Raw genomic sequence first — 288,358 nt, 5'->3', positions numbered from 1 at the left:
GATCTTGGGCAACTTACTGAACCTCTCTGTCTCAATTTCCTCATCTATAAAATGCTACTAATAGTAGTATACCTATTTTATAGGGTTGCGTGGCAATCAAATGAATATATGTAAAGCAGTTAGAATATTGCCTGACACATAGTACACTCTGTTTTTCTGTCTCCAGTCCATATGTTCTGATTTTGATTTAAGAAAATAGGGTCACTCTGTACGCAGGGAACTGAGTACTGGTTACATAGAAAATGGCAGTTGATCGATTTCTGAAACGTTAATCACTGCTATTCACAACTGTAAATAGCTGTCAGCCCACAGGGTCACATCTAGTTAAAGCAATTAGATATCCTCGATTATAATTTATCTTTTACCATAGAAGTGTGAAGTCAAATTTTAGTAAGTCAAGGGAAAACATTTTCATTTTTTTCCTCGAAGTATCACAGAAAGATATCCGCCCTACCACCTGCATTTTGCTTTAAAGAAATAACCCTTGGAATCCCGAGGCAAAGCAAGAGGTGCTCCCTGCCATACGCTGAATGCCTGGCACACTCACCTGCCCTTGGATTGTTTCCCAACATACAGCTGAAGATACTGTTGGGTTAACAAGTACCCCTTAAAAAAGCCTCTCTCTGTTCTATCCTTTGAAGTACAAGTGCAGTATTTTGGTGGGGAGTTTGATATACAGCAACATGAGCGTCCTGGGTCCCAGAGGGAGAGTCACTAGGAGGTGGGAAAGTGGAACACATAAAAGACAACTTTATATATGTCGATACTTCATGTAGGGCCAATCTTTCCCCAAGGGAGAGGGAGGTAACCTTTGATCTTCCTCTCCTTTCCTCTCTTTCTCTTTCCTTCGGTCCTCCATGTTGAGAACCTGGAACTTGCTTGAAATCCTCATCCTTCTGTTGTTCTGAAAACCCCAGTCAGAGCTGCATCTAATAAAAACCAAGAAATCTTCAGTGATTCACATCACATCACTCTGCTGAGAAAGCATGACAGGTTCATTATCTGAACACATCTAGGGTGGAATTACAAATGAGAGCTTGGCAGGGAAATCAGTTGGGAATACTTTGGTCTTAATAGAAGAATGGTTCTGTATAGTATTAATTGGGACTGGTGGTTTTGTGACATGTGTCATGCACTATGAAGCAGACTGCCTCTTATTTCTGGCCTGCACTGAGGAGGGAGGGAACAAAGGGAAGAGGAAAGGTAAAAAAGCCACACCCCGTCCACTACCTTCACCGCCTCCCTGCCACCAACACATGCACATACCCATGGCATGAAGAGTTCTCAGACCCTGGCTGTATCCTCAAGAGTCATAACCCGGAGGGACTTGATTAACTCCTCCCTATTTGGAAAGCAGGGACAGAGATTTTCATTGTAGAGTGGTAACCGAAATTAAATGAGAAAGCTAGAAATTCACTTCAAAAGGAAAAGGAAACGCGACATTAAATGGAGAGGGAAATAATTTGAGAAGCATAAGATGAAATATTAGCTTGAAGTTGAAAAGACCTGCTCTACTCAGGTGGATTAAAGAATAATGATCTTGAAGATAAGTTACTAAACAGGAAGGAAAATGCTTGGAAGTGTCCATGTGAACACATGAGGCCTCGCAGGCATCGGGTGGAATAGAGAGAGCTGTGAGCACCGCCTTCCCACATACAGCGCCGCTGTTAAGCGGTGGAGTTGCAGGTGACTAGTCTCTGTGATGGGTTTGTATGCAGTGGAGAAATGTGGCCAGTGCAGAATGTGCTTTTAGCTGTGACTCTGATTTCAGGTACCAGAATGAGAATTTTCCTGGAATAACCTATCATGCAGCCCTAATCATGTGGCTTTAATTGTCCCTTTACTTAGGAATATGAGACCCAATCTAGTGCAGAAGCTAAATTTGTGAAGCAGCTGGACCAATGTGAAATGATTCTTCAGGCATCTGAATATGAAGACCTTGAGAACAAACCTGGGAGACTGCAGGACTTCTACAATTCCACAGCAGGTACGCAATGCTGCTTTCAATAAGCATCACTTTAGTTTGGCTTAATTTACTCCTAATGTATAAAATGTTAGTCATAACATTATATTATATGTCCACTGTTGTTACCCTCCTCTGACACTTTCGTATGGAGCATCTAAGAAGCAAATGGTGGGGTTTATGGTATGAGGTGACCTAGTGCACAAGAGCATTGCCGCTCTGGAGTCTGAGCACCAGGTTCACATCACACATACTAGCTGTGTGCTTCCAGGCAGTCTCCTGACCTCTCTGAAAAATGGAAATCATAATACCTTACTTAAGACATAGGCTGGTTTTGAGATTCAAGGTATGTCAAATGCATTATAATATGTAAGTGCTTTATAGATGTCAGGTCATGTTAAGGTGGAGGTAGAAATAGAGACTTAAAAAGAGAAAACTCCAAACAGCTGAAGTCACCGTCGTCATTATAGCTCTTCAGAGCACAGGCCTAAAGTCAAACTGCATGGGTTTGAATCCTGGTTCTGCCACATACAATTTACGTAACTTCCAGTAAATTAATACTTAACCTAGCTCTGGGCCTTCATTTCCTTATTTTTAACTTGAGGATAATTACAAAATCTACTTTATAGGGTTATTTGAGGATATATGTGAAGTGCTTAGAATAATGGCTGGCAATAAGCCTTAGCTATCTTCATTTTTTTTTTTTTTTTTGCGGTACGCAGGCCTCTCACTGTTGTGGCCTGTCCCGTTGCGGAGCACAGGCTCCGGACGCACAGGCTCAGCGGCCATGGCTCACGGGCCTAGCCGCTCCGCGGCATGTGGGATCTTCCCGGGCCGGGGCACGAACCTGCGTCCCCTGCGTTGGCAGGCAGACTCCCAACCACTGCGCCACCAGGGAAGCCCGCTATCTTCATTTTGATTCAGCTTCTAGAGTGAGGCACCAGGTGCACTGACCGCTGGTGTTCATGTTGCTCCCTGGAGTAGAACTCCATCTCTCTTCCCTGGGAGTTCTTCAGGCTCAGCTCAGCCTCCATCTCCCCTGAGAATACTGTTAGCGATGATTTTGGGGGGACCTCTCTGGACCCTTTTGTGACCTCATCAAGTAGAGGAAAGTCCCAGCTCCAAAATATGCTCCAAACTATGATTTGCATTGTAATGAAGTTGATGTGATTTTCCTTCTCTCTTTTCCAGCCCCACTACCTCTGCCCTAGACAAGGCCCTCATTATTTCTGTATTGAGCTGTTGTTATAACCACCTAATTTAATCTGCTAGGCTCATGAGTTCATCCTGCGTGTCTCAGTGCTTTCCTCCTTAGTAGATATAGGTATCATCACCTCTTTGTTTTTTAAACGTTTGTGGCTTTCCTCTTCCTTAAAAATAAAATCTTGACAATTTCTAAGTCATCTGAACAGCTCTGCAGGCTAAGGCCACTCAGCTGTCTGGTTTCCTCTCCTAATCTTCCCTGTCACAGCTGAGCGTTCCCTTCTTTTTGCTCAATCTGCCCTCGGTCTGCAGCTTGCCTTAGCGTTGTCACAGTCTGACTTGCATTCTCCGTAATGATGTTCCTCGTTGGGTTTCTTTCCAAAACCCCACTTGCCCACCCCACCCTATCGTAAGCTGTTTGAGGGCTGAGACCAACCAGCTTTGTCTTATCTGTCCTCGGTATAGGTGATGCTCAAAATGTTTGACTTTGGTTCAGTGGAATAATGTTGTAAACCAGGGGTCAGCCAACTATAGCCCGTGGGCCAAACTGGCTGCTGCTTGTTTCTATCAATAAAGCTTTACTGAAACAGCCACGCTCTTTCTTTCTCTGTTGTCTATACTGTTTTCATGCTACAGCAGCAGAGCTCAGTAGTTGGCAGCAAAGACCAAATAGTTCACAAAACCTAAAATATTTACTATCTGACTCTTTACACGAAAAAAGGTTTGACCAATGATTGGGTTACTAGATAGCATATTTCCCCAATAAGGTAATAAAATATGTCACGTTTATGTTGTTCTTTGCATTTTAATACTATTTTCTTCTATTTTGGTACATTCACAATGAAAAACAGAAAATGAAACATGAGAACACTAGTACAATCAAAAACTATGGGAGCTGGAAGGTCATCTGGTTTAAACTCCACATTTTATTGTGGAAGAAACTTGAGCCTGGAAAGAGGGTGATGTGCGCACAGCTGATGAGATTAAAATTCACTGCACTTTCCACTGTGGTGCACTATTTCTAGTAAAAAATTAGTAAACTTAAACAGTGTAAATGATGTAAGAAATGGTTTCTTCCTATTTCTTGCCCTGGTTTGGACCAGGGTAGTAATGGTAGAAAAAGTAAGAAGTCAGATTCTGGATATATTTTGAGTATAGAGTCGACAGGATTTGTGTATGGGGTGTTTATAAGAGGAGTCTGAGGATTTTGGACTTTCCACTAGACAGGAAAGATGGGGGGAAGAATAGGTTTGGAGGAAGAAAATCAGGGGTCCCAGAAGCCAAGGGAAGAAAGTGTTTCAAGAAGGCAGGAGTAGCTGTCGGATTTAGCAACATGGAGCTGATCGGTGTCCTTGGTAAAAGCAGTTTTGGTGGAATGACGTTAAGTCTGACAGCACGACTTTTACACCGTGGGGCAGAGGATGGCCTGGAAGCAACGAGGAGTGTGGAGGACAAGCCCTGGCCTGGTGGTAGGAGCTGCATGAGACAGAAGACAGCCACGGGTGGAGGGGCTGCAGAGAAAGCTGTATCCTCAGGACGAGTAGGTGTCAGTTAGGGCAAGAAAGTGAAGGGGACGTTCAGAGAAGAGATTGAGCATAGCGAATCAATGGAATAGAGTTAACTGTGGAATGAAGAGCAAGCAACAAAAGGCACTGGCAAGAGAAGACAGGGAAGAAGGGATGGTGGGTTTAACCACCCCCCCGCCCACCACGTGCTAGCCACCACCCACCTAAGATAGCTCGGAGCTTGGCTGCTGCCCAGGGCAGAAGCCCAGAGGGGCCAAGGAGCCAGGAAGACAGCACAGACTAGCTGGTTTCAATGTAGATGTTTGCACTCTTGTCTGCATCCTGGGACAGCCCAGACCCCCTGGTCTTCCTATCAGTCTTTTTATATGTAGGTGCATTGTTCCCCACAACTAATTGCAGATTCAGAATGGACAGCGATTGTTCTCAGTTCTCTGGACTCCATCCTCCCTGAGTTTCCCTGGAGTTCCTGGTAGGGGTACTCAGAGGCTGCCTGGTGAGGTTTTCCCCAGGTCTGCCTGAGCTGTAGTTCTTTGCCTGATTCTCATCCTTACGCTTGATAGCATCTGGGGTGACTAGCGTAAGCTCCGAGTGGTTGCCTTTGGCCTCTCTCCAGGACCTGGAATCTTACTCTGCGTTGGAGTGAAGTATGGGTCAGATCACAGAATCGGGCTCCTGACAAGCCCTAGGATCCAGCTGGAGAAACTGATGTATTCACTTGTCATTATCTTTTTCCCTATCTTCTTGCATTGCAGGAAAATTCAGTCACCCTGAGATAGCCCAGCTTGTTTCTGAACTTGAGGCAGAAAGAAACGCTAACATAGCTGCCGCCGCCAGTGAGCCACACTCGTGAGATGCACTCCTGTAACAAACATTTTATTTTTCTGTTTCATGGTATTGTGTTTTGCCACTGTTGGTCTGTTGATTCCCCAGATGTGAGTCTGTTTATTTTCAATTGCCTGGACTCCAGCAAGAAACGTGATAAAATTTGGACAGTAAAAGAAGCTACAGAACAGGGTGTGGTCCTGAAAATGCCATGGATGAAGACTTGGAGGGTGGGGGGCTTTTTATGAACTGAGTAAATAAATTTTTAAAACCTTAAACTTTGGAATATTTATTACTGATTTTAAGTCATCTTATTCTGAGTTAATAACCTACCTCCCTGAAGGCCAGATTCGTTGAACAATAGAAAATGTAATTATGATTGCTTTTAAGAAGATTCTTCAGCTGGCTTAGTGATAAGGATCCAGGAAAGACAAAGTATCATAATGCATTCTCCCATCAGATGAAATGCTGCTTTATTCAGATGCTGCAGCCAGACTTTTAATTCACTATGATGTGCTTTAGGGCCCTGATCATAGACTTGTAACCTGGTAACTGGTTCTGCCCCTGCCCCCATCAATCCTTTCTGTCATTTGGGGATATAAATCTGGGCATGCGATCTCAAATGGCATTTCTCCTCCTCTGTTTTCCCCTGGCTGATTTATATTCTTCAGACCTTGATTATAAGATATTTATCACCAGATGAGAAATATATGAGTTATTACTGGGTCACGGGACCTTATGGAGAGAACGCATCAGACCCGACTTCTTCCCCTCATCTCCCTAGCATAGGGTAAGTAATCTGCCCGCTTGCCTTTACATGTTGCACAGCCACTGAATGGTGAGGAAGGGAAGGCTATCCATGCAAACCTGCTCAGTAGTTTGGTGGGAGCATGATGCCTGTCCCTTTAATTCAAATATCAGTTTCCATTTGAAGAAGGCCTAAAAAGGCTGGCATGGTGAGAATCCTAGGCACCAGTTTCTTTGGAAACTTTGCAGTATCCATGGATACCCAATCTGCCGGAAGCAAGGTGCATGATCTCTTTAGGAGCAACACAAACGTGTACATAGAGCTGATCTGCATTGAAAAGAGCAGTGCTGCTCTGCACTGAGATGCTGTTGCGTCACAGCAACAGTATGTAAAAAGCAGTAAATAGTTGAAAGTCAGCAAGGTCTGGTTATTCACTGGAGATACGGTTTAGAAGAAAACAACTATATCTATCAGTGTTTTGGAGTTTTTTTCTCCTGGCATGAAAACATGCACACAAAATAACCCTTGATAAAGTTCAAATATTTGTAACCAGAAGATTTCTGTGGCCCTGGAGTTTTATTTGGGTTGTTTGCCTGTTGTAATTTTCATAAATCCACACAGAGACTCTCGAAGTCTTTACTGGGTCAGACTTAATACTGGTCACAATCATTATCTCAGTTTTCCGTTTACCTACCAAATGAGGGTTCACATTTAGTCCTAAACCTTCCTTATTGGGCTAATATATTTAAAAACAGAAAATGTAATGGTGTTATAAATAAAATATCCTTTAATAAGGACAAAATGAAGACCAGTAAAAGAAGATAGCTATTGCGTTCACCAGCCGATGTCTACAAATAGTTAAGCATTATCAATCTAATGGTTTTTTCTTCTTAGATACCTGTGCTACTTGTCTGGAATTGGTCTTCTGAATAACAAACCCTAGAACTATGTTGCCGAGTAAATAATTATTCTTGGGTTGAACTGTTGGTTCGCAGACCGGCTCCCCTACGCGGAGGGCAAGGAGAGACTGCAGAAGAGGCAGCCACTCCAGCTTAGTAGGTGGCCAGTTCATAAGCAAGGCAACTTACATATGCAGCTTGTCTGGGGCGGCCTCAAGACAAGATCTCTGCACTCGCCTGTCAGAATCTTGAATTTATATAGAAGCTTTAACTGGCTTCAGTCAGTCGTGTACCGTCCAGATGGTCTCAACCATTACCGTCACAAGGCAGCTTCCTGAAACAGCTCCTAGTGTGGGAATGGTAGGTGGAACACACATTACACGCAGAGGGATGGGGGTGAGTAGCCTCCAATTGCCTGGGCCCAGCTCTCTGGTCAGCTGGTGGTCACATCCTCCTGATGACCTGCAACATGAACTCAACAAAAACAATTCCTTGTTACCTCTTGGTAATGAGGAAGAGACTACCCCCCACTCAAAAAGAGGAGCAGCTGGAAGGGTTGGTCTGCAGGGGGCACCTCAGGCTAGTTCTCCCTGCCTGGTCCCTGGGGCTGATCCGGGTCGGGTGGAGGTGGGGGTGGTTCTATCTCCAAAACAGTTCCTTGTTTTCCCATTGTCTGTGGGCTACCATTTCCCTAGCTCTTACGTAATTCTCAATGCCCTTATATTTGACAAATACTAATTCTAACAGAATGGCCAACCTGTTCGTCTTAAAATCTTGTAACGTATGCTCTGGGATAAATGACTAACGAAGTGCCTTGGGAAGAGCATCCTCTGTACCCAGCATTTTTATTTAAGTAACTTGCCAGTCTTTATAGACAAAGTGAGATTGGGGATGATTTCTATGGGAAACTTAGGATTATGTGATTTGTGCTTTGCCTTGATATATATACTCTTTATGGTAGAAACTGAAAGTCAAGTAGAAATGCAGAATAAAGAATTTTACCATTCTTAAATAAAGATTATCAAAAATAACCGTAAAACTTTGCCAAATATAATTTGAAATTATATTTGAACGCCAGGTTTGAAGAAGTTGCTTTACATGTCATATTTAAATCACTTTTTAAACTTATCACCACCTTCCTTTATTGTACCCATCCACACTCCAATTTAATAAAAAGGGAGAGGAGAGGCTTGGGGTTAAAGTTCACAACCTTATGCACCATTTTACAGTGAAGTTCAACAACTTTCAAGCTGATGGGTAATTTTGGAACAATGCACTGTGGCAGAAGAGCCGCTTAGATTCCCAGAGTTCTCTTCACGTTGACCACTGTGAGTGGCATGGCTTATCAGGACAGTTCGTTCTGTTGTCTATGGTTCAAGAGCAGATTTATAAGAAAATGTGTAATTTAGGGAAAGATACAGATTGCTTTGCTGACATGACCTACCAATAGTCATAGTCTATGAGATTTGAGTTTAAGATAAATTTGCAGTGTAAATTTCTGAATACTTTCCATCAGAGCAACAGGATTTTAAAAGTAATGAATGGTTAAATTACAGAATGGCTTACTTAAAAACAGTTTATTTTGTAATCACAGTTCACATTGGAGTTTTCAATTATTGAGATGTATTTTTGGTATCATACATGTTGTGGCATTTCGTATACTTGGCTGGCCTGACCTGAAGTCGTTTTGATTTGTTAGCAAAAGGCTATGTCCATTGCGTGCAAATACTGTTCAGTACTTGTGGAACACTTTAAACTACTGCATGTGAACTAAGCCCAGCTGGACAAAATAGGGCAACTCAGCGGCCAGTCAAGTTGGGACATACTTGCCTGTGCAAAGTCAGGGAGACACGAGCAGCCCCTGAGTAAGCAGTGAGAAGATGAGACCTACCAACCAAAAACTGATTTAATTATTCTACTCACACATCTCATGACAAAATGAAAAAAGAGATGTCATGGCCATTTTATCACTCCCAGATGAGAGGGAATAATTTTAATTAAAAACAAACTTTTCAATTAATAGAGGTGATGTGAATATAGTTTTTAAAAAACTGATGAAATTAGAATTTTTGAAGAATGGTTTAAAATAAACAGCTAGGGACTTTCCTGGTGGTCTAGTGGTTAAGACTCCATGCTCCCAATGCAGGGGACCCGGGTTCGATCCCTGGTCAGGGAACTAGATTCTGCATGCTGCAACTAAGACCTGGCGCAGCCAAAAATATTAAAATAAATAAAACAAACATAAAATTTATTTTATTTTATTTTAGCTTTGAGGCATTAACACTAATTTTCTTGATTATTTTTCTACCTAATTTTAATACTGTGTTTTCAGATTGTAGGGTTGAGACTACTGTGTGCAGAAATGGGTTGGTGAATGAAAATACGTTTATAGCAACATAACTGCATTTTCTAATACAATGCAGGGTGCTGAATGCAATCAAAACAATGGCAGTGAGTTTACAAAAGGTGACCAGGCAACTGCAGACTGGTCACAGAGAGACGGAGGACACGCTGTAGCAGGGGGTGAGCAACACGGTCACAAGCCACTTTGGCTTCAACCAGCAGGCTGGAAGGATAAATTAGGGAGAATGCCAACGCTCCTACTGGCAGGGCTCCTTTGTCCCCTCTGCTTCAAGTTTATAGCCCCACACCTATTGCTCCTGAGATTTCAGGCCTCAGAGATATGTGGCCCTGAACCAGTTCGATTTTCAGTTAGGTGTATGGACTGTCCTGCTGCATTAACTTCAATGGAAGTTTTTAGGTTGGTCTTACTTCACTATTTACATATATCCACTTCTATTTAATAATAAGTTAAAAAATGAACAGTGGGGCTTCCCTGGTGGCGCAGTGGTTGAGAGTCTGCCTGCCGAAGCAGGGGACGCGGGTTCGTGCCCCGGTCCGGGAAGATCCCACATGCCGCGGAGCGGTTGGGCCCCTGAGCCATGGCCGCTGAGCCTGCGCGTCCGGAGCCTGTGCTCCACAACAGTGAGAGGCCCGCACACCGCAAAACAAAACAAAAAACAATGAACATACTATCTCTCTATAGTATGTATATTATATGTATTATATATTATTTATATATAATATAGTTATATATATTGCTATCTATATTATGTATATTATATGGATTATACATTATTTATATATAATAGTTATATATATTGCTTATTTAAATTGTGAATTTTTAGTTGGTAGGTCTATTCTACATTCTACAGTGTACATTTAAAAAATGTAGCTATAGGAAGCTACTAACAACAAATGCTACCTAATAACAAATGTATGTTCCCATTTAGAAGAAAAAAGAAGCATATGATGTGGAAGGTAAACAGTACTGCAGAAATCTGGTTGTACTGATTGATGCTTTTTTCATTCTTGTGAGCAATTTGCAAACTGGAAACCGTTGCAGAGCCCTGCTTCTCCCATTTTCTAGCAGTTCCCTTTTCAGCTATCTCTTGCCTACTTAACTCAGTAGTTACCAAGTTAACTACTACTCTAGGTAGATTAGAGAGAATTTTAGAATTGTAGATTGTTTCAGCATCCTAAGGTAGTTGAGGTTATAATTACTTACATATCCTCTCTCATATTTTCCAAATTAGCAGAAGTTGGTTTAAAATAGCATCTGCAGAATTATACCTACCACCTTTCAAGGTCATCAGCAGAACTGAAACGTAAAGAAATTAAGAATTCAAAGTCATTAAAATCAATTATTTTAATTGCTTAAATAAACATAAGGAATTAAAGTAGGCGAGGGAGATCGGAAGCAGTTTGATGAAATTCTCAGTGTCATCCCATTCACTGCTAGAGACGGTCAGAAAGAGCCCCATCCTGTGGACAGAACTGAAAGGGGGCACTGAGCCTTCAAAGACATGCACTTCGTACAGGAGTCCAAGCAAAAATCAAAGCAAATAATTAATAGCTACATGTTTGGAAAATATGTTGAATTACACAAAAAACAAGGGTCGTGACCAACTGTGTACCTGCTGGAGCCGACATTTTAAAAGATGACAATCTATGAATACTAAAGTGTGATGGTCACGTGGTCCATCATCAACACAAATTCAAGTGGAAATCATTTAATTAAACTTTCAGGAGAAGCCATTTGAAGAACAAGGTCAAGGCCTGGGTCTTGCAGTGGGATTCTGGTCTTCATATCCGGATGCGCGCGGGCAGGGCAGGGTCCCTGGAGGCGGCTGCGGGCGCGGGCGGGGCCCTAGCACTGCAGCTCCTCCCCCTCGGCCCGCCGCGGGCCACCGGCCGAGCTCTGCGCGCTGGCTTGGGCCGTGGAGCTCAGCACCTCCTCGAAGCTGCCTCCGCCTTGGTTCGTCCCGCCTACTTTCGTCTGAAACGGGTTGAGACGCACACATGCAGTTATTTCGTTATTTCTGTAATTTTAAAAATAAGATCGATTGCTTTCAAGTTCACAAATATACTTGTCTTCTTGAAAGGGGATGCAAAGGATGTAGAGAAGTTAGTTTCCTTTAGCAGGGGGCTAGGATATCATTCATATTTGGGTTCTGCGACTGGACTCGAAACTTTAATTTGTACAGATTTAGTGACTCTCTCTTTGTCTCTTCTACATCAAAATTCTCAGTCCCTTCAGGGGCATATGCAGATCTGTGGATTTGCACCACCTACTCACTCACCCAGAGAACCGATTTAATCAAATGGAATGGGATATTAGATAAATTCCCCCAATTTCACAAATGTGTGAATGCCTTTTAGTGACTCCAGCTTGAGTTTTCCATTTGGGATTTAGCAAGGCAATCTGGATTTCCGAAAAATGTCTCTTGAAAAGCAGAGTGGCTCAATGGAACATGATTTCTGGTTTCTAATACTTTGAGAGTTGGAGATGAATCATGGCTTAAGCACTGCTCCTCTCACATCTTTCCAGGCAGTTGTCTTTATAGGAGGAATATACCTTAAAATGCAAAGTTATGATGTTTTACGAAGCTCTCTTTTTGTGTACGAATATAGTCAGGGGCTTCCCTGGTGGCGCAGTGGTTGAGAATCTGCCTGCCAATGCAGGGGACACGGGTTCGAGCCCTGGTCTGGGAAGATCCCACATGCCGCGGAGCAACTGGGCCCGTGAGCCACAGTTACTGAGCCTGCGCGTCTGGAGCCTGTGCTCCGCAGAGAACAAGAGAGGCAGCGATAGTGAGAGGCCCACGCACCGCGATGAAGAGTGGCCCCCGCTTGCCACAACTAGAGAAAGCCCTCGCACAGAAACGAAGACCCAACACAGCCATAAATAAATAAATAAATTTTAAAAAAATTAAAAAAAAAAAGAATATAGTCAGGAAGAAATCAATTTATAATTAAGAAATATGGTTAAGTGTTTTGAAAAATTCCTTATTATAAGTTCTCTCAAAAGAATATTTAATGGTCCAAAATGCTTAATGCAAGTCTTGTTAATGGCCACATCGGCCTTCCTTTAACCGTTAACAATATGGAAAAATATTTTGAGGAAAAGAAAGGTATAGAAGATGTTGCTCTTCCCAAAATGCTGTCTACACCTCACTGTCACTTATGATCACTCACAAGGACATAAACCACACTGGGCAATGTACCTGCCAATTGCCTGGCCTGCCCTTTTAAAACCTTAACCAGGATTTAAAAGCAGTTCAGTCATCGCAAATCACACACGAACTTTTCTCCCATTGTCACTAAAATCCCTCTCTGCCTCTGTAAATTCAGTTACTAAGTTGAATTTTTCCACTCTGCTTGGGATTGGAAAACTCATTCTGGAAAGTGACAGATTATAAATATTTTAGGCTTAGGAACCACATCATCTCTGTCACAAATACTCAAATCAGCCATTGTAGAAAGCAGCCAAGACAATACATAAGTGAATGAGCATGGCTGTGTTCCATACAGGCTGTATGAATGGACAGTGAAATGTGAATTTCATGTAATTTAATTTTCAAATCACAAAATATTGTTCTTCCTTTGATTTTTTTTAACCATTAAAAAAAAAGTGAAAACCATTCTTAGCACACAGACCGCTCAAAAATAGGCAACCAGCTGAATCTGGCCCATAAACCTTAGTTTGCAGACCTCAGGGACAGAGCACTGATTCCTCCTCCACTCTGTGCTATCTTAGCACTGGAAAGAAGCAGGGGGTTGGTTTCAACTATCTGATTGTTCACTATGGTTATTTCTTTTCCGAGAGAGGCAAGGTTAATTCAATGTAATTAACTCTATTAATAGTTCCCATCTTCCTCTTTAGTCGCATTCTCTTTAGCAATAGAAGTCACACACAGTGTTGAAATCAGGTGAATACCAATTACTGATGTTTTCTTCTGGGCTTTGTTTTGTTCTTCTCTTCTAGTTCCTGATTTCTCAAATCAAAATAGAAAAATAAAGAGGGAGGAAACCACTTGGAAATAAAGCAGTTTGGCCAAGAAAGGAGTGGACTAAAGGGGTTTCCTAACCATGCGGGTTTAATAACTACACACGACAATACTTTAGCCAAGGACCTCCTTAAGCAGAGATGTGAACAATAAGCTTCTCCCGGACCCTTCCCTTCAAAATGGTTTTTCATCCAAGAAGTTGTCACTGTGTCCCCAACACTATAACTGCTCTTTGCAAAAAAATGTTATTTGAATTACTGAACTGGGCTTCCTGATCTTTCTTAATAAAAGTATCCGGTTGAAAGGACACAAAGAAACAGTAAGTATGTCTTACCTTTTTTTATGGTTTTAATTCAGGCCATACAATGTGCTCACCAAAAAGTAAGGGCACTAAAAATATGTTCTGCTTGACATGGGTGCAGAACGGTCAGAGGGGATGTAGTTGTTCATGATTCACTGGAACATAGTAGAACGTTCCAAATACGGTTTCATAGGAGCTGATTCTGGGTCTGTTTTCTGTTTGCTTGTTTTAGGTGAAATAGAAATTGTGCTTATTGAGTGTACAGGTGACACCAGCCAAGATGTCAAGTAATACATTGATGTATTACAAGGATGTAGGCAGAAAGGACTAAATTTTATATGATTTTGATGAGCTGGCAAGTTTTTCATGGGAAATCAAACTATCTACACAATTGGGTATAAAATAAGAATTATCCATTGGGTGCAAATGCCAGATGGTGTGACAGATTGTGTGCAAAGATGGCAGGAACGGACCTCGCTTCACAGCAGAACATTACTTCTAATAGAACACAAATATGAACACGATTCCCTCTAAGTGGTGTTTGAAAAATCAAGCTTAAAGCAGGATGTGTGAGTGGAAATACAGCATATAGACCTGCAAGGAATTTCACTCATCTGTACTGATTCATGAGTCATTCCCTCAGCAGGAAATAACCTCAGGATTGAAAAGTTACAGAAGTTTTGGAGAAGATTCAGAACACAAAAGAAAACTATGCAGAAAATAAACTATACACAGAAGGGTTAAATATCTATTGTTTAGTCTGGAGGGAAAAAAAGGAATGAGAAGTTTGTAATTATTGAGGAAGTGGAAGGTCTGACACACAGCATGACCATTAGCTATTCTCTTGTTGCCTGTGTGGGCCGAGAAAGAGAAACTAGGTGGTGGGTGGGCTGTGAGTCTTGTTAAACCCATGGACAATCATGCAGACATAGAATCTGCTTTCAGGAGGTCTTGACACAGGCGAGTATCCAGTTGGCTGAGTTAGTTTTGTGCATGTCTGAGGAAGGAGGCAGGCTCTGTACCTTCCATCCAGATGCGGTGAGAAAAGTGAGAGGCTGACAGTGTGGATCAGACACTTATCTCATATATGAACTGTGAGCTAACCAGAGTTTCCTAAAAGCAAATGAAAACAGGTTGTTCTTTATTCTTCTTTTGCTTCTTCATACCTCCTTCTTCTAAAGAAAACCTAAAAAGCACAACTTCTCCTATGTCAGAACTTGACAACAGAATCCATCCTTCTTGGATTGTCTTAAGGCTGAGAACCAAATGTTGAGAAATTAACTCCTGGGGTTTTTGGAATCTTTTGTTTTGAAACTAGATATTCTGGCATGAGAAACGTCTGTGACACTGCAGGTCTCTACCCATAAAAAGGTTTTCCTACAAACAGCGGCAATTTAATGGCTCCTCTGGGTCCCTAAATAAATGACCATGTTGACAGGCAGAGCAGTAAAACGGCACAACTAGAGACTGCTGGTAAATGAAATCAATGAAAGCATGGTAAATGTTGAGTAATAATTTCATTCTTGAGCCTTAAACACCTAATCACAGGTCTGGAAAAGAGAAGACTACGTGAAAGCCTCTTCTAAGGGGAAAGACCCTCCAGGTCAAAATCAATAAGAGCATCTAAGACCTCGACTAAGGAGTAACTTATACCCTCACAGACTCATCTGGCAGCACATGTGAGGGTCATATGATTCAGAAGCAGCTGGGTAATCAGCACGAGCCTATATGTGCTTTTGATCTGATTAAAGATCACACATATTCTTAATTTTCCTAGTAATAGGGAAATATAGAAATGGATTGTATGTAAAATAGTGATAATGATATCAAGATGTAATTAAGTTTAGGTAGTATCTTTAAAAAATCTGAGTAGTATCAATGACTTTTCGTGTTTTAAACGTTCTATACAGTTAGGACTAGACTGATTTTACTTTTGCTCTTTTATCCTCTGTACGTTAACTTATCTATGCTCAAACAATAAATTCAATGACTTTTTTTTTTTTAGCACCTACTATAGAACAGGCGTACTTTCAGTTTATACCCAGGGAACAAATGCACTATTACAAAATAATGCATTTTGTGATTCAGCTTTATTTTCCCTCCATGATAACCACGCTGTGCTGTGCTCAGTACGTGAGTGGAGTAGGCACGTGGTGTTGATGGGCGGTGGATGGCAGGATAGCGCATGGAACCAAATTCATTTCTACTGGTCCGTGTCCAAACCAGAGGAGCTCTGAGCTGTTACTGAACTTTCACTTACACTCTGATTTCAGAGTTCACAGATCCTTTGTCCTATCCACAGTCATCTGTCACATATCTGCTTCTTGGGGGATACCATTAAGAGTTCTAACCAGTGAACAGATCAACACAAATCCCAATTCGCTTTCATGAACAGTTCACTTCTGAATGATTTATTTATATAAACAACTTGGTATGGCTACAGTAACACTATTCAATATTGGTTTTCTTTATATATTTATATGTGAAGAAAAGTGACTCTGTGCAGTGCTGCCTTCAAATGCTGGTAGCCCCGCCTTTGGAGCCAATGGCAGCAACGCCTAAGCTGTCCTGATTCAACGAACCCAGCGACACAAAATTCACTTCATCTGTACCTTAAGGCTTGTGACAGTTGTCTCAACCCTCTCCTCAAATGATTTGAAAGTAGGAGAATTCCTAAAATAACAAAAAAAGAGAGGTCAGCTCCGAAGACCTAGCTGTCTTAGCAATCGTGCTGTGCTGCCTGTTTTCTGCTCTTACTTGCAAACATCACCTCTGCACCAGAGTTAGTTGCTGACTTGCCACCTACACCAACCATGTTTTCAAATTTATTTCACTTCTGCTAGGTTAGATCCAGAAACCATAACCCGACGTGGAATTTTTCTAAGTAAAATAGATAACTGTAGAATAAATAATATAGCATTTGGCAAGGATACAACTGTAATAATTCCATGGTGCACTGTACATCATTTCCAACGAGTCAAAGGAGTGATAGCTTAATTTTTCATTTACTAATTAATTGTTTCTATCGTAACACTCCTTTTCCCAGCTCAGTTATTTTATAACCAATAGAAAGTCTATCTGAAGAACGTCACATTCGAGTTTTCCCACTTGGAATTTTAAAAGTCATTTATTTTAGTGAATGTGACACAAGACAGAAATAGCTAAAGGAAAAAAAAGGTTCAGATGTTTTCAAACTTTAAAGTTTTAAAACTAAGCATTTTCTCAACATCCAGGAAGCAGTGTTTCTGAAAGTCAGTGCGCCCATTATTTTAGGTTGAAATATACTCACTACTTGTTTAATGCTTGATCAAAATGGTGCTATTGGCACGTGTTATATTTCCTCCCAAAGAAGATACACTTACTTGTTCTTACCAGACAGAACCTTTGCTGTCTATCGACAATTTATTTGTGACTCATTCACTGTGTTAAATAATCTACATACCGTCTTGTAACTTTAAGATTTAGATCTTTATCTGGTGCTTTTTGGTTTCCTATACGGGATTTGGCCACATGACATTATGAGTTAATGACATCATCACCATTAAAAATGATATCACCAAGTCCAACTAAGGAAACAGGAACTGAATTAAAAATGTGTCCTAAATCTTGTGTTCATGTTGGCTTTCAGCAACGACTGCCATCATTTTCAGGTCAAAAGATTCAATTGAACGTTACTATACTTGATAAGCCACTTGCTATTCTCTCGAGTGCAGAAGAAATAAAATAAGAGGAATGGCCTAAAGAAACTTCATAAGGGCGGATGGTTATAAAATACGGGCTTCACTGTACGGTGTGGGCTGTAGCATGGCTCTAATACTATCAAGAGGAAACTAATGTAGAGGATATGTTTTTGAATGAATTTGGCTTCATTAGGGATTGTCTCCCAAGACTCTGATGCTCCGGATGGTCACAAATGCATTTGCATCCAGGCTGTATGAAGTAACAGTGGTGAGTTCAGAGGGCCCAAGCAAGGCATCACACCTTGTATATGACTCAAACATGAGTCGAATTCCTGTGAGGAATCCTCCACCGTACCTGTCTCATGATGAAATATTAGTGAAATTACATAAGAATGATTCAGAAGTGTACACTTATTAGCACTTTACTTCCACTGCATGTTTTATTTGGCCAAGCTGGTCACATGACTAACTACCTGTCATCCATCAGTTGCACAGGACCACAGTGGGCAGACAGTTCAGCCTAATGGTTCATGGTTTATGTTAGTTGAGCAAAACCTTTTTTTTTTTTTTTTTTTAAAGTTAATTTCAGGCAAGCTCACAAGGAATACATTTGACCCATAAGTCACTAGATGGATTCCTGGTTCACAGAGGAAAACCATATTTTTTTTTTCAAGGCTTTTTTGGACACCCAGACTTAAAATTTAACGAGTAAAGAAGCTCAGAGCTGCAGGCTGCACTGCTCAATTCTGGTGCCCTTATTCTAGGGGCAGCAAGTCATTCAAATATGAACTAAGCCATCTTGAATCTATGCTCTCTACTTACCACCAAATTAGGGGAATCAAATGCTGTGGTTAAACTTCCAAAGTAACCACATAACCCCAGTGTAGAAGAGACATCATCAGATATATAAAACAGACATTCCCCTAATCAAATTACACTAGAGTGCATGTGGGGAATACGGAGAAACTATTTATTCAGATTTAATCATGTCATATACAACTACAAACTTGTAGCACTGCAAATGACCCTGGAAAGAATTTGGCTTCAGTGGGCTCAAACTATTTAGAGTAACTGAACTCCCTCTAGAATGTATTCACACCACAGTATATGATATAAAGCAGGAAGAAGAGGCACAGTTCTGACTGAAGTGAGGGAGGGTCCCAGAGACTAGATCCCCTCCCCTGGAGCCCCAACCAGGGCAGCCCAAGGAAGCACTAGGGCTCCTGGAAGCACCAAGGGAAGAGCAGTAAAGCTGGTTCTAGCCTCTTATTTTTAAACATGATGAAAATGCTGTCACTGAGGTGACCTTCCCAAGGCTGCCAAGTTCACCCCTCAGGTCACACCAATCAAGAGTGGCTGGACTTAACCCAGTGTGTCTGGTCAATAGCCCAAGCCCATGACACCTACAATACTTATACAGGGTTGTCAGCCTTTTTTCCTGAGGGCCCTCAGAAAAGAGCATAAGATAGGTCATGGCATTTCCCTTTATATAAAGAAGGAAAAACCCCACAAAGTATCAATAAAGTTAACACTTCATGCACATTATACACTGATATTATGTAAAATAATTTACACAGATTACCTCATAGCAGGCATACTTATGGAATGGCGAATGGAGTAGCTTCAGGGCAAAAGCAGATTAAAGGGAAAAAAAAAAAGAAAGAAAAAAAGATAGCACAATATAAGTACATGAGAAACTCCCTATTCACAGTTTCAAAACAGCAATTTCAACTATCTGAAGTGTTCCCTGCACACCCCACCAAGATGAGATTTGTTTTTGTTGGGTAGGATGGGCCACAGTCACTTCCAAAGGAATAAGGAGACCAGGTGGTCCATGGCTGCATATTATTTCACTTCCTGTAGGTTCCCTGTAGGCCAGGGAGGAGAGGAGGAGACTGTCTGGTTTGCCCTAGGTCAGCCCAACAGCTGGTGGACATGCTCACCTGGTCCAGCTCCCTTCTCCTGTTCAGGAAGACAGTAAGGGGCAAGGGGCAGTGCCTAGCACATAGAGCCAGGCAGCTAAAAGCTAATCATTCCATTGCAGAGAAGCACTCCAGAGGACTGTGTGTAGTTAACATGAGTCAATCAAGGAAACACATGCCAGGTAAACGCAATTCACACAGTCCAACATGGTGGCAGGGCTTCTGCATCCATCCCAGGACATCCGGTACAAAGATCAACTTTTCTGAGAACTCTTAAGATCATCAGCCTTCTCACCCTGTTGATACTACAGCGGCTAACTCGCCTTCCCTCTGATCGACTGCCTGTTATTTCTACGTGAGTTCCACTCGGAAATCAGGCTGCAGGAAGGGAGCAAGCAAAATGGGGTCCATTTTCCTAGGCTAGCATGCCCTCATCCAATTTCCACCACAGTCCCGGCCTTCTCTTCTCCCAGGAAGCTAACAGGTGGGGGATCAGACTCATCACCTTCCCCAACAATATCCACTGAGGTCATCAGTAGGGGCGGCACTTTACTAGAACTCAGAAAGAAAAGGACAAAGAAGTGCAGGGGATACTTACGGTCTTACCCTAGACACTCCATTTAGAAATCATAGGCAAATATTTCCTCATAAGTTACATTAAAAAAAGAATTACTAAAAGAACTTCATCAGCATTATAAATTATTCATCTCTTTAAATACAGGTAGTTTTCTTAATAAAAAAAATTTTTTTAAGGCATGTAATAAGATTCTACCTAAAAGGAGGCTTAATTCAGAGACCTGGGACTGACAGTTGCACACTTGCTAACATTTGAGCTCTTCCGGTGGCCTTTCTCCGCTTCAACTTCAGAAGGTACAGAGAGTTGAAGGTAAATCATCTGCCTAAGTAACAGTTACTAGGAATTCAGAAAAACACAATAATCCAGAGGAAAAAACTCCTGTTTCTCGACTTCACTTTCTGAAAGTTTCGTAAACATACGCAACTCGCAATTGTCACTTTCCTCTTCTTTGAATCTAAGGACCTTTGCCAGTGTAAGAAGGCATGATGCAGAAGGAGATTCCTGAGGGATGGCTCAGCAAGTGAAAGTCGTGTAAATGATTCAGAAGTGAGATACACAGGGGTTGAAATAGATTCAAATGCATTAGGTGCCCTATACTCTGTAACTCTCCCTGGTTGTGAACACTCTCAGCAACAGAGACCTGGTCTTTGGCTGAAGCGCACCCACAGTGGGGCTCCGGGGAGGAAGGGAGCTGCTAGGGAGCTGGCAGGGCCCTGGGGGCAGCGCTTACCCGATGGAGTGAGACCTGCAGCCGGAGCAGCACAGGAGAGAAGAGCAGGAGCAGGGTTAGCACATCAGGATGCAAGGAACCGGCCTCACTGCCCACTGTCCCCTCTTTGAAGAGCCCCAAGGAAAAGACGAGGGGACCCCATTTGTTACTCTTTTTGAGTACACTGACTTTTCAATGTCTTCACAATTACTTTACCAACCTACCGTATGTGTGCTTCTCACTATTTTTCTCATGGACATATAGAGGTGGCTGGATTCTCTAATAAAGTCACACGCCTCCTCCAAAGATTTCCTCTCCACTAGATCACACGCAGTTTGAACAAATTCACCGAGAAGTCCCAAGAAGATGGCAACATTATTAATATAAAAGTGATTCTAATAGCTTGCATTTCTTCAGAGTACTTTCATAAATGTGACCTTATTTTAACTTCAGAGAAAACAGTCTAGTTAGGTAGCTATTAACCACGTTACCTGACAGGTGGAGAAGAAGCCAGAGCAATTCCGTGACCAGGCTCAGGGGCCTTCACTTAGTGGCCGTCAGGAGAAAATGAGAACCTTAGCTCAGGAAATCTTATTTATTTTTATAAAACATCTAAATTAAATCCTAACATAGTGCTTTTCATCCAGTTATTAAAAGGCCCAAATGCTAGGTTTTCAAAACCTGTAAGCATTAACTTTTAATTATTTTAAAGAAAAACTGAGAGGGGATTCCCTGGAGGTCCAGTGGTTAGGACTCTGAGCTCTTACTGCCAAGGGCCAGAGTTCGATCCCTGTTCGGGGAACTAGAATCCCGTAAGCCTCGCGGTGCAGCCAACAACAACAACAACCAAAAAAAAAAAACCCCACAAAACTGAGAGGTACTGTTTTTCTTCTCAGGTATCTGAATTTTTCTGTCAATCTTTTTGAAGAAGTTCAGAAATTTGTTCCCAGAATTCACAAAAGAATTTTATGGTATAACCAACAAAATATAAAATAATATGATACTTTTAAACTGAAAAGGGGTTCAAAGTAAAATGCCTGTGATAAAATTTTAAAATTTCCCCACTATCATTTTATAAATTGGCAAATTAATTTGAAGGAAAAATTTAAAACTTACTAATTGTTCTCTTTTGAGAATCGTTATTATATTAAACTTAAATACTTTTCAAATATGACTTTTACATATATTACTTGTTCTAGTATAAAAGTAACAATTCTTTGTAAAACTTTTTGCTTTCACAGAGAGTTATCCTCATTTATTTCAAATGTTAGATATTATAGTTTGAGAAAAATATAGGCCTGAAAATATAGGTCTACAAAATATTACAGGCCCATAGTTGAATGTGGACTACATGTCCCAACATTTTTAGCCACAGTTTGTAACGGAAGTTTTGTATCCTCTACACAGAGCCATAATCAATGAAAAGTTTGGAACTCCTGGGAAACAGGTTATCCATTGTGCTAAAACAAAGCCACACTGAAACAGGAGGAAAGGCAGTCAACACAACCTTGATATTATGCCCAGCTCTTGTAGGAACATGAGTATGTCAACATGCTGCACGTGTGAAACACAGTCCTCGTTCTCTACAACTTATGAAACACACTGCACTCCTGTTCACGGACTCTCCCAATTTCAATCCTGTGGGGTCACCTTGTAACTGAGACAGTCACTTAGTAAAGGTAAAAACTGGCATTTATTGAGTGCTTAATACATAGCAGGCTCTCTTTTGCTACTTGTATAATAAACTGAAGACGTTGTTACTTTTATCCCCATTTATAACTGAGAACAGCCACAGATTCCTAGACGCCACCCAAGACCTACTGAGGTGCAACCTTGGAGAGAGAGGTGGAATCTGGGAATATGCATTTGTCAAGCTTCAGAGGTGTCCCTAAGGTCTGCTACCGTTAGAGAAACACTATTCTAGTCGGCAGTATTATGCCACTGAATCCCAGTGTTCAAGTGAAAGGTTTCAACTACGTATGTGGAGAACAAACTTTATAAACATGACAAAATATATTTTCTTGGATATAACTGGTGATAAGGTCTTTCCTGTTTTAAGGAGTTATTTAATTAGTTTAGATAAATGTTTTAATGCCACTGAAATGACTGCAAATTTTTATATAATAAAGTTAGGGTTAATTCATAATCCAGAATATTTACCGTTCATCACACACTGCCTCTGAAGAATTTTAACTGCTTTTTGTTATTGCTTTATTAGCAAAAATGAAGATAAAGCAATGTACTCAGATTCATGCACATGTACTTACTTAACTCTAGCCTCATGAATGCCAAGTTGTTAAGATGATGCATGAATTTGGGGCACAATCCAGTAATTTTTGACGTCAAAAAATAACTTAAACACAAAGATATAAATATTTGCCTCTAGGTATCAAAGCTGCAGGGTAACAAAGAAAGCAATAGTTTAAGAATCCAGTAAAATAATACACACATATTTTTTAAAAAGAAGAAATATAAAATGTACTTGAGAAGTTTTTAAAAAGTGAATTTGATTTCTAGAGAGAAAAATGACATTGATTTATACAGAAAAATCTCCTAAACATATCAGCCAAATTCAAAATAAACTATGAGAGGTATTTAAACAAGCAAAAAAAATGAGAGTAACAACTCTATGTAAGATAACTTCCTAGTACATAATATGAAAAATAAAAATGGTCAATACCACATTGTTTTCCTGGTGCCTATAGTGAGGTCATTTGGTTCTCAGTTCAAAATCTTGATATTCACCCTAATTTTATATAACAAATACTGAAAATAACCAAAATGAACAAAGGGACTGGTTTAAAAATTTTGCTACAGCTATGCACTGGAAGATAATACAGCCATTAAAAATGAAGATGTAAGGACTTCCCTGGTGGTGCACTGGTTTGGAGTCCACCTGCCAATGCAGGAGACATGGGTTCGATCCCTGCTCCGAGAGGATCCCATGTGCCGTGGAGCAACTGGGCCCATGGGCCACAACTACTGAGCCTTTGAGCCTCGAGCCCGTGCTCTGCAGCGGGAGAGGCCACTGCAGTGAGAAGCCTGCACACCGCAACGAGAAGTGGCCCCTGCTCTCCGCAACTAGAGAAGGCCTGTGTGCAGTAACAAAGACCCGATGCAGACAAAAATAAATAAATAATTTTTTAAAAAAATGAAGATGCAATAAACATTTATTAACATATTCACAATACATTGCTAAAGTAAAGAAAGAATACTACCAGGAGCATACACTATATGGTACCTTTTTAGAATAAAAGAATAAATATCTATGCATTTAGCATAGAAAAAATACATGTACTAGTTGGATATATACAAAAATGTAACCAAGAATAGTTTATCAGAGAATATTCCACTGAAGGCATATTTTAACTTATTGTTTAAATTACAGTGATTAAAATTCAGTGTGTGCTGCATTCTTTTGAAATCTCTCCTTATTACTGGTGATTAAAGGCACCCTCTATCTTCTATTTCTACTAGGTCAGGTCCTAGTGGAAAGGGCATCTCTGGGACCAGGCCCACTAAGCTGACCTTCAGGCAGAAAATGTCCCAATATAAAAATGTATCTCAGTCACCAATACTATCAGCCACATAAAATTTTAATCCAACTTAAAAAAAAAAGAATGTGTTAGGAAGACCAGTTGAGATATATATATATAATGCTCCCCTTCTCTCAGAAAGCCAAAGGCTTAGCCCCATTCCCGTGGTTCTTTCCCACAGTACCTCATGTCTCCAAACTTCTTGCTGATGGCCGTCCCAACGTTGCTGAAAGCTGCAGTTGCCTTCTGCCCTGCGTGACTCAGAGTTTCATGTGTTTTCTTGTAGCTAGAAATAAAACAAAAAATAAAACAGAGAAAGATAATATCATGATTTCCCATAAAACATTCATCGTACTTCTCTCTCCTGACTTTGAAAACTCCCTTTCCAAGCCAGATTTAGGAAGATGATCCACAGAAGTAATTGTTTCTATTCATTGTTTGGGGAGGATGGGTTGGTGGCCGCTCATCAGAGGAAAACTCAGACCATTAAATCTGAATTCAGGAAAAATATACATATATAAGTCCAGATCTGAATGTGCAGATCTTTAATCACAAATAGTGGAACTGCTCTGAGAGTAGAGAGTTATTCTTAAAGAGATGTATTAACTCTATGAAGTGATGATGAAAGCTCTAGCCATCAATGGTAACACGAATTAGAAAATGTATATTTCAAAGGGAAATTTAAGCTTTTACTGCTTATGTGGGTAAAAGTAACCATAAAATGGCAAAATAGAACTAGTTACTTAATTTTCAAATACTTAGAGCTGGGAATAAGAAGGGTGCATAATCTTAATATAGTTACTTTTTTTAAAACAGTTTTAGGAATATAGTACTGCAATGATCTGTTCACAAACCTATGTCCCCACAAGGCTGACTCCCTGAGGGCAAGGAAGCCATTCATCTTTGTGTCCCCAGTATGTGGCAGAGGGATACAGGGGAAACTTAATAAATATTAGAGGAATGAATCAATGATCAAAGAGGAAGCTCCCCTGTAGCTCTGAACTAGGAGTCATGACAGTAAGAACAATGCAGTGTGATGGGTTATAGAGAGAGAATGGACGGACTTGACAGGAGGTTATAAGTGACAAATGGAACAAGACGAATAAATTGGTTTAAGGTTTTGAGCATAGTGACAGGAAAGGCGGTGGTGTACCCACTGGGCTAGGAAATTTCTAAGTGTGAACTAATAAAGTAGAAAACAAAAGGCACCTAATCTGAGGGAATAAAAAGAAATCAGCCGAAAGTTTTGTACACCATTTCACAGTATATGTAAGTCAAGTCATTATGCTATACAGCTTAAACTTATACAGTGTTGTATGTATTATATTTAATTTAATATATCTCAATAAAACTGAAACAAACCAAACCAAAAAGTGTTCAACTGATTTTTAAAAAATAAACGAATTCTTTTTTTTTAACATCTTTATTGGAGTATAATTGCTTTACAATGGTTTCTGCTTTATAACAAAGAGAATCAGCTCTACACATACATATATCCCCATATCTCCTCCCTCTTGTGTCTCCTTCCCACCCTCCCTATCCCACCCCTCTAGGTGGTCACAAAGCACCGAGCTGATCTCCCTGTGCTATGCGGCTGCTATGTGGCTGCTTCCCACTATAAACTAATTCTTATAATGCACATACCATCTTCTTCCCATATATGTTGCTCCCAGGTAAGTTCCCCCAAAGCTCCTTGCTTAGCCTAGAACACTTGCATGCATATGGTACATCTAAGAAGACTATGCCCTGTGACATTCATTGTGTAGGAACTTCCGTTATCCCTCCCACCCTTCCACTTCCCACAAATCATCCGGCCCTAAATATACTACCAGACTCTACACAAATGCTTTAAAACATGCTCCTTGGTCTTCCTTGGGACTGAAATCACTTCATTAACATGGTATTCTATTATTCTTTTTTTGTTAGCAGGAAGGAATGAGTCTGATATTATCAGCACTGTATGTTATTTATTTACACAATGCCTGTTTTTCAGGAAGTGTAAAAATCAAGTATTATCTAGATGATAAAACCAAACCAAATATTCATTTACTAAACAGACATTTTCTAGGGAATAGGGAAAGACTGACAGGAAAAAGGGTCAAAGCAGAATTTGGTGAACGGGAGGTAATTTGTCTCTGGGGAGAGGTATGTGATTAGGGGAGGTGGACCCCAGACGGCTCTGGGTCAAGCAGCAAATGAGAAGTGGGAAGATGAAAGAAAGGAACAGCTTTTAGAATGTTTGCTTAATTTTGTTCACTGCCAAGTTACAAAAATATCAGTTATTCAAATTACAACTTTCTTTTTACATTTCACTATAGGATGTTAGGTTTTAATTATGGCAGGAGAATATTTTTGATCATGTGAAATCATGGAATTGCAGGCAGATTACACATAAAATAAAATATTAATCTCTAACTTCTTATTAGTGATAAGGCAGTTAATATAGCACTAAATGTGGACCAGAAATAAAAACCTCCATCATTATTACAAGAATTCAGGAGATGTGATCTTGAAATGGCACATGCTGAGAATCCTTCAGAAGAAACATGCTACTAAACAGGTTCCCAAAGCAGTGTCCTGATGCTTGGATTAACTAGGCGTAGAGATAGCCTTTAAAACAAAGATTTAAAGGTAGTAGTTTTAGCCTTAAAAACAAAAGGATTTATTTACAAATAAACAAAGAAAAATGTGGAATTGCTATTCCAGTTATATTTTTAGGATGCTGACAAAGTTTTCACAAAGCAGTAACCCGGCCATGAAATCAGATCTGTAGAGGGAACTCCCTGGCGGTCCAGTGGCTACGATTCTGTGCTTTCACTGCCGAGGGCGCGGGTTCAATCCCTGGTTGGGGAACTAAGATCCCACAAGCTGCACAGCATGGTCCAAAAAACCCCCAAAAATCAGATCTATGGAAAATGGGATGTAAAACATGAAATCCATACATGATGGAAGTGAGTAAGACACTATATTATACACAGATGAAACATGGTCTTGCACTATGGACTGGAATTTAGAATTAGTCTCAGTTCTAATTAGCAAGGAAAACGTTTCCCTATACAAAAGTTTCTCAGGCATATTGGTGAGGAAATAATCCATTAAATAACCCAAAGAGGAGACTTTGTATCTTCTCTTCCCTTCTATTCCTTTCACACTCCATAGCCAACCCATCAAGAGACGCTGCTAGTTCAGCCCTCCAAACAGATCTCGAATCTGTCTACTGTCTCACCACCTCTACTGGTCTCTGCCTTAGTTCAATTCACCATCATCACTCACCTGGGGTCTTGGCCAAGTGAGTGTCAGAGGAACAGAGTTGGGTTCTGGGGGGAAATGGGCACAGAAGAGGGAATCAAGGAAGGCCAAGGGAAGACAGTCAATCGGGTATCCACTCAGTACTGCATCTGTAAGGCCTGAAAGGTGACTCAAGGGAAAAGTAAAAAATTACTCTGTCACACTGTGGTCTTTGCATGAGGTTGGGACTGGGTACCAGTTAGAGAATTCCTTCTTGTGTTGGTCCTGCATTTCTTTCAGGAATTTCTTGCAATTAAAGCAAATATTTAATTTACTTGTAAACTTTCCACGTAGTTTAACTTTTATATATTTGAGAATGCTTTGAATTTTGAGGTAAGAAGTGACTTTTGAACACGTTGTGTGTGTGTGTGTGTGTGTGTGTGAGACATTCTAAATTTAATGGCTTCATTTAAAAATAGCTAGTCAGGGAGAAGTACAGTTAGCCCGCCGCGTCTGTGGGTTCTGCATCTGTGCATTCAACCAACCACAGATGGAAAACATTCAGGAAAAAAATTCCAGGAAGTTCTAAAAAGCAAAACTTGAATTTGCCATCAATGGGTAACTATTTCCATAGCATTTACACTGTATTTAGAACTATTTACACTGCATTAGGTATTATAAGTAATCTAGAGATGATTTCATGAGTATGGGAGGATGCATATAGGTCATATGCAAATACTACACCATTTTATATAAGGGACTCGAGCATCCACGGATTTTGGTATCTGCATGGGTCCTGGGACAAAACCCCCGCAGATACCTAGGGGTGGCTCTACATATAGTAAGCAATAAGTGTTAGCACACTATGTTTTAAACACGCTTCTGTATCAAAATGTGAGACAGGTGTTTACAGGCATCTGACTACTTTAGTGAGGTGTTAGGGACATTTAAGTCCTCACCATGAAAAATGCATCTCTATATCTATGTGAAATTTCAAAGTTAAAATTCAGACGTATGGATAGCTCAATGGAGTGTTAAAGATTTTAGGGACTGTTAACTCTTTATTTCTGGGAATTATAAAATGTTAAATCTGAAAGGTACTAGAGCCCGATCCCTTAAGACTACAGATGATGAAACTGAGGCCCAGAAGAGCTGAGGGACTCTTTAATGACAGAGGTAGGGTTAGAGTAGGCAGTGTGCCTGCCTTCCACCAGAGTGTCTTGTTGCCTAGGAGATGACAAGGGTGAATTAGATCAACTCCAGTGTTTGTGGAGAGAAATAATACTATATTTCGAGAAATTTTAAGATGCACATTTTCTACCCACACTTTTAGGCCTCTTCCCCTTGGCTAACCACTACATTTCTTGAGAACAATTAGTAGTCCTTATATACATTACTTAGAGACCAATAATTGAGAACAAGAGATTTCTAGGGGTTAGGCAATGAGAGAGGGTTATACATGGGGAAGTGAGCTCCACGAACAAAATAACTAGGGAATCCATGAGAAATAGGTCAGCAGGCTCAGAGCATTTAAAAGCTCCAAGGAGTACCACACACATTACAGCCTAAGTGAAGGGTCCCTCTGGAGTTGTGCACTGCACAGACCCTGTACCTTATGGTGCATCCTAACTGGGCTTGATCTTAAAACTGAATAAGTAATATACATCCTCATCCAGAGGCTAGGAGCCTGTGTCTTGAAACAATGCTCTTCTGTCAGGCCACAGATAACCCCCAAGGAAGTCGGTGTATTTGCATTTTACTCTCTTTATTGTGCCATGAAATTCTGTACATAGTTTGTACTTCTAATACTGAAAACTGTTTTTTCAACTCTATCACATAAAATTATGTTCAATAGTATTCAAATAATGAAAAACAGTTTAAATACTAACATTCTGATTGACTTGACAACCTTATAATTTAAATGGAAGTGGTATTTAGCATTTTACATTACTAGCATCTCTTATTTTAAGCTAAAGATAAATTATACCATTGCTGAGTTCCATAATTGATAGAGCGGACAACTAACACATTTTCCTTAAATAAAAATCAAGTGTTAAGATATCCTCAGGGACTTCCCTGGTGGCACAGTGGTTAAGAATCTGCCTGACAATGCAGGGGACACGGGCTCGAGCCCTAGTCTGGGAAGATCCCACATGCCGCAGAGCAACTAAGCACATGTGCCACAACTACTGGGCCTGCGCCCTAGAGCCTGCAAGCCACAACTACTGAGCCTGTGTGCCACAATTACTGAAGCCCGTGCTCCTAGAGCCCGTGCTCCGCAGCAAGAGAAGTCACTGCAATGAGAAGCCCGTGCACCGCAACGAAGAGTAGACCCCACTCGCCACAACTATAGAAAGTCTGCGCACAACGATGGAGACCCAACGCAGCCATAAATAAATAAATAAATAAATTTTTTGAAAAGAAAAAAGATATCCTCAGGTTGCTGTCAATTGTGCACTGGGAGGCAAGAAAATTGGGAGTATTTGCTTCAAGAAGTCTGTGTTGGGTGCCTCTCCTCAGGGTTCCCATAATCTCCTCTGCACAGCTCTTTGCAAACATCCTCCCAATGTGCTGCAATTACGGTTTTTAAACCTCTCTCTGGGACGCCCGAACTTCCTGAGGGCAGAACCACGTCTTTTTCATCATCACTGTATCCCCAGTGCCTGAATCAACTACAGCAAGAGTCACGTGAGTTTCCTCTGGATTCTGGAGCCTGGGATGCCCCAGCTTCAGCTACAGGTGCAGAGTCAGGGCTTGGCAGTGCGAAGTTTCTAACTCTGGAGAAGAGCCACAGCGACCTTAAGGTGAGTGAGGGCAATTCTGCCTTGCGTGCTCTAAAGCAATCCAGCTAACAGTAGCTTTGGAGGAACCTGCACTTCCCAACAAGGCTCGAATATGGTCCAGTGTTGAACCTTTCTTTGGCAAAAGTTTAACTGTGATAAGCAAATGGCAGCTCACATTTATTAAGCACTTTGTATGCATTAACCTATCGAAGATGCATTTTGTTTGCTTGTCTGGAGTACAAGTAATCTTCCTCTTTTCCAATGAAAGTCAACAGAAAAATAGGCTTTACTTTTCAGAGATTCAGTTTGGCTGGAATGGATAGCTTCCCCCTTCCCAGCTTTACTGAGGTATAACTGACGAAACAAAATTGTGAGATATTGGATTTGATATACATATACACTGTGAAAGGACTCTTTTCCATCTGGTAAATTAACATATCCATCACCTCACATACATGTGTGTGTGTGTGTGTGTGTGTGTGTGTGTGTGTGTGTGTGCACCTTTAAGGAATGGGTAGCATTTAACTGCTACAACAGGTGAGCTGTTTGGCCAGCACATCAACAAGGGTGCTCTTCAGTAGTGTGGGGTAAGGTTCTCTGCAAGCCAAATAAAAGGCATTCTGTTGACTTTTCATGCAGATTCCTCTTCATGTCTTACAGATTTGAAAGTCAGTGTTAATAATCAAAGGAGAAAGCGTGTCATCTTCTAACATGTTCTGACTTAAAGCATTTTTCTACATACGGATCGAAGAAAAAAATTTAAATTCAATAGTCTTTTTACAAGAAGATATCTTATAGCCCAAATCTGTTTTCTATTATGGAATTTAAAAGAGAGCATTACTTGAACGGTTGCATATGCAGCATTTCACCAAAGACACAAAAACTATTTAGGCTTCTTTTCTTCCAAAGCTTCCCTAAACACACTATCAAAACATAGATTTACCACTTGAATCTAGAAAAGCAGAACCTACTTCCTGCCTTGTGTGATAAGATGAAAGCCGAAAGGTAAGAAGAATGAACGACCATGTGAGAGATGCGCTACGTGGTCTTTTAAAATTAGGTCTTTAATCTTCACTGGCACTTCTGAACCCAATGGTGCCACAACAGGCTCCTCATAAAAAGAGATAATAATCTTTACTGACCATAATAAGCTGGAAGTCTTAGAAGCACAAAGCAAAGAGTAAATAAATCATAAATTGAGCTTCAATTTTCAAGCACTGTGCTTTTTTTTTTTAATGCTGAATGTTAGAGTTTTACTCCCCTGTATATAGGATGAAGTTATTAAGTTTTCTGAAAAGATGGAATGGTTTAAATTCCATTCCACAACCTTCTCCCCTTTGTACACCTGCCATTTGTTCTATGATACAACTCAGTGTTTACTGGTGGGCAATTTCACCGGTTAGCAAAGGCTGAACACTCACTAAAATGAAGCATATCAGTTTTAACAGCCCACCACCACATCAAGCTTACAAACTCCTTTTCCTTCTATTTCCAATTTCTCCTCCAGTGGTCTCCCCACCTCTTCACCCCAAAGCCGCCCACCTCCCCCATGCTTCCTTGAAGCCTAAAAACATTAAAAAGCTTCAGGATGAGGGTGGGGGGAATTTTTTGTGAGTGTTCTTAGATTCTCCAAAATCAAGGCAAATAAAAAACGATGACAAAAACAACAGCAACGACAAACCCAGGGACACAGATGGCCTCTCGACCTACTACTGTATGGTTATCGTTCTATAAAGGAGATACTTTTAGTCTGCGGTGTAGTTATTCCTACTCATCTGGTCCTATTCCAATTTGAATCCTACCACAGACTAAAATATGCCAAGATCTTTCATTAACATATCACAGATTTTCTTTTCATTATAAATCAAACTAAATAGGTCATGATTGCTTAATCAGTATGCAAAGTATTGCCTCTGGGATACCTGCAATACTCTGACAGCTGAAATTCTTTTTGGTGCTTTGAAATCTAATTCTATCCAATCTAACCTTACTCCAGTTCATCATTCCCCCACATCAAAATTTCACTGTATGAGGTATAGATATTGTTCTAGAATGGGTATCATGGACACTAATAGCAGGGATCTAAATATTCAGGGGAAAAATAGATTCTGCTCTTCTGTCCGCCCCCGTCCCCCCAACATATGATTAAGACTTTTCCCTTTCCCTCAGCAGCCAAGAAAAAATGGTGGCAGCAGGATGCTCTCCTGAAATTATGTTGCTGATAGACTCATGCCTCCCTCTTAAGAAAGAGATTTATTCTTCTTTACAAAGGAAACTTCACATCATTCCTAAAGGTTAGTGAGTCCATGATCATCTGTATTTATTAACTAATCTCCGAGGAAATCTCATCTAGGTCTGCAGCTTTCAATGCATCAATATGTCGATGACTCTCAAATGTCCATTTCCATCCCTGACTTCTCCTCCGAGTTGCCCTCTCAATATATAAACTCGTTTATCTACTGGACATCTCAGACTGCGCACAGCCAAAGCAGAATTCTTGGGTGTCCTCACCAGGCCTGTTTCCTAGAAGAGCAAACACGCCTACAAAGTGTCGGACACTGTTCTGCGCTCATTGAATCCTCACTACCTACGATAGGTACTAATACAATCTCATTTCATGGAGGCAGGGGACCTAGATTTCAAACCAGGCAATTGGTTGGAGTCCACAGCCCACCAGCTTAACCACAATGCTAAATCCCCACTGCTGTAACCAGTCTCAGTATTCACCCAGTAGCCCAAGTCAGAGACCTAATGTCACACTTGATCCCTCTATTTCCCTCAACCCCCCACATGCAAACCACTGGGAAGTCCCATTGGGTCGACCTCCAGATCCTGTCCCCTCTCTGCTCATGACTCTCCATCACGACAACCTGGGCCACTGCAACAGTCTTATAAATGATTTTCTGGTTTCCATTCCTGCCTCTTCACAATCAATATTACACAAACCAGCCAGAACGTTCTTTTTAAAAGGTGAATTAGAACAAGTCACTTCCTGCTGCAAATTCTCCAACGGCATCCAAAGCTCTTAGAATAAAATCCTCACTCCTCCCCTTGGCCTGGGAGGCCCCAGAGGCTCTGACCTCAAGCTCCTCTCACTACACTCCAGACACAGCCCTTTCCTCTGCTTCCTGAAACCTGTAAAGCTAGGTCTTGCCTCAGTGTCCTTGTGGCAATTTTTTCCTCAGCCTAAAAGCTCTTCCCCAGATCCTCACAAGATCGTATCTTTCTGTCATTCAGGTCTCAGCTCAAAGAAACCTCCCAGGACAGGATTTCCCCGTCAGGGACCCATCAAGGCAGCTTCCACCCTCTCCGGCAGGTCACTCTCTAGTACCTCAACCTATGCTGTCTTCATCATAGCGTCCCGACAGATCCTCATTTGTTTGCTGCTTGTTTCATGCTCTTTTCCCTTTCAACATTCATAGAGATTAGGAACTTTGTCCATCTTGTTGAATCCTGTATCCTGAGGGCTTAGATTAGCCCCTGGGTAATAATGCCTAATAGCAGACACTCACTAACACTTGTTGGGTAAACAAACTGTCAGGACCCCCCTAACAGCTTTCTATTGCCTGTGGATAAAGAATAACTCTGTTTATAAACAGATGCCACAAGCCCCGGCCCCTTCTCCCCACCATCTCAACAAGCCTAAGTAATTGGATGGATTTTCCTTAGGAGAAGGAGCCTTCTCTGCCAGCCTCCACCAGGCTGTGCCTGTGCGTCCCCCAGGACGTCCCTCCTGCCCCCCGTGGCCGGATTAAACTCCAAATCATCCTCCAGAGTTCTGCTTAAACATCTTACTCAAAAAAGCTTCCCTGAGACCCCAGGCAAGGTTCCATCCCCTGTTTTACATCCCCTACAATACCCTGGATTTGCCGTTACAACCCTGCCACTCTTAGCTTTTAACCGGTTACTTGTAAAAACTTGTAAAATAAACAAAAACAAAACTCTGTTTTCCTGACCACGACTTTAAACTCGATAACCCCAGGGAATAACTCTGTTCTACTCATTCAACAAAAAGCTTGATACTAAGTGTACTGCCTGACCATAAAACCAATTGGTTTTTTCAAACATGGGAAAACCAGAAACTATATATTCTCCAGTGTGCAGAGGCTACAAGCCTTCCTTGAACTTGCCTGCTCTAATTCCATGTCTCAGGAGACCATGACCCATTCCCCTCACTCCCCCCCACTGCCTGCCCTGGCAGACCCAGAACAAACTGGCCACATCCTCTGCTCAGATATTCGCTGCTCCCTCCCTCCTCTCAGCAACAGAAGAGCCAGAATTGCCCTCCCTCCATTGGGTTCTCTTATCCTTGCAGTGTGGTCAGGGAGGCCAAGCAGAAAGATCCTGCCTGGTTCTGACACCCCAGAAGGAAGTTCAGATCAAGTGACAAGAAAGCCCAGACCTGGATTAAATACGGAGGCCACCAGACCCAGGGAATTAGAGATGGCTCGGCCTCACCCTATCAGGGCCTTTAATTGGTATAGGCCACCAAAGTGCAACGACAAAAAGCAAAACTACTGACAGATAAGCTCATTTAATTCAGTGCCTAAAATCCAGCTATCCTGAATTTTCAAGAGATTATTCATATGGTGTTGGCGATATATATATATATGTATATATATATTTTTTTTCTTTTGTGGTACGCGAGCCTCTCACTGCTGTGGTCTCTCCCGTTGTGGAGCACAGGCTCCGGACGCGCAGGCCCAGCGGCCATGGCTCACAGGCCCAGCCACTCCGCGGCATGTGGGATCTTCCCAGACCGGGGCACGAACCCGTGTCCCTTGCATCGGCAGGCGGACTCTCAACCACTGCGCCACCAGGGAAGCCCGATATATATTTTTTAAATTGATAAACATCAGTGTGTAGTTTCTTATCTTCTTCCATAATCATCAGGTTGGGGAAGGTTGGTTAACCTCTGGAGAGACACTGATGGCCTCCCTGGCTCCATCCTGCCCTACTCTGGACTGTGTCCTTACCCTTTCTGGATGAGCCCACGGGGTGCACATGCACAGATGCAGATAGAATTGCTAGGCTCTTAGAGCTGGAGAGAATATTCCCCTTTACATGGACACTAAGGAAACCACCCTGTGGAGACGCCAGGCTCCTCTTAGATCTAACTCCTCATGCAAAGGGTATCTTCACTAAGGTCTTAGATCTTAGTTCTCAGTTACCAGCAGGCAAAGTTGGCCCCCAGCCAAACTGAAATAATTGCTGTCTATCATGGGTACTTTTCTTACTACCAGGCCCCTCTAGCCTGGGAGAAGAGTACCAGCAAAGAGAAAAATTGTTTCCCACTTAGATACTAGCAATGTAATATCTTTACCTTCCAAGGAGGAATACTAGGGAAGAAAATGCATAACACAAAGACAAAAATTTCTTGATGGTGGAATCTGGGGTCAAGGGATAGGAAGCCTCTGTGGTTTCTCCATCGGCCCCCAGCTCCCAACACACAAAAGGAAGCACAATCGCATTATGACGCGGGCACCTTCTTCGCTTTGGCACAAGACCCCCTGGCAAGCAAAACATTTTAAATCATAAGAGAAGTACGAGAATAGTTAAATATTTCACATAATTTAAAAAGTAACCCCATGAGGGCTTCCCTGGTGGCGCAGTGGTAGAGAGTCCGCCTGCCGATGCAGGGGATGAGGGTTCGTGCCCCGGTCCGGGAAGATCCCACATGCCGTGGAGCGGCTGGGCTCGTGAGCCATGGCTGCTGAGCCTGCGCGTCCGGAGCCTGTGCTCCGCAACGGGAGAGACCACAGCAGTGAGAGGCCCACGTACCGCAAAAAAAAAAAAAAAAAAAAAAAGTAACCCCATGAAAGCATGATTGTAGAATGCCCAAACCTATTCTGTACCTTGCCTAACATCAGACAGGAAGATAATGGCAAAGCTGAAAAACATTTCTGTTGGTCTAAGTAAGAAAAACTTGCTTCTCCTGTGTTTCTCCTTTACTCTCACATTACTATCAGACTCACAATACTTCTGACATCAGCTATGGGGGCGTTTCCACACACCAAGCAATTCCGTGACACCAGCTGGGCATCCTACAATTTAACTCAATTCTGACACTATCTACCTGGAGATCGAGTCAGATCCCACAGGTTAAGGGCTCAGCCCCACAAGACTGCCCCCCACTCACCTCACTCCAGATGCCAATCGCAAGTCCAGATTATCACCAGTGCTTCTGACCAGTGGGCTATAAATCAGAGTTTCCCACAACCTCCTCCCTGAGTTCAATTAATTTGCTAGAGTGCCTCACAGAACTCAGGAAAACAGGTTTCTTACGGGGTTACCGATTTATTGTAAAAATGATATGATAAAAGATACAGATGTACAACCAGATGGAAGAGGCATGTGGGGATGGGTACCGAGCTTCCATTCTCTCTCCTGGCACGCCACCCTCCCGGCACCTCCATGTGTTCAGCAACCCTAAAGCTCTCCAAACCCCATATTTTTGAGATTTCTATGGAGGCTTCATCATGTAGGCATGATAGATCACTTCCAGCTCCTTTTCCCTCTCCAGAGAATGGCGGTGTGGGACTGACAGTTCCAAGCTTCTAATCATGGCTTGGTCTTTCTGGTGACCAGCCCTCATCCAGGAGCCCACCAAGAGTCACCTCATTAGAACCCAGGATACTGCTATCACCCAGGAAATTCCCAGGGATCTAGGAACTCTGTGTCAGGAACCAGGGTCAAAATGCAAACGTTAGAACAAAAGATGCTCCTGGTGTAGGAAATTATAAGGGTTTTGGGAGCTCTGTGCCAGAAACCGGGGGCAGAAACCAATATATTCTATTATTTCATGTGGCCTTAACCCAGTTCTAACATTCCCTAGAATAGTGGGGATAAAAGCACACCCCCAAACATGAGAGGTACAAGCTTTTCTTTTCATGTAAATGGACAAAAAGTCTGTACAGTTTTTAAAGCTGTCAACCATTTTTGATAGTAACTCAAAATATGCAGTGAATGCCAAGTATTCTGAGGATTTAGAATTTTATGAGAAAACATAAGGAAAAAGTATATATTTAACAAATGTTAAAATATATATATATATAATGAAGAGAAAGAACTTTAAACTGTACAACTCCATAAAAGCAGTCTAAGTGAAAACAGAGTGTTGGTGAACAAAGCTTCATTCCATGAAGCTGCTTTATAGAGTCTGCATCATATTAATGATTATTCGTATTTCCTTATTTTACTCCTGGAGAAAATATTTTTCCCTAGCCACCAGTATGAAATCAGCCTCATGGGAAAAAAACCTGAAGAGGCAAGACAGCAGGCTGAGTGATGTTTTTTTAAGAAAAACGTATACTCACGCAGTAGTAGTCTGCACGTCATGCCAGCTTCTGCTGAAGTTCTGTTTTAATTCATTCATCAAGTTCATGCCGAGTTTTTGTTTTATCTCAACCAGACGCCTTTCTTTCGCGGATAAAACTTGTCGTAATGTTGTAATTTCGTCTTCTAGCTACAGGTAGGAGGGAAAATGGTGGGGAAAGAGGTCAGACCAGCTGAAACACACACGGGTGCCCTCGCTGCTCCAAAGCAGCCTCTGCGCCCTCTTGTTTCCTTAGCCCAGTGCATGGCCTTAGCAAACACATCCTGTAGAGAAGACCGTCTAATATTTAAAAATGAAAGTAGATTTTTTTAGCTTTAATAATTCTAAAAGAAATCACTACTCCTTGTAAAAAATTCACTCATACAGGGGCTTCCCTGGTGGCGCAGTGGTTTAGAGTCCGCCTGCCGATGCAGGGGACACGGGTTCGTGCCCCGGTCCGGGAAGATACCACATGCCACAGGGCGGTTGGGCCCGTGAGCCATGGCCACTGGGCCTGCGCGTCCAGAGCCTGTGCTCCGCAACGAGAGAGGCCACAACAGTGAGAAGCCCACGTACCGCAAAAAAAAAAAAAAAATTCACTCATACAGCAAAATGTAAAGAAAATAAAAATCATGTGTAATCTACTAGGAAACAGCCACTGCTTAATTTTTTTGGTTTCTAATCATCCAAACGTTTTTCTAAAATTATATATAGATATAATTTTTGAACAAAAGACTGTTTTTGTAGTCTATGCCTAACAAGTTCTTTTAAAGTGTTATTAGTCAGTGTTGTTTATTTTTTGCCAACCACACCTAGCATATGTTGTGGTTTGCCAAGGTGGTGCCTCAGGAGAGAATGAACAAGGGAGGAGAGGATGTATGCAAGGGAGTGATTTGTGTTGATTTTTCTTTTTAACAATCTTAACTGACATGTAATTAACATACAATAAACTGTACACACATAAAGTGTCCAATCTGTAAGTTTTGATATATGTATACTCCTTTGAAGTCATCGCCTTAATCAACATAGTAAAGAAATCATCACCTCCAAAAGTTTTCTAGTTCTTCTTTGTAATTCCTCCCTCCCTTCTCTCTTCCCTCACCCAGGCAGTCACTGATCTTTCACTGGAGTTTAGTTTGTATTTTCTAGAATTTAATATAAATTGAACTACACAGTATAAACTCATTCTTGCCTGACTTTGTTCATTCAATATAATAATTTGAAATCATTTGATTCATCCATGTTGCTGCATCATCAATGGCTTTTCCTTTTTTCTGCAGAGTACTACTCCATTGTATGGATATACCACAGTTTGTTTTCTATTCAACTACTGAAGGATATTTGGGTTTGGCTAATGCAACTAAAGCTACTATTAACATTCATGTAGAAGTCTTTGTACTGGTGTATCTCCTGTTTCCCCTGTGTTAGCAGAACAGTAAATCTCTCCAGCATCATAAAATTGCTCTTGTACACTATGGAAAACAGTATGGAGATTCTTTGAAAAATTAAAAATAGAACTCTCATATGATCCAGCAATTCCACTTCTGAGGATTTATCCAAAGAAAATAAAAACACTAGCTCAGAAAAGATACATGTACCCCCTCCATGTTCACTGCAGCATTATTAACAATAGCTAAGATATGGAAATAACCTAAGTGTCCATTGATAGATAAATGGATAAAGAAGATATTTTACATACACACACACACACACACACACACACACACACACACACATACAGAAATATTATTCAGCCATTAAAACGAAGGAAATCTTGCCATTTAAAACATGGATGGACCTTGAGGGCAATATGCTAAGTAAAAGAAGTCAGACAGAGAAAGACAAATACCATATGACTGTATGATCTTATATGTGGAATCTCAAAAAAACCACCAACCCCATAGATAAAGAGAATAGATTGGTGGTTACCAGAGGCAAGGGAGGGGGGTGGATGAAATGGGTGAAGGGGATCAAAAAGTATAAACTTCCTGTTATAAAATAAATAAGTCATGAAAAAATTGCTCTTGCAAACCTAATTTCTAATAAAGGAGTTCTGTAAAATACCCAGATTTTAGAGAGCACTGCTATATTTTGTGAAAATAATTTGGTACCTCCTCAAAGTCTCTGATTCCAGGTATCATACTTTATTCCATTGTCACACTCTGTAACATATTGCCCTGGTAATATTGCTTAAATTTACATCTTTGTTTTCTGAAAAGTATAAATATTTGTGACTTTCTTTGTGAAACCAGAAGAGAATCAATAGTACTCCCTTAGTATCCCACACGCACAGAGGTAAAAAAAAAAAAGTGCCTGACACTTTACGAGATTATTATTTTTTTTAATGGAGATCTGTGTCTCATTTACATTCTAAGTGTCACTCTACTTCTGACCACAAGGAGCATCACTAAGCCTGTCAGTCATCTTGCAAATGTGTTCGTGGGTCACCAGAGACGTAGCTGCTAAAAAACACATCTCAACAATGACAGTTACCTTTGCAAAAATTAGTCCTTTTTATTAGAGCAAGGAAGATTTTACCACAATGGTGAACAGACAAAAATAGCATTGTAAACCTTCGTATTCACAAAAAATCACTTAAGCAAAACAGGCAGAAATACTGAATCAAGCATCTTAAATAATCTAGTAGAAAAGAACAATATCTTGGAGCTTTTAATATCAGCAAAATGTCCTAGTAATCTAACATTATCCTTTTTTTTTATGGTTATGGAACATTTCTTTTATGTTCATGGAAATCTTTCTGAAATGAATTTCACCTTTCATAAACATGTTATAATCAATAGCACCCTGTCTTTTCTTGATGAGCAAGAGTCTTCAGTATGCAGACATATACTCATTACTGCATAAGGAGTGTACCTAGGGACCAGCAAAGGGGATCATGTTTTTAGTCTTTCCATTAAATGAGAACACACTGTCATTTATTTTATTTTTTTTTTGGCGGTACGCGGGCCTCTCACTGTTGTGGCCTCTCCCGTTGCGGAGCACAGGCTCCGGACGCGCAGGTCCAGCGGCCATGGCTCACGGGCCCAGCCGCTCCGCGGCATGTGGGATCTTCCCAGACCAGGACATGAACCCGTGTCCCCTGCATCGGCAGGTGGACTCTCAACCACTGCGCCACCAGGGAAGCCCAGACACTGTCATTTTAATGTCAAACCCTTCTATCCTTTGCTCTCATGTTATATTCCACTTTTTCATCTTTGTCAATGTGTTCTTCTGCATTTAGTTTGCTGCCTAAGATTTCTCAAGGTTGTATCTCTATCTCTCTTACCATAGAAAATACGTGGGCTTCATTTCAGCCTTTTATTCTGTATTAGAAAGACCTTTTTGGCTTTCTTTCAGTTTGGGTGACTGAAATGACTAGGAATCTGGTTTTGTACATATATCAGGTATTACTGTAGTTTCCAACTTGTAACAAAATTAATGGGAAGTTTTTTAACTTGCAAAAAGAGATTAAAGAAGTAGAGAAGAAGAAAGAGGTTTAAACATCCTGGTATTCTCAATCTTATATCTATGGAACCCCAGAAATTTATTCAAAACTATGGGGGACAGTAAGATATTCATTAGTTATTTGGGGGTGGGAGGAGTGGGTAAAGTATTCACAATTTTCTAATGAAATCCACGATCCCAAAAAGTGCTAGAAACATTGCAGTGACCAATTTACCAAACAACATCCTAAAGAAAGATAAAATTCCACACCTAATAATTTAAAAATCGAAGCATACGTTAAAAGGCATTTGTAGAGAAAAAACTTCTAATGATGGAAACATGAACTCAGTTACTCTGCTGGGTCTATTGTCAGGTTGTATAATGAAAGTCTCACCATTTCAATAAAATGTAAGGCTCACACTTCTTAAAACTTTCATTTATTTATCAGTGATCTAAATCTATGCCAAAATATCTATGAAGCAAAACCCAGAAGGTGAAAAAACAGATAATCTTAAATTACATTAACATGCCAGACTGAAAATGGCCAATCTCATCTCTCTCAGCAGAGCAGAGAGTCCTGACGCAGCAGAAAGGCCTTTAATCACAAATGGTTTAAATGACAATCCTGGTGAGATTCATTCACTTACTTGACTAATGAGAATTTCTAGCCTAGTTACACCAGTGGTTCTCAATTTCAGTTTATATATAAGTCACTCAGAGAGCACATTCAAAATGCAGATTCCAGAAGTAGGCCCCTTTTAATGCCCTAAGATTCTGATATCTCAAATTTGGTGAGGCCAGCCTACATATATTTTTTAACAAGCACCCCCAGTTATTCTGATGCAGGTAGTATGCAAATTCTACATTGTAAGTACCTCTGCAGCCATATCAAATTCGTTTTGGAATGAGCTGGAGAGCAGGTAAATCATCAATTAAAGTATTTAAGATATCCTTTCCCCTTTAATTTTAAATTAATCATATCTTCACTAGAAACTGATAGTCTGGTTCTTTGGTTTCTTGACCCCTTAGAAGATCCTCTTTTTTTTTTTGTGGTACGCGGGCCTCTCACCGTTGTGGCCTCTCCCATTGCAGAGCACAGGCTCCGGACGCGCAGGCTTAGCGGCCATGGCTCACGGGCCCAGCCGCTCCGCGGCATGTGGGATCTTCCCAGACCGGGGCACGAACCCGCGTCCCCTGCATCGGCAGGCGGACTTCCAACCACCGCGCCACCAGGGAAGCCCAGAAGATCTTCTTATAGGATAAATATTTATGCACAAGGTTAGATATTTCAACTTGATTACTCAGATATGAATGAATAGGAATGAAAGTGTTGGTGAGGATGTGGAGAAATTGAAACCCTTGTTCATTGCTGGTGGGAATGAAAAATGGTTCAGCCACTGTGGAAAACAGTCTCTCAGTTTCTCAAAAAGTTAAACATGGAATTACCATATGACACAGCACTCCTGCTCCTAGGCATATTCTCCAAAGAATTGAGAACAGGTACTCAAACAAATACATGTATATGCATGTTCAAAACAGCACTACTCACAATAGCCAAAAGGTGAAAACAACCCAAATATTCATCGAAGGACGAATGGATAAACAAATTGCAGTATATACATAAAATGGAATATTATTCAGTGGTAAAAATGAATGAAGTACTGATATAAGCTACAACACAGGTGAACCTCAAAAACACTAGGCTAAGTGAAATGAAGCCAGCCTCAAAAGGTCACATATTGTATGATTCCATTTACATGAAATACCTAGCTAAATCCACAGAGACAGAATGCAGGCTGATGGCTGCAGAGAAGAAAGAGAAATGGGAAGCAACTGCTTAGTGGGTATGGGGTTCCCTTTTGGGACGATTAAAATGTTTTGGGGCTGGACAGAGGTGGTAGTTCCACAACACTGTAAGTTTCTAAATGCCATTGAATGGTTCAATTTAAAATAATTTTATGTTATGCCAATTTATTTCAATAAAAAGTGAAAAAAAATATAAATTAAGTAATGAGTTAGCTTCAATATGAAATTTATACTAGAAGATTGAAAACTTACTTTTCTATTTAATCTGCTATATTACATAAAATATCTAACTTAAATCCAGAAAAAGAAATACTTTTATAAACTATTAAGTATCAGTATGATGTTTAGGAGTAAGAGCATTTGGTCTCTTGTACACACTGCTTCAAGTCCTGCCACTTCTCCTGGTTTACTCCTGCCTTGGCTAAGAATATGGAAGAATTAAAATTAAAATGCAAATAATATCTGGGAGGGTGTGACAGGCCATGGGGTGCCCAGACATTTGGTCAAACATTATTCTGGGTGTGTCTGTGAGGGTCAGTCTGCATGAGATTAACATTTGAATTGGCAGACTGAGTAAAGCAGATTGCTCTCCCAAAGTGGGTGGGCCTCATCTAATCAGTTGAAGACCTAGATAGAACAAAAATGCTGACCCTCCCTTGAGTAAAAGGGAACTCTATCTGCCTGTCTGCTTTTGAGATGGGCCACTGTTTTGTCTTGTTGTTGTTTGTTTTTTTGTTTTTTCCTGCCTTCAGATTCAAACTGTAACATTGGCTCTTCCTAGGCCTTCAGACTGGAGCTACACAATCAGCTAAGTCCTTATAATAAATCTCTTTCTATATACAAATATATATCCTATTGGTTCTGCTTCTCTGCAGAACCCTGATTAACACAGAGGCTGTTACAATAAGACAGTATTGGTTGTGAAGACTTTAGTTGTTCACTAGCTCAGTCCAGAAAAAATGAAAGTCTTGAAGGAAAAAAACTGAGAGAGGAAGGAAGAGCTTAGGGCACTTCTTTGGAAAGGCTAAGAGACGGGTGGCTTGAGGGCACTGTGTGCTTTTCTTGGGGAACGACACACTGAGCAACAGCCATTGTCTACTTGATGATGCTGTCTGGTATTTTTGCTACTCCTATTAATGCCCATTTTTCTTGAGTCATTTTATCTAGGGGACATTGGCAGTACTTGATTGTTATATAATCATAAATTTATGGTTCTAATGCTAACACTTCATCCTTTTCAAAAGGTAAGCCACATTATAGAATACTGAGCATCAAATGCAGCTTAGCGAAATGAAAGTGGCAGTGGGATGTTAGTAGCACAGAAGTATTGAGCAAGTTTATCTAAAAAGGGAGAATGGAAAAAACAACCCACAGAATAGATGCATAAAAACCTCAGAAAAGATGTTAGGAGCAGCTGGTAATAAGACTAATGAGAACAAATATCTGAAACAAAATAATATTTCTTTATATATTGACAAGATTTGTAAAAAAATATATATTCTTCTTCCAGTATTCACAAATATAAATGTTTGTTGGTGCTATGATTCAAGTTAATTATAAATCTTAATTGCGCACCTTCTGTGCACAAACTACTGCACCAGACCAGAAGTGATATTGGCCCCGCATTGAAGGAACTTTTAAAAACACACATATTGCGTGAACATAATAACAAACTTGAGACTGAACTGTGTTAACGACAGATTACTCTTTTAAGATGCAGACCTCAGCTAAGATGTAGCCCCTTGGACAATACTGGCTTATTTTATATCTCTCCCCACAAGGACGGGTCTTCCTTCTGCCAGCACTTGGTAAGCACAGCAATGTGCTGGCTGCGTGGCTGAATGGGGTTACAGGCTCGCTTGAAGTCTAAGGGCGCCCTCATGAGAATACAGACCACAAAACAGTGCAGGGTAAAGCAGTGGGGCGGAGATCCAGCACAGTCAGCAAACAGTAGGAGAATCTGAGGAAACGAGGGAGAGGAGTGTACAGAAGAGGAGAGCGGCTGCCTGGAACACCCCAAGACCCCTCTAAGCAAAGCAATCAGACGTAAGAAGTACTCCTACACGAAGCTCTTGCTTTGGATCACGGCCACAACTGACTGCCTGAATCAAAAGCAGTCTAATAGGCTGACCTGTGAGGTGTCCTGTTACCCAAGTGCCTAACAGACCCAGTAGGATCTTCCCTCAAACAGAGAGAGGAGTTGCTTATGACCAGGGGCCCCAGAGGAATATCTGTGGAGAATTGAGGCAGAGAAGCTGAGCTGTCTGCACGATGTCTCAGTTCTTCATAGGGCCAGCCGTGGGACTGCTGAGATGTCCTTGATGCAATTAAACCCTAGCATTTACGGTAATCTGAATGCATGTGTGATCTGAAAGAACCTAATTTGTGGTGTGTGTGTGTGTGTGCGCGCACGTACGCTGTGAAAGGGCAGAGAAAGTGGATTTAAGAGAATAATGAGCAGAAAGCAGAGGTGACCTAGATGGAGGGAGAAGAAATGGACATGTGAAGAGGAAAAATAGCAAAGATCCCCTCCTTTGCTTTTTGCTGGGCCTGAGGCAAACAGCTGTGCCCAGTGCCCCTAGAGGTTACACTGCTACCTTTGGCAAGACATGGTGCTTCTCCACCCCTGAGGAATCCAGAAATAAGAGACAGGAAGCATGGAGGCTAATGCATCCTAAAGGATGAAAACATCAATCCTGGTAACGTGAAAAAGTAACAAGGAGTCTGGTGTTATTTTCAGAAGTCAGGCTCAAAAAGTCTTAGGAATGAGACACACTGGAGGGTCATTAATGTGGCCAAATGAGACAAGAATGTGTGAAAACACTGGTTTTTATATTCATGGGGGCATCCATTGAGAACCAAGGCTTACTGTTTCTTGATTATAAACATAATACTTGCTCATTGTTGAAAGTTTAGAAAATACAGCATGCAGGCACACAAAAAACACAGATGTATATACGTGTGTGTGTGTGTGTGTATGTGTATATATCCCAGTAATCCCAGAACTGAGAAAAATCAAGTCATTTTATAAAAGTTGGTCTGTTACAGAGGTTGTGTATGAACTTAAACTTGGATGATAACAGTGAAGAAGTTAAATTTCAGCTTAGAATCAGTTAGCTGATGACAGTCTGCAGACTATAACTTTAGTCAACACAACTGACAGGAGCAAGTCATAATCCAGGATTCCAGGCCCTAAGAAAACGTGGAGCTCAGATATTCTCTGTTTAGGTTGACTTTGGTCCATGCACTCTGGCAGGTGTGGCCAATCTGAAATAAACGAGGTGGCTCTGGATCAGTGGTCACAGACAGGTCCAGCTAAAGAACCAGGCTATTTGATCTGAGGCACTGTCCTTACTAACATAATTTCTGCTGTACTAGAAGAACAAGATGCTCCTTCATTTTATCATGAGGTTATTCTAGGGTGTGTCTTACGAAAGCACCTGAAATGTCTTTAGTATTATTATGAGCTGTCATAAACACACACTGTCAGAACCTTAGAGCTTGGAGAGTCTGGGGTGGACACAGCAGGGTGAAGCTTAATTTAAAGCTGTGTCTCCAGCCTGTAGAAGAGGCCAGAGGAAGAAGACAAGCCTTGATTCCAGCTGGACCAGGAGCTTCCTACCCTCTGGGCCAGGGATTCAAATGGGGAGGAATGCTGGCCCCTTCCCCTCTTGCTCTACTGCTTCTTCTACTTGAGAAGCTCCCTTCTCCTGCCCTTTCCTCCTACAATGTAAACGCTCCCTAGCAAAGTATTTAAGAGGTAGCAAAGTGTATGTAGTGGGTGCTACAAACAAACGGCTTGAACAAAGAGATGTCTTCACGACAGGCCAGGCACCCTCCTTATCTCTAGGTCCAGATGCCCACGGCAACTACACAAGCTCTAATGAAGCCTAAAGTCATCACAGCTTCCCTCTCTACCGCCGGAGCTTTATTCTTCTGAAAAAGAGCACATCAACTTAACAAATTCAGTTGCTTCTATGAATGAAGTTTTCATTATAAACATAAATCCTTTCACAGTATTTGTTGAGCTAAGCTGCTGACCTAAAACAACAACTGCTCTTCAAAGGCAGCTTGCGACTGTACCAAGGTCTTGAAGGAATTCCATAGGTTTGTAAGTGATTTATTGTCCCCATAGCATTGTGATACTAAGAAGAGTAAGAGGTGCATATTTCCAACTAATTATTGTTGCTTAAGCAGCATAACCGTTTGTTTTCCTATGGCCACCAATGGATAATGGACAATTAGCATTACAAAAATACCTCAGAAAAATGAATCATCTTACAATATATCACTTATTAAATCTTATTAAATGAAAGACGACATAATTGTAATATGCAACTTATATCAACTAACAATAATTCTCAGGATTTGCAGATAGACATAGCAACAATAAGAAGATTACTAAACATACCTGAACTAGTTCTGCCTTTAATTCTTCTTTTTCCTCCTCAGAGAGCATGCTAGGGAAGTCAGCACTGGCTCCTGTGTCTTCATCTCTTCCTTGCAGTGGTTCAGTCTCCAACAAACCTTTAGGCAAGATTGGCAAAACATAACGCAAGTTAAAAAATGAATTTAGGGCTTCCCTGGTGGCGCAGTGGTTGAGAGTCCGCCTGCCGATGCAGGGGACGCGGGTTCGTGCCCCAGTCCGGGAAGATCCCACGTGCTGCAGAGTGGCTGGGCCTGTGAGCCGTGGCCGCTGAGCCTGTGCATCTGGAGCCTGTGCTCCACAACGGAAGAGGCCACAACAGTTGAGAGGCCCGCGTACCGCAAAAAAAATAAAAATAAAAAAATAAGAATTTAGCCAAATTCCACTTCCATGGTCTGAAGAACTAGATACTCTGACTGACCCTCCCACTGAAAAATAACTAAAAATTCCAGAAGAAAGAAATCCTTCTAAATGTGTCCTGAGCTGCCAAGAAAGTAAAGAATCCTAAGAATCCCCAAAAGTAAGTGAAAGTGGGAAGTGGAGATGTAAACAAAACAAGTCTTCATTAATTCTACATTTACCACCCAGCCTCAGTTTTTACTGTCCCATGGGATGCAGGGGGCAGAGGACAAAGCCCAGGGCCACGGAGGGAGAGAAGGTTATGGTGAGACCCTCCTGCCCACAGGGCTACACCCTGAGAGTAAGGTGACCTGGAAGTAAACACCTTCACTCCCCACAGGCATCTGCAAGGCAAATTGCCTGCCTGACACTCAGCATGAAATGGACAGGGCAAAAGGGCTTCCCCTGAGAATTCACAACCTCCCAGGTGGTCCAAAAGAACCTCGAGATAAGAGAGTATCAAAACTTTTTTCCACTTCGATGTGGAAATATGCAGATACGGAATCTGGAGCAGCTGCAGCTGTGAAGAAGTACTGTGGCCACACTGACTCTGTCAGAGGGAGGTGGGAAGTGCCTGGACAACGCAAATGCATATGTCCTCTGTAAACAGGCGCACATATATACGGAAGCTTTATTTATGACATGAATTATGACAGAGCTGGCATTCATACATCTCTGGAAAAAGGAAGGTCTTTTAATAAATTGTCCTGGAACAAATAGTTTTCCATATAGTAAAAATAAAATTGGACACCTTCACACCATTAACAGAGATTAAATTATAAATATTTTAGAAGACAATATGGGACTTTATATTTATGAACCTCTGGGTAGGAAGGGATTTCTTGAGACACAAAAAAAGGGTAAATCATGAAAGAAAGGATGGATAAGATTAAGAATGAGTTATCACTTCACACATGTCAGAATGGTTATTGTCAAAAAGACCACAAATAACAAATGCTGCTGAGGAGAAAAGGAAACACTTGTGCACTCTTGGTGGGAATGCAAATTGGTGCAGCCGTTATGGAAATAGTAAGGAGGTTCCTCAAAAAACCAAAAATAGAACTACTATATGATCCATCAATTTCATCTCTGGGTGTTTACCCAAAGAAAACAAAAACACTGACTTGAAAGATATATACACCCCAATGTTGATAGAAGCATAATTTACAATAACAAAGATCTGGAAGCAACCTAAGTGTCCATCAACAGATGAATGGATAAAGAAGACACGGCATATATATATATATATATATATATATATATATATATATATATACACACACACATACACACACACACACGCAATGGAACATTAGTCATATAAAAGAATGAAATTCTGCTATTTGCAAAAATGTGAAGGGATCTAGAGGGTATTATGTTTAGTGAAATAATTCAGACAGAGAAAGACAAATACTGTTTGTTATAACTTATATGTGGAACATAAAAAAATAAAACAAATAAAACAGAAACAGCTCACAGATATAGAGAACAAACTAGTCATTACCAGTTGGAAGAAGGATGGAGGAGGGAAAAGATAGGGGTAGAGGATTAAAAGAGACAAACTACTATATAAAATAAATGAGATACAAGGATATATTGTACAGCACAGGGAACATAGGCAATATTTTTAGAATAACTTTAAATGCAATATAATCTATCAAAATACTGAATCACTATATTGTACATTTGAAACTAATATAATATTGTAAATCAATTCTTAATCAAAAAATAAGAATGGGTATTCCCTGGTGGTGCAGTGGTTGGGAGTCCGCCTGCCGATGCAGGGCACATGGGTTCGTGCCCCGGTCCGGGAAGATCCCACATGCCGTGGAGCGGCTGGGCCCGTGAGCCATGGCTGCTGAGCCTGCGCGTCCAGAGCCTGTGCTCCGCAACGGGAGAGGCCACAACAGTGAGAGGCCCGTGTACCGCAAAAAAAAAAAAAAAAAAAAAAGAATGTTTCTTCATCAAAAACACTAACTGTATGAAAAATAAAAAGACAAGCCACTAATGGAAGAAGATATCTCCCAGATGTAGAACTAGCAAAATTAGTTCCCAGAATAAACAGAATTCCTACCAACCCACATAAACAATGGAAATAACCCAATAGAAACATGGGCCAAAAAACCCAAACAGATTCATTACAGGGAGAAATCACAAGTGGTTAATAAATCCTGAATAACATGCTCAACCTCATAGATATTCCGGGAAATACAAATTAAAACATTTCACACCCACTGGATTAGCAAAAAGTTAAAAGTTTGATGATATTAATAAAAGTTGATGACTATGTAGAGGATGGAAACTCTGATACACTGCTTGCAAAAATATAAATAGATACAAATAACTTGAAAAAAAGGTATCATTATCTAGTAAAGTTGAACATTCACACACCCTACAATCCAGCATTCCACACCTATGGATATACCCAAGACACTCATACATCAGTACCTGAGGTCATTAATAAGAACTTTCATGATAGCAAAAAACTGTAAATCAGCAAAAGTCTATCAACAGGAGAACATATAAGCACACCGTGGTCATTTACACCAAGACAACTCGACCCCTAGTGAAATGAGTCAACTACAGCCATGCACGCCACATGGGTGAAACTCAGAAACAAGATGCTGAGTGAAAAACACAAGTTGCAGAAGAATAATAAAGTATAACTGCACTTATATGAAGTCTCCAAACACACAAACTAAATAAAGTACTGTTTAGGAATAAAAGTAAAAAGACAAGCAAGGCTATGGTAAAAAATTCAGGACCATGGTTTTCTCTGAGGAGTGGGGGAGACCAATTTCAATGCTAAGTATTTCTTTTTCATGAGTAATACCTGTTCGTTGTAAAAGATAATCAAATAAAATGACCCATTAGTCATTAAAATTACTCTTAATCACACTACCCAGGAATAATGATCATCTTGTCCATCCTTTCTGGTCTTTCTTCTATGCATTTGCTTACATTTTCTTGTATATATTTACATGCATTTACTGTTGTGAATTTAATTTACTTTTTCAATAGGATAACATGATATCCTTCATGTCTCAAAACACATATCTACCTTTATTTATTTTTATGGTTGTACAGTATTTTGTCTCATGTATGACTGATAATTTATCCTGTTTATTGGGGAGCTGCAGTGAACATCTCCTTGCCAAGTCATTAGGCAAAATCTTGATGATTTCCTAGACACTGGGTTACAGAGGCAAAGGCCATGGACATTTTTAAACCTTCTGCCTGGTTATCCCCCAGAAAGGTGGTGCCAATTTTATGCAAACATCAGCAACCTAGGAGAGTATCTCTAGATTCTCCATACAAGAATGTTAAGTAGGTCATTTAAAAGGTTTTAAACACTGTCATTTATTTTTGCTGGTAAATATTTATGTTTACATGTGGCCAATATATTTTTAGTCAGTGTTCTAGGATAACTGTCTAAATCAGGAATCAGCAGTAATTCCAAGCACAGTTTTAAGAGATGCGCCCAGAAGGTAAGCTGCCCACCTGCACTGGGGGCTGGGGAAGAGCCATAGGAGGAACCTGTAAGACACTCTGGTCTTCTCCCCAACTCAGCCTGGCCCAGGAACTTAGCAGATACTGCTCAAACTTAGCCAGAACCTAACTTCTCCATCTTCTCCTTTCTTGACAGTATGAGAGGACATGTACCAGGGAACAGACAACAGTTCCAGGCACTTAGACTTTTCAAGACATCAAACGTCTTTAGTATCTTCCTATATTCTAGGAAGATTCGAAATCCATTTAAATTGCTCATATGTGAATTGGGAAACTTCTAGCAAATTTAGGGAAGGACAGACCTCCCCTTATCCAGCAGGTAGCTTCTACTTTTCAGGGGGAAGGTATATACATCTCATAAAGTGAGATATTTCCTGCACTGGCTTCAGCTCTGATCTGTCATACATGCCACTCCTCAGAGACATCATGAATCTCAAAGTTTCTCTCCCAGAAAGCAGCCATTCAGGAAATCTGCCTGGAGCCCAGAAGCTGCTATTTAGGTCAGGTCTAATTAGACCAGCTACCTTCTTTACTCTTGTCTTTGAAATAAATGTCAGTTCCCTATCATTTTTTTGACTCACTGCGTTAGGGAAGCAGCAATCACTCATGAGGTCAAAGGATAATTCCAGAATCAAGGAGTAGGGGGAAAAAGGAGTTCGATTTTAAAAAGTGATTAAACAGTGAAAGAGTCAAAATCAGAAAGAAAAAAAAAGCAAATAGGAAGAGATACCAAATGACAGATGATAATGTGAGAAGGGCAGTAAAATGAGAATAAAATAACCTAGTTACTATGGAAGAAGATATTAGAGAAGATTAAAAACATATTTTTAATAAAAGCAATAATTAGTGGGCAAAACTGTTCAAGAAGCACAATTTTTAGCGGGTACCAATACATTATGAATTTTGTTCTCTTTTCCAAATGTGCAGACTACGCCGCCTTTATCTAGCATAGAAGAAAGAGACTACAACAGGAGTTGGGACACTTGGAATTCTGCCTACCTGTGGGCTTGCCACTAACCAGCAGAGGACACTTGACGTCAATTTTCTCATCTGTAAAATGGGTACCTTACAGGATTGTTGTTAAGATTAAATGATGTTAAATCAAATAAGATATGTGAAAATGTTTAAATTTCCGTACAGACCTCAGCAACATATTGGTGAAATTTGGGGGTGACAGTTTTTAAAAGTATTAATGTGCTATGTTCTCTTTTGTGTTTTAGCCTCCCCAAGATATAGTATTTTCCTAGCTGATCTAAGGCATCCATCTGTCTGAGGTAGAGAAAGGAGCAAAAGAAACACAAAGATTAATATTTAGATTTTTGGCATCTGAAATTGGATTTGCCAGGAAGACAACAGTTTTGCAAAATAGGCAATATTCTTAGGAGGGGATGTTCTCCACATCTTTATTTCCCTCTTTGTACATCAGAAGCCAAGGCCAGGACATCCAGGCCAGGAAGTTCCCCTTAGGTACACAGTGCATGAAGATTTACCAAGGATGTACGTACCTCCTGCTCTGTGCCCCGGAGCAGGCGGGAAGAGGGAAGGGAGAAAGAAGGAGAGGAGCTGTGAGGTGTGTATGTCCAATCTTTCCCTTTGGGTTTTGGCCCAGAAAGATTTACAGAGGAACCTGCTGGAGGTTCTGTTTGCTTCTCCAGACCCACCCTCTATCCTCTTCCACTCTGCTCTGTGCCTGGGAGACTGGCCTAAGGATTACATCAACATGGTTCCCTCACCCTTCTGCTTCCTTTCTGCATTGGCCATCAGAGCCCCAGCGGGACCCTGTGGGAGAGAAAGGGGCAGGGACTGCCTCTCTCCCTGCCAGGCTGCACTGTGCAGTTTTATTTTTCCACCACCAAAAACCACAGCTTCTGTTCAGTAGTTTTCTTCTACAGCTCAGCTCTTGTCAAGTTCCTAGAACCCTGCCCTGTCCTCCAGCCTAGGGATTGTACTGACTTCCTGCTGCTATTGCTCTGAGGAGCTTCAACATCCCCTGTTGGTTTCCCTTAATTCTTCCTATATTTCTAATAGTCCCTTCATTAAACTCTTGAATCAGGCACCCCTTTTGAGCATGTCATCCATTTACTTCTTTCCTGGTCCCTGACTGATATAGGGAGCCTGCCCCACTCTGATTTGGAGGGCAGTGGTCGCTCCAGAGAAAAATATCTTTCAGGCTGTCCTGCACCAACCTGGAGCACAGCCATATCCCTATCAACAGGTGCTGGGTGGTTGGGCATCTTGGCCCTTGGTGTTTAGTTCCCCAATTCACTCTTCTGCAGTCAGTTAACCACGCATGGGATCCAGAACTCCCCTTAGCACTTAGAGAAACTTGCTGCCTTGGCAAAGGGTTGGTGCCCCTGCAGCAGGAGCGGAGGTTACTGGCCCTGGCCAGAGGTCTGGGTGGAGGGGGTGGAGAAATCAGCCATCAAGAGCCAAAGTGAAGCTGAATCCGCTTGGAAAGGCTACTGGGCCCAGACTCAGGTAAGGAAGACAGGATCATAAGTAATACCTGCAGAAAACGTCAGCATCGGAAGACTTCATGGTCCCAGTGGCCCAAAGAGCCAGAGGAGAAGCCAAGGCACTACATGGGCCCTTCCTGCTTCCATATACCAGACATCCCCTTAGCTGGGACAAGGAAAAGGGGAGCTGAAAAAGGAGAATTCTGAGATAGAGGGTAATTTTACTAAGGAATTAAGTACTATTTAAAGGGGCTTTTAAAATGATTGTATTGGAATGGACTAAAGCTATTTTTTCTTCCCCACTATCCAAAGCGCAAGGGTAGTAGAGGTACAGGTATAGGTCAGGTACGGAGCACAAGTATGTGCACCAAGGTGTGGTGTGAATAAATCTTGCAAACCTGCTGTGGGGTATTTTGCACTTCAAGATGCCCATTTTACTTTCATTAGTACATGCAGCAAAATATACAGACCTGTCTTAATAAAAGTAACAGATATTCACAGGAATGACTCTACCGCAGGAATTGTGCTTCTGCATTGGCCAGGTGACATCCTGGTCTATAAATACTCGTCAAATGCTACCATCCGCCTGCTTTCACTATACCTACAATGACCCAGTGATGACTCATTTAAGTCCCACATATGGGACTGAATGACACAACAAACTGAACCAGATCCAACTGAGAAGTCACTGTGGGCCAGTCTCAGCCTTTGCTAATGGGGACCTTCACTCATGGGACCTGGGTTCAGAGTCTGGCTCAGCTACTAGTTGCTGTGTTCTAACTTAGGTTAGTCTGAGTCCTAAGCCTATGCCTTTACCTGGCTTACAACCATCTGAAGAATAGTAAACAAAATGCTGCTGAGTACAAGTCAAGAATGAACTTTGGATGAAAGTGCCTCCCCTCCGACCTTGAAATGAAATCACCTGTTGGCATCAACGTACTTGAATGCATCCGGCCAAGCGCTCCCCTGGGTTAGGCTGTGGCTTCATGCACATACTGAAACAGTACAGATAGCTATGAGGTAAAATGATTATGAACTGTGATTTCAGACGAGTGACCATACCCTGAATTGTTGGCAAATATATAAAAGTTCCAGAATTTCTTTTAAATAACAAAAGAATCTTGCATGTTTGTGTGCGTACACCATATTCAGGAATTAAGAAATAAATCCAGCAAAGGAAGTGCATATTTTCAAAAAGAATACAAAGTTATCCTAGGACTTAATAAAAAAAAAGATAGACCTGGATAGACCTAGAGTCTGTCATACAGAGTGAAGTAAGTCAGAAAGAGAAAGACAAATACCGTATGCTAACACATATATATGGAATTTAAGAAAAAAAAAATGTCATGAAGAACCTAGGGGTAAGACAGGAATAAAGACACAGACCTACTAGAGAATGGACTTGAGGATATGGGGAGGGGGAAGGGTAAGCTGTGACAAAGCGAGAGAGAGGCATGGACATATATACACTACCAAACATAAGGTAGATAGCTAGTGGGAAGCAGCCGCATAGCACAGGAAGATCAGCTCAGTGGTTTGTGACCGCCTGGAGGGGTGGGATAGGGAGGGTGGGAGGGAGGGAGACGCAAGAGGGAAGAGATATGGGAACGTATATATATATATATAACTGATTCATTTTGTTGTAAAGCAGAAACTAACACACCACTGTAAAGCAATTATACTCTAATAAAGATGTTAAAAAAATTTAAAAAAAGAATGCAATAAAATAGCTTAAATGAAAATTCACCATGCTTTAAATAATAAATCTACAACTGTAATATTTATTACTTAATTATATTTTCTTCATGATGTTTGGTAAAAATAGCTTCAGGCATTCTTTTAACATAAAACTTCAAAATATCTCCATTTATTCCCTAAGGGAAAAGCTACTGAGCTAATCTCATTATTGTTGGATTTATGATTATCTCTGAGTACACACACAAAAAGCTAATACATGTTAACCTGAGGAGGGTAGAAATTAAAGCTATAAGACAAACTTGTTTATTAGAATCCCTTCTGCACATTTACTAAATCTTCCACACAAAAAACCAAAATATTATTTCTTATGCACCTCCCTTCTTGAACTGCTTTTCATTCATTTACCAGAAACTCGTATCTAGCCTATTGCTGAATCACATGTAGAGCAGATAGGGCTTTGAATGCTTTTCCTTGTTTTGCCCTGTAGTTTTGGCAGAGGGCTCAAATGCTAAGAACAATATAATGAGAGCTTTACACTCCCACATCCTAAAAGCAAGGCTGGAACCCTAACGTAGGACGCGCCAGTGGGATAACCTATCTCCAGCCTTTGAGACAGGGGGTGACACAGAAACCCCAGCTGCCACCTATGGCAGTCTGTAGCTTTAACATATGCAGGGTCCCCCACTGCTGAGCACCGGGAAGAGTCCACGGTGGGCTTTCGTCTCCCAAACCTTCTCATATAGGAGTTGCTCAACTAATATTTGTTGAGTTAATCCCCTAGAATAGAAAATCAAGCTATCAACTCTTCTTTTTTTTTTTTTTTTTTTTTTTTTTTTTGCGGTATGCGGGCCTCTCACCGTTGTGGCCTCTCCCGTTGCGGAGCACAGGCTCCGGACGCGCAGGCTCAGCGGCCATGGCTCACGGGCCCAGCCGCTCCGCGGCATGTGGGATCTTCCGGACCGGGGCACGAACCCGTGTCCTCTGCATCGGCAGGCAGACTCCCAACCACTGCGCCACCAGGGAAGCCCCAACTCTTCTTTTTTTAAAAACACTGAAGTATTGTTGATTTACAATGTTGTGTAAAGTGATTCAATTATACATATATATGTCTATATATTCCTTTTCATTATGGCTTATTATAGGATATTGAATATAGTTACCTGTGCAGTACAGTAGGAGCTTGTGGTTTATCTATTTTATATATAGTAGTTTGTATCTGCTAATCTCAAACTCCTAATTTATCCCTCCCCCAATCCCTTTCCCCTTTGGTAACCACAGGCTTGTTTTCTACGTCTTACCAAGTCTTCCTGATGCCCTTTGCGTATCTTTTCATCATCTATCATATCTGTCTATCCTTCTGAATCTTCATTGCTATGACACAGTACTGCTTGCTGTGCATACTGCTTGCTGTGACTTAGGGCTTTTGTCACTACACACTCAAAATTATTTAAATCTTAGCTAAATTTTATCTCCTTGCTTATAGTCTCTTTCTCCACCACCCAATCTACACAACACTCAAATTAATATTTTGAACACATAACCTTCATCATGTTAAAACCCCGTTGCAAAAACATTACATGGATGGAATGGAATTGCTTCTAGCCTAAATTTGAAAATTCTTACACTAGCATTCAAAACCTTCCACGGCTGGCTACAAGTGGTGATTCCAACTAGCCTGCCTATGATTCTCCCGCCAAGGCCTCAAAACCCACCAGGCTGTCATATGCAGTGTTCCTCACTCGTGTTCTATTCATTCTTATGTTTTTGTGCCACTCCATCTCTCTCGAAAGCCTCTCTTCCCTTCCTCTTCAGTTTCTCTTCTAAGAATCCTACCAAGTTGCCAACAACACTAGAATAACAAGTTAACATGTCGTGTGCCTTAAATTGATCTAAAATGGCTCTTTTGCTTTCTCTATGTATTATGATGTACATTACTCTCTATATTATGATATACATTATTCTATATATTACTACTAAATATTATATAGAGTAAAAGCTACATTACGACTTGCATTTTATAAATTGCATTAATACACATAATACTATATATTACTATAACTATAGTTAAACAAGTTTATGAAGAAAATATTTCAGGCACTGTCCTGTAAAATTTTATTATCCTTCTTAAAATATGAAGAACACATGAGTCACCACTACTAATAGCATTATTTTCTAAAGCTTTGGTGTCATTTAATAATGTAGCTAAAAAAGATCATCTCTGTAATGCTCAGCCTGAGAGTGTACTAATCAGTTGAATAAGGACTTTATGCTTTTTACTAAGTATTTTATCTAAAGATGCTTCTGAGGTTGTAGACGACTAAATTAAATTCTTATACTCCATCTTTCCCCTTTTTTTTTAATATGCTGTTTAGGTAATAATCCACATAGTCAGATGCTGGTTAAAATAGACTCTACTCTCTAAAGAAAAATTTGTGACTGACCAAAACCTAACATTGGCTAAAGATGGAAGTGACATGCTATTACAGATAGAGATAAACAAATACATGGAAATATTTCCTTCCGTTTCTCATTTACCCATATGTACAAGGTAACTGTCTTCTGACTGTAAGAGGAAACATACCCTTGATATAAAATTTTTAGGTGCATTGTGTATTGATGAGGTTACCAAAATTCAATAGGATACTAAAGTTAGCAGAAAGTATACGGCACACAAGAGTTAAATAAGTACTGCACAGCCCTGAAGGGCAGGCCATCTTCAAGGAGCTCAAATCAATCAGGGATGCACATAAACCTAAATTATCATTTCTGTGACTAAGGTCTGATCAGGACTCTTACCTACCGTCAGGGATAAGAATCCCAGACAGTCTGAACTGGCCCCATTTACCCAAGGCTTCCCTGGGCTCATGCCCAACCCACGCCTTTAGGGTGCTTCTGAAGGTACTGAGAGCTGTGGAAATTTGAGGGATGGAGAGGTCCTGCACCCCTATGGCTACAGTGGCGCTGCCCAGGCCCATGGGAGTGGCTTGATTTGTGGTATCATTTAACTGGGCTAACTACAGAAAATGTCCTTGCATTAAGACACGGCTTCAATTATTGTGAAAGACCAGCTGGCCATTCGGGCTGGGATCCCCAGGTTGGCTGCATCTTTGAGAGATGTCATATTCTGTAGTCTGTTAAGTCCAGATATTTTATTTCACTACTTCACATTGTGGTAATCAGCCTCTTAGATGATAGTTTCCACTAACAAATCTTCTGGGGGATTGATTTGCCAAGAAGACCAAATTTCTTTTGGGAAATTCTGTGCTCTCTACTTTCTCAGAACAAAATCTACTAGAGAAACCAAATGAACAGCAAAAGATTATCTGGTAAGCATTGGGAAGAATAAAGAGAGTTTGATGACTTCAAGATATTTATCACTTATGCTATATTTTAACCGCACAATTCATTGTCTTTCCCCTCCTTCAGATTATGAGGTTCTTTATACACTCTTAATACAAGGTTCTCCATAAATATCAATATTTGTGGACTAATTTAATTAGCTCTCATGACTTTACATATGTACTATTCAAATGTCTATGAATTAAATCTGATATTCAGTCAAGGGAGCCTCTGTCTTTTTGCAGTGTTGAAGACAAAATGATCAAGACTTACAACCATTAAACTCTTAGAGGAAAACATAGGCAGAACATTCTATGACATAAATCACAGCAAGATCCTTTTTGACCCACCTCCTAGAGAAATGGAAATAAAAACAAAAATAAACAAATGGGACCTAATGAAACTTCAAAGCTTTTGCACAGCAAAGGAAACCATAAACAAGACCAAAAGACAACCCTCAGAATAGGAGAAAATATTTGCAAATGAAGCAACTGACAAAGGATTAATCTCCAAAATTTATAAGCAGCTCATGCAGCTCAATAACAAAAAAACAAATAACCCAATCCAAAGCTTGGCAGAAGACCTAAACAGACATTTCTCTAAAGAAGATATACAGACTGCCAACAAACACATGAAAGAATGCTCAACTTCATTAATCATTAGAGAAATGCAAATCAAAACTACAATGAGATATCATCTCACACCAGTCAGAATGGCCATCATCAAAAAATCTAGAAACAGTGAATACTGGAGAGGGTGTGGAGAAAAGGGAACCCTCTTGCACTATTGGTGGGAATGTAAATTGATACAGTCACTGTGGAGAACAGTATGGAGGTTCCTTAAAAAACTACAAATAGAACTACCATATGACCCAGCAATCCCACTACTGGGCATATACCCTGAGAAAACCATAATTCAAAAAGAGTCATGTACCAAAATGTTCATTGCAGCTCTATTTACAATAGCCCAGAGATGGAAACAACCTAAGTGTCCATCATCAGATGAATGGATAAAGAAGATGTGGCACATATATACAATGGAATATTACTCAGCCATAAAAAGAAACGAAATTGAGCTATTTGTAATGAGGTGGATAGACCCAGAGTCTGTCATACAGAGTGAAGTAAGTCAGAAAGAGAAATACCGTATGCTAACACATATGTATGGAATTTAAGAAAAAAAAATGTCATGAAGAACCTAGGGGTAACACAGGAATAAAGACACAGACCTACTAGAGAATGGACTTGATATGGGGAGGGGGAAGGGTAAGCTGTGACAAAGCGAGAGAGAGGCATGGACATATATACACTACCAAAAGTAAGCTAGTGGGAAGCAGCTGCATAGCACAAGGAGATCAGCTCGGTGCTTTGTGACTGCCTGGAGGGGTGGGATAGGGAGGGAGACGCAAGAGGGAAGAGATATGGGAACATATGTATGTGTATAACTGATTCACTTTGTTATAAAGCAGAAACTAACACACCATTGTAAAGCAATTATACTCCAATAAAGATGAAAGAAAAAAAAAAGACTTACAACCAACGCAGTGGCCATTGACAGAAGTACTAAATAACGCAGCAGAGAAGTAACAATCAGCACACATCAATGTATCAGCTGTCCTGGCACCATCACTACATTCTTGTTACTGCATCTAGTCCCTTCAAGAACTACATTAAGCCAGAGGCTAGCTTTCATTCTATCAATGTTCTGCCTGAGTTTATACCTTTATATTCCCCAATAAAACAATTCTGTTTCTACTTCCTTGAAAAAGATACAAGTAATTAAAGGGAGAAAGTTTAAGAGGAACTAGGATCCTCAAGACATGATGGGTGTCCCTAGAATATTAACCCCATTTGGTAACAGAAAACACCTACAGCAGGATCTTACCCAACATCGCAACAAGTTGAAAATTGACATATACCTGGGACTATCTGTGGTAGAAAGGTGTCCCTTCACGTCACCCAGGACATGGTTGTGTTACACTGTCCAACTTCTGTGTTAATTTAGGTTGTTTAGAAAATATCAATAAAAGAAAACTTTAGTTAACTGTGAATACTGTAGAAAAAAATTTCTTTAAATGTTTAAAAGTGGGTCAAGGGAACAAGTATAGAAAACACTGGGTTTTCTTTAATGAAAGCCAGAAACAGAGAAGCTTAAGTTCCTTACAGTTGATGTGGTAGATGTGTTCCTCCGGGGGCTGCTTCTGAAATTCACTCATGTGAGGCCAATGTGAATCACAACCAAAGAGTGAGCCACTCAGACCTGAGTTTTTATTCCTCACCTGAGGTCACATGGCCTTATCCACACCAATGGCTTCTGTTGGTTACAAGCATTTCAAGTGACCACACTCAAAGCCATGGGAAAAAACCACGAAGTCAATTTTCAATTAAAAGATGTGACACGAGGCAGGCCTGGATGGGGAGGCTGCAGGACGGGGAGAGGGGACAGAGCCTGGAGCCGTGCCCCATGCTCCCAGCTGGGACATCAAGGCTGTCCATGGGGCCCGGTCTGCCGTGCAGGCTGTGCAGCGGGTCCGCAGTAGGCTGCCCAGGTGGGTGCGAGGGACAGGAAAGCATCCCTGGCAGGTTTGTAGCAGCCCACCTGGACAGACCCCTTTTGAGGACGGCAGCTTAGCTTGCACTGAGGACTGTGAAAGCATTTCATTGAGCGCTTGCTATGTGCCGAGCCTGGTTCTTGGCACCAAACGGACTGTGCCAGCCATGCAGCAAGGGGAGCGGGGGAGGCAATGGACGGTTTCCTGAGCGACAGGGACCTTGATGACGGCCGCTACCTGCCCAGGCCCAGGCCGTCCGCAGGTGGAGATGGCTATCCCTTGTACGGCAACCCACAAGGCAACAGGACAGCAAAATTCCTGTCTCCTATCGTGTGCGCGTGGTGACCCTGGTGGGGTAAACGGCCAGCTATTTCCAGTACAACAGGAGGAGGAATTGTTTCAGGACAAATGAACCAGAAAACATCTGAGGCCTTGAAGATCCACCCATTGCTTTGAGAAAAGCTCCACCCAGACAAGATCCGCCTTCATGGATTCCGTGCAAAGTTCCTTTCCTTCTTGGCTTAAGCAGCTGCCCTGAAGGGTTTTCTCTTCTGTCTGCAATAGACGTGCTACCTAACCAAGAATTCCTAATTCCTCAGACACCTCAATCATGATAAGGTAGACACCTGGACCTTGGGTTGTAAAAAGATTGCTTGATCTGTTGGTTCCATCGTGAATCCGGACAGATTCCAGCTCTGGAATGAGCTCCAAAACTACCTCCTGGTGTGACCTCAGGCCATGGCCATGGTCACAAAGCACAGGGGCAGCAGAATGACACCGGGGTCTTGGGCGGGAATGCCATCGGCTTCTAAAAGATGGAGACAGACTGCTGTTTGGGTTTCCAAGAAGCTGGTAAGAAGCTCGACTGATGCTGCAAGTTCCTTAGTTACGTCAGGAATCCAGACCCGCTCATCACCGCCCATGAATCGGGAATGAGTGATTTCTGACACTAACAGCAGAATTTGAACATTATTTCAGCTCACAAAAGTATTGTCATCTGCAGAGGATGAGGCTGGATTTGGGAAATTTAAGTGCAAGATTGCTGATGTGGAAACCGTCTCGGGGAAGTGATCATGGGGTGCTTTTTCCTGTGACATAGTACAGTTTCTACATTTTTTTGTAGAACGTGGGGTAGAAATAGAGATTTGCAGATGTTGAGGCTTTTCGTCTTATTTTTGGTCTTTGATCCTCTGTGGGTACCAGTTCTTAAGGTGACGGCAATGCTTTCCTTGGTTTATACTTTTCTTTTTACTGGACTAGATAACCTTCTATCTTCAAACATCTAAAAAGTATACTACATTTTAGTCATACTTTAAGGGAGAGGAAAAAGGATGGTTTGGGCAGATGAGTATAGTTTGATTCAACTGAGATTAATGCTGATAGAATTTGAGAGTTTAAATATTAGAACCAAAGAGGAAACCAGTCACCAGAATCTGGATCTCATAAAGAGGACACATTAAAATTCCAAATATGCATGCTTTGTGCTCACCCTTAAGGATCCAGAGCTAGGTCTCCAAAGAGAAGTTGAAAGCAGAAAGCGTCTGAAAGAGCTTCCCCAAAATGGAAAAGAACTTAAAACTAAAGATCCTGATTAGATGTGTCAGAATTGCATGACTTCCGTCCTGGATTTACAAAGATTTGAGCCGTTTGAAGACAGCCTGCGTTTCCTACTTTAATATGAATGCCCTAGGCCTCTTCCCAAATCTTGTTGAGCTTCCCCAGAAGTGAGGGTGTCCAGTACACATTTCCCATATATGATTTTTAGTGGAGAGTTGAACTCTTGTTAAAAAGTGCGTGAAGGTACACACACAGATGTACATAAATGGAACTTAAGCATTTTTAAGGTAACTCCATCCATTTTCTGTAACTGTCATGGGCAACTTTTTGTCATTTAAAATACATGTAAGAGAATAAATAAATAAAATACGTGACATATTTATCATGAATCTTCTTGGCTTCTCCAATTGCCTACGTTTCAAGTATAAGATTAAGGCACTTGGAATATTCTTCCCATTCCGAACCATCATTTGCTATTCTAGAAAGGCACAGTTTGACACACACAAAACAGATGCACAGTGGATAAATCTGCAACTCAGACCAAAACAATCCAAAAGCAGAGTGATAAGGACGCAGCAGCCACAAAGTTGTGAATAAAAAACCAAACAAATAGTTATGGAAAAACAAAAAATAACTAATCTTCCTGATGGACAGACTCTAGGAACTTCCTTCTCTGAATAAACTCCTACATTGATGTGGAAAAATAAAACTATTGCAAGAATGTGTATAGACAAACCAAAAATAGGCAGATCATTTAACTTTTAAATAATCCTTTTTTTGTATCCCCAACCTCATTTCACAACCCCCAGCCCTATATATACATATTCAACTTTACCTCTCATGAAACTTGGAAAAGGAAACCAAACCTGACAAAAGATAAATCCGCGGAATTTAACACCCAGCCTTAGATTTTTGCCTTGAACAAGAAGGAAGACAGTCTCACTTGTATTACAAGAAAAGCCCAAGGTAATAAACTGTCCTGTATTCAAACTCATCAAAAAAATTAACACTCATTTAAAAAAAAGAAAGAATCCCTTCTCCTTTTCTCTCTACTTCTCCCCTCTTTCTTCTTACACCATCAGAAATAGACTCGAGAATTAGATTTTCCATTTATTTATTTGGTGAGTCATCTTGAGATAACTGAGCTACAGTCAAGGGACCTGGGACCAGTTTCTCATTTCCTCCAACCCCTGAGGGAGTGAGACAGACACAAGCTTGCCTATAGTCAGCTTCACTGGACAGGCTACACTCCCATCCTCGGTCATTCCTTGAATGCTCATGGGTCTTTGTAAAGGTCTGGGTCATTCTTCAGGGCAAGTTCAGCAAAAAAAGTAAAACCATTCCCTTTACAATAGAAGACATCTTCTAGGGACTCAAGCAGAGCAAAATATAACTTCCCCCCACACCGCATATTTACAGAAAGGGGTAAATAGTAAGAAAGACCTCCATAGGACCAAGGTTCTTTTTTTTTTAAATAAGCTTTTAAAAGTTCTTTAGTCCTTATACAACATTATGGCTATGGTGAGAGCTAAAGAATAATGCCAGGATGCAGCCTATTGGTACCACAGGCAGACTTGAAGGCCTGATCATTTAAAAAGCATTGGCCAGAATTATAGGCAGCCTTCCCTTTACTGTTAACAATCAGTTCAGTAGCATTCACATTTCCCCAGCTTTGCTTATCAAATCTTTAGCATTTCAAATAGCTGCTACTGACAATGTCCAGGAGAAAATCTTTTTCTCCTGAAATCTCAGTAGGAAAATAAATGCTAAAAGAGATGGAAAGATGTGTTTCTGCATCATGAAATGTTTAGCAGAAATAAAGTATGCAAGAACTAGGAAAGTTTAAGGCAAGTCATACACAAGAAAATACAATGGCTAAATAATACATGAAAAGACAACCTTACTAGAAGAAGGAAAATGCAAATTAAAATTGCAAAGTGGTATGATTTTTCGTCTAAGAGATTAGCAAAAATTCGAACGCTGGAGGACAGCCCGTGTTGGCAAGGTTGTAGAGAAACCGGTCCTCCACCACATCACTGGCTTCCGGACTCTGACAGCCGATCGGGAGAGCCTCTGACCCTGCCATCCCACTCTTGAGAATCAATCTTACAGAAAAAAAGGAGAAGACGTAAGAAAATAGGTATAAGTATTTACTGCAGTATTGTTGGTAGCGGCAGAAAACTAAAAAAACCTGGCTGCCCGTCAGTAGGGGAACACCTGAAAGAAGTACAGGATTCCCATACTGCGTACTATTTTTCAGTTATTAAAAATAATGAACTGGATTGACATTCATGGACCAGGAGGAATGTTCACTGTATGTTGTTAAATGTGTAAAGCAACCTGCTACATCATGTTCACCCATGACCCATTTGGGGACAGCAATGAAAACTGCTGGGGAAGGCAGTCTCAAGCATGCAGTCTTTGGACCCCCATTTGGCTGACCGAGAAATGGGCCTTGTGCCTGGAACACTTCCTTACTAAGAGAGAAAGAGCCCACATAGCCTGTGCTGGGCTTATCACCTCGTGAGGGAATCTCTTTCCCTATCTCAGGCTCAGTGGTGCTCTTTTGCTCTGCTTAAGCATGTGCGTCCATGGCCTTCAAGTGCACCCCAGCTTTCAGTATTTCAGACTCCACAGGGGTGCAGTTGGGATCATTCCTCTCTATTGCTGATGGTGGTAGAAGGGACAGCGGTGAGTAAGGTCAACTGCCCCAGTCAGCTGCTGGGGGAGGGAGGGGACCTGCTAGCCATGAAGGACCTAGGCACAATACTGAAGCTGACCTTGCTTTCTCTTCTATACAAGCAAAGCATTGTTCCATCTAGAGCCTGACCGCGTTGTTGTATTTTCCTTGGCAACTCCAGTATCAAGATACAATGGACAGGAATGTTTAGAGTCCTCTCCTAGCATTGGTGCACAGTGCTCTGCTCCTGTGGGATTAATAACCAGCACACAGTACTCTGCCCAACAAAAATACCTTTTATATGTGGACATGAATATCTGTGTGTTTGTAAGAACACTGAGGAAGGTGAGAAAAGATACACACCAAATCATTAATGCTGTTCACTTCAAAAGGGTGAGACTGGATACGGAAAAGATTAACTCTGTTTTACATAGCTTTGTATTACCTGGCTGGTTACAGTAAGCATGTGCAAGGGACTGAATGTTTGTGGTCCCCAAATTCACATGTTCAAATCATAATACCCAATGTTTTGATATTAGGAGGTGGGGGGTCTTTGAGAAGTGATTAGGTCATGAGGGTTGAGCCCTCATGAATGGGATTAGTGCCCAGAGAGATCTCTCCCCACTTCCACCATGTGAGGACACAGCAAAAGATGGCCATGTATGAACCAGGAAGTGGGCTCCCACCAGACACAGAATCTGCTGGCACCTTGATCTTGGACTTCCTAGCCTCCAGAACTGTGATAAATTTCTATTGTTTAAGCCACCCAGTCTACGGTATTTTTGTTATGGCATCCCGAATGGACCAACATAGCATGTAATTGTTAAAATTTTTCAAAATTTGTAATTTCAAATTTCAAATTTATGTATAAGTAAAACCTAAAAGGATTACAAAAGTATAAATATAGATATAAGATACTACCTATCCTAGTTAATTCAGGTAAGAAAGATAATACTTAAATCTTGGCTATTAATTTTTAAAATATCCAGAAAATGGGTTCAGGAGTCCCATGGTTGCAAATATGTCTCACAATTGTTATAGTAAGGAAGTCCTTTCTAATGTCTAACTCAAATTATTCTCACTACCATCAAAGCAAATGCCTCATTTCCATTCAGGTCAACCAACATTTATTTATTTACTATTTATTATCTTTTGTCAGTGGAATTAGTGAAAAAATACACAATATCACTGATGTGGTATTTTTAACAATATTAACTGGTATGCTCAGCAAACTATCTTAAAGACAAATATCGAAGACTAACAACAACAAAAAGGGTGAAATATGTTAAATGCCAAAAAATGGAGGACTATTTATACACTCTGGTAAATCCATAAAAAGGAACATTTTGCATCATAAAAAAATCATTTTCCAGAAAAACAATTAATAATAACATTAAAAGTTAAAAATATCATGTTAATTTTAAAACATATAAAACCATAGTTTCAAATTTTATATCAAATATTAAAGTGCATAGGGCTTCCCTGGTGGCGCAGTGGTTGAGAGTCCACCTGCCGATGTAGAGGACACGGGTTCGTGCCCCGGTCCAGGCAGATCCCACATGCCGCGGAGCGGCTGGGCCCGTGAGCCATGGCCGCTGAGCCTGTGCATCCAGAGCCTGTGCTCCGCAACGGGAGAGGCCACAACAGTGAGAGGCCCGCGCATCGCAAAAAAAAAAAAAAAAAAAAAGTGCATATATTTTCTATGCATAGAAAAAGACTATATGAAGGAAATCCACAAAAATCTTAAAAATGAATATTACTGGGAAGTGGATTTACAGGTGATTTTTTTTCATTTACTTCCACTTTCTTGTATTCTTCAAATTTTCTAAAATAAATATATATTAAGAAGAAAGTACAGATCTTTCTAGTTGGGTTCCTCAGGGTCCCTACATCATTCCTATCCTGGTCTGTAACATCACAGTAGAGCCTTTGATATCTCTTTACTGGATTCAGAATAAAATATAACCCTCGAAGCAGAGCATCGAGACTGAGTAGAGCCCCTCTATGCTGGGCCCTTCAGCCTTTCTCCATCAGGCAGCCTACTCTCCAGCTGTACCAGCTCACCAGTCATTCTCAGAGCCCTGGGCAATCTCTGCTCCCATTCCTCTACTCACGCTACTCTTTGGCAAGTCATGCCCTTCCCTACCATCTTCATGTGTCCAACACTGCTTCGTCCTCTAAGCCCAGGTCAAATGGTGCCTACACTGTGAAAGCTTTTCTCTGAATTAACTGCTTCCTCGTGTATGTGTCTTATCTGCTCTCACTGGTTCCATTCCGGCACTCATCACATTGAATTTAGGGCTTATTAGTCCTTACCCATGAACTCTTCAAGAATAGAGACACTGTCATAATCATGTCTGAATCTCCAGCACTTAGCATCGTTGTGGCATAAAACAGGAGAATTATTGGAACCTCCAGCCAAAAATCACCAGGAAAATAGAAAAAACAAGAAGGATCACTGGATCAAGGAGACCTTTCTGAGCAAGAGAGTCACAGAGTCTTACAAATTGCAATCAAAAATCAAAATCAAGGACGATTTTTAAAAAGTCATACGTGGGAGGATAGATTTTTTACATATGTAAGAACGAATATGTAGAACGAATAGATGAGTCTTTTCAATTGTGTCAGTGTTATCATCAAAGAACAGTATATATACAGTATATGTATAAACCATTAAATAACTCATTCACTTTACAGTTTTGGTATCAGTGGGAGACAATGCACACTTCTAAATCATGAATGGTGGTTTTTATTTCAAATACAGAGTGGGCAAAGGAACATGCTTGAAGAAATCCTAACTTACACAAACTGAGCGAAATGGACCCAGGCAAAGGGGGTCTGGCTTTTCGAAGGTGGCTGAGGAGACAGTGCCTTTGGAGACAGCCGGGGAGGTACAGGGAGAGCATACAGTTCCAGAGTTCCCGCCCTCCCTGTCTCTCAGACAGTGCTCACATGCCCACCGCAATCAGAAGTCTTCAGAAGCCGGTCGACTGTCCCACACTCGCAGACACACAAGCCTTTGCTCACTCTGGGGATAAATGACTATTGAGGAACATTTAAAAATTAGCTCACACTGAATTATTGAGAAACTGTGTATATCATTTGTCTCTATTTTGTGAACACATTTCTGATATTTTCAATGCACATTTTTTCAAAGAAAATACGTATTTAAATCTGTGGCTAGTACAATTTTGTACACGTGGTCAATTTTCAACACATTTTTAACAAATGACTAAATCTAGAACTATTTTTTTAAAAAAGATCAAAGAATTTATTAATGGAACTTATGGCATGCTAAACATAGAAGCAGGAAGAATCCTGGTCCTCTTTTAAAATCCTTCCCAGTGGGTGGCAAACAAACTTAAAAACCAGTCTTCAAGTAAGATGACTGAAAGAAGGGTTTAAATAATTATCATGGCTTTAAAATGTATGTTCTTCTAGAAAGGTGCCACCGCAGAAGTTCAACACAGACTACGAAACATGGCAGTGACGTAGGCTCACCTACGTATCCCAGGCAACCCAACCCAGGCAGGCAGATGGTAATCACCCACTAAGGAGACTTCATCTAATGATGCAACAACGTGGAAACACAAGGCAAGTCGAGCTTTACAAAGTGCCCTATGATTCTAAAGCATCCTTGTGCAGTAAGTCATTTAAAAATTTTCATCAACATCTGATATTTTGTGATACAAGTGCTCAATTCTAGCACATTTTCTTATATATTAAGGCAAGCTGAACTTGATATCTTCTTCCTTTAGAGTTTCATTTGAATTGAAGTAAGTGTCTAAACACAGAATTTAACACTTGACCTTTTCTTGGTTTTGTGTGTCATGCAAACATCAGTAATTATTTAGTAAATCATACAAGTCTAGCAAAACATTTTTTAGGCTGTATGATTGGTAAAAATTAAAATCAATAAAATCCAGCCTTAGATCCTTCAATCCACAATCAAGAAACCAGCTGAATAGATAGGATTGCTTGTTTAAATTAAAACAAACAAACAAACAAACTACCTTTACTTTTGTTTTCTTTCACCACAATCAGATTTAGTTTCATAGCATTGTCTAGATTTTATAGGCTGTTTCTTTAAGTGCCAGAAGAGGTCAGTATTGTTATGTTATCATGTATGTTCTTTTTCCTAAGGATGAAGGAAAATGAGCCAACCTTGCCCTTTTTTGCTATGACTTTTCAGTCAAATGGGTTTCTCTACCCCAGCACTATTTGACATTTGGGGCCAGAGGATTCTTTGTTGTGGAAGACCGTCCTGTGCATTGTAGGATGTTCAGTAATTTACAGGGCTTCTGCCAGACAGATACCAGTAGTGCCCTTCCCCCAGCTGGGACTATCAAACTCTCTCCAGACATTGCCCCGTGTTTGCAGAGCAAAACCACACCCAGTTGAGAACCATTAAGGAAGCTCTCCTGGGGCACAGAGGCAGCCCCACATCCACAATTATGGCTGCTGGGAAGGAGGTGACACTTGTGTCCTTCATGTGTCAGGCCCTAGGTCAAGGGGCTCGATGCTCATTAATTCACATGGTTAGGCATCCCTACCCCTAATTTATAGATGAGAAAATTGATGTTCACAGAGAGAAAATGGTCGAGCCAGGTTTCCCTGCTTTTTCTATATTCCCTGCTTTTTCTATAACTTATCTCAGTGTGTCCCTAGGCCTCCCAGCTCTGGAAGCTGCTCATGTGTTTGCAGATAGATTTCCCTTACTCCATGCATCCAAACGTGTGTAGAAGGGTAGAATAGGGGCAGCCACTGCAAGTGAGTAGAAATGTAAAATAAAGAAGAATTTTGTGATTTTTTTCCATCTCCAGTGAATAACTGAAAACTCACTTAACCTGGCCACTACAGGTTTCAAACACTACACAAGATGCCTTCAAAGACAACAGACACAGAAGACTCAAATTGCCTTAAAGGGTTTAAAGTACTGTAAGAGGCTCCCAGTGGCTGAGAGCCTTTGCGGCTGCCTCTGCTGTAGTCAGGATCCACTGGAAACTAACCGCAGATATTCTGTCCCTAAAGGTGGACAGACCTTGAGTTCCTCCATTCGGGGAGCAAAGCAGAGTTCAAGATCAAATGAAGATGGGGCTGAGGGCCAGGGTCTCAGCTTGAAGCCCTGGGCACAGTCCTACTTCCTGGTAGTGCTTTGACAGTGCTGACCTTCCCAGATCCTGACCCTTACTTATTTAACTGGAGCCACGGGCTCACTCAGAGGGCCCTGGGCTGCCTGATCCCTCGGCCAGCCTCACGCTGACCCAGAGCTGCAGAGGCGCTGGCCAGCCTCACCCACGTGGACACTAGCAGTGACTGTCACTAACCACACTTGGTTGTGACATTCCCTACCTCTCTCTTTCCTTTTTTTCTGGAGACACTAGTGCCTCTACTGTCTCAGGTAAAGGACACCCAAATGCCTCTTTGAAAATTGGGTGGTGCAACCCCTCACCTCTGAGGTTCAGCGGGCTTCATTCAATTCCCTTTGGGTTCTTCCATGTCACCAATTATGTACACTTTCGTTTACTTAGTTCCTGCCACCCATCTGCATCCTTAGCACTAAGATGAAAGGAAAAGTAACTTGGCAAGTTTTTAATAATCTTTTGGGGTACAGCTTAGTTAAGAGTAATCACTGGAAAAGCAATCTTGTTTCTGAAGTGTGGTCTAACTTTAAGAAAGTATTAAATTATACATTATTTTAGAAATAACTAGTTTGCACACCTGATTAGAACATTATACTTTACTTTGGGTAGAAAATAGCTTTTGCTTAAAAAAATTCGTCCAGCTACTCTGCCTCTTACGGTCCTGAATCGTACACTTGACCCTCAAAGTCTTTACTTTAGGGTCTCGCAGGACGAAAGAGGGAAGTGCCTCCTGATTGGGGGGACAAACATTTCACTAAAATACTCTACGGAAGAAAAGGAACTCAAAGAGACATGAAAATGAGAATGCAGAAAAATAAGAAAAGTTACATTTCCCGCATTTCTGAGCATGTGAGCTTGATTCATACCGCTCAATACTGAACTGGATCAAGGGGCAGATATGTGCTGCTTAGAACTATTTAATTAGAGATTATGAAGAGAACAGACCTACCAAGAAGAAAGAGTAAAATGGTTCAAGGATTTAGAAGGTCAAAGTGATAACATATAAACAGAGATTTTAGTCTAGAAAAGTGACATCTCTAGAGACTGTTCATATAGGGAATCGTGTTAAAAGGAAAAGGACAGCAGCTCTTCTTTTCAGCAAGCAATAAGAAAGATGAAATAAAATTTCAGCAAGCAAGATTATGAGTCTATGTTTGGAATATTTTCAGATTATAAATTAAATGTAGTTCCTCATGATCTAGAAAAGGTTGGGAAAATCCTTGCTGGAGCTCCTTAGTGGGAGATTCACCACATGAGTGTTCTGATTAAAAGCACAGACTTGTCCAGATATCTCTGGGAACAGTTTCAAGGTTGTTGTTTTTATTTCCCTGCCTAATGATTTAGGAATATGACTACACTTTTGCTACTAAGGGGGAGGAATCCTGATGCTGGGTCTGCCACTCACTGGGTAAGTGGCTCTGGGCAGGAATCTTCCTCACTCTCACCTCTGTGCCCCATGTGTAAAATAAGGGGCACAGCATGTCACAGTCATAAATCTGCTTAGATACCATGGTGATGAGGGAGGTGGAGAGTCTAAGAATAAAGTCTGATATCAAATACACAAATATGAGGAGAAAGAAAAAGTTCTATTTCCACTGAAACTTGTTTTACAATTTTAATGGAATCTGATAAATACCAAAGTACATATTATGGATAAAATAAACATTTATTTCAAATACATTACTCAGTGCCATGTATTTTATATAAGCTAATAAAAAATAACCATTTAACATGTAGTATATTTCTTAAAAATAATTTGGTGATCGTTGGTCTTGCATTGAGACAGAAAGCCGGATGATAATTTTATTTCCTTTATTTGTAGGGCGACATACCCAAACTCGTTTCAACATTCAAACTATAATTAAGCTCTTAACATTACTGAAACGGTAATTAAAACTTTGGAACTACCCCAGATGTTTCTTTGGCTAATGTAAGTTCATGTTTGATCTTCTTATTATCTCTCTGTGACAGTCACGAGGATTAAGGATATGAGATGAGGTCTTAAAATAAAATATAGGAAGTCTTATAAACAACCACAACTTTGGAAGCTGTGGAAAGCTTATCTTTCCTTGTTTTCCTGAGCTTTTGATGATTCATACATTTAGAGCTAAATTTAAGGGCATCACTCCAGGTCAACTGAATTGGAATCTTTGAAATCAACTTGGCACATCTGTGTTTTTTTAAGCCCCACAGGTGACACTGGTGTGCAGCCAGTGTTGAGAACCACTGATTTTAAATAATATAATATGATGTAAGTGATGCCACTGTGAAACCGGCCCTGGTCTAGTTCTTAGATAAAGCCTCTGCTCTCATGAAGCTTAAGAGACGCTTGATGAGCAGATAAGCAACAACTCTCGTGGCTGTGGCAGTGCTCTGGTACAACAGGGCACCGTGACAGAGCAACTGGAAGCAGGGTTTCTGTCTCAACACATGACCGACAATGATTTGAGAAGTCAAAGGAAGCCTTGCTAAGATGGGTCATGTGTGCTGACCCCAAGAATGGGCTGAAGTTTAAAACTCCCAAAAGGAAAGAGAGCTCCAGGGAGAGAGAACAGCTAGTTCAAAAGCCCTAAGGTTAAAATCTCTGCTTGGAACATCAAAGAATCAAAATATGCAAGTGATGATTAGAGCAACTCGAGATGACAATGCTGATTTGCCCAGTATTATCAGGGAATGTCACATCAGTTCCTTTTCCATAGATCTAAAGTTTACTTAATGTTAAAGCATTTTAAACTACTCATTTTATATAAAATCTTTCTCTCATTAAAGGGTGATACAAAAAATGCATGACATGCTTCTTACCCTCAAAGAACTGAGTAGAGAGCCTTAGTGTACTCAGCTAACTATAAATTAAGAATGTATTAAACACTTTAGCCAAGGTCTAAACAATGTATTATTAGCATAAATAAGAAATGTTTAATGCAAAAACTTATCCTGAAGGTCTTCACAGAGATAATGTTGTTTGATTTTGGTCTTACAAAATAGGAGAATTTTGACAGGTAGAGATGGGGAGGGAGTTCTTGTAGGAAGAGCACTGGCAAAGTATAAGAACCAAAAAAGTTCAGGTATAGTACAAGAATGAAGAGTTGCTTAACTATCCGAAGTTAGGCTTTTAGGGGAAGGAGTTAAGGAATGTACCAAAAAGCATGTTTGGTCTAGATCACAGAGGATCCTGAATTGGAAAAAAGATGGAAAGGAGACTGGAGGCAGGAGAGGAAAAGAGAAGCACAGGTTGAGCAGAGGAGTGATAGGATGTGCTTAAGGAAGAAAACACGACTTTCCCGATGCTATGATGTGCTCATGGATGACCTCAGGGGCTGCTGAATTATGAATGGCCCTTTCATCCTTAAACAGAAAACCCAGAAATGCTGAGCTTCCAGATCTATCCCTGTTTCTTCCAGACTTTTCCCTGTTGTGAACTGCCACTTCTAATTGATTGCAAACTAGACGTTGCCAAGGGAAACAAAAAAGTCACACTCAATATTAATCATTAATTGAGTAAATAAGCTTGAATTCCAAAGGTGGTCCTAGTCAGCTCTTAGGGACTAAAAGGCATGGAGCCTTAGTATTCGTTTTCTGGGTTTTTGGGGGGGGGTTTAGATTTTTTTTTTTTTCACGTGGACCATCTTTAAAGCCTTTATTGAATTTGTTACAACATTGCTTCTGTTTTATGTTTTGGTTCCTTGGCCGCAGGCATGTGGGATATTAGCTCCCCGACCAGGGATCAAACTCGCACCCCCTGCGTTGGAAGGTGAAGTCTTAACCACTGGACTGCCAGGAAAGTCCCTGTATTCATTTTCTAATTCTTTTACTTTTCAGAAGACTTTTCCACAGAATTCTCTGGCTGTCTAAATCTTGATGATCTAAAAGAATGGATCTATAAATAGAACTGTCAGTATTATCCTCAAGAAAAAAAGTCCTTTGGGTTGTGAGATCCTTGAAGGCCTGGGCATGGCCTTCAACCCCACCAACTCCCCAGCTCAGTCTTGCAAGTCTCCAAGGAGAACTGCTCCGCAATGAACATATCACAGCTTTGCACCCTTACTAAGGTTGATGCTGGAATTGGGAGAGGAGGAAACACAAACCTAGAGTCCAACACATACACATCAATATCTATACCTAGGTATATAGATTCATATATAAAATATATGTACATATCTATTTTCCTCATATATGTATGTATTTTTCATGTATGTTTTCCATATGTATGTTTTCCATGTGTATATGCACTTTATATACATGTTTCCTGCTTTTGATATACATACAATTCTCATATCCAGAGAGGCTGTTTTCCAGCCTGCCTTAGCACTCTGCTGCTGTGTGCGCCCCCTGAAGCTATGCCGTCACAGCGAGAACGCCTCACACTGAAAGTCACAGAAAAATTGCTTGCGGATTTGTTAGCCTTCCTTCAGCCCACTGGTTCTCAGCTATATTCCATCACGGTGCCCCTAAGGGCTGTAGCATAGCCCTCAGGAACAGTACTCAGTGTGGCAGTGAGTGGCAATGGTGAGGATAGGCACTCCCCTATTCTGTCTACCCAGGAAAGTACATCAGAATAGGAAAAAGGAGGGGAGCAGAGAGGAGTGAGGAGGGACATGGGAAGGGAGAATATAAACACAAGCAGCTTGAAAACAAATTCACTAAGTCCTTCTGCCCTACCCCACCGGGGACAGGTCGTAGCCCCAGTCTCCACCCTCTATACTGAGAATCGCAATATAACTTAAGAATGTCTCTTTTGGAATAAGATGGGCCTGAATCTAGTCTTGGCAACACAATTATTAGCTGAGCAATCCTGGCTATCTCACTCAGCTTCTCTAAGCTTCACTTTCCTCATCTGTAAAATACAGAAAATAATAATAACTACCTCAAAAAGGTGTCTGGAAGATTAAATGAGATTGAGTTATGTAAACTCTTGGGTACAATGTTTAACACATAAGGATAATGAATAGATGTTAGCAATGATTACAGAGCTGAACTGCTCCGTCAGTGCCCTTATAATTGAATGCTTGCCAGGGAAGACATGGATGCTAATAAAATCTTTCAAGAAATCAGGTGGGACACTTGCGACAGAACCAGCTCTCACTGGAGTGGCCACACATGGGCCTGACTTTATCAGTAAGGTATGTGTGCGGGTCCAGAGCAGAGCACGGGGGAGGCGAGCCCCACAGGGGTCAGTGCAGACGCAGGCCCACCACCAAAGCGGACCACTGTGGTAAAGCCCTTGGCTGGTGTTTGGAACCATGGCTAATATTCTCTTTTCTCTCCGAGTTCTTATTAACTCTCAGAAAAGTGGACTTAAACCTAGCTGGTAAGTTAACCAAGGGGAGAAAAATCAATGCTTACTTCCTTAGAACTGAAGATGGGCAGACAGCAGGAAGACTCCCTTATGAGGTGCTGCTGTACTAAAAAAACAAAACAAAGCAAACCCAACCCCTTCTTCTTTGCCATGAGGTGCTAGCAGCACATCCCCTGGTGGCCAGGTGATGTCATAGCAGGTGTTTTTCCATTATGGGGACAAAGTCTGCGTAAGTCACATCTGCATGTCTATTTCTCCTCCCCTTAGTAGATTACGTTTCAAGTTACTAGCATGTACATTTTGGGATCCTGCTGAGGCACTTGCAGATAAGGAAAATAAGGATTTTCCTTTTTTCTCAAAATTTGTATTGCTATGGATTAACCCAGACGAACTTCATGATGCTGGTTCTGAAACCCTTGGCATTAAGGGCAGGTGTCAACATGGCCGGGTGACAGTCACATGCCTGGAGCTAAATGTCTGGTGTCCTGAGTGCTAGCCCAGTTCATCAGGAGAACACCAATTTCCACCTGGAGTCAAAGTCATCCTCAACCCCCCTACCCCCCACTACTCTCCTGCAACAGAGGTCCTGAGGGAATAATGATGAGAGGACAGGTTTCTCCAACAACATGATCAGGAGAGCTTGATGGCTGTGTAGTAGCTATTTCAGGTCCTTCATTCATAATTCTGTTCAAATCTTTTATGATTCTAGTTTGTGCCTTGAATAGCAAGTTCCACATGTTATTATACCGTGTGAATATTGGTTCTTTTTATTTTTCTTGAACTTACCTTTTAAAAACTAGTAATAGTTCATAATGACAAGGTATGTAGGTGTCCAGTGAGCAGAAGAAGGAGAGAGAAAAGTCAAGTATCAGAAGGCCAGTGAGGACTTCGATGTCCCACAGTTGTTCATTTCTTCCTTTGCTCTGAGCTCTCTCTCTCCTCAGATGTCAGGGAGAAAGACACACTCAGAGAATGTCTGGCTTTATACTTAGGATATCTGCACCCTGTTTTTCTATTTTGACAAACTACATGTAAGAATAGCCAGCCAAATGGGAAATACTGCTGTTCTTGGGCATCTACAATGCTGCACCATGACATTTGATAGTGGGGAGGTTCCTCTACACTGTTACAGTTAGAAGAAAGACTATTATTCACCCAGTTTGGAACGCATCATTATCCCTTCACCATTTCCTTCTGGGCATCTACAATGCTGCACCATGACATTTGATAGTGGGGAGGTTCCTCTACACTGTTACAGTTAGAAGAAAGACTATTATTCACCCAGTTTGGAACGCATCATTATCCCTTCACCATTTCCTTCTGAAATTAAAAATAATTAGGTCCATATTTTGATGGAACCTGGAAGAGGACATTCAGTCTCTCTCTTCTTCATTTAGGAATGGTTTGGAAATTCTTTTCTTTCCATTTGAGCATATAATTTTAAAGCCTAAGTGGAAAAGATAATCTAAGAATGTTTAGGGCAGAGGTGAAATCAACTGAGATGCCTTCTATTTACCCCAAGACAACCCACATTCTTATGACAGACCCAACCGCTGGAGAAAAATCATTACCTAAGGCATCTACCACAGCAGGAAAAAAAGTATTTGCTCCCATTTTAAGCTAATTCTCTAAAAGTATCACAATGCTTTGCCAAGACTGAAAACTATCTTAAGGAACCTGCTCCCTGAATGTCTTCCACATAAGCTGGCCTTACTGGCATATACTCAATAAAGCAAAGCAAGCCTAGGTCTGGATTTGACCTCACTGAGTCACTGCCTCACTGAGTCACTGACGGCCCAGTGGAAATCTGACCGTGGAATGCCATGCACGCAGCTTGATAGGAATCTTCTAATGCAGTATTTTTTTCAAACTGTAGGTCACTACCCCATTTAGTGGATCACTAAGTCAACTTAATGGGCTGTGACTAGCATTTTTTAAATGAAATAAAACAAAGTAGCCTAGTAATATGACAGATGCATTAGTTTTATTCCTTTTATCTGTTTGATGATTTCTGTTTAAAGTCCTTTGTTTTCTATATATTTCTATATTTTTCTTCTTTGTTTTTATAACTTGTTCTTTTTTAAAAATCTATTTTACTTAAATATAGTTGATTTACAATGTTGTATTAGTTTCTGCCGTACAGCAAAGTGAATCAGCTATACATATACATATATCTCCTCGTTTATGGACTTCCTTCCCATTTAGGTCACCACAGAGCACTGAGTAGAGTTCCCTGTGCTACACAGTAGGTTCCCATTAGTTATCTATTTTATACATAGTATCAATAGCGTATATATGTCAATCCCAATCTCCCAATTCATCCCACCCCTCCCCCCTCGGTACCCATAAGTTTTCTCTACATCTGTCTTTATTTCAGCTTTGCAAATAAGATCATCTATACCATTTTTTTAGATTCCACATATATGCATTAATATGTGATATTTGTTTTTCTCTTTCTCACTTACTTCACTCTGTTTGACAGTCTCTAGGTTCATTCACATCTCTACAAATGACCCAATTTTGTTCCTTTTTATGGCTGACTAATATTCCGTTGTATATATGTACCACATCTTCTTTATCCATTCCCGTTATGGACATTTAGGTTGCTTCCGTGTCCTGGCTATTGTAAATAGTGCTGCAATGAACATTGGGGTGCATGTGTCTTTTTGAATTATGGTTTTCTCTGCATATATGCCCACTAGTGGAATTGCTGGGTCATATGGTAGTTCTATTATTTTTTTTTTTTGAGGAAACTCCATACTGTTCTCCATAGTGGTTGTATCAATTTACATTCCCACCAACAGTGCAAAAGGGTTCCCTTTTCTCCACACCCTCTCCAGCATTTATTGTTTGTAGATTTTGTGATGATGGCCATTCTGACCGGTGTGAGGTGACACCTCATTGTAGTTTTGATTTACATTTCTCTAATAATTAGTGATGTTGAGCATCTTTTCATGTGCCTCTTGGCCATCTGTTTGTCTTCTTTGGAGAAAAGTCTATTTAGGTCTTCCACCCATTTTTTGATCGGTTTGGTTTTTTGATATTGAGCTGCATGAGCTGTTTGTATATTTTGGAGATTAATCGTTCGTCAGTTGCTTCGTTTGCAAATATTTTCTCCTGTCTGTCATGTTAGTAAATAAAATGGGATAAATTTGCCTCAAGAGAAAAATTTCTCCAAAGAGATCATAAAGCACAACCCAACTACACCTGCATAAAACTATCTAAAAACTATGTGAGTTGGAGGAGGTCAAAGATAAAAGTATGTGAAATGGTATACCAGATGGAGGTAAATAGTGAAAACAAACAAAAACAAATAAAAATAGACAGCTGAAAATAATAATAATAGAAGGCAAGATTATAGTCAAGGTAAAAACCAGTCATGAGATAAAGAGGAGCATCTCATAAAGAAAACCATCACAGGTGCATGCCTAACCAAATCACCCCAAGATCACATACTAAACATGAACAGTAGAGGTAATACCAGCATTTGCAGGGGGTGGATTCAGGCCATTTCCTGAGGCTACTGGTTGTGACATCATGGAGCGTATAGTCCCCCACTGTCCCCTTCCAGGAAATCTGTTGACACCCTATACCCAAGGCTCTTGTTGGAATATTTCAGTTGCCTTATATTTTCTGGCTGCTGTAGTGAAAGTGTGAGAAGAAATCACTTCACAGTGCCTTGGTTTCCAGGCTCTTGCTGTGAGGACCTGTGACATCTGAGATGGGCTAGAAATTACTGACAAACAACCATTGGCCTTCCTTGAGCAGAATATTTTGGACTTTCTTCCTTATGATTTTCCCATATTATTTCCTTTCTTTTCGAATGAATTGCTGTGTTTAATTCCAGTTTTTCCTCTATTACATTGAGAGCTATGTCCTCTAGTTTTGTTCTATTATTGATTACTAGAGGATCTTGACACTCATACTTAAAAATATATACTTAAAAGTCCAAAGTTTAACAGTATTTCTGCACTCTCCTTAAAAATTATAAAATGCTGAACATAATCCCTCTTCCTTTTACGTATTTATAAAAGCTCAAATTTTTAGTTCTGTCTTTTTAAACCTAAATGTTCCATTTTTCTAAACAGTCAATTTTCATTTGGATTTCCTTACCTATACTGATTTATTTTTCAGAATTATTTCTTGTATCTTCTTCTCCTCCTCCTTCTTCCTCTTCTTCTTCTCCTTCTTATACTTCCTTTAGAAGTAACTTTAATGATGGCTTATTGGCACTAAAATCATTTTTTTCCACTAAAATATTGGCTATGGGTACATTTCTGGTTTTCAATATTCTCTGCCGCATTCTGGCCTCCGATGCTTATAAGATGCCCGCCATCCAGTGGTTAAGAACCTGCCTGCCAGTGCAGGGGACACGGGTTTGAGCCCTGGTCCAGGAAGATCCCACATGACACAGAGCAACTAAGCCCGCGCACCACAACTACTGAAGCTCACGCGCCTAGAGCCCATGCTCTGCAACGAGAGAAGCCACCACAATGAGAAGACTGCGCACCGCAATGAAGAGTAGCCCCCGCTCGCCACAACTAGAGAAAGCCCGCGCACAACAATTTAGACCCAATGCAGACCCAAAAACTAAATAAATAATTAAATAAATTTTAAAAAATTAAAAAAAAAAAGATGCCCGCCATCAATTTTTTTCTTTGTAGTTAATCTGTGTTCTCTTTATGGATATTTTTAAGATGTTTGCTTTACCTTTATTGTTCTCTGCAGTATACCTCGGAGAATTGTGGTTTAGTTCCAGACCACCTAAGTAAGGCGAGTGTCACAATAAAGTGAGTAATAAAAATTTTTTGGTTTCCCAGGGCATATAAAAGTTATGTTTATACTATAGTATAGTCTATTAAGTGTGCAATAATAGCATTATGTCTAAAAATATCACACTTACTACAGGAAGAAGATCCACTGAAGGATAAAAATTTGTCCTTCCACTTAGATAACAAGTTGACAGAGGAGAGAGTCACTGTAAAGTTTCCACTGGAGTCACTAGTGTTCTCTGCTATGGTAACTTGTCTGAAACCTACCCAGCTGTGAAGGCTTTGGCAGAATGTACAATATGCTTGGATAACTATGGGATATCTTATTCAGCAGGTGATGCCATAAAACCTGGCCACCTTCTCAACAGAAACTTCCCAAACAAGATCTCTATTAGTTATTCTTAAAGGTGAAATGCTCCCTTACTCCTCCTTCCGAATCCCAGGTAAAAACCTTTATGCCTTAACACCATAAAAATCCTCGGTAGGGCTTCCCTGGTGGCACAGTGGTTGAGAGTCCACCTGCCGATGCAGGGGACACGGGTTCGTGTCCTGGTCCGGGAAGATCCCACATGCCGCGGAGCCATGGTCACTGGGCCTGCATGTCCGGAGCCTGTGCTCCGCAACGGGAGAGTCCACAACAGTGAGAGGCCCGCGTACCTCAAAAAAAAAAAAAAAATCCTCGGTAAATGAGGAGGTATAAAAATAAAAATTCATCTGACAGTTTCTGGATTTGAGATAACACAAGACTTTGTTTATTCTCTGGCAATGTGTGTATGTATGTGTGTGTGTACATGTACAAATATCTAATTACACATACACATGCACTTTTTTTTGCCACTGTTTGAGAAAAATAGCATCATATTTATATACTCCTCTGTCTCTCGCTATTCTTATTTAACAATTCACAATGAATATACATGCTAAATGGTATAGCTATAGCTAATTGTTTTAAGGGACTGGTGACTATTCCATGATAAGCAAATGCTATATGTATTCAAGCATTGCCCCTTCGATGGACACTTATTTACTTCACTTTTTTCTGGATGGGGAAGGGCCTACTATAATCAGTGTGGCAATGAGTATCAGCGCGTGTATTATTACACAAGGTAGTTTTAGTTCCAAAAAATTTCAAGAGAAGAATTTAAATTTTAATAGATGTTGCCCGATTGTTTTCCAAAAAGACTGAAGCAATTCACATTTCAACCAGCAGCATATGAAAGTATTCCTTTCCTCCATCCTTCTCAGTTACTGGAGTTATCACACTTTTAACTTTTTACCTATCCAAAGTATATAACACAATATCATATCATTACTCAAATCTGCATTTGTATAATTAATTTAAGCATCTTTTCATATGCTGTCAGCCAACTGCATTTGCTTTTCTGTAAACTGTCCATTCAAATAATTTGCCTATTTTCTACTGATATATCAAAGTATTAGATTTTTTTATACTTTATTGATATTAATCCATTAACTGCTATATGTGATGAAATTTTTTCTCCCACCTATTATTTGCTGATGGAATTTGATAATACTTTTTGTGATGTAAATACTTTAAAATTTTATGTAGGATAAAATGTTTATTATTTTTCTTTTCTGTGTTTCCTTTCTTAGTAAAAACAGTCTCCCCAGTCATTACATGGTACGTAGCCATGTCACTTTTCTTTGAATATTTGCATTTTTTTACAGTAAAGATTTTAATCTATGTACAATTAATTTTTTAAGGCATAGAATAAGAGTCTGACTTTATTTTTTTCAAATAGTCAATTGTACTAGGACTTTGTTATTAAATATTTTCCATTAAATTCCAGAATATTCTAAGATCCATTCTGGACTCCATTTTGTGGTACTTATCTATGTTGGCATTACCATGCTGTTTAGAGTGACTTTAGGGTATATATTAATAGTACATAAGGTGGGACTTCCCTGGTGGTGCAGTGGTTAAGAATCCACCTGCCAATGCAGGGGACACAGGTTCAATCCCTGGTAGGGGAAGATCCCACATGCCGCGGAGCAACTAAGCCTGTGCACCACAGCTACTAAGCCTGCACTCTAGATCCCGCAAGCCACAACTACTGAGCCCACATGCCACAACTACCGAAACCTTCACGCCTAGAGCCCATGCTCCACAACAAGAGAAGCCACCGCAATGACAGTGTGCACCGTAACAAAGAGTAGCCCCAGCTCGCCGCAACGAGAGAAAGCCTGTGTGCAGCAAAGACCCAACGCAGTCAAAAGAAAAAAAATAAATAAATAAAAATAAAATAAAGTAGTAATATTTTAAAAAAGAAAAAGTCCATAAGGCAACTCCCTCCCACACTTAGCTGTCGTTATCATAATGCCTTGTCTAATCTCACATATTTTTTCTTTATAGCGACTCTTAAGAGCATTTGTCCAATTCCAAAATATCTTATCTATACTGGAACTTTAAATGGACTTATATGAAATACAGTTATTAATTAATCTATTAAAGTTTTCAATTCTCCTTGGATTAATTTTGGTAGTTTATATTTTGCTATACTTCCTCTGGTTCAGGGGTCAGCAAACTATGGCTTGCAGGCCAAATCTGGCCCATTGTCCATTTTTGTAAATAAAGTTGTATTGGATCATAGCCATGCCCATTTGTTTTTATAATGTTTGTAGCTCCTTTTGTGCTACTGTGACAGAATAGTTGTGACAGAGACCATATGACCTACAAAAGCTAAAATATTTACCGTATGTCCCTTTATAGAAAAAGTTCACAGGCAAAAACCAAAATAAATGAACAAACCAAAACAAACATGTAGATACAGAGTAGTGATTACCAGAAGGGAAGAGGGAGGGAGATGGTGAAATGGGTAAAGGGGGTCAACTGTATGGTGATGGATAGAAACTAAATTTTCGTGGTGAGCACACTGTAGTGTATACAGAAGTAGAAATACAATGTTGTACACGTGAAACTTATATAATGTTGTAAACCAAGGTAACCTCAATAAAAGAAAAGGAAGAAAAAAAAAGTTTGCAGATCCCTGCTCTAGGTTTAAAATTTAGTTTCCAAAAAGTTATATGTGGTATTCTTCAGCTTCTAAAATTTCTTCAATATTTTAGTTTTGTTTCTTTTTTTACTTCTAACTTTGCTCTCTTTTTCTCTGGAAATAGGCTCTCAAGGGGTGTGTATCTTTCCAAATATTAACTTTTGATTTACCCTTTCTACTATTTTTGTTGTTGCTGTTCTCATTCATTTCTGTTTCCATCTTTTAAAATTCTCTCTTCTTTTAGTGTGTTTTTTCTAATTTCTTAAGTATTAACTTTTATTATTTGTGGTTACTTTGTATCTCATAGATTTTGGAGTGTTTTCCTTTTCATTGTTTTCTAGACAGTTCAGAATTCATTTTGATTTTTTTCTCTGGCCCAAGTATGTTTATTTCCAAATTTCTAAAAATCTGGGGTTATATTTTGATATTTATTTCTAATTTCGTTGGACAATAAAAAATGTGGTCTGTCATACACTAACAACAAAATGTCAGAAAGAGAAATTAAGGAAACAATCCCATTTACCATCGCATCAAAAAGAATAAAATACCTAGGAATAAACCTACCTAAAGAGGCAAAAGACCTGTACTCTGAAAACTGTAAGCTGCTGATGAAAGAAACTGAATATGATACAAACAGATAGAAAGATATACCGTGTTCTTGGATTGGAAGAATCAATATTGTTAAAATGACCATACTACCCAAGGCAATCTGCAGATTCAATGCAATCCCTAACAAAGTACCAATGGCATTTTTTACAGAGCTAGAACAAAAACACTTTAAATCTGTATGGAAACACAAAAGACCCTGAATAGCCAAAACAATCTTGAGAAAGAAGCATGGAGCTGGAGGGATCATACTCCCTGACTTCACACTATACTACAAAGCTGCAGTAATCAAAACAGTATGGGGCTTCCCTGGTGGCGCAGTGGTTGGGAGTCTGCCTGCCGATGCAGGGTACACAGGTTCGTGCCCCAGTCCAGGAGGATCCCACATGCTGCGGAGCGGCTGGGCCCGTGAGCCACGGCCGCTGAGCCTGCACTTCTGGAGCCTGTGCTCCGCAGCGGGAGAGGCCACGGCAGTGAGAGGCCCGCGTACCGCAAAAAAAAAAAAAACAGTATGGTACTGGCATAAAAACAGACATATAGATCAATGGAACAGGATAGAAAGCCCCAAATAAACCAATGAACCTATGGTCAATTAATCTATGACAAAGGGGGAAAGAGTATTCAGTGGAGAAAACACAGTCTCTTCAATAAGTGGTGCTGGGAAAACTGAACAGCTACATGTAAAAGAATGAAATCAGAACATTCTCTAACACCATATACAAAAATAAACTCAAAATGGATTAGAGACCTAAATGTAAGACCATATACTATAAAACTCTTATAGGAAAACATAGGCAGAACACCCTTTGACATAAGTCGCAGCAATGTTTTACTGGATCCGCCTCCTAGAGTAATGAAAATAAAAACATAAATAAACAAATGGGACCTAATTAAACTTAAAAGCTTTTGCACAGCAAAGGAAACCATAAACAAAAAGACAACCTTTGGAAAGGGAGAAAATATCTGCAAATGATGCTACAGACAAGGGATTAAGTTCCAAAATAAACAAACAGCTCATACGGCTTAATATCAAAAAAACACAAACAACCCAATAAAAAATGGACAGAAGACCTAAATAGCCATTTCTCCAAAGAAGACATACAGATGACCAACAGGCACATGAAAAGATGCTCAATACCACTAATTATTAGAGAAATGCAAATCAAAACTAAAATGAGGTATCACCTCACACCTGTCAGAATGGCCATCATTAAAAAGTCTACAAATAATAAATTCTGGAGAGGGTGTGGAGAAAAAGGAACCCTCCTACACTGTTGTGGAAATGTAAACTGGTGCAGCCACTATGGAGAACAGTATGGAGGTTCCTTAAAAAACTAAAAATAGAGTTACCATATGATCCTGCAATCCCAGTTCCTGGGTGTGTATCCACAGAAAACTCTAATTTGAAAAGATATATGCACCCCAATGTCCACAGCATTATTTACAATAGCCAAGACATGGAAGCAACCTAAATGTCCATCGACAGATGAATGGATAAAGAAGATGTAGTGTGTATATATACAGTGGAATATTACTCAGCCATCAAAAAGAATGAAATAATGTCATTTGCAGGAACATGGATGGACCTAGAAATTATAGTGAGTGAAGTAAGTCAGCCAAATATCATATGATATCACTTACATGTGGAATCTAAAAAAATGACATAAATGAACTTATTTACAAAACAGAAACAGACTCACAGACAGAAAATAAACTTATGGTTATGAAGGAGGATGGGGGGGGATAAAATAGGAGTTTGGGATTAACACATACACATAATGATATATAAAATAGATAAACAACAAGCACAGGGAACTATATTCAATATTTTATAATAATCTATAATGGAAAAGAATCTGAAAAAGAATATATAACTGAATCACTTTGCTGTACACCTTAAACTAACACAACATTGTTAATTAACTAAACTTCAAAAAAGTAAAAAAAAAAAAAAATCCCATTCCACATAAGCTAAAAAGATAATGTTACTGTCAGAGCATGTAATAAATTCCTCATTTTCAACGTAAAAAAAGTATGTGGTCTGTAAAAGCTGTTCTGAAATTTTTAAGCTCTTTTTTGGGCCAAGTACTTCACTAACCTTCCCCATGTTTCATGGCACCAAGAGAGTTAGGGAAAGAACATGAAGTTCTATAGAAAGTTCCATAATATATCCTATCAAGTCAACTTAATGGAATCACCCAAGGCCCTTTTGTCTTTACCTATTATCTACTATCTCCTCATTAAAATACATCACTATAAAACTGAATTATTAAACAGTTATCCATGCAATTGTGATAGCTTTTGATTATGCATTTCTAGTTGGTATGCCATTTGGGCATAGAAGATTATGACATCACAAAGTGTGACTCTTTTATTGTTTTGTGCTTTCCTTCCAATACAAATATTGTTCCTCATGCTTTTATTTTGTTTGCTCTTTGCCTTGTATATTTTTGCCTATCCCCTTCTTCCCTCAACCTTACAAAACATTGCTTAAGTATATTTCTTGTAGCAACTTTTCTCCATGCTTTTATTTTTATCGCAACAGTCTCTTTATTTAGATCTTTTACACTGTAATGTAACAATGGTATACTTGATTTTTTTAATTTTATAGTTACGATTTAGTTTTTCTCCTCTTTTTTTCTTTGTTATTTTGCTGGCTTGGTAGACTTTCCGTTCATTCCTTTTTCTCTTGTTAATTTGAAATTTCTACTACTCTTCTCAATTCTATAAGTTGTTGCCTTTCCTTCACAAATAGTGGTACTAAAATCTTCTGAAAACAAAGTGCCTAATACTAGTAATCAGACAAAATCGAATGTTGGCGATCTTATACAAAGCCAACTATTGCTTCCTTCCAGATCCATTAATCCTACATCACTTTCTCCTTTGTCCCTGTAAGGCGAGAGCTTGCATTCTTCTCTCTGTGGATATGCCCGCCTCTACTGCAAAGTCCCAGAAGCTGGCCTCCTTGGATGACGCCGGAGGGCCTCATGTGACTTTGGTTTGGTCAGCCAGAGGTTTTCCCAGGAGATCTGTGAGAGCAGAGGTAGAAGACTCACTTCAGCCGTTTCTGCTCTTCCTGCAGCCAAGCACAGTCTTGGAGGCATCGGCTTCCTGTGGCTGAGGTCCCAGTGTTTGCCCCCCACCAGCTTCACGATGTGAGCCATCCATTTTGCCGGTGCAGACAGGAGCAGGTGTAGCTCAGTTCTGAAGCCAATGGCAGGAACGGCAGCTTGGTGGCAGCAGGTCCCGATGGCAGTGGCTTCCTGATTCCAAATGCTTCTTAATAGTAGCTGTGGCAGCAGCAATATGGGGCCCCAGTTCTGGGAGTAGCTTTAAGAGTTTTTCCTGAAAGCTGAGTCTGGAGTCTACTCCTTTGGCCACTATGATTCTGTGGCCTTTTAACAGGGCTCTGTAACAAATTCCTTCCTGTTTAAAATGGATGGGTGCATTCTGTCCTCTGCCGTTGGACTCTAAATGACATGCCCCCTTCCTCCCCAAAGGACTCCCAGATTTTACTGAGATAATAATTAAGTACATTTGGTTTAAGACAGTTTCCCTTTCAGTATGTCTCTTCTACGTCAAGACTCCTTATTTAGCTCATATTACACATTCCCAATCACTATCATGATTTATTTACATTTAATCAACATCTGAGTGTCAACCAAGTTGCCAGGGATTAGGCTCTGCAGGAAAAACAACTGCTAAAACTTGATCCCTGGCTCATATAGTCACCTTCACAAGTTTCACAGGTTTTATAAATATTTTCCAGTTTCATTCTCATACAATCCAGTGATGCTTTGTTCATTGTTTTCATTAAACGTCCTTCCCTTACGATCTTCCAGTGGAGTCATACAAAGAAATAACAACAACATCAACCCTTCTTCTGTTCAAGGCCCTTCAGTAGGCACTCTTCATCCATCTATGCTTCTTTCAAATACTTATATCCTATCACTCCTAAATACAAAACCTAGCTCCAAGCTCACCCCTCCAAGAAGTTCTCCTATATAGTTCTGATCCAGGCTGGCCACCTTGAACCTTCTGGATGCTTCAGTGTTGCATATGCACCTTCATGCTGCTTTCATTCCCATTTTTCATTCCCATTTTCTTTTCATTTTTGTTTACTGTATAAGGATTGGCTCTATTGGAAATTCCTCAAAGAAGGGGAAGCTGTCTCTTTGGCTGTCCTCAGAGTTTATAACACAGTGACTGGCATGAAGTACTCAAAATAACATGCCTTGCATGCTTAATCCCCACCGTGTGTGTGTGTGTGTGTGTGTGTGTGTGTGTGTGTGTGTGTGTGTGTATTCCAACGTGGTATATAAACACACACACACAGAGTAATTGTTTGAGTACTTGGTGTGCAAATTACTTAAACTCTCCAGGCCTCCATTTATTAATCTGCAAAATGAAGATGCTGTCACCTACTGCTTAGCTATATTTTGATGAACATGAAATGGGATCTTATATGGCAATGCTCTGAGCAGTGGTCCAGGGTCCAGAGGTGAGGAAATGGTAGGGATGATGATGTCTGACAGCCAAGCCAGTGCTCATAACATCCTGACTCCCTCAGCTGTTCTCAGCCAAATTAATTTAATGTCTTCTTCTTTCCATGGACTCCAAAAGCAACAGCTCCTTTAAGAAGCTGCATCCAGAGCCTGGAATGTCATCATCCATCCAAATGGCAGGTTCCCTCCCTTTCTACCTTCAACCACCTCTCAGAACCACCCCCTCGGCAGGCAATCCTCTCCTGACTGCCTATACAGAGGCAGCCACTGCTCTCCACCTCACAGATCTAAAAGCGTAACTCCTACACTTTGCTCACGACCTCAGCTCATGAATCCTGAAGAACAACTTGTGCTTAGATAGCTAATGGGAAGCAGCCACATAGCACAGGGAGATCAGCTCGGTGCTTTGTGACCACCTAGAGGGGTGGGATAGGGAGAGTGGGAGGGAGACGCAAGAGGGAGGAGATATGGGGATATATGTATATGTATAGCTGATTCACTTTGCTATAAAGCAGAAACTAACACACCAGTGTAAAGCAATTATACTCCAATAAAGACGTTAAAAAAAATAAAACTAGAAAAAAAAATGCCACAGCGCTGTGCGTTTGTTCAGGGTTTCCATACTTCCCCTGTGCCTGTGTGCTCTGCACATCTGCCTTAGATGCTGTTTAAACTGCTTTGTACGAGGTCCAGCCAAGTAACACACATTTACAGCTACTGGCTTAATAAAGTCCTCCCAGCATTGACTCAGCACCTATGCCTATCTGCCTTCCTAGGGACTCTTGGTCATTATATGCTTAACTGGTTTCTAGAAAGTACAGCTGCAGAGGAGCATAGCAGTGCCTCCGTAAAGTCAGAAGTATCCTAGAGTTAGCCTTGCCCATAAGAACCGCCCCGAAGGGGTGATCTAGACAAGAGCCACCAGGAGAGCGGCAGTCCAAACTCAACATTCCGAATGAAAGCCAACTGCCCCAGAATCTCTGTAATGTCCTAGAGACTCCTCAGACCCTGAAATCAGCGCACCACCTAATAACAACTCACTCCAGCTCTCCTTTGACAAACTGAGAGAAGAGAGAAATTGTCCAGAGATCTATGGCTCATACCACATCAACGGAAACAGATCAAGCCTGGAGGCTCACAGTTATCTGTGCTGACACATTTTAGCATCCCTCCTAGTTCATCACTGTATCCCAGAATCTATACATTACTCAGCGCCCAGAAGATGCTCAGGAAATGCTTGTCAGTAAACAAATGTTATCATATGCCTCTATCTAGTTCTGTCCTCAGTGCTAGTGGAAAACACCCAAATCCTATAACTATTCTTAGTCTGATATTTAAATCCCATGATGTGGTTAAATCTCAGTTTGGTTTCCTCTCTCTTTTTTTTCTCTAGAAAATAGCATGTACATAATCAGGTAAAATAGCTGGTCTGCCTCGACACTATCGCTGAAGTCCCCAATGGTTAGCTCTTTTGGTACTGTGGCCGATATGTTTCTTGAGTCTCTTAGGGCTGTTATGTAGTTCTCTTGTTTATTCCTAAGTCCTCCTGAAGGTCTTATATTACAGCCTCTTAGTCTTCCTGAATTTTGGTCTTGGCATTGCTACTTATGCTAATCATTTAGATCACGTATTATCAGGTTTGTTACCTCATTGCTACAAATTAATCACTCCAGTATATAAATCAATCAATTAATTTGACATCATATTCACTGCTTGGTTCACTGCCGTCAGATTCTTTACCCTTTCTAAATCTTAAAGAGAAAAACAAACAGTGGGCTTGAACCCAACTTCTAAGATTACTTTAAGCCATCATTGTTTCCCCTCTTCTGGTTCTACCTTTGTAACCTGCACAAGAGCAACACCAGGCAGCCTCCTTCGCACTACCAGAAAGTACTGTGAATAGTCACAATTAGATGTACTGAATAGCATTCAGCAAGTATAAAGGGCTATGGTAATAGCAAGTCATTTGGCTGCCATTCTGTGGGCCACCAGAGCTGGAAACTGGTGGCATTCTGTTTCTTTATTTAAAAGAACTCTGAGCAAGTAAATAGAAAACATTTTTGATACCTGAATGTATCATTAGAAAAAACAGGAAACAGTGTTTTATATAGATGTTAAACAGTCCCACTCATGTTTTCAATTATAAGTTGAATTCTACAGAATAGGGTAATTCACACTCTCCTTTATATTCTCTGATAAAGAAAAGCTGAATACATAACACATACATATGCTGAATTTATTTATTTACTTAAAATTATGTATCACATTTAATTTGAAAATTCCAATTTGTTGGTAATGTCACGACCTTCAAAGTTAAAGTGAAATTTTGCTCAATTTAGAGAAGTTCTAAACCATGCTTGGCACTAACTGGTCGATTAACCATAGCAGATGGTAGGGAACTCTGGGAAAAGACTCACTTTCAAATGTCTAGCTTTGAAATCTTAATAATACAAGCCTGCTTTTCTTTTCCTTCCTTCCCTCCCTTTCACCTTCACTCCATAACAGAGTCGAAATGGCTTACGACATCATATATGATGAAATAATAATTACACAAAAATAAAACAGGGCTTGTGCAGCAGTTATGAAAAGACAGAGAAGAAACTGAGACATCTGATGATTCACCAAGACTCTGAGCAGAATAATTATTCACATGATAGAGCGTCAACAGAAGAACAGTAATAACCAGAGCTATGGATTAGAGGTGATGAAAAGGTAGGATCAGGATGGTATCGGAGTTCTGCCTGGTGGTGGATCCAAGTGCATTCAGACACCAGTAGAAAGTGACTTTCCTTGTTGAAATGGCTATCAAACACTCTCCCTTAACCAGATTGCCTCTAAGAAGCTGCTCCCCAGAGCAACACAGCTCTCTTAAAAACCATTTCCGAATTTTTCTTAGAATGCTCAAACAATGCTATCATGCACGAGAGCAGAAAAGACTCACGTCAAATAAGAGCTGCCTTCTCAGCATTTCTGTCCAAAAAAAGATCGCTGGCATTCAGAGTAAGTAAATTGAAGGACTAGAAAAAAGAAGTTAGTACCACTGAAAAGAAAGAAATGAAAGATCATTCTGCTACATTGAAGCTATCCTGTGGAAAAAAACTTGTGCCTTCAATATATACCAGATACAATAAAATTATCAGCATTGTGAAAACAAAACAATAGTACAACTTGCATTATCCTAAGCCTAAATAGAAAGGGAAAAAGACGATCTGCTTGTGAAGTGCTTTGAGGGATTTACAGAATAAACATTCAACCACGAATACCACGGAAAATTAGCATTCCTGTAGTGGTTCTTAGTTAACAAAGGTCTTTGAGGCATGTGGGGATTATTATAATTCTTATTCACACTTCAGGGAGTCCAGCCGCTGAGCAATTGCCTTTAACCTGGAGGCTGAGTGGGACTACCCTGTCTTTCTTTGAGCAGCTCTATACTTGCTGCCTTTAGCAACAGGGTCTACTTGGGTAATCCACTGTCTTCTAAGGGTCTACTTGGGTAATCCTCTGTGTTCTACAGAACACAGTGATAAATGAGAAACGGAAGAGATCTAAGGCACAGCGTTTTTCCTCTTGAAGTTCACTGTTGCCTGGAGAGTTAAAGTTGATCAGGCAAGCGACTGGGGAAGTTGTGTCCAAATTGCAGGAGAGAACCATGAAGGATGGCTGGAATGCAGTCAGGTACGTCTGTTAAGATTGAGCGGTCTGAAGAATAGGAAGGATTTCAGAGGGACATCAAAGGTCTTTAAGGTTGGGTGAAAAGAATGTTTATATTTTGTAAGAGGCAAAGAAAGAATGAAATCCAATCAAGTGATGTGGGGCTACAGGTTGCCCTTTAGAAGTCACGGAGTTGTGGACAGAGCAATTATAAGTTCAGAATATTCACCAGGGTCACCAGTGGGAATGCAGGCAGCGTCCCAACCCAAATCTCTTCTCCTTGTGCAACTTCAAGTGTACTCAGAAAGCCACGTCTCTCTTCTGGAAAGTAAGCTCAGTTAAAGGCTCTGTGCAGAGTATCAATCCCAGAGAGAGGCAGAATCATCTACAACCATCACTCCACCCACCACCTTCAGCACTTTACTGTTTTCTTTAGCACTGACCAACAACTAGTATACTACATCTTCAATTAATTTGTTTACTATTTGCCTCTTCCCTAGAATATGAACTTCCTGAGGGCAGAAATTTTCATTTTGTTTGCTTGTGTTTTTCTGGAGTCTAGAACAATGTCTTGGCACATAGATATTTTATTTATTTATTCACTTATTTTTTAGATTTCTTTTTTTTATTGAGGTAAAATGGTTTATAATATTATATTAGTTTCAGGTGTAAATATTTTAGATAATTATTGCACAAAGAAATGAATGAATGAAAAAATGAATAAAACCAAAGCCACAGAACTGGGGTACTTGTGGGAAGACATCTGAGTATTTGGTATTTTATATTATGTTTGAGAGAATTTCGTCTATTGAGAGACGATCAGGTTTATAATTACAATTTTAAGTGTTTAATTAGGAAATTGATTTAAATGTGATTTTTAAGTGGAAATCTTACTAAGTTTGTAAGTAATATTAGAACATTTAAGAGAATTTTAGATTTACTATATTTACATATTTAATTTTTAGATTTACAAGATTTAAGTAATTGGGAAGGATGTCAACTAGAAAACTGAAGTACTCAAATATGAAATTGACTATATGAGCTAAATTTGTATGTCATACTATTTGACTGTCATACTATTCAAAGTTCCTTTAAGAGTAATTATGAGCATTTGCTAATTTTATAAATAGAATAAGATTTGCAAGCTGAACTTAAGAGTGTAAGTTTTCTGAATCTGTCATGAATAAAATGTTTGAATGAAAAAATAAACCTCCACATAGTCTTTTCAACAAGACACAGGAACAAATCACCACAATGTGCTGCAGAAGGTGGAAGGCTGCACGTGACAGGATCACAGGGCTGCGAGGCAGGAAGGAAACCCGTGTTCTGTTCTAGTGTCTCCACTTATAAGAAACTAGCCTGGGGCAACGCCCCCATCCCCCCTCCAGATCTCTTGGAGTGTTTTCAGCCACAAAATGAGGAGACTGTATGAGATCATTTATTAGTCCCTCCCAACTCTAAATTATGATGCTGTTCCTTAAGGACATAAAACAGATTCCAAATGCCATGGAAGTTGACAGAAGAGGGGGATTACCTCCAGGGAGAAGATCAGAAGTTCATTAGTAGCGGGATGGGATCTGACAAGTTGAAACGAGAGGAACCAGCATTCCAGGCGGACAAAACCACCTGATGGAAGGGTCTAACATGGGGAAGTAGAAAGTGGGCTTGGAAAACGAAGGGACAGGAAAACGTCCAATGATGAGCAAGCCATCCAGTGCGGCCAAGAGAGCACTTCACCAGTGTGTTGATGAATACATAGCATAGCTCAAAAAGCTAGTGTGTTAGTAGCAGCCTTTACTGTATCTGCTAGGACGCCAGAGATATTTTCATAGCCCAACGGTAGTATTTACACAGGACCTAAACAAACACTTGATTATCAAAATTATGACATCTACTTGTATTAAGATTAGATTTGGGAAGAAAGATATGCTTTTACATTACACAGTTATTTCTTGGGAGCCTATTTTAAAATGACCTTATACTCTACTACTTTATTAGTATAAAAGGCTAATCATGATTCAAGTATTCATTTTACAGAATTCATCTTGAGTTCTATGAAACAGAAAGAATACCCACATCATCTGATATTTCTGTAAGAGGTTTCCTCTTCTCTAAATTCTCAGCAAAGCTAAAAATAACTCTCCAGTGAAAGGTCAGTGAAAATGGGAGAAAAATGGACTCACATTCATCAATATTTCAAACCCTCACAGGTTATCAGCAAAGACTTGGGGGAGGTGGCACATTCAGGGAAGGAAATAAGTGTTTTTCAAGTTCAGTAACTTCTTGCAACATGCAGAATAGTGGACATAAGAATATGCACAGGGCTTCCCTGGTGGCGCAGTGGTTGAGAGTCCGCCTGCCGATGCAGGGGACATGGGTTCGTGCCCCGGTCCGGGAGGATCCCACATGCCGCGGAGCGGCTGGGCCCGTGAGCCATGGCCGCTGAGCCTGCGCGTCCAGAGCCTGTGCTCCGCAACGGGGAGAGTCCACAACAGTGAGAGGCCCGCGTACCACAAAAAAAAAAAAAGAATATGGACATATTTTCTCATAAATCTCTACAAAATAGAAAGCAGAGCAGGTCACATGCACATTACAGAAGAAAATGCTACCAAATTATTGTAGCTTTTATTTCTATAAATGAGACTTTCATTTGTCCAGTTAAAATAGTTTGAACAGGTTTGCTGATCCACGGTTTTCGACTGCACTGAAAATCAGCTGCTCAGGTAAAGCATCCCCAAGGGACTGGGCTGCAGTCTCTCCTTCTCGTCCCTCCTCTGCCCTGTTGGACCCTCCGCCCCAGGACAGTCAGAAAAACCTGGGCACCCAAAGCACACGGTTCATTTGCACATCTCATACTGAAGACTATTAAGTATTTGCTCAATATTTGCTTAATGGAGATTGGGAGAAACTGAGTATCTATTTCTTTGTTTGCAAAATATACATCAGGTGTCCAATGACCTCTTCTCTTTTGAGCTGTCTCACGAACAAAACTCTATGAAAAAAATGTGAAATTCTATATTGAATAAAGATATCACAGGGGAAACTAAGAGGTGATGATAGCATTTCCTGGGAAAGCACCATTAGAAGCATCTCTTGTCCTAAGTTTCTCTCCTCAGCCTCCAGGCATCTCTTCTTCTCTCCTGCTGTATTTCTTTTTCTCCTGCTAAGGCTCACTCTTTGTGGGTCCTTCCCTCCCTGCTTCCCATATTTCTCCCTTACCCTCTCCCCAGCCCTCTCACTCTCGTTTTCTTAAAAGGAGCAACTTAGTTCTACCCCAGCTTCTATTTTTATGTTGACTCCCCAACACCTAAGTTTAATATCTTCTTCAACATTTCAATCTTGGAAACATTCTGTGACAATGAAAGAATACTGGGAATTCTTACTATCACTCTAGCACTTCTTTAATCTGGAGAGCTTTTATGAGAAGTTATAATAAAAAATTTAAAAAATTATTCATTTCTTATAAAAGTTGAAATGTTCATCCCCTATTACACCCTGCTGGGGTTACATAAGACATTATCCACTCAGTTCTATTCATTCATTCATTCATCGTTTCCTCCATAAATATTTACAGAGTGCTTTCCATGGGCCAGACATTGTTCTGGACACTGGGGATATGGTAATAAAGGAGACAAAGCCCCTGCCCTCAAGGAGCTTAAATGATAGTTGGGAGAAAATGAAGACAAATAGTTATGCACAATATAACATGCCATAGTGCTATGAAGAAAAAGAAGGTAGAGTAAAGGGAATGGATTGTGATGGGGTCTTATATATTTATATTTATACATAAATAGTTTTCATTTGTGCATTATTTATTTTTTGAAACATCTGAAATAGCAAGAGCAGAAATCTGCATTTGTCATTAGGAGCTTTACAGAATATTCAGAAATCTCAAGCATGCTGCTAAGCAACAGAAACCGGGATCTTCAAAGGCCCGCCATCCAGAATACACACCTTGCTCCACAGGCTCTGCATTCCTTCAGCAAGGCTGCACTATGATAATCAACATCCAAGCCACGAGAGATCAGAAATAAGATCAGCTAACTGAAAAGATAAGCACTGCCAGCACTCCCCACCACCCCGATGATTTATTAAATTATTATGAGAGAAGCAATGGAAAGGAAAGCAAAAAATTTAACCTGTTCGTCCTCAAAACATGTCCAAACGATGAACGTTGCTTTGTTATACCTGCATATCTCTAAGCTTTTACCCAAGTAAAGAAAGAAGGAGCCAAAGAGCAATCATTTAAAATATCCTCTTGGGACTTCCCTGGGGGCGCAGTGGTTAAGTGTCCGCCTGCCAATACGGGGGACACAGGTTCGAGCCCTGGTCCGGGAAGATCCCACATGCTGCGGAGCAACTAAGCCCATGAGCCACAACTATTGAGCCCGTGAGCCACAACTGCTGAGCCCATGTGCCACAACTACTGAAGCCCGCGCTCCACAACAAGAGGAGCCACCATGAGAAGCCCGCGCACCACAATGAAGAGTAGCCCCGGCTCACCGCAACTAGAGAAAGCCCGCACCAGCAACGAAGACCCAATGCAGCCAAAAATAAATAAATAAATTTATAAAAATAAAAATTAAATAAAATATCCTCTTGTTAGCAAAACTGCAGTGTGCTTTAGTAGGTAAAATTTATACTTCAGAAAAGAACTTTGCATGCTGGCCAGATGTCCAAATTCCATCAACTTATATACTTATTTCTATCTTCAACCTACTCATCTTTCCTTAGCTCCAGAGAGCTATATTTAATCGTGTGGTAGGTGGTGTACCAAATCCAAAGAATTTTCTGATAAAAGAATGCATTAAACATAGTAACTTGACACCTAACTGCTTCAATAAAAATAGGGTGGTAAGCTCACAAAGAAATGCCATTTGTTTAATAAATACATCTCACCTTTCCTTTTAATTACTGTAATAGTACCCAAGCACCATCCCAAGGGCTTCACGGGCATCATCTCCCTCAGTCATCACCAAACCCACTGGGTGGCCACAACTCTCACCGTTTTGCAGATGACCAAACTGAGACTTGGTTAAGTTAAAGGTCACACAACCAAAAAATGACTGAACTGGGACACGAATCCAAATCTCTGTGACAACATCTGTGCTCTCCACCACTAGGCTAGAGTTCCTTTATCTGACAGAACCTTTATCTTCCTCCTGACTTCTCCCCACATGACCGCACTCATCTTCTCAGCCTGGAGAAACAGCTTATGTGGGTGTACAGTCAATCTCTAAATGAGAAGTACCAGTATCCAGACTAAAATATTAGGAATTACGTTAGGAAATGAAAATACCTAACTTGATTGCAAACTTTCCATATAGAAACGCAAGCAAGCATAGTTCCATCATGGTTGTTTTATACATATAGGAACAGCAGCTCTCTATATATAAACATACACACACATTTATACGTGTGCATAGATACATAGATACATACACAACTTTTTTATTTTTAGAAAGCAACACGGATAAAAGGACTTGAATGAGCCTTTCAAGAACGAGCTAGTCAGTACCTCAAAGGACATCCGATCCAACCCCTCATGTAAGAGGTGAGTAAACAGACCTGAGAGGTGAGGCATAATGATCTCAAAGCCAAGGGTTTGATCAAGAGACAGATGACAGAAACAACAGAAAGCATCTACCCAGGGAAAAATGTAGATTTATACTGGGGAAAGCAGCCAGGGCTGTCTATAGATATCCTTTGGACCATGTGCCTGACTCAAAGTGGAGAGTCCTTTGGGGAAAATGACTGAGCTGGCAAAGCCTGGTAGTTAGGGGAAGGGAGAGAGGAAAATGGGGCACAGACCAGTGGGGAAGCTGGACTCTCTCTGCCTCCTGGATTCCTTCTGTGAGCACGTGATCACATCTACAAACTGACCGCACAGTCGCCAGTCTGCCACAGAAAAAGAAGAGGCCTGCTGATAGAAAGTAAGGGTTACCTTTCATGGTGATACTGGTAGATGGACTCTGGTCTTGCAAGAATGGCAAACCCTGGGTCAGTTTGTTCTTTTTATGGTGGAAGTCGCAGGGAATGGAACACATTTTTTCATTTATTTAACTACTATGCTTCAAACTATTTTCTTCACATTTATTTTTTACCATTCATGCAATTATCCAATACTGAACTGAGTCAGTAGAAAGAGCCAGTTGATTTCAGTGGAGCACTAACAAGGAACCAGTAGACTCTCAAAAAGATTGTAGCTTGCTTCATTCATTTAATAAATATTGATTGAACCCCTATTATGTGTAAGCTCCAGGTACTGGAGATTGAGCACTGACGAACACAGTAAAATATTTTGGCCTCAGTGAACTTACTTTTAGGAGGGGTAGGAAAAGCCAAGGGAAAAAAAATACATTAGGTAAAATATACAGTATGCAAGAGGGGAATGGCGGCTAAAAAGAGAAATGGAAAGCAGGTTAGGGAAATATCAATAGTAAGTGTCTCTGCACGAGTGGTGAGGGTGTCGGGTGAAGTGTCATGTAAAGAGGCCACGACGACATGATCATCACTAACCTTTGCAGGGCCCACGGCAAGAGCGCAAAGCAGGCACACAGCCTGTCCTCTCTTCCCGCAGACACCCTGCACCATGTTAGCTACCAACTGCCACATGGCATGTTACCATGAAGTTAGCTGCTTCAAATGACATGCTTCTATTATCTCTGAGCTTCTGTGTGTCAGAAACCTGGGCACAGCTTGGCTGGGTCCTCTTTCAGGGTCTCACAGGGCAGTAAGCTGTAACCCAGGTGTCAGCCACAGTGCACTCTCTTTTTTTCTTTTTAATTAATTAATTTATTTATTTATTTTTGGTTGCTGCACGCGGGCTTTCTCTAGTTGCAGCGAGCGGGGGCTACTCTTCGTTGTGGTGCGCGGGCTTCTCATTGCGGTGGCCTCTCTTGTTGCGGAGCACAGGCTCTAGGTGCGCGGGCTTCAGTAGTTGTGGCGCGCGGGCTCAGTCGTTGTGCCTCGTGGGCTCTAGAGCACAGGCTCAGTAGTTGTGGCGCACGGGCCTAGTTGTTCCACGGCATGTGGGATCTTCCCGGACCAGGGCTCGAACCGTGTCCCCTGCACTGGCAGGCGGATTCTTAACCACTGTGCCACCAGCGAAGCCCAGCGCTCTCATCTAGAAGTTTGACTGGGGAGAATCCACTTCAAGTCTCACTCAGGTTGTTGGCAGAATAATTTCCTGGCATCTACAGAGCAGAAGGCCTTAGGTTTTTGCTGCCTTCCTCAGGTCCTAGAAAACACCCTCAGTTTCTAGAAGCTGCCCAAAGTTCCTGGTCACGTGAGCTTGTCTAACACAGCTGCTTCCTTCATCAACCCACCAGGAGAGTCTCAACTCCAGTCTGCTAAGACAGAGTATTATTAAAGTAACATAATCAAAGGATAACATCCCATCATGTCTGTCACATGCTGCTAGAAGCGAGTCACAGGTCCCGTCTGAAATCTCAGTGGAAGGACCATACAGGGGTATGAAAACTGGAAATCATTCAACACCTGGGGTCACCTAGAGGTCTGTCCATCACAAGCACAAACAGGGGCTCCTGTGCACGTGCATGGGGAAACCTAGTCCAGTGAGTTTATATTGGAACTCTCAAACAGAATGTGCATCAGAATCATTCGGAGGGCATTTTAAAACACAGATGGCTCGCCTCCAAAGTCTCTGATTCAGTAGGTCGAGAGCGGGGCTTAAGAATTTGCACTTCTAACAAGTTCCCAGGTGAAGCCCATGATGCTGGTCAAGGGATCACACTGACAACCAGTACCCTAGCCTGTATGTCCAAGCGACTCCCACTGCCAACTCCAAGAGCAGCCTGCCCGTCATCTCTCAGGATGAAGAATGTTCACGCTGGCAGCATGGTCTACTCTTGGAAGGCACAGGCAAGCCTGGTAACACACTGAGGGCTGTTTGGGCAGAGAATTCTGGAGTCCCGGGTACCCAGAGCTCGGTCTAGAAGAAGAGGCATAGGTTCTAGGTGGGTCTATAGACTACTCATTCCAGACAAGGCTCACACAGAAGGCTAAAATGGGGTCCTCTAAAGTTAACGGCTCAGGAAAGGTGTCAAGAATTGTGAAGTGTTGGATTTTGCCCCACCTGCAAGCAAACAAATTAGCCTGCCAGTTTCATAGATGTTGGCAGGAGATACAAGACTCCTGGGTCACAGAAAAAAGAAAATGTATTACTCACAACAATAGCAGTAGCCATGGCAACATCATTGCACCAGTTCCCTAAGCCCTAATTCCACAAGGGTGACGTGCTGAGGGCCAGTGGTGCCTGATTACACAGTGGGATGTGTTTCTGTGAGTAGCACCGAGATTAGGATGCTCCGATTTTATACAGGGGCTGCTAGCAAATCTGCACGACATGGGGTCCAGAGGGAGTCCTGATCTTTATTATCTCGGACGGTAAATCTACCTGCCCCTAAGGGAGACAGTCTCTGTCTTCCAAGGCTGCCTGCTATGCAAAACCTCCTTGAAAAGAGCGTCAAGGGAAAATTAGCTGTGAATGCCTTCGCTCACAAGACCAGTTGCGCAGAAACTTGAGAGACCGACAGAGAACTGTCTCCTGACAACAGGGGCCCAGTTGCCAGGACTAAGGGTAACACTGAAGGTACTGTGGGAGAGTTAGGGAAGGTAGCTGAGGGAGAGTTTCTGAGGCAGAAGGCTCAGAAGGCTCAGCTGAAAGGTTCTGAAGAGGCAGCAAAGGGAACTCCAAAGGAAAGCATTAGGAGATAAGGTCGGGGAAACGAGGAGGAAGGGGAATCACGTAGCACCCTTGTGGCCACAGAAAGGACCCTCCTCTTTATTCTTTGAGAAAGGAGGAGTTCCTGCAGAGTTCTGAAGCGAGGCATGGCATGACACTACCTGTTTTGAGACGATCACTCTCGTTACTATGCTGGGAACAGACTGAAGACAGGCCAGGGCCCAAGCAGGGACACCAGCTAGGAAACTCCTGCAGGAACTCAGGTGAGAAATAATGGTGGCCTGGACTAAGGCACGGTCAGCAGAGAGGGTGGGAAGCTGTTCCACTCTCAATATATTGTGAAAGTAGAGCTGCCATGACAGACTGGAAACGGGATATGGATATGACGCGGGGGGAAGCCCAAAACAAAAACCTTTCCTGGCATAGGTTTTGGGCTTCCATGTTTGAAATGGAGTTGCCATTAGCTGAGATGGCAATAACTTTGGGAGATACTGGGAGACTAGGGTTATTTCAGAGGAAGAAGATCAGAAATTCAATGTTAGACATGTTAAGTTCAAGATTTGAGACATTCATGCAGACGTAGTAAGTGAGTAGCTGAAGGTGAGGGCCAGGTCCAGGATGGGAAAATAAATTTGGGAGTTGCTGGTTTGTTGGCGTATGGATGGAATTTAAAAGCACAAGTCACGAGGAGCTCACCAAGAGAGCGAGTGCAGATAGAAGGCAAAGGAAACTGAGGGGGGGCTTCCGAAGAAGTGGGGGGGAAAGTGCTTGGCATCCTGGAAACCAAGAGAACAAAGTGTTCCAGGGAGGAGGGAATGAGCAACTGTGCCAAGAGATGCTGGTACGTCAGCTAAGATGGGGACGGTCGGAGGACTGACCACTGCATTTTTTTTTTTTAAGAGAAAGAGCTAATTTTCTCTCTCCTCAAAGAGAACCCAAATTCAAAGCAATTACATGGGACCATTATAACTCCACCATATATAACAGGTCCCATTACATTAATCCAAAATATCTATTTTCCCTCAGCCTTGAGGAAGTAATAAGAAGAAAGGACAAAAATCTGAGGAAGGCAACTCTGCAGAGGCAGGCACAGGGCGTCACGGGGAAGAGAGGGCCAAGCAAAACACTGGCATCAGTTCTTTTTTTCCTGAGGTCAGATCTCCACAGGAGGTAGTCTTTGTACTTACATGTTGTGAATTCCTGGGTCATTGCAAACAAGCATATTTAACTGTAAGTACACAACATGTGGGATGACACTAAATATAAGTGGGTTTTTTCTCTACAGTAGCAAAAGTCATAAAAAGTTATATTTGTATCTAATTGTAAGATTTGGGATAGTAGATTATAAAATGTTAGTGCTAATACCACAATTATTTGTCCAGTTCTCTTAATGAGGGAAGTCAGCAACCCCATAACATACCTAATCAAAGAACTTAAGTCAATGTGGTGTGGGCAATATTGTGATTCCAATTCTTTTCAAATGTATACCTGAATCTCTTTTCAGATGTGTGTTTTACCGCTGTTTTTTTACTGTTACTCAACCGACCTCCCTTTTTCTTCCAATACGAGATTTGCTTTTCAAATGTATTGGATTTTTTATTTGTAAGTACAAGGGCCTTTCTCCCTTGTGGAGGCCAAAACCCTTGCTCGAAAGGAGGGGCCTGGGTCTCAGGCCTTCTCCTGCATGCAAGAGAATCTGTAAAGCATATGCGTTGAGCACTGCCATGAAGTGACCACCTGCCTTCTGGCTGGTGGATACACTCCCCTTACGTCTTCACATGCAGATTTTATCAAAATAGCAAGATCATATTTCAAAAAATTTTTGCATGTGTGTTCTTGTCTCTATACATTGTATCTATGCATCTTATCTCATCTGTATACATTCTCTGTCACAGGGAAAAAAACGCAAAGTCCTAATCCTCCTTCTTTCAGGGACAGTGTCATTGAGAGTGGACTATGGGAACCTGATGGAACATCTCATAATGACTGCAACCATGCCTGGCACACAGTAGGCCTACAATAGATATTTTCCTTGTCAGTAATGTCCTTCATGGAATGAGGAAAATAGAAATAGGTGAGTGCTTATAAGAACCTTCCAATCACCTGAAATAAACTTTGCAGGAAGAATGAATATCTCGAAATTTCCAGATGGAGACCTGGGGTATCAAAAGAGGAATAACGAGGCCAAAGACTTCAATTTCCTCCTGGCCTAACTCTTGTCCTAACTCTTAAGTAAGGGAACCATCTTTCCATGATGTCTTCATGTAGAAATGAATCCATTTTGAAATCCCGAATGTTGGAAATACCTATAAACAATTTTCTTTTCTGCTCTCATTATTGCTACTCTCAGCTCATTCATGTGCAGGGGGGAACATCGGTGAAAAACAAACAAACAAATATCCAACAGCCAGAGACTCTGAAACTGAGAAATCTGAAGAGATCCCTTCTCACCGTCCCCAATCCCTAGTTATCTTTTTCTTTTGAATGAATCAGTTCTGTTTCCAGGATACTTGACAAGGTGCTCTTGTTATTGATTGACAAAAGAGGTGTCTAATTATAAGAAAATTGCATTTTGCAATTTCCAAGGGCTTGGAGGATTCTATGTTTTAGATACACAGCAGGGAAAATGTAATTTGCGTAAGGTGCAAATAACCATGGATAAGTCTGGAGATGAGGTGTAACATATACACACATTTTCAGTGTGTGGTACATCATTTGGCTATAGCACAAATAGTCAAGTGTCAAATTTTTGTCTTTTGAGAAAGAAGCAATATGGTGGTGAAGAAGGGGTACTCTTGGAGATTTGTGGTTTTATTCTGGGAATTTCACACCCTCTGCATCAAAATGTAACACTTATAAACGACTCACACTGTGAGAAACTATTTAAAATTCATCTTTCCTTGAGGACCCAAAGCTTTCATTTAGCCAACTCAAATTCATTAAAATGTCCTACTGCCTTCCCTTGTACATTAATAGTGATTCTTAATTTAATGTATAGATTTTAAATAAATTACACTTCATTTCTAAAATATTCAATGAAAGGTAGAATGACAGGCTGGAAAATCCACAGATTGGGGTCATCCTTTACGTGTTCTTAACTGCATCCTAACTCCATAAGTTTAAAAGGTGGCTTCAAAGTGTTGCTGGGGACCTTCCAAAATTGCAGTCATGATGAACGTCCACATACATGGAGAGCAAGCCAGGTTGATGACTGGGACTGCCACCCTCTTTTCTTCAATTGCCATTTTAAAAAATTAATTTTTATTGGAGTATAGTTGATTTACAATGTTGTGTCAGTTTCTGCTGTACAGCAAAGTGAATCAGTTATACATATACATATATCCACTCTTTTTTAGATTCATTTCCTATATAGGTCATTACAGAGTATTAAGAAGAGTTTCCTGTGCTATACAATAGGTCCTTATTAGTTATCTATCTTATATATAGCAGTGTGTATATGTCAATCCCAATCTCCCAGTTTATCCTTTTCCCCTCTTTCCCCCTTGGTAACCATAAGTTTGTTTCAATTGCCATTTTAGACCACAGAGGTTTAACACAGAGATTGCTACAGTAGCTTAAGGACAAACCCTCTGACGATTCAATTTTTTCCACTAGGTACCTTCTTAAAGTAGGTATTGTGCTAACATGCTGGGAGATGGTTAAATTAAAACATACCAGGGTAAACAAGTAATTATAATACTCATGAGACTATAAAAATCTTTCTTTTTTGGGTATTCCTTGAGATGAGTCTTTTTAGCGGGCATCTAGAGTGTACAGACCCTACTTTGTGGAGACAAGCAGGTAGATCCTATGCCTTTTCTTTATTTTAAAGTCCTGAGATTACGAGATATAGGTGAACACGAAGTGGAATAACATATTTGAACCATTCCACCTTTGAAATGGCTTTTCCTTGCAGCTGCTGATAAAATTCCGCACTGGTTCTAAGCATCACATGGCCTGTGATTTCACAGAATTTCCCAACTTGAAAACAGAAGTAAAACAGCCAGCTGTTGCTACATAAGCACCCCTACCCCAACTTGCCATAATACGGGGCTTATTCTTGCAGACCTCAGCTAATCTGGGTCATATGCCCAGACCTAGACGCTGCCCATACATGCAATGTACAGTATGGTTAAATTCTGCCCTTTTAAAACCCCCTTGACCATACAGAATGTCAAGAAAAATCTATTATTTTTAACTTTGCACACTGACCACTTATACACACCAACTTAAGGAGATGGTATAGAATATTAATAAAATCCCAAAGTGTGCAGTCAAACTCTCTGATTCCAAATCTGGGCTCCAACACAACCAAGATCTATGAATTAAAGGAAGGTGTGCAACTACTCCGTCATTTAGTTTCTTCATCTGTAAAACGAAAATAGCATTACCTTCCTCTTGACTTTGTTGTATTTAGTAATAACATGATTGTTTTAAGTGCATAATAGCATGGCATCCGGCACTTTAAAAAAATACAGTATTATTGTTTTTATCACCCTAATTGTGAATTAGTTCTAATTAGTACTTTAATACTCAAAAAGTCCCAATGAGATGGAAATATATCATCTAGTTAGTTCTATGTGCCATTACCCATAGGAATGACTCTTCTTGGTCGCCCTCCCTGGAAAGATGACCCATGCCAATCAAACACATCTTTGCTTCCCGTTGGCATATACTGCCCATCACATACTGAGAAATGGTGTAGTATAGTGGTGGAGCTCACACTCTGGACTCAGATGGACTTGCAATTGAATTCTGCCTGCCTCACTGAATTTTTCTGACCTTCAGTTTTCCCTGTCTATAAAATGAGTTAAAAGTAATAGTATCTATCCCATGGTGTCATTAAAAGATTCAGTAAGATAATGCATGTAAAGTTCTTTGCTACTAAAAACATCAGCAAATGTTTACAGAGTACTTACAAAGTGTCAGGTACCCTTTTAAGCACTTTGCATATATTAACTCGTTAAATCCTCATTACAATCCTATGAGATAGCTGTTATTGTTTTCCACACTTTATGTATGGGGAAACCAAGGCCCAGAGAGATCAAATACATTTTTCAGGGTCATGTTAATGATAAGTGACCACGGTAGGATCAAAATACAAGCAGTTTGACTTGATTCTGGAATCTTAACCACTATCCCCTGCTACCTCTCAATAGTAAGTGCTTATTGAATATTTGCTATTACTATAGTAATCAATAAATATTTGTTGAAATATTTATTTGACAAATCATTATTTGTCAAAGTATCAATACTTATTTATTATTTACTTAGCTCCCTAAGTACCAAATCTTATGACTGGCCAGAAAAATGGACTCTTTTGCTTATAAGTTTTTTGAAGCAACTTCTCAGATTCTGCCTAGCAAGAGTATCAAGAAAACAAGGTGTATATTAGGGAATGCAATTCAAAATAGGTTCCAATATACTATAATATCTATGATTTGTTATGACTCCATTTCATAAGAATTTTAATTGCAACAATAGTACATGATTTGTTGCAAATGATTGACTTTATCTTATATAAACATCATTAATTACTTTAAAACTTTTATTTAGAGGGAAAATAAAACAATAGAAGGTAGCTCTGAAGACACTAAGAATGCTCTTCATAATATTTTCAAAAGTTGTTAATCAAAATGTGTAATACCTAGCTTCCACAGTTTGAGGTTTATGATTATATGGCCTGAAATGTGGAAAACAGATTTTTTTCCTTGGGTATCTGATCCCTACAATATAAGAGACTTGACCTGTTGCTATTTATGAGAGAAGGGATTATTTTACTGCTTTGTAAAAAAAAAAAAAAAAAAATGCCTTGTTTACAAAACAAGAATTTGTTTTCATGGAATATTAATAAAAAGGTTATAACTGTATTCATTTTTCTAGAGCTCATTCCTTGCTTCATTTTCTGTTCTTACCCTGGCTTGTTTTCTTTCATCTGTTTCTAATTTACATTACCTTGTTTCATATATCTGTATAAACTGCCCTGAGTTCTTCCTGGAACAAGATGAGTGCAAATAAATGTCCTTTGAGCAAAGTAGAAAGTAAGGTAAATATGACCTTTTCATTTTAATGGAATCTGCAAACAGGATTAATCTGATGTTTATTACTTTATGTCATTCATGGACTTATGAGAATCCTCCTGAGCAGAATGTCTGAATATAAAAAATAGTTACTGGAATTTGGCTGAATAATGGCACCCAAAGATATCAGGTCCCAATCCCTGGAACCTCTGAATGTTACCTTATATGGGCAAAGGGTCTCTGCAGATGTGATGAAGTTAAGGATCTTGGGATGGGGAGATTATCTTGGATTACCCAGGGGAGCTCTAAATGAAATCACAAGCATTCTTAAAAGAGAGACAGAGGGAGATCTGACAGACAGAAGAGAAGGCAATATGACCACAAAGGCAGAGACTGGAAAGATGCAGCCAAAGAATACCAACAGCCACCAGTAGCTGGAAGAGGTGAGGAAAAATTATCCCTTAGAGCATCCAGAGGGATCGAAGCCTTGCTGACATCTTAATTTTGGTCCAGTGATAGTGACTTTGGACTTCTAGCCTCCTAACTGTGAGAGAAAACATTTCTGTTGTTTTAAGCCACTAAGTTTGCAGTAATTTGTTACAGCAATTATAGGACACTAATACAATTATTAATCTGAATACATACAAGTGTGAAGTGAAATTTTGCCTTTTAACATTAAAGACAATGGGAAAGACAGAAAGTTATTTCCTAGAGTAATGAAATATTGAAAGGTAGTTCAAAAAGATCAGGAACTTTTTACTTTAAAGGACTGCCATATGTTTCAGGAAAATGCTACATTCCTAGTAGAGAAGCAAATTCTCTACTACCAGGAAAACAACTGGCAACGTTGGCCTCCTGTGGGCCTCTCACTGCATACTGTTCTCCAGGCCCTCTTCGTGGAATGGCTCTGCTCCTAACCCCACTTCTGTGTTTTACCTTCTACCAAAGTCAAAGAACATATCTGCAGCATTTCACTTAGGGAAACGTTTCTAGGACCTGCTGCTGCATTTATGGAGCGATGTGTGCAAATCATGTCCATAGCATTTGTGTGGGGGGGTGGTCCCCTGCAAAGTACATGGGGATATCTTATCAGCAGCTGACCACTTAACCTCACTCAGTTTTGCTTTTCTCTAGATCAAGAGGCAGAAAGAGAAGCCATCCCCACTCTAGATAATTCTAAAATAAACGGTGTTGAGGATAGAAACTTGCCTTTAGGAAATCACAGGACTCTCTTAGAATCTAAGAGGCAATTCATTTAGCCAGAGTAACGTGTGAAGGGGCAAGAAGATCTCGAACTTGATGTTACAAGAAATTTACATCTTTGACCTGTTTCCTTTCTGGAGAACGGGAAGGACAACACTACCTAGCTCACGAGACTGCTGTGAAGAAGAAATGAGTCAACACATGTAAAGCACAAAGAGCAGAAACAGGGACACAGTGAACAAACTCTGCTGGTTTGATTATCACCTACTAGGCCGGGAGATTTTTCAGGCTCTTGCTACACTGTGGCCCTCTTCTTATCATTAAGATGCTTGCAATTTTACATTTTACTTATCAAATAACTATCAAATTAATGTCCATCTCTTCCTCTACTGTAAATTTCATGAAGCAGAGATCAAGGCCGGGTTTGTTCCTCCCAGCACAGTGCTTGGCCAAGGAAAGCACTGGAATATTTGTTAAGTATATTTCTCACATAAAGCAAACGAATAACACTAGTGGGTCCAATCTGTAGTTTCAGTAACCTGATGAATGTTTCCTATCTGCTGTGCCAGAGTAACAGATTCTGTTACTCACTCACTGCGTGAGTAACCTCACGAGTAACAGATTCACCTGGGAAGATTTCAAATATACCCATGCCCAGGCCCCAGAGATTCCAATTTGATTGGTCTGGAATCTGCCAGGGCCTGTATTTAAGACTGCAAATAATTCTAATCTGCAAAGCAGGTTGGAAAGCTCCAGCCTTGTTTCCACCTGCTTCAGCTTAGGAGTGAAGGCCTCCAACCTGACCTCTGCGTTTGAATTTGACCAACAACCGTTGGTTGAATTCTCCTTTCCTATTTAGAGAGTGCGGGAAAAAATACTGGAACTGGCAGCTTTATGCACAGGATCTTGGCTGATGGTAAGAACGAGGATGGTTTGTACTGTTCAGACCATCGTAATCCTGGCAGCGAACCTGCTGGGTGGCTCCAGGCCCCAGTAGCTGCCAAGTCGCTCACATGCAAGACGCTTGGCCTCTAAAGGGCGAGCACATAGGGTCATGAACCTCTTCTTCTTTTTTTTTTTTAAACGGGTTTTTTATTTATTTTAAAAAGCCTTCACAGAATTTCCCGCAGTGTGTTAGAAAGGTGGTGGTGATTGTTTTAAAGGCTGAACTCTGCCCCCGATCCCTTCTTGGCGTTGCTCCCAAGATAGACCCCAGAGTCAGTGTCCTTCCTACCAGTCTCCTGTTCCACCTCCGCCCACCTCTGTTTCTTTCCACCGACCATTTACTTCCACTCTTGTACGATTCCTTCAGGATTCCCTAACCCTCGTCCGCGTGTGACCCCAAGACACCAGGCTGCCCTTGGTGAAGCGGTCTCGGGCTCCTCGAGCGGGCGACCGCAGGAGCTGGGAGCGTGGCGGCCAGACCGTGGCCGGCGGCCCTGCGCGCCTGGGGAGGCAGAAGTCGCTCCCGACCGTGGGAAACAGGGACACCCGTGTCGAGCTGCTGAAGATCAGCGGGCGGTAACGCTCTCCCGGCCTCGGAAGGCAGGTCCCGGCCCTGCAAACCCCTCGCGTAGCCGGGAGAGCCGGGTCCCCGCGGAACCAGCGCCGCGGCGCGCGCCGCTCTCAGCCCGGGACTTGGGAGCTGCGGAACGCTAGCCCTCCGCTCAGGGCAGGAGGCGTAGCGCTCCCCGCTACTCCCCGCGGGGAGAAGGGAACGAAACACGGACTCCGGTCCCTGCCCAACAGGTTCTTTGGGCGCCCACGAGGCTCGGGAAGCGTGTGGGCGACGGGCTGGGAAAGGAGTAAGGCATTCCGCTGGCGCATTCCCTGCGGAGGGTCCTCTGCACTTAATGCGTCCTTCACTGGTCCCCAGCCCCACAGCAAGTCCTGAGTTTGGGGAGCAGGAATTGCCCCGCAAGCGCGGGTAGGAGCGGAGTTGCGGGCATGTGGTGCGGTCACCCATCAGCTCGGTCCGGGAGCAAAGTTAGGTGATGCAGGGAAAGGGCCTTTACGTTCCCCAGGGCCTGACCCTCAGGGCGGTCGGCGACCACTCACCTCGTGCCTGCGCCTCCATGGTGGCCGACTTCGGACTGAGCGCGGCGGGGGCGCCCGGCGCTTGGAGGAGAAGCAGCAGCGGTGCCCGAGCTCGGAACGCAGCTGGCACAGCCGCTCGCGTCCTCTTCCTGCACGCTTGTAGCGAGCGCAGCGCTGAAAAGGCGGGGACCGCGGAGCGGCCTCAGCTGCCCGCTTCTGGTTACCTCCGCCCCTTCCAGTCCACCTGGCCCAGGCCTCGCGGGGAGGGAGCCTACCGCTGGGCGCCACCTGCCGGCCGCTCCGCGCATCGGGCGGACGGCGCCCGCTCCGGGCTGTGGGCGCGTGCTCCGCCCTACGAAGGCTTGAGGTCGGCTGTACCTTCACTGTTTTGTGTATTTGGGTTTTTTTTAGTGAATACATTTATTGATACCCATTTTATATAGTTCAATGAAATAATCCACAAATTTAAAAGCATTTTTCTTTTGGATATCACCATGGTCCATGTAAATACTTAACCGTCAGAATCGTCTGCAAGTAGCACTCCAAGTCACGTGTTTAAGTTTACAGACCTGAATATACATATTTCATTAAACAGTGGCACTTACGTACTCAAGTGATCCAGTGGCTCTGGAATCTATGACTACTGGGCATGTGGGATAAAAATAATGGGTACGTTTAAATCAAGGGAAGGGTATCAATCATCAACAAAAAGAAAAATTATGAATTAATATCCTAGGTGAAGAAAGTTCCACAGTTGACACTTGGTGTCAGAATGCTGGAGATGAACTTTTGTGTGTGTGTGTGTTTTGTTTTTGTTTTCATGGGACAGTTTATTGTGAATGATGTTGCTAGGCCAATGGCGAGATCCGTGGGCTGCAGCACAGTGGGCCAATGCCCTGGGGAGAGGAAGGAGGGTGGATTTACAGTAAGGAATCATTGCTCCTGGTAGAAATACAGAAATGCTAGGTTCCTCTGACATTCTGGACCCCAAATTTTTGTCAACTGATCAGTATATAACCGTTTTATGTGTGTTTCTGTTTAACGATACATCACTTAATACATGCTGTTAACTCATTAACATTGAGCTCCCCGGTCAACAGCCCTATTGAGCTTATTTAACTTAGGAAACCTGAATGAAACTTCTTAAGCTTATTCAATGGATGCATTTCTCCCTAAGGCACAGACTGCCATCTGGCACTTAGGATACCTGACAGCACTTCAGCACTAGGCTTGGGGATCGTTTTAAATAGCAAATCACCCTCCATAACACACAAAAATAGCCTGTTTATAGTCTGTGAGAAGGGCACTTGTTTCTAATCTGAGTGCTGAAACAAGAAGGTGGAGCTTAGCCTTTTTAGACCTTTGCTGGGAGGCGTGCACATGTTTACCCAAGTTTTTCAGGCCTCTACCCGTGTCCGGGAGGGACCATGAAAGCACTTTATTGATTCTGGTGTCACAAATAAATTTTTGTGGGGAGGCAAATTCACAGATATGGAATCTGCAAATAGAAAGCATCAACTGTGGATATATTTTCTAATCTGAAACCCATGGGTTGTATCTGTAAGTTGATGAAGCAGTCATATTTTCAGAGAAAAGACTAGAAACTCACAGTTCTCTTCTTGGCCTGGCCTGGCAATGTGACTAGAAAGCCTGGCAGGGACTAAGAAATATCACCTCCTGTCTCACCTCCTCAGGTCCTTAGCTGTCACAGATCTTCCCCTTTTCTTCCCATCTATACCATCCTCATCTGCAAAAGACAATGTAGTATTTACTTACATTTGGTCTTGAATGATTTGCTGTATTACTCAGTCTTTTTTCTCTCTTAGATGGTAAAGTCTGTCAGGGTCCAGTGTGGGTCTTATATTGAGCCTCTCATATTTCCTGCCAAAGAGCCTTATACAAATTCATAGCTAAAAAAAGATTTATTGAATACACAATTAACTAACTAGTAGGTTCTATAGTTACTCTCAGAATATAGTCTAATAAACATTAATAGAACCTTACATTTTTGCTTGAAAGAAGGAATACTCATGATTGCCTGGCACATGTATAAACACATTAGTGTTTTTTGTTATGCTGAAGATGTCCTTGATTTGTAATCAGTGCCATTAAAATTCCTCTATAGGGCTTCCCTGGTGGCACAGTGGTTAAGAATCCGCCTGCCAATGCAGGGGACATGGGTTCAAACCCTAGTCCAGGAAGATCCCACATGCCGCATAGCAACTAAGCGTGTGAGCCACAACTACTGAGCCTGCGCTCTAGACCCCATGAGCCACAGCTACTGAGCCCGCGTGCTGCAACTACTGAAGCCCACGTGCCCTAGAGCCCATGCACCGCAATGAAGAGTAGCCCCTGCTCTCCACAGCTAGAGAAAGCCCGAGCGCAGCAACAAAGACCCAATGCAGCCAAAAATAAATAAAGTTATATAAAAAAAATTCCTCTATAGATCACTAGGCATAGGTGATCTATAGAGGAATGGTTTTTGGTGATAGTGACCATGGATGCACAAAGTGATGAATCAGAATTGGTGATTAAATCACTTTTTAGAGTCTATTCCGTCGTTCTGGTCCTCTCTACGCTGGAAATTAAACACCAGGTTACAGCTGACTCTTAGCTGTTAAAAGGAGCTAAAAATAGTTAATGATGTTCTAGCTTGAGTCATCTAAACTTCTTCTAAACTCTGACTTATTTTTCAGATTTATGAAATTTTAAGGTCTGCCCTCTTAAACTCTTGTATCATTGTTCATAATAATGAAATATCGATATTGATTCAGAAACAGCTACTGAATATCTTCTATGTGTCAAGGACTGTGCTAGATGCTGAGGATACAGGCAGAGCCATGATCCTTTTTACCCGGGGAGTTTATGGTCTCGTGAGAAGGAGGGGTAAAGAGATGCTTTATAAAGCAGTGCAATATAATAAGTCTGTACCAGAGTTAAGTCGAGTATGCATGTGAGAAATGAGGGGGGTCTCCTAACTCAGACGGGGGAGGAGATAGCTTGCCTCACCTGAGTCTTGCAGGATGAAGGAATTAACCAGGTTTGCGGTGTTATTCCCCACCTAATGGTTTAGGCCAGGAAGACTGTGCTATGTCCTTCTTTTTCCTTGCCACTTAGGATGATGAATTTCCTTCACATCTTTAAAGCTTAGGAAAACAACCATCTTCAACCTCTTATTCTTTGTTCCTGTAGATACTCCACATGGAAAACAACGGGAGGGTGTTTGGTTAAGTCAATGAAAACCTGGTTCGCTCCTCCAGAATTGATCTTTCTACAGAGGTGGGGATGCAGTGGAAATCTTAAGTGTCCAAAGGGAAGGTGTACTCAGCAGTCTTGCCTAAACGAGTCCTGCTTACTTATAACAAAGATTAAAAAAAAAAAGTAGTAATTTTCTAAGGTCTTGATACAGAGTTTCTTAACCTCAGCACTGTTGCTATTTTTCACTTGCTAATGTTTTCTTGTGCTATAGGATGGATAGGAGCATCCCTGGCCTTTGTTCACTACATGCCAGTAGCAGCTCCTCAGTTTTGACATCAAAAATGTCTCCAGACGTTGCCAAATGTCCCCTGGAGGGCCAAGTTGCCCCCTGGTGAGAACCATGACTTTAACTCTTTCCTGAAGGTCATTATGAATAGAATCATATGAATAGAAATGCTTACCGTGTGTAATATAGGGAGGCCCACAGTATACAGAGCCCTCTGCACCTAGCCAGGGAGGGATCCTTACCCAACATTTCCGCACACAGCTGCTCCGGAACTTTCCTGTAGTCTTTCTTCTTCCCTTATCATCATCACTTCTCATCTGCAGACGGAAAGGACTAAGGACTAAGGACTAAGGACCGAAAAAGGACTAAGAGGGGCTTTACCTCGTTCCTAAAGAGAGAGGGGAAGAGAAGGAGAAGTCAGAATGATCCCTGTGGTTTTTCTCTGTAACTCTGTATGAGGAAAGTGCTAGAAGTTCGTTCTCTTTTTTTTTTTTTTTTTTTGCAGTATGCGGGCCTCTTACTGTTGTGGCCTCTCCCATTGCGGAGAACAGGCTCCGGACGCGCAGGCTCAGCGGCCACGGCTCACGGGCCTAGCCGCTCCGCGGCATGTGGGATCTTCCCAGACCGGGGCACGAACCCGTGTCCCCTGCATCAGCAGGCGGACTCTCAACCACTGCGCCACCAGGGAAGCCCTCGTTCTCTTTTTTGAGGTTGAACGTGTTCATATAAGTTCTGCCCAACTACACACTTGACCTTACAGTGACAGTGTTCTTAGCCCAATCTCTTTTCCTGGGAGACGGGTAACAAGGAGGATGGGGAAGACATTACTTATATGGGCCCTCAGGTTGGTTCAAAGGTGCAATTTCTTTACAAAAGGCTCCAAGATGGCTTGTTGCTGATTAGATAGCTCTTGTGGTTAGTGGCTGTGTTTCCAGTGGCCGCCTTAGCCAGGGTTTGACCTCTAGATAAATGGATATGACCACACCATTCTCGTAAAGCAAAAGTGGAAAAGCAAGTATCGGCCCCGCTTTTTCAAACACAATGTACACTTCTGGCTTTGTTGTTTACAAGTGACATTGAAAAATTAGAGAAAGGTTAAGTAGAACGTCACAGAGATTATTGATAAGGTCTTACAGGAGCCAGGAGGCTCGTTCATTTTGTTAACAGAAATCTGGGTGATATCTTAATGACAGCCCACGTCTCTCATCCACGGCCACAGGATAGACCACAGACAATGCCGCAAATGGCAAAGGATTGTTTAGTGACCACAATAGCTATTTTCTAAAACTTCAAAGTGACTTTGACACTAATCTAAACTGGGTCTTAAACAAATGTGATAGACAATACAAATTGATCATTAAAATTGCAATAAGTCAATAAGAACATGTCAACGTAAACTGTTACATCAGCTTGTGTCAAATTCAAGGACCTGGGCTGGTAGGTAGGCTTGTCTCAGTTTAAGACTCAATCAGAAAATCAGCTCTGCTAGGGTTGTGAATGAGTGAATAGTATTAACTTTTCATTTTGCAAACTATAAAATGGAATAAAGCCATTTAAATTTGATTTGAAATGCTGTATATTGCCCAGTGTATATATAATATACACTGTATAGTGCCAACATATTTGTGGAAGAAGAAAAAATAAACCCCAAATTAGTAATTATTAAAAAGAATCATTTTGGAGTTGAAAAATTCTTAAAGCACTATAAACTTCAATTGATCAAATATTCTAATGATAATATTTAAACTTTTGAATAAAAATGAGCATATATGAATTGTTCAGAGGAAAACATTTTCATGAGCTCTCTCTCAGAAGTTTTTGTTTTTTGGTAGTAAGACTTCCTCATGAGTGAGGAGAAATCTGTTTCTCCAGGGAACTTTCCTATAATAAGCTGATGAAGCAAATTGTACAGGAAAAATTAGCAAGTCAAATATATCTCATATAGTATTAACTTATAATTAACTTTGGAATTAACTGCATTTTACATTCACTAATTTCAATCAAACACATAGTTTATGTAAAAAAAATCTGTAAATTTTCTTTTTTGTTCATATATACAGTTGTTCTCAGTTAATTTCAAAACTTAAAAAAAAATCTATTATGAAAATCTTTGAAATGGTTTTACCAAGACTAAACAAAACATTTTTTGAAGTTTACTTTTAAAATGGAAAAAAATCCAAGAGTTTTTAATAGTTCTTTTAAGGTTCTGATTAGGAAGTCTGACAATTTTCAATTTATACATCACCTTATACAGGTGTATAAGGTGTATAATTTTCACCTTATACATCAAAAGTAATTCCACAGAAATTAAAATATCAAATATTTCTAAGCCATAGAAAAGCTAAAAGAAAATATAACTGAGTATTTATTAGGTTTTGCAGTTTGAGAAGTACTTTCAAAGTTTAGATATGATAGAAAGGGAAAAACGAACATATTTGGCTTCAAAAAGTAAAACTTCTATCCATCAAAAATAATCAAAATTAGTAATATGGAAAATAACTTACAACACCAACAATAGGAAAAGGGATGAAATCTCTAGACTCTAAAAGACCTTGTACAGCTGTAACCTTGATACCCAAACCCAACAAAGGCAGTCCTAGGAGAGAAAATTATGAAAAATTATTACTATCAATGCAAAATTTCTAAATAAAATGAAGGCAAATAAAATACAACAGTATATTAAATGTGTGTGTGTGTGTGTGTGTGTGCGCTTATCACTTTACCAATCAAGGTTAAACCGAGCAATCCAGGATGGTTTGACTTTAGAAAATACAGTAATGAAACCAGTGGAGTACTGTAGCTGGCTTGTACTGACTTGTGAGATTGTCGAATCTTCAGGAAATAGGAAAGGATGTTATTCAGGAAAAAAGAAAATGAATCTAGATGTAAGGTCAGAAATGCAGAATGGAATGGAAAACAAATGGTGACAATAAGGGGTAAAGCATAAATACAATTTAAAAAAATGCTCAAGTTTAGAATAATATGGAATTTAAAGATATTGCACAATTGTGTATATATACGTGTTATATATATGTGTTTTATATATATATATCTATATATATATATACACAGAGAAAAAAATATTCACAAAAATGTATTTGTGGAAAATGATTATCATAAATTTGCAAAAACCCAAAAGATCTGAGTGAATTATTAAATAAGTTGATTTCTTTACTTAGAAAACATTAAACGTCCTTTAAAGTTATGATTCCAAAGAGTGGATGATAAAACAAAAAATATATGGTACTATGAAAAAGAATATGTTATAAGGCTCACTAAAAAAATCAAGGTATAAATTATATAGAAAAATACATTTCAACCATGTTTAAAGGCAGGGGACCTATGCTTTTAAAAGACTGAAGGAAATACGACATGTTAATAATAGTTGTTTGAGTTATGGGACTAAGAATGATTTGATTTCTGAGTTTTTCCAGTTGTGCTTTAATGAACACATATTACTTTTCCATTGAATAAAATAAACATTTAAATTTTAAAAATTATGTTAAGGAAAGGAACACATTTTTGTTGGACTAAATACATAATATAATTTATGTATCCATCTTCCCCTCAAATTTTTTGAGTCGTTTCCTTTTTTTGCTATCATAAACCAGGGCTATTATGCACATTGTTGTGAATATATTCAGGTGTAATTGCGCAACATTTTTGTTAAAGTGTATATCTAGGAGTGGAATTGCTGGCTTGAATGGTATCAAATATTCAATTTTATGATATAATTATAAATTATTTTTAAAATTGTTTCTATTTTGTCTCATACTCTCTTAGTATATAAAAATTCTTCTTGCTCTGTACCCTTGCCAACATGTAAAAATCCTTTGTAAATTTTTAGGTTATACAATGAAATGGGCTAATGTGATCAATATTAATCTTTATAATTATCTGCACAAACTTCATCAATATATGTTTTTCTTTATGAACTTTTTACTTAAATAGAATGTTTCTTAAGTGTTGCCAATCTAGTGTGTGTAAAATTGTATTTCATTGCAGTCTTCATATGCATTTCCTAGAATGACAAGATTAAGTATATTTTCATATGATTATTTACCATTCTGTTTCCTCTTTTGTAATATACATGTTCTTTTCTTTTGCCCACTTCTCTATTGGGTTGTTTTGCATTATATGGTTAACATTTGGGAGCTCTATACACATTCTACATACTAGTCTTTTGTCAGTTACACATATTGCAAACATTTTCTCCCACTTTGTAGCTTCTCTTCTCACTTGTTTTCTATATTTTTTAATTGATTGGCATTCTAATTTTAATATGGTGAACTGTTCTATTTCCACTTACTTTTTGTGCTTTTCTGTTTAGTAAGAGAGAGCATTTATTGCTCTGGAATCATAAATATATTCTCCCTATATTTTCTTCTAAAGGTCTTAATATTTTGTCTTTCACATTTAAATAAAATATTCTTTCAATTTAAGTGAATTAAATTTTGCTTATAGTGTGAAGAAAGAATCCAAGTGCATTTTCCTCCATACCGTTCCAGGTCAATTATTAGTACATCTTTTTTTTTTTTTCCAACAAATTTGCAATGCCAACTCTGTCATATATGACATTCCCATACATATGTGGTTTAATTTCTGGAATATCTATTCCATTCCACTGATCAATTTGTCTATCCCTAGGCCGATATTACAGAATCTTAATTAATGATATTTGATACTAAACTGTAAATCTGCTCAGGAACATCTTCTAGCTTGTACTTCTTCAAATGTGTCTTGGCTACACATAGCTCTTTATTCTTTCACAGACATTTCAGAATTAGCAAGACAAATTCTACAAAAACTGCTACTAGAATTTTGATCAAAGTAGCATAGAACCTATAGATAAATTTTTAAAAATTTGAATCTCCCATCCATGATCAGAGTAACTAATTCCATTCATTTATGTCTCCTTTAATATCTTTCAATTAAGTTTTACCGTATTCTTAATACAATAAACACCTTGAACTTCTTTTGTTACATTCATTCCTAGGTTCCTTGTATTTTTTGTTGAGTCTAAACTTTATGAAGACTATTCTTGCATTTGACTCCCCATTTTTTTGTAGTTACAAGACTTTTTTTCTTATTTCTTTCTGAATGGAAATAAGAATCTGCATATGCCTCCAAGGTATCTTACTTCCCCAGATACCTGCTCATAATTCACCCCTGTCCTCATATCTCCCTTACTATTTTTTAGCCTCTTCTCTTCATTTAAAAAGTGTATTTAAAGTTTTCAATAATTTATTACGTTTTTATCTAGTGGGGTGGTATCAGGATCTCTGGTCTATCATATTATGAGAATTAGAGATTTGAGGTTTTCATTTGCCAAATGTAAATTTACTAATGCAAGGTTTTCTCATTCCTAGTTTTCCTTACTTTCTAATCTTCGAAGGAGCAATAGACTTCACATGTAAGTATTATCCTGTTGATCTATGATGATCTTATGTATGGGCAGAGTGGACAGGCAACCACTTGGAGCTGTCAATACAGCCTTTTGCCAAAAATTACTCCTGACTCTTGATGATTGACATTCTCCCACTAGGCAGTTTTCTAGATAACTTGAAGGCAGTTGTTAAAAAGTAAACGTGTTCTGACAAATGGTTAATATACTAATTTATGATCATATATATGGATACCTTAAAAGAGAATTAGGGACCTGTGCTTGATAAGTGTTGACTGGGAAAAGTGAAGATAGAGTGCCACCTCTAGGTGACCATCTGGTTGGAATCTCTAGAAAATAGAAGCTAGGAAGGCTGGTCAGTAAGACCAGCCACACAGAAATGGTGGGTTAGTTCTGGGAATAAGTTGTAGATAAGGTTGGATAAATCAGTGGAACCCAATCTGAGATGCCAAATGGTTCATACTATTAGAGGTCATGTTCTGATTTTCATTTTGAAAAATGAAACCCAAAGTAATAATATTGATTTAATATTAACAATTTAATTTTAGACTGTGCCACAATGATAAAATAATCTCTTGCACACACATAAAGTCTCTTTGAAGAGAGGTATTTTCATTCACCTTACAGACAAAGAAGCTGAGTCTTGGGTTGTTTAACTGGCTTAGATCAGACAGCTAACAACTGTGGAGCTGAACTATGAACCCAGATTAAATTCCTCAACCTGTGTTCTTAACACAGATGCCAGACTGCTTCCAGTTTCTAATTTTCTTTCCCTCCATTCCTGGGAACAGTTAAAAAAATTACAACCACAATTCATTCTGTAATAAGATTAGGGAATATTCAGTGAAAATATAAGTTTAAAAAAAATTTAATCGATTAAATTCTCCTGAAATAAATGTTGCATAATATCAATGGAAGAATTTGAAAAAAGAAAAAAATTATGTTGACTTTCTCTTAAAAACATTGACTTACCTCTATACCAGGATGCTTCACTTTCTGCATATCCAACGATATCTGTTACCCAATCACCTGTCTTTTTCAGAAGAGGAAGAAAAGGGCTGCTCTATTTATGAGCTGGGTCAACAGTTTAAAACATTCACTAGAAAAATGGAGAAAATTAACACAATCTGACAAGCTGAAGGAACTCTCAAGCAATGTGACATTTCAAACCAGTTTAGTAAGGAAAATGTGTAATTATTCCCCATAACTGTCAAATGAGTAGAGCAGCTGCTTTAAATGCTAGTTCATAAAATCAATTTGACAGCAAACAGGATCCATCAAACTGCTTGAATCATTCAATATCCTCTGGAAAAAAGATTTTCCTCCCTTTCTACTTCTCTTAAATATTCAAGAAGTTTTGTTTTCTACTTATGCGATTTAAAAAAAAATTCCACCTCTCTTTATCTCCAGCTCACTTTTGCCAGAGTACTACCCTGTACTAACATACATATGTTCACAGTCTGGTTTTGAAAACTCATAATGATAAGAGTCACAATTGATTTCTATTTCATAAGCTAAAGTGTTCCACCTACATCTGTCATTTTCAATAAAAGCTGCAAGAAACTTTTGAAGTACACAATATAATTATTCAAATAAAAAGGAAGTAATTTTTTCTATAATTTGTTACTGTTGAGCATTTATCATACCTTTTATTCTATCCTCACGATTATTTTCTGTTACTCAGATTTGCCTGCCATTGTACTAATTTCTTGGCGTGGGATATTTCTCTATTTTTCTAAGAATTCTCTCCTGTCAGTTCTTTATGTCTCTTAGGTTTTGTCATTCCTTCCAATAAGCTCCATTACTTTATTTAATGTCTCTTTTTTTTAAGGCATAAATTACTGCTTTCAAATTTATACTGCCCTAAAATTAGTTTTAGCTATTATAGTTTAAAATTCATGACATATGCAGTGATTATGTTACATTTTCTACATGTACTATGGGTGATTCAGCCATAATCTAACTCATTTGGCAGCCTCTAGTTTTTTTTTTTCTTTCAAATCCGCCACCATACTGTTACTAATGATTCTTCTAATCATGTTATCACTGTCTTTATAAAAAAAAAGAACTCTCCATAACCCAAGGACATTTCTTACTTGCGTTGTCTCACAAGGAAGACAACATTTAAAAAAATAAACTACTCCAAGATCAAACATATTAGGAAATCTGCATATTATAATGTCCTCTTAGAGTTTTACAGTGCTGTGACAACCTCTGCAATAACAAAATACTGTGTAATTTGATTTAACTCAGCTTTTCGCAAACTCGACACCACATAAACACTTTTGAGGGGTGGAGAGGAGAAGTATTTACTAAAATCTCATGGAACTCAATTCTTGGGAAAATGATGACTCTACAGGAAAGGAGTCCACTGTCTTCCCCACGACCCAGGAGGCCTTCCCTGATGTGCCCACGTCCACCTCTCTCCCTGTACCGGCCAATTACTCACTTGTACTCCAGGGTCCGGCTATTTGTAACCGCTTGCAGTTTCCACCATGAGGCAAGTGCTTCCACAGCCCTCTGCATTTACATGTACTTTAATCTCTGTTGGGAAAATCCTTTGTCCTCTTGTCCATCAAACTAATGTCTCATAATTCTTTGATTCAATTTTTAAAAATTGCTTCCTCTTTTGAAAACTCTCCTAACCCTTCATATAATGAAATCTATTGATATAAAATAATGTTTCTCAAGTGCTGTATGAGGTATAATTCTGGTTGGTACCCAAAGTACAGTTTTCTATATTAACAGTTATGTATCTAACAAATGTTAAAAACATACTGGTTTAACATTTATCATAATGATACAAAACTGGTTTTGGAAATATATTGATTTTCCCTTAAGAAATAAGTCAAGTTAAATAAAAATATTAAGTAAGTAACAGCTCTTTTGGATTGACAAAATAGTATGTAAATGATAGTTTGAGGAAATACTGATCTAAGTTAGCTTAACACTACTAACTGATTCAAAATTGCAGTGCCCAATAGGACCACCAGAGGGCTCCAAATCATAAGCACTTTAAAACATAAGCATGTAAAAGACCTTATTTCAGTGGCAACAAATCCAATGATGATAATAGCTATCATTTCTTGATTATCTATTTTGTTTTAAGCATTTTGCTAGGCAATTTACATATATAAACTGATTTATTCCTCACGATATCCCTTGAAATGAGCTATTATTATCTCCGTTTTCTAGGTGAGGTTATTTCTGATAGTAACAATGTTTTGTTTCGATTTGATCTTTTGAATGTAACATTGTTCCATGCACTGTGCAGAGGTTTTGATATAGGTCATCTTAGTTATAATTTTCAAGAACCCTGTGAGTTAGGTTATATTGCATTCCTTGTTTATAGATGAAGAAACTGAGGTTTAGAGTGATTAATTAATTTGCCCAAAATTACACGGTAAGGCAGTTTTTGGTGAGACACGTCTGTCTGAAACTAAAGCTTCTGATTTCATGAAGTCAAACAGCTTCTCAAGCATTTCACAGCACATCTTTCTCTTCATGTGCATTAAATACATAACGTTTAACATATTCATTACATCACTCCTATAACAGTGTGGTATTAGGTTAAAGTGTTAAAAGCAATCATCACACAAGGTATAACAATGTTGATACAAGTGTTGGATGTTTATTACAATATTCTTATGTATATTTATCAGCAAAAGTAAAGAAGCAAGGGAACGAGCAACTTAAGTAAATTCACCATTGTATACTAAATGCATTTCATAATTTAATAAAGTGACACGTATCAAGGTAAGAATAAATCCTAACCTAAAGCCATTGTTGGCTACGTGACTCTGGGTCATTTTAGAAATGCAAGGGTTATACACCTTTGTACCAGTACCAAGAGAGTTATCTATTAAAAAGAGATAGAGACCCAAAGAGAGATTCCAGGGTAATCACTATAATGATTATGGCTTTAATAACCATGTCTTGGTTCAACAAATATTTATGCTTCTGACAGCATTTCACCAGCAGCTGAAATGCTGAACACTCACCAGAGTGTTCCCCACAAGAATCTTCTATTTTAAAGTTTATACTAAAGTGGAAGCATCATGAAACAAATTTAAATTGTGAAATTTCAAATGCAATAGTAAGGACCTGCCTGGTTAAGAATCCACCTGCCAATGCAGGGGACACGGGTTCGAGCCCTGGTCCGCGAAGATTCCCCATGCCGCTGAGCAACTAAGCCCATGTGCCACGACTACTGAGCCTGCATTTTAGAGCCCACAAGCCACAACTACTGAGCCCGTGTGCCACAACTACTGAAGCCCGTATGCCCTAGAGCCCATGCTCTGCAACAAGAGAAGCCACCGCAATGAGAAGCCTGCGCACTGCAATGAAGGGTAACCTCCGCTCACTGCAACTAGAGAAAGCCCGTGCGCAGCAACGAAGACCCAATGCAGCCAAAAATACATAAATAAATAAATAAATTTATTTTTTTTAAAAATGCAGTAGTAGTCCTACATTAGAATATTTACTTTAGTAATAAATCACCTGGGATAAATGTAAATAGAATAGCCCTGGTTCCTGACAGCAAAGATAATCACAGAACTGAAGCATTGGCTTTTGCAGAAGTTTTCCCCTTTTGTATGTTCTGGCCCTCTGAACAAATACTTCTCTGTGACAAGCTTTGTTATCTTTGGTCACCAGATTGTCCTCTAAATTGGTTGAAGCTTGTGGATCCTAAGTTATAAGTAAGATCTTTCAAACCACAAGAAGTTATAAGCAATATGATGAGTTCAATAGTTTGAATTTAGGCCCCAAATGGCTGTGTTTGAATTTTAAAACACACTTGTTTTTTAAGGGACTTTGAAAGGATTGGAGGACTACTCATGTTACGTGGCCCTGTTCTTAAATGTCTGATAAATTTCATGCATGTGCTGGTCAGGTCATAACAGATTGTCATATGGCTACTATCTCAGCTAGAGGTCTTTTCTTTCTTCCGCATTTAATCTGTGGGTTGGTAGGTGGTGGCATTAACATTTTGCTCATGCTTTCAAGTTTAGTCCTTCACAGAAAGGCTCCTATGATAGTTGCTATTTTGGAATCAAGATAGTACTATTTTTAAATTTAATTGATTTTTATTATTTCACCAAAATACAATTTACAAATAAGTTAAACCTTTGTCATGTGTCTCTGTATAGGCACCCACACATATATATGGATACATACACGTAGTAGTCATGTGCTGGCAAACCAGCTCTCTGCCCCACTCCCACCAAACAAACAAACAAAAATGCTCTGGTGTGTAGAGACTGCCAATTTCTGTAGTGTAAACACTCACATCTTTGCTGATTTGAAACTACTAACTTGCCGTTACTGAACATAGAGTCTGGAAGAGAGGAACATAATTGATTCTTGAAATCTGATGGAAGCCAGTGTCAAGACATGCGTGCGTGCGCACGTGTGTGTGTGTATCAGAGGCTAATGTGATTAGCCTAACAAACTGTCTTATTTCTCTTCTTTGTTGGTATATTTATCCCTACAACGCTGCATTGCTACCGCTTATGCTCTCACGTCTCCTCAGCCTGGGCTTTTACTTTGGCCGCACAGAGGCAATCAGTTGCTGGCAAAGGTAACCTGGCAGCCCCTTCCTCAGATTTCCATCTTGGGAGCTCTCTGCCTCTACTTCACTGGATGCCCTGTGCAGACTTCTGAGCCCTTGAAATTCATGTACATGGAAGTATGAAGGAGTTATTGTTCCACGGAGCAACCCTCAACTAATGGGCATCAGAGCAGGTGGATAAACTTGTCCTCTTCTGTCTTTGGGGTGGGCAATTCTGAGAAACAGATTACATGGCTATTCTCAGGGACCTCGAGGATTGATTGAGGTACAGTTCCCACAGAGACAACTGTGCCTTGATAATGCATCCTTAGATAAGCCTACAGTCCTTTCCTGTTTCATTCTCCCAGCTGTTCACTTGGGTTCACTGTTTCTTGGGTTCACATCCCAAATTAAATTATTACCTTCAAGCAAGATCTTGGGCTCTGCTTTTTGGAGGGCACAGCCTGAGACTCTAGGCTTATTGCTAAGGCTGTATGATGAGAGTGAACTGATGAAATGTAATCACCACCAGCAACACCGAATAGGTGTTTTTTTGTCTACAAAAATTTTTGTCTACAAAACACTTAATTTGCTTTCTCCTTAGTTTAACTTCAAATTAAGATCATCTGGCTTAGACTGTAACTTCTAACTAAAAAAAAGACAGTTATGTGATAAAACCCAAATGGCCTTATAAAAAGGAGAAAATACTTGCAATACAATGGTTTACAAAATTGCCTTGGGCTTCTTCTATTTAAGGTTTATATGTCAGCAAACTATCAAAGACAAAGAAATATACATTTACTCAGTAAACTATCTATTTCTCCTGCCCACATTCACAAAATATGAGTTCTTATAGTCATATACCAGAAGTAATATGTTTAAGAACGCACAAAATTCTTATGCAGGGTTTAAAATGGTTATGGAAACATTGTCATAATATAATAGCAAAACATGGTGACTAGGCTGATTTTCACATCAGTAAGTAAAAAAATTAATAATGAACTCAGAAGGTAATTTTAACCCCTGCACATCCTGTGTTATAAATTGGGTTATACTATTTTGGGCTTAGGTTTAAAACATTTAAGTATGGTAAGACAGCTATTTTTGATTTATACATTTCTGTGTTTTCCTTCTCTTTCAAATAACCACAAATCAAAACTTAATAGGAGGCATTCTCATTCAAATAAAATGAAAGAAGAAACACTCTAAACACACAACATATCCAAAAGATAAGACATATATAAAACTTAAATTTTCTTTAAATCTTTAATAGAAAGTACCCAAATACATACCCAGATGAGTAATACTATATTTTACCTAAGTTACTTATTTAGAAACAAATAATTTTAATTTTTACCAATTTTAAAACATAGAACTTGAACACAAAAGAAAGATGTGTATATAATGAGAATTTAGAAAATACAAAAAAGACTATTAAAAGAAAACCAAAAATCTTATTTGAGTGTAAGAACATTTCATTTTCTTTTCTTCCTTTTTATTTTGGTGTGTGTATGTAATTAAAAATTTTAAAAACCATTTCATTGATGTACAATTGACATTAAACTTTTATATTTAAATTTAAAATGTACAATTGAATGAGTTCCCACATGTGTATAAATCATTACCACAATCAAGTTAATGAACATTTTCCAAAAAGTTTTCTTGTGTCAATTGTAATCTATCCTCCAATCTCTTTCTTCTCTCTGTCTAGGAGTCCAAGTGCACATGCATGAGAACTTCTGATATTGTCCCACAGATTCTTAAGATTTTATTCATTTTTCTTCAATCTTTTCCTTTCTGTTCTGCAGATAGAATAATTTTTACTGATCTAGCTTCACGTTTACTGACTCTTTACTCTGCTATCTCCATTATACTTTTGAACTCTTCCAGGGAATTTTTCCAGATATTGCATTTTTCAAGTTTAAAAAATTTCATTTGATTCTTTTTTTTGCGGTACGCGGGCCTCTCACTGTTGTGGCCTCTCCCGTTGCGGAGCACAGGCTCCGGATGCACAGGCTCAGCGGCCATGGCTCACGGGCCCAGCCGCTCTGTGGCATGTGGGATCTTCCCGGACCGGGGCACGAACCCGTGCCCTCTGCATCGGCAGGCGGACTCTCAACCACTGCGCCACCAGGGAAGCCCTCATTTGATTCTTTTAAAAATAGTTTCTATTTCTCTGCTGAGCTTTCCTCTTTTCATTCATTTCTCCTTCTCCACTCTCTCCCCTCCACAACTCCCCTCCTGCCCTGTCTTCTTTCTGTGGTTCTGAAGGCAGGTAAAGGTAGCAGAGGGTTCTACTGGAACTTTAGCAGCTGTGTCCTCTACAATCATGCCTTTGGAGCAAAACATTAGAGGTAAACAACAGAGACCATCCCACCATGGGGGTTGCTTCTCCACGTTTGATTTTCGACCACAACCTGCCTGTTCTTGTTTATTTTAACATTTTCTGGTACATGTTTTTTGTTTTTGTTGTACTCACAGGAAAGGGTCAGCTATAGGGGGTTTATACCACCATAGCAGAACAAATGCTCCCTAGAAACATTTATTTTTGTTTTATAAAACAAATTTTAGATGAAATAAAAGCAAAGAGCTAGACTTTTGTAATAAAAAATGGCTACCTGTAGTTTTAAACACATTTGTTAAGCCCCAAAGACATTTGGGGGATAAAGACTTGGAGTCTTTCTTGGCTTATTTAATAGTAATAATACCAAGTTAACATAGTTGAAATAAGTTTCAGATGGTTATTGTGCTGTACTTGATACTTCCTGGTTCTGCTCCTGAACCCATGCCTAATGAATTAGATTATTGCAATTTTCCAGGCCTTTATTAATTCATTTGTAGAGAAAATATGCAACAAGAATAATGTTCTTAAGGGCTCTTAGCAAAGATGAGAGATGTTTGACGCTGTTTCCTAATGACCTGGTAACTGTTTAGCAATGATGTGTAAAGTGTTCCAATACAAACCTCTTACTCCCTCCAGGCTTTAAAAAAGGATTCAGCTTTCTCTTCACAATTACTCTTAGTCTAATACTGAGCAAAGTTTGAATACAAAGTCATGGAAGATAAAAACTGTGGGATCATGCAATCCTGTTTTTTATGCTTTTCATTTAACAAAACACCATCAGCATTTAGTCATGTTGTAGATATTTGCTCGTCATTCTGAAGCAACTCCAAGAATAATGGAATGATTCTGAGTGCCTCTGGTGGTTACAGGAAATGTTGCAGTGATGTGTGTGGTGTTTAGCTCACAGATTTCCTCCTCAGAGGACCAAATGGTTCTAGCAATGAGCTAGCAACATGACTCCAAAAGTTCTTTGAGCAGCCTTTATTCATGCTGCTTGGGACTGGGCTTATGGCCTCCTGGAGTTAATTGCAGCTGCCAGTCTTTCCTGCAGGGCCAGCTGCTTTTTATGGTCAGAGGAGATAAACAGAGGCTCAATAGGAGATCTATTTCTGGATGTTGAAAGGGCCTCTGTGCTGCTGCTTGCAGGGGTGTGTGTGTGTGTGTGTGGGGAATCATCCAACCTCCCTCATGGAATGCCTGGATGATTTCTCGGGCTGTCCTCATGCAGGCACTTCCTGTACCCAATTTAAATAGTTGATCGGCTAAGAGAAACAAGTGTTAAAGCATCTTACAGTATGCAATGGTGTCTAACTTGGCAAGCCAATACGTTAATTCAAGGTTGAATTAATGACCAGGGTAAGAAGCTTACTAATTTGGGGTCACTATTACAACCCAGCAATTGTTAAGGACATTCTCTGGGTCAAGTGTGATTTGCTTGAGGGAAGGGAGAAGGGAGATTCCATTCATTGAACACTACTTTGAACCTCCTGCATGAACAGTATCCACAGTATGTTTATTCCCATTGTGCAGTTGTTAAAGCAAATTTAACTTTATACAATTGTGAAAGAGGTTTTTAACTGCCGTAGTTTAACTTTATTACATATTACTGTTCATATAATGTGTGTGTTAGCGATCTGGTCCCCCCACATTCAAGGAAGGGAACTTGGCTACAGAAAGATAGAACACCTCCTCCAAGGCCAGGCACCCATGAGCAGGCAGTAGAAACCAGGCCTTTGGACTCAAGTCATGCTCTTTTCATTACCCCAGACCACCTTATTCATGTGATCTAAGTTTCTTGGTTAAGAATGCACGTGAACTGGAAGTTTATACCTCTTTGCGAACTTCTAGTTGCAAAATAAATGAGTCACAGGTACGAACTGCACAGTGTGGCATATATAGTCAATAACTGTGGAATATCTTTGTTAACATATGGTAACTAGACTTACTATGGTGATCACTTTGAAATGTATAGAAGTTATGGAATTACTATGTTGAGTAACAGGAGCTAACATAGTGTTCTAGGCCAATTATACTTCAAAAACAAACACACAAACTCATAGAAAAAGAGATCAGATTTGTGGTCAACCAGAGGCCGGGCGTGGGGGGGGGGAGGGGGGATTGGATGAAGTCAGTCAAAAGGTACAGACTTCCAGTTATAAGATAAATAAGAACTAGGGATGTCATGTACAATATGATAAATATAATCAACACTGCTGCATGTTATATATGAAAGTTGTTAAAAACTAAATCTTAAAGTTCTCATCACAAAGAAAAATCGTTTTTTCTATTTTTAAAAATTTTGTATCTATATGAGATGATGGGTGTTCACTAAACTTATTGTGATAATCATTTCCTGATGTACTGATATGTAAATCAAAACATTATGGGGGCTTCCCTGGTGGCGCAGTGGTTGAGAGTCCGCCTGCCGATGCAGGGGACACGGGTTCGTGCCCCGGTCCGAAAGGATCCCACATGCCGCGGAGCGGCTGGGCCCGTGAGCCATGGCCGCTGAGCCTGCGCGTCCGGAGCCTGTGCTCCGCAGCGGGAGAGGCCACAACAGTGAGAGGCCCGTGTACCGCAAAAAAAAAAAACAAAAAAACAAACATTATGCTGTACACCTTGAACCTTTGCCTAGCACTGTCTCCACTAGACCAGTGTTGGGGCCTGGCCTTCTCCTAAATGCATATACGCTATATTTCTTATAACATAGGAGGAGCTCAATACACGTTTACCAAAAATCTAATTAACTGAATAAAAAATATCAAATAGATTTGCAACAAATGATTAAATCAAAGAGAAAATAATTGGCAATATTCTGTGTGCTCGCAGACATGCTGTCTCATTTGATGGGAGCCTCAACTCTCTATGCGTGATTATTCCCTATTTCCCAATGTTCCTTCGTAAAAAATTGCAGATGTTGAAAGACTGCTTGGGTAACTTGCCTCGGATTCCCTGGTTAATAAGAGGAGATGGAGAAGCAATCCACTGCTGTGGCTCAAATCTCAGCTCTGTCCCTGACAGGCTGTATGACGGGGCAAGTTATTTAGACTCAGTCAATGCTAACAAATAATGTAACAGTGGTAATTCTAATGTTTGGGGGGAACCAGGACACGCTAATGTAGAGGAAAGAAAATTGCCTTTGGGACTGAAATCAGATGGGGTTTACAACTGTCTTGACTTCACTTCTCCGGCTCCTTTTCCCTATTCTAGCTTCTTAAATGTCCCTTTCTTTCCTCTTTCCTTTCCCTTCTCCCTTTCATCCCGTTCTCCTTCTGTTCCTTTTCTTTTGGGTAACGTTTTTAATGAGATGTAGAAACTTTATCAGCCAGGTTTATGAGAAGTGATCTGGCAAATGGAAGCTGCGATCAGAACACTGCAGGCAACTGTCTTCTAGCCTCCCCATAAAATTAGTTTAATTTAAAAATTCACCTCCTCAATTAAAAAACAAACAAAACAACTTTCTTCCTTTAAACATGCAGGCATGGGATGTGTTGCTGGCGCACAGACGTCGCAGCCTCGCTGTCCCTCCCCTTGTGCTCGCGGAGGGAGACTCGCTTCTCCCAGAACCCCTGTCCAGAGGAGCGGGCAACAGCTGAGGTTGGCGGGGGGAGGGAGGCGGCGAGCAGCGTCCGGGCCGCAAGCGCCCCACCCGTGTCCCCGCCAGACGCCCGGAGGCAAGGCGGTCACCGCCCGCAGCCAGTCCGACTGCCTCGCTCAGGGCAGCCGGCGGCCTTGTGCGGGGCTTGCTGGGGACCAAGATGCTCGTGGGCACTGGCTCCGCCTCCCCCTAAGGAAGGCTTTTGCAACCCCTGGATCCCAGGACTGTAGTGGTCCTTGGGGCGCCTCCCACTGGACCGGGTGTACCTGGTCCCGGCCTGCGCTGGGAGAGGATGCGCGGAGCGGGTCTCTGAGTGTAAGCTCCTGGCCGGAGACGCCCACTCTGCTTTGGACAAAGGCAACCCCAATTTGTTTTTGTTGCGGATTGGGGAGAAGGATGTTGAAACTGTGAAATGGTATTTCCCTCTCCCTTCCCTTCCCTTCCCCATTCGTCCTTCCCTTCCTTCCTGCCCTCTCTTTTCTCTTCTCTTTCCGTCTCTTCTCTCTCCCTCCCTTCTTTCCTTTCTTCCTTTCCTTCTTTCTTCCCAAAAGATATCAGAATTTTCCCAGGGGAAGGAACTACCTACTTGCAGGCAACAGCCTGGAGTTTGAATGAAGGCGTTGCTGCATGACTTCATACAGATCACTGAACTTTTGGTATTTTTAGTTTTGTTTCATTTGTAAAACTTACAAAATGGGGATAATATAACACCACAGGGTGGCTGTAAGGATTATATAAGAATACATGTGAACATACTGGATGAACAGAGATCCTGTATGAACACATAACAGGTTCATGTCAAGCATTATCCATTAAAATAATTTGCCTTTTGGCAAAACACGATGTCTAGGAATGATACCAAGCTAGCATATTCCAGTACTTGTGAGTGATATCAATGAATCATATTGTATGGGCCAATGTGTCCAGAATGAAACGGTCACTAACAATAATAAGCGCTAACGTTTATTGAAAGCTTGTTAAGAGCAAGGCACTATTTTAAGTGCTTTACGTGTTTTTAAAACTCAGTTAACCCTCACAGCTCACTTGGAGGCATGTGCTGCCCTCCCCAGTACAGAAGAGAAAACTGAGCCACAGAGAGGTTAAGTGACTTGGCCAAGGTTACACACCCTGCAAGAGGCAGAGTTGGGGTTTGAATACAGCAGCCTAGCCACCCAGCTGTGGTCTTAACCTCTTTGCAAACCTACTTCAATTGCGATCTGAGGATTAAAACCTGGCCTATTGTAAATTTCATTTCTAATAATCTGGTTATTTTATATTAAATTCCTAATAGTACCTTGTCTAACACCCACATGAAGTGATACAATATTTTTTTTATCATCCCTTCCTAGTCAATAACCCGCACCTCTAAAGTAACGAGTGTTGTGGCTTCTGTCACCATCGATTAGTTTTATCATCATATAAATATATCCCCTTTTGTGTCTGGCTTCATTTGCTCAACAGGTCTGTGAGATTCAACCATATTTTTGTGCACTGCTCTGTAGATTTTTAAGAATTATTTTTTCATTGTTGTTGCTCTGTAGTTTTCCATGGTATAAATCGACCCCAGTATACTTATCCACTTTACTCTTGATGGGAATCCTTATACATGTCCTTTGGTCAACAAATGCCCTTGTTTCCCTGATTACAGATCTAGGGAAAGAATTGCTAGGTTAAAGAGAAGGCATATATATTTAGCTCTAATGGTTTACTGGTTTCTACTTTCCCCACTCCAGTCCAGCCTCCTCTGTCTAAAGAGCAGTCACCACCCTAAGCCTAATTCCTAATTTCACAGTATTTGCTTCTTTATCGCACCCCATGCAGGAATTAAGCCTAATTCCTAATTTCACAGTATTTGCTTCTTGATAGTCACTGTTCTGTGCGCTTTCCTCAAAACATGCCACAGCAACACAACACAATCCACCTTCCAAAACACACACTCATGAATTTCTAGGCATTCCTGCTTCTCCATTCTTAGAATCTAGCGCAGAAATGACTTCGATAACTTTCCAAATTTACTTATGTACATGTAACTTTGGCACTGCCAAATTTTATCTTTTAATTTCTTTAAATTCCAAATCTATTGGAAAAAAACCCCAAGAGTCTTCTCTTTTAAAAACTTTTATTAGGCATTGCTAGATGACGCTGCACGATGTCTTGCACACATCATGCGAGTAAACAGCACTCCACAGGAATCCATACAACAGTTCATACAGTGACAATCAAAGTAGTTGATTCCCATCATAGTTTGCATCCAAGTAGAGTGAATGTCCTTACACCCCTCCATGAGATCTGATCTCACAATTAAGATTACCGTTCCATTCTAAAACAATCAACCAAAAACAAACAAACAAAAAAAAATAGAAGCCCAACCACAACAAAAAGCCATAGGGATGTTACTGAAAGTCCAAAATTGGACTCCAAAATTTCACAAAGTATCAATCTTTTGAAAGACTAGCCCCTAAATTTTAGGGTAGCCCCTAAAATTTGTGTGATCTGACACTTGGGTTGCTTTTACCGCCAGCAGCAAGTGAGATTGTATTTACGAAGAAGGATCATTACACTGATATATATCCACTGAAAATTCTTGAGGTAATAGATTTTTAAATCTCATTGCTTAAAAAAAAAAAAAAAAAAAAATCTGTTAATTTCCATGTCCTGTCCAGCAAGACATATCTGTTGGCAGGAAGATTCTTTTCCTCTTTTTTTCTTTGTCAAATATTTACACATATTTGCATATACAACCTGTGTCTTTGTCTTTTCTAAGCACATGATTTATTTTAATTATTCACTATACATTCATCAGGAAACGTTGAATTGCATACTATAGTACATAAAGAAGACAACAAAACAAGCTTTTTGTATAACCCAAAAGGCAAAGACCAAGAAGAGCAAGATAATATACTGTACAAAATGTCTCGATGTCGATAAAGCCCACTGTGAGTTAATAACTCTATGTAACTAGCAAACACCATCATTCTTCAGCATCTGTGTGGAAGTAGATTACAGACGAAATATTACCAAAGACAACTGGTAGTGAACTGGCCGAATTCCTGAAGTACCATATAATTTCTTTTATTTTTAATGCTTTTTGTAAAGTAATTTTGCCCTAATTGGAGCTATAGATAAAGACTGATAACCATTTCAACTCCTGTTTTAAACTTTAATAATCAGCATTCTTTTTGGTGGTTTAAAAATACATTTCAATTATAATGGCTTCAATTTATGGTGTTTACGATCCTTTTTAAAATACTTTAGCTTAAAAATGAGCAATGAATTTAAGAAAAATATATTGGCTAACCTGTTGTTCTAGAGATAATACAGTGAATGAAAGTAGCAAATGCAGCCTATATATATATATATTCCTAGAGATACACTGTCTCATCAGCACTTTAAATAGGACAAAAGAACACTCACAAAAAATATATGGCTCTTTAGATAAGAAATAAAGTCAAGTGAAAAAAATAAGGCACTAAGAACATATATAAATGTTTTATATTCTCATCACACAAAGCACCGTATGGAAGGTTAAAGGGACTATACATTAGTGCTATTGGAAAATGGTAATAAACCCAGTTTCCCTGACTTTTATTCACTAATTTCTTCTTTTCTTATAAGTGATTAATGTATAAACACTAAAATGGTGGGGGGAAATTATATATTCTGCTAAAAGCACAATTCATGGAACCAACAGCATGAAATAATCATTTGGAGATAAGAAGCAGATTGCTCTAAAAACGTAAGAAATTAAGGTCTTAAATACTCCTGATTTTTCAACATTTTCATCACAAAAGAATTTGTTTCCTTTCCAGTTTTCTTTTAGGAATTTCTACAAAAGAGTATTAATATTTTCTATTTTCTTATTTTATTTCTACATGCCTCTTTCTTAAAATATATTCATAATGGTTTCCTCCACATAGTTTTATGAATACCAAAGTTAACAGTATGACTAATGAAATGTAGACAAAGTTAAAAAGTAAAATTATATAAATACTTTCAATATCATTGAAAATGTAAAGAAAATCTCTTTTCAACCAGGCTCATATATAAATATGAAAAGTAGTATGACATTATTTGGAAAATGGCTACAAGTTTTACAGAAAATGAAAAACGTGTAATGTAATGAAACTATGGACAAGATCTAGTACAAACTACTAGTGAAAGTCATTCATCTTAAAATTAAGAAATTCTTCTCATTTGCCATTGTTTGTGAGGATGTAATTATTGATAAAATGGGATATATTCTGGTAATTCAAACAGGAGGTAACAATTACTCTTTAGAACTGCAATTTCTAAATATACAGTAATGACAGCGTAAACACCCAAATGTTTTTCTTTTTAGCATTTTACATTCTTTGAGTAAAAGGAGAATGTGAATACAGTAATTTAATAGGCCCACAATTTTGCAATATATATATACATATAAATAAATTTGTTTCATGAATATATCTTATAACCAATTTTGTTTACAATAGAAACAAAACAACTAACTGTTGTGGCTTCTTAATAAATAATGTGTTGTTATGTTATGTTAAAATGTGTTAACATAACAACATTTTTATGCCACTGTTTTTGTGTTCCTTCTACACAGAACTATTTCTGTTCTCTCGGAATTTACTACTTATTAAATTAATAATTTCTTTCATAAGCAACATATATATATCATATATATATACCAATTAGTGTTCTAGGTTTCATACAAAACATAAGGTTGGTTCACCTTTTTCAAGACCATCTACAGAATTTAAATTATGATGAAAATGATCAAATAACAAAATTAAGCTGTTGCCACGTGGAATAAAAAAAATAGGTCTTACGCAGACGTAGAGAATGGACATGAGGACATGGGGAGGGGGAAGGGTAAGCTGGGACAAAGTGAGAAAGTGGCATGGACATATATACACTACCACATGTAAAATAGATACCTAGTAGGAAGCAGGGGCATAGCACAGGGAGATCAGCTCGGTGCTTTGTGACCACCTAGAGGGGTGGGATAGGGAGGGTGGGAGGGAGAAGCAAGAGGGAGGAGGTATGGGGATATATGTATATGTATATGTATAGCTGATTCACTTTGTTATAAAGCAGAAACTAACACACCATTGTAAAGCAATTATACTGCAATAAAGATGTTAAAAAAATAGGTCTTAGAGAAAGGGTTTGTAATCAGTTGATAAAGTCATACTTTATCTAGAATTTTCTTTATAAAGGAACATAAAGCATGCTAATTTTGTTTAAACTGAAAAATATTCAGATATTTCTATCAAATATTTAGACAGTATTTACTCTAGGGAAACAATAAAGTTATATTTGGACATAGAGGAAGTAATATATTAATGAAAAAGTATTATTTTTAAGAACTTGACTGGATTATTGACATGATTTCTCCAGCTGGGGCATGAGATGAACACCTAACTTTACAGGGAACTGATGACCGATGTGGTCTGCCAGCTACAAGGAAAAATCTGAAGTAACATCATCTCAGCAATTTGAGGGGATTTTTAACACCCAAGTTTGACTATCCTTTGAATTTTTCCATATCATGTAATAAACCTATGCTAAATATATCTTGAGTGTGGCTTATATCTAAATCATATCAATGAAAAAGTTGAACATTGGCAAATGATGCATGGTTTCTCTAGAATAGGGCTGCTATTAGTTACATGTAATACCACCCACTTTAGATTATCAGGAAGTCTAATAACATTCCCAGAACTAAGAATCCAGTCAAGTACAAATGCGACAATATATTATAAATCCAGCCCTAAGTCCAAGCTGTGCTACTTTTTGTTGAAACAAAGACCCCCAAACCACACATCTGGTCATTTTGGATGAATCAAGGACGATCTGGGGTCAGACTGGATCAATGTCCACACGTGCTTTCTGTCCAACTAATAGGCAAACACAATATTGACCTTATAATAATCATGAAACAATTTCTGAAGCTTGGTTTCAGAGTATTTCTATGCTCTCTGATTCAAATAACGTCTCATTCATTTTACTTCTTGTCAGAGGGCTGGGCAGTGTTCTCCAACTCCTATCAGGAAGAGGGACGTGTTCCAAGTATTCCTGAGATGTTTTAACTTACAGATAAAAGAAGCCAAGGTATATTATGTTTACTACCAGGGCCAGATTCTGGAGTCCTTTCAGTTTGAATTTCATTTGAGTCAAAAAAGTTAATGGTGAGAGAATTTATCCCACACTTCGTCAAGATGGGAAGGGGACTGCAGAGGGAAAAAGCAAGATAACCAGGAAATCTAAAAAGAAAACAGAAACTTGATGTTGAAGTATGTGAGTATCACTTCACAAGCAGGGAAGAAAGTCATTTAATATGATGGAACAGAGTGACAAAAATGTGGGATAGACCTGAAAAACAAAAAAAATTTTTCTATGCTAATAAGTCTGTGTAATCTAAGTAATGCAGTAAGTAAATATACCTAATGAAAGTTCTTTTATAAGCTAAAAGGAAGTGGCCAAAAAAAAAAGGCAGTAGTAATTTTTTATGTTTTCTTTTAAATTTATTGCCTTTTAAGTCCATATTGTTATTCTCAAAAGTCACTTCTTTAGTCAAAAAAGAATATAGTTTATAATATGCATAATTACATGCTGCTAAAATTGGCACTATGTATGAGAAAATGTAAGGTATGTGATATATGAAGACTTCAGCTAATGCCCCAAATAGACAATTACAAGTCTCACACTTCTGTGACTCTGTGCTTCTTGGATTTCGATAAAATGACTACAGTCCAGCCTCAGAACAGTGATGTACAATAAAAGCCCCACTCAACAGTTGGCTATGAAATGAGTATTAGTTCCATCCTCTAAACCAGAGTTACAAAGGAATGCCTTTCTCTTATAAAGGTTTGCATTGAAAAGGTAGCATTTCACAATCTTGAATACTCCCCAAATTTGGAACTTTGATTTTGTTCAGACCATAGTTTAATGCCTCTATAAAATTATTTCAGTTTTATTAAAGTAATAATTATAGATATTCATATTAAAATGGGACTTGCAACTTATTTTCCAGAGTAGGAAAATGTCATAATTAAAACACAATGATTTGAAAAACAAAATATGCTCAAACTGGCTGTTGATGGTAGTTTTGATTTACTATGTTACTAATCAGTGGAATTTCTTTTATAGATTTCATGAAAAATAAAAATGCTGCTAAAACTTTCAGTAGAAACTAACTTAATATTTTAAACAAACATTCCAACTAGGTTATTAGGTAACATGCATTAATTACTTGCTACGTTTGAGCTCCTAATACCAATTTCTAGGATTACTATAATTTCAGAAACTTGGCTACATCTTTTCCAGGTATGTTTTACTTGTTTTAAATTTTCAGCTTGATTCCACCCACCCCCCTCCCTGCCCCCCCCCCGCCAAATTTAAAGAGGTGACGTATATTTGCTAATACTGTTATTCTACTGTGTCTCCATCAAAATACTGCAATTAGTTTCCTCAACTCTGTCAAATTGCTTAAATGGCACAAGTATTTTAAAGTGCATTATTGGATCTTAAGGCTATATTTATACTAAGCATTAACACAAAACAATAAAGTTGACCACAGGAAAGATTACTTTCAATAGTTGGGATAGATTTCAGCCACAAATATGAAAGGTTAAGCATACGATCCAATGGGAAGACTCACATTAAGGCATACATGCAGTCTGCATATAAAATTCACATATAAAATGGTGTTTGCCATGAATTTTTATTTTGGTACTTAGTGAAGTTACCAATGGATATTATTCAGGCCACTAACTTTTTATAATTATGAATTTAACAGAGCTCATAAAAGTCTAGTGTTAAAAACAACTGCATTGTTTAACACGGGAGAAAGCAGATCCATCTGGCGGCACGTGTACTCAATCTGACAAAGGTCTGGAAGGAATGCTAGTGCTTTGCACGTGCCTGAGTGAGTTTTTAACCCACTCCTTTCTCTCCTCCTCTTTTCCAGTGTAGAGGAGCTGGTTAGAATCTCAAAGGAGTGTAGAAAAATGAGGTTGCATTGTTTGGGGACTGGAAGAGTATTTTGAAGGTCCTTTAGGGGATCCACGGGCCATGTATTTGGGTGATAGGATTGAAAGATAAAGACTACCTGTGGCCTTGGGACTCAAGAGATGGTGGGTGACACAAGACAGGGAATTTCCTGACAGGCACCACTGAACCCTGATATCACAGCAAGGAAAGTACAATTAAAGGTACCAGGTTGTAACCCGACCAGTGTTTAATTTATCTTTGATTGTTTTCCAGTCTGTTCTACCTTTAGGATACAATAGCACTTATCAGAAAATCAAGGTTGGTGGCAACAGAATGTTGTTTGTGCCAAAAGGTTTGACCCCTCTTTTCTTAACTTCACATACAGAAGTTCTTAGGGAAATGCTGGGATTCATTGTAAAATAAAGGTTTCATGTTATTCCAAGTTTATGAGCAACCCAACAAACCACCAAACCTCACATACAGTCAAAATTATTTTTCTGTGGAGAATGTGGTCATTCATAATTACCAACATGTTGCTTCCTACTTTTCACAACGGCATAATTAAGTTCCTCTGTGGAGCAACATGCATGAACATGGAGAGTGTTTTAAAAACCGTGACAAACATGATCACTTTGGCTATTTCATGTAAATCCCTCAAGTTTTAAAACTAGGCAATCCAAATGTCAATGCATCTTTCTCACATTATCTTATAGACATCTCATTGCATTTTATTTTTATTGGAATAAGGTGAATTTTCTTTTGTAAGTGTTGGCAAGATATTTATTTGGCTAATCAAGCATGGGGGGGGAATTATCCTGCAAAAGATGCTTTTCTTTAAAAATGATGCACTTTTACACAAGTCTTTCTCCAAGAAAAGGGCCTTAAGTATATTATCTCTATGATCTCATTCATTGAAAGTGCATTAAAATTTTATTACTAATATAAAAACCGAATTTAAAAACTTATGAAAATGTTCACACAGTGACAAAAATATATGTAAAGCATCTTCACTAATGCTTTGTAATAGAGAAGTGAAAACAAACTTGATGTTCATTCAATAGGAGACTGATTAAATAAAGTATAGCCCCACAATGGAATATGTAGTAATTGACAAAAGAATGAGGTACATCTATTTAAACTCTTATGGAAAGATGTCTACCAATTCATAGTAAAATGAAAAATAGTCACAGGACAGTAAGCATATTATTATTCTATTTATACAAAATGAATACACACACAGATACACACACACACACGCATACTTATTTGTATATTTATAGATAGTATCTGGAAAGACACATACCAAATTATTAACAGTGGTTACCCCTAGAAAATAAGGGGTGGGGAAAAGCAGAGGAAGTTGTATTTTATAATTCAATATAGTTTGATTTTTTTAAAAGGAGCATATATTAAATTTACAATGAAAACATATCAAAAAATGACAAGCCTTGGATAAAAAGATATTCATCTTACACGCATGCTGCTTTTGTTAAAGTCGTTTTTAGAATTTACCCCAAAAGGTGCGATTGTTTTACCTTCAAGTTAGCACTAACATATAAATGATCTTTTATTTTTCTTCTCCCTTTTTAAGATCTTAACGATACTTAGCAAAAAAATTCACAAATAACTATTTTAAGTCACTAGCAGGGAAAGGCCTGATATATACCAACTTTGAAAGCGAAAAATGCACATGTTAATTTTTTTAAATCTATGCAATAGAAAAATGAAAATCCTGTGAGCACTGTGCACACTATCGTGAGTGCTGATGAAAGAGCCTTCACTGATAACAAACGCCGCTCTGTAAGTGGAAAATTGGAACATTTCCAAATAATATAAAAATATCTCCAAAAGATAAATTATTCAAAGAAAGGAATAAAAATCCCTGAGTAGGCCAAAGACAACAGATACAATAACCTAAGAAAATAGATTATCCAGGACCAGAGAGTATATTATTTAGCTAGATGGTATATATGTATTCATATACAGCTATGTATATGTCTAAGTATATATACATACACATACATAAACACATCCACTAGATTTAGAATTAATCATATTCACACATTGTCAAACTAACACCCAAGTCTAGGAAAGGGCAATTTACATAAATTAAGCACTTTTATAACAGAATTACACGGATTTAGGGCTAGAAATTCCCATTCTCTCAGTTTTAATACTAGAGCAAGTAGAATAGGCACTCAATAAATATTTGTTGGATGGATAGATGGTTGGATGAATGGAAAGAGGAATTTGTGAAACTAGATTCTTCTTGTATCATGTTATGCTTTAGAAATATGCTATTCCAGGCCATAAATGGCACACCCTCCTCTAACTGGAAATAGACTAGTCCAAAGTATAGCTTTTCTGAGCGTTACTCAGAAAAGGATGGAAGTGCTGGCTTGTTATCCATGAAAGCAAACTTCACTATTACAGACTTTCCAGATCAAATAAGAATGATAAATGTTCTTATACTCTGGAGCCCAACAAGACAAACTATCCATGTTAATGCATGTTTTATCACATAATCTATTTCAATTCAGAAAAGGTTGTTGAAGAATAAATGCTACATCTACGCCAATAGCTAATGTTAAGGATCTGGAGACAAGTGGAAACTTTAAGCTTCTTAGAGGTCTTTAATTCCCTTCTGCTGATGAACATTCGTGATGAAAACAAAAAAAAACACAGTTTAGTTACTTGTCCTTTTCTTATTTTTAAAGATTTCTCAGCTTGGTAAAACATCCTGAAAATATTTTTTTCATTTTTTTTTTGTTTCCTTCTCCAAAAGCAGTTTATATTTTAGATAAACCCAGGAACACAAAAAGTTTTGTTTTAAATCACCCCTCCATAAGAAGATACCAACACATTATTATGCATTTGAGCAATAAACATAAGAAAAATCCTTCAAAAACAGTATTTGTTTTTATGAAAAACTTGAGGAGTAAAAGAGAGAGAGAGGGAAAGGAGAGGTGAGAGGGTGGGGTTTTAAACAATATCATATGCTTAACCTAAAGCATAATTATTGTAATCACAAGTTGGTTAAAAAATTAGCAGAATAGGGATATGTTTAAAGGCCTCAGCAGTTCTCTCTACAGCACACTTATTTAAATTCATTATAGAGTGAAGCAAGTATGCCAACATATAAGAAATCTGAAAAAGAAGACAGAACGTTCAGGTCTTGAGAATTTCCTAGAAGCAGCCTATTAGTTTTATCAGTTTATAAAGTTTGATAATCCTTGAGGTGACACTGCACAAATTTCTGTGTGTGTGTGTGTGTGTGTGTGTGTGAGAGAGAGAGAGAGAGAGAGAGAGAGAGAGAGAGAGAGAGAGAGAGAGAGAGAAAGAGAAAGAGAAAGAAATAGAAATGGTCAACATCAAAATAGCCTGTTGTGTACGTTGACTTTAATTCAGTACATTACCAAATTATGCCCACAAAGGAACAATCATTTTTAAATATGTCTATGAAAATGTGGAAAAATAGTGTAGGCATGGAACTTGACAAGTACAAGGTATTGGACCTAGTTTTAATATAGATATGTATATACACACACATTCACACCCCTACACATATACACTTCAGTAACTATGATTCTTCTCATTCGTTTAGTTTCATTAGTTCCCTTTTGGGCATTGAGATTTTTAACAATTATAGCATCTGAAGGATGAAGGAATTATACTGCTTGGGTCACGGATGAAAATTGGTGCATATGGTGAGCCTTCATCTTCTGAAAAGTGGCCTTGCTTGTTGGTACAGGTGGGACCTTCAGTTATTCACACCAAGTCTCAGAAGAGGGCATGGAGGGAGATTCAGGTACAAAGACCGTCCAAGCAATGCTCAGGAGATGCATGCTCAGACAGTTCTGAGGATAACTGGTTCTAATTAAAATACTTTCTTCCAAGAACCATTAAGAAGATCAGAGTTATGATATAGATGTTTATAGTCTATGAAAGTGACCATTTTGTAAAAGCAGCAATCTGTATAAGGAAAGGACAGGATACCATGTCGGGAATGCACCGGAGCTAGAGGCATTGTGGCCTGCACAGAACACAGGAGAAGAGATGGCAAAAGGGTCCTCTTGGTAGTTTTCAAGAAGTGACCCTCAGACAGGTGTATAATTCTGTGTAGCTCCTACCCGGACCAGCGTAGTCAGATGAAATCATCTGCATTTACCAGTGCATTCCTGTCCGTGATCGTTTTCTCTGTTTTTTACAAAGGCAATAGATAGGAAATACAAATAAACCTGGGGATTAAAAAAAAAAAAAGATTAAAGCTAATTAAGAGGACAGGCTTTTAGTATCATAGATTTGAAAATTTTCTATTTTCAAATTTTTATTTTACAAGCTATTTATAAATAATCATTATTTAGTAATACATGAAAATGAAAAGAGGGAAGATACCTATGCTATGAAATGTACTTAGTTCTTCAAGATTTCATTCTTTATTATTTTTCTTCAGCTCCTTCTCCCCCTTTTAATGAAGTCTGTGACACCAGTTTGGATATGAATGTTTTTTATCAAAATATCAAAACTTAAATCTTCTTTATTATCCCTAGTCATATCACTTGCACACTGATATTCATGCTTCGGTTTCAGGCCATATAGCATGTTACTTAAGAAAATGGGCAGTGGAGCAAATGTCAGCTTTGATTCCCAGTTCTACCACTTGTGAGGTCCTAGGAAAGCCTTAATTTCCTCAACTGTAAAATGCAGATAATAATAGTATTTACTTCATAAAGCCTCATTCACTGTAAGAACTTAAATGTTAGTTACCTTATAATTCTATCTGTCCTGCACATGCAAATTACTTGCTAAACAGAACTTTACATATAAAAATCAATTTACTTAGGAAAAAAGAGAAATCCCATCTACTATGTGGAACAATCATCACAGCAGCCTTTAGCTCTAGTGTCTAATTTTAAATCCTCTACAGCAATGGTTCTCAAAGTGGGATCCTTGGACCGCCTGCATCAGCATCACCTAACTTTTTAGAACTAGGCCCCTACGCTGAATCAGAAACTGTGAGTAGGAACCAGGAACCTGTTTTTTAACCAACCCTCAAGGTTCTTATAAAGCACTCCAGAGTCTGAGAACCATTGCTGGAAAGTACATATTTTAATATACTTGTATGAATAAAACTATATTTATCACTGATACATTTTCTATTTGTTAGTGCTCAAGTATATGCTGGGTACGTGTTCCTATCCACATCAAAAGCATCTTTTTGACCCAGGGAACCCTTTTACTAGAACTAACCGAAGACCCAAAGGTGTAACAGAGCCTCTTTTCTTCAATGTTCCAACCTGAACTCAGAATTGGAAAATCTGGGTTCTCGTCTACTGGAATCTTTTGCTAAGATACTAGTTACATTAACTTTTGTATTAAAAGGGGACTAATAATGCTTTATAAGAAACATGAATCAAAGTGTTCATGGACTGAGAAAGTGTCACACAAATACACCCTGTACGAAACACGCTCCTCTGAATCTATAAATCATGTACTGATTGCTTATTTCGAGCAAGCATGGAACAGGTACCATCTACACTTAACACTGACTCACTATTACATTTACACTCATATGCTCTCTGTGGCACTCAGAGAATTCTCATCTCAGATACATTAAGTATTTCTTACCGATTACAACTGCTATGGCCCCTAGTGCTAATCCCAAGACCAGAATTAGAGGTGCAATGAATAATTTTCCAGCTGGAAAACAAAAGGCAAACCATTTAGAGAGTCTTAAACTAAAACTAAAAACAATTTCAGCAATGCTTTTTAATATCACAATGTATGTTATTTTTTAAGGATTCATTAAAATTAAGGCAATATTTCTCTAAGGAAATGTATCAGGTGTAGAACAAATACACATATGTAAGTTCAGTAACTTCACTCAAGTCCTGGGCACACGTGTCATACATCACATAAATCATCCTTTACAAGCAAGAAAACACCAAAACTACTGGTTCGCTTTATTCCACCAGGACCATTCATCTTTGTGTTTTTCCTTTAGATCTCTTCCATTTTAAATTTTTTAAATTCTGAAAGATTAAGAAAGGAGTGACATTCTGAGCTGGCAGGAGGAAATCTAATTAGCTCACAAAATGGAGAGCTAGTAGGTGCTACAGAGGGCTGTGCCCAAGTCCACATCTGAAAATGTGATTTATTTATTTCCTGGGTCCAAAATAAACTAACTATATGAACACCTAATACACTGAATTACAAATGGGATGTTTCAATACCATTGTTAGAAAAAATTCCCAATAAACATACAATATATTGAAGGTTTTTCAAATGAATCATTTTAACAAACTTAGAAAGGAAGCACTTATAAGGATGCCAAATGGCATCAACCAGCACTTTTTTTCTAAATGAATAACTGAGCAGTGATTACAATAAACTCTAGTTATAGCACAGAATTCACAACTGGAATACTACTAGCGTTAAAAGGCACTAGCACAAAAATAGAGGCTAGTAGTTAATATCTTGTCATTACATAGTAATCTTGATCTTAAGACATGTGACAGCAATAGCTGTACAACCCAAACACAACAAGAGAAGAGGAAGGAATGGAGGGACTTTGCAGTAGACTCCCTTAGCTGTTGAAAATAAATTAGCAACACCATTCTATAAATAAGGACAGTAATTTGGAATAACCAATTACATTAAAAAACAGAAACATAATGCAGCCATCTGTTGGAAATTTGTCAGAAAAATATTAACTTCTTTATTCTTAAGAAAGGGGCTTTGGAACCACAGAAAAAACATAGATTAAAAAATACAGTTTTTAATATCTAATTTTGAAAAAACTGCCATTCAATTGACACAATGTCTAACCATGGGGTTTACTTACATTTTTCACCAATGACAGAATCAATCAAGTAATACTAAATCACATTGAACAATTACATTTTGTACATTCTTAAAGCTACACTTGAGTTTATACTATATTGATTTGCATATTGTAAAAGAATCTGGTTTTTTTCCTACACACGTAGCTCAGTGAGCTCATTCATGTTTCCTTTTTAAGTAATTATCAATATATTTTCATAATAGTGATGAAACATGACTGCAAAGTAACAGCACTATTTTTTTTTATTTGCAAATATCACAGAACTCAAATAACCAGATATGTGCTCTTTCTCTTTTGGAAGTAATAAACTTATTACAATCATGCAATCAATGTTCAGTACACGTTAAGTCTACCTTTGAAACTGTCTTGAGGACATTTAAGCACAGATTCTCTAATTCCTAGCTCAATAATAATTCTTTTAAAATACCATTCTCAATAGCTGAAATAGTATTCTATTATATCCATATATTCTAGCTTATTTAAATATTTTAGTATTTATTTTTTGTTCCCTTTTCTGCTATTTAAAATTATACTTGCAAATAAACCATTGTCAACCTAGATGTTTTATCATGTTTTAAAATATCCTTCACATTATTATCAAATTTCTTTGTAAAAGAATTGCACAAAATTTCCAGTTCGTTCAATAGAGTATGGATGTCCAGCATAGAGTATTAACTCGACAAAATATTTGCTAATCAATATCCAGAAAAAAATTTCATTTTTTACATTTCTCTGACTACTAATAACACTGAATCTTTTAAAACATGTTTATTGGCTATCTGTATTTCTTCAATTCTGGTTCCAGACTTCTTTTCTTTTTTTTTTTTCTTTTCTTTTTGAAAAATGTGATATTTATTTTTGGAGGGGGGGCCTCCATTGCTTTTGTTCATATAAATTATTTGCCAACTAGAAATCAGTTAAGGACTTGTATGTTCTTTATTATTATATGTTTTAATGTAATATTTTCAATATTTGTATGGAATTATATGAGAACAAAGCATTCTTTCTGTCACTTTTATTCCCAACACCATTCACTGAATAACCTACCTACTCCCTACCAGGGAGATACCTGCATGTCAGAGGCTGCTAATTCCCCTCAAATCGCTGTTCTCCCTTATTCTCTAGAGGCAGAACCTCTGATCTATGGCTGGGCAGATGGTCACATGACCATCCTTGTTTTCCAACCTCCAGCTGTGAGAGGAGGGCAGGCCCTTTCTCTGTCTCTGTCCAAGGACATCTGCAGGCTGTGGTCCCAAACTGAGGAGCAAACTGGGTTCCATCATGCAAGGATGGAGGGCAGGAGGGCTTTGCTGTTATCCATCTACTCTCTTCCATGGCAGGGAGAAGGTAACCTTGGGACTTACAGAGTAACACCTTTTCCTACCTTTTGTAGGGATGAGATGTTTGAAATTAAATTGCTCTTTTTATTTAAAAACATTGCTTATAAAATCATTCTGTCTGATTTTGTAAAATGTAATGGGTAACATGAATTATTGTATTTTTTCCTTGTTTGTCCACAGGAAAAAAGTCCACATTTCCCTGCTATACTTGGAGTGATGGTCCAATAGCAGTTCGAGGCGGCTGTGCTGGAGGTGCAAAAATATGTGTAGGAGGGAGAGCTTATCATAGGGCCAGCTGCTCCCTCCTTTGTCAGGTTCATCCTGATACACACGAGTACACACACATACACAGAAAAGAAAATGGGCCCAAAAGAAAACCATTTATAGAAAGCTAACCATAAAATTAAAAATAAAAACAGAGACGACTGTACAAAGAAAACACTTCCCTGCTGACAATGTTTATGGGCTGTCCATTCTACAGTCTGTTAAATATCTTGACTCTATTTTATGACCTGGAAAGAGAATTCTAGTGGCATCTAGGCAAATGGTGAAAGGACTCAAAGAGAATGCACCCAAAATATTATTGAACAAATAGGGCAGGAAATGACTTTCCTTATTTAAGAATGACTAAACAGAAAAACGAAAAGGAAAAAAAAAAGCATGGTCAAATCAAAGGTTATTTAAAACAAAAATGAAAGGAAACACTTTGCCACAAAATGGCATTGAAGTAGGAAAGGAAAGGACTAACAGTGCAGGAAATGTAAGGATTTTGGTTTTTAGGTTGCTTTCTGTATGTACAGACTGACTTACAAATAGGTTACAGCTCAAAACTTAATTTTGCAGTTAGTTTTCTCATGGTAATATTGTTATAAATAGTGGTTAGATTCCCTAGCTATCCCTCTAAAGTCTGTTTAACTAGTAAGTATATATTGGTTATATAAATATAATATATACCGTTATAAGCAACTAAACAGAAAAGCACTGAAAATCATTAAAACCAATCTTGACTATATTGAATGCTGTTGGTTGTGGGAAATTATGTTTAATTAAAGCTCAGTAAGGGTGTTTTTATAGATATCATATAAGATTTTAGAAAATGATGGCACTGGTTTCCCCATGATAAAATGAAATTTAAAATATATGTTCTATTGTTTACCTGACAGAAGTATATTATTACCATCAGCTTTGTTCTGATTAGCCTGACATGATTCTAGCGAGGACAGCGGTTTACAATAGTAATGAAGTGATGGAGGGCTAAAGAGTGATATAAAGATAGGCTCACAAAGTAACCAGGCACAAGTAAGTAGAAAGCAAGAAACGTAGACAATGTTAAAAAGTATTGTGTATACATGAGAAAGACTGCCAGAGAAAGAAATAATGGAGTTCTGCATGATGAAAAAGAAAGAAATCTCACAGTAGGTATATTCCAGAGGAGTAGGGAGCCATTGGAAGAACTATTAGGCCAGAAGAACACTGCATCACTCAGAGGTGGTGACACTAGGCCAGAGCAGGAATCCGTGTTTATCTTTGCATATTTGTATATGAGACTGTGTGTTGTTGAGGACGAAGAAAGGGGTAAAAAATTCAATCCATAAAAGCATTGCACTTGGATATTTAAACTTGGGTTTGTATGCAATGAGGGCATTTGATGCTCATTTAATTAACTGTTAGCTATTAATATTAACTACTAATACAAGAGAAAATACATACAAATATATACAATGGCTTATCAACTATATAGGTACAATGGAACTCCATTACAAGACTCTGAAACATAGGGATTTTTAAAATTGCACTGTTTGTCTTCCATGGATGAATAGAGGATATGCCTAAGACCCACTGCTAGGTACTGTCACTACAAAAGAAATGTGACATTGTCCCCTTTCATCAAGTGGCTTACAATAGGTAAGTGGCTTACAGAAGACTAATGACTTCATATTTCTGCAGTGTAATAAATTATTTGTTTTTTGAACAAAATCTGCTTGCTCATGTAAGCAGTGCCCTGCTAACAAACAAGTTTTTTATTTTAAACTCAAAAGGAGAGAAAACATTCTTCCTCCTATTTTGAGCTAAAGGCTCTACTAGAATACCTGGCAGGTGCTGAGATTTGTCATGGCTATTCTATTACATTCCTAAGTTCTATCATCACCACTGCTTCCTTCCTGGGGAAGATTGTATAAGTCACGTCAGACACTCACCACAGACTGACCCTCGCACTAGTCTCCTTAGATGAGGTCTCTCTGGGAGGTAGCGGTATTTGCATCCAAATATACTGAGGTTTGATGTGTGGTCTCCAAAGAAACGGAGCTGGCGGTATCTCTCCCCACATCGATAACAAAAATTAGTGTTACATTGTGAACAGGTCATATGGTCACACCCTTCCGTTCTCTGGATGTGGATCTGTACCAGCGAAAGAGTGAAAGAAAAAAAAGGTTACTAAATTTTTTATAAAGTAGAATCTGGCAAATGTATGGAATAACAGTTACTAGTTTCACCAAAATAAAAGCCTTACAAAGCATTCCTGAGGCTGTAAGTTTGCTTATTATCATGCTCTCCCAGGCCACCTTTGTATCAAACATTTTAAACATGTGTAAAGCTCAATAACATTTCAGGTGCTCAAGCTGTTGACTTATTTTGAATAATACAGATATAAACAAACACATCCCAAAGAAAACTCACTTATCTTTCCAGACATGCATCGAACTCAATGATTAGGAGGCAATTTAAAATGCTGTGAAGGTGAGAAATGCAAATCAAAACTACAAGGAGGTATCACCTCACACCGGTTAGAATGGGCATGATCAGAAAATCTACAAACAACAAATTCTGGAGAGGGTGTGGAGAAAAGGGAACCCTCCTGCACTGTTGGTGGGAATGTAAATTGATACAGCCACTATGGAGAACAGTATGGAGGTTCCTTAAAAAACTAAAAATAGAACTACCATACGACCCAGCAATCCCACTCCTGGGCATATACCCAGAGAAAACCATAATTCAAAAAGACACATGCACCCCAATGTTCATTGCAGCACTATTTACGACAGCCAGGTCATGGAAGCAACCTAAATGCCCATTGACAGACGAATGGATAAAGAACTTGTGGTACATATACAAAATGGAATATTACTCAGCCATAAAAAAGGAACAAAATTGGGTCATTTGTAGAGACATGGATGGACCTAGAGACTGTCATACAGAGTGAAGTAAGTCAGAAAGAGAAAAACAAATATCATATATTAATGCATATATGTGGAATCTATAAAAAATGGTACAGGTGAACCGGTTTGCAAGGCAGAAATAGAGACACAGATGTAGAGAACAAACGTATGGACACCAAGGGGGGAAAGCCGGGGGGGGTGGTTGGTTGTGGTGGTTGCATGAATTGGGAGATTGGGATGGACATATATACACTAATATGTATAAAATAGATAACTAATAAGAACCTGCTGTATAAAAAAATTAATAAAATTCAAATTTAAAAAATGCTGTGAAGGTATGTTTTGTTGATGCTATGATCAGCAAGAACGAGGTGGCTTGGGGAATAAGAAGAGATGAAGAGGATTCCTTAAAAGAAAGGATTATGTAAAATTTTTGTAAATAAATGTCAAGGAAAAGAAATCCTGTTGTGGAAAGAAATGATAGCAGGTGTAAGTGTATTTGCAGTACCATTTTAGTTTCCAGCTCTAATTTCATTTGCAAATGCTTGTACAGGACTGTGTATACAATGCTACCTGTGCAACTAAGCACCTCCCTCTGTTGTTGCTGTCAAGTTACAGGTAAGTACGGAGGTTACTTCTTATCTCCCAAGCTACAATTTAGATGATATTACTTACATGAGAATAAAAATGTGATAATATACATACAGTGACTAAAACATTTTGGGGGCACACATTAAGTCAGATCAGTATAATACTGGTTCCATCTATCCCTTCCCCTTCACCCACCTAAAAATGTGAGAAACTAAATACCAGGGCAATGCAACTGACACTCCCTGATTGCCAGGTGATCTCCTTTCTCACTTCTTCAATTGGGTGATTCTTAGGCTGATGCTAGACTAGAGTACCTTCCTGGATAGGTGAGGGCTAGCTTGCGGTTAAGGGCATATAAGCATCTGTGGTTAAGGGTAACTACCAATCAACATTTGGTCAGTAGAAGCAAAATTTGTTTTTTCTGCTATTGGCCACCTCATCTTTTTCAATTACGTTGAATTCTTTTACCTGACAGTCCAGTGAGAGTCGACCCAGGTTTTGTTGGGCCTGAAGGTTATCTAATTGGGGGGCCCTCTTAAAGGAGAAGCATGTAAATTACAAATGCAAATTAGATACAAGGCCTAAGGAGACCTGAGCAGGTGAAGGTCTCTGCAGTTTGAGTTCTTTAGCTTCCTGGTAATTTCTCCCTTAGTCTCCCCACTGCACCTGTTTCTATGAATGATTCTGAAGAACAATTCCTATGACCACGTCCATTTAGCACAGCAGATGGCATTAAGGAATGAGGTAGGCTAAGGCCCTACTGAAACTTTGAACTATTTCTCATCCTTTAAACTACCTGAGCACTAGGAGAAAACGTGTTCAGAGACAGCAGCTGAGCACCCAAAATAAAGGCTACTTAATCATATGCTCAACTTTTTGACTGTATACTGTAATTGCTCTTAATATGGAGGTAATTAAAGCTTAACAGATTTCCTGGCCACATAGCATAGTGTTGTATGTGACCTGTAAAGGGAAAAGGACTAATATTTGTTTAGAGCCTACTAAATGCCAAGCACTGTACCTAGCTTAGCGCCTTTAAGCCTCATGACCACACCATGAGACTGGCATGCTTATTCATAACCAGAGCTCAGAAAAGTAATCTGCTTGAATGAATGGAGAAAGTATTTTGATTCTTGTCTGTTTCTTTATTATGCTAAGCAGCCTCTTATTATAAACGTTAAGATAAAACCAGAGGGTCAATTGTATTCTTTGCTAACTGACAGAGTAGTCATGTCTGCCCTTCTGTACGAGACATATTCGAGTCTTTCTGCTTGTTTTAGCTGCTCTCTGGGCCTGTTCACATTCTTCCTTTAAAATAATGTCAAAAATTTTTCTGACAAGAAACTTGCTCTAATAAGTTAAACTTGTCACTGACAGTTCATTTGCCTCAAAATTTCACATATCATTTTTACTGTCATTTTATATCTGCTTGTAATATTGTTTCATTGTGTTCTAAAATCTTTACATGGTATACTTATTATTTCATTTAAATAGTGAAGACTGCAATTTTTAGCCTCTTTTAACAGTCTTTCCTCATTTCTAAAATAATATTTGAAACACAGCAGGCAACTAATATACTGTGAGTCCAAACATATTTCTGCACAAGAAGTGATAAATTCTAAGTTCTGACAATACTCTACAGGAACCTTGTACGTTGCAGGATTATATAGTTCTATAGATTAATTTGAATATTTTACTCACATAATGGCGATGATTTAATCATGAAAATGGTTTCATAATTTCCAACTATCAAGTACACAGTGCTTCCTTTAATACTATTGTAAATATATATTGATTATGTATGAATATTTTATAACTTCATGCTAAAAGAGAAATGAACTGACATAATGCAAGTTAACTTGTAACAGAAGACATTACTTTTCACATTTGCTAAGAAGCAAGTTGTAATTTTGAACTCCTAACACCCAGAGGCTAATAAATTTCATATGATAAACGACTTCCCTGAATATATCTTTAAAGGTCACACTTTGACAATGCCATTTTTGTTTTTAAAACATAGAGCCTTAAAAAGTAGGTTTAAATTACATTTATGTAAAGTCCATTTTATTTCTCAGTGAAGTTTTAAACGTTTTTTAAATTATAGCTTCAAAACATTCATCAGATTAGCTCTGCTAAAAAACATACCAATCACCCAAGTGGCTATAATTCAGCATCAAAATTCTGTTCTTGGGCTTCCCTGGTGGCGCAGTGGTTGAGAGTCCGCCTGCCGATGCAGGGGACGTGGGTTCGTGCCCCGGTCCGGGAAGATCCCACATGCCGCGGAGCGGCTGGGCCCGTGAGCCATGGCTGCTGAGCCTGTGCGTCCGGAGCCTGTGCTCCGCAACGGGAGAGGCCACAACAGTGAGAGGCCCGCGTGCCGCAACAACAACAAAATTCTGTTCTTACTTAAGGGATGGAGACAGAGTAAGACAAATGAGATATCTCTAACCCATTAAACTGACTACCCATAAGCCACAAACATCATCTGATTTGTTATCACTAACAGGGTTTCTTCTCTCCATCTATACCAAATAAGGATGGCTGATATGTAAGGAGTTGAATATTTAAGCCCTAAATGTCGCTTACATAGCTCTACATTTACGAGCCATGAGATAAAATGTTCAGGATATGCCAGATATTTCTTTAATATGAGATTGATATTAAGTCCACATAGTAGTAGACAGAAATGTCAGCACGGATCGTTTTTGGGCCTATGACATTCTTTATAGTACATATCAACACCTGTAATAAGAGAGTAATCAATATATGTATCTGCCCTCTGCAAGTTGTTTACATTTAGTTTAATAAAATGCCCACAAATTATCTTAAAAAATAGAACTAGACCATTTAGGGGGAAGATGGCGGAAGAGTAAGACGCGGAGATCACCCTCCTCCCCACAGATACACCAGAAATGCATCTACGCGTGGAACAACTCCTACGGAGCACCTACTGAACGCTGGCAGAAGACCTCAGACCTCCCAAAAGGCAAGGAACCCTCCACGTACCTGGGTAGGGCAAAAGAAAAAAGAATAAACAGAGACAAAAGAATAGGGACGGGACCTACACCAGTGGGAGGGAGCTGTGAAGGAGGAAAGGTTTCCACACACTAGGCCCCTTCGAAGGCGGAGACTGCGGGTGGTGGAGGGGGGAAGCTTCGGAACCGCGGAGGAGAGCGCAGCAACAGGGGTGCGGAGGGCAAAGCAGGGAGATTCCCGCCCAGAGGATCGGTGCCGACCAGCACTCACCAGCCCGAGAGGCTCGAGAGGCTCGTCTGCTCACCCGCCGGGGCAGTCGAGGCTGGGAGCTGAGGCTCCGGCTTTGGTCGGAGCGCAGGGAGAGGACTGGGGTTGGCGGCGTGAACACAGCCTACAGGGGGTTAGTGCACCGTGGCTAGCCGGGAGGGAGTCCGGGGAAAAGTCTGGACCTGCCGAAGATGCAAGAGACTTTTTCTTCCCTCTTTGTTTCCTGGTGCGTGAGGAGAGGGGATTAAGAGCGCTGCTTAAAGGAGCTCCAGAGATGGGCGTGAGCCGCGGCTAACAGCGCGGACCCCAGAGACAGGCATGAGACACTAAGGCTGCTGCTGCCGCCACCAAGAAGCCTGTGTGCGAGCACAGGTCACTATCCACACCCCCCTTCCAGGGAGCCTGTGCAGCCCGCCACTGCCAGGGTCCCGTGATCCAGGGACAACTTCCCCGGGAGAACGCATGGCGCGCCTCAGGCTGGTGCAACGTCAGTCGGCCTCTGCCACCGCAGGCTCGCCCCGCACTCTGTGCCTCTCCCTCCCCCCGGCCTGAGTGAGCCAGAGCCCTTGAATCAGCGGCTCCTTTAACCCCATCCTGTCTGAGTGAAGAACAGACGCCCTCCGGCGACCTACATGCAGAGGCGGGGCCAAATCCAAAGCTGAGCCCCTGGGAGCTGTGAGAATAAAGAAGAGAAAGGGAAATCTCTCCCAGCAGCCTCAGAAGCCGCGGATTAAAGCTCCACAATCAACTTGATGTACCCTGCATCTGTGGAATACATGAATAGACAACGAATCATCCCAAATTAAGGAGGTGGACTTTGACAGCAAGATTTATGATTTTTTCACCTTTTCCTCTTTTTGTGAGTGTGTATGTGTATGCTTCTGTGTGAGATTTTGTCTGTATAGCTTTGCTTCCACCATTTGTCCTAGGGGTCTATCCGTCCAATTTTTAAAAAAAAATTTTTTTCTTAATAATTATTTTTTATTTTAATAACTTTATTTTATTTTCTTACTTTATTTTATTTTATCTCCTTTCTTTCTTTCCTTCCTTCCTTCTTTCCCTCCTCCCTCCCTCCCTCCTTTCTTTCTCTCTCTCTCTTTCTTTCCTTCTTTCTTTCTTTCTACTTTTTCTCCCTTTTATTCTGACCATGTGGATGAAAGCCTCTTGGTGCTGCAGCCAGGAGTCAGTGCTGTGCCTCTGAGGTGGGAGAGCCAACTTCAGGACACTGGTCCACAAGAGACCTCCCAGCTCCACATAATATCAAACGGCGATAATCTCCCAGAGATCTCCATCTCAACACCAGCACCCAGCTTCACTCAACGACCAGCAAGCTACAGTGCTGGACACCCTATGCCAAACAACTAGCAAGACAGGAACACAACCCCACCCATTAGCAGAGAGGCTGCCTAAAATCATAATAAGTCCACAGACACCCCAAAACACACCACCAGACGTGGACCTGCCCATCAGAAAGACAAGATCCAGCCTCATCCACCAGAACACAGGCACTAGTCCCCTCCACCAGGAAGCCTACACAGCCCACTGAACCAACCTGAGCCACTGGGGACAGACACCAAAAACAGGAACTACGAACCTGCAGCCTACAAAAAGGAGACCCCAAACACAGTAAGGTAAGCAAAATGAGAAGACAGAAAAACACACAGCAAATGAAGGAGCAAGATAAAAACCCATCAGACCTAACAAATGAGGAGGAAATAGGCAGTCTACCTGAAAAAGAATTCAGAATAATGATAGTAAAGATGATCCAAAACCTTGGAAATAGAATAGACAAAATGCAAGAAACATTTAACAAGGACCTAGAAGAACTAAAGATGAAACAAGCAATGATGAACAACACAATAAATGAAATTAAAAATATACTAGATGGGATCAATAGCAGAATGACTGAGGCAGCAGAACGGATAAGTGACCTGGAAGATAAAATAGTGGAAATAACTACTGCAGAGCAGAATAAAGAAAAGAATGAAGAGAACTGAGGACAGTCTCAGAGACCTCTGGGGCAACATTAAACGCACCAACATTCGAATTATAGGGGTTCCAGAAGAAGAAGAGAAAAAGAAAGGGACTGAGAAAATATTTGAAGAGTTTATAGTTGAAAACTTCTCTAATATGGGAACAGAAATAGTTAATCAAGTCCAGAAAGCACAGAGAATCTCATACAGGATAAATCCAGGGAGAAATACACCAAGACACATATTAATCAAACTGTCAAAAATTAAATACAAAGAAAGCATATTAAAAGCAGCAAGGGAAAAACAACAAATAACACACAAGGGAATCCCCATAAGGTTAACAGCTGATCTTTCAGCAGAAACTCTGCAAGCCAGAAGGGACTGGCAGGACATATTTAAAGTGATGAAAGGAGAAAAACCTGCAACCAAGATTACTCTACCCAGCAAGGATCTCATTCAGAGTTGATGGAGAAATTAAAACCTTTACAGACAAGCAAAAGCTGAGAGAGTTCAGCACCACCAAACCAGCTTTACAGCAACTGCTAAAGGAACTTCTCTAGGCAAGAAACACAAGAGAAGGAAAAGACCTACAATAATGACCCCAAAACAATTAAGAAAATGGGAATAGGAACATACATATCGATAATTACCTTAGATGTAAATGGACTAAATGCTCCCACCAAAAGACACAGATTGGCTGAATGGATACAAAAACAAGACCCATATATATGCTGTCTACAAGAGACCCACTTCAGACCTAGAGACACATACAGACTGAAAGTAAGGGGATGGAAAAAGATATTCCATGCACATGGAAACCAAAAGAAAGCTGGAGTAGCAATTCTCATATCAGACAAAATAGATTTTAAAATAAACACTATTAGAAGGGACAAAGAAGGACACTACATAATGATCCAGGGACCAATCCAAGAAGAAGATATAACAATTGTAAATATTTATGCACCCAACATAGGAGCACCTCAATACATAAGGCAAATACTAACAGCCATAAAAGGGGAAATCAACAGTAACACATTCATAGTAGGGGACTTTAACACCCCAGTTTCACCAATGGACAGATCATCCAAAAGGGAAATAAATAAGGAAACACAAGCTTTAAATGATACATTAAACAAGATGGACTTAATTGATATTTATAGGACATTCCATCCAAAAACAACAGAATACACATTTTTCTCAAGTGCTCATGGAACATTCTCCAGGATAGATCATATCTTGGGTCACAAATCAAGCCTTGGTAAATTTAAGAAAATTGAAATTGTATCAGGTTACTTTTCCGACCACAATGCTATGAGACTAGATATCAATTACAGGAAAAGATCTGTAAAAAATACAAACACATGGAGGCTAAACAATACACTACTTAATAACGAAGTGATCACTGAAGAAATCAAAGAGGAAATCAAAAAATACCTAGAAACAAATGACAATGGAGACACGACGACCCAAAACCTATGGGATGCGGCAAAAACAGTTCTAAGAGGGAAGTTTATAGCAATACAATCCTACCTTAAGAAACAGGAAACATCTCGAATAAACAACCTAACCTTGCACCTAAAGCAATTAGAGAAAGAAGAACAAAAAAACCCCAAAGTTAGCAGAAGGAAAGAAATCATAAAAATCAGATCAGAAATAAATGAAAAAGAAATGAAGGAAACAATAGCAAAGATCAATAAAACTAAAAGCTGGTTCTTTGAGAAGATAAACAAAATTGATAAACCATTAGCCAGACTCATCAAGAAAAATAGGGAGAAGACTCAAATCAATAAAATTAGAAATGAAAAAGGAGAAGTAACAACTGACACTGCAGAAACACAAAAGATCATGAGAGATTACTACAAGCAACTCTATGCCAATAATATGGACAACCTGGAAGAAATAGACAAATTCTTGGAAAAGCACAACCTTCCAAGACTGAGCCAGGAAGAAATAGAAAATATGAACAGACCAATCACAAGCACTGAAATTGAAACTGTGATTAAAAATCTTCCAACAAACAAAAGCCCAGGACCAGATGGCTTCAGAGGCGAATTCTATCAAACATTTAGAGAAGAGCTAACACCTATCCTTCTCAAACTCTTCCAAAATATAGCAGAGGGAGGAACACTCCCAAACTCATTCTACCAGGCCACCATCAGCCTGATACCAAAACCAGACAAAGATGTCACAAAGAAAGAAAACTGCAGGCCAATATGTTGATGAACATAGATGCAAAAATCCTCAACAAAATACTAGCAAACAGAATCCAACAGCACATTAAAAGGATCATACACCATGATCAAGTGGGGTTTATTCCAGGAATGCAAGGATTCTTCAATATACGCAAATCAATCAACGTGATACACCATATTAACAAATTGAAGGAGAAAAACCATATGATCATCTCAATAGATGCAGAGAAAGCTTTTGAAAAAATTCAACACCCATTTACGATAAAAACTCTGCAGAAAGTAGGCATCAAGGGAACTTTCCTCAACATAATAAAGGCCATATATGACAAACCCACAGCCAATATAGTCCTCAATGGTGAAAAACTGAAAGCATTTCCACTAAGATCAGGAACAAGACAAGGTTGCCCACTCTCACAACTCTTATTCAACATAGTTTTGGAAGTTTTAGCCACAGCAATCAGAGAAGAAAAGGAAATAAAAGGAATCCAAATTGGAAAAGAAGAAGTAAATCTGTCACTGTTTGCAGATGACATGATACTATACATAGAGGATCCTAAAGATGCTACCAGAAAACTACTAGAGCTAATCAGTGAATTTGGTAAAGTAGCAGGATACAAAATTAATGCACAGAAATCTCTGGCATTCCTATGCACTAATGATGAAAGATCTGAAAGTGAAATCAAGAAAACACTCCCATTTACCACTGCAACAAAAAGAATAAAATATCTAGGAATAAACCTACCTAAGGAGACAAAAGACCTGTATGCAGAAAATTATAAGACACTGATGAAAGAAATTAAAGATGATACAAATAGATGGAGAGTTATACCATGTTCTTGGATTGGAAGAATCAACATTGTGAAAATGACTCTACTACCCAAAGAAATCTACAGATTCAATGCAATCCCTATCAAACTACCACTGGCATTTTTCTCAGAACTAGAACAAAAAATTTCACAATTTGTATGGAAACACAAAAGACCCCGAATAGCCAAAGCAATCTTGAGAACGAAAAACGGAGCTGGAGGAATCAGGCTCCCAGACTTCAGACTATACTACAAAGCTACAGTAATCAAGACAGTATGGTACTGGCACAAAAACAGAAAGATAGATCAATGGAACAGGATAGAAAGCCTAGAGATAAACCCACACACATATGGTCACCTTATCTTTGATAAAGGAGGGAGGAATGTACAGTGGAGAAAGGACAGCCTCTTCAATAAGTGGTGCTGGGAAAGCTGGACAGGTACATGTAAAAATATGAGATTAGATCACTCCGTAACACTATACACAAAAATAAGCTCAAAATGGATTAAAGACCTAAATGTAAGGCCAGAAACTATCAACCTCTTAGAGGGAAACATAGGGAGAATACTCTATGACATATGTCACAGCAAGATCCTTTTTGACCCACCTCCTAGAGAAATGGAAATAAAAACAAAAATAAACAAATGGGACCTAATGAAACTTCAAAGCTTTTGCACAGCAAAGGAAACCATAAACAAGACCAAAAGCAACCCTCAGAATGGGAGGAAATATTTGCAAATGAAGCAACTGACAAAGGATTAATCTCCAAAATTTATAAGCAGCTCATACAGCTCAATAACAAAAAAAACAAACAACCCAATCCAAAAATGGGCAGAAGACCTAAATAGACATTTCTCCAAAAAAGATATACGGACTGCCAACAAACACATGAAAGAATGCTCAACATCATTAATCATTAGAGAAATGCAAATCAAAACTACAATGAGATATCATCTCACACCAGTCAGAATGGCCATCATCAAAAAATCTAGAAACAATAAATGCTGGAGAGGGTGTGGAGAAAAGGGAACCCTCTTGCACTGCTGGTGGAAATGTGAATTGGTACAGGCACTATGGAGAACGGTATGGAGGTTCCTTAAAAAGTACATATAGAACTACCATATGACCCAGCAATCCCACTACTGGGCATATACCCTGAGAAAAACATAATTTAAAAAGAGCCATGTACCAAAATGTTCATTGCAGCTCTATTTACAATAGCCCAGAGATGGAAACAACCTAAGTGTCCATCATCAGATGAATGGATAAAGAAGATGTGGCACATATATACAATGGAATATTACTCAGCCATAAAAAGAAACGAAATTGAGCTATTTGTAATGAGGTAGATGGACCTAGAGTCTGTCATACAGAGTGAAGTAAGTCAGAAAGTGAAAGAGAAATACCATATGCTAACACATATATATGGAATTTAAGGAAAAAAAATGTCATGAAGAACCTAGGGGTAAGACAGGAATAAAGACACAGACCTACTAGAGAATGGACTTGAGGATATGGGGAGGGGGAAGGGTAAGCTGTGAGAAAGCGAGAGAGTGGCATGGACGTATATACACTACCAAACGTAAAATAGATAGCTAGTGGGAAGCAGCTGCATAGCACAGGGAGATCAGCTCGGTGCTTTGTGACCACCTAGAGGTGTGGGATAGGGAGGGTGGGAGGGAGGGAGACGCAAGAGGGAAGAGATATGGGAACATATGTATATATGTAACTGATTCACTTTGTTATAAAGCAGAAACTAACACACCATTGTAAAGCAATTATACTCCAATAAAGATGTAAAAAACAAAAAAAAACCAAAAAAAAAAAAAAAACTAGAATGCAGCTTTCTATTTTCATACAGATTCTTCTTAATTATAAGGTGGAAGAATAACAATAAATGAACTGCTACATATCCAACCTATTTTATAACTAAATCAGTACACATCTGCCCACAAGTATTTATCTCCACTTTCACCAAGAATTGAAGGCTTATTTTATTCTTTAAGCAGGAAATGATAAGTAAATTAACTGTTATGTATTATTGTTCCCAACAAATAATTTACTCTATGTATAAAATTATTTTAATATATATATTTGCCTCAATGGCTTTGATATGGGGGGAATTAATTAGAAGCAATAATTATGAGGAAAGTTTTAAAAAATCCCATGAGTAACTCTCAGTTCCTTACTTATCTCACTATACCAATTTTCCATAACACAGGGATTTTTTTTAACATCTTTATTGCAGTATAATTACTTTACAATGTGTGTTAGTTTCTGCTGTATAACAAAGTGAATCATCTATACGTATACATATATCCCCATATCCCTCCTTCTTGCATCTCCCTCTCACCCTCGCTATCCCACCCCTCTAGGTGGTCACAAAGCACTGAGCTGATCTCCCTGTGCTGTGCGGCTGCTTCCCACTAGCTATCTATTTTACATTTGGTAGTGTATGTATGTCCATGCCACTCTCTCACTTCGTCCCAGCTTACCCTTCCCCCTCCCCATGTCCTCAAGTCGGATTCTCTACGTCTTCGTCTTTATTCCTGTCTTGCCCCTAGGCTCTTCAACACAGGGATTTTTAAAAAGCAAACATCTACACAAAGCCTTCAAAGACCTCATTAAAAACATGAACCTACAATTGTTGTCCAATTACAAAATAATTAATATATGGGGGTAAAAATGAAACAATTCCAGAGATGCTAAGACTCCTCTGTTCCTTTTCTGGTGCCATGACTTAAGGAACCACTTCATTAAGTGAATGCGCAAATCAAGAAAAGACAGTGTTACCACATACCAAAAAAGTTGTAAGAAATCTCAGCAAAAGAGCTGAAAAGCAATCAGTCCAATTTAGAACAGGAAGTCAGCTGGTTTCAAGAACATCTTCAAAAAAATAACAATGGAATATACACCAAGCAATAAAATTCCTGAGGAGCTAAATATTAAATAACATGAGAAATAAAGTGGTATTTCTATTCCCAATAAGGAAGAAAGAAAAACAGTAAGGACTTTCAGGAAAAACAAAACAAAATGAAAGGCATGTAAGTTCCAAATATGAGGCGTAACAAACTACAGCATGATTAAGTAATTGACAGTGAGCAAAGATACAGAAGGCGTTTTTCCTAGAAGTTGTGATCTCATGGAAAAGGAAATGTAATCTTTGCTCCATAATTATATGTTCTTGATTATGTAAATACCCAATTGGTTTTCCCATTTTAGAATTATCCTTTAGAAATAACAGAAGTATTAAATATTATATTAGAATAGAATGTGAATGTTATTAAATTTGACAATATAAAAACAAAGTTACAGCTTACAGAAAATGGGAAATAGAGAAGTGGAAAGAGTTGTAGGAGGGCTAGATCCTCATATATCACCTAAAATTGTTAGACTATTGAACCAAGATTAGAGTATATTATTTAAAGGTAAAAGATAATCAAAAGAAGAGCTAAAATAATAATTATCAAAAATTAGAAGGAGAAGAAAGGGAAGGGATAGATAAGCAGAATGAATCCTCATCTTCATGTCAAACATGGTGGCCTCTATTATGGTAAACTACATTGCAAAAAATATATAAGATGATTTCAAAATCATTTGGTGTCTCCTGCTATGTTAGCTTTTTAAAGCCAATACTCTAATTGTCCTCCAATGTCCTGGTTTTCTTAGTTATAGGAAATTTCGTACACATTTCAGTCTCATGATTGATTTATGATGACAAATTCTTTGAAGAAGTGTCAGATTCTCATTCCTCACGGTAGAGTGTACTACAAATTAGCCCCTAATTTTCTTCCTTCTCTTTACCGTACTTCCCTTAGCCCCACACCCCATGTTCTCAGAAATCTCCAGATGTCAGTTTTCCCCTCTTTCCCGTTCATCTTTCCCCTTTCCCCTCTGTGACTGCACGACTTAGCCAGCTAATAGCTCAGGTGTCTCCCCATCCTAATAAATCCTTCCTTTAATTCCACATGACCTTCTAGCCTATGATTACTCCCACCCTTCCATTTTAACCAAGCTTCTTAAAAGAATATTTTCACTGCTTTTCTTACTCACCTCTCAATTCTTCCTCAGTTGACAGCAACCCCATGTTACTGCAGTCAAATATTCTACTGCTGAGCTATATACCGACAACCCCATGTTACTGAAACATCCAGATCAACTGTCTTTCTCCGGGAAACATTCATTCATTCACTCAATAAATATTTATTTGTCCATTGATAAAATCTGACATGGCTTCTGCCATTAAGGAGATTTTAGTCTAAGCTGTAGATAGACATAATCAATTCTGCAAATAAATAGACACTCATAAGCTATGAAGGAAAAGGATAAGGTATGAAGAGAATACTTAAGAAGCTTGATCTGGTCTAAGGGTCAGAAGAGGCTCCTCTAAGGAAGTGTCAGTTGATCCGAGAAATGAAGAATAAGTTAAATTCACCCGTTAAGAAGACTTGGAGGTAGGGAGACCATTCCCAGCACAGCATATTCAAGGCACTGTATCCATGAAATGAGAAGCAAGCTGTACTTGCTTGAGTGAGTATTTCTCACTCTCTATTTTCAAACTCTTTAATTATATGTCTCTGCTCAAACCCTCTCCCAGTTGATAAGATCTGAAAGGGCCCAGATCATGTATATCTTGTTTGTTATTTTATTAAAGGGAGTTGCACTGATCCTGTCACATAGCATGTTCTCAATAAATATTAAAAGAACAAATGAGTATTATCCATGACCCTCTAATTGCCAAATCCAATGAACATGTTTTTAATTCTTATCTTATTGTATCTCTCAGTGTCATTTAATCAGTTGACCACTACACTTCCCTCTGACCTTCGATAAACTCTTGCTTCAGTGACACCTTTTTTCCAGGGGCTCCTCTTACCTCTCTTAGGTTCCTATTTCTTCACTTATCTTTTTTTTTTAACATCTTTATTAGAGTATAATTGCTTTATAATGGTTAGTTTCTGCTTTATAACAAAGTGAATCAGTTATACATATACATATATTCCCATATCTCCTCCCTCTTGCATCTCCCTCCCACCCTCCCTATCCCACCCCTCTAGGTGGTCAGAAAGCACCGAGCTGATCTCCCTGTGCTATGCGGCTGCTTCCCACTAGCTACCTATTTTACATTTGGTAGTGTATATATGTCCATGCCACTCTCTCACTTCATCCCACTTACCCTTCCCCCTCCCCGTGTCCTCAAGTCCATTCGCTACGTCTGCGTCCTTATTCTTGTCCTGCCCCTAGGTTCTTCAGAAGCATTTTTTTTTATTCCATATATATGTGTTAGCATACGGTATTTGTTTTTCTCTCTCTGACTTACTTCACTCTGTATGACAGACTCTAGGTCTGTCCACCTCACTACAAATAACTCAATTTCGTTTCTTCACTTACCTCTTAATCCCATCCATGAATCACCACATACTCTTTGGGTGATCTCTTCCATACTCAAATGGCTTCAACTTCCCTCCACTGGATCTCATTTCCTAATTTCCACTGCAGACCTGGCTCCTGAGCTGCAGAGTCATGTAGCAACTGATTGGGGGTCATATGCACCTGTATGCCTTACAGCCATTTCAAAGTCAAATAAGCAAAACCAAACTCATAACCATTCCAAGGCTCCCTAGCCCAACAACAAGAAAACTCCATCTCCATGATTTTATCACAGTTTATGGTATCACCATCTATTTAGATACTCAAGCTTAATACCCTGTTGTTATCCTCTTCTCACTTCTCACCTCCAGCCACTGAACAAAATCAGACAGTTTTAGCCACAAGATATTTATCGAATACTTACTTCTCTTCTCTAGCCTTTGACCATTACCTTAGCTCATACAATCACCATTTCCTTCTAGATGTCTACAACCACCTTCATATAATCAACAGCAACCAACCTAAAATATAAATTGGTTACCACCATTCCCTTGTTTATAACTTTTCAGTCTGGAGGATGAAATCCAAGTTTCTTAACATTGCATGCAAAGCCCAGGCTTCTGTTTGTTTCTACAGCCCCACCTTTCACCACTTCCTTCTGTGAACCCTACTCTAAGGGAACCACAAAGTGCTTGTGGCTCTGGTACACAGCACTCATTTCCTGGCTCTGTGCCCTGTCCTTTAAGTGTAATACTCCCACTCCTGGATACCTTTCATCATGCCAAATCCACCCAACAATCCTCAACAACCTAGCTCTCCCTGCTTTCCCCGAGATGAACGGAGATGTCCCCTTTACCATGAACTCTCTTATAATACTCTACGCAAAGCCCTGCTGAAGTGCAGCAGTGTTTTATCGTCTTCCGTGTAACCACTGCATCTCCCCTCTGTGGGTTTCAAGAGAAAAAGGACCATGCTGTACAGAGCACATAATGGATTCTCACTAAAAGTACCTATAAGGAGGAAAGAAAAATGACATTCATTCATTCAACCATTTTCTGTTTAGTGCTAAACAGTTCCCAGAACTGCTCTAAAGGCACAAGGTACCTCAAGGATCAAAACAGATTAATATCCCCGCTCTCATGATGCAAAATATATCCACTATTTTAAATAGTGATAAGCAATATGGAGCTATGGAAAAAAATAAAGCCTATAAGGAGCATATTACCTATTGAGGTAGGGGAAAGTGATTACTGAGAAGCTGAATTTTGCTCAAAGACATGAAGGGAGAGAGCTGGGTGTGTAGATATCTGGGGAAAGAATATTTCAAAGGGTAGAGCAGGCATGGACACCCTGAGAAGGAAACATGCCTCATGGTTTTTTTTTTTTTTTTTTTTTTTGCGGTACATGGGACTCTCACTGTTGTGGCCTCTGCCATTGCGGAGCACAGGCTCCAGACACGCAGGCTCAGCGGCCATGGCTCACGGGCCCAGCCTCTCTGCGGCATGCGGGATCTTCCCGGACCGGGGCACGAACCCATGTCCCCTGCATCGGCAGGCGGACTCTCAACCACTGTGCCACCAGGGAAGCCCATGCCTCATGTTTTTAAAGCACAGCCAGGAGGGCAGTGTGGCTGGAGGAGGGTGAAGAAAGTAGGAGATGAGGTCGGAGGAATAATGGGGTGCGGGCGTGAGCAGAGTGTGATGGGGCACATGGTCACTGTAGGGACTAGCTTTTGCTTTGTGTGAGATGGGAACCATGGAGGATTTTGAGCGGAGGGGTACGTAATCTGCCTTAGGTTTAGCAGTCTCGTTCTGGCTGCTGCGCTGCTGGGTTAGGAACATTGTGAAGAGTAAGAATCCAGTCAGGAGGCTATTGCAAAAATCTTAGAGGGAGAAAGATGATGATGTCCTGTACCAGATTAGTGACAGCAAGGGTGCTGAGATGTTGTCAAATTCCACATACATTTCGATGGTACAATCTACAAAAGTTAATGACTGACAGTATGTGTGGGTGTGAGAGAAAGAGGTCAAATTCTTGACTTGAGCAGCTAGAAGGTTGCAGTTGCCATTTACTGAGATGGAGAAACTATGAGAAAGCCCATCTTGGGGACAGGAAAGTGCACTGTGCTGGAGAAGCTCACTAAGGCAAATGAAGACATTGCTTAGGAATTTGGATATAGACCTTTTCTCATAGTTCTCCAAACTTTGTTGATCTGCCTACTGATTGCTGCTACCAGCAAAACTTGTATCCTGTTTGGAATTCTAACTTGAGTTTGCTGCAGAAAGAAAAAGCAATTCTTAAAGCGTGAAATCAAATGAAAAGAAAAATAAATGAACCATCTTAGAAAGCTTTAGATCCTTGAGCAAAACTGGCCCCATAGGTATCCAAATGGAAAATGGGCAGATTTTTACTCAATTATTCCCTGTCTACACAGCTCATTGGCCTTCATTCCTCTCAGAAGCCCTCATCTCTAACAGGGGCTCTCCACAGGGTCTCTCAGGCCCCTGGAGATGCTTCAGAATTTCTTTGGTAGGGGAATGTTCAGTTGTCACAAAGGTGGCTGATACTGGCATTTCGGGCTGTTCTTCAATGTTTGGGACACCCCACACAGAAGAGATTTAGGTTCCACCCATACAATTTTCTGACACACTAAACATTCATTTGGTGAAAATCTGTTTATAAATATCTGAACATGTTACCTAATTTCATTTTATATATAAACGCAAAATAATGTTTGTATGGTTTTACTAGATAATTTTTTAGTTACTGTATAACTACGGTGTAAACTGAGAAAGAGTGATTGTATTCAGAATCTAACTTCATTTTATATATAAGCCCCAAAGAGGTATGTATGATTTTTTTTTTTTGCGGTACGCGGGCCTCTCACTGTTGTGGCCTCTCCCGTTGCGGAGCACAGGCTCTGGACGCGCAGGCTCAGCGGCCATGGCTCACGGGCCCAGCCGCTCCGCGGCATGCGGGATCCTCCCGGACGGGGTCACGAACCCGTGTCCCCTGCATTGGCAGGCGGACTCCCAACCACTGCGCCACCAGGGAAGCCCCTTATGATTTTAATGTATCTTGAATTTTCTAGCAATAAAATTGTATACATTCATATGTACATATGCATACATATATAAGCATACATATATATACACACATATATATATACATATACACTAATTTTGTCCTCATTTTAAAATGTCAGATAAAAACGATAGCTATTGATAATATTTAGGCTTCACTTCATGGTTTCTTAAATCCAAATTTATGCATTTTAAATGGGTTCAAAAATCTGCTACTTTTTGTCTTTTAATGTCATGGTACCTGAACATTTACATGTTGAAATACATATTATTTCATTATATTTGCACTTATTTTTATTCTATATTACGAGGACAATATATTGATTTTTAATGAAATGTTATATGTACTCACATTATACATTCTCAGACAGTAAACAAATATTGAAGTTATTAGTCATAAAAATGGGGCATTGGATGAAATACAGTTTATATCCTGTAAAACATTTGTTACCAAACAATCAGGCTCTTCTCACAACTAAGGTCTAGGTTTTGGCACTTCAAGAAAACCAGTAGCAGTGATAACCGCTGCTTCAAATTTAGTGATTTCAAGCAATCTGGAGAGTTAAAGTGGGTAATTAGTGGTCAAGGAGAAGCTATTTTATTTTCTGCAACGGGCACTATTTAAAAGCAGTCACCAGCTGCTGAACATACTTTTGCAGCGATGTGTGAAGTGCTAGAGAATTGCAGGATTATCTATAAAATCCAACATTAATACCCTAAGTTCTTTCCTCAGTAACCATAGGCTCTATAGCTATAGCTCAGATATAAGAGCCCACAGACAGGGTTTGTGCTAATTTGATGTGAACAGGAGCAAATTAATCTTTTCTCTGAATCAATACATTTTTGCCAAAAGCATCCTATTACAGGATTTAAGAGAATAAAATATCTGAAAGGAAATATTTTGACAAGCAAATTCCTTTAATTCCAAATTCTCAATAAATTATGAATATAATGTACTTTCCCCTGCCTGCCTTTTGGTTCAGTTACTTAACCTCTCTGAAACTGTTTCTATATCTTTAAGTGGTGGTAATTACCCCTTTCTCACAACTTTTCTTTGAGATTTAAATGAGACAACAAATGTAACTCACATACTATTGAACCTATCATTTTATTATTACTGTGAAACACCTTAAAGTTTTATCAAAAGGCATTTAATAGTTAAGATTTGGAGGGCACATTGGAACTTAGCATCTTAGTATCACATCTGAGGATCTGATGAGATAATATGCGTGTAAAACTGCAATGGAGAGTAATATGTAGTAAATATCAGTACATGTAGATAGTATTGCCATTATTATTACTGTGCTAACACTACAAAGAAAGACAGAGCGTTGTACAAAGGCATTTTTATGAATAAAATAAAACTGGCATATTAGAACTCAGCACTCCCTGCTCATATCTTGGCATTTCTTAAAAAAAAAAAAAAAAAAGTGACTGTCCTGCCTCCTAAAAATAGGATATATGTTGACCTTGGAATAAAATAAATGACTTAATTACCCTTAATTCATAAATCACATTACTTATATATTAGCCTATGAAAATGTATAACTTCCTAATTAATTATCCCTATTCAATGTTTTGTAAAATGTCCTAACTAGAGATATGTTATTACTTATATAAGAGAAAAATTAAAGTGGTCAGCTGCATCTCATCTAGTTGGCTATGACTATATTTGTACCACATTATATAAATGTTTACATAAGTATTTCTCTTATCTGACATTAAGGAAGAAGGTAGTTTGGGGTAGGGATGTTTGAGGAATTCCCCTTTAATTTTCCAAATTATGAAAAGCTAACCATTTTGAGAAATATTAACACCAACTTTGCTTTAGTAAGCCCAGTATTCTTAGAAACATTGAACTTTTACCTGAGGAAGGAAAAAGAAAATGTAATAGTCAAATCCTTAGAGATTGCAGAGGCAAACAGAGATGTGTAAGCAGCTCCAGAAAGCTGTGATGTTAGAGTCCTTCTGTTCTCTCGTTAGGTTTTACTTATTTTTACTCATGAAGTATTTCCAACATTTAAGATTTAAAGATGATAGTGTAACAGACATGCATGGATTTACCACTGATATTTAATGATGTTAACATATTACAATATTTCTTTCAGAAATATTTTTGAAGAGATAAAATTTTCTTTATATACTGCCTTTTTTATAAAATTGTTTCTTAACTTTAACTTCCTGCTGGCTTTAAACTGGCTCGCCTCAAATTATTGGGTAAAAGGGCCTGAAGGTGTGTCCAAGCTCTCTTTTGAAAGTACGTATGTTAAAAAAATATACTCAGAGGGCAGAAATCTGGCCTTTGTCGAGTTTTGAATGTTAAAACCCCATTTTAAAAAACATTTTAAATAGAAAAACATGATATAGCTAAAAGATAAAACCTGGTTAACTAACACTAATTGACTAGTATTAAACCTTTTGAGGAACAATCAGAAGATTGGATCATTAACCATTCTTACAGAGTTCTCATTCACATTCCTGAAGGTTCATGATTGTTTTTATCTTTAATGATGCTTATTATAATATTAGACAATAATATTAGAGATTTCTAATTCTTCTAAAATCTAAAATTGTTCAGGCCTTTAGAATCATCCAGCTGGGGTTTGCTATGACCTAACACACATTTATTAATAAACTAAAATAAATAATAAAAAGACTTTCGGGGAGTTCCCTGGTGGCCTACTGGTTAGGATTATGGGCTTTCACTGCTGTGGCCAAGGTTCAGCCCCTGATTGGGGAACTGAGATCCTGCAAGCCGCACAGTGCTGCCAAATAAAAAAAAATGACTTTTTATAAAGTATGCGTTGAACAATAAAATTATAGGTGGTCGCCATTTTCTGGAAAAAAGGAAATGATAAAATAATTTCTTTGTTTTTTGCTTTTAATTTAGTTAGTGGGGTATTACTATACCATTTAAAGAACTATCAATGTATACTTTGGAATAGTTTAAGCATTTCAGGCTTTCAAATGATAATATATATTAAAAAAATTTGCACTTAATATTGTTTCCAAAATTTTTTATGAACAATTTAAATCTAAAGTATACAAATGCAATTGCTTACAACTGCTTACTTATTTGTTTTGTATTGTATAATCTCACGTTTGTTAATTTTTAGGTGTGCATCTCACTTTTCACTTTCTTTGACAATTTTTTTTCTTATTAACTCAGAGTTTAGTATCTAATCTGTGCTATAAGACACAAGTCTCAAATGAATTTTTGCATAAAACTGAACAAATATTCTAATACCTCCAACAAAATTTAAATCTGCTATTTGCTTTAAATTTAATTTAAAATTATCATGAACTAGATTTAGTCTTGTGGTAACTATTTTCCAGAGAGACATTTTAAAATTAGCATATATTTCTGGTAGGTTAAGAATTTATACAAAATAGAAGACACATTTTTAAGATAAAAATTGGTGTCTCACAAGTGACTGAAGAATACTATGAATTAAGGAAGCAATGAGACTCAAAAAAAATGGCTAAGAAAAGTTGATCTTACTATGCTACTATTAATTTTTCATAAAAATGTCCTATAAATAAATGACTTCCATAAATGCTTGTATATTTTTACACTAGTATTAAAAAACACACTTATGAATAAGTATCTTGATTGTATATGGGAGAAAAAATGTTTTAATACTCATTCTGATTATCTGCCAAAATTCAATTATAAATAATAATTTTGATTTCTCAGCATAAGTCAAATCTCTTCATAACATTATACCATCTATTAAACTGATCCTTCCACTTGAGATAAAGATAAAAACTCATTACAGGATAAATAATAATTATAAGCTAATGAAAGAAAAGTTGGTTTATTTGGAATACTAATTGAAATAATGAATTGATTATCAAACCTTGTATGGATGGGAATATTTTACAAAAGCTTAATCATTTAACACTCACCAGTACAAGCACAGAAGTTTTTTAAAAAAATTGGTGGCTACAAGATTAGGGAGCTCAGAAAAGAGCTCTCATATATATTAATTTAACATATGTTTAGAGAAAAATTACAAATCAATGGGTAGGGGGACACATTTAGATTAGATGTTATTAATTTGGAAAAAATTAGTGTATGTATCCAAAGCATAATAAACATCAAAATAAGTAATGGGTAGATCAAAGAGTTAAAATATTTAGAAATTAAATACTAAAAAGAAAGAAAGAAAATAGACCATTTATCAAGCTTCTGGATGATAGATAACTTTTTAGGCTTAGTAGTAAAATATTTATAAAAGATATATAAATATAAATATATTCACATATCATATATATGTGTGTGTTTATGTGTTCTTTCTTTCCAAAAATAAAAAGAATGATATATTTGGTCAAACACAAATTTTTAAAAATTAAAAAAATGCACACACATAAACCAATTAAGTTTAAAAAAAATTATCACTGATACAAAAGAAAGTAATAAAAGATAGGAAAAAATATGTCAGAAAAGGAATTAATATTTTCAAATAGAAAATAGAGAGCTCATATAGTTTGATAATAAAAAATATCCCCAACCTGACCTAAACAAGTGGGCAAAGGATATGAACAGATAATTCAAAAAGGGGCATTTCGAACTCAAAAATACATGAATTCGTACTCAATCTAAAAGCAAACAAGACAATTCAAAATAAAAGAACAAAATATTTTTAAAGTATTAAATATGCATTTAAAAATACTTGAACTGCTAATAAGAAATGATCATACAGAAATAGGTTCTCAGATTTTTCTGGTGGAATTATAAATTGTTTCAGTCTTTTAGAAAGCAAATTGGCACTATGTACCAAATACTGAAAACACTGATATCCTTTAACCTAGTAATTCTGTCTTCAGGAATATATGCTTTTAAGGGTCCAAAATATGGAAAAATACATATTCAAGATGAATATCAATACACTATTTATAATATATAGATATTTTTTTAAAAACCCCGAACACCAACAAAGCCAGCTTTGGTAACTAATAGCAGAAGGATATTTAAGCAAATATTACTTAGTTAATAAATGTTACGAAAACTATTTAGTAACATAAGAAAGGTTTGACATGTTAAATGGAAAAACAAAGCATATCAAATTATCCTCATACTACGATTCTATTTTTTTTAAAGCTACTTAAATAGAGGAGAGACCGAGGAGACACTAATATGTTAACAGTGAGTATATTGGAGTGGCAGGATTCTGGTGAATTCTTTCCCTCTCTTTTCCAAATTTCTATCATATATGACCTTTATGAACAAAACAAACATTTAAAAATCAAAATAGGGCTTCCCTGGTGGCATAGCGGTTGAGGGTCCGCCTGCCGATGCAGGGGACACGGGTTCGTGCCCCAGTCCGGGAAGATCCCACATGGCGCGGAGCGGCTGGGCCAGTGAGCCATGGCCGCTGAGCCTGCACGTCCGGAGCCTGTGCTCCGCAACGGGAGAGGCCACAACAGTGAGAGGCCCGCGTACCACAAAAAAAAAAAAAAAAAAAAAAATCAAAATAATTATTAAAATTATGAATCAATCTAAGCAAATATACCTGTCCAGGGTACATAAATATACTTTGGTCACAACAAAATTTTAAACATATTTGATCATTATTGAAAACATATTCATATGAAAATGTATGATAATTCTTTTGTTCACCTGGAAGCACTGTGTGAAATTTTTTTCATAAATTCCTAGTATCTTCCTTTTACATATTTATAAATTTTAAAAGATTATTTATAAAAATAAAGCCTTGGAATATAAAATACTAATACACTGAATAACATCTCCTTGTGGATTTCTAGTATTAGAGAGGCTTCATGGGCAAAAATATAATTTTATGGTCCAACAACAATGACAAAAAAAATCACAATTAAGAAAGTGCAAAACTTTAAAGTCATATGCTTATAAAAGCCCTGAAACTATCTGTATTCAAAACGAGTCATAAAATATGACTTAAGCTGACATAAATTTTATGGAACCTGGATCTCACCAGCAAGTACATTCTCCACTACAAGGCAGTCGTGTAAACTCATTCCAGGGTTCTTTGGCTCCTTCCCCTTCAGCTATTTAAAGGGTAGTTCATTTTCAAACCCCAACCTTTTAGCTATTATTTCAAAAGAGAACCAGCGTGTATGCATCCTCTTAGCTGTTTATCTATATTTGTAAAAACTGTGGGAGCTGTTAGTGCATTCAGTAAATTCCTTACAGCTGGGTGCTTTTTCTTTCAATACATCGAGTTCATTTAATGTTAGATTGAGGGATTACAGTAACAAACGTATGTTTTTATGTATTACCTCAACTCATTCAGAAAATCCCTAACATATAATGCTGCAGTGGTCCTCATTTAGCGCTCATTCTTAGAGCCAGGCCAACTGGTAATTGTTTCACAGCTTTCCAGAGGGATATAAAGTATACTTAAGAACAAAGTGTCAAGCAGAATGACTTAAACAGCACTCCTGAATTCCTACTGGCCTTTATTTAGTTTGAAACTGAGCAGTACCTCTGAGTAAATTGGAAAGGCAACAGAAAGGGGGAAAGGCCTCATCTTCCCATTGTTCTTCAATGGGTAAAAAATAAAAATCTACGGAGCAATTGATGCAGTGATCTGAAGCAGCCTTACTAAAACACCACTGTAAAGCAATTATACTCCAATAAAGATGTTTTTAAAAAAAATCAAAGGGATAATTGTAAATGAATTTGCCTTCTACATGGAAAACAAAGAAAGCTTTAACTCAAACATCTGTAGACGTCACTTTTAAGAGAGCCAGGCCATCCAAACTATTTCAAAAATTTCTTCCAATTGCTAAGAACATAACATGTTCCAATTGCTAAGAACATAACATGTTATTTCAGGCAATGCTTTACTTACTATACATATAAACTAGTGTGTGAATTTGGTGTAGTGAATCTGTGTATTATATTTATTCTCATTTATAGGCTTCAGAATATACTTCTACTACTTCAAGCTTCATTCACATGATTAATTTAAAAAATTTTCCTGATAATTCAAATTTCATTTATCTTGGTGCTAAGCATCCTGGAAGGAATTGCAAAATTATTCTTGAAAGAAAATTAGGCCCGGTTTAGACATGATTATCAAAAATAAATTTGGCACAAAATGGAAACCACACGTGGTGGAGTGTACATACGCATTTACATACATATAATTTTCTAAAGTGAGCTTTAAAAAAACCCAAAAACTTCAAACTTCAACAGACCCCTATCCTGTAAGAGTCAAATCCAAAGTTTTCTGGCTGGATTTACATGCTGATTTGTCTATAGGAGATCGTTCCCTGGCTGTCTGCATGGTTGACTTTCAACATCTAGGTCTCTGCTCAAATGCTTGCTAACTCTCGATTACTTGCATGAAAGTAAAATGGGATTCATAAAGTCCTGATTTTAGCTCTTAGCTTCTACGTCACCAGATTTACAAAAAGGGAAATGACCAGTTTAATGTAATCCTAAAGTGATAAGCAATGGCAGAGGGGAAAAATCCCAAAGGATTACAAGGATTCAGAGCCTACCTAATTGAGAAGTGATTAAAGTACATGTTGGCAAACTAGAAATAATACTTTATATCATTTTTATATGAGCTTTTTCCGGTACACACATCTCCATTTTTAAATGGAAAATTAGAATTTTGAAGCTTAAGATCCATATTTACACGTAGCCTCCTTAAATTCTGAAATGTAATGTAAGAATATACATTGTTTACATATAAAAATCTTCATTTTAGTTATGTAATTACTCTTCTAAAATGAAACAGCAAATATTCTTTTTCTCCACCTCTGCATTAAGAAAGTTATACAGAGACTTCACTTCAATATTGTAAATAGTATTGTTCAGTGATAGCCAGATGCACGTGTTTGTTTCCTTCCCTCCCGAAGTTTGTCTCACCTTGCACTTCGGACACTTCTGGGCGTTCCTCTGCCCATGCTCAATTTCGCTGGCCCAGTGACGCAATAATTTGTCTCCTTTTTTGTACTCCTTGCAGTTAACACCTTCATGCCAAGGAGAGTGGCACTTAAAACACCAGACGAATTGGCAAGTGGGGCACTGGATCTGCATAAGGAAAAGTAATATTAAGTACTAGTAGATATATTAAATTGTCTAAAAAGATAAGAATGGTGATGCTTAGGGAAATTAGCTAAAAGGCTATAATTGGTCCAAATTTAAAATACCTCCCCCTATACAAAACTGAAACTAGAATAAGATATGACTGTTCTGTTATTAAAGGAGGAAAGAATTGCTTTGGCATGGGTGATCTGACTGTTTGTAGACCACACTAGAATTAAACCCTTCGGATATTCTGGAAATCAATTTGGCCTTAAGAAAACCCCCTAGATTGAAGCACAGAGCAAAATCTGAAGGCTCACAATGCCCCAGATCCACACTCAGGCTTCTGCCCTTGAACTCGCCTGTCCCTTGAACCAATTTTCCAGGCATTTCCATCGCTCTTCTTACCAATGGCTTCATTCACTTTTATAAAATCAAAGCTCCACAGATGCTTCATCAAATGAAAAATGCACTGGCAAATAAACTACTATACCAGCATTTGCTATGATAATGGATATCCATGGTTTGCTATTAATCTAAGGGAGGTTAATTATAAAAATAATATAAAGGATCTTATTAGAAATATATACATATGGTGGTCCTGTGGCCTGTACCTAGGAAACCATCAGAAGATGTCTTCGTATGCTCACTGTGTGGAGGTGTATGTGAAAATGCATGTGTATGTTTTGAAAATATCTGTCTTCCACTTGATATGAAAGACACTTTATCTGACTTCCTGTGTTTTGAATAACAGTGCAGCATCCCATTCTCTCACCATATTTCTGGTCCTCACTCTCTACAAACATATGAGCATAACTTGACTTTCCCCGTTCTGTTTGATTAAAGTGAATTAATAAAATGTCTCACTATAAACAACTGACTATTCTCTGTGCTCTTGCAAATTACTTCACTGAGCATGACTGAATTTACTGACTACACTTTGAAGATTAGTTAGAATTTCTTTTGGTAAACTGTATACAATATCACTACTTTCTTTTTTGGAAAACCACTTTTTTGACAATGGTGGTTCCAATCTATAGATTAACTGAGTGGCAATTACAATCAGCTCTTATGTGTATACCTCAAAGCACGGCAGTATTCATCTATGTCAAGGATAGATAATGTTATTCCTATGCAAATATGAGTAACAAAAATACTTTCTCTTTTACTTTATATCAAAACAAAATAGTATTTTGTCATAAAATTCTAAAAATCTTCATGTTTATTTATTAAAATGCTGTTATATGGTAATGTTTATACTGCTGCATAACATGCATAATTTATCTTTATCAACGAAATAATGCTGCAAAGTCGATATGAACATCGTAAGTTTACAGATGAGGAAACTAATGCTCACAGATATTAAATAACTTGCCCAAAGAAACATAGCAAGTAAAGTTCTCTGACTTCAAGGCCAGCATTGTTTTCATTGGCCAAAACAATTCCTCATACTAAACAGCATTCTTGCTTTGATGACTGAAAACCAAAGTGTAAAAGTCAAAGAAGGTCATGTGGTTAATCTATTCAGTAAATCAGAATTCTATACGACTATCAACATAAGGCGAATTTTGAAAATCCCTTTCAAGATTTTACTCCCATAAATTAGGAGACCCCTTGTTTTTTTTTTTAAAGGATGATACTATTTAGTCATTTAAAATAGCCATTTTTGCCTTTTCTGATCATTAAAGTTAAAATAAGTTATTTTTAAAGTAAGAAGAATGAGTCGAAGCAGGTAAACTCCAGATAATAAAACAGTGTAAAAAGATCACTTAAAACAATGAAGAATACATGTGAATATTACATGGGGGCCTACGTGAACGTAATTTTTGAATGTAATGAATGAAACGGGGAAGTCGAAAAGACTCACTTTTCCTCCTGCTTCTGCCACTACGTCAGAAGGGCTGGAATATTTAATTCAGTTCTCTTCTATTAGACATTATACATAATTCTAAATTACTGAACTCTAGCATTGTTAAATTAAAAAAAACCAAACCTCTGGTTTTTAATCAGTCAGTCTTAGATTATACTTATGAAATGAATAGTAGAAGGATGACTGTAATGGGGGCTTTGAAACTGGTATTAACTCAAAGGATGTCAGACATCATAATGGTTCAAGGAGCTCTGTGACCAAGTGCTGAACTATCGTATCTATGGATCTCTAATGAAGACAATTAGAAATGTAGGTTCTCCTAAGAATGATAAGGAATCTAATATTCGGTGTCCTTCCCAGGGACTCTGGCTCCCAACTTCACATAATAAACAACTAAGTTTCACTGCCGATCCTCACAGACAACACAGACTTGGTTGCAAACTATGAAAGGAGTTTTGCCGCAAGCTCTCAAGTGAAGATAAATAATTTAAATTCAGACTCGCCTGCTTACTGTCTCACTGAAAACATTAAAATAACTACTGCCTTGCTTTGGATTAAAATAAGACAAGGACTAATCACCAATCCCAACCACCTTGTTATTCAAAGACTGCACCTGAATTGTTTAAATACTGACTTTTTGGTTTGAAGATGCCTTATTCATTCCAACCGTAACCATATTCAAAATTGTAGACATGAACACTGCATCTTCCTCCACACGAAATGCCGTCTCACAGCCACAGCCCTCCCACACAGAGTGCCTGCCTCCTGAGTCATTATATTCACACAGCGGTCACCACACTCTATGCTGGCTACTCAAAGTGTAGTTGGGGAAGCGGCAGCATCGGCAACACCTGGGAGCTTGTTGGAGACAAAGAATTCATGTCACACCCCCGACCTACTGAACCAGAGCCTGCATTTTCGTCCCCATGTTAAAGTCTGAGAGCCTTGCTCTGTATCATGTGACCCCACAGCACTGGCCACAACTGATTACACCAGGGATGAGTCCCCAGGCTAAAAGCAGGGATCTACTTGTGGGCAAGAAGCCTACGAGGTGGCTGGCAGGAGCTTTGGGAAGAGCATGTTCCTTGTTGAACAGAGATTAGCCAAGACAGATTTTCTCTCTTGAGGAATGAAAAAGGGATACACGTGCACTCTACCTTGGCTGCAGATGCAAAGACAGAGAAAAGCTAAGTGAACACAGTGCAGATCACTGGAGAAGGGAACAGCAGTCATTTTCACTTCTAGTAACACAACAGAGGGGCTCTCATGTCCTCAGAGCTAGTGTCTGGTTCTCCACGAGGCCCGCCTGGGTGGCAGCTGAGACTGCTTTCTTGCCCTTCCTACTACTTCCCGTGCAACCTTATAGTAGAACGCATTAAGTGAGGGGGCTTGAAAGACAGCAAAGCTCTGCTTCTTGTAATTGGAGAAGGTCCAATGAACACAATCTGTCTATTGAAATCTTAACCAGATGAAATGCTACTTGCTCCAAGATGTCTTCACTATTTCTCCCAACCAGATTCAGTATCTTGCAGAACTTACATTACAGCTACATTACACGTAGCTATCTAATCTCCCTAACAGCCTACAGGTTCACTGAGGGCAAAGGCTGCTTCTCATTCACTCTGTTTCCTGAGTTAAGTAACACAGAACTTGTGGCACATGGTAGGCACTCAGTAAGTTCTTTGTAAAATGAATTATTTTGCACAGAGCAAGTACTGCATATTGGCTAACATTACATAAATTCCAAGAAAACCCAACATGTCTAATTTATGACCAGTGGCTGAGATGGTATCATTGCTTCTTAGATTACCAAATGATGTTTACTAAATATTTTACCCACATAACATTTTACTGAACATCATGATTAATGTGCAAACTCTTCTACAAGAGGCAAGGCTACAAGTGTTTCAAAAATAAAGTTATCAGAGTTAGGAATCTTGACTAACTTGTTCTATAATCCATGAACAATAAAAGAAACTCATATTACATTTTTTTTACTTTTGAATCCCCTTAGTTTTTCTAGAATTCTGGGCTACAGTGACACTCAGATGACAAATTAAACCAACCCACTTGCCCGAAGCAAATGGTATTTTCTCTTGACAGTTCATCATGCCAATAAAGAAATAACCCACATAACAAAAACAGAATTCAAAACCAAAGAGCACCCCAAATAAGTCTTTTCTTGCCTAAATACTATACTCCTATATTCATAATTATTTTAAATAAATCACAAAATCATTACTTATCAAACTCAAAATATTAGACAACATACTCGACAAAATCGAGTATGAATTAACTCGATTTTCCAAGAAGAATCTGCTTTATTAGAAATTCAGATTAAGACAAATACTCAAGAATGAAACATTCATCAAATCATTTGACCATTCAACAGATACTTATTGAGCACCTTCAAGTAACAGATACTGAGTGTACTGATTTTAGGCACATCGAAAAGGATGAAAATACTGTCCTCAAAAAAATTACTGAAGGCAGACAGATATAATAAACCACAAGAGCTATAAAACCATGTAACAACTGCTAGAGTAGACGCTTGGACAAGAGCGTGCCATGAGAAATGTGCCTCAGGGAAGGCTAAAGAGTAGAAGTCAGAGAGAATACGGCCTTGGAAGATAAGTGGGATGTCACTTATCCCACTTATCCCAGTGGGATGTCAGGAAAACACTTCAGGCAGAGTCCAGCCTGAGCCACCATTGAGGCCTGAGAGCACACGGTGCATTGGGGAAATAGTAAGTGCTCCAGTGGGGCCCGAACAGAGGTGTCACTTCAGCTGGGTCAACCCTGAGCCTTGTAGATGTGCCCAAAAACAGGGTCCAATTAGTCTTACATTAAGGTTCCTATACTCCTGATGTGTCTTTCAAAACACACTGTGGTCCAGAAACTTCTTATACGAACCATAGAGAACTTATGGCTGTCTGACTAGTATGTCCTAAAGAAACTGATCAATATACATGTAAATAATCACGACATCTTGTAGTTATAAAAAGTTTTGTAACAACTTAAGGAGGTTTTCTTGAAGAGAAGAATATTGTGAGGAAGTGCTGGGTGTTACAGACAGGAGAAAAGAAGTCTCTTATGCGTGACTTCAAATACTTTCAAGGAAGCACGATCTGCTCCCTTACAAGATCAAATGCTAGAGCAAGAGTGGCAGTGGCGGAAGGTTCCCCAAGTGGGAAAGATGACTTGACTTCTTGCCTTGATTTTATTCCCTAAGATTTTACCTCCTACTTGGGAACCTCTCCCTGAATGTAGTGCCAATAACACATGGGCTTCATGAGGCACTGCTCCCTAAACATAGTCCAAACGTGGTCAAGTGAGCCTTCCCTTAATTTCTCACAGCATAGCTTAAACTAAACTGGAAAATGAAAGGGAAACTTTCCTAAAGGTTGGGGACCAAATAAGGACAAGAATGCATAGTAACTCATGACAAGATAACCTAAATGGAGATAGAGCGTTTATTCATATAAATAACCTTACCGACATCCCTCTTACGGTTCCCAGGCTCCTTTTACATGTGCAACACACTATTTATTGCACAATACATTCACTTCAATACTAGCTTTTATTTTCAACGGAGAGGCATGCTTTCCTAGGGCAGTATATCAGAACTTGGGAATGGGGGTTTTGTTCTTTGAAAAGGGTCCTTCCTCTCTCCCTAATTTGAGAATCACTGTTCCATACTAACCCATCTTGCTTGTATTGCCAGGAATCATCTTTAAGCATTTACAGACTCTTCCTCTAAACCTAGAGAGCAAGACCCAGAGGAATATCTGAGTCTATTTCTTCCACCTCTTCATAGATGAATATAAAGTGTACTGGAAGATTCTGCTCTGATTTGCATAACCCAAATTCACCAGCCAGAGCAGGATGGCATCATCCGGTTTTCAAAAGGACACGCTATTCTGAACACAACACAAAAGGCTAACATCTCACAGAGATACCCACGGAAAGAAGCAAGAGGGCTAAGTACAGAGTGTACTTGAGAAAATGGGAGTATTCTCTGTAGCCAATAGGTGAAGCAGAAGAAAGAGATCTCAGCCTGAAGGTAACAATGAATCTTTCAAAATGGAAGGGAATGATTCTATAAGTACCAAGTTTCCTAACGATGGAAGTGTTCAGTGTCTGAATGGTCACCTGGTAGGCATTTAGACTAATGCATGGGGTTCCCTTACAGTTTTGAGATGGCAAATATGGAAAAGTAGAAATACAGAGTAAAGTAGGTGAGAAATGCACACTCCTAACATCTTCCAGATCATTTTATAATGGGAGCAAGGCTTGGCTTACTTTTACCCACTATTCAGCAGGTCGTCAAAGAGAAATGATTCTTCACTTGTCTCCTGTGCTGAAGATACAAGGGATGATGTGATGAAGTGAAAAAAACAGACAGTTCTCAATCCCATGGCTGGTCAATTTATGGTAGCCATGAGCCTCTATTATTACAATTATTGTAGTTTTTTCTTTTTTAAGGTCAGATGAAGGCTAAAATTTCAAATGAATTCCAATATTTGGCTTTTGTTGCTAGAAGTTCCAAGTACAAGTAAAGACTCTATAAAATATTACGGCTAACTTATGCATCAAGACAGGAAACAAAGAACAACTTTAGCAAAGCATCTCATTAGTAACTAGAGGGGGAAACGCATCCTAATAAAACTTAGTAGGCTTGCATCATAGCTGAGTGCTATACATTTGTTTAGTGGAAACATATATAACACACCCTTTGTTTAAGATGGCTTCTTTATTTTTTTTTAATTTTTACTTTATATTGGAGTATAGTTGATTTACAATGTTGTGTTAGTTTCAGGTGTACAGCAAAGTGATTTAGTCATACATATGCATATATCTATTCTTTTTCAGATTCTTTTCCCACTTAGGTTATTACAGAATATTGAGTAGAGCTCCCTGTGCTATACAGTAGGTCCTTGTTGATTATCTATTGTATATACAGTCGTGTGGATATGTTAGTCCCAACCTCCTAATTTATCCCTCCCCCACAAGATGGCTTCTTTAAACTGGGCTAGAGAACTTTTATCTTTATCTCTCTCACAAATCTATGCTAGCAACAATCATTTAAGAAACTACACTTGTTTTCTATCGGCTCCTGACATCAATGATGCATTACTGCCAAGAGAATTCAGTGTGTGTCGTAAGCTAAACTGATCTTGCCAGGCTGATGCACAATCTGACTCCCAATTTGTAAACACTGTCAACCTAAAGTGATGGTGTCGAGGGAAAACAGAAGAGCAGAGCAGCATGCTAACTACACTTTCATGTGAAAGCTTTAAACATTTTTATAGATGGAAAAAATTCCTCACATCATGTTTACAAGAAGGAAGCTTAAGCACATTTTATTCATTTATTTTTTATCTATTTCTATATAAATGAAAGTTGCTCATTGGAAGTACAACTGAAGAGGTACAGCTGGGATTTGAATAAACAAAGGACAGGCAGGCCCCCAGAAGCAGAAATAGTGGGAAACCATTGCCATCCCTAGGGCCAAAGAGACAAGGGAAGAAAGAATTTTCTGGAGCCCAGTGAGAATTAGAAACATGGGGTGGGGGACTATCTAGGGGGAAGCCACAGTCATGGAGGGACATAGCTACTGCCAGAGCTTTGGCACTGAATTAGGAAGGGAGTAAGGAAGTAATGCATCAACTATTCTCCTTTCCATCCTCCCTGCCAATGCCAACCCTTGGTTGAACCCAAATAGAGACTGAGATGGTAAGGGAGTTGGGAGAAGCAGTCCAAAGAGGTATCTTTCTGGAGTTTAGGACAGGTCATCGAGGTTTGAATAACTGACAAAGGAAGAGGGTAAGCTGGGTATTACTAGAATTCCAGCCTTTCACTTAAGCATGTTTTAAAGTACACCAATTAGGAACAACAAACCCACCGACTTGATTATACTCTTAAAGACCTTAGAAAAGTTCTTTTCCGCATGAGGAAATAATGCATTTGTGCAGTTTTATAATATAAACTGTGATTTCAACCCAGAAAATTTATGATTACAAGAGAGAAAAAGTAATGCATAATATACAAGGTAAGAACATAGAGGGAGTTTCCTCAGGACATTTTATTGGCTTTTTTCACCTTATGATGAGTCAAAGCACTGTTTTGTGAATTATCAAGGTTCTGCTTAATATTTGTGGGAGAAGAGTGGGGATTATTATTAGTTTTGCCTCAAGGAAACCATAAAGAGGATTATCTCCAACATGTTCCCTGTGTTGATTTATGCATGCCCTTCAACTTACTCCAAATCAATATGAAAAGGGGGATCGTTTCTTGGTCTACACTTGGAAATAAGAAGGAAACCCAGAACTGCCCCTACCTCAGTAAAACTCCTAGGAGTAAAATAAGTACATTTAAGTATCTGCAATCCTCTCCTCTCTCCCGTGAGAAACTGTAACTTTTCCCACCTCCCAAAACATATATTTCTAATTTCTGTGAATTCAGGGACCTCCTCCCCTCCTCAAATATTAATGCTTTCCATCAGATCACTCCTAGCGTTAGATCCATGCTTCTTGGATATCTCTTTGATGCCCCAAAGGGTCTTCAAAATTAACTTTATCCCACATTTCAAATGAATTAGTTTTCTACTCCCCAAACCTGCTCCTCTTTCTCAAGACACAGTCTGTTTCACCCCCCTTTACTCTGACCATCCATCAGTCACCCCATCTTTTATTCCACCTCTATTCTTTTTGACTCCTCAGTCCCTTCCCTAATAACCCAGGGTTGTTCATTCTGCTGCCTTTGCCTGATAGTGATAATAAGCATAATAATTTCTAGCACGTGTTGAGCACTTAGGATATATCAGACATGGTGCTAAGCACTTTATATGTGTGAACTTGTTTAATCCTTATTACACTCTTATGACAGGTATTATTACTACCACCAGTAAAAGATGCAGAAACTGTACTCAGAGTTACAGAGCTAGCATACGGCAGGCTGAGAATTTAAATTTGGTTTGAAGCCTGTGCTCTGACCCACCTTTTCTAGCATAGCAAATTCAACATTTCAAGGCTTAGTTTAATGTGTTTGCCCTTTACTGAAGCCTTCCCAATCTCTCCTGTCTTTTCTTCTCCTGTGCTCTCAGCATATTCCACCCACATTTATTATGCACTGGCCCATTTATTCGTTCCCTCAAGACATATATTTTGAGAGAATACTCTACCAAAGTGCTTGACACAGGTTATCAGCAGTAAGCAAGTCTGGACCTGGTCTCCTAGAGACCAGTGCGAGAGACTTTAAGCAAATAACCACACGAATACACCATAAAATCTTAGCTGATAATTGCCATGGAGAAAACCTTCAGGTGCTGGTGATGTGTCTGTCTCCAGGCATCACCTGAGAACCATTACAACCATAACTTCAACATTTTTGTTTTCTTGATGCTAACTTGTTCTCTGTATTAACATGGATTTTGAGCTGCATTAATAAATTATAGGAACTGTTTAGGTTAGAAATTAGATTTCTAAATGGAAATTAAATGGAAATTTAATTTCTAAATTAAATTAATTTCTAAATGGAAATTTCTAAAGTCAATCGTGTAGAAATGGAGTCGTAAAACTTTTTGGCTTCATGAGTTGCAGGGATGAGAAGGCAAATGTTATGAATGAAGAAGACTGGATTTGACCAAAGGCAAGGTTGTCTCAATGTAAATTTCTCAATTCAGGAATATGCTTGTACTATTTCATATAGTAAGAGTTTTATTGCGTTCAGAACATAATGGAAAGCTCTATTTACTAAATTTTTGCCAGAAGATGTTGAGTGAGGGAGATCAGTTTATCCTGGAAGGTTAAACTGGCACCTAAAAGGTCTTGTTACTGCTTGTTGATATATTCTGTTTATCCCTTTTCCACCAGCAGTGTACAAAAAATTTACAAAAACCTATTCAAATGAAGTACCCAAACATGATATTTTATATCTCAAATTTCATATGTGATATACTCAAAGGTATTTCCTGCTCTAAAATAGCTATAATATTTTCAAGCAATTTTAACCTTGTATGTTAAGTGCTTCTGAATTGACAGCAGAAACCATAATAAATGCTCAAAGAAGGACATCTTGGATCAGGACATTATAACTCGACTCACAAAGAATAATATTGAAATATACATTACAAGGGTTTTATTAATAGATACAAAACACAATTTAGGCTCTAAGCAATATCATGAAGAGAGTTTAAATTGCTCAGACATGTTAGACATTAGCAGTAAACTTTTTTTCTATTTCTGTTGCCTTATGACTCAATTTATTTTATTCAAGTACTTGAATTCACTGCTCTTAAAGTTATGACAAACTATACCAATTTGGAAGTGGGTTCTGTTATTAGGAAAACTGAATTTTAAAAAATACAGCAAACCTAAAAACTATCCATTGCTTAGCCCCAAAGAATGATGATATTAGTCTCAGTTTAGGGTGCTATACTGTAATCATGAATATCACAGTGGCTTTGCTGGAGTATCCATGCCTGCGCTCCCTTTACTCATAATATCCAGACAGGTATGGGCATGTGAATCAGGTAGTTAATACTAATGTGAGAACTTGGAGTTTAATGATGAAAATGCTATATAAACATTAAACTAAACATATAAACTAAACAGTAAAAATCATTGCTTCAGGAATTGTGTAGAACTATGTAGAATATAGAACAGGGGGATGGATAATTTACCTCTTCTGTTATAGATCATCTTTTCTGTAAGAGTAAATAAGAGTAACAACAATAATCATCCCCAAATTCTGCAGTAGCTTTATTTTTCTTGAGAGCTGCTTAATAGTTTCACTTTAGGTTGAGATTTTTCATCCCCCACCTATTACCAATGATTTTAATTGTTTCATGATCAACAACATCTAGTTTGTATTGATTTCTGCTTCATTTACTGCAAAGGTTCCCAATTCTGCTACATATTAGAGTCACCTGGTGAAGTTCAAATATTTGCAAGACAGTTCTGGGGTGAGAGGGCTGTGGGCTGGAGACCAGGCACTGGTGTGTCTAAAAGCTCGCCAGGTGATTCTAATGTACAGTTAGGGCTGTGAATCAAGGATTTGCTCCCACAGTTGTTGCCATGGTTGCCATGCCTTCAGTCTTGCCCTCCTCTGACATCCTCTATATGCTGCCAGAATGATCTTCCTGCAATGCCCACAGAATTAAACTCAAGCCTGAGCACAGTGTAAAAGACTCAACATGATCTGCTCTTAAATACCTGACCAGCTGCCTCCCCGCTACTCTCTCTCCCTAGCTCTATCAAGCACTCATTTCCAACACGCCTGCCTCAGCCTCCAGGCCTGACTCTTACTCATCCCTTGCTCTGAAATGCTCTCCACTGTTTATCTGCCTGGAGAACTGCATCTTCTCCATGAAGCCTTTCCTGACACGCTAGCCCCCCTCCTCGGTCTGTGTTCTCAAAGCACGAGTGTATTGGGTTTCACGTTTTTGTTTTTTGACTACTCATATTGAACTGTCATTTTAGAACATATGTCTCTCTCACCTTCATTAGACATTTTTATGAGCAAGGATTGTGTCACATTTGCCACTGTATCCCCAAAACTTAGCACACTGCCTAGCATATACTGGCATTTTGTATTTGCTGAATAAATGAATAAACAGCATATTAAACTATTTTCACTTATTATAGACAGAACCGGAGGAGGACTCACATTGGGTTCACTGAAAAATTTAAGCTTGTACTAAATTTTTTTAAAAGACTTAGTATTTATTTAATATTTAGTAATAGCAATGATAATTACTTCAAAGATTAGTCTTTCAATTAGTGAATTTTACACAGGTTAAAGCCAAAGAAGTTTAATTAAATCCTCAATAGTGCTCTAACGATGATAATCATAGCATCCCCAAACCATACATTTTCAGAATCATCGCCATTGTATACTCACCTTGGACTCCATAAGGGAAGGAAGCCCACTTAATGCCTACCACAAGTTGGCCTAATTTGGCTGTTCCCACCATGTGCCATCTAACCCACAACTCTGGTGAACATGCTTACTTTGTATTTGCTTTCTGATCTGGAAGGGGTGGGAATATGTCCTTTTTTCTTGAAGGTTGTAAAGTGCTTGCACTGAGGACATGGTTTGGTGCTGGAATCAATACGGCCAAGTTCCAAGAAGTACTTGTATTTGATGGAGTCTTCATGAGTTAAGTTATAGATAACCGTTGTTTCTTCCAAGAATTCAAAACATTCTGTGATAGGGCATTTGATTTCCACTTGGCCAAGTTGTACCTGTGTGAAAGAGCAAATGGGAGAGAAAAAAGTGCCAGTTATTAAGCTTCTCTTCTTTTTTCTTTTTCTTTTTTCATACCGTACTGCTTATTTCATGATTACTGTAAAGGATTATCTGTCATTTTTCATGATTCCTAACATAATAAATGATAATCACTTTGGTACCTATATCAGGCAGTACCAAATAAATAATACTATATAATGTTTCCAAAATGACTGATAGCGTGTTTAAGCATTCTCTATCATTAAATATAATGATAATCAAATATGAGAACTTAAATGGGCCTAAGCCACAGGCTCACCTAGGAAGCAAATTCTCATTCCATCCTCTGGAAACTGCAGGATGAGATAGCATTCAGACAATGAGCCAACTAAAGGAACAGCTAGGATGAAAATGTGTTTCAGTTTTTTCAACCTTACTACAAAGTTTCCTTACTACAACCTTACTCAGCAGTAAACCTAGGGCACATTTAACTACTTTAAAAAGACAAAAAAAGAGGATTTTGAAAGTACGTATATATACTACATCTAGTAGTTTAAAAATCATTGCTAGAGGGCTTCCCTGGTGGCGCAGTGGTTGGGAGTCCGCCTGCCGATGCAGGGGACACGGGTTCGTGCCCCGGTCCGGGAAGATCCCACATGCTGCGGAGCGGCTGGGCCCGTGAGCCATGGCCGCTGGGCCTGCGCGTCCGGAGCCTGTGCTCCGCAACGGGAGAGGCCACAACGGTGAGAGGCCCACGTACCGCAAAACAAAACAAAACAAAAAACATTGCTAGAAAAACCCTCTATTTTCCCTGGCTCTTCCAGGCAAAGAACATATAACTGTTCCCATGTCATCAGAATCATAGGAACAAGTAAGAAAACTAAACCAATCCTAATGCTTTAAAAAAATCCCTATGAGATCTGGCTACTACTGAGGTAATTTATAAAATGAATTTCTTCAAAGAACTGCAGAGTTAGATTAGGAGAGAGGAGAAGGAATATACTGGAATGCTGCATTTACCATTTATTTGGTAGGGGATTCTACAAATGGTTAGCATTAAAAATTACAGTATAAGATTCAAGTACAAAGTGTGGCCACAATTAAATTTTAAAAGATGAAGAAAATAAGCTACTTTGAAAGAAGGAGGACATAGAATTGCTTTCCATAAGTAGTGAGCAAGAACTCTTTATATTCATAGCATCATAATCTCTTTTTGCTCATCTTAGGGTAGCAGAGGGAGGTAGTGAAAGCTCCAAAAGGCAAACAACACTAAACCATTTCTTTTTCACTTGGGTGAACCTGACATTCTGAGAAGGCAAAACACATTGACCTTAATGAGAAAAGCGTGCTATGAAAATGGAGGGAGGAATGAGGAAAAGCCACGTGATCCAGGGAAAGAAAATCTCTGCAGTGAGCAATTAACAAAACCCCTAAATTCATAGTAACTTTTCTTTTAACTTTGCTGTGTATCTGGCACAGACTTGAGGAAAGGTAGTGAAGAAGCTACAGGCTGAAGGATGCCTGGGAACAATATATTTAATACTAGTAAAAAACATGAACCAGACAGATAATGAAATGAAAAAATCTGGCTTTGGGTAAACCATTTTATTAGTACTGACCTGCTGAAATGTAAGTTGCTCTATCATCTTATGCTACAATTGTACAAAACATAGTCCAGAGAGGTCTTTCAAATATTAGCCCAAAGCAATTTTTTCTACTTTTTTTGATGAGTCTGCTTATAGTTACAATCAGATTTTATTTTTATACTTCTTACAGAGTTATTATAACCCAAATTATGTTTTGTAATAAATTATTTTCAGTTACGGCTGAAGGCAGAGGCTGTACAGATGAACTGGGCTCAGAGCAGGAGGGCAGAGCATGCAGCCATGTTAGGAGTCTGAAGCAGACACCTAAGAAAAGAGAAAACTTCCGTTTTCAGCATGTGAAAGACAATTTCTTTTCACTCCATATAGAAGGAGTCCACTTGGATCATCTCAAGGGACTCTCACTTATTGAAGAGCTGCATACTTTGGGGAGTAAGAGCTGGAATGTTTTACTCCCAGGTCAATGTTTTAACCTGGCCTCCCTTGCCTCTACGTTTATTTATTTTAAGTATATAAATAATAACAATGGAAGCAGTAATTTCACAACCACCCAGAGAGTCGGGTCGTATAGAAATGGACCGTGGTATAGGAACCAGAACCATCCAAGGCAGCTCAAGGGAGAGAGTAATCTGGTCACTCTTCCTGCAGTGGGTGTTCATTACCACACCACACTGGGACACCTACCATCTAACGTCCAACCAAGTGCCTTTTCTTCTTCAGTGTCTCTCAAATCTGCCTGTAAGTCTATTCTATTTCCATAGCACACACAATTTCCTTATGCTTCACACCCTCTGCATTTTGCGTATTCCATACCTTCTCTTCCCTCTGAAAGCTCCAAAATCCCTACACCACTACACTGAGCCAAATGATCTCGTATTTTATTAAACAGACAGAAGCAATATGATCACATTCCTTTATCTTCCCACTACAAACTCTCCCAATCTATGTCTGTCTCCATCTTTTCTGTCTTCCCTCCTTTTTTTTTGTATTCTTCCCTGTTATTTTTTTTAAGGATCATGCAGCTTGATCTATTCTCTTCATTAGATTTTTTTACAGCTTTTTAAAAAATATTTATTTATTTATTTGGCTGCTTCGGGTCTTGGTGGCAGTACTCGGGATCTTCGTTGTGGCCTGAGGGATCTTTAGTTGCAGCATGTGAACTCTTAGCTGCAACATGTGGAATTTAGTTCCCTGACCAGGGATCAAATCCAGGCCCCCTGTATTAGGAGCACGGAGTTTTAGCCACTGGACCACCAGAGAAGTCCCAAGTCTTCCCTTTTTTTTAGCTTTTATGTTTTTCTTTCTTTGTTTTTAATTTTTATTTTATATTGGAATATAGTTGATTTACAATATTGTGTTAGTTTTAGGTGTACAGCAAAGTGATTTAGTCATACAGATATCTATTCTTTTTCAGATTCTTTTCCCATATAGGTTATTACAGAGTATTCAGTGGAGTTCCCTGTGCTATACAGTAAGTCCTTGCTGATTATTTTGTATATAGTAGTGTGTATATGTTAATCCCAACCTCCTAGTTTATTTCTGTCTTCCCTCCTTTTACAGCATAAGGCCTGAATCTACTTCCAGGACAACTGCATGAGTCTCTTGAAGTGTTTGTTGAGAATTCAAATTTCCTGGCCCACCTACGGCTTATACAATTTGAATTATTGCTGGTAAGCTAATATTTGGCAGTTTGGAACAACTACTCATACAATCCTTTGAATTACTCATACTTCTTCATACTAACAATATCCCCTTTTTCATAATAAAATGCTACTCATGACCTATGCAATCTCTTGGCCTCTACATGTCTATCTTTTCCGAATAATTTCCTCAATTTCCGAATAACTTCCTCAAAAGATCACTAAAAACCAATAATCATGGTTAAGCAAAGCGCATTCATTTATTTATTCAACAAGGTACATATTTCATCAATTCATAAGTATTTCAGTATGGGTCTAAAGAAAATAAGAAATCTTTAAAAAACATAATCACGATACCAAATATTTTCTAAAATGACAATAATTCTTTAATTTCAATTTAACAGTTTCAATAACATCATCTAACTTCTATTTATAGGATTTTATGTACTTAACATCCTTAAAACAAAGGTCTAAATTTCTGTTGCAGTCAATGCTAATACTACTATTTATATCACTGAAAAATACGCTCTCTAATTCTGAACAAAAACATGTCCATTCTTGTAAGACAAAATTACTTAATTCTAAAACAATCTCCAAGGGTGTTAGTAAGAGACACAATTATCCACTAGATAATTATCCACTACCTCAAGCTAGATGGCTAATTTGTCACTTGGGAGAACTCAAAAGTAATTTAATGCCACAGCCACAGGTGAGAGAAACCACTGGAAAAGTGACAGATTAATTAATTAACTCTTTCAAAAAACAAAAAAAGAGAGAAAATATAAACCTTGGATTCGAAGCTCAGTTTATCAAATGCATGGTTTATGAATTTGATCTTGGTTTTAAGTGTTGATCATGATAGTTTACAGTGTGCCTTGGCCTTTTGTTCACTTAATACCAAGGGATTTCAGATTTCCTCTATCATTAAAAAGGAACATATTAATATGGCAGAGGAGAAGAGAATACCACAACAAAAGCAATAACAATAGTCATGAAATGTATGCAGCACCTCCTCCATGCCAGGCACTGTTAGAAGCACTTTCTGTGCATTAATTACTTTGTGGCAGAGAGGCACAGTCATTTTTAGGTTCTACATTTCTCCATAAGGCTGCTTTACTGATAAATATGCTTCTTTGTTTACTCAGCAGGTATTACAGAGCATTGTGCTAGATGCCTTTGATTTTTTTAAAAAACTAATGAAAACCATCAAGTCAAATATCCCAGAAGTTCTCTCAACCCCAAGCAAGAAAAATATAAAGAAAATCCACTTAGGCACATCAAGTAAAAGTGCCAAGTACTAAATACAAAGGAAGTATCTTAAAAGCAACAGAGGAAAAAGACATTCCCACATAGAACACTTCAGCCCCAGGTCCCTTGCTGGTAAATTCTACTGAGAATTTAAGGATGAAATAACACTGATACTACAAAACTACTCTTAGTGAATAGTGATAAAAAGGGCGGGGAAAAAAAAGGGGGGTGATCACTATTCAGGTTGTTTTATGAGGCCAGCATAATCATGATACCAAAACCTGATAAGGACATTTCAAGAAAGGAAAACTACTGACTAATCTCTTCGTAAACACAAATGCAAAAATCCTAAACAAAACATTAACAAACCAATCTAGACAATACATGAAAAAGAAAATATATCATAATCAAAGTGGGCTTATTCCAAAAATGCAAGATTGGTTTAACATTCAAAAATCAATTGCTATAACTCACACATTAATAAAATAAAGGAGAAACATCATATGATTATCTCAATAGAAAGAGGAAAGGTTATCTGATAAATTCAACATTCATGCATGTTAAAATCTTACCAAACTAGGATGAAAATTCCTTAATCTAATAACGAGTATATATAAGAAAATCTACAGTAAACCTAACACTCAATGGTGAAATATTGAAAGCTTTTTTCTTAAGACTGGAAATTGGGTGAGTACGCACTGCCACCATTACTAAATATTGACTAGAGCTAGCCAATGCAAGAAGAGAAAAAGAAAAATGAAAATAAAATAATTAGAAATGAAGATATAAAATCCCCCATTTTTTGCAGACTGCATAATTGTACATGCAGAAAATCCAACATATCTACAGATAAACTATTAGGATAAATAAGTGAATTTAGAAAATTTGCTGAATAGGTCAATACACAAAAATCAAACTTACTTCCATACACTAGTAACAAGCAATTTCAAAATAGTATTTAAGAAATAGTATCACTTATAACATATTAAAAACATCAAATATGAATAAATGCAACAAACAATGTTCAATACCCCTGTATAGAAATATCTGAAATATTTTTGGTATCTGAAATATTTTTGGGAAAATGGAAAGAAGCAAATTAATGGAGAAATATATCAAGTTCTTGAACTGGAAGATTCATTAAAGATGTAAATATGGTCCATATTGACCTACAGATTCCAGGCCATCTTAATGAAATTCCCAGCAATTTTCTCTCTCTCTTTCTCACTCTCCCTCTTGCTCTCTCTCTCTCTTTTTCGAGGGGAATCATCTTCTAATTCAAAATTAGAAGATGATTCTAAAACTATATTAATTACAATAGTGTGATGCTGGCACAAGGATAGATAAGGATAGATATCAGAAAAATAGAACAGAAAAAGAGTACAGAACAGAACCACTTACATACGAACACTCGATGTTTCGAAATTATAGAGCAGTGGGGACAATGTTATTCTTCAATAAAGTGTGCTGGGTCACTTAAATATCTATTAAAAAAATATGTTTGATTCCTACCCCAAACCAGGTAGACTGTAGCTATAATTATAAAAGGTGAAACAATAAAACTTCTAAAGATGGTCAAGAAGAATATCTTCATGTCCTTAGGGAAGGGAAAGATTGCTTACACATGACACTAAAAAAACTCACCATTTAAAAAAAGTGATAAATTTGACTAAGTAAAATTTAAAACTTCTGTTCATCAATAGATACTGTTAAGAGAATGAAAATGCAAATGAGAATTGGAAAAGATACTTGCAATATGTAAAGAATAAGGTTTTGCTTATCCAGAATACATAAAGAGCCCTTCCAAATCAGTAAAAGAAAGGCAGACAACCAACCCAACAGATAAATGGTCAAGAGGATGTTCAAGTGATCAATAAATATATGAAAATACGTTTAACTTCATGAGTTGTCAGGGAAATGAACATTAAAACCAAAATGACATGGAATTTTGAAGGAATTAATTAATTGAGCTCTCATAACCCTCAAAGATTCAGCAAAATAATGTTTAAATAGTTAAAACAATAACTATACAATTAGTACAGTATTAATTTTCTATTCAATCATGCCAAATGTATTTTTCTATAGACAGTCCTCCTTTATGTTACTTAAACTTCTTTCTTCTTTCCTCGCTACCCAAACTTTCATGCTCCCTTATCCACTTAAGTAAAATTTTATCCAATAGGTGAATTGCACATTCAGATTTGGGAACTCAAGCAGTAAAAACTGTTTCTTAATATGTGGAAAGAATTATAAACTTCATCCAATTTTTCTCCTTGAAAAGCACACTGAGATATATTATTAGGTTTAAGCAAACAATTTTTTAGGATTCTATAGCTTATCTTGATTCTTTAAGAAGATAACACCCCAATTTTAATCCATCCTCAAAGAATATTAATAAGGAGGGCTTTTTCAATGCAAATCACTGAGTAAGTATTTAGACTGAGAGAGAAATGCACAATGTGTGCTCAGATAAATGTACGCTCAGAATGCGTACATACTCATTTAACTATAATCAATTTTACCTTTTGAAAGGTAGAAATTTTAGAACAGGCTAGATATTTGGATACACTAGAGAGGGAAATATTTCTAAAAGAAAAAAATTTGAGCTTACTTTGTTTAAATGTTGTCCACTCTTTTTCATCATTACACTCATTTAAATCAGATATTCCAATTTATTACAATCAGAAAATAAAGATACTACATAGGTAATTTATGAAAAGAACCCTGGAATGGAAATCAGATATAGGATTCTGGTGTTATTAGTATTTATGTGGCTGCATGTCCTTGAGTTCCAGGGACACACACAACCAAATCTCTTAGAGATGGACTGATTCACCTTTAGGATTCCCTACGGGCGCTAAAATTGTATAATTATAATATATGCTCTAACTTACAAAAAGTGTATGTAAGCTCTAAAGCTTTAGCTCTAGCTTAAAAAGCTGTAGAGGTTAATAGTTAAAAGAGTAGATTCCAGACTCAAATTGGCTCTGCTCCTTACTACTAGTTGCTAAATCTTTCTCTTGCCCAGCATCTGTATCTGTAAAAATCGGAATTTACCAATCGAATTTGGTTGTTTAGAGGATTGTATGAGTTGACTTACATAAAATACCTGGAACAGTACCTGATAGGCATACTCAATAAAAGTTTGCTAATATTTACCTTTGTTGATATTCAGAAAGCAGTATTTCACAAAATTAATTTCAGAAATTAGAAACCCTTTTATGCTTATTTCTTATACAAGGAGAACATTTTAAATTCTGTAATCATCCGTAATTCATAATTCAGTACTCTCATTCATAATTCAGTGTTCTTCCTCCAAAAGCGTATATGTAAAGGAAGATAACTAAAAGTACAAATTACATGAATATACTGTAGAACTGAATGCTGAGATACAAAAGAAAAACAAATCATATACATTTACATCAAAGGTGTCCCCATTTTAAAAAATAAATTAACCAAGAATGAAATACAGATGCATAATATGAATGTAATATATAGTACATAAAGTTCACTTTGAAGACATAAAATAGCTTTGAAATATTTAATCATCAGTAATCCTTAGTGGGAGAGGGAAACCTTAATATTTGTTTTACTCAGCTACCAGAGGTTTTAATTTTCAGTTAAAAGGGGCAAGTGAAAATTTCAGAGACTAGAAACAACTTTGGAAGCTTTAATATATTACAAAGCTCACAAGAGACCTTTTATAACTTCTCTCTCCCCCTCTTCATTGGTGTCTTTCCCTTGGCTTTCAAACTACGCTTAAATATCCTAAAAATGCCAAAAGCAAACAAAAGCAAAAGCCATCGGTGGTTTAGTTATGGAAAAGTATTTTGCCCTTCCACAAATCATACTAAATTCGTTTAACAAGTCTGAAAAGTGACATAAGAAAGCAAAATTTTGCAGATACAGGTGATTTTGAGGATTTACGAGTATTAGTGCCCAGTTAGAGCCACTGACTCAAGTGTGGGTATATTTAAGGTACTGGATTCAAGGAAAATTATTGCAAAACAGACATGTCAGCCCAGACATGGGTATGTAGTAGCTCCTCCAGTTTTTTCCCCTGTACACACCAAGGTAATTTTAATTCTCTCTTGGGTCTTGTAGCATGTTTACCCACTGTTCTTGGTAAGGGATTGTTAAATGCTTGAAGACAGCTGTCATGTCCCTTCAGTCTTTTTTCTCAGGAAAACATCCCACTTCTTTAACTATTCCTCACCTATTGTTTGAAGATTTTCCTTCTTCCTACGTTGTTGGTTTGTAAAAGTGTGATACCCAGAAACCAAAGCCATCATGCAGGTGTGGTCTGGCTACTGGGGAAACAGGATTATCCTCAACCACAGTAAACTGAAAGAAAGGAAAAGGAAAAGAAAAAAGTCCTCAGGAATTATAAGTTACCAAAATGAACCCAAGAAGAAGTAGAAAATGTGAATGGGCCAAGTATAATAGAAGACATGAGGGTATGTCTTCTTCTAGGAAGGCCATCTATTTCCTAGATTTTCACCTTTGTTGCAATTGAATATTCTCTCACTGAGAATACTCTTGATGAAAAATAATATTCTCTTTCTCTCTGTGGTTTTTATTTCTTTCCTTATCTTGTCTCTTTCTCATTTTCATTACTTTTACTTTGGTCCCTAAATCAGGCTCCCCAAACAATTAATCTTTTGTTTCTTAAAATAATTAGCTTTGGGCTTGCTTATCCTTCATATTGCTTTTTTCACTTTTAGTTTTCCTTTCTTTAGATTTTTACATTTAGTATTATGCTCTCCCTGCTTTTGTCTCATTTTGTTATTCTTTTTCTAGTTTCTTACGATCACTTTGTTTTCTGCTTTCTCTTTAGTAATGAATACAGTTTTTGCTACGTTCCAAAAATTTTGGTATGAAATGTTCTCTCTTATTTTCTAGGCAGTTTATAGTCTGTTTTTACTTCCTATTTAAGTGTTTCTTAATTTCTATGCAGTTAAAACTTTCTTTGGTAACTTTTTTTCTAAAATTTACTTGATTATGAATAGAGTAGGTAGACTGTAAAAACTATTAATTTTGATGTATTAAGGTTCTTTTCTAGCCAATTACATAATCTTTTAAAAATTTTTTTTGATATTAAAAATATTTAATCAAGAGAAGTAAGATTCTATATAGATTTCTATTAAATCACAGCTTTGATGATTTAAGTCAACTTCTCTATGGGCTCATTAATTTATCTACTCAATCTGATTCTGAAAGAGGAATATTGAAATTGCTTACTATAATTTTTTTCAAATTATCTTTGCACTTCTAGTTTTTATATTTTTGGTTTATATGTTTGACTGCAGTGTTTCTTGGTGCATACAGGCTTGTGACATATCTTCATAAATAGTCTTCTATCTGGTGTTTTTACATTTAAATTCTACCTCAACCTCATCAGAAATTAATACTACCACTTCCTCTTTTTATTGTCATTTTCCTCCTATGGCTCTGCTCATTTCTTCTCACCTCAACTTCATTTTAAATCACTTTGCTGGAAATGATTCTATGGATTAATTAAATACTCAAATATTTATTCAGTGTCTACCATGGACAAGACACTCTACTAGCTACTGGGGGGAATTTAAAAATGAATAAACTACCTTCAAGCAATTTTCAGTTTATTAGGGGAGAGAGACTTGGGCATAAATAACCACGGTTCAGGCGGAGAAGCACAAAGGAGAACTGGGTTTGACTGCTCATGGAGAAGAAGGTATTTTAGTTAAACTATGAAGAATGAAAAGGATCGCAATGAGTAGATTTGACTATGTCTTATTTCTTAAATAGAAAAAAAATGAAAAATAATACGAAATACATATCTGATAATGTTAGGTCAGAAAACATAATAAACATTGCATTTGTATATTATAAATATGTAAAAGCATATATGAAAAAACATATAAACTGAGAGGGAAGAAGAAAGAATTACTAAAACGATTTTTCAGGTTGTGGAATTATTTTTTTCTTATTTAATGTTCTAGTATTGGTTTTTTTAAATAAATTTATTTATTTTGGGGGAGGCGTGTTGGGTCTTCGTTGCTGTGCGCGGGTTTTCTCTAGTTGCAGTGAGCGGGGGCTACTCTTTGTTGCGGTGCGCGGGCTTCTCATTGTCGTGGCTTCTTTTGTTGCGGAGCATGGGCTCTAGGCGTGCAGTCTTCAGTAGTTGTGGCATGGGGGCTCAGTAGTTGTGGCTTGCGGGCTCTAGAGCGCAGGCTCAGTAGTTGTGGCACACGGGCTTAGTTGCTCTGCGGCATGTGGGATCTTCCGGGGCCAGGGCTCAAACCTATGTTCCTTGCATTGGCAGGCAGATTCTTAACCACTGCGCCACCAAGGAAGCCCAATGTTCTAGTATTTTTGTTACAATTTTTATCATTCAGTAATTTTTTTTTGCATCAGTGTTTTCTGACTCTTAATAGATGACAGATACAGAATGGATAGCAACACCAGTAAACCAAAACTTTGCATTGGTCTTGAAAACAAGAGAGAATACTGAGAATTATGGGTCCAGGATTTTACTTATCAAAACTAAATTATGAACATTATTTAAGTTTGTTTCTGAACACACTTGGTGGTCTAAGTTTATAGCCTCTACCATTGCACTGATGGATTCTGGGCTCTGTCCTAACCCTCTGCAGGGTGCAGTGGAGAAAGCAGACATTTCGTAAGTCAACTAAACCCTGTGGGAATCTCATTCCACACAGTCCTGCCATCATCACAGCTACTTCACAAAAAGCAACATTCCTTTCACGGAGCTCATGTCAAAATAGTTTGTTTTTTGCTTTTTTTTAAAAAAAATAATATCCAGAAATCTTTCTTCTTGAAACTTGTTTAACAAATAGAACAACAAAATCACTCCTTACGATACTACTTGTAAACCTGGAGGTAGTCCAAGTTTGACAAACTTTAAAAATACATGTTCTGTATTTTTATTCACAGCCATTTCAATATTTGGTGGGGTTTTTTTTCCCCTACAGGTTTTGGTCTTTCAATACTGGCAAGCATCAGTGCTTTCCTAGACTTTAACCCAAGTTAACATCATTTTTTAACTTAAAAAGAGCAATTTCAACAGAGCCTTTTCATGCCAAAAACAAAGTATCTTTGTGCACCATGCACCCAATTCTAGGAATAGTCTGTTCATTACCTGGAGTTTTTAGATTCGAGAAAGAAAAATATAATTCCATTCTTGGCTTCTATTCATTATTTCCAGATACAAAACACTGTTTAGTGTAGAGTGACCAAATTTTCCTTTCTGTCTCCCAGGAATAAAGTTAAAATGTACATGAATATGAAAAGAGAAAAAAATGTGTTTTTTTTATAAAAAGTGTCTTCTCTTTTGATGTTTGAATTTTAATACCTCCAAAGTAGGGAGAAATCTTTGCCTAGGAGTATAGAAATCTCTTTTAAAAATATGATTGAGCTAGAGAGGTATCCAAAAAGGCTAGCCTGGTGAATGAAAAGTTTTGTGGTTAGAGTGAAAAAGGGTTGGAATACCTGGTATACCCACAGTGTTAAATGTCTTGATTTACTGCACATACACTTGAGAAAACCCCATCCTGCTTCAACTGAGCTTCTTTTCTTTAGGAGACTACAGTAGAATGATGAAAACCTCTTGACTTTGCTGCTGGCCAACGAGGTAAATACTGCTCTTGCATTAGAACGGAGACTGCTCAAATGAGATTGTTTTCATTGAAATAACAAATCACTTAAGAAAATTAGCTAAGATAAAGTATAGAGGAAGATGGTAAAACAGAGACCACAACAGAAGACTGTGAGCTATACGGAAAGAGTAGAACACATCACCACATTCTAACAGAGAAAATAATCATAAGTAAAAATGAAATTCAAGTTGTTTTTAAAAACCCTTATACTTGGGCTTCCCTGGTGGCGCAGTGGTTGAGAGTCCGCCTGCCGATACAGGGGAAGCGGGTTCATGCCCCGCGGAGTGGCTGGGCCCGTGAGCCATGGCCGCTGAGCCTGCGCATCCGGAGCCTGTGCTCCACAACGGGAGAGGCCACAACAGTGAGAGGCCCACATACCGCAAGAAAAAAAAAGGAAAAATTGTAAAGGGAGAATAATAATTTAGAAGTTTTTTATAAAGCACTTATGAATACTATATAAAAATACTTTATATATATACTAATACTGTTTTGTATTAGTACTATTTCCAGTTTTATTATATGTTCTTACCTCATTTTTATATTGAATTACAATAAATTTTGCCATTATATTCCAGAAGTTAAATCCTCTTAGAACTACTCAGAGTGTATATATATATATATATATGTATATCAGGGGATCCTAACCTGGGATCCTGAAATTATCTTTTACTATTACTATTACTTTACTGTTACTCTTTGCATGTGAAAAAAAATGCTACTGTACTATGAGTACATTGTGGTTCTTTTGTATTTGTTTTAATTTTTTTCATCCAGTAAGGAAGACAGATTTGGGCAGTTAAATCATTTACATACCCACCTGTTCTTCCATGAAATCAAGGGTCATCCAGGAAAGCAATGCGATTCTTAGAGAGTTTAGGGATTGCATACGGAAACCTGCCTACTAAAAAGACTCAACTGATAAACATCTAACTTTGATTCTTTTTTTTTGTGAGAAAGGTTTTTAATATTTGTTTTAGTTTTGTCCTCTCAAAACAGGAATGCCCAGTGCCTTTTGTCATTCTTTCTACCACAGAAAAGTGGAGCTCTGATGACATGTTCGTGCTCTATAGTAAAGGCTTAAATTGTAAACCTTCCTGAAACTTCTGGTATTGTCACAGTGAACTGAATGATGGTGATGATGACAGCAGCAGCTAATACTTATTGAAGCTTTAATCCAAACCCAGTCACTGCCAGAGCCTGGACACACTGTCACTAAGCAAGCCCCTGCAGACGTCTCTCCAGACTTGGCAAAATTAGTCACCTGGAATAATAATGCCATGTCGCTAGAGGCCATCCAGAATTCTTAAATGCCTAATGAAAAGCAGTACATGCCTTTCGAAACATGATACTTGGATGAGCATAAGCAGTCTGCAGACAAGCAGATGGTCCCAAGCGCATCTGGGCTGTCATCATTGAGCAGCAGCCTTTCTCTGGGTCCCTCTAGGTCACTCCTTCTTTACCTATGAAACAGTTCTAATTTCCACCTCCTTCTCAAGTCCTCACCCCAACCTTTCCTTTCAGGTGACTGATACACACGCAATCGACAACCTCACTCCCACGTGACACGGTAAAATATAATGTGTTCAGCTGAGAACCCCTTCAACTTTCTGTTCCCCATACATTCTCCTCCACCCTTCCTTCCTCTTTGGTAGAAAGCAAGACCTTCCAAGCTTCCCAAGATGAATATTTCTACCTGCCTTGTCAGGAATCTCAACTCTCTCTGGTAACTTCAGACAATCAAGCATACGATGTGCTCAAGTTTCTCCCATCAAAAAAGCAAAATGAAATAAAAACTCATTAGGACCCCTATATGCCTTAGTCTCTACATCTTAGTTTCCCTCCATTTTTCAGCCAAGCTAACTGAAAGATTGTTTAATGTTCTTGTCTCTGTGTCCACATTTAAAAACCCACTACAATCTGTCTCACCCCTCCACTTTAAGTCACTCTCTACAAAATTACCAATGACCTTCTCCTTCCTAACTGCCCTCATGAATCCGTATCTTACTTGCCTCCTCTGCAGCACTGACCCTGCTGACCTCTGCTCCTTTCTTGACCCCTAGGACATCACATTCTCTTGGTTCTCAGTACTTCCTTCTGTCCCTTTTGTGAATTCTTCCTATGTCTATCTCTTAAAACTTCCGGGGTTTCCAAGGCTCTGTTTATTACAGATTGTTCTCTGAGAGTTATTCCTTCACCCCTATGGTTTCAAGTCCACACATATGCAGAAGGCTTCCCCACGTAAACCTCCAGCCCAAATCTCTCTACTGAGCTTCTGATATTTACATGCAATTACTTACTTGATGTCTTCAGTCACATACCTCAAACTCAGCCTAAAACCAAACTCATCACCTCCCCATCTCTCCCTGACAGCCCACTGTCCTTCATGTTCCTTATTTCTGTGAGTGGCACAGAAACCAGAAAACAAGGTATTCTCTCTCCTGACTTTTCTTTGCCTGTCTCTCCCTCAACCAATCAATCAACAAAATTCCATTTTATTCATACTTCAAAGAACCATTTATATCTTTTGATCTCCACTGCCATGAAGTTAGCCCAGGCTCTGGAGTACTCTTTCTAAAACACAAATCTGGTCATGATACTCCACTAATTAAAATTTCAATGATGATAACTTTGTGCTTCAGGATTAAGTGAAAACCCCTTTGTATATGAAATAAAGATCCAATTAATGATTTGATGGCTTTTCTGGATTCCCTATTGCCATTGCCCCATCGCAAGCTATGCCCCAGTCATACACCAGTTTGCCTCTAGAACCTGCTGTTCCTTCTACCTGGGACATGATTCATGCACATGCGTCTTGCCTAAATTCTGCAGGTCTTAGCTTAGACGTCAAATCTGTAGCAGCCTGTGCTCATTCCTGTCATTTTATTTATCCCATCACAGACTGATTGCTTGTATTTTCCATTATCCTATAAATTTTTTTGAGGGCAGAAACTCTGCCTTGTTTATTCTTGCATTTCATATACCTGACTCACTACCTGGCACAGGGTAGGTGCTTAATGAATATTTGCTGAAATTCCAAAAGAGGTTAATATAACTAGTGTTGGTTTTCCAGGTAGTTTTCAGGTAATGGATCTCTAGCCACAGAAGGCTAAGGGTCAAGCAGGGAGCACAGATAGAGATGATAAAGGGGAGCACGGGGCCACTAGCCCAGGGGAAGCACTAATTATACGGGAGGAAATGTGATTTTATTTGTTTTGTCTAGTGTATAATATAGGCTTGTAGGAAGAATAATTAATGTGCTGTTCTGGATCATTCTAAGGGGTTCTGGGAGGGAGGGGGGTGACAGTCAAAATTAGCCTTGATCAATAGCTCTAAGAAGATAAAAAGATCAGTTATAACTACCAGGGCAGAGAACTCACATGGGCTGGAAGCCCAGCCTTCCTTAAGGGGAAGAGACACATCCTTGACTGGACGCAGGCTCAACTACTGTACCCAACATGTTAATGGAAAGAAAAAAGGCTGGGATGTAGGAAAGGAAACACTTCTGGGCCTCTCTAACGGTCAGCCCATCCTTCCTAGTCCAACTCCTCTAAAGTGTCCCTAGGCTGCTCCGATTAAGGGGCACTGATTTTTTGTTTTTTGCTTTTGTTTGAATGCGCTAGCTGCCAACAGTGTTACTGGCTGACCAAAATTTCACTAGATCCTTACTATATATAATGGAACCATGTAAGTTTTGTTAACTGTTGAATAATATCATCATTTTGAGGAAGAACAGAAACATATTTTTTCTCCCTAAACGCAATAGGTCTGGTAGACCTATTTCTCACTTGCTAGAACTAACTGGAAATCAGATATCAATCATACCGGGGCCCTGGAGTGTAGGGAAGTGTTTGATAATAGTCTTGGGGTCTCTTGTGTTTGTGCATAAATGATTTTATAAAGGAAATGTGGAAAACAGAAAAAGGAGAAAAATTAGGTTTTGTCTTATCATCCAAATGTGAACAATATTAACACCTTCATATATATCCTTCTAGAATACACTGTATTTATTCTACACTCACACTAAATTCAATTTGGCATCCTGCCTTTCCATATAACACAACATGAGCATTTTCCATGTTATTACCACTTATAATCATCATTTCAGAATGTTGTATAATATTTCAGAAAGTAGAGGACCCACAGTTAACCTGTGGAGACTCCTTCCAATTTTATGCTATTATAAATAATGTGGTGATGAATAACTTCATGCATGAAGCTTCTTCTGTATTTCAGATTATTTCCTTAGGATAGATTCCCAGAATTGGAATTATTGGGTCAAAGAACATGATTATTATTAAGACTCCTGACACATACTGCCAAACTGCTCTCCAAAAGCCGTATTTATTTACAGTCCATGATAGTAACCATTTCACCACAACTTGCTCTGATTAGTACCATCATTAAAAAAACAAGCATGCAAAGTAAAACAACAAAAGAAAACCTCCGATACTTTTGCCTTTAATGTGATAAGCAAAAATGGCAATATTTTTCTTTTTATATGTGTGGTTTAAACATTTTTTTTTTACTAATTGTAAGCTTTCGTATATACGTCAGTATATTTATTTGTTGTTTTCTCCTTTCCTGTGAATCTTCTAGCTATGCGCTGACTTGAAAGAGTTTGATGACCTATACATACTATTCAGTATTCATGAAGATTATATAATACTCCATGTGAAGAAAGAATAGTTTCCAGCAAGATGAGCCAAAGCAACAAGCCTGTATCCAGAATCCAACCCTGAACAGATGTTTGCTTGGCAGCCTAGCTGCAATAATTAACATCAGAAAGCAGGGCAATTAAAAAAAAATACAACCAGATCTCACATCTATGAATCATGGTTCTGTAAATGTCCCAAACCATCTGGATGACTGGGCTCCAATGCTCCATTTTGAGAAAGACCTGAACGATAGTACTAAAGACAAGGGACCTCTGAATACCAAATGCTCATAGGATATTGTGTGTTGCCTCTTAAATCACTTCTCATCCCCTACCTTTTAATAACGGATATTGATGTAACTGTCTCAAGCCCTCTTTCCCTGGATTATATACTTCTCTTAGGCACATACTACATGTGATTTATCTTTATATCCTAGGGAGCACCAGAACCCTGCCCTGCATACAGTAAGCACTTTGTATTTGTTTGTTGAAGTAAATTGAAATAGAATAATCAAAGCCTTGGCAGATGTCTGACCCCAAGCCAGAGGGTGTCTCTTAATTGCACTGGTAGTTGTTTACCATTACGATAAACAGCTCTGTCTAAAGCCCCGCTGATGGTGGGAAGTCGGCACAGGAAAGCACAGCAGTGCTGCGGTGAAAAGCAATGTAAAGACAGAACAGCCCTTGGCTTCTGAGGCAGGTGGAGCGCCTTCACAGCACGTATGGTGCTTGCCCAGGTTTGCTGTGTGGTTCTTCACAAAGCTGACTGAGCTAGGAGGCAAACAGTGACTTCAATTTCATGTGCAAAATGGAAATATACTATTATTTTAATATACATTATTTTAGCTAAGGATTATTCATTTTCCCAATAAACAGATGGTGACAGGCAATTCTCAAAGGGAAAGAGAGGATTGCCCACCTGAATTACCAACTTAGAGAGATTTTCATTTAAATTTCTCAGTATTATTTGATCGAATATTTTCAAAACATTTAACTAACATCTCTCCCGCATTTTAGGAAACATGCTAATTGCCTCCAATCCACATCATTTCTTTTGCAATATTAAAATCTTCACTAAATCTGTTCTGGCAAAGAATTTACTAAAGCACTTTTTAAAAAAAGAATGCATGGCATAATCTGTCCCTCAAATTATTTCCTTCCAGCTTTCAATTAATGAAACATTTCAAGTCTCTGCCTCTCTCTCTCTCTCTCTCTCACACACACACACACACACACACACACACACACACACGCCTCTTACTTTTTTCTTCTTTTTTGCTTAACCACTTAAGAGAATAGGGGCATAATTTTACTTAATCATGATATAATCATCTCATCAGGAAATAGCATAGGTAAAATATTCCTACCCAATACACATTCTATATTCATATTTCCCTAATTGTCCCCCAAATGTTCTTCATAGCTGATTGTTAAAAATCACTCAGGATCCAGTCAAGGATCATATAGTACATTTTGTTGTCATTTCTCTTTCATCTGTTTTAATCTTTTGGTTTTTTAAATAAAATAATTTGTTACTAACATTTTAAGAATTCAGGCGAGTTGTTTTGTAGAATGTCTCACAATCTGGAATTGTTTGCTATTTCCCCATAAACAAATCTGGCTTAAACATTTTGGGTGGTGTGTGCTTCCCATGGTGTCAGATCAAGAAGCTTGTACTTTCAGTTTTCTCCATTGTTGGCGGTGACAGTTTTGATCACTTGGTTATGGTGATGCCTGTGCCAGCTCTCTCTATTTTAAAAGTACTTTTCCCTCGTAATTAATCAATAATCTGATTGATACTTGACTATGGGACTATATTTTATTCCCCCAAAACACTTTACTCAGTAGTTTTACCACTGAGTATCAAAAACCACTGAGCATCATTGTCTCTAGGCCCTTTCAGTCATCAGACTTATTAAATATATATATAATTTTATACATGTATATATTATAAATTTAATGTATTTTAAATACATATATTATTAATTTTTTTTCCTTTATTTTAAATCAGCATTTCATACTGATGCTTCCACTTATAACCCAATGCTACAAGGGTTCTTTCTCACTTTCCCTCATTCCGTACTTGTAACTCTCTTCTGCCATGGTTAGAAAACTGATATCAACATATTTATTTATTTGCTTTATCTTCCAGTACATAAGTAAGAATTTCCTAATTACCGTATCAACAAATTAACAACAATAAACCACTACAGAAAGATAAAGATTTGTCTGAAATTCTCTTTCTGCTCATAATATATCCTACTAAGCATACACTCAGAGTACTGTGTTTAAAGTTGCCTGAACTCATTCTTCTGTGTCTATGCAATTTGATAAATAGTTATACCCTTTGCTTCTGTTCATACTCTATCTTCAGGCTTACTTCTTAAAAAAATTTTTTTTAAAGTTCTTTTTGATTGAATTTTATTTTTGATAAGTAGAACATTAACATGGTTCAAAAGTCAAAACTACATTGAAAGGCATACTCAGAGTATGCCTACTCTAGCTTCCACCCCATTCCCACCGCCTCTATAGGTAACCATTTCACTGTCTTGTGTATCCCTTCTATGCTTCTTTTTGCAAAAATAGGCAGATATATTCACATTTTTTTTGTATTTTGCCCTAAAGTGTTTTCAGTCTAGTTGAAGAGATACAGCATTCCCAAGTAAAAAGTTAACTAAAGAATACAAGGCAGAATATTAGTGACAAAATAGTCCAGAAAATACATGCGCTAGTACTAAATGCTCTGGAGGTTTTCTTCAGTACATCTTCAGAGACAGGTTTTAATAACCTGTTTATTCATGCATAGGATTAAAAAAGCTATAAACATCCAGAGCTTTGCATTGCCAAAGATATAATACAGTAAGAATAACATTTTCAAAATTAGCTAAAGCAAGCTGTAGTCATTATTTGCACTCATTCTTCACCATCAAATGAGCATTCACAATCTGTCACGTACATGACAAGAAGGAATAGTTATCATTATACAAAAGACAGCGGAAATCATGAAGTCCACCTTAGAATTTTTAAACATTTAGCAATAGAAGTCAATATACGCTAAAAGCTTTTTATTTTTTCTATTTTAAAATAGAATACACAAGCTAATTCTTCACTTTAAAACAGCAAACTTAAAGAGTTCTCATAAATAACTCTAACTGGCCTTAGAAGTAAAAACTTTATTAGTGATAGGACCTTTGGCTAGAAATTGATTAAATATCCAGACATGATCATTTCTGGTTTTAAAGGTTAATTAAGTAACTATTCAGTTAAGTGCTATTCAGATGTAATCTGCTTTCCCAAAGCTTATCAAAAACTTAATGGATTAGAGAGGCAAATACATCTGTATTAAAGTAGTATTAATAATACCCAACATGGACAATACGTACCAAGCACTATACCAAATGCTTTGTATGCGTCATTCTGTTCTCTCTTTATAACATTCATATGAGGTTATTTTTATTGTTATAATCATCGTCATCATCTCCATTTTGCAAATGAGGAAACTAAGGCTTCTCAAAAGTTAAGTAGCTTTCCCAGGGTTATAGAGCAATACAATACTGTCTATGCAACTGAAAAATTAGAGTTAGGTAAGTCACCTATATGTGATTGTTCACTCTATTTTTATCAATATCATACTTGCCTGTTATTTTAAAAAATCAAATGATTCTTACAAGGTAGGTAATAACAACAGAAACCCAACTCTAACCCCTATTCTGAGAGGGAAACAGTTTTTAACATAACTTTCTTTTGTTATCTTTTTGTTTCTAGAGAATATGCTTATGCTCCTAATATTCGAAGATTAGAATTTAGAACTCTCCTACTTTTCTCATCATTTTACTTATTTCCATCCTCTCTGTAGTTATAACACACGTTTTTGTTAATTAAAAATTCATTTTAAAATATTGTGACTACATAAGTGATATTTACTATTTACTAGTGAGCCTAATATTATATTCAATGTCATTTCATTTCTCACATAACTCTTTTTTTTTTTTTTGTAGTACGCGGGCCTCTCACTGTTGTGGCCTCTCCCGTTGCGGAGCACAGGCTCCGGACGCGCAGGCTCAGCGGCCATGGCTCACGGGCCCAGCCGCTCCGCGGCACGTGGGATCTTCCCGGACCGGGGCACGAACCCGTGTCCCCTGCATCGGCAGGTGGACTCTCAACCACTGCACCACCAGGGAAGCCCTCTCACATAACTCTTAACATTTCTAGGGCTTATAATTTTTATTTTTATTTTTTAGCTTTTTATATCCCTATTACTAATATTTCTTAAAACTCTGCAACTGAATTACAAACTCCTCTTGAAGATTATTTTGCACATAATCAGATGAACTAGTTTATCAAATTCCATTTCTTCTTTCTCAGAGCATATTTTCTGGAGCCCTCTGTCCTGCTCCAGTATGGACTGTTGCTAAGCCTAATACTTTTGCCTTCTGTTGGAGCCCATAGCTTCCTGGAGTTCATGTTAACCACTATCTTGCTTCATTTCTCCTGTTTTGCTGAAGAACATCTCCATGGAGGAGTCATGCAATCCACATTTCAGAGTGAGAGAGCAAGAAGCTGATGGGAACATCTGTGAGCCAGCCTCACTGGCTGACTGCACTGCTAAAATCAGGTGGCAAGCTGGCCTTTTTGCTGGGAAATCACGAAGTACCAGTAAGCTTAGGTATTTTCCCTGGAGCTATACACATTCTCCAGGGAAGAATCCTCTGGCTTTATGCCTGCAAGCGTATGTCCAACAGCCAGTGCCAGAGCATGTAGCCAAAACGGGTGTGGGGGATTTGTTGCCTTTTGTGTGGACTTGTCAGTGCAAAGCCTCTATCTCATCACACTGGGCCTGCAGCATCCCTGCTAGAAATCTTATTACTCTGGAGGAGGGGCAATCACCTTGCTGTGTAAAGTTCAGAAAGGTGACGGGGGTGGAGTTCCTACTCTTCATTCAGATTTTCAACTAATCCTGCTACCTTCAGCCCCACAATACACCACCATCTTAAAAAATATTCTGAGGCTTCCCTTCCAAAGACTTTCTGAGATTCACTGGTGCAGACTAACCTCTTTCCTTTTTTTAGTCATCCAAGTTTCAACTAGCTCTAAGTCAGTTATCCCTCCATCCATTTTGTCCTTCTGAAAATGGGTCTGGATTTCTGGTCCACTGTTGTCTTCTCCCTAGTTCTCATTGTCTTTCTGAGTTGAAATCCAAGTTTTGTGAATGCTAATGTGTTTGGAAAGCCTTCAACTAAAACAAACAAGATGTTATGTTTTCAATGAAAATTCTTCTACTCAAGGAGATTTGTCCTTGAAATAATACAATGAGCTCATTCTGTTGTATCAAAATGAGGTATGAATTAGACCAAGTTTTGGGGAAAAAGGGTAAATAATTCTAATTTTTAACACAATACCAGTGACCCCTGCATTTCCAGCAAGTCACTTGATCTTATGAAAATAAAGATAATTGTAACTTTCCTCAAGTGTAAAATGGAAGGCTTGAGTAAGAAATTATTAAAAATGCTGTACAAAAACAGATATAATGCAGTAGCATTTTTTGGTTCTGTTCTTCATTAACTGATGCTAATGCCAAAGAAAGGAGCCAATTTACCATGCTTCTATAAAGAATATAAAGCTTTTCTTTAATACTTACAAGTTACTCTATCATAAACTCTTGAATAGCCAGCATTAGAAATGACTAGTGGTTACACTTATAAAAACTCTAATTCTACTGTGTACTATTAGAAGATTGCGTGTAAACATATGTTTAAATGCATCAGAAAATCTGATTAAAAGAAATAAGTGGTAACCTCTTTTGTAAAGTGAATAAATGCTTCTCTGTATCACTGGCTTTGTAATTCTACATGTTTTATCTTAACCTTTTACCACTGAATGTGTTAATCTATTTATAATGCTTTGCTTGTGCCAAAATAACCACTGAATACAATTTGAATAGAAAGATTAATGTGACTGATGCCCACACTGTAAAAATATACACTCAGTTAACATTTAATAATAACTTCCCAAAAAGTCAATGACATTCATATATACATAACTAAGGAAAGAATTTAATCCCTATTTCAATCATAGGATTATATACACTTGAGCTTAAAGGTCTACAAAACACATGATCGTAGTATCAAGTAGAGGGAAATGTGTACACTCCCTAAAGCAACATTACTTACCCAGAAATCTTTTTACTCCATGTAGGTTATTTTTATCCTTTTATGCCTCCATGTACATGTTTTCTATACCTAACTTATAGTTTATGGTAAGACATACAAATAAAATAAAGCTGCAAAATAAAGGCAAAAGAACCCCTGTCTGTGGGCTTCCCTGGTGGCGCAGTGGTTGAGAGTCCACCTGACGATGTAGGGGACACGGGTTCGTGCTCCGGTCCGGGAAGATCCCACACGCCGCGGAGCGGCTGGGCCCGTGAGCCATGGCCGCTGAGCCTGCGCGTCCGGAGCCTGTGCTCCGCAACGGGAGAGGCCAAAACAGGGAGAGGCCCGCGTACCGCGGAAAAAAAAAAAAAAAACCCGGTCTAATCTTGCTCAGGACAACTCCAATTAACCCCGAAATTTAACTCCGTGTTTCCCAGTGCAAAGACAAATGTGAAAAGCAGTGGGGTGAACGTCTGTTAGTGTTCAGTAAAGAAAAGCAGACCAACTCACTGAGAGAAACATTTTTTTCTACATGAAATTCTAAGAAAACCTGTATGACTCTTCATATAAAACACTGAATACCATGAAAGGCAGAGTCACCAAAGATATTTTTTGAAAGATGTTTTCACGTGGCCATGTCTTTTTTTCTCTTTAGTTGTATTCACAGCTAAGACTTATTTCAGTAAAAGGGAAAATAAACAAAGGGAAAAGGCACATGGAGTGAAGTCCAGAGGAAAACAGGTGCAAGTTTCCAAAAGTGCTCTCGCAGTGGAGTCACACAGAGGGCAAGTAATTCTGCCAGCAACAGACAATGCATGTGAAGTCTCACAGTCCATTAGAGATTCAGGGCCCAAGGTTTTACTGGGGACTGCTCATGTTAGCTGCCTCTGCCTAGCACAAACCCAAATTCCAGACTCCCAGAAGACAGGCAGGTTTTCAGGATAAATTGTACTCTGTGCACAAACAGTTTAGGGACAGTGACCCAACCTTACCATTTGGGCAAGGTTTTACTTCAGTGTAGGAAAATGTTTCCCACTCAAGTTCCCATATGTCAGCCAAGGGTCCAACTTGCAAGTCGGACTTTCTAAGGATGGTGGGCTCAAGCCTGCTATGTTAACTCCTTTCTGCACAGATTCCACGAAAATGAGGCACTAATGACCCACTAAACTGACCTACAACCTATTAATGAGTCATGCCAGCTTGAAAACGCAGTTTTAATATTTCCCATCTTAAACAAAGAAACAAACAAAAAATCCCTTTCTTGACACCCCATTCCCTGAAACCTTACAATTTTTTTCTTTGCTTTCCTTCACTGTAAAATTTTTAAAATCTAGAAAAGTAAAAGAATAATGAATGAAACATATTCCTGTCGTCTAGTAATAATAATTATTAAGATGTTGTATTTGCTTAGACTTTCATTTATGTGTGTGTATATGATTTATTTAGTTAGCTATTTATTTATTTAAAGAAAAAAAATAGTACAAATACTGAAGTCGCCTTTAACTAGCCCCGTTTTCTTATTTCTTCTCCCAGTAGCATCAACAGTCATTAGATTGGCAGGCCTCCTTCTAGTCCTGTTTACACTATTAGGTAAAAGTGTTTTATTTGCCTATATAGTCAACATGTATTGTTCTATATTGTGCCTTTGTCCACTCAGCATTTTTTGAGACCTACTTATGTTGGTAGATAAAGATTTAATTTTTTGGCTGAAATGCTATATATAATGTTTTATCATATGATATGTCATATTTTATTAATCCAATATGTTTTTAGCGGACTCAAGGTTGTTTCCAAAGTTAGTTCTTAGAAATAGTATAGCAGTGAAAATGCCTGTACATGTTAATATATCTGTGAATGAGTATCTTCAGAATTAAAATTCTTGGGTCTTGGAGGAACTATGCCTCTTTTTACATTACTATTTTTTTTAAGATAATGTGAAAATACGGAAAATACAAAAAAATGATATATAGTAGTATCTATAATTTTATAGTATTCATATTTATAACTCTATATGATTATATGCATATATATTTTAAATAAAATACAGATCATACTATATACACTATTATGACTTGCTTTTATACTTATTATATCATATTTCCTAAAATATTTTAAAGTGGCTGCATATATGGGTGTCCCATTATTTAACCAACATCTACGATTCAGCATTTAGAGTTTTCCACACTTTCTCTATTATATAATATAGTGATGAATATCCTAGTGATAAGTATTGGTGTGTGTGTGCATTTCTGACTGTTTTCTTACAAAAAAATCATAAAATTCCTGACTTTAAAAGTATGAATTTTGAGGTTCTGGAACCAAGATGGCAGAGTAGAAGGACGTACCCTCATTCCCTCTTGCGAGAACACCAGAATCACAACTGGCTGCTGGACAATCATCGACAGAAAGACCTGGAACTCACCAAAAAAGACACCCCACATCCAAAGATAAAGAGGAAGCCACAATGAGATGGTACAAGGGGCGCAATCACAGCAAAATCAAATCCCATAACTGCTGGGTGGGTGACTCACAGACTGGAGAACACTTATACCACAGAAGTCCACCCACTGGAGTGATGGTTCTGAGCCCCACGTCAGCCTTCCCAAGCTGGGGGTCCAGCAACTGGAGGAGGAATTCCTAGAGAATCAGACTTTGAAGGCTAGTGGGATTTGATTTCAGGACTTCGACAGAACTGGGGAAAACAGAGACTCCACTCTTGGAGGGCACACACAAAGTAGTGTGCCCATCAGGACCCAGGGGAAGGAGCAGTGACACCAGGGGAGACTGAACCAGACCGACCTGCTAGTGTTGGAGGGTCCCCTGCAGAGGCGGGCGGTGGCTGTGGCTCACCGTAGGGATGAGGACACTGGCAGCAGAAGTTCTGGGAAGTCCTCCTTGGCGTGAGCCCTTCCAGAGTCCGCCATTAGCCCCACCAAAGAGCCCAGGTAGGCTCCAGTGTTGGGTTGCCAAAGGCCAAACAACAAACACGGAGGGAACCCAGCCCCACCCATCAGCAGTCAAGGGGATTATAGTTTTACTCAGCTCTGCCCACCAAAGCAACAGTCAGCTATACCCACCACCAGTCCCTCTCATCAGGAAACATACACAAGCCTCTTAGACAGCCTCATCCACCAGAGAGCAGACAGGAGAACCAAGAAGAACTACAATCCTGCAGACCGTGGAACAAAAACCACATTCACAGAAAGAGAGACAAGATGAAAAGGCAGAGGGCTATGTACCAGATGAAGGAACAAGATAAAACCCAGGAAAAACAACTAAATGAAGTGGACATAGGCAACCTTCCAGAAAAAGAATTCAGAATAATGATAGTGAAGATGATCCAGGACCTCGGAAAAAGAATGGAGGCAAAGATCGAGAAAATGCAAGAAATGTTTAACAAAGACCTAGAAGAATTAAAAAACAAACAAACAGAGATGAACAATACAGTAACTGAAATGAAAGCTACACTAGAAGGAATCAATAGGAAAATAACTGAGGCAGAAGAACGGATAAGTGACCTGGAAGACAGAATGGTGGACTTCACTGCTGAGGAACAGAATAAAGAAAAAGAATGAAAAGAAACAAAGACAGCCTAAGAGACCTCTGGGACATTAAACACAACAACATTCGTATTATAGGGGTCCCAGAAGGAGAAGAGAGAGAGAAAGGACCTGGGAAAATATTTGAAGAAATTATAGTCGAAAACTTCCCTAACATGGGAAAGGAAATAGCCACCCAGGTCCAGAAAGCGCAGAGAGTCCCATACAGGATAACCCAAGAAGAAACACGCCAAGACACATAGTAATCAAACTGGCAATAATTAAAGACAAAGAAAAATTATTAAAGCAGCAAGGGAAAAATGACAAATAACATACAAGGGAACTCCCATAAAGTTAACAGCTGATTTCTCAGCAGAAACTTTACAAGCCAGAAGGGAGTGGCATGATATACTTAAACTGATGAAAGGGAAGAACCTACAGCCAAGATTACTCTACCCAGCAAGGATCTCATTCAGATTTGATGGAGAAATCAAAAGCTTTACAGACAAGCAAAAGCTAAGAGAATTCAGCACCACCAAACCAGCTCTACAACAAATGCTAAAGGAAATTCTCTAAGTGGAAACACAAGAGAAGAAAAGGACCTACAAAAACAAACCCAAAACAATTAAGAAAATGGTCATAGGAACATACATATCGATAATCACCTTAAAGGTGAATGGATTAAATGCTCCAACCAAAAGATACAGGCTTGCTGAATGGATACAAAAACAAGACCCATCTATATGCTGTCTACAAGAGATCAACTTCAGACTTAGGGACACATATAGACTGAAAGTGAGGGGATGGAAAAGATATTCCATGCAAATGGAAGTCAAAAGAGAGCTGGAGTAGCAATACTCATATCAGATAAAATAGATTTTAAAATAAAGAATGTTACAAGAGACAAGAAAGTACACTACATAATGATCAAGGGATCAATCCAAGAAGAAGATATAACAATTATAAATATACATGCACCCAACATAGGAGCATCTCAATATATAAGGCAAATGCTAACAGCTATAAAAGAGGGAACTGACAGTAACACAATAGTGGGGGACTTTAACATCTCACTTATACCAATTGACAGATCATCCAAAATGAAAATAAATGAGGAAACAGAAGCTTTAAATGACACAATAGACCAGATAGGTTTAATTGATATTTATAGGACATTCCATCCAAAAACAGCAGATTACACTTTCTTCTCAAGTGCGCATGGAACATTCTCCAGGATAGATCACACCCTGGGTCACAAATCAAGCCACAGTAAATTTAAGAAAACTGAAATCACATCAAGCATCTTTTCTGACCACAACGCTATGAGATTAGAAATCAATTACAGGGAAAAATACGTAAAAAACACAAACACACGGAGGCTAAACAATACATTACTAAATAACCAAGAGATCACTGAAGAAATCATAGAGGAAATCAAAATTACCTCGAGACAAATGACAATGAAAACATGACAATCCAAAACCTATGGGATGCAGCAAAGGCAGTTCTAAGAGGGAAGTTTATAGCTATACAAGCCTACCTCAAAAAACAAGAAAAATCTCAAATAAATAATCTAACCTTACACCTAAAGGAACTAGAGAAAAAAGAATAAACAAAACCCAAAGTTAGCAGAAGGAAAGAAATCATAAAGATCAGAGCAGAAATAAATGAAATAGAAACAAAGTAAACAATAACAAAGATCAATAAAACTAAAAGCTGGTTCTTTGAGAAGATAAACAAAATTGATAAACCATTAGCCAGATTCATCAAGAAAAAGAGGGAGAGGACTCAAATCAATAAAATTAGAAATGAAAAAGGAGAAGTTACAACAGACACCACAGAAATACAAAGCATCCTAAGAGACTACTACAAGTAACTCTATGCTAATAAAATGGACAACCTGGAAAAAATGGCCAAATTCTTAGAAAGGTATAACCTTCCAAGACTGAACCAGAAAGAAATAGAAAATATGAAAAGACCAATCACAAGTAATGAAATTGAAACTGTGATTAAAAATCTTCCGACAAAAGTCCAGGACCACATGGCTTCAAAGGTGAATTCTATCAAACATTTACAGAACAGCTAACACCCATCTTTCTCAAACTCTTCCAAAAAATTTCAGAGAAAGGAACACTCCCAAACTCATTCTATGAGGCCACCAACACACTGATACCAAAACTAGACAAAGATACTATGAAAAAAGAAAATTACAGACCAATATCACTGATGAATATAGATGCAAAAATCCTCAACAAAATACCAGCAAACAGAACCCAACAACACATTAAAAGGATCAAACACCATGATAAAGTGGGATTTATCCCAGGGATGCAAAGGTTCTTCAGTATATGTAAATCAATCAATGTGATAAACCATATTAACAAATTGAAGAATAAAAACCATATGATCATCTCAATAGATGCAGAAAAAGCTTTGGACAAAATTCAACACCGATTTATGATAAAAACTCTCCAGAAATTGGGCATAGAGGGAACCTACCTCAACATAATAAAGGCCATTTACGACCAACCCACAGCAAACATCGTCCTCAATGGTGAAAAACTGAAAGCATTTCCTCTAAGATCAGGAACAAGACAAGGATGTCCACTCTCACCACTATTATTCAACATAGTTTTGGAAGTCCTAGCCACGGCAATCAAAGAAGAAAAAGAAATAAAAGGAATACAAATTGGAAAAGAAGAAGTAAAACTGTCACTGTTTGCAGGTGACATGATAGTATACATAGAGAATCCTAAAGATGCCACCAGAAAACTACTAGAGCTAATCAATGAATTTGGTAAAGTTGCAGGATACAAAATTAATGCACAGAAATCTCTTGCATTCCTATACACTAATGATGAAAAATCTGAAAGAGAAATTAAGGGAACACTCCCAGTTACCACTGCAAGAAGAAGAATAAAATAGCTAGGAATAAACCTACCTACCGAGGGAGACAAAAGACCTGTATGCAGACAACTATAAGCACTGATGAAAGAAATTAAAGATGATACAAACAGATGGAGAGATATACCATGTTCTTGGATTGGAAGAATCCACATTGTGAAAATGACTATACTACCCAAAGCAATCTACAGATTCAACGCAATCCCTATCAAATTACCAATGGCATTTTTTACGGAACTAGAACAAAAAATCTTAAAATTTGTATGGAGACACAAAAGACCCCGAAGAGCGAAAGCAGTCTTGAGGGAAAAAAAAGGAGCTGGAGGAATCAGGCTCCCTGACTTCAGACTATACTACAAAGCTACACTAATCAAGACAATATGGTACTGGCACAAAAACAGAAACATAGATCAATGGGACAAGATAGAAAGCCCAGAGATAAACCCACGCACCTATGGTCAACTAATCTATGACAAAGGAGGCAAGGATATACAATGGAGAAAAGACAGTCTCTTCAATAAGTGGTGCTGGGAAAACTGGACAGCTACATGTAAAAGAATGAAATTAGAACACTCCCTAACACCATACACAAAAATAAACTCAAAATGGATTCGAGATCTAAATGTAAGACCGGACACCATAAACCTCTTAGGGGAAAACACAGGAAGAACACTCTTTGACATAAATCACAGCAAGACCTTTTTTGATCTACCTGCTAGGGTAATGGAAATAAAAACAAAAATAAACAAATGGGACCTAATGAAACTTCAAAGCTTTTGCACAGCAAAGGAAACCACAAACAAGATGAAAAGGACAACCCTCAGAATGGGAGAATATACTTGCAAATGAATCAATGGACAAAGGATAAATCTCCAAAATATATAAACAGCTTATGCAGCTAAATATTAAAAAACAAACAACCCAGTCCAAAAATGGGCAGAAGACCTAAATAGACATTTCTCCCAAGAAGACATACAGATGGCCAAGAAGCACATGAAAAGCTGCTCAACATCCCTAATTATTAGAGAAATGCAAATGAAAACTACAATGAGGTATCACGTCACACCAGTTAGAATGGGCATGATCAGAAAATCTACAAACAACAAATGCTGGAGAGGGTGTGGAGAAAAGGGAACCCTCTTGCACTGTTGGTGGGAATGTAAATTGATACAGCCACTATGGAGAACAGTATGGAGGTTCCTTAGAAAACTAAAAATAGAATTACCATATGATCCAGCAATCCCACTACTGGGCATATACCCAGAGAAAACCATAATTCAAAAAGACACATGCACCCCAATGTTCAATGCAACACTATTTACAATAGCCAGGTCATGGAAGCAACCTAGATGCCCATCGACAGATGAATGGATAAAGAAGATGTGGTACAGGTATACAATGGAATATTTCTCAGGCATAAAAAGGAACAAAATTAGGTCATTTGTAGAGATGTGCATGGATCTAGAGACTGTCGGAGTGAAGTAAGTCAGAAAGAGAAAAACAAATATCGTATATTAACACATATATGTGGAACCTAGAAAAATGGTACAGATCAACAGGTTTGCAGGGCAGAAACTGAGACACAGATGTAGAGAACAAATGTATGGACACCAAGTGGGGAAAGCAGCCAGGGGTGGGGATAGTAGTGTGATGAATTGGGAGATTGGGATTGACATGTATACACTGATATGTATAAAATTGATGACTGATAAGGACCTGCTGTATAAAAAAAAAATAAAAATTTAAAATTTAAAAATAAGTATGAATTTTGTAAAACATCTCATACATCTAGTATATGGCTATTTTAAAAATCAACACTAACTGTATGAAGAGATTTTTTACAAGGACATAAAGTAATGCAGTCCAGGTTTGTATCTTTCTGAAGATGTGACTTCAGACAGGACACTTAATGTATCCCTTTGTTTCCTTTTCTGGAATATCAACATATTTTGCTGACCTTCTAATAATAACTAGCTAGCATACACACTGATATCAAGAAAACTGCTATGTGGCCGCTAAGTGTTAGGTGAAAGTCTGTAAATTTGGACACTAGGATTTAAATGGTAATTTTGGTGGCTTTCTGTGAGAATAAAAACACACTACTAATAAACATATATAGTTGCAGGGCCAGTCCATCTCAGGACACAGGTGGCCTAAACAATATCATGAGCAGGGTCATGATTATATGATTCATCAGGAAGCAGCTCTGGATTTGCTCAAAAGTTCAATCAAGCAAATGACTAAGTTCCCATCAATACTATACTATAACGTATGTCAACAGATGACCTTAATCTGAAATAATATTAGTTTTTAATTAAAAAGTAATTTCCCTTCATTACAAAAATGGATTCTTCAGAAAATTGTACCCTAGGTAAATGAAAGATTCATTGGAGGAATGAAGTCTTTGTTACTGTCCATCAGAAGGCCAAGCATCTAACCAACATGAAAAGCTTAGTTTTGGTGTGTTTGATTTTTGAACTGTTTCTGACAATAATTGACTGAAAGATTGAGTTATCTTTCAAGACTAATTATTCTACCTATAGTTGGATGATGGAATCTGTGTAGAGAAGAATTCATATCCTGTTTCCATCATTAGAAAGGATACTGTTCAATTAATAGCTATATCAAATAATTTAATCCTAATATTAACTAGTGAAAAGTAGAGCTTTATAGCAATTATAATTTTATTTTTCTATCTGTTCCTTAGTTTCATCATCTGTACATACCTCACAGAGTTTTTCCAAGGATTTTGTGAGCTAATCCATGCAAGGCATTTCGAGTAGAGCCTGGAATGCAGTATAAACTCAACTAAGTGTTAGTGATTATCATCATTATTCAAAATCTTTTCCTATCTACTCTACAGCGGTATTTTGTTAAAAGCACAGAAGAGATTCCAATCTATTCTGGGATCACCTAGTTTAGTCAGGGCAATCCATTTTGCCCAAAGCCAGGGAATATGTTATAAATGTACTACCTGGGGCTGTCTACCTAAACAGCACTCTCTGGAGTTGTGTAACACATTAGCCTTGAATTTGGTCCAGAGACAGTTCCTATTTAGAAAATAACAAGATGATGAGTAAAAAGGGTTGGCTGACTTAGTATAACTTGCATATGTAGCTTGGAGGGCATTATATTTCTAGGATTTATCCTAACATTTCACAAATGAATTTTCTATCTTACAGCAACAAATAATAACTGCTTTTACTTCTTGGTGCTGTTTTGTGTCATTTAACTCATAAACATTATCCAGTAGGTAAATAACAGCCAAGTAGTGATTTGAACCTTGACCTGCTAGGTGAAAAATACTGTGCTCTCTTCCAGTTGCCACTCAGTGAGATGACACACGGAATTATTAAAATACAGTGAGTATACATGGAGTATTCTTGTTATGTCCTTTCTTTCAGAATCCATATACTTCTCTTTTACTATATTATTTAATATGAATTAGATATGGTAGATGAATAAGAACTGTGCAATGAATAAATTGGCATTAAACATAGCCAAAGCTTTTAGACTTTTTCTTTTTTTTTAGCACAAATATACTCTGGCCTCAGCACTTTTGTGCCTGCTCACCCTTCTCCCTGGGGAAGAGTGAAGTCTCCTCCTCTGGGTGTTCACATGCCTCATTCCCCTGCTTCACTCAGGGCTCTTCTGAACCATCCCATCACGCACAAAGCCTTCCAAAAACAGCACATGAGCTCACATGTGCGCGCCCGCGCACACACACACACACACACACACACTACCTACATCTACCTATCTACCTTTCCTCTTACCTTGGTTCTGTTCTTCTGGCAATAACCATTATCACCACTGTCCTGCTACGTATATTTATTTATTATCTGTTGCTTCCTATGAGAATGTAAGCTCCAAAAACTGCTATATCCCTAGAACCATGACCAGTCTATGCTATATATAGTAGGTGCTCAGTAATATAACAATGCTGAATCAGTGAAAACATCAAAATTAAATATCAGTTATTTCAAATATTTTTCTTTTTTTCCCCAATTGGCTTTTAAGAATAATTTTTAAGAAATGGTAACTTTCAGGAAACAAACATTTAATATTCTATATCTGAAAAACCACCATGACAAATGAATGTGTTGCTCAAAGATATTTTACTCAAAGCTCTGAAAAGATACTTTCAACTTGAGGTATGAAATAGGCATTTAAAAAGGACATGGAATACAGTCATCAAAATATAATGAACACTGAATGAGAAATTCAATGATCAGAGATTAGTCAATAAAGCCAAAAATCAAATTAAACTAAATCATTATTTCTAATTTATTCAAATATTAATAACACAAGCACATTACAAAAGTCAAATATAACTTGAAATCCCACAGGCTGTCTGCTACCATAGTTTTGCTAAGGAGCACCAAAGGAAAAACATGGGACAAATTCTTGGAAAATTTCAAATAGAAAAAATTTCTGTAAAACACAAAACTAATGCTTTCTAAGAATATAAAATACTTGAGTTATAAATCTACCTTTATCAATAAAGCTCATGTTAAATTACAGTAATTATCAAAATATATTTTAAATGGAAGCCCAAAAGCAGTGTATACAATTGTGAACCACTAGGCAAAATGGATATATGCAGTGTTAATACAATTAATATATGAAAACACACTGCAGAGATGATGGAGTACATTTAAAATGTTATATTCATTATAGATACCTTATATTTATCAGTGAATGTTAAGTTAGAAAAATTTCCCAAATTCTGTCAGGTGAGCTATTCAAACTTAAAAGTCCTCAATCTGTTCTGTTTACCAGGATAGGTCTTTATAATGCTTTCTATTTTAGTATTATATATATTTAAATGTATTTTAAATATTCAGAAACATCTAGAATGCCTAAGTCCTTTCTATTCTTTGGAAATTTCTTGCTTCTTTTTAAGGATGCTTTAAAGAACTACATGCCAAACTACCTTTGATTACCTCTTTTGTTTAATCAAGGCCTTTAATCAAACTCAATATCTATTTGTTCAATAAGTGTCCTTTTAAAAGGAGAAAGTGGCTTGATTTAAAATTGACCTCTGGCCAGCACCTCCTGATGTGACCCTTTCAGCTCCCACTAAAATGCATATGAAGACAAAGGAAAAAGACAAGAACTCAGTAGCAAAAGCTAGGGCTGGCAGTTAACACCCTACCAGGAAGAATTTCTTTAAACACCAGGGTTGAGGAAGGAGATACAGAGGAGGAGGAGTAAAGAAAAAACAAAACGCAAGGACAAATAGAGAACTAAGTGGAAAATACCATGAAAGAAATAATATTCGTTCCGATTAAACGCTCATTTTTAAATTAAAAGTGACTTTTTCATAACCTAACATTTCCTTGTTCTCTCATGTAAAACTTTTGGATCTAATTCAACGGAAGACGCATCCACACTAATGAATGTTGGCAGATGCTTTAAGACATTACCTAACCAAGTGATTTTTGAGTAATTACATGAAGAAAATTGTTAACAAGGCTAAGATAATCAGATCAAGAAACTGAAAATCATAGACAATGGCATCTGACAGACACAGTAGACACTCAATAAACAGTGGCTATTATTATTACCTGTATCATTGAAGGTGACAGCCCATTTAACACTCAGGATTTGCTTTTAGTCTTTAGCAGTAGTCTACTGCCCCTGAAGATTGAAGTTTTTGTGGAGTAAAACCTAGGCAAACTTTAAAAGAAGAAAAGTTTGTCTTATGTGTTCTGCCTCCTTCCCTTTTATCTTCCCCTTGTCATTTCTTGAATTCTTGGTTCCCTTTTATCACCACCATAAGTATACCTTCAAAGTTATTGCTTTCCAGAGTGATTTAAGTCTAAAGAGCCTGTGCTAATGTGTCTGAGATGCCAGTAGCTTAGTGTGTTAACCTTACCAGGTTTTTACTGAATTTCACCCCCTGTCTTTTTGGAGACACATCTTAATTGAAATCATGAATCTAACAGCAAAACTTTAGGTTCCATGGCAGACCAGGGAGGGGCAGACGTGGAAGCTGGCAGATCTTAGATCATTTCTCAGATCTCTTTTCTGCTGCCCCCAAACATAGCAGGCTAGGGAGACTACTAAAGGCACTTGGACCCCAGAGTCTCTGGCTTAACTGGGATGTCATGGGGTGGCCAGGAGCAAAGAAGCAAAATGCACTCTTTCTGTAAATTTTGCCTAAGATATTAAATAGTTGGGGTAAAGAGCCAGTATATATTTAAACAAAAGCAGTTGCTGTTTTCCTTAAATTCTAAAAGGTACACTATTTTTTACACAGCAAACTTTTTATTGAGTTAAAAAAAAAAAACCTCAATTGAAGCATTTTTGAACATTTCCTAGAGATTCAATGTGAAATGGTTTGTGCCAGAAGAATAGAAATTGGTACAGGCATTCAAACCTGCAAAATGCGATTCTCCCTTGAGCTACTTTGTGAACTGCTTACTTAGAGGGCAGTTATAGTGATGTAGACATTTAATTAAATATTAAATATCAAATCGGTTCATACATTAGACTTCATTAGCACACTCCAACAAGGAAGCTCAACTGAAACTAAAGTTAAACATATACGATTACTAATAAACCAAGAATAATATAAACAAAAACTTGGTAAATCATTATGTTCTGGCAGTTCCTATCTTAAGAGAAAATAATTTCTAGTCATACTAGTAGCTTTGTGCCTGTTACTTAAACACCATCCTCATTCATTTAGAGCAAACACTCAAGAATAATAATTTAAGAAAATGCTTTTCATTTCAATTATGTGAAATGTATGAGATGCAAAGAAGACAGTACACCCGGAGGGCAACTGCTGTCCTTTCTTCTTTTCTCTGTGAAAGCCACACCTATCAGTCTGAAAACCTGTCTGACCCTTAGATTGCGTAAAAAAAAAAAAAATTGCTAAGCTGTTTTTGCATCAGCAAACAGAGGTGGAGGAAGACAAGCATGAACCAAAAAAGCTATTTACTGAAACTAGTCTAAAATAACTGGAGCAATAGAGAAATCTGATCATTTTTAAAGATTCTATAACAAGGGTAAGATCAACTGGAAATAAAATTGCAAGGATATAAACAGTTTTTTCAGAAATTTCTCCCAATGAGTATGCATGGAGAGACTGCAGCTTGTAGCAGTTTATGTCTACTAGTTAGGAAGACAAAGGCTTTTATATTTGTCTATATCTTTCAGGGGAAAAGCACAATAGAAATGATAGAAAAAAAGGGAAGGAGGGAAGGAGGGAGGAAGGGAGGGATGGAAGAAAGGAAGGAAGGAGGGAGAGAGAGAGAGGAGAAATAAAAGAGAGAGTAAGAAAAGAGAGAGGAAGACAGTCAATATCAAATTATTATGCCAGGAGAATAGCCAGCTGCCATGAACCGAAGTCCTGTGGCATCATGATGCATTATTACATGGATATAGCTCTCCGTGGCATATATTCATATTCATTCTCTCTCTCTCTCTTTCTCTACCTCCCTCTCTCTCTGTCTCTTGCCTCCTTATTCTTTCTAGAAAGACATGGCATCGTTTGAAAGACAATCACCTCTGCTTCTAAGAAAGTGAAAAAAATTTACTGTCCATGTCTGTGAGAGGGCTTGACAGGAGATGTTTTGAAGAAATCACAAGGGCTCCTGCAGCACAATTAAATGTGCCCTTTGTCTACATAACCTACCTTTATCCCTTTCTTGGACTGGCTTGTGAAGGTGGATGAGAAGAGAAAAAAAACTAGTTACGCAAGAGCCTTGATTTTCATCCTATGCCTTTACCCAAGTTCTGGCAACAGACCCATGAATACAAATAGAGAAAAAAAATGGTTCAAGGTCAAAGAACATATCCTCTTATATGTACATTTTGGACACCTCTGCTCAGGGAAGCCCACTCTACCTACTTTTTTATTCTCTGTGAACTAATTATATAAAATTACATGCAATGTGGTATAAAAGTACATATAATAAGGTATCATTTTCAACCATTAAATCAAGTAAAAACATTTTAATTGATAACAGTGAATGTTAATATCAGTATGAAGAAACTAATAGTCTCATGTATTGCTAACGGCATAGTAAATTATAAACCATTTTTGCAAATAATTTAGTGACTTCCGTTCAATATGATGAACTCAGTTGATATGAAAAATTTATCATACACAAACACATAAAAAATACTGAATGAAATGAAATATTTTTGCTATCTAATTAAGCTTGAAACCAAGAGAAGGAAGTCACCAGGATCCAGAGAAAGAGGGGTCTCCAAGGAAGGGGCCAGATACAGGCTATAGCTGAGGGCAATCGAGGGAGGGGAAAGGATCCAATCACAAGGAGATCTTGATCTGAGCTAAATGCACAAGGCCACAGAGGGCTGCTCCATTTGCAGGACTAAACAATACCCCACCAAAGGTAAGAGGGGAAGCCATCAGCCTTGATGGATGGTAGAAAGAGAATCATTCCAAAAAGTTGGAAACCAAGGCTTAAACTGTGCTCAGGCCGGGGATGTCCAGACTCATAGCACTCTGTGATTCGTGGACCCCGAGCAAAAACTGGATATGATGACTGGTCTGGGATTAGGTAATGCTTAGCTTCTTTGTAAGTATGGCTCTCTAACCTGGAGCACAAGGGATGTTTGTGGAACACAATCCCAGTAAGGATGCATGTAACCATAAGAAAGTGCAAGGTTAAGAACAAGGAAACATACATGCACGAAACAACAGTCACCACAAATGAGATTTCTGCAGCCCAAGCAATGGACACAGCTGAATACATGAAAAAAGACTTTAAGGTAAGTAGGTTTAAAACCTTCAAATTGAGTAAGGGAAGAGTAGAAACTATTAGGCAAGGATAAGGTTGCTGCAGGAAAAAAAAAGTAAAAGAGGTCAAAATGTAGTAGATAGAAATTCTAGATGAAAAGCACAATCACTGAATAACTCAACCAACAAGTTGATTTCTAGGCTCAACAGAGTTGAAGACAAAATTAAAGAATTAGATGATAGATCTCAGAAAATTATCTAGAATTTAATTTTATATATATGTTGAATATACATATATTAAATATATGTATATATTCAATAATTGTATTTATCGAACAAAATAATTGTAACATACACTGATAAGACTACGAAGTTGTTATAAATCCATTTAGTGGAATAGTATGCTTTCTTTAAAATTAATTACAACGTCTGTGGAGCAAATTGGTAAATCCATAAAAAAGAAATCTAAGTGAAAGAAAGGATAGTAATTTCTATGCAATAATTATGAGTATATAACATATATAGAAATATATATAGCAATACAACATCGTACTAGTGACTGTGCTAGGGAAGTGAGGTTATATACTTTAATCTCTTCTATAGCCCTGTAGTTAGGAGTTGAGTATTACTAATCACCTGTATTAGATAAGTCCTCTAAAATTTCTCAACTCCCAACATCACAGTTATAATGTAAATTTTGGAATCTAGAGAAAAAAGTTCAGGCCTCTTTTCTCTTCATTAAATACGACTTAACATCTCCAACAAAAGGGGTACTCTACTTCTATGCCCCATTCTTCATTCACACTTTAAATGACACTGTTATGGGAAAATGGCCTCTAAAAAGAAGCAGGAGCTCTCTGGGAAGTGTGCTCAGACCTCTGGTCCTTTGCAGGAACTGCCAGAGATGATGCAGACTTTGACAGCTCTTTCCTGGACCTGGCAGAGTGCCTCAGAAAATATCTGTTGAATCAATAGACCATTAATGAGTCCTTAGAAATGGACACATTTTCTTACTGATTTTTCAAGGCTGTAGGACATAGTATAAATCTTCTTTACCTGCAGTTTAAATATTACTCCTAGAAAGTGTGATATAAATCAAGCCTGAATTTGCTACATAAATAACAATTTCCCATAATTCCTAATTATGCTCCAATGCCTTATGCTCTAGAGAAAACCATATTTAATTAATTAGCAATCTATACTTGAAAGCTTTCTACTGCATACAGTTCAAGGAGAATAGCATAAATTCGTATTTTTAGAATATAACATGACACATGAATTTCTAGCATTACATCCTAAAAATTCTTAAAGATTAAATGTCTCTTCAAGATTGCAAAGATTTGGATTTAAGAAAAAAATTCTTTCAAAAGATTTTCAAAGGAAGCTTTGAAGATCTGTTATTGGAAGCTTAGGCAATGACCGCTTGATGACTGAAAATCCTATCCAGATATCTGCTTTTATCAAGAAAGATTTTCCTGCAAAGATCAAGTTTCTCATTCTGTTGCCTGCAAAACAGAAAGTCTTTCTGCTTTCTCATCATCTTTAAGAAGTTTCACCTTATACCCTTATGTTATGCAAGATCTATCTGTCTTTAAATTGCAGAGTCAACATTCTTGCATGGAATTTTTTATCCTTTGATGTCTCAGTATGCTGATATTTCAATGTCAAAAAAGCTTCAGATACTTCCCTGAATGACCTGAGGCACCAGGTTTGAGGCTGAGTTTACAAAATCAATCCTTTCCTTTGTGGCTATAAATCCTACATACAAGCCCTTAGAAAATACCTTTTATTTTTCTTCCTTTTGTCAACTACTGAAAAAAACCTGAATATTCATGTGACTATAGAGTAGTGAGATCACTGTAGTATATACAGAAGTCGAAATATAATACTGTACACATAATCATAACAAAATTTTATTTAAAAAAACAAACAGGGAAAGTCTGAAAAACTGTCACAGCCAAGAGGAGCTGAGACATGATGACTAAATGTAAGGTGGTAACCTGGATGGGATCCTGGAAGAGAAAAAGGACATTAGGGAAAAACTGAGGAAATCTGAATAAGGTATGTACTTTGGTAAATAACAATGTATCAATATCGGTTCATGTGACAAATGCACCATACTAATGTAAGATGCTAATAATAGGGGGTACTGGGTATGGGTTATACAGAAACCGTACTATCTTTGTAATAATTCTGTAAATCTACAACTGTCCTAAAATAAAAGCTTATTTTAAAAAATAAAAAAGAGACTAACTTTCACAGGAACACGTCAGAATTAACATTTCAAAATGAGTGTGGCTCTTGTCCTTTGTGTATATAGTTTGCATTTATAATTTTACCTTTCCCTTTACACAAAAGGCTTGTAATCAACACAACAGAGGATCATAAAAAAGATTCAGACCCTCACAGAACCTCACTAAGAGCTTTATTCTTCTTCTGCCGATGCTATCATGGCTCAGAACACTTCTGTACCTGCCTTTGGGGACAATTTCCTAGCCAGGCAAGAAAATCATTCTCATTATCTTGACTCTGCCAGGCATTTATTCTCCCCAGGGCTAGGGCCTTGACTGCACTGCTTATCTCCCCTCAACTTCCACCCCCATACCTCTTGCCTGTGATTCACCAGCCACAGGAAAACTATCCTATCTGAATGCTGGTGGGTGTGGTTTGAGGGTGAAGGCAGAGGAAAAGGCTAGGACGCAGGCTAGAATTGCAGTGTGATGACAGCCATTCCTACACCAGCAGCCTCCCACTCTTAGGCACACAACTGGACCTTAGTAACAGGGTTAAGACAGGATGTAGACCGTAAGTCAAAAGAGAAATACTATCACTGGTATATCTTGTTTCTTTTAATAATTGGTTTTAAATCTTATTTATACATTTCTCTAAAACTTTCCTACTGGATTTTTTCTAAAACTACCTCTGAGAAAGGTAACCTTATTTGATTGCTGAATTCTAAAGAAAAAAATTTTAACTCACCATTAAAGAAAAAAGATCAGAAGCAATTTTAAAACATGCATTTCACGTGCAGAGTTTTGCAGAGCTTGATGTCATTTGGCTGCTGGACAATGAAACTAAACATAGATGTTGGGATCAGTTAGTTCTAAGTTCCCATCACGGGCCTTCCCTAACTTCTCTGACTGAACCTCAATTTCTTCCTCCCAAACCATTTACCTCACAAGGAGATTTCAGGACTAAAAAGGACAGCATAAGTGAAGGGGCACAGTGTGAGATCTGACAACAGCTACTCACAAACAATAAACATTTAGCTTTTCCTTTACTACAATTACCTTTCATAACGATGATGATCACGTTGCTGTCTACCAATCCTCGAGTGTTCATTACGTACTAGCTACTGTATCTCCATTATAACATGAGGACCAGGAGACTTGGGGAAGTTAAATACCTTTTCCAAGGTCACAAGTCCACAAGCAGCAGTGCTGGGAGTTTACCCCATATCTGCCTTAATCCGGAGCCAGTCCTGTTCGCACTACGATGCTTACTCCCTCTTCTTAACAGTTGCTGTAGAAACATGTAGGCTCTCCACTCTGCTTCTTACTGACCTCGCCTTGAATAAACCTATCGTATGTAACGATGTATTTTAGTTTGATTTTAAAAGAATAAATCCTGGATTGCCAATCACAGCTATGTATGCCACATTTTGGTAACAAATACAGAAAAATATTAAAATAAGAGGAAATGATGAAAAATGAGAAATCTGTTTCATTCCACTCAATTCATTCTAGACTAAACACCAATGCTAATTGCTAAATCATATGATCTCAACACTGCAAGTCAAGACTTTAAACATCACCTCCTATACCCACATATCTGATTCTTAGCCACCTTTACCTGTCTAACCACATGTGCATATGTGTGTGTGTGTATAAAATGATAGGAAGCTCACTAGTAAGGCAGGCCACTCAGTCTTTGGCCACCGCTGTTACTAAATCAATCTTTCCAATATACGACCAATTTTTTTCACTTTCTCCTTATCCTATGGTAAGGTTCCCAGACTCCATGGCATGCTGGTTGCTCTTATTCATCTGACATATCTGCCTTATACCATGACTCCAGAACTATAACAATATAACGAGTAGCCTCTTCTGACCAACAGAGTCCTCAAAACTCCTCTACATATAATAGAACAAAATAGATTCTACAATATACATCAAAGTACTCAGTTACAAAATAACATAATAGGGAAGATTCTACTATCATGAGGGATATGAAGCCTCATAAGCCAGCACAAAAGTCACATGGACACTGGCAGAAAGTAGAGAAGAGGAGGGAGACTGCCAACAGGAAAGCGTAGGGCCAGGGTTAAAATGACAACAGAAAGCAACAAAGGAAAACAGGGGGCAGCAGTAGGTAGGAGTCAATAACAGGGTCAAAAGAAATAATAACTTTCGGGATGAAAGTCAGGGAAGGGATCCAGATTGGAAGTAAATGAGGAAATGCAACCAAAACAAAGCACAGAGAAGCAAGCAATTCTTCTAAGTCCCATAGGGAGGTGAGGAGTGGCCAGGAGAGCATTTAAATATTGAGATGGAGGCAAAAGTAGGACAGGAATTCAAAGCGACCTGGGCCAGTTAGAAACCTCATCACCTCCAGTGAAGAGGAGGATTAGAAGACTTAAGGTCATCGATTACTTAATCCACAAATGAGCACATTGTTGCAGTGCCTGGAAAGTGGCAGCTAAATTCCTCAGCAGCCAAGCAAGCTTCCTCACACTCAATAGTGACAGACCAGACAGAAGGACACTTCATTTAGAAGCTAACAACTAGACAAAGACGTTCCAATTGGGATAATCAAAGTAGGCCACTGTAAGGATTGTTATTCTTTTCAGTATTTTACTCTCTGACAACACCAAAATAATTCAACCCTTAGAAGTTTGGAGTTTATAAAAACTTGTCATTAAAGATCCTATTTCATATTTAGAATACAAAAGCACTGAAAATATACCTGCACAAATCATTTTAGTATGCCCTGCCTAGCTGGAAACACGGGAATTCTAGAGGTCGGCTTCAGATACTCCCTCATCTGTCAGAGATAATTGATGGCAGTAACACTTGTTCTTCAGCTGCTGTGCATTTTTTCACTTATCGTTGCTTTGAATCACACCACTGAGGATTAAAAGATAATCACTTCGTTTCCCTCTCTCAGCACAAATAATAAGGAATCCATGCAGTGATGCATGGAGGATTCCGTTACAATGTATTCCTATCACACAAGGAAGAAATCCTATGCTTCATTCAAAATTGTAAAATTAAGGAGAAAACCAAGACAAGTTTGTGAATTCTGGACTAGTAAGTAAATAATCCCTAAATTTAATGACTGTGATTCAATTTTTAACTGCACATTTTAACACTAAAAAAGTGTATTTATAATTAGGAAGAAACTAACTTATTTCAATTTATTTTTATTGTCATATTTAATTACTAGTTGAAAATGTATTAGTACATCTTTATCATAAGATACTAACAGGTGGTAACATTAATATGGGATTCTGTGTACCTCAGCTGTCACTAGATCCTTCATTCTATAGTTCTTAAATTAAGTCCAACAAGCTTAAAAGTACAGTTCTATTTATTGCTGACCTCAAAGGCATAGCCTCTAAGAATAAATGGTAGCAAGAATGGAGTATAGTAGAAGAATAAACACACAGGAAGACCAATAACAAGAAAAAAACACAGTGAGAATACTAGAAAATTTATTTAAAATTTCAATCAATACTAGACTCAGCATTCCCTAACAGAACTCTAATCTTCAGAATACTTTTGCGTTCTTTTATTTTCCTTGTGAGAAAAATCTCATAAATAAGCAGTAGGTGCATATTAATAAATAAGGAAATCAAAGGACAATTTAAAAATTAATATTCTGCAAAATGCCAAATCAATAAGTAAAAGGTAATCTCTGAGTTGATGATTGAAAATTTGAGACTCTATATTCCAAGGTCTTTTTGGAATTTTTAAATTATGTGTAACTGAAGTATAGTTCTCATACATCATATTTTTATATATATGAAACGCCTTATAACATTAAAAGTAAAAGGAAGAACAAAAAATGCTTAGCAAAAGCATGTTACCGTTTAAGTTTACCCTATTTTTAGAAAATCTTTTTACATAGTAATCCGTTCAGGACTCTCTCTTCCCATTAGTGGAGCATGTTGCTGGACTACAAAGCCTGATTCAAACTAGAATATGAAAAACTTCCTCAAAATGTATTGGGTCACAAAATTATTTCCATTCCCTTTAAAACATGCAGATACTCCCATACTTCAGTCAATATATTTAGATAAAATATATTCTAGAGTGTCTATTTCTCTAATGAATACAAATCTGAAATGCACCAGGTTTCCCTAGAATATTTGATTAACATGAGGACCAAAATTTTCTTAGGAAATCAAGACAGAATAATATTTAAGGGTAAAAGAATCAATAGTTGTGTTTTTCAAAAAATAAGAAAACGTTTTCTTTACAGCATTTACATTCATATAAAATGACAGCGAACAAATTGTAACTGTTGTCTGATACCTCTAATACCCACCCCTTGCATTTATACATTATGTGTTATATATAACACCTCATATATTATAACATTATGTGTTAGTGTTTCTGAAACTGGAATCCAGTACACAGTGATCATCACTATACTCAGGGAGTTTTTTTAAAACCCGGTTTTAAGACAAAATTCCTTTTTGAGTGATTATCCATGTCTTACACCATTTAATAGAATATGTCTAGCTTCTAGATTCTTAAATAAATTAAAACACTGCTTTAAGATCAAGATAATGGTACAACATGGCAAGGTTTTGTACTACCAATTGCCAAGGGCTAAAGGGAAAGGAACAGAGATGTTAATGTAGAAAGTAAATATTAAATGATGAAACCCCATTATATAACCAGGGTTTCTCAGTAGTCTGAATGGAGAAAGGCTTGAGAGAATTGAGTCATCACATGACCAATGGCAGACTAACAAGGATAACATTCATCTACACTGATTTAGTTTCAGGAAAAAAAAATATTCATTGCATTAAACTGATCTTGTAAATTTGTAGTTAAGTTACTGGTTGTGTAACTGTGTTGGGACCTATGTTAAAATTTGTTTCTGTTTTATAGCTGTAGAACTGCATGAGGGGAATACGTGTAAAGCATGTGGAAAGTATAACTGCGTGTTTATGTATATTATAACGTTAAGTCAACAGCAGGGAGTCCATGACAATTTTCTCCTTTCAAGGTGGTCTGAGTATTTCTCAATTTTAAGAAATACTGCTGCATACTTTCCTAAGCAGTCTTTATCATTTCATCTGATCCTCAGAGCAGCCCTGCAGGGCTTATCTCAACATTTTCAAGATTAGGCAAATGCGGCACAGTTGGCTTACCTGTCCTGCCTGCAGTTATACTTTCGGCTTTGGCTAAGTACAGTGCTTTTTCCATAATACCACAAACATATCAGTGAGTGTGAACTACAATTTTAAACCTTGGGAGGAAAAAAAAAGTTTGTATTTGCTATTTTTCTAAGAGAAGTGGGAGAGATGAAAGAAGAGATACACTTATAGGTATTCACAAGGCAGAAAGCATCCAGTGAAACCGAAGAAGAGCTCTGCTGGGCCTGTCAGCTGAGGAAGCAATGAATCCCTGCCAGCTCCAAGCACCAACTTCCCTGTGCACCTGCGGTTAGCCACTGATATCACGAGCAGGCTAAAAATGGAATGGCGTTTCTACAAGAGGAAATTTAAAATAAAATATCCCAAGACCAACCACTCTCAGGACTCGACTAGGAGACTCAGAACCAGAGCTAATAGGAGCTAGCAGGCCCTGCTTGCCCTCATCGTCCTATGCGCTGTGTTTTTCCTTGTTCATTCATCAGAGGATCCAAGTCACCCTGAAACAGGAAGGTGTGTTTGATGTCAAATTCTGCTATACACCAACTGCAGGTTCTAGACCATAGGTAAAGGTGTAAGAAGACATGTTTACACTTGAAAACAAAAAGTGGCAGCAAAAAGCACTTTTGAAGGACTCAATTCAACATCTACTTATTTAGTGCCTACTATATGCAAGGCATTGTTCTTCACCAAAATGAGAATATAGATTCCTTGTCAACTACAAGTTTATAATCTCATAGGCGTTTATAATCTTATGTTGACAAATAATTACTATAAATTTGATATGGGCTATGACCAATATAAACATAATATGTATGGAAAATGGTATTTAGAGAATTTAGAATTTTGAGATGTTGGGCAAACTGAAGATTTAGGTAAGCTTATGGATTTACATGAGCATTTAGGAAACCTCCAGTCAAATGAGTCTTCACTCCCCCTTGTCTATACCCCATGGCAGTTCTTTTCCTCAGCTCCTTTCCCCTGTTTCAGACTGAGGAAGAAAAGGCAGATGTAGGTGACACATAAGGTGTCATCCACAGAGTGGGATAACAAAGGTGCAAAGGGGAAAGTGACGTGCGAAAAACTGAGGTAATAGTCAGAGATGACCAAGATTTGAGGCTAAGCAACTAGGAGGATAGAGATGACAGTAACTGAGAAAGGAACATAGGAAGATGAAGTGGTGAATGTTCTGGAGAAAACATAAAAACTTTCTTTTTGGACATATTTAATTTGAGGTATGTCAGAAGCAATGTCTCTTAGGAGATGCCCCCAGCTCACAATCAGAAAAGGGACTCTGGAGCCTGCAAGAGAGATCAGGGTTAAACACAGAAATTCTGGAGTCACTCCTGCATAAGGGCAGCTGAAGGGATGGGAACAATGAGGTCAAAGGAGTACGTACAGGGTGGAAAAGTGTGAAGGCAGATCATGGAGAAATACACTAACTGAGAAGACAGGGTCCAGAGATGCCATCAAGGGCGAGACAGCAATAAAGCTAAAGGTAGAGAGAATGGAAAGACAGCAGGGACAGCAGTGTTCAGGGCTGTAGAGGGTGAACAGATAGAAGGCAGAGCATTACCTTGAAAACAATGTCAGGGTTTCTCATGTGCACTGGCTCCCTTCAAGGTCCTAGGAATGTACTCAAAGGGTCACGTTTTTGCAGAAATAAGGTATTTCAACTGCAACTGGTTAACACCACTTTCTCCTTCCACTCTGACCTCTCCCCATCACTGGGTCAGCTATTGTTATTGCAGCTATGAGTGAACATTTTTCAGATCTGAGAATTTGAGTTGGTGATATAAGAAGTGAGAGTTTGGGGGGATATGTCGATGAGATTTACCGTCACTTTTGAGTATAGTTAACTAATTGGTAGGGCCCCAGGGTAGGAACAACTTCCAGGAATGTCTTACTTCCTCCTGAAATGACTCACCTGGATCATGACATAAGGTACAAGAATTGTATCACACAGCGTCATGTCCTACAGAGCTCAGGGTGGGAAATACGCATGCCATGCAAGAGAAAACAGGTTTGAAATGTAGGGAGGCAGACATTTATCTGTAGAAAACTCCTTCTCATCATCAAACACAAAGCATTTAAACAGGGATTTTATTCGCTATGCTTAGGTCAAAACGGAAGTTCTCTTCAATCAGTTTAACAATTAAAGACACATCATACTTTTTTTTTTATAGAAATATGACATAGAATTTATCAGCATGCCTTTGTCTATAGGACACAAATTTGTAGGAGTGCTACAGGCAAGTTTGCATGAGAGACATGTTTCACGCATCCCAACTATCAATACTAAAAACGTATTACAGATGTATGAAGCAGTTAATACCATATTATATTTTAAAATTGTGTGACTTTGTAGTGTTTTTCAGCTTTCTAAATTTGTAATTTGTTTTGATTTTTCTAACCATTTTCTTTTGCACCTAATTTTATATCCACAATTTATGGTTCTTTGTCTTAAAGACTACACCCACACGGCATAAGCTTCAGAGTCCAAAAACCTAGGTCTACCCCTGATTACAGATCTTACTTTCAAGACAGCTGTATCAGTAGAATGGTGGGGGCAGAACTCAGATTGCAATGGATTAAAGAGATTTAAAACTCTTCATAAAAAGATCATAAAAATAACAAAAGGAAAACCATGAACTGGGGAAAGATATTGGCAACACTCATAACTAACAAAGGATTAGTACTGTGAGTATAAAACTACAACTCCCATGAATCAATAAGGAAGAGACAAGTAACCCAAGAGACAAAGAGAAAAAATGTGCTAGACCTGAAAAGGCACTTCAAAGAAAACATGAATGAACCATAATGTAAAAAAAAAAAAATGTTCAACCTCATGCACACATTAAATTACGAGATTTTTTTTCATACCCACCAGATTGGTCAAACACTTAAAGTACTACAAAGTGCTCTTGAGGTTATGGAGCAACAAGGACTTCCATCAGTTGTGAGAGCAAGTATAAACTGGCACAATGACTTTGGAAAACAATTTGGCAATACCAAGCCAAGCTAAAGATGCACATTCTTATGAAGCATCATACCTTCCTGGATATAAACCCTGGAGAAATTCCAATACCTGTGTGTTGTAATAGAAACAGTAAACAACAACATCAGAAACAATGCAAATGTTTATCAATAGTATAATGTCTGAGTAAATTGGGGTTTATTCATACAATGAACTACAAAACAGCAATGAGAATGAGCAAATTGCTGTCATGCACTTCAATATGGATGAATCTCAGGAATTTAACTTTGAATTTAAAAAGCATGGCATAAAAGAATATACAACAGGGGCTTCCCTGGCAGCGCAGTGGTTGAGAGTCTGCCTGCCAATGCAGGGGACACAGGTTCAAGCCCTGGTCTGGGAGGATCCCACATGCCGTGGAGCAACTGGGCCCGTGAGCCACAACTACTGAGCCTGCGTGTCTGGAGCCTGTGCTCCGCAACAAGAGAGGCCGCGATAGTGAGAGGCCCGCGCACCGCAATGAAGAGTGGCCCCCGCTTGCCGCAACTGGAGAAAGCCCTCACACAGAAACGAAGACCCAACACAGCCATAAATAAATAATAAAAAAATAAATTAATTAAAAATTGCAACCTCCCTTTAAAAAAAAAACAATATACAACATATGTTTTCATTTATATAAAGGTGAAATTAGGCAAAAATAATCAATACTGTTTAGGGATACATATATTTGTGGTGAAAATATATTAATAAATGATTCAATAAAATCTGAGATATTAATTATCTCTCAAGGAAAGAGCACAGGAATGTTTTGGATGGGTATCATGAGGCAATAAAACAATATTAACTTAAAAAATTGTGTCAAGAAGATAAAGGTATAAATAACAAGTCCCAAACATCTCCCTATTCAGGGTTCTAAATACCATCAAGAATTAGCAGTAATCTTGTTTCAATTCTTTCTTAATGGATATATAAGTTTTCCATAGGTAATATTTGAGTACCTAGCATCACGGTTTTGCATAATACTAGCAGCCGGGATTTACAAATGATATTTTATACACCTGTACCATCAGAAATTCTTGTACTATATCCTTGACTATCTCAGTGCTCTCTCAGACAGTGAGCTCCAAATCCCTGAGGCTGTCAATAGTCAGCCACAGAGCTATAAAATTCAGAGTCAAGTAGAAGATGTAAATTTTCAAGTATAATTCTTACTCCTAAGAAGATGAAAGCATACTTAGAAATATAATGCCACACAACTGCCTACTGTAGCACTGTGAGCACTGAAGGAAACACAGGGCAGCTCAGGATACATTAGTTTCAAAATACATTCAAAAGTTGGTTGTAGAAATTTTTGTTACCTACTTAAGGTCATGCTAGTAACTATCTTCTTTCTCCAAATTGGAAGCAGCAATTGCAACTGAGGGAGGTTTGGAGTCAGAAGTCTGGGTAATCTTGGTTATTTCACTTACAAGCTTGTGAACTACGGCACTTATGAGGCAATTGGAAATTTTAACACTGACTAGATATATGGTGATATTAAGAAATTATTGTTAATTGTGTAGGTACAATAATATATTCTGGTTATGTTTAAAAGAAAGTCTTTATAGAGATACATACTGAGGTATTTGAAGATGAAATTATGTCAGGAATTTGCTTCAAAATAATAAAGAGAAGGGAAATTAGTGAGAATAAAGATGGAACAAAATTGGTCACAGGTCACTGACTATTGGTAGTTCCGTGATGGGCATGAGGGGATTACACTACTCTGTCCATTATTTTATGTTTGAATTTTTCCATAATAAAAAGATGCATACACATATTTATAACACACACATATCCCTTACATACTTTTTTCTCTAGGCTAACACTTAAAAATTACCATTTCTTCTAGCCTCACTTTTTCCTCCTCCTCCCATGATGATCCCCTCCCCCTCTCCAACCTTTACACTCAAGGAGAGCAATTCATTTTCTAAAATGTAAAGCATTGTTGCTTCAATGACTCCTCACTGCCTGCAGGATAAAGGCCCAAATTCCCTGCCCTTGATTACAGATGCAGAGCTTTGTGACTGAGTCCTCTTCACGGATCAATTGTGTCTTCTGCTTCTACTAAAGTCACTTCGATTCAATGGAAGAGCTATGTTTTTGCAGTCGTGGTTCTCTCAGGCCTGGAAACTCTTCAGTAGCCCCTTCCACATCTGGCTAATTCCTTCTTACCCTCAGATCTCACCTGAAGCCTGACTGGGTTCTTAATAAAACCCTTCCTAACAAATAGCCTACCTATCCCTCCTGTGTGCTGTCCCAGCACCTGCACCCACCTCTAATGTAGCAACTACTACACTGTAAGACAAGGGCTTTTACTTATATGCCTATCTGTCTAGTCTGTAATTCCTTGACTTAAAAACATCGTATGTTTGCTTTGCGTCCCCAGGACCTGGAATAGTACGTGTAGTATCTAGAAAGCACTCAGTGAATATTTGTGCAATTAGGGAATAATCTTATTCTCTCATAGTTCCTTAGCCTTTTCATCAAAAAAAAAAAAGGAGAGCTAAGCAAATAGTGGTCAAGATGGGCTAAGGATAATAGTTTTAATTATAACAATAGAAAGGTGGGAGAGAAGAAGAGCTAATATGTATTAGTGCTTACTACCTGCCAGTTACTGTTCTAAGCATTCTATTTATATTAATTCATTTAACCAGAAAACCCAAGCCTCTTGTTAAAAATTCAGATTCCTGGGACCATCCCAGAATTACTGAATCAGAATTCCTTAGGGGCTGGACTCAGGAATCTATTTTTAATAGGTGCCTCATACATTTCTGATGTTAAGTCAGCTTTAGGAATAACTAGCAGTACAGAGCCAAAGAAAGTTCATATGATAGCATGTACACTTTTCATTTTGAAGTTCACTGTTACATAATATTTATTATTCCATGATATTCTATAAATTTGTGAATAATCCTAGTGTAGGCAGAGTCAATGACATTTGTTTCTCAGCCTGTAAAATGGACAAATATTCTGTTAAATTGGAGAATTTAAGAGGCTTCACAGCAGTGTCTTTTTCTGATCTCTAATTATGACATCATCAAGGAAACAAATTGTTTTAGGTAAGTGATGGCTGGTCGTTTAGCAAGTAAGGATAAGATTAATAAACTTCCAATTGCTTTAAAGTTAGAATTTGACAACAAATTATATTATAACAAAGAATAATATCCTGCTGAATAATTTACAAAGACTTGGAATAGAAATCCCGTGTTTTATCCTTCAAAAGTTAATTTCCAACTTCCTAAAACCAAATACAAATTCTGAACAAAAACAAAAACCATGCCAATTTCAACGAGAAAATTCTTCTCTCCTCCTACTATTCTAAACTTTCATTATTTTGCTCTAGGAATCAGCAAACTGGCCATTACTTTACATCTACACACCATTAGAAATATAAAGCAGCACAAAGCATCCTATGGCAAGTCCATTCTTAAAATGAATATTCTACAGCTTCTCAGTTTCTTGCTTGTTCCTGCTTGACTATGTATTATTTATGAAGCTTTCATCTGAGAACAGGGAACACATTTTAATATATGTAGCTGTCTGTGAGACCAGTATTTAAGATACCAGCTCGTTTTATTTAAGAAACATCCTAATTACAAAAGTACACCTTTGTGATAATAATAAGTGTTCTACTAAAATAATATTAAAAGGAAGTATTTCTTCACATGTAGAGGGTACTCTCTAGCCTTACTACTGAATATGTGATGTTCCACACCAGCAGCACTGGCGTTCCCTTGGAGTTTGGTAGAAATGCAGAACTTGAGCCCCATCCCAGACCTACTGAATCAGAATCTGCAATGTTAACAAGATGCCCTGGGCCTTGAAAGTGTTGTTTTATAGTTTTCATAAATCATTTGAGTCCCCTGAGTTCCATCTCAATTCTGGCAACCTGTGTGGCCTTGGAGGAACCCACTTGACTCTGAGCTGTGCTATCCAATAGAGCTTTCTGTGAACTTTCTGTGATGATGGAAATGTTCTATCCCTGGGCTGTCAAACACAGTAGCCACTGGTCACACGAGCACTTGAAATGTTGCTATTGAGACTGAGGAACTGAATCTTCAATTTTATTTAATTTTCAATTTATATTTAAATAGTGCCATGTAGCTATTAGTACAAATCTAGAAAGTACCGATAGTATAAAATCCCTTCCAGCTCTAACTTCTTACAAACTAGATCCAGAAAAATGATTTACAAAATCATATTCAGGACTGTATTTAAAACAAATATCTGTTGAGTTCCTACTATGTGTCAAGCACTCAGGCTTCATTAATGAACAAATGGAACAAAATCCTTGTCCTCATGGCTTATAACCTTGCAGGGAGAGAAAGACAATAAAATAAATACAATAAATAAAATGTAACATTATTAGAAGATAATAAGGCTATGGGAAATAGAGGAGAAAAGAAAGGATGAAGAATGGTGGTGCAGGGATGAGAGCTGGTAGCATTTCATGAGGTGCTTGCAGAGAGGAGGCCACCAGGAGAAGCTGACATTGGAGCACAGCCTGGAAGCAGACAGGAGTTAAACATGTAAATATCAGGAGGAAGAATGCACCCAGAGAGAGTAAGAAGCTACTGCAAAGGTCACAATGTGAGTAAGGGCCTGATGTGAATGAGAAACAGTAAAGAGTCTCCGGAAGCTGGATCTGAGTGAGCCATGGCAGGAGTAATGGGAGATGGATCAGAGAGGAAACAGCAGGGAGGAGAGGGTCATGGGTCATGCAGGGGCTTCAGGCCACTATAAGTCTTTTAACTTTTATTCTGAGGAGCCACTATAAAAGAGTAATGTGTCAGATCACAGTTTTTAAAACGATCTCTCTGGCTTCATTCTTGAGATCATTCCACAAAGGCTCCAGGGCAGAAGCAGGAGGAATAGTTAGGCTTTTATTGCTGGATTCCTGGTTAGAAATGATAGTGGCTTGGTTCACAGCAGTAGCAGGAGAAATGGTGAGAAATGGCTGAATTCTGGATATATTTTAAAGGTAGAACTAACAATAGTGCATGAAAATTAAGAATGTAGTATGACAGAAAGAGAAGAGTCAAAGTTGTTTCCAAAGATTTTGTCTAAACAACTGGAAGAATGGAATGGCCATCAACTGAGATGGGAAAAACTATGGGTGGAACACATTTAGAGGGAAATATAAAGAGTGGAGTATTTGACATGCCTATTATACATCCAAGTAGAGAAGTATTACGCAGAAGGATAAACCAGTCTGGATTTCAATGGAACAGCCAGAGCAGGTGATATAAATTAGAGAATCCAAGGTATGTAGAGAATATTTGCTAGAAATTGAATAAGATGAGAAGAGCAGTGAACATAAACAGAGAAGAGAAGAGGACCAAGGCCGTTGAGAGTTAAAACAAAAGTTAAGAAGTAACTCAAAAAAGGAGGAATTAAGAAAGAATCATACAAGAAATATCCAGAGTAGAAAGGAAAAAAATCAAGAGACCATGGTGTCCTTGAAGTAAAGTGAAGAAAGTGTTTCAAAAGGGAGTGATCGATTATGTCAAATACTGTTAAGAAATTATGTAATGTGAGAGTGAAAAAATTACCGTTAGATTAAGCAATATCAAGGCCAATGGTGACCTTTATAAGAGCAGTTATAATGAAGAGGTAGAGGGAAAGCTTGACTGAAGTGTGTTCAAGAGACAATGAAAAGAAAGGAAATAAGAAATGGGGAATATAGACAACTTTTGCAAAGAACTGGACTGTAAGGAGAGTGGAGGAAAGGAATGCTAACTACAATGGAAAATGGGGCCATATGAGGGTTTTTGTATTTATTTTGTTGTTGTTGTTTTTAAAGAAAAGAGCAATAACAGAGAGTTTGTATGCTGATGAGAAAGATCCAGGAAAGGGAAAAATCAGTGATGTGGGACAGTGTTCAGCTAACTATTTGACACGTGGGCCAAATCTGGCCCATTGACTATTTTTACAGCCCATGAGCTGACTGATTTCTACATTTCTAAATGTTTGAAAAGAAAAATCCAAAGAAGAATAATATTTCATGAAATAAGAAAATCACTTCAAATTCAAATTTCATTGTCTACAAATAAAGCTTTATTGGAACACAGCCATGCTCATCATTTACGCATTGTGTATGACTGCTTTTGCTCATTATGGCTGAGTTGAGTTGTTGTGATAAGGGATTATATGTGACATTTTCATTGATTCCCACTGTTGCACAGAGCTCGATGAATCACAATGATAGTTACTGTTATAACTTAACAGTATTTCAAGTGTCATATATATCGCTATACCGTGCACTTTATTTTCTTATTACGAATGCAAAAAGAGATAAAATGAACTTGGAATGTCATGCTTTGAAGGCACAGTGCAGTGTGAATTATTTTGCTATTGAATTAGATGGCAAAGCATTTTGTTATGTAGTAACATGATAGCTATGCTAAAAGAATACAGTATATGTCAACATTACCAGCCTATGCACTTATCACAATACTCCCAACTCATAGGAAAGCAATAGTCAGTCAAATTAGAATATTTAAAACAGAATATCCCATTACAGCAGAATTTCTTCACAAATGTAAAAAGTAAAATGAGGCTGCAACAAAACTTAATTTTGCAAATGGCATATTTGTTAGACAAGCCAAGAAAGCTGTTTACCAATTGCATATTAATTAAATTATATTATACTGCAGTTGCCAAAGATATGTTTCTAGAGAGAATAAGCTTATTTAAGACTAAGCCTTTTGGTAAGAACACTGCTCCAAAGAGTTGAAGAAATTGGAAGCAACATCAACAGTCAATTAATTTAAAAACAAGGCAAATGATTTCAAGTCATTTTCCTTAGCTCTTTACATGTCAATAGATGTACAGATACTAATTAATTGTTGTTATTTTTTTGAGGAGTCAATGCTATTTGAAGTGATAGGAAAATTAGCCTCATATGAATAGTCTGCATGAAATAAACTACAGGCAAGAATATTTTTAAAGACGTTGAGAAAACATAAATTCAGTATAACCTGAAGTGGAATCTGTTAAGATATATTACAATGGATTTGTGGTAAAAATATACGTAGAATAGAAAAAGGTTTAGTTTGTCAAATTCACAAAGCTAGTGAAAATTTAATGTGTTTAAAGGTTAGGATTACTCACTGTTTTATTCATTAACAGGTACTTTATGAAAAATATTCAAATCTATCATGTTATTGAACGAGTAGTGTTAACAGTGGAATTAATTTGCTTTCATGCAGTGAATTATGATTAGCTCTGTGCATTTTGTCAGGAACAGAAGTTGAATATACTGACTTACCTTACCACACAGTACACAGTAGTGCGATGGGCTATTAGTGGTAAAATTTAATTGCAATTTTTTTAGCTCAGATCAGTTTGAAATTTTTCTGAATGACAAGAACCACCTTTAACCACCTTTGGAAATTAGATTTTGCTGAAAACCTTATGTTTATTAATGAATTCAACCTAAAATCACAGACAAGACAGCACTTGTATTCAAGAGTTATACTATAGTAAAATCATTTTGACAACTACCATTTGAATCACAAGTAATGTCAAGCTGCTCTATAAATTTCTTGTACTGTTAAAAATTAAAACTAGAAGTAAAATATCCATTCCCACACAAATTTGAAGCTGATATTCTTTCTGAGCTCAAACTGCAATTCAGTCAGCATTTTTTTGGGACCCTGATTGCAATGCAACAGAAATTTCATATTTCAAAATTCATTTCAGTCAGTCACAAAGGACCACATATTGTATGATTCTATTTACATGAAATATCCAGAATAAGCAAATCTATACAGGCAGAAAGTAGATTAATGGTTTCTTAGAACAGGGAGGGATGTCGAGGGGGCAGGGAGTGACTGCTAATGGGTGTGGGATTTCTTTAAGAGAGAACTAAAATGTTCTAAAATTAGATAGTAGTAATGGTTTTACAACCCTGTGAATATACTAAATAACATTTAATTATACACTTTAAATAGGTGAACTGTATGATATGTGAAGTACATTTCAATAAAAATGTTTTTAAAAATCCATTTAATTGTGCATCAAGGAGCTTCCACCCAACCTTTGATTGGAAGTAATCAATTTGCAACGTAATGACATTCCAAATGCAAATAAAGAGAAAAATCTACTAAATCCTATAAAGGACTTCCAAAGATAAATAGAATATATATACAGGCCAGTAGCTTGATACCAGTGTTTGACAATGCCTATCTGTGTGAAAAGACATTTTAAAGATGAAATATGTAAAATCTCAAGACAGATCAACATTGACAGAAGACTTATTTGCAATTAATACTGATGATAGGGGACACTAACTTTGAACCCCAATTAAGCAAACTGTTATCCCAAAAGAAAAATTCTATTCTTTTTTTTTTTTTTTGCAGTACACAGGCCTCTCACCATTGTGGCCTCTCCCATTGCGGAGCACAGGCTCCGGACACGCAGGCTCAGCGGCCATGGCTCACGGGCCCAGCCGCTTCGTGACATGTGGGATCTTCCTGGACCGGGGCACGTGCATCGGCAGGCAGACTCTCAACCACTGCACCACCAGGGAAGCCCCAAAAATTCTATTCTTATTAGTAGATCTGTATTACATATAAAAAATCCTCTATTATTTTTATTTTTAAGTTTGTCAATAAAAATGTGGAAATTTGTTTTATATTCTTGGAAGTTCTTACATAATATTCTTGAATTTGTCTCTTGGCCTGCAAAACCTAAAATATTTACTATGTAGCCCTTTACTGAAAATATTTGTCAACTAATGATATGGAAGAAAGAAGATACAGATGTTGGAAAATCGTTTTGAGAAAGCAAAAAAGGGGAGTTCTTATACCACTGGAGAGACTTAATTCAGCCTTTAAAAAAATCTATTAGAAATGATTAGGTACAATGACCTAGCATGAAGGTAGGACTTACAATAATCAAAACAGATCACAGCAAAGGTCAAAGACAACTGGGGGAAGAAATCAATGGTGGAAGCCATGCATACAATATCTTTGTAAAATTCGAAGGATATGGGAGATCAGTAGTTGAAAATAATATCAAAGAAAGTTTGTGGTCTGATGGCTGTCCCCCTTTTCTGCTAACCACAAAACTGTATCTTTCTAAATGTGAAAAAAATATGCCAACATGGCAATACCCAGAAACAAGGTCAAAAAAGAAGGTAAGGCATTTATAGAAGTAGTGATCTTCAGCTTTATAAAAAGAGATAGTTTAAGATCAAGAATAACGTCAACTTGGCAGTGAAGACAGATGTGTACTTCCACTTAGACGAGAAATTGAGAATTATGCTCCTTTAATGGAGATGATTATTTCTACTTTTGTAACCTATCTAGAATTCATTTTAAAAAATGAAAGAACTGAAAGCAGAGAAGAGTGGAAGATACAGTTTTCATTAAAAACATGGTGAATAATTATGGACTATCATCCATAACTTCTATCAGAGAGGTCTCCAGAGCTTTTGCAAATGCACAGTCGACAGTGGTAGGGCAAGAGACCCAAGAGGGTGAGTTTAAACCCAATTATCTCTATGGTGATACCCTACACTGTATTTTGTAGATGTGTGCCATCTACTAAAAAAGTGCTAGTTTGGTCCCTGCAGTGAGCCACAGCCACCCACCACCTCTGCAGGATACCCTCCAATACTAGCAGCCGTGTGGCCGACAGGGTCTTGGTGCTCCAGCCTGGGGTCAGGCCTGAGCCTCTGAGGAGAGAGAGCTGAGTTCAGGACATTTGACTGCCAGAGACCTCCCGGCCTCATATAATATCAATCGGTGAGAGCTCTCCCAAGATTTCCATCTCAATGCTAACAAGCTATGCATCAATGCTAGTAATGGATTAAATGCTCTAGCCAAAAGACAGAGACGGGCTGAACGGCTATGAAAACAAGACCTGCATATATGCTGTCCACAAGAGACCCACTTCAGACCTAGGGACACATACAGACTGAAAGTGAGGATATGGAAAAAGATATTCCATGCACATGGGTATCAAAAGAAAGCTGGAGTAGCAATTCTCATATCAGACAAAATAGACTTTAAAATAAAGTCTATTATAAAAGACAAAGAAGGACACTACATTATGATCTAGGGATCAATCCAAGAAGAAGATATAACAATTGTAAATATTTATGCACCCAATACGGGAGCACCTCAAAACGTAAGGCAAATGCTAACAGCCATAAAAGGAGAAATCGACAGTAACACAATCATAGTAGGGAACATTAACACCCTACTTTTACCAATGGACAGATCATCCAAAATGAAAATAAAAAAGGAAACACAAGCTTTAAATGATATGTTAAACTAGATGGACTTAATTGATTTTTATAGGACATTCCATCCAAAAACAACAGAATACACTTTCTTCTCAAGTGCTCATGGAACATTCTCCAGAATAGATCATATCCTGGGTCACAAATTAAGCCTTGGTAAATTTAAAAAATTGAAATAGTATCAAGTATCTTTCTGACCATGCTATGAGAGTAGACATCAATTACAGGAAAAAAACTGTAAAAAATACAAACACATGGAGGCTAAACAATATGCTACTAAATAACCAAGAGATCACTGAAGAAATCAAAGAGGAAATCAAAAAACACCTAGAAACAAATGACAATGAAAACACGATGACCCAATACCTCTGGGATGCAGCAAAAGCAGTTCTAAGAGGGAAGTTTATAGCAATACAATCCTATCTCAAGGAACAAGGAAAATCTCAAATAAACAACCTAACCTTACACTTAAAGCAATTAGAGAAAGAAAAACAATAAAAACCCGCAAGTTAGCAAAAGGAAAGAAATCCTAAAGATCAGATCAGAAATAAGTGAAAAAGAAATGAAGGAAATGATAATAAAGATCAATAAAAATAAAAGCTGGTTCTTTGAGAAGATAAACAAAATTGATAAACCACTAGTCAGACTCATCAAGAAAAAAAGGGAGAAGACTCAAATCAACAGAATTAGAAATGAAAAAGCAGAAGTAACAACTGACCCTGCAGAAATACAAAGGATCATGAGAGATTACTAAGCAACGATATGCCAATAAAATGGACAACCTGGAAGAAATGGACAAATTCTTAGAAAAGCACAACCCTCTGAGACTGAACCAGGAAGAAATAGAAAATATAAACAAACCAATCACAAGCACTGAAATTGAAACTGTGATCAAAAATCTTCCAACAAACAAAAGCCCAGGACCAGATGGATTCACAGGTGAATTCTATCAAACATTTAGAGAAGAGCTAACACCTATCCTTCTCAGAATCTTCCAAAATATAGCAGAGGGAGGAACACTCCCAAACTCATTCTACAAGGCCACCATAACCCTGATACCAAAACCAGACAAAGATGTCACAAAAAAAGGAAATTATAGGCCAATGTCACTGATGAATACAGATGCAAAAATCCTCAATAAAATACTAGCAAACAGAATCCAAAAGCACATTAAAAGGATCATACACGATGATCAAGTGGGGTTTATCCTGGGAATGCAAGGATGCTTCAATATTTGCAAATCAATCAATGTGATATACCATATTAACAAACTGAAGGATAAAAACCATATGATCATTTCAGTAGATGCAGAAAAAGCTTTTGACAAAATTCAACACCCATTTATGATAAAAACTCTCCAGAAAATAGGCACAGAGGGAACTTATCTCAACATAATCAAGGCCGCGTATGACAAACCAACAGCGAACATCATTCTCAATAGTGAAAAACTGAAGCCATTCCCTCTAAAATCAGGTACAAGACAAGGATGCCCACTCTCACCACTATTATTCAACATAGTTTTGGAAGTTTTAGCCACAGCCATCAGAGAAGAAAAAGAAATAACAGGAATCCAAATTGGGAAAAGGAAAAGTAATGCTGTCACTGTTTGCAGATGACATGATACTATACATAGAGAATCCTAAAGATGCTATCAGAAAACTACTAGAGCTAATCAATGAATCTGGCAAAGTTGCAGGATACAAAATTAATGCACAGAAATCTCTGGCGTTCCTATACACTAATGATGAAAAATCTGAAAGAGAAATTAAGGAAACACTCCCATTTACCATTGCAACAAACAGAATAAAATACCTAGGAATAAACCTAAGGAGACAAAAGACCTGTATGCAGATAACTATAAGACACTGATGATAGAAATTAAAGATAATACAAACAGATGGAGCAATATACCATGCTCTTCATTTGGAAGAATCAACATTGCAAAAATGACTATACTACCCAAAGCAAACTACAGCTTCAGTGCACTGCCTATCAAACTACCAATGGCATTTTTCACAGAACTAGAACAACAAATTTCACCATTTGTATGGAAACACAAAAGACCCTGAGTAGGCAAAGCAACCTTGAGAAAGAAAAATGGAGCTGGAGGAATCAGGCTCCCTGACTTCAGACTATACTACAAAGCTACAGTAATCAAGACTGTATGGTACTGGCACAAAAACAGAAATATAGATCAATGGGACAGGACAGAAAGCCCAGAGATAAACCCATGCACATATGGTCACCTCATCTTTGATAAAGGAGGCAAGAATGTACAATGGAGAATAGACAGCCTGTTTAATAAGCAGTGCTGGGAAAACTGGACAGCTACATGTAAAAAAATGAAATTAGAACACTCCCTAACACCATACACAAAAATAAACTCAAAATGGATTAAAGACGTAAATTAAGTCCAGACACTATAAAACTCTTAAAAGAAAACATAAGAAGAACACTCTTTGACATAAATCACAGCAAGATCCTTTTTGACCCACCCCCTAGAGAAATGGAAATACAAACAAAAATAAACAAATGGGACCTAATGAAACTTAAGAGCTTTTGCACAGCAAAGGAAACCATAAACAAGATGAAAAGACACCTCTCAGAATGGGAGAAGATATTTGCAAACGAAGCAACTGCCAAAGGATTAATCTCCAAAATATACAAGCAGCCCATGCAGCTCCATATCAAAAAAAAAACAACCCAATCCAAAAATGGGCAGAAGACCTAAATAGACATTTCTCCAAAGAAGATATACAGATTGCCAACAAACACTTGAAAGGATGTTCAACATCACTAATCATTAGAGAAATGCCAATCCAAACTACAATGAGGTATCACCTCACACCATCAGAATGGCCATCAACAAAAAATCTACAAACAATAAATGCTGGGGAGGGTGTGGAGAAAAGGGAACCCTCTTGCACTGTTGGTGGGAATGTAATTTGATACAGCCACTATGGAGAACATTATGGAGGTTCCTTAAAAAACTAAAAACAGAACTACCATATGACCCAGCAATCCCTGTACTGGGCATATACCCTGAGAAAACCATAATTCAAAAATAGTTATGTACCACAATGTTCATTACAGCACTATTTACAATAGCCAGGACATGGAAGCAACCTCCGTGTCCATCGACAGATGAACGGATAAAGAAGATGTGGCATATATATACAATGGAATATTCCTCAGCCATAAAGAGAAACAAAATTGAGTTATTTGTAGTGAGGTGGATGGACCTAGAGACTGTCATACAGAGTGAAGTAAGTCAGAAAGAGAAAAACAAATACCTTATGCTAACACACATATATGGACTATAAAGAAAAAAATGCTTCTGATGAACCTAGGGGCAGGACAGGAATAAAGACGCAGACGCAGAGAATGCACTTGAGGACATGGGGAGGGGGAAGGGTAAGTTGGGACGAAGTGAGAGAGTAGCACTGACATATATACACTACCAAATGTAAAATAGATAGCTAGTGGGAAGCAGCTTCATTGCACAGGGAGATCAGCTCGGTGGTTTGTGACCATCTAGAGGGGTGGGATAGGGAGGGCGAGAGGTAGATGCAAGAGGGAGGGGATATGTGTATGTGTATAGTTGATTCACTTTGTTATACAGCAGTAACTAACACAACAATGTAAAGCAATTATACTCTAATAAAGATGTTAAAAAACAAATTATCACAATAAAAGAAAAGTGCTAGTTTACTTACAAAATAAACCTATATTACCTGTCACCAGGGATGCCATAAGAGGACAATGATTACAGAATACTAGAGCTAGAAGAAATCTTGGCAATTATAGTATTCATATTCCTGAGTGTTTAAAATGAACTTAAAAAATAAAAAATATTAACCAAATTTTAAAAAGTAGATTAATGTAACATACATGTTTTCACAACACCCATTATTAACAAATGCTAACATTTTATCATTCTGCTTCCTATTTTTTATACAAAAAGATAGAACATTACAGATAAAAAGTACTTACCATTCTTCTCTCCTGCTGCAGAATTATGCACTCTTATAAATCTGGCTTATGTTTATTTTTTAATACTACACTAAAAACATATCTTTGAACAACATATCATGACTTTATATGTTTTTTAAAATTTCATTGCATTGAAACTGCTTGAATTCTGAAATTTGGTTGGTTTTTACTTAATATTGCATTTTCAGTATCTATATTTATGTTAATACATATAGAGAGATTTAGTTGATCAAGTTTAAGTGCAGTTGAATAGTGTACTTATGAATATACTAGAATTCACTCATCCATTTCCTAATGATAGAAATTTGCTTCCAATTTTTCAACTATTATAAATAATGTTGCAATACATACCTTGTACATACCTCTCACATATGTGCAAGAGTTTTTTGGGGAACAAGCAATGTCTAAACGTCCCTTTGCCCCATATCCTAACCAGCACTTGGTTTGCATCAGACTTTCTGATCTTGCCATTTTTAAGATCAAAATGTTATCTTGTTTTGTTGTTGCTAATTTGTGTTTTCCTCATTAGTATAAATTGTAATGCGTCTTAATAATGAGTATGAACTTTTTTGTATACATTTACTGGCCATTTATGTCATTAAACTTTGCATTTTCCAAGAGTAACTAGTCTTTTTCTTATTGATTTCTAAGAGTTCTTCTGTATAACAGATAATAATTCTTTATGACTTGTATATTTTATTTTATTTTATTTTATTTTATTTATTTATTTTTGCGGTACGCGGGCCTCTCACTGTTGTGGCCTCTCCCGTTGCGGAGCACAGGCTCTGGATGCGCAGGCTCAGCGGCCATGCCTCACAGGCCTAGCCGCTTCATGGCATGTGGGATATTCCCGGACCTAGGCACGAACCCGTGTCCACTGCATCGGCAGGCAGACTCTCAACCACTGCGCCACCAGGGAAGCCCTATGACTTGTATATTTTAGAAAATGATATTTGCAGGATGTGAATTGACTTTAACCCTAATTTATAGTATCATTTTCCTCCCTCAGAGATTTTTCACTTAGATTGAAACTTCTTACTTTTAATTTTAATGAATGTATTTTCCTCACCTATTGAAATTATTGTATGGTTTCTCTCCTTCAATCTATTAATGTGATAAATAATATGAAATAGATCTCTCAATGTTAAATAAAGCATTTTGCATTCCTGAGATAATTGATCATGATGTAATTGTGGTTTTTAAAAATGCATTTGCTGGATTTTATTTGCTAGCATTTAGTTAGGATTTTAAAAATTAATGTAAATGATGTAAATGGGACTACAATCTCCTTTTCCTTACTCTTATATTTGTATTCTCCCAGTCTGCCTTTATTTATCAAGCTCATATGAGCTTCATAATATAAACATTTTACAATGTGTAAAGGTTTCACATACATCATCCCATTAATTAACTTTTCTAATAGTCATAGGCTTATAATATAGCAAAGATTGAAACTCAAATATTCTAACTCTAGACTTCCTTTTTACTGGTCCAGTAAGAAGTACTACATTTGAAATAGGTCCACAAAGCACTGCAGGAGATTAATTAATTAATTAATCGGTCTACTAGGGGTGAAAGGTCACTATTATGTTCACCCCCACACACACAAAAGTGAGGGTTAGTATTTTTTACTGGTCATCTCTGTTCACATAAGTGTATGACTGAAAAGAAGGTAGCTTTGATACATAGATATCTACCTCGAATTAGATGACCTCTAAGGTTCTTTCCAGTAGTGAGAGGTTAGGACATAAATCCATTAAACCACCAGTCAGGCTCTAAATTTACACTTGTCCTGCTCATATTCCATCCACTACCTCAATCTTCTACTTATTGTGCCTTCCTCTGTACACTAAATAGACTGAATATTCCACATATTCATATCTAGCCCATATCTTGGTTATCATAAATACGAACACCAGAATTTGTCTTTAGCTCCCAAGATGTGAAAATCTTTCAAAGTTAGTAGCTCTAAAACCTTTTTTGGGTAATGGTCTAAAAACCAGTAAATGTTATTAACCTAATCACAAGAGAAAATGGATTTTGCATAGGATCTCAGGGCATTTATAACCCTTCTGAAGACAATCCATGAACTATTATGACTACCAAGTTAAGAACCCCTATTTGGAAAAAGGGATGCTGAAGTGATGTTGAACAGAAAATGCATAGAAAGCTTTTCTTTTCCTTTAAAACAAAGTACTCTCTAAAGTGGCCCTTCCACTCTGACAGTTATATCTGTTTCTTCCCTTTTCTCACCAGACAACAAACCTGCAAGCCAAGGAAGGATGAATGACTTCCCTTTACAGTTCTTCAATCTTATTCAAAGAAAACATTTGAGTAATACAAACCCATTTTCATTCTTCTCACCAGAAACTGAGTAAATAACTTTCACATACTATAAAGTCATCAACTTTTGACACTTTCTCTTTACAAATTTATCAATGGTATACCCAAGGTGACCTGGTAAACAAGTGTTTGCATACCATATAGAAATTTTTAAAGTCTTGAGAGAGTAGGTATGTAGGTAAAACAATTTTTTGTTTTCAGGTAGAATCTACCATAGCATCATATATAAATAGATTATTAATGATAAATAGTCTACAAGATGGCAATGGTTATAAATTATTATGTGAAATGTGTTTATACAAAACGCAATGCAGGAATATATATATTTTGGTGGTTGGGGATAGGGTTTTGACTATGGAATTTTTGAAATATCAACCACATTTTTTGCTATGGAAAATATCAAAGTATCTATAAAGTGAGATAAACATTGAAAAAATATCTTATATCACCTCATGAACTAGCTTTTATTTTTTAATAAAATCGATACTTCTGGGACCTCCCTGGTGGTGCAGTGGTTAAGAACCCACCTGCCAATGCAGGGGACACAGGTTCGATCTCTGGCCCATGAAGATCCCACATGCCGCAGAGCAACTAAGCTCGTGCACCACAACTACTCAAGCCCGCACACCTAGAACCTGTGCTCCACAACAAGAGAAGCCACCGCAGTGAGAAACCCGCGCACCGCAACAAAGAATAGCCCCCATTCTTCACAACTAGAGAAAGGCTGCCGCAGCAACGAAGACCCAATGCAACCAAAAATAAATAAATAAAAATTTTAAAAACACAAATTAATTGTTTAAAAAATAAATAAAATAGGTACTTCCAAGAAAATATGTTAAAGTGTTGGGATACAAAATTAAATCCCATTCACATTTATAGAGGAAAAATAATGAACTGACTTTGAAATGAGTTGTTCTTGACAAGAAGATTAATACAGAGGGGAAAAAAGAGCTAAATTCTTTGCAAACAATTTAAATGAAGTATTACAAACGTAATGGATGTTCTAAACATAAACTATAAAGTCCAACTTTTCTAGCTACTTAAATTTTTCTCAAATTGTTTTATAAACAAAGTACTCCTAGATGCTACCCAGTATCTGTGATTGCTCACACTACCTAATTTGAAAATATTTTAAATTTAGTAAACACTACTGGTCTTTAAATCACTTTTATCCAGCGGCGTTACATGGCAAGACAACTGAAAAACCTGTCATGATACAAATGCATAGGGTTTATATTCTTCTAAAATTTACACAACCCACACATGGAACAAATCTATTTTAAAGATAAATACTTGAGGTTTTCTCATAAATACTTTAAAAAATCGATATTTTATTACCTCCAACTGAAATATTACTGGTTCTATGATGAATAATAGAATGTAATTAGAGGAAACACTTCAGGACTCTGAAATAAACAAACGATGGTTCATAGGAGAGAGGGGAAACTCAGTTACTCAGCATAAAATCAACAAAGCAAATCTTTGTTTAAGTAATTACTTTATCAGTGTACCCTTACTAAAAACAAAGAAAAGGACAACCACAGTCAAAATAAAACAGCCACTGTACAGTTAAGCCATGACCCCAGGGCCTTTCCCATTAAAGGTAGAGGAAGTGGAACTGACACCCAAATAGAATACTGTTACAAAAACAAGAATTAGGAGTAAGAGAGTGTAATAAAGTAAGAATTAATTGAGGAAGCAAAGGACAATCATTCAAAACAATGCAAAACCATAAGGACAAGAAATGAATAGAGTTATGAAATAATCCTAACTTCCTCTCAGAACTTACTGGTGGACCAGTGAGACCTTCGCCATCTGTGAGAAGGGGAGGGTGGGAGTTCCTATTTGTTTTAAGTAATGACATAAGCAAACTGTTGAGCATAAAATGAGGAAAGACTAAGAACGGCAAATTGCAAAAAAGTAGGTAGCAGAAAATAGCTCAACTTCTTTGATAAATTGATTCTGACAATCAGTAAAATAACAACTATGGACACCTATTCAAAAGATGTTTTCATATTTTTCGGTCAGTGATTTTCTACATGGTGTCTCTGGAACCAAACAATTAAAACCAAACAAACAAACCCATTGCAGACAGACAAAATGCAAGAGGGAATCAAGCTGAACAGAGGTTGATCATACACTGCTTGAAAGATAAAGACGGCAGCTGGTCCAGAGTTATACAACGTGGACCTCTGAACATTAAAGGCTGCAAGAACTGGCAGGACATTCTGCTAGACCAAAGGTAAAGCACTCCCTGCACCTTTTAAAACCAAAAGCCCAATAAGTGATAGGACAGGAGACAGAACCATTTCCACACTAGCGCAGACCACTGTCATCTCTGCCCTGGACTGCTGCAGACGCCTCCTAACCCTTTTCCCTGCTTCTCTTCCTGCCACCTCACCCCTCAAACACAGTTTATTCTCCACACTGAAGCCAGGCTCTTTTCGGAGCATTAATTATCATTTGACAGCTCTACTAAATTTTCCAATGGCTTATTATTACAGTTGGAATAAAGTACCAATTCCACAGAGGGGCATCACAGCTGTACGTGATCTGACCCACATCTCCCTCAATAAGCCATCTCCGACCAGGCTCCCTCCGTTCCCTGTTCTTGAAACACAGCACACCCGTGGGTCTAGCTTTGCAGAGTGATGCTCTGTCCAGCTGCCTGTGGTGCTCTGCTCTGTACTGAGGCCTCTGTTCCACAGACTCCTGCTCACCATTCAGCTCTCACCTCTTTACCTGTATTTGCATACTGTCCTTCCCAGCCCCTCTCTCTAGCCATGGTGACTTGCACGCCCTCCCTCTCTATTTCCACAAATGTAATTTTTTTTTTTCTTTTTGCGGTACGCGGGCCTCTCACCGTTGTGGCTTCTCCGGTTGCGGAGCACAGGCTCCAGATGTGCAGGCTCAGTGGCCATGGCTCACGGGCTTAGCCGCTCCGCGGCATGTGGGATCTTCCCGGACCAGGGCACGAACCCGTGTCCCCTGCATCGGCAGACGGACTCTCAACCACTGCACCACCAGGGAAGCCCCACAAATGTAATTTTGAGTGTGTATGTGTGCTTGCTCACCCCACCTCACTTGGAGACACGCCCCACCCCTAACTCCCTTCTCCTACTCCCCCTGTACATCAACAACCACTTTTTAGATACTAGCCAAGTTCCAGCTTTTTCTACTCCGATAAACACAGCTTTCTCTTCCCAGAGCCACTTAAGTCAACAATCAGCATCACACAATGTAATTATAAACTTTCCCTAATATTTGCTGGACAGCTTACTTTTCACCTATTGAATTTCTAAACTCGCTGAGGATGGATCATAGACTACACTGTCTCTTATCATAGTGATCAGCATAGCTCTAAACAAATATTTTGTGCTCTGTAAATGTTTTTAAGAGAATAAGAATGCTCTAGTTCCCCCTCCCCTTTGATTCCCTTAAACCTACTGAGTACTAGAGAACAGATCTTCTACAGTGTGACTACAGTGAAAGAAAGGAAAGTCTTGTCCACTTGAAAAGATTTGTCTATATAAAGGTCTCTGCAACTCACTAATTATCTAGTAGGACTTTTTTGGTCGTGTGTTTTTCCAGAAGTGGTGATGAGATGATTAATAGTAATCCTTCCATCTTGTCTCAGCTACAGTCTTATGAGCAGAAGCATACACTTTATATGTGACTGTGCAGGGTTAAGGGTAGGGTTATGGTCCCAGATCAGTGTCCTTAACCAGCCTGTGATGAGACCTCCTGCTTTACCTTGACCTCATTAGCACCCTGAGCAAACCAACAAGGTTTTGTCCAATCCATCTAGACTATAACAAGCCAAAAGAATCCAAAAGTTGCAGTGATTTTTTTAACATCTGAATCTTATTGTATTAATGATACAAAACATCTTATCATCACTAATAGAATGAATAATAATTGTGAAAGCAATGTGTTAGAACCAGCTTTCTTATTTTTAAAAATCTTTGTTCAGCATTTAGTGACACTGAGTCTCTAAGGTCTATGTTCAATTTATTTTGATATATTGCTTGAAAAAGCACCACACATAGACACAAGAGAGGCAAAACAAAACAAAACAAAACAAAAAAACCCTGTTGCCTGGGCTTACTAAATCATTATACTTATTTTTACATCTCATCTACCAAGTATTCAAAGATTGTTGATGAAATTCATCTAGTAGATGTACATCTTCCCTAATGTCAATCAACTATTCTTGCAGCTGATCATAAAGTGCTATTTTTTAAACAAGTGGGTCAAAACTCTCTGAAGCAATTCATTTGCGTAATTTTCAAGCAAGATTGAAAATTCTATTTCCAAATTTTGTAAGTTTGTAGTGATTTTTAAAGAGAAAAGTATATCTGGACAAACAGTATTTTTCAGAAATCCTAAAACCTAAAAAAAAAAAAAAAAGGAAGCAAACTCTTGGGAAAAGAATTACTATTGTTTCAAATATTTTCTTTTCAAGCATTCCTCTAAACTCTCCCTTTATCCTAAGGGTGAAGCCCTCAGTGACTCACAAAGTGACATATTAAAAACTAACAACAGAAAAAAGGTAAGCTCAAGGGACATCTATTTTAGGTTGATTCAAACTAAACCTGAAATACATGAATTTACCTGAATGACTATACTCAGATTTTTACAAATCAAGATCAGCAAATAATCTTCTTGTAACACACAAATAAACTTGAGACGTTCACACACACACACACACACACACACACACACACACAGAGTTTTAACGTAAAGCACCAGCACACTGAACACACAGAGTATTTCTTTTACTTTTAGGAGCCTATTATTTTCAAAATGTTTCCTTCACAAACAAACAATCTTGAGGAGGAAAAATGGTAATATAAGAAAAAAAAACACTAAAGTTAATAGTAAGACTAGTTAAAAGCAGGATTAAATTAGAACTCTTGGGATTGCACCTATCATTTCCCACCAAGGGCATCTCTAGCAGAAGAATAAAAAACCCCCTACTCTCTACGGAACTAATGAAAGAAACTCACTTTCCCTACCGAGGTCATATGCTCATACAAACATGGTACACTAAGATCTAGCCATATCCAAGTCATTTCTGATTTGACCCAACAGCTCTACTTAGACTTAAACTAATAATAAACTAAACTGTAAACATTAGGAAAAATGGCATTATCAAAGGAAACAAAACACTAGTGAAACACTATGATCAATTGTTTTATTTTACCTGCTGTTTTAAATTGTTAAGCAACCAGAGGAAAAAGCTGCGGTGATCTAACTTGCCTCTTACATCTTGGAGATTCAGGAACACTGAATATGTCCAATAATCAAGTGAGGAAATAAGGCAAGAATCAACACCACAAAAAGGGAAGTAATTTGCTAGGTAGCCTATAATTAGCCTCTGAATCTTACAGTAGAGAATATCATTGAGGCAAACAGCTTAGAAAGATTTAAAACGGGATCAGTCATTCACATGAATGCATAAGCACAGAATTTAGTTACCTCAGCTGGGGGAAAAGAAAAAGACCCATCATAAAAGCAATACATCTCCTTTGTTTCAGGGTGCACATATCCTCAACAAGGAAGAGATTTCTGAGCACAACACATTTGGTTCTGGAAACGCAAGGCTTACCTATTTGAGAGGACGCTAATCAAATGATAAAATCAGCCAAATTGGAATATCATAAACAATAAAAAACCAACAGTGGGTCAATTTAACAAAGGTTAACTAGGGTGGTTAATTCTTAGGTATCATTAAATATAATATAATTTCTGTATAGAATATCCCTGGACTACAAAAACTATCTGTTACATCAACTCTCTTTATTCAGCAAGGTATTCAATCTTTTCAAATAATATTTTAACCTCTAATGAAGCTAAAGTTTTGATATAATGGAAATTACATTATGTAGAATAATTTTAAGTGGTGTTAATAATTAGAAGCTGACCCTGATCTCAAGATATTTCAGTTACAATGGAATTATCTAAAATATTTAATTTTAAAAGGGAACAACTTTTATGTAAGCTTTACTTAAAACTAAATGAAGCTTTATTGTTAAATTATTCAAGGATAAAGCATAAAAAAACCCCACAACACCAAAGTAGAAAATCAATATAGTGATATGAATAGGAAATATATAATTAAATGATTGAAAAGACATGAAATTTAAAAAAAAAAACAAATTAAAATTCAGGCTCAAAACCTTTACTACCTAAATTCACAACATTCCTGATTTTTGTCTGAAGTAGTGTGGTGGATTAAAAATATGGCCCCAAATTCTTTTACATGTTCACAAAAAAAGTTGAGGTCTAAGTCTCTTCCCCTTGAATCTAGGCAGCCTATGACTGCTTTGCCCAGGTGATGCTGAGTGACTTCCAAAGTTAAGACAGAAAAGATCACGCAGCTTCCACTTGGCTTACTTGAGACTCTTGCCCCAGAAGAAGCCAGCCTCCATGTAAGAAGCCCACTTCCCTGAGACTATCTTGCTGTCAAGGCCACATGTAGGCACTTCTGTACACAGCTGCAGCTGAGTATCCTGACAAAGGCCAGCCAGCATCAGCTGACAGCCAAGTGAGCAAGCTGACATCTGACTACAACTGCATGAGAAGCCCCAAGTGTGAACTGACCAGCTGAGCCCTTCCCAAATTCCTGACCCACATGCCATGATCAAAAAAAAAAAAAAAAAAAAGGTTGTCTTAAGTTCCCAGGTTCCGGAGGAATTTGTTAAGCAGAAGACATAGTAACCAGAATAGGTTTTATAATTAAAGAAGCATTTCAGTGATAGGTGGGATGCCAGGATAAAGACTCAGGCCATAGCATTCTGTTGCATTAAAAATTTAAATCTATTGTGAAATAAAATATCAAAAATTCAGCTTCAAAATCCTACCTTATTTTTCCTACCAACCTAAACTTACTATAATTTACTGTCAATCATTCACTCAGTCTTTTAACAAATACTTATTGAGCACCTATTCCATTCTGGGCTTCATGCTAAATGCTAGTTATAAAAGCAGCTCAAATAATAGTGGGGAAGGGGAGATAATTAATCAAACATCAAATAATCACACAAACATATAATTACAAAAGGGGATAAAGATACAATGGCTGCAGAGTAAAAAGGACTCTAAAAGCATAAACGGCAGGAATGATTCAGTCTGGAGACTCAAGGATGGCTGACATCTGAAAGAGGAAAATTAACAGAGAGAAGGCTACACGCCTGATACACGTCTGATATAGAGCTGGAGGGACAAAGAGACTGAAGAGAGCAGAGGCCAAACCTCATCATCAGTGTTATGAACTGGAATCTTTTTGTGCAATGGGAAGGTCTTGTAGGTGTTTAAGCCAAGATAATGAAATGTTGAGATTTTCATTTTAAATACCACCTTGGCTATCTATTCTCATACTCTGTATATTGACAACTAGCATCTGATTTATTAATTATTTATAGACTACGTAAGTCCACTACACAAATACTCATTTCATGTGTACAATATGCCAAGAGCTAAGAAATCAATCCAAAAAAATGAATAAGATTTCTGCATGCATCAAGCTTTACAGTCTAATGGGAGCATAGAGCAGGAAACAGGTGATTTAAATATAGTGAAATGAGAAGAATCTTATAGTGAGTCAAAGCGTTGTCACAGAATATAGAAAGGATGCTTAATCCAGATATAGGGGGTCAAGAAGAATTCTCAAAGGAAGAAATGTCTAAGCTAAGACTAGAAGAATGAATCAGTGTGAAAGAGGCAAACAGAGTTTGGGGGAGTATGGGAAAAAAAGTAGCCCCCCCCAAGACAGAACCTAATGTCACTAAACTAAAGGATCATAATTAAGAGAGTCATAGAGTGCTCAAGGAACAAAAAGAAGTTTAATATGGCTAAAGGCTTAGGGGGGCACTTGATGAGAAACAAAGTTAAGAGTGGTAAACAGGAGTTAGATCACTCAGGCACATGTAAATCATGTTTAGATTCTATTCTACAAGCAACAGCAGACTGAAAGGCAAAGAAGGGGAACGCTAAGACCAGTCGTGCATTTTATAAGACAATGCTGACTGTAGTGTGAAGGACAGACTGGAAATGGTCAAGATTGGAGCACTAGGACCAAGCAGGAAGCTGTGGCTGGAATCCAGGAGAGAAATGGTGGAGGCCTCAGCAAATGCCAGTAGAAATGAAGAAAAGTAGAGTTGAGAAAATATAAAAATAATTTCAGGAGGTAGAACTGAAAGAACTAGGTGATTAGTTAGATCTGGGGGGTGAGGGAGAGGAAGAATTCAGGGACGATGCCCAAGTTTCTGGCCTGGGTATAACTGATGGAAACACGGAAGCCCAAAGGAAGGGCAAAGCTTTAGGGGTGTGGGAAGGAAGAGGAGGAAAGGGAGATTTCATCCCGAGAGGTTTAAGGTGGCTGTGGGTAGTACATGCAGGTGGCAATGTCGAGGAGACAAACAGCTACCTGGTACTGCAGGTGAGAAGAGTCATCCAGGCTAGAGACAAAGATTTGGAAGTCAAGAGCATATAGGTGTTACCTAAAACCATGGGAGTGGACGACATGACCCCACTACTAGTACACAGTGTGAGGAGAGGAGAGAGAGGGTTTAATATAGGACCATGTAGACACCAACATTAACAGATGGTAACATAAGAAAAAGCTCAAACGGAAACAAAAGGAATGGCCAAGAGAATCAGGAAGAAAACGTCCCGTTTTCTGCCGTTAAAACTTAATAGTAAGTCAAGTCATAGCTCCTCTACACTCCTCTTGATTTTCGTACACGACGATGAGGCTGACTTTGGTAGAAATCTTCCTCTGGATCTAAATTTGGGCAAGAGACTTCCACTTCCTCAAAACATGTAATTAAGTTTCTTCTTGGACTGGAAGACTTGTGATTCTGTACAATACGGATATAAACTTAAAAGAAAAATGAAATAAATATATATTTAACCTATAAATAAGATAATAAATGCAAAGACTGTAAAAAGACCTTGGGTTTTAGAGCCAAATCCTGAATTGAAATCCCACCTTTGCCATTTCCTAGCTGTGTGATTTAGGGCGAGTTATTTAATCTCTCTAACCTTGAGTTTCCTCACATAACATTCTGCTACCTACAGTACAGAAATTGAGCTGTTCCTGTTTTCTTGAACCCATTCTAATCAGAAAGCCAACCCCACCAGTGCCAATGAAAACAGCACTGTTCACACTTACAAATAATCTCCTTGTTGGGAAATCCAGTGGTCAATTTTAATCTTTATCCTGCTGAAACTATCGGAAGCATTAGACAAAAATGATTACTCTTTCCTTTTTAAAACATCACCTTTGTTTGGTCTTTGGGTAACTACTCTGCCTTGGTTTTCTTCTTGCCTATCTGGCCCTCTCCCTTTCAGACTTTTTGCTGGTTCTTTCATACATCCCAGACTTTATATATCAGCAAACACTGGTAGGCCCAGACTCAGTCCTCAATCCTTCCCTATCAACTATCATGCCCCAGGTGACCTCATCTGGTCTCATGGCTTTAAATATCACCTATATGTCAAAAATATTCAAATTTACATCTTCTGTTAAGATCGCTCTGCTGAATGCCACACACCAACTGCCTATTCAACATCCTTTCATGAATGTCTAAATACCTTTTCAAACTTAGCATGAACTCCTGATTCTCCTTAAAACTAGTCCTCCTACAGTATTAGTATTCCTCACCTTATTAAATGACAAACCCATTCTTCTAATTGCCTGGGCTCAAAACCTGAGTCATCCTGGACTCTTTTTTCTCTCATCCCACACCCAATCATCAGCACATTCTGCCAGCTCTATTGTCACAATATATTCAAAATTCCACCAGTGCAAACCATATTCACCTCTATCACCCTAGTCTGAACTGTCACACCTCCCCTCTGCCTTACTGCCATCGTCTTCTAACTGGTCTTTTTACTTCCATTCTTGACTCCCATAGTATATTGTCCACAGAGAGCCAGAGTACTTTCTCATAAAGGTAAAGTCATATCTGATTAGCTTAAAATCATCTTACAGCTTCCGATCTCATTCAGAGGAAACGCAAATTCTCTATGGCCTTAAAGCCCTTTCCGATCAGCTTTTCCCACTCTTCCTGCTGGTTTCTTCTTATCGCTCACCATCTCATTCCCTATGCTTCAGCCGCATGGATCTTTTTGCCATTCCTGGAACCCCCCCAAGTATCCTCCTGTCTCTGGAACTTTATACTTGCTGTTCCCTTAGATATCCTCATGGTTTGCTCTCTCACGGCCGTCAGAAAGATCTCTGCTCAAAAGTCACCTTGTAAAATAAACCCTCCCTGACAACTCCTAAAAACACTATAAATATATAAAGAAAAACCTCCTCCCCAATATTTCTTATCACCCGTCCCTTGTTTTTCTTTCTCTATAGCCCTTATTATCTCCTAATATACTAAATAATTTACTTATTTTATTATCAACCTCTCCCCAGCCTAGTATATAAACTCCATGGAGTAAGGGGCTTTATCTGTTACTGTTCTCTGTATCCCCAACACCTCCAACAGCGTTTCATATGTAATAAGTATTTAATATGTAAGGGAATTAAAATTAAATAATGAAATGTGTAAAAATGCTTGGAATATAGATGTTCAATTAATGGTTGTTATTATTTGTGGAAACTCAAGTGTAATTACCCAAAATTGATAGGGCAAATAGTACTGATAACATTGAAAGAGAATATTATTCTAGGAATTTATTGTCCTGCAGACACTGAATTTTTGTTTTAAGACAGAACTTGATTTGGGAAGGTTCATTTCGTTTATCACATAAAACCCTTCTGACACTGAATTTAAACAAAAAAAACCAATTCTTTGAAAGTATCATAACTTTCAAGATTTGCCACATTGTCATGAATGATCCAAAACAAACAGCAAAATTATGTTTTCTTTTAAGCAAAGGTAATAAATATTTTGAAAGAAGCAAAGTATTAACTAATATTCTATTTATCACAATTACAAAGAACTCTGAGAAATATGTTTATTAAGAAAAAAGTAATGAGTGGATTTATTACTTTGAAATAAACATAATAGGAGGAATAGTAATATGCTTACTAAAAGGTTAACTGGTATTCCAGAATCGGCTTAAGAAAATCCTCCCAGAAAGGAAGCAGAAGAGGGGAGACCCACAGCTGTCTGAGAACTTAAAGAAAAGCTTACTTATGCTTGGAAGACAAAGCTTGGAAGAAACACTGCCAACTAGTCTCTAAGATGGCTCCTTGGGGGCATTTAATACATTTAAAGATTATCTCATGGTCCTCGCCACACAGGTACTCAATAAATGTTTGTTAAATGCGTAAATGGTATATTAACAAATGAAAAAGTTAATTATAGGAAATTATGACTCAAGTATCTGTCTACAACCCCATCACAAACTCTTAATGAAAAGCTGGGAGCTGAAGTCCTAACGTTCTCCTTTTGCCGTCTCTCATATGAGGAGTAAGGAAGAGCCTTCAAGTGTAAACGCTGAGCTCTATCTACTCTAGGAGAAAAAAGAAAAAATCACCACTGTAAAGGTTTCAGTTGACGCATGAGGTAAGTAGTACTAGTCATGTTATTTGAGATCTTGTAGGCAATGGAGCACAATGCAGGGTTTCTCCACGTGGCGTCGTCATCTCCAGATGCTGGAAGCGACGGGAAGGAAGACACCCAGGCAGTGCCTGGACCAGGTCCTGCTGGCCCAGAGATGAGCCCCTGATAGGGGATTGATTCCTCTGCAGAAATAAAGTGCTACTTAAAATCAAATTTTGAAAAGTAAGAGAAAAAAGAAATTATTAAAGAGAAATGAAGAAATTATTAAATGAGATATCATTAAAGAGTCAGAAGAGGAAAATAAGTAAGTGCATGAGTCAGGAAGGTATAAAAGCAAATGTTACCACAGCCCCCCAATACACATACACACACACACACACACACACACACACTCATTCTGTACACACAAAAAAAGCTTACATATGCCTGAATTCTCACTTTTCAAATTCCCAGAGTGATTTAACAGAGTTCAGTCTCTTTTATTCTTCACATTTTTAAGACTACCAAAATCACACCTGGCATGATAGGATCTGTAAATCACCTGTGTGAAGACGGCTGCATGCAAACTCCATATTGAACAGGACAGATTCTAAAACTACCCAGGTTGTTTTAAGGTTTAAAGGGAAAAAGTAGGTTACACTTTTACCCATAAAAGTCTGGATGACTCAGAGTTTAATAATAGGATACAGAAGCTTTCATCCCTAGGTCACTGATTCGAGGGTGACTATGGTAGACAGTCATTCTAGGACATTACCATCTAGCAGCTGTTTTGTTCACAAACTGCAGAAGAAATGTGTTGCTTGTCTCTATTAATACTCATTTGACAGGTGTATACATTCCAAGTCAGCATCTGCCAATCGCGAGCACTTTGAAGCAGAGTGATGAAAGCGGCAACAGCCCTTACCTTTAGAAAGCCCTTAGGATGCCCAATTCTCTTCTTTCTTTACGTAAAGGACTAAATATTAATATTTCGCATCATAACAGATTTTACTGTCTCAAAGCAAAATCATAAAAGAAAGATACCTGTGGAGGATTTTTTGAAATGAGCGCAATATCATTCTATGAAACAAGGAAAGCAACAATCTTTCCTCCTAGAAAACGTGGTAAAGGCCAAACCAGCTGAGGTCAGTACTCAGAATGGCCCTGCGACCTGCAGGAGACTGCAGACATCCCCGGGACTGTGCGCTCTAAGCCATGGTCATACGTGCACACACAGCTTACTAGGAAACGTACTTCTAAAATTTATGTACCAAAGATTTATGTACCCAGGCAACACAAACCAGTTAAACTCCCACTATCTCCGTCATGGTACTCTACAGCCTTTAAGTAACTCCCCTATGTAAGTGCCAAAGATTATAATGTATCAGTTCAGTCCTTCACCATGGCAACTGGAAACTGGATGATACCCATCGGCCAGTAAAGTCATTCCACTAAGAAGGATTCTCCAACAGCCCCAGTCACAGTGATAACTGAAGAAGAATTATGTTTTGAAAAACTAAAACTATTATTTTTAAAACACAGTATGGAGGTATTTGAGTCACCACCCTGCTATGTCTGCACTGAAATAATGAAGACACCTATCTATCAGCCTTTGCCACATATTCAGTCCACGGCACTAATGAAAATAAGATTTATGATCTAAAAACCTGCATTCCTGTCTTCCAACTTTGTACCTTCTTTGAAAGAACTCAGCATCTCCTTTTAGAAGAATATTAATTTAACCAGGCAATATTCCAACTCACATTTAGTATGCATTTTTAATGTCTGCATAAAATGCTTAACAGGGACTCTGCTTTGTTTTCTTAAATGATGTTAAATAATACACTATTTGGCACAGATCCAAAAGATGAAAAAGTCACTAATAACTTTTTATTTCAAATATATCATTTTACTTTAAAAGGTCTTAAAAGAGTCTTGCACGTTCAAGCTTGACAGATTTACTTCTGTCAAAACCAAAATGCCTTATAAAATGAGAAAGAGGGCACTCTCCATGCCCTTTGACCTGGTTCAGTAATGCAACAAAACAGTTGATTTGTTGTCAAACTAGGCCTGCAGTTTGATTTTGTTTTGCTTTAGAATTGGTGTGTCATTACAGATCATGGTCTGCAATCCCATTTCATTGATGAGGAAATTAAGACACAGAGAGGTTAAGTGATGTGGAAACACAGACTCTAAGTAGAAGGGACCTAATCATTAACACAGATCAGAATTATAACCACAGGCCTAGTTTTATCCAAGTGAAAGAAATGCCATTTTTGTATAAGCTGAAAGTTTGTTTAAAAACTCTTTAATTCTAAGTTTAATAACAAACTTAGCAAACCTATTATTTTTGTCTACTTTAAGTCTTTGTCTTTTGTCTTAAACATCGAGAATCTCAGAGTAGAATTCAGTGCTCAAGCAGATCACCTCCTTCTAGCCGTGGTTTCTGGGGGCAGTTTCATCCTCTCTTTGTCGCTCAGCTCTTCATAAACTCAATAACTAATTAGTTGAGCATCTGTATGTGTCAGACAACATTCTAGGTGCTAAAGCCACAGTAGGGAATAAATCACGTGAAAACTCCTGTCTTCATGGAAATCAACTGCATAAGTACAAGGCAGAATATTTTTATTACTAGGGAGAAAATAAATAGCTGGAAAGGAGATCTAGAGTGGGGGGTGAGGCTCAACTTTGGGTGACCACCAAACAGGTGGTCAGTGAAGGTCACACAGGTGACATCTGCATACAGACCTGAGAGGGAGAAGGGGAAGGAGTAAGCAAGGGAATGGGGGGTGGGGGGGGACTCCAGGGGGATAGTCCAGGCTCAAGGAACAACACACACAAAGCCCTGAAGTGGAAGCATGCCTGGCCTGCATGATTCATCTTTTTGTTGTTGTTTATTATTTCAAATAAAGTGTATTTTTTCTTTATTGAAATTCTGCCAAATACTTCAGAAGAAGGTCAGGAACATACATACAATCCTAAATACTGCCGACAACCTTCAGATACTACGTTACTTCAGAGGAGCTTTTCCCAGTTGTGCATGGCAATGATTCTTCACTCACCTTGCCACCCTCCACTCCCCACCCCTATTCCTTCTCTTTCTCCACTGGAAATCAAAACACTGACTTCCTAAAACTAACTTATGGTGGCAAAAAAAATTTTGCTTTGGGGAAAGGGCCCACCTTAAAGGAATCAAACTGCAGAGTACCCCAACCTATAATGACCACCTCCCTTGAACTTCTAAACCCACTGCATCTGTATCCAGCCCTTAAGAGGAAGTGCTACATGATATTGTTACTCCGCTTACATCTTATTATATGCTACCTTGCATTGTTCTTGTGTACACATCTTGTATACACAGCAGGGGACTTCCTTGGAGCAGGGCCCATACCTTGGGAATGTCTGAATCCCACCACAGGGCTTTGCACATGGATGGCACCGGTATCTGTTGGGCTGTTTGACAGTGATGTCATAGAAACTGACATGATGGGCAGCAGGCTTTCCTCCTTTTTCAAGCATCTGTCTGCCGATAACACATGAAAGAGACATCATAGTCTCTCACAGGCGTTTGGATAATCTCAGCCATCTTGGCCAAGTCACTGTTTGTGTAACATTCCATTCTGTCTAAATTCCCCTTTGCGTTTGCCGTTGGGCACGTTACACACTTTCAGTCTAGACACAAGCATGGATTAGCCACAATACACAGAGCAACTGCACCATGTGAAATCCTCTTCAGTCCGCTTCAGCCAATGTTATTCAACACTATTATGGGAAAGGATACCAACATGAAACTACCAGACACAGGGGCTATAAAACCCTGTCCATACAGTCTAGCCGGACAAACAGACACATATGGAACAACCTCAGTGCATGCAAGACATGCAGAAGTATTTTGAAAGTATACAAGCAGTGGCCTGGAGGGTGAGGTAAGGCTTCACGGAAAAGTTGGCACCTGAACAGCCAGAGTTTTGAAAGATGAATAGGCGTCGGACAATCAGACATGGGATCAAAGGGCATTCCGGATTGTGCAAAACACTGGCAGAAACATAACAGACTGAAAACTGCGGGAAGGACGCATTCACCACCAGGGAAGGAAAGCCGGTCTACTGCACTCTTAAACTTTCCAAGAAAAAAAACAAGTTTTCAAATAAGGAGCTGAGGAGGAAAGTTTCACCAGCACTTGTTTTGTTAAGCCTCTTAGCCTTGCTTTGCTTTGTTTCGCTCTTTCTGTTTTGTTCCCTCTCAGAGAAATAAAGCACTCTGCTGGCATAAAACTTCAGTGAGAAAAAGTACTTCAACTTAACTGAGAAAAAGGAAACTGAAAAGCGGACCAGGGCCAAGGAATAAATAAATTAGTAACACTTTTTCTGGATTATCTAAATGGAGCAAAATTTCAAATTCGGTATCATTCATTGCAACTCTTCTCTCCACCAACTCAATACATATTTATTTTCTGCCCACTATTTGTTAGTTTCTGGGATACCAGGCCTCTGAGGCACTCTCATTGCCCTCCTCTTTGAGCAAGCTCCTTGCCTGCAATCTAATAAAAGAAATAGCAGAAGGCAATTCACTTGTACCCTGTTCCTTCTATGGTTGCCAATCAAAGCTCGAAGCTCAAGCAGAGTTAAATTCCAGTCAAGTTAACCAGCGAAGACAAACACACTTAAACCAACAACCGAGATGTAAGAAACTGACAGAGGTCCTCCATAAGGGTGTTCATCACCTCTTCCTGTGAGCAGGGAGCTGGCGAGCTGGACTTCCTGGCCAGTGATTTGGAATGCTGAATGGGGGACAGGGGAGGGACAGGGGAGGGACAGAGGGGCTGAGGTTACCTGGGAGCTCAGGTAGACTTTGAGGCACTCCTCGCACACGGCCTTCTTGCAGCAGGGCAAGGGCTTGATGGGCTTGTCTTCCAGGCACACCCGGCACATCAGCACCATGAGGGGCGCATAGGGATCCCCGACCCCACCCAGGCCAGAGTAGGGTGGAGCTCCCAGCAGGCTGGGCACGGAGAACGGCTCGGGCGCCAGGTAGAACTCCAGCTCGATGCTGCCGCCGTCGGGGGACAGGGTGTCCGCTGGGAGCGACAGCCGGGGGCTGGGGAAGGAGGAGGGGGTGCTGGGAGGGTTGGTCACCGGCGGAGCCCGGGGTGGCGACGCGGGCAGCGAGAGCCGCTCCGCCGAGGGGACCTCGGGCAGGTCGTTCTCCACGCAGAACACGGAGCAGAAGACTTGTCTCTTGGCGGGGGGCGGGCGTCGCTGGCCCAGCACGTCCAGGACCAGTCCGTCTGGGGCCCCGACGCGGGTCCGGGGCTCCGGCTGCTCGCCGGGGGGCGCCTCCTGCTGTTCATCCCCTCTCTCGCTTCGGTCCCTCGCTTCCTCCTCCTCCTTTGCCAGCTGCTGTTGCAAAGCCTGGGGGTTGAGGGGCCCGGTGTAGGCCAGTCCTGCGGGCTGCGCCGGTGCCTGGTTCTTCTTCCAGCTCGGGGCCCCCCGGCTTCTCGCGGGCTCCGGGACGCTCGTGTCCGCGCAGCCCGAGTCGCTTCCGCAGCTGTCGCCGCTCGGCTCGGCGGAGGAGGCGCGCGGCCCGGGCGCCCCGGTGCTGTCCCCCGGCGGCCTCGGGGGCTCGGGGTGGCCCGTGGCGCCGCCAGGGGGTGTCCGCGCCTCCAGAGGCCCGCCGCTGCCGCTCACCGTGCTCTGCTCCTCGCCCATAGCCGCCCGCGGCCGAAGCCGCCGCCGCCCATCCAGCCGCCGGGACCCCCACCCGGCGCCGGCGGGCAGCGGGGGCAGCGGCTCGGCTCGACTCGCGGCTCCGCTTCTGCTTCCGGGTCCCTCCTCCGGGGCTGGGACGCCCCGAGCTCCCTCAGGGGAGCCCGTGCTCCCGGGCGGCGGCGCTCGGGGAGCCCGGCCCGGCCCGCTGCTCCTCCTCCTCCTCCTCGTCCTCCTGGTTCTCCCGCGCGGCCGGGCACCGCCTCGGGGGCGCCGAGGGCCGCTCGCTCTGGCCGCCGGCGCGCCCGCCCCACATGCAGGTCGGGGCGGCGCCGCGGCCCCCGGGAGCCCCTGGAGGGACAGAAGGGTCCGGAGGGAGGAGGCCGTCAGTCCCGCGCCATCGCCGGTCCCCGCTGGGGGCCGGGCGGCCGGAGGGCGGTGGTCAAAGGGTCGAGGGGCCTGTGGCGCCGCTGCGGCGCGCACCAGGAGGGGCAGCCGGAGCGCGAGCCAGCCGCCGCGGCCCCTGGGGGAGAGGCCGGAGCGCGCGACCTCCCGCTCCCGCTCCTCGCGCTTCACCTAGCGCCCTCCTCACCGCCCCTCACCCCACCCCTTTGGCACACACCTCCCCACACGTACACACGCGCGCGGGCACCGCGCACTCACTCACGCACACCCCGAGTGGGTGTGATCTCAGACCAGGATGCGCTCTCGCCCTCAGGGTTCACGCTCGGCCTCCACTAAACCCTCCAGAGCCGGCAGGCTGCCCTTCGGGCTACGCTTTGAGCAGAACTTCCCACAAAACTCCTCTTTACTGAAAGCTAGAACTAGAAAACCCTGGCTAGTGAGGATTTTGGTTTCGCTTGTTTCTCTTGCGTTCGTCCAATTTTAAATCCTCCAAAGAGGGAGTTCAGAGAATTAACGCTAGGAATTATTAGTTCAAAATGCTGTGTATACAACTCTCTGCTCTCTGCTTAATGAGGTAGGAAGGATGTTTGAAACCCACAAAAGTGCCAAAAAGCACGTTTAACCTACTCCTTTAACTAGAATCCTTATGAGAGCTGGTAAATAATGAATTTAAGATTTATCCCCCTTTCCTCCTTTTCGATGTCCTCATAGGAACTTTTTTTTTTGTTTTAACCCTTTGAATATTCCAAAATGGGTAGCATTAAGGTAGTAAGATGGTCTGGCCTAATTAATAAACCGGATCGTTGGAAATCATGAAAAGTTTCATTAGCACAACCATATTTATCCCTAAAACCGTTTCCAAGACAACAATTATAGTTGAGCCAGAGCTTAATTATGTGTTGATCTATCTTTATTTTCCAGGAAGTATTAGTCACCCAGACTGGTGCATGTTAGTTCCCTAAAGCCAATGAAAACATTTTTGGGAAGCCAACCTTTGTTTTTTTCATCGAGAGGGAATTCAATTTACACATTCATGTAATAGGAAGGAGCTGTGAAGTGTGTAGAAATTTTTATCTTGAAGTTGATATTGGGTTGTTCTAAAATATTTTCCAAATCAGATAACAAATGCTAGAAAGATGACTATGCAGTACGAAGAAAGGAGGGTAGCACCAAAGAACATGTCCATCATGTATGTCTGATGTTCAGCGGCACCACAAATGGATGAATCTAATCAATAAGTCTAAATGCCCACCTCATTGATCAGTCTGACCCAAGAATGAAGAATTCTTACTTGGAAGATTAAATGCTATTTAGAGATTTTTTTTTTTTTCACCTTGGCTAATTGATTTCCTAGTAACTGTTATTTTTTTTCCAAATGATCCTAGTGTTTATTGTTTTAAAGGCAGGGACAAGAAGCCTACATGTTTGTGTCTTTTTTTTTTTTTTTTTTTTTTGCTGTACGCGGGCCTCTCACCATTGTGGCTCCTCCCGTTGCGGAGCACAGGCTCTGGATGCACAGGCTCAGCGGCCATGGCTCACGGGCCCAGCCGCTCCATGGCACGTGGGATCTTCCCAGACCGGGGCACAAACCCGTGTCCCCTGCATCGGCAGGTGGACTCTCAACCACTGCGCCACCAGGGCAGCCCTGTGTCTTTTTTTGTATGCCATCTGTTAACTACTTTTCTATTCTTTCTAAAGGGATATAAAAGTAATCCGTGTTTTCTGGGTGACAACAGTGAGAGTAAGACCAGGGTAACCATAATGGATACAAAAAAGTATATCTCCACAGTGTCTCTAGGAATCAAACCCCTCAAGGTCTTCCCATAGTTTGGGGACTCCCTCCTCCACACACATTTGCCGTAGGTGTTCCAAGAACTTGTTCTTGCAGTGCCCACCATTTTGTTCCTTATCCGTCAGATTTGGTTCACTGAAAGTGGCTTTCCTCGACACTGAATCAAGTCACTGGTGGGATTTTTGAAGGCTGCCCTATAGCTCTGCAGCCCTTCTCCTTACCATGACTTCCTCCCCATAGGATTCATCTGGTGTTTGTGAAAATAGAACCATGGCATGCCATATCTCCAGCCTCCAGACAGACTCAGACTTGCCTCAATCCTGGGCCCAGCACCCCTGGTGTTCAATCTGGGACCCATGGGACACCAGTAACATGGAATTAAAATGCAAAGTTAATATGATGATCCTACTATCAATTTCCCCTAAAATGAAACACATGAAGCACCTATGATAGTTGTACTGATATGATTCATTAAAAAAAAATGGGTTGAAAATATAGTTACTGTAGCAAAAATTTCACTTATCTGACACAAGCTTAATATTCTCAAAACTCAGACCATCTGCTCCATGTCAGGCTGTATACAGTTGTTAGTACAGTATAAACGCTATCACCAATATTCTGTCACTACCAGTTTCAACTTCCAATGTTTTGTAATTTGCAATGGGCTGTGCACATTCCCTAAAACCAAGACTCGAATACTGAAGACAATGTCAAGTTTGAGAATTGACATAGTCAATTACTTTTGGTCATTACTGAACGTTATTTTTTCTATTACCAACTTTCCTATCCTGGCGTTTAAGCATGACTTGTTTTTGCTTCCCTGGAAAATTTTTATTCAGACTTTAATTCGATAATTAAAGAGCCTAGATTTATTAATTTATTTAAAAGTGTTATGAAAACTCAGAAAAGCTGTGAATAATTTTAATTTTACATACTAAAGGTAAAGCGGATTTCTTCATAACTGTTGTGGAGAAAAAATACATAATGTTTAAATACCATGAAATAATTATACAGCAAATACCTGACTTGTTTTCCTATCAGTCCTTCAACTATCAAATATATATGTGTGTGTGTGTATATATATATATTTTTTTTTTAATTCATTTCCTGAAGAGGAATGAAAACAGTGGAATGAATTTCTAGGTCTGCTTCTGAAAGACACAGTGAAATGTTGGTCCTCACTCTCCTATTTTCTCTCCTCTTCACCCATGGAGGGAGAGAACCTGGAATCATTAAGGAAAAGGGGCATTAGTACAACACAATTGTTTCGCTTATTTTTCCACCCAAATTTCCTAAGGAAAATCCAAATGATATAAGGTTAAAAATAAAATGAAACAGTATATTCCTTCAAACTATAAAATTAAAGCCCAAATGCTTTGAAAACAGAGGAAACCAAGAATAAAAAGGAAGATGAGGAAGGAAAATGAAGACAGATGGAAGGGAGGAAGGGGAAAAAAAAAAAGGAAGGAGAGAAGGAGAGAGGGAAGGAGGGAAGGAAGAAAGGAAGGGAAGAACTTTATTATCCACTACCCAAAATAACCACTTAAACTACTTTAACATATTGATAAACTTCATTCTACTGTTTACATCTGTGTGTATAAAAAAAATCAAATGATATATGCTCCTTTTCCTACATTTTTAAAATTAGTAATATATCCTGACCATTTTTCACACTATTAAGATATCTGTATATCATCATGATTTGTGACAATATAGAACTTTACTATATAGATGCATCACAATTTATTTAACTAATTCCATTTTATTTAAAAAAGTAGATTATTTATGATTTTAAGAAAACATACATTTAATATATATGAATATATATTATAACCTTTGTGTACATTCCTAATATACCATAGCATAAAGTCCTAAAAATTAAATAGCTGCTCAAAAGAGTAGATGTAATTTTGAGGTTTTGGCACACATATCAGAGAAACTTAGCACCAGTTTATAACCCCATTAACAGTGATGGTATGAGAGAGTCTACATCCCTAATCCTTCTAAGGAGATTTTTAAAAATTAAAAATGCTGTAAATAACATGTTACTTTTAAATTAATGAGCACATTCTTTTAGATAAAAAGGGAAAAATCAAATATTAACTGTCAATTCCCTTTGGATATATATAATTTAGCATCGCATGTTATGGTTCTCTATTCCTGAGGTTATGGTTCTAACAGCTTTCCTTCCTCATCTTTTTAAAAAATTTCCTCATTACCTCTTCTAGTGACAGTAATGCTCTAAAAATACTCGAAGGTAACCTCAGTCATAGGTAATACTTCTAAGTCTATGATACCAATTCCTTATTTCCTAAATACAGGTGCACCTAAATACAGGTGCACTTATTTGAGTGCCCCAGACTCATTCCCAAATGAATACGGTGCCAAGGAAACCCCATCTTTCAGCCCTCACTGTGGAAGCTCTTTGAATTAAGACAAGAAGAGATCCACGAATAGTGCAAGATCGACTCTTCTTGACCTGAGAAAAGCCCGTTCCCTCCTCACAGAAAAAGTCACCTTGGAGTTTAAAGGCAACTTAGAGTTTCTACTATGGTGGCTTTGGTTTACCAGAAAGATGTCAACCCTGGCTCTGCATCTAGAAATCCCTGGTCTCCTCTTCCCAAGGTACAGAGTGACACAAAGAGAGAGATGCATTCTGTTCTCCCTGTTTCCCCGCTTCCCTTTCTGAAAGGGGTGTCAAGTCACAGCCTCCTCCTGACAGGCTTTGTTTATAGCAGGAGTCAGAAAAATTTACAGCCTGGCTCCTCCCTGGCCCTGAGACTGGAATGCCTCGTTGGTTCGGTAAGCAAGAGCAAGATAAATCTCTTCTTATACAACTCTCAGTACCCAGTACCTCCTTGCTGAGTAATTCACAGTAAAGGAAATCATTTTGTCCAAACTAAAGGGTAATCAAACATCAGTGTAACAGAACTGAAGATGCACTTTTACAAAATGACACTTTAATTCTGAAAAGAGTAGAGATTTTCTTAGCAAAAGGAAAAGCAAATCTCTTCCAAATTAGGGAAGAAGTAAGAGGTAACTTAGAGAAGATTTATTTAGAACAATGGCAAAGTGCTTACAAAACTATGTTAAGTGAAAAACGACAAGAAAAATCTAATATATATGATTACAGCTGTGCTGGGATGTATATGATAAAATAAGTACAAAAGTAATAGGAGTTATTGTATAAGGGTGATGTGGTTATGATTTGTTTTTCATTTCCTAAAATTTCTAAAACATTATGTTGCTTTTATAATGGACAAAAGAGAAAAACAAGATTTTTTTTTTAAAGAGTGAAACAGTTTCATCCTAATGAACAGGGAAATAGATTTGGTGTTAATAGATGTTATTTGCATGTACACTCGTGATAGTTAAGGTAAGCAATTCCTCCCATTTGTGTTACAATTCAGTCCAACAACCATTTCCTGAAAGTCTATTAGATCCTGTGTCAAACTTTGGAAAATTCAATTTACTAATTTGTTCCCCAAATTTTCCTTCATTTTTAACTTCATAACATCTATGAAACACTTTAAGCTGTCCAGAGCCAGAGCATATCTTAGCTATATGTGGAAGCCTAGTTCCTAGCATTCTACACATATATAGTTCTCAACAAAACATTTTTAAAGGAAAGAAACCATGAAAAAATGATCTTCTGTAGTGACTTAATTGTTATATAGAACTATGGTTCTCAAATTGTGTGCCAAGGGGCCTTGAGGCACAGCAGTAAACTCCTAGTTTCTAATTTATTAAAACTCTTAGGATATTTAGAATTCTTCAGGGAATCATGGCATTACCTGTTGGACACCATGTAAACTACTGCTATTGAGTTGTCTGAACCTAATTACTATTAGGAATTTCTTTTTGCCTAAATTAAAGGGCACCATGAAAAATAACTGAGACACGAGGGTGCCACAATCTGAGAAAGTTTGGAACCTCAGGGTGGAAACCACAGGTATAGAGCAGAAACAACAGGATCAAGATGCTAACCTCTTAGAGATTTATATTTTAAATGTATGAGACACCTATGTCATAAAGGATTAACCTTGCCTAAGAAAAGTTTTGGTCTTTGCTGCCAGCTCCTGGAAGGTAAGTATAGGCCCTGACTACAGGAATGAGTCTCTCTGTTTATGTGAGGACCTTAGACCTCACATAAACCATGCCACAGAGTCTTTGCTAACAATGTCATGTATGGGGTGGCGGAGGGTGTCCTTGGGTCACGTGGTATCAGCTTGCCCTCTGGAGGGGCTGGGAACTAAGCTGAGCCACTTGCATGGTCTGCCATGTCTACATCACTGACTTCCCATAAAAAGCCTGGATAGCAAGGTTTGATGAGCTTCTGTGGTTGGCAAAATTCCATGCATGTTGTCACACATCATTGCTGGGAGAAATAAGCACTGTCCACACAACTCCACTGGAAGGAGACAACTGGTGGCCCCATGACCAGCCTCTCCTGGACCCTGCCCGTACCTTTGCCTGTTACTGATTTGAATCCGTGTCCTTTCATTGTAATAAACCATAGCTGTGAGTAGACATTTTTGCTGAGTTCTGAAAGTCCTTCTAGAGAATTATTCAATCTGAGGGTGGTCATGGGAACTTCCTGAAATACACCACTGCAAAAATGGAAATCGACTAACTTTTGTGAGTTGCCATTTCCCCAAGTAGAAAGATGTCATTGAGAAGGTACGGTATCCACTAAGGCAAGAATAAGACAAGTTTAATATAAAAACAGAATAAGAGAAAATTCATGACCTTGTTCTTGGCACACAAGAAAGTTGATTGTCTCAGAAAATATAGATAATTAAGTGACCCTTTTAATTTATGAGGTGCTTGAAATTCATTTTGACATTTCACTTGACAAAATATAGGAAAATATTAAATGATTCTGAAATGTTCTAAGCTGACAGTTTAAGCCATTCAGTTACATTTATTTTTAAATTATGGCAAATAATTTTATCTATTTATCCCTTAACACACTTCCTACCAAGTTGGAATGGGAGAACCCAGCTGCCTTTGGAGGATGTTAAATACCACAAGCTGTTTCTCAAACACTGTGGAATCAATAAAGCACAAAATATTTTCTCAAATACTTTTAAAAAATTTCTCAGCATGTATCTTAAAAAGCTTTTTATTCACAAATTCTTAACTCATTTATATTTTATTTTTTCTTATAAGACTTTGGAGTTGTTATTATAAGCCTTATGAGAATAATGTTTTATTCCATAATTATATAATAGAAAAAGCACAAGACTGGGTAATTTAATATCTGTATCGTAGTTGTATTTTGCCATTGTCTATTTCCGGGCCTCAGTTTTTACTTCTGTAAAATGGGCAGATTGAACTGGATGACTCTAAGGTTCATTTCAATATTAAAATTATCATTTTCAATTTAACTAATAGACATTAATCCCTATTTTGTGTACACAGTTGTGAAATGTATAAGGTGTATAAATGGTGAATGTAACTCAATCCATGCCTGGATGGTAGAGAACCGTAAATTCAGGATTATGGGAGTTGCAATGCAGGGGGGATTTCTGCCTTGGTGGATCATAGAAAGTGTTATGAAGAGCCTGGAAGATAAATTAGATTCTTACAGATGGAGAAGTTAGTGAGGATAGTAAACATTTCAGTAGGAGGACTAGATGAGCAAACATGATGGCAGATCACATATGGTGCCTTGGGTGGCAGCTTGTGGTCCTGGGTGTCTGATCATATGTGATGCATGGAGAAAGGACAGGAGGGGAGGCAAGAAAGATAAGCTGACACAAAATTATTTAGGGACTCTGTACTGGCTAGTTCTATTTGTCCTTTAGATCCACTCTCTGCTGTTGTCTACCCTCTCTGCCTCTGGAGGCTGATGCATAGGGGCACACATCAATGTCCTCAACCACCCTCTGCCTTCCAAAGCTGCTCACCCAAGGGAAGGCACTGGCAGGTGACCAGAGAGTTGGTGTGTTTATTTTTCTAGCTCTCGATCTGCCAGTTCCCTGCATGCTGCATGCTGTCTGTGCCCCTCTATCAAAGGCCATAGGTGCCATCATCTCTGGGTTCTGAGAATTTCTTCCTTCAGATCAAGAGGAGGTGTGTTAGTTTCCCAGGGCTGCTATAACAAAATACTGCAAACAGGAAGTCTTAAAATAACAATAATTTATTGTCTCATAGTTCTGGAGACTAGAAGTCTGAACTAAAGCTGTCAGCAGGGCCATGCTCCCTCTGAAATCTGTAAGGGAGAATCCTTCTTCGCCTCTTCTAGCTTTTTGCGTTTGCTAGCAATCTTTGGCATTCTTTGGCTTGTAGAAGCATCACTGAAATCTTTTCCTCTGTTATAAGAAGATGACATTCTGAAGTACAGGGGGTTAGTACTTCACATATCTGTTTGAGGGACACAATTCAACTTATAACAGGAGATAAGGCTCCCCGCAGTTGCTAATACCGAGGTACTGTCCTATCTCTTATGCAAGTCCTAAACCCTATCCACACCTTTGTAATTGGTCCCAGGACTAAGCTCTACTATGTTACCCAGTTGGTTTGTACAGTCTGTTTTCTTCAGGGATTCTGATTGTATAGATTCGAGTTCCCTGACAATGATTGGACCAAGAATTTTGTTTTGCTTTAGACAGTGGGATATATTTAATAGTTTAAGTTCTGGGTTTAAAAAAAGATAGATACTGTAGCAAAGTAAATATGCAATAGAGGAAGGAGAGCCAGGGGACAAGACATGACGTAGTAGCTTATTGGTATGTTGCCATGTTGGGTCCCGATGGGGTCTGAAGTGGGAAGGGGCACTAAAGGCTTCCTGCATCCCAGAGTAAAATCCGAAGTCTTCCTTAAGGCCTTTCATATGGTTTCACCTCTTCCTACCCATGACCCTCATCTCCCCCTCATTCATCACACAGACTCTTACTGGCCCTTTGCTTTTCCTCAAACGTCCCAGTCATACTCTTAGCCCAGAGCCTTGATCCATATTCCCTCTGCCAGGAGTGCTTTTGCTCCCTGGCACAGGCATGACCCCCTCTCACTTCCTTCTGGTCTCTGCACAAAATGTTCCTCTTCCAATAGAGACCTTCAATAACGGACTTTGGTAAAATACAGTCACCTTCATATACCTCAACCCCAGTCGTCTCCAACCCTTTATTTATTTTTCCTTACTGTGATCACCAAGTGAGGTAGTATTTAGTTCTTTATTTGTTAATTATCTCTCCCTCCTTAGAATTTAAGCTCCGTGAGAAAAAGGATATCTTCCATTTGTCTCCTATTCTGCCCCAGTGGATAGAACTGTACCTGGCACAACAACATTCATTAAATGGCAGTCACCATTAGAGGCAGAATCTGTGGGATATGGTATAGATGTAACGTGGTGAAAAGGATGACCAAAAGGAACTGAATATGGCTCCAAAGGGTGTTTTTTCCTCTTAGGTAGACCTGATTTCACACAAGTTAATTTTAATGCCTTTCAAAGATGGGAATGTGTGGTAACCCAGTTTAGTTATTTTTTCATTTTACATTTAAAAAAAAGTTTCTTTTATTTTCAATGTCATTTTAAAAGTTTTAACGTTAGTCATTGAAATCAGTAATTCTTACGAGAAATGTGAGTAAGTTGTGACTCATAAATACATTTTTAAGATTGTGCTTCCGATTTGTATGCTGTTATTCTATTATCAGATTCTATTGATATGATTCTGTCTGTGGGTTGTGGCGGAAAGTTCTAGTGCTTTTTTTCCCCTTTCCTTTAACTTCATGTAACAGTCTTACTATGCCTATGCCTCACCAGCTGACTCAATGCTCCCTTCTTTACATCAAATAGTCAAGTTAGAGAATTCGTCAATATGTTTAACATGATTATCCAGCTTGCTCTGTGATGCATGACATTTGTTACTTAATTACTTGCTTCCAGATTTAGGCATGACTAAGAGATATTGTGAAATTACAACTCAACAATGCTTTATGGGACAGGTGTTCCCACACCTAAGAGACTATCCATCATTGAGCCAGCACCTCGCAAAATGGCGTCAAGCCAGCACTTCTCAAAATGGCGTCAGTGGATGAAATTCTGCAGGCAGATGGAGACGCGATCTGTTGACCTCTAATTGTCTCAGTGAGTCACGAATCTGCAAAACCTCTCAGACCCTGGGCTCTACAGACTATTTATGCTATTATTTTAAGAATCCTTTTAAATTCATAGGGACTATGAAGTAATAAAATTAGGGTAATTTTAAATTTACTAGTGATAAATAACTGTCAATGAACTTGAATCAAACAAGACTTAAGGGCTTCCCTGGTGGTGCAGTGGTTGAGAGTCTGCTTACTAATGCAGGGGACACGGGTTTGAGCCATGGTCTGGGAAGATCCCACATGCCGTGGAACAACTGGGCCCGTGAGCCACAACTACTGAGCCTGCACATCTGGAGTCTGTGCTCCACAACAAGAGAGGCTGTGACAGTGAGAGGCCCGCGCACCACGATGACGAGTGGCCCCCGCTTGCCACAACTAGAGAAAGCCCTTGCACAGAAACGAAGACCCAACACAGCCAAAAATAAATAAATTAAAAGAAGGCTCAACATTAAAAAAAAAAAAAAACAAGACTTAAGTCAGGGAAAAGACCTTCTTTTTTTCCCACTAGAAAATATTATGATTAATAAAGTATTTTAAAGTCTAGATATAATTCCTACTTTTTATGTTCACTAAAATGCAGCAGTGAAGACTCAGAGTATATAATCATTCACTTTTTAATGTATAATATTCATTTGAAAGACAAATAAAAGTTAAAACTAGGAACTTGGAAATTCAAGTTTACTTCAATTGTTTACTGAACAGTTATGTTAAAATCAGATTATGAAAAAGTCAAAGTATATCACCATCCTGGCTACGGAGGATTATGACTGTTGATTTTATGCCATTTTTCTCTAATTCCAAAGCAGCCAGATTATTCTTGCTAAGGTTAGATTTGGAAAAATATTGTGAAGTGAACAATGTGTGTGTTGGTGTACCTTGCCTTGCTCATGGTGTAAGTGGTAGGGTCTTATGCTGGTAGTACCTGGAAAATAATGTTGCCTGCCAAATTCATCTGGCAAGACTCAAAACATTCCTTTATCATTCCCTTCATCAAAACTTAACCTTACCTATGTCCAGTTCCCTCAGACCTTTGTGTTGCCCTCAAAATGACAAGGGGTAATTATTATCATTAATAATAATATCACTTATCTATAGCATGATTCACAACATATTTTCACATGCATTATCTCATCCGATTCCTCAACATTGTACAATAGGAATGTCTAATACACATAAACCAGCAAACTACCGTCCGCCACTTGTACAGCTTTCAAGCTAAGAATGGTTTTAACATTTTTAAGGAGCTATAGAAAAAAATAAAAGGGGCCATGAAGCAGAATGTTGCCACAAAGTCTACAATATTTACAGTCACTTTACAGGTAAAGTTTCCCTATCTCTGGATCAGCATTATAACATTCATTAAGAGATGACTAAACAGAGACAAAGCTGCATATAGGTTAAAAGCTAGAAGCCTTTGATTTTAAATCTATTTTTAACAATGCCAAGAAACTAGTGTGCTCTGTCTCTCCCTTTCTTTTTAAATTTTATTTATTTATTTATTTTTGGTTGAACACAGGCAAGTTTATTTTGTTTTGATAGCTATCCCTTTTAATATGTATTAGAAAATGCATACTTAGCACATCAAACCCATGGTTTCACAGTAATCGCTACTCAGGATGAAATTGAAGTAGATAACTATATTAGACCTAAGACAACCTCAAGAAAAAATATTGAGTAAATAGTACAGGAAGGAAATTTGGAAGTATCTGTTAAAAACAAAAATATAAATAACCTACGATTCTGCAATTCAACTTGTAGGAATCAACCCTCAGTAAATTTTCACACACACACACACACACACACACACACACACACACACGACGCTCCTGCTAAGTATCCTATAACAACAAAAACAAAAGTCTTCCTGTCTATCACATGAGAAATGGGTAAATAAAATGTGGCAGAGTCACATCATGGCAATCTACATAACAATTACAAAGGATGAACTGCATCTAGCAACATGCTAGATCTCAAAAACATTGCTAAGCAAAGAAAGAAAACTGCAGAATGATTCAATATACCATCTGCATTAAACACAGTATTTTCAATAAACTCCCTTTCTTTCTCTCTCTCTCTCTCAATTTATTTTGCTTAGAAAGGAGTGAGAACAAGTTCTCCCTTCTCACTAACCACAGCCTGAAACCCTGCTGACCTCATCCTCCTTACTTATCTGTCTCTTTGAATCTGTAGTATGGTGAAGGCAATGAAATAGTAGGGATAAACAAGACAAGGAGAGAAGAAAGGATGGGCATATGGGAGAGTTGCATTATTTTAGAACAGGAATAAAATAAAAATTCCAAAAAATAATAAGAGCGCTACTTTCCGTTGCTCTCCCTGAATTCAAATGTATCATGAGGGCATGGGCAATTAATAAGAAAGATGAGAAGTAGAAAGATGAAGAATGAGTACTTACTGACACTTATTTTGTACCAAGAACTTTAGGATGTGTTTTTCTTTTTTAAACATCATCTAACTTAATTCTTAATTTATCCACTATTATCCTATGTATAACAACTACTCAGGAATCCTCTCTGATTCTTAGCAGCTCAGGAAATAACACAGCCCTAAAGACATCCAACAGAGGGATAGAGTAGATAGAGTTAAGAATATGTAGTGACATACCACAGAAGTATAATCCCTAGGGTATGATACAAATAGCTCTTATTGGACATGCAACATCAGGAAACTTTGTCTAATGCCCATTTGTGTTAATGTTTAAATCACGTAATCATTTGGTCTTCAATTTCTAATCTGCAAAATTAGAGGGTTTATCTGGATACTTGAATCTGTTCCATCTCTAAGGCCTGTAAGTCTGAAATGCCTCCACTGGCTAAACTGTAGAGAATTACATCCTTCCAAGTCCAAAATATACCATTAGTTAAAACAATAAAATGTTGCAAGGGAATTGTATAATTGTATCAATTGTATCTCAATTGTATATCAATTGTATCTCCTGAAGGCTCTGAAAATAAACTGAGATTGAGTTCAATAGGAAATAAAACTTTTTGAAATACCTACTTTCTTTGACATTTTAGACACTATTATTGGACTTTTTCTCCTTCAGACTTAATAGTTCTATATGATTTTAAAATTTCAAAAACTGACAATCAAGTTCTGCTTCTATAGTCATGTAAGTTCTTAGGGAACTGACTCTCCCTCATATAGCAGATATAAACTCTGAATCAAAACCAAAAATAAAACAAACAACAACACACAGACCAAAAAACAAAAACAATTACTGAAAGCTCTGGACAGGGAGCAAAAGCAGGCAGATTCTGGAGGAGAGTCAACCTTGAAAGAAGGAATTGGCTCAGGATGAGACTCCTGTTTCTATAGCTTTATCCATAGGACAGACCATGGTCTGTGCTGCACAGGGTGGCAGGAAACATGTTAGAAAACTCAGAAGTTTGAATGAAACTCAGAGGTTTGAATGACTGGAGGAGAGTTTGGACAACATCAGCTGCCAGAAAGTAAGGGGGGAATCTCATAAGGAGAGAGGCAGTAGGCTAAGCCACAGACTCTATGTATTCGTTCTGCCAGAATCTCTGGCTGACTCTGAAACACACATGAATGGGGCACAGTGTAAGCAGTCCAGCTAAGGATAAAATAGTTACAATGAGATGAAAGCTGCTACAAAGAGACAACATTTGTAGTTTAAATCCAGCCCAGTTAATTGCGTGTTCAAACAAAACGAATAAGCAGTTAATAAATAGCTAAATCCAAATATCATTAAATATCAACAATTTGGAGAAATATAGAGAACTGATAATCCTACAACATATCATTCCCAATGTCCAGCATACAATCCAAAATTATTTGACATGAACAACAAGGAAAATATGACCCATTTGCATAAGACAAAACATCAACAGAGAGCAAACACAAAATAACCCAGATGTTGGAATTAGCAGACAAGGACATTTAAAGCAGATATTATAATTATGCTCAATGAGGTAAAGGAAAATCTTCTCATAATGAATTTTAAACTCTCAGCAAATGTACAGAAACTACAAAATAGAACCAAATGGAGATTTGTTCAAGATGGCGGTGTAGAAGGAGTGCTCTCACTCCCTCTTGCAAGAACACCAGAATCACAACTAACTGCTGAACAATCATTGACAAGAAGACACTGGAAATCACCAAAAATGATACCCAACATCCAAAGACAAAGGAGAAGCCACAATGAGACGGTAGGAGGGGCGCAATCACAATTAAATCAAATTCCATAACTGCCAGTTGGGTGACTCACAAACTAGAGAACACTTATACCACAGAAGTTCAACCACAGGAGTGAAGGTTCCGAGCCCCACGTCAGGCTTCCCAATCTGGGGGTCCAGCAATGGGAGGAGAAATTCCTAGAGAATCAGACTTTAAAGCCTAGTGGGATTTGACTGCAGGACTTCGACAGAAATGGGGAAAACAGAGACTCCACTCTTGGAGGGAAAGCACAAAGTGGTGTGTGCATCAGGACCCAGGGGACAGAGAAATTACCCCATATGAAACTGAACCAGACCTACTTGCTAGTGTTGGAGGGTCTCCTGCAGAGGCAGGGGGTGGCTGTGTCTCACTGTAAGGACACGGTCACTGGCAGCAGAAGTTCTGAGAAGTACTCCTTGGCATGAGCCCTCCCAGACTCTGCCATCAGCCCCATCAAAGAGCCCAGTTAGGCTTCAGTGTTGGGTCGCCTCAGGCCAAACAACCAACAGGGAGGGAACCCAGTCCCACCCATCAGCAGACAAGTGGATTACAGGCTTACTGAGCTCTGCCCACCAAATCAATAGCCAACTCTACACAACACTAGTCCCTCCCATCAGGAAATTTGCACAAGCCTCTTAGACAGCCTCATCCACCAGAGGGCAGACAGAGAACCAAGAAGAACTACAATCCTGCAGCCTGTGGAACAAAAACCACATTCACAGAAAGATAGACAAGATGAAAAGGCAGAGGGCTATGTACCACATGAAGGAAGAAGATAAAACCCCAGAGAAACAACTAAGTGAAGTGGAGATAGGCAACCTTACAGAAAAAGAATTCAGAATAATGATAGTGAAGATGATTCAGGACCTCGGAAAAAGAATGGAGGCAAAGATTGAGAAGATGCAAGAAATGTTTAACAAAGATCTAGAAGAATTAAAGAACAAACAAACAGAGATGAACAATACAATAACTGAAGTGTAAACTACACTAGAAGGAATCAATAGCAGAATAACTGAGGCAGAAGAATGGATAAGTGACCTGGAAGACCGAACGGTGGACTTCACTGCTGAGGAACAGAATAAAGAAAAAAGAATGAAAAGAAATAAAGACAGCCTAAGAGACCTCTGGGACAACATTAAACACAACAACATTCGTATTATAGGGGTCCCAGAAGGAGAAGAGAGAGAGAAAGGATCCAAGAAAATATTTGAAGAGATTATAGTCGAAAAGTTCCCTAACATGGGAAAGGAAATAGTAACCTAAGTCCAGGAAGCACAGAGAGTCCCATACAGGATAAACCCAAGGAGAAACACACCAAGACACATAGTAATCAAATTGGCAAAATTAAAGACAAAGAAAAATTATTGAAAGCAGCAAGGGAAAAATGACAAATAACAACAAGGGAACTCCCATAAGGTTAACAGCTGATTTTTCAGCAGAAACTCTACAAGCAAAAAGGGAGTGGCATGAAATACTTAAAGTGATGGAAGGGAAGAACCAACAACCAAGATTACTCTACCCGGCAAGGATCTCATTCAGATTCGATGGAGAAATCAAAAGCTTTACAGACAAGAAAAAGCTAAGAGAATGCAGCACCACCAAACCAGCTCTACAACAAATGCTAAAGGAACTACTCTAAGTGGGAAAGAGAAGGGAAGAAAAGGACCTACAAAAACAAACCCAAAGCAATTAAGAAAATGGTCATAGGAACATACATATCGATAATTAACCTAAACATAAATGGATTAAGTGCTCCAACCAAAAGACACAGGCTAGCTGAATGGATACAAAAACAAGAACCATATATATGCTGTCTACAAGAGACCCACTTCAGACCTAGGGAAACATAGAGACTGAAAGTGAGGGGAGGAAAAAAGATATTCCATGCAAACGGAAATCAAAAGAAATCTGGAGTAGCAATACTCATATCAGATAAAACAGACTTTAAAATAAAGACTGTTCCAAGAGACAAGAACGGACACTACATAATGATCAAGGGATCAATCCAAGAAGAAGATATAACAATTATAAATATATATGCACCCAACATAGGAGCACCTCAATACATAAGGCAACTGCTAACAGGTAAAAAAGAGGAAATCAACAGTAACACAATAATAGTGGGGGACTTTTACACCACACTTACATCAATGGACAGATCATCCAAAATGAAAATAAATGAGGAAACAGAAGCTTTAAATGACACAATAGACCAGATAGGTTTAATTGATATTTATAGGACATTGCATCCAAAAACAGCAGATTACACTTTATTCTCAAGTGTGCATGGAACATTCTCCAGGATAGATCACATCTTAGGTCACAAATCAAGCCACAGTAAATTTAAGAAAATTGAAATCATATCAAGCATCTTTTTTGACCACAATGCTATGAGATTAGAAATGAATTACAGGGAGAAAAACGTAAAAAACACAAACACATGAGGGTTAACAATACGTTAGTAAATGACCAAGAGATCACTGAAGAAACCAAAGAGGAAATCAAAAAATAGAGACAAATGACAGTGAAAACACAATGATCCAAAACCTATGGGATGCAGCAAAGGCAGTTCTAAGAGGGAAGTTTATAGCTATAGAAGCCTACCTCAGGAAACAAGAGAAATCTCAAATAAATAATCTAACCTTACACCTAAAGGAACTAGAGAAAGAAGAACAAACAAGACCCAAAGTTAGCAGAAGGAAAGAAATCATAAAGATCAGAGCAGAAATAAATGAAATAGAAACAAAGAAAACAATAGCAAAGATCAATAAAACTAAAAGCTGGTTCTTTGAGAAGATAAACAAAATTGATAAACCATTAGCCAGATTCATCAAGAAAAAGAGGGAGAGGACTCAAATCAATAAAATTAGAAATGAAAAAGGAGAAGTTACAACAGACACCACAGAAATACAAAGCATCCTAAGAGACTACTACAAGCAACTCTATGCCAATAAAATGGACAACCTGGAAGAAATGGACAAATTCTTAGAAAGGTATAACCTTCCAAGACTGAACCAGGAAGAAATAGAAAATATGAACAGATCAATCACAAGTAATGTAATTGAAACTGTGCTTAAAAATCTTCCAACAAACAAAAGTCCAGGACCAGATGGCTTCACAGGTGAATTCTATCAAACATTTAGAGAAGAGCTAACACCTATCCTTCTCAAACTCTTCCAAAAAATTGCAGAGGAAGGAATACTCCCAAACTCATTCTATGAGGCCACCATCACCCTGATACCAAAACCAGACAAAGATACTACAAAAATAGAAAATTACAGACCAATATCACTGATAAATATAGATGCAAAAATCCTCAACAAAATACTAGCAAACAGAATCCAACAACACATTAAAAGGATCATACACCATGATAAAGTGGGATTTATCCCAGTGATGCAAGGATTCTTCAGTATATGTAAATCAATCAATGTGATAAACCATATTAAGAACATTGAAGAATAAAAACCATATGATCATCTCAATAAATGCAGAAAAAGCTTTTGACAAAATTCAACACCGATTTATGTAAAAAACTCTTCAGAAATTGGGCATAGAGGGAACCTACCTCAACATAATAAAGGCTATATACGACAAACTCACAGCAAACATCATTCTCAATGGTGAAAAACTGAAAGGATTTCCTCTAAGATCAGGAACAAGACAAGGATGTCCACTCTCACCACTATTATTCAACATAGTTTTGGAAGTCCTAGCCACGGCAATCAGAGAAGGAAAAGAAGTAAAAGGAATACAAATTGGAAAAGAAGAAGTATAACTTTTACTGTTTGCAGGTGACATGATAGTATACATAGAGAATCCTAAAGATACCACCAGAAAACTGCTAGAGCTAATCAATGAATTTCATAAAGTTCCAGATACAAAATTAATGCACAGAAATCTCTTGTATTCCTACACACTAATGATGAAATATCTGAAAGTGAAATTAAGGAACCACTCCCATTTATCACTGCAAGAAAAAGAATAAAATAGCTAGGAATAAACCTACCAAGGGAGACAAAAGACCTGTGTGCAGAAAACTATAAGACACTGATGAAAGAAATTA

At 38.6% G+C, this 288,358-nt stretch overlaps 3 protein-coding genes across 4 annotated transcripts in view; 1 reads left to right on the top strand and 2 right to left on the bottom strand.

Moving 5' to 3' along the window:
- HDDC2 (HD domain containing 2) overlaps positions 1 to 5,791 on the top strand; it is an 18,038-nt gene extending 12,247 nt beyond the window's left edge. The window contains exons 5-6 of the mRNA XM_030853539.2: positions 1,849 to 1,987; positions 5,445 to 5,791. Of these exons, the coding sequence (XP_030709399.1) occupies positions 1,849 to 1,987; positions 5,445 to 5,542 (237 nt within the window). The 3' untranslated portion in view covers positions 5,543 to 5,791. The remainder of the gene's footprint in view (positions 1 to 1,848; positions 1,988 to 5,444) is intronic.
- A 5,064-nt stretch (positions 5,792 to 10,855) lies between these two features.
- On the bottom strand, positions 10,856 to 110,632 carry TPD52L1 (TPD52 like 1). Of its 2 annotated transcripts, XM_030853543.2 has the most exons (8): positions 110,405 to 110,632; positions 47,224 to 47,339; positions 37,564 to 37,712; positions 24,421 to 24,522; positions 20,722 to 20,736; positions 19,075 to 19,113; positions 16,425 to 16,485; positions 10,856 to 11,500 (listed from the first exon to the last, which is right to left on the bottom strand). In XM_030853543.2, the coding sequence occupies exons 1-8, from the start codon at positions 110,421 to 110,423 to the stop codon at positions 11,372 to 11,374; spliced, it is 630 nt and encodes a 209-aa protein (XP_030709403.1). In that variant the 5' UTR covers positions 110,424 to 110,632; the 3' UTR covers positions 10,856 to 11,371. The 2 variants fall into 2 exon arrangements, with proteins under 2 accessions (XP_030709403.1, XP_060139568.1); XM_060283585.1 differs by lacking the exons at positions 10,856 to 11,500; positions 16,425 to 16,485; positions 19,075 to 19,113; positions 20,722 to 20,736 and adding an exon at positions 20,743 to 23,095 and having other exon boundaries at positions 110,405 to 110,631.
- Positions 110,633 to 142,084: 31,452 nt separating this feature from the next.
- Positions 142,085 to 270,110, bottom strand: RNF217 (ring finger protein 217). Its single transcript, XM_030853544.3, has 6 exons — positions 268,917 to 270,110; positions 187,252 to 187,485; positions 175,210 to 175,374; positions 149,127 to 149,328; positions 144,373 to 144,444; positions 142,085 to 142,982 (listed from the first exon to the last, which is right to left on the bottom strand). The coding sequence occupies exons 1-6, from the start codon at positions 269,790 to 269,792 to the stop codon at positions 142,909 to 142,911; spliced, it is 1,623 nt and encodes a 540-aa protein (XP_030709404.1). The 5' UTR covers positions 269,793 to 270,110; the 3' UTR covers positions 142,085 to 142,908.
- Between the last annotated feature and the right edge of the window lie 18,248 nt (positions 270,111 to 288,358).

Source organism: Globicephala melas, chromosome 14 (assembly GCF_963455315.2).
Source record: "Globicephala melas chromosome 14, mGloMel1.2, whole genome shotgun sequence".
NCBI classification, from domain to species: Eukaryota; Metazoa; Chordata; class Mammalia; order Artiodactyla; family Delphinidae; genus Globicephala; species Globicephala melas.
Note: the sequence above shows the minus strand (reverse complement) of the source record. Positions and strands in the feature narration are given on the sequence as shown.

Excerpts from the sequence above, each read along its gene's own strand:
- TPD52L1 (XM_030853543.2), bottom strand. Across the intron at positions 37,713-47,223 it reads TAAAGGCAGAACTAGTTCAG|CTAGAAGACGAAATTACAAC; the intron begins GTATGTTTAGTA and ends TCCTACCTGTAG. Across the intron at positions 16,486-19,074 it reads ATAAGTATGCCTGCTATGAG|GAATTCTCCTACTTTCAAAT; the intron begins GTAATCTGTGTA and ends TTGTTATTTTAG.
- RNF217 (XM_030853544.3), bottom strand. The coding sequence starts at position 269,792 with ATGGGCGAGGAGCAGAGCACGGTGAGCGGCAGCGGCGGGCCTCTGGAG. Across the intron at positions 175,375-187,251 it reads GATCAGAAAGCAAATACAAA|ATCCAGTGCCCCACTTGCCA; the intron begins GTAAGCATGTTC and ends TTCCTTATGCAG. Across the intron at positions 149,329-175,209 it reads AGAAGTGTCCGAAGTGCAAG|ATCCACATCCAGAGAACGGA; the intron begins GTGAGACAAACT and ends TCGCTGGTACAG.